General features: G+C 41.4%; 3 protein-coding genes and 1 pseudogene across 8 annotated transcripts; all 4 read right to left on the bottom strand.

Moving 5' to 3' along the window:
* Positions 1–14,861: 14,861 nt before the first annotated feature.
* On the bottom strand, positions 14,862–15,701 carry LOC110285056 (ran guanine nucleotide release factor pseudogene; annotated as a pseudogene).
* Positions 15,702–56,439: 40,738 nt separating this feature from the next.
* Sncaip (synuclein alpha interacting protein) lies at positions 56,440–208,562 on the bottom strand. Of its 6 annotated transcripts, none has more exons than XR_015046117.1 (13): positions 206,005–208,562; positions 133,746–133,848; positions 120,045–120,117; positions 101,907–102,775; positions 99,847–100,026; positions 92,120–92,233; positions 82,035–82,160; positions 78,714–78,883; positions 71,284–71,376; positions 69,700–70,759; positions 68,500–68,570; positions 59,438–61,847; positions 56,443–56,656 (listed from the first exon to the last, which is right to left on the bottom strand). XR_015046117.1 is itself a non-coding variant. In XM_021150292.3 (12 exons), exons 2-12 carry the CDS (start codon positions 133,800–133,802, stop codon positions 61,763–61,765), a joined length of 2,898 nt encoding a protein of 965 aa, XP_021005951.1. In that variant the 5' UTR covers positions 133,803–133,848; positions 204,901–205,167; the 3' UTR covers positions 59,401–61,762. The 6 variants fall into 6 exon arrangements, 1 of the variants encoding a protein (XP_021005951.1); XR_015046116.1 differs by lacking the exon at positions 206,005–208,562 and adding an exon at positions 205,503–205,543; XR_015046115.1 differs by lacking the exon at positions 206,005–208,562 and adding an exon at positions 204,901–205,167.
* LOC115029886 (uncharacterized) lies at positions 143,618–146,639 on the bottom strand. The gene has a single exon (XM_085833731.1). The coding sequence runs from the start codon at positions 146,432–146,434 to the stop codon at positions 145,463–145,465; it is 972 nt and encodes a 323-aa protein (XP_085689857.1). The 5' UTR covers positions 146,435–146,639; the 3' UTR covers positions 143,618–145,462.
* A 73,660-nt stretch (positions 208,563–282,222) lies between the features above and the next one.
* Positions 282,223–284,086, bottom strand: LOC110284801 (glycerol kinase-like). The gene has a single exon (XM_021150710.2). The coding sequence runs from the start codon at positions 284,045–284,047 to the stop codon at positions 282,398–282,400; it is 1,650 nt and encodes a 549-aa protein (XP_021006369.1). The 5' UTR covers positions 284,048–284,086; the 3' UTR covers positions 282,223–282,397.
* Positions 284,087–288,358: the final 4,272 nt, after the last annotated feature.

Raw genomic sequence — 288,358 nt, 5'->3', positions numbered from 1 at the left:
CAGTCTTCCAGTCCTGTTTCCTCAGTGCCTGTTACCACAGTACTTAAACTCTGAGATGGATTTTAAGCCAGAACAAACTAAGCTTTGCAATAATCCCCAAAGCTCCTTGTCTTGATCTTCCAAACTGTGAATTTGTCACCAATACTGCAAAGGGGATTTGGCAAACATGTCAGAGATGGGAATGCTGTTCTGTCCTGTTTAGCAGATACAGTTACGAAACTCTGAGAGTCACAAATCGTAGAGTAAGAGAGAGAGATTGAGAGACAACTATGAGGCTGGCTTTCAAGATGCAGAGAATGGCCCTTGTAGAAATTCAGGCAATGGGGGAAAAAAATAATGGACACGCCCAGCTCTCGAAGGAGTACAGCTTCTTTGATCTGAGGCCAGAGAAACTCATTTTGAATTTTTGACATCCAGAATGACAGTGAATGTGTGTTGCTTTAAGTTAGGAAGTTTGGGTAATTTACTGATTCAGCTTTGGTAGCAAATTTGAGCAAGGATCCTGGTACCTTTTATGGCCCAAACAACTACAGGATCTGTAATGGTCACTTTTAATTGGCAACTTGACAGAATCTAACATCACTTGGGTAGTGAGGGATTATTCAGACAAAGATGGCTCTGTGTGTGTGTGTGTGTGTGTGTGTGTGTGTGTGTGTGACTGTCTTCTTGGTTATGATAATTGAGATGGGAAAATCCAGCTTGAAAGTAGGTGGTGTCGGTCCTTGACTCTGGGACCTGGACTGGATCAGAGAGAAGATGAGTGGAGAGTGAGCCGGTGTGGACTCATTTACTCTCTCTCTGCTTTCGTCTAAAGATATGATATCTTAATGTTTCTATTCTTGCACAAAACATCATGTTCAAGAAGCAAGCTGGGGAGGAAAGGGTTTATTCGGCTTACACTTCCACATTGCTGTTCACCCCCAAAGGAAGTCAGAACTGGAACTCAAGCAGGTCAGGAAGCAGGAGCTGATGCAGAGGCCATGGAAGGATGTTACCTACTGGCTTGCTTCCCCTGGCTTGCTCAGCTTGCTCTCTTATAGAACCAAGACTACCAGCCCAGAGATGGTCCCACCCACAAGGGGCCTTTCCCCCTTGATCACTAATTGAGAAAATGCCTTACAGTTGTATCTCATGGAGGCATTTCCTCAACTGAAGCTCCTTTCTCTGTGATAACTCCAGCTGTGTCAAGCTGACACAAAACTAGCCAGTACAATTGACCCCTTATCAACTTGACATACAAACACATCACTAGTAAGCCTCAACCCTTACATTTTTATTCATCCCCAAGGTCTAAATAGCTTTAAAAGTCCCACAGTCTTTACATATTCTTAAAATTTCAATCTCTTTAAAATATCCATCTCTTTTAAAATCCAAAGTCTTTTTACAATTAAAAGTCTCTTAACTGTGGGCTCCACTAAAATAGTTTCTTTCTCAAGAGGGAAAATATCAGGGCACAGTCACAATCAAAAGCAAAAATCAATCTCCAACCATCCAATGTCTGGGATCCAACTCACAATCTTCTGGGCTCCTCCAAGGGCTTGGGTCACTTCTCCAACCATGCCCTTTGTAGCACACTCGTCGTCCTCTAGGCTCCAGATGCCTGTACTCCACTTCTGCTGCTGCTCTTGGTGGTCATCTCATGGTACTGGCATCTCCAAAACACTGCATGACCCCTTCAGTCCTGGGCCATCAATTGCAACTGAGGCTGCACCCTTACCAAAGGCCTTCCATGGCCTCTCACAGTGCTGAGCCTCAGCTGCTCTGCATGACCCCTTCATGCCTTCAAAACCAGTACCACCTGGGTGACCCTTACATATTACCAAGTCCCGCTGCAGCAGGAGTACCACCGTGGCTATCTCTGGAACACAGCCTCTTTGTGTTTCAGAACACACTTCCCAGAAGATGTCACCTCAACGATGCTGGTCTCTTCTTAATCACTGCTAATTTCTTAGCTCCAGCTAACCAGCATCAATAGTCCCAGTAATGCAAAGTTTTTGTTTTAGTAGTTCTGGTATCTTGTTAATCACAGCTGATTCTTCAGCCCCAGCTAACCAGAACTACAGAATCTTCACAATCAAAACATCAATGACCCCGAAAAGAGTCTTTAATTTTCCCTCTGAAATTTCACAAGCCAGACCTCCATTTTCTGCACTGTTCTCAGCATTATCTTCCAAGCTCCTACACAACATCTGACAGAGCTCTTAACAAACGAATGGATCTTCAAGCCCAAAGTTCCAAAGTTCTTCCACGGTCCTCCCCAAAACATGGTCAGGTTGTCACAGGAATACCCCACTATGCTGGTACCAATTTGTCTTAGTCAGGGTTTCTATTCCTGAACAAACATCATGACCAAGAAACAAGTTGGGGAGGAAAGGGTTTATTCAGCTTACAATTCCATACTGCTGTTTATCACCAAGGAAGTCAGGACTGGAATTCAAACAGGTCAGGAAGCAGGAGCTGATGCAGAGGCCATGGAGGGATGTTCCTTACTGGCTTCCTTCCCCTGGCTTGCTCAGCTTGCTCTCTTATAGAACCAAGACTACCAGCCCAGAGATGGTCCCACCCACAAGGGGCCTTTCCCCCTTGATCACTAATTGAGAAAATGCCTTACAGTTGTATCTCATGGAGGCATTTCCTCAACTGAAGCTCCTTTCTCTGTGATAACTCCAGCTGTGTCAAGTTGACACAAACCTAGTCAGTACAAGTTGTAAACAACTTTTTTTGCACTTGTGAATTTTTATTCCTCGTGGAACAGAAAACTGCCTTCATTTCTGGGAAGCCATATAGGCTAGGACAGTTTTAGACTCTTTAGATTAAAAGCATTGCTACTAGATGTTTGTGGTGGGTCATGCCTGTAATCTCAGCACCTGAGAGGCAGAAACGGGAGGATTAACATGACTTCAAGGCTAGCCTGGACTACATGGTTCCATGATAGCCAGGGGTAGAGAATGAAACCTTGTCTTAAAGAACCTACAGAAATAAGTACAAAAATTTAAGAAAGAAATCAGTATCTCTTGCAGTAAAGTGTCTAGGGAAACAATAAAATTATCGAGGGTGGGGCAGTGGCTAGTTTTTATTATTTTTTAAAAAAATGTTTTCTTTTATATAAAAAAAATTCTATGTGTGTTGGTGTTTTTGCCTGCATGTATGTCTATGTGACTGTGTGGAATCCCCTGGAACAAATTATAGAGAGTTCTGAGCTGCCATGGGGGTGATGAGAATTGAACCTGGGTCCTCTGGAAGAGCAGCCAGTGCTCTTAACTGCTGAGTCATGTCTCCAGCCTCAGTTCTATTATTATCTTAAGAGCTACTTGCTTAGAAAATTTCCATGAGCACACACACACAGCTGATTAAAACCACAAAATTCTCTATAGAATCTGAATTTCAGATAAATGAGACATATTTTCTATATATACTCCATATATATGTATTATATATATGTATTTATATAATATGTGTATTATATAAAATTAACATGTGCAGATTAAATATTATGTGTGTGGGTGTGTATGAGATTTGTGGGTGGGGTCAAGATCTATGTCCATTAGGTAACTGCTTTATCACCAAGCTATATCCTCAGCATTGTAATAAAAATACGTTTGGAAAAACTCAGTTAAAACTCAGATTGTGAAACAATGTGCAGATACTGAGCTCATCTGATTGACACCTGTATTTGAGTCCATGTTACATTCATGTGCACACGCATGCTCACAATGGAGGAGAGGAGGTGAGACGGACAGACTGATGGGCACAGCAATATCTCCACGTGGCAAGTGTATGACGACATCCTTTCCTTTTCTTTCCTTTCTTTTCCCCTTTTCCATCCCCTTCCCCTCCCCCTCCTCCTTCTCCTCCCCCTCTTCCTCCTTTTCATCCCCCTTCTCCTCCTCTCTCCCTCCTTCTCCTCTTTTCTCCCTCCTTCTCCTCCCTCTCCTTCTCCTCCTCCCTCCCTCTCCTCCCCCTCCCCTCTTTCTCCTTCCCCTCTCCCTCCTTCTCCTTCCCCTCTCCCTCCTTCTCCTTCCCATTCCCCTCTTTTTCCTCCCCCTTCCCCTCTTTCTCTCCCCTCTCTCCCCCTCCCCCTCCTCCTCTCTCCCTCTCCTCCCCTCCCCTCTTTCTCCTTCCCCTCTCCCTCCTTCTCCTTACCATTCCCCTCTTTTTCCTCCCCCTTCCCCTCTTTCTCTTCACCCTCCCCCTCCCCTCCCCTCCTCCCCCTCTTCCTCCCTCCCTCTCCTCCCCCTCCCCTCTTTCTCCTTCCCCTCTCCCTCCTTCTCCTTACCATTTCCCTCTTCTTCCTCCCCCTTCCCCTCTTTCTCTTTCCCCCTCCCCCTCCCCTCCCCTCCTCCCTCTCCTCCTCTCTCCCTCTCCTCCCCCTCCCCTCTTTCTCCTTCCCCTCTCCCTCCTTCTCCTTACCATTCCCCTTCTCCCCCTCCTCCCCCCTCCTCTCCTTCCTCCTCCCCCTCTTCCTTCTAGAATGAAGCTTATGTAGCCCAGGCTTGAGCTTGCTATGTTACAGAGAATGACCTTGAATTTCTGGTCCTCCTGCATCCACCTCCCAAGAGCTAGGATTACTGGCCTGTGCTGTGCTCAGTTTATGTGGTTCTAGGAATCAAACCCCAGGCTTCCTGCACAGTAGGCTAATACTCTCCCAACCAAACACAATGAAGATTTTTATTCTTTTGTAATTAATTGTCACTCTTGTCATTTCATTATGCATTTTATTATTATAAGGACATAAAACTCTTGTCTTTCCATTTATTCTAAGAATAATGAATTTTTTCCTATACATTTTGTGTAGAAAGTAGTTGAAGCTCATTGGCGAAAAGCATGGCACTTCCTCCTTCATTCCACTGAACAGTGAACCTAAGCCATGCCCTGGGTTCTTCTCTCTAAAGTGCAGGGTGTCTCCAGAGCGACACAGACAAGCCTGGTAGACACTGGTGGTCACAGCAGCAATCTTGGAGGCTTTCATTGCTGCAGAAGAGGAGAAGGGTTAAAACCGGCTTCCCTGTTACTCCCTCCCTTCCCTTGCTTTTTTTAGCATGTAATCTCTTATCCATTCTGGGGAGCAAGACATGACTTTTCTATTTCACCACCTTGCCTTTGTCAGGAAGCTTTCAGATTTAAAAGGCCCGAGTGAAATTTAAAAGCATATAAAATGGTCCCCCCCCCCCTGCTTTTTTTCCTGCAGACACACAGATGGTTAATTCATAAAAGATGAAAATGTGTAAATTCACCCAGAAGACACACTCTGGTTTTTCTGATCCATGAAAAGCACTGTGGTCAGCACCACAAGAAGAAATTCAACACTCTTGAGAAGAGAGAAAATAGAATCATATTTGGTTTGGAGTTTTCTGAGTGACTCCTGGATTTTTTTTTTCCTCTCCTCACTTTAGAAAGAAGAGATAAAATAAAACAAATCAGAGGAGCTAAAAATGAAAACACATGAGTCTGCATAGATGGTTTTGGGAGAAACTGGTGAGGGAACCTGGAAGCTATTTACGAGGAAGACTGGTGGTCTCTTGTGCTGTTGGCAGAAATGTGCGTCTTCATGTAGCACATGGAACATTTCCTCCAGTCGCCTACTTCCGGCTACTTACTCAGATCAAGCTGATAGCCATACTATGACACTGGCACACAGCATCCAGATTCTACTACAGAAGTGTGGACATTTATTCAATTAATAACACACTGTGGAACTGCTGTGTGGTGGGCACTAATGGCACTAATGGCATAGACCTTAAAATGGTCCCTCTGGAGAAGAAAGGGTTAATCAGGTCAGATCATGTGATAGCTGAACTCCCTGCCAGCTTCCAACTTCTGTGTAAAACAATTTCCACAACTTGATTCTAATTAGAAGTTACTGAAGACAAAGCAAGACAAGGGATAGATAACCAGATAGAAGAGAAAGTAGGGAATCATGGAGGGAAACCCACCTGTTTATGAGGAGGGTGGTTGGTGGTGGCAGGACGTGGAGAAAGCTTCGCAGGACAGTGAACTGCTCAGCTGAGCTTTGAAGAGCTAGAGAAGGTGGTGGGTGGAGGGGAGCAGAAGGGTCCTGCGACAGCTGCAGCATCTGGGATGTGGCTGGGAAACCTGGAGGGAGGGACATGATCTGAGGCTATGGGGATCAAGGGACCGATCAAAGGCAAGAACCAAATGTATTCACAAGACTAAGTAGGCGAAATTGGATAAGACACAGAGAGTCCTTGGTGGTGATCATGTGTGATAGTGTAGGGCAGGGTTCTGTGTTGGATCTCAAGCAGCCAGAGATAACAGTATAACCCCTAATGATGACAATGCCTGTATAGAAGTGACATTGCCCACTAAGGTAAAGATTAAGAGAAGGGAGGATTTGGGGACAGGAATAACGATGATGATATGGGTTTGGACATTCCCATTTCTGATGTATCCCAGTTTCCAGAGATGGCGCCAATATTATCTTGTATGCCATATGCTCTTTTTTTTCCATGTGACTTTGGCACATTTTTGTCATGGAGAGGGCTGATGCTGTGAGCCTGGGTAGGCCTTTGTCACTGTCATGACCAAGAGATTATGAGGGAATTGTTTCTGTGTCCTTCAAGTCAGATAAAGCTCTCTATATTGTGCCCTGCTGTCCTGTTGGCTTTCAGACAACCTTATTGTGAGGCAGTTCAAACTGACTCAAGTAGAGAAATCATGTGGAGAGGTCCCATGGAGGTTTAGCTTATAGCCTAGCTGAAATCCTAGCCAATAGGAGCATCGGATATCAGATATGCAAACAAAGCTGAAAGCCCAGCCAATAGGAGAGCATCAGGCATCAGATATGCAAACACATATCCAGATGATTTCGGGTCTCCTTATCACATGACTCTGCAATACTCTGCTGGAGCCCTAAACCCTTCATGGGCCAGTCTGTGATCGACAGGCATCTTAAAGGGGCTGCCTTGTGCCACAGAGTTGTAGAGTTACTTACCAATCGGCAGCAGTACCTGGAACAGATAGATGCAAATGAGAGTGTCACAGGAATATTTCACGGCAGAAGTGACAGAGAAAGCTGGAGCTCCAAAAGTGAGCATTTGGGGTTGGGGGTGCAGAATTTGGAGCCATCCTGTGTGTAGATGCTGAGACCACACTGCAGTGGGCAAGAAGGTTGGGCCAGGAATGGACTGTTACCAAAGGAACTTCTAGAAGAAAAGATGCACAAGTCGTGAAAAACACTGTCAGTGTTCCGTCAGGAAAGCAGAAGTAACTCGAGGTAGATTAGGTAGAGGCTGACATGCTTGCGTCATTATGGGAACAGTGGGCCAGCTGGTACTAGCCTTCAGCTCACCGTCCTGTCCATAAGTCAGAGTTGCTGCTTCTGTGGAAAACCCAAGGGATAGCCAGAAGTCCGTTTCCAACCTCATAGGCACCCTTCATAGAGGTGGTAGAGGTAGCCATACAGGGAGAAATACAGGCTGCTGCAAATCTGTGCAGGACCCATCTTTGCATTCTAAATGCAAATTTTCTTAACCCTAGAGCAAGAAGATGTAAAGAATGTTACCCCAGATTTCTCAGGAGAAAGTAAAGGATGCTGAGGTGGGAGCACATGCCAACTTGAGAAGTTAAAGCAAAATGTAGCCCAGTACCCTCCAAAGAAAGAGGTGCGGAGCAGATCCCGCCCCTGAAGTCCTGCCAAGCAATGAAACGCAGGGCGGGAGGGCAGTGCGACTTGAAGTCCAACAATGTCGAGTCCAAATTCTCAATTCAGTCTCGTATTTCAACGGGGGCACCACTGTTCCAGGATTCCATTTCCTGGACTGCCAATCAAGGATAACAGACACTGCAGGAGTGCAGGGAGAGTTGAAAATAAGGGATTGGCCCTAGGCAGCACCAAGGAGGGAGGGACAAGTGGGAATCAAGGCATTCTAGAGTGGGAGCTATCCTGGGTGTGTCTGGGAGACGCAATGTGTATAGAAGTGTTGGGAGAGAGAACATTTCCGGAATGTCTTTTGCCAGACTTTATTTACAAGACCTGACGAAACATTGCTCTTTCAGAATCCTAGATCAAAGATGGGATCTTGTATCTTTATAGAGAGCTAGTTTTAATATATTTCTTGTAGTAAATATTTATTAGAATATTATATTATGATAGCTATAATATGATAATTTAATATAAAGAAGGAAGAATTGGGAGCACTTCTCAGAAGGAGAAAGCTGCAAAGAGAGGGTTCCCAGCAGCTCACCTGAATTGAGAGTGTCTAACCTGAGACCGGGCCCCTTTACAGCTTGTTCTGATCTTGCCGGAGCCACAGGCTTCAAATCTACTGGAAAGGTGAATCCATCTCCCCTTCCTACTGGATTATTTCCATGACCAAGTTATAGTCTAAAAGATAGAACTACTACAACACAGCATGTTTTATCTTGTTTTTAATTTTAATTTTTTATTTTTTTAATTAGATATTTTCTTTATATACATTTCAAATTTCAAATGCTACAATTTGCAAAACACAAGAAAATCAAGAAGAGGGAAGAGCAATGTTTTATCTTTTTATTTTGATTTATTTAAGATTTATTTTGATTTCTATGTCTGTCTCTATGTGATTGTGTGTCTTAGGCTCGTGGAATCTGGGGATTGTACCTACTGTGAGCCCCTGGGTATGAGCTCTGGGAGCCAAACTTGGGTTCTCTGGAATGGCAGCCCTCGTTCTTAACTGCCAAGCCGTCAATCCAACCGCATGTGATATACCTTTAAGAATGTTTATGGTGAACTGCCAAACTGATTTCCAGAGTGGTTGTACCAGCTTGCAGTCCCACCAGCAATGGAGGAGTGTTCCTCTTTCTCTACATCCTCGCCAGCATCTGCTGTCACCTGAGGTTTTGATCTTAGCCATTCTGACTGGTGTGAGGTGGCATCTCAGGGTTGTTTTGATTTGCATTTCCCTGATGACTAAGGATGTTGAACATTTCTTTAGATGCTTATCAGCCATTCCATATCCCTCTATTGATAAATCTTGGTTTAGCTCTGTATCCCATTTTTAATAGGGTTATTTGATTCTCTGGAGTCTGACTTCTTGAGTTCTTCATATATATTGGATATTAGCCCTCTATCAGATTGGTAAAGATCTTTTCCCCAGGGAAATGCAAATCAAAACAACTCTGAGATTCTACTTCACACACGTCAGAATGGCTAAAATAAAAAACTCAGGTGACAGCAGATGCTGTCAAGGATGTGGAGAAAGAGGAACACTCCTCCATCGCTGATGGGATTGCAAGCTGGTACAACCACTCTGGAAATCAGTCTGGCAATTCCTCAGAAAATTGGGCATAGTACTACCAGAGGACCCAGCTATACCACTCCTGGTCATATACTCAGAAGATGCTCCAACATGTAATAAGGACATATGCTCCATTATGTTCATAGCAGCCTTATTTATAATAGCCAGAAACTGGAAAGAACCCAGATGTCCTTCAACAGAGGAATGGATACAGAAATTGTGGTACATTTACATAAAACAATGAATTTATGAAATTCTTAGACAAATGAATGGATCTGGAGAATATCATCCTGAGTGAGGTAACCCATTCACAAAAGAACACACATGATATGCACTCATTGATAAGTGGATATTAGCCCAGAAGCCTGGAATACCTAAGATACAATTTGCAAAACACATGAAACCCAAGAAGAAGGAAGGCCAAAGTGTGGATACTTTGCTCCTTCTTAGAAGGGGGAACAAAATACCCATGGAAGGAGTTACAGAGACAAAGTGTGAAGCAGAGACTGAAGGAATGATCTTACAGAGACTGCCCTACCTGGGGATCCATCCCATAAACAACCACCGAACTCAGTCAGACACTATTGTGGATGCCAACAAGAGCTTGCTGACAGGAGCCTGATATAGCTGTCTCCTGAGAGGCTCTGCCAGTGCCTGACAAATACAGATGTGGATGCTCACTGCTATCCATTGGACAGAGCACAGGGTCCCCAATAAAGGAACTAGAGAAAAGACCCAAGGAGCTGAAGGGGTTTGCAGCCCCATAGGAGGAACAACGATATGAACTAACCAGTACCCCCAGAGCTCCCTGAGACTAAACCACCAAACAAAGAGTTCACATGGAGGGACCCATGGCTCCAGCTGTATATGTAGCAGAGGATGGGTGGCCTAGTCAGTCATCAATGGGAGGAGAGGCCCTAGGTCCTGTGAAGGCTCTATGCCCCAGTGTAGGGAAATGCCAGGGCCAGGAAGCAGGAGTGAGTGGGTTGGTGAGCAGGGGGAGGGGAAGGGGATAGGGGGTTTTCAGAGGGGAAACTAGGAAAGGGGATAATATTTGAAATGTAAATAAAGAAAATATCAAAGAAAAGAAAAGAATGTTTATGGTGGCAGAACAAGATGATGATCGGAGCGGGACTTAAAATCTAGTCGTGTTTCGTTTTAGCAGAGTAAACTCTGAACCTAAGTCTGAGCTTCCTCACTAATTTAGTGGCATAAAATGTACTACCCCACCCCCCACCCCCAGCAGAACTTTTAGGAAGATTAGATGAATCAACAAACGAGCTCCAGCTGAATTTACTGGTCCAAGTTTCTGTCAGAGGCTTCTGCAAACTTAAATTATATTTACCGACGACTTTGGTTCTCAGAATTTCCCCCACAAAAACTTAATGTCTCTAATGCAGAAATGAGAAAACTGAGGTTTAAGATAGGCAGTGGTGGCACATGTCTTTAATCCCAGCACTCCAGTGGCATGGGCAGGCGGAGCTCTGAGTTGGAGATCAGCCTGGCCTACAGAGCCAGTTCCAGGAAAACCAGGGCCACATGGAGAAACCCTGTCAAACAAACAAACAAACAAACACAAACAAACAAACAAACAAACCAACCAACCAGAAGAAAAGGAGAAATAAAAATAAGATCTACTAGCCTTGCAGAGACTGGAAGTGCCAGGGTCGGGGTGGTGGTGGTGGTGGTGGTGGTGGTGGTGGTGGTGGTGTGGTGGTGGGGGTCGTTGCTAGGGGAGTCCCCACCTGCTCAGAGAAAAGGGGGGAAGGATTGTGGGATAGAGGGGGCAATGAGCCAGATGTAAAGTGAGTAAGAGATTATGTAAATTTCCCTGAACCACACGGGTCTTAAAATGTGCTGAAAAAGCAGGATTTGAACTCAAGAAATGCTCGTAGATGGAAACTTATTTTTAAAACGGTGGCACGTCTCTTAATATGATAGACCCTAATCGTAATGCTAAAGGACAGGGCAAGACTTAAACCAGGTCTGCTGTCGCTGAGTAGAGCTGTTAGGGACGTTGCCTTTGGCTATCAATTCTCTGGTAAGCAGGCAGGCTGGCTGGCCGTGAAGGATCACATGTGCGTGCCACAAGCGCCCTCTACTGACTCTTTTGAGAAGTGAAAGGGCCGTCTGAGAATTCACTGTACCCAGCCCTCAACCTTGTCCTACTCACTGCCCCTTTTGATAAAGGAACACTTCCGTCAGTTTTATTTACATTTTAAGAATTTCTACTTCTATTTTATTAGAAAGCCATTCTAAGAATTTGGAAACCCGTGGCTCTGTCTAGTGGGGTTAAGCCCAAGTGTTACTGTTTTATTTCTTTATTTGGTTGGTTGGTTTTTATTTTCTGATTCTCTTGGACCCTGCCCCTAGGATCCTAGCATGCTCTTCCCGTCCCCCACCCTACTCCCGTCCTACCCCGACTTCCTTCAGAATTACTTGCTTGGTGAACTGTGTGCTGGTCAATTGCAGTGCAAGGAGTATGGTCCTACATAGCAATCCTTTCCTGCGGGGGGTTTTGAGCTGACGGAGGAGAACCAATCTGAACATCCAATACCGCCTCTGACTGCATCCGAGGTTGTGCTTGTGCATATACCAAGCTGCCTGGCAAAGCTTCTGACCCCTCTGATGTGTTGAAGACGGAATTACAGCATCCACAGCCCCAAATTTAAATCCTCCTGCTTGAGGCACAAGCTGTTCAAAGGCATTTCTTAGCATCACTTAAGTGCTACCTTGTGGGTGTCAATGGGTAAAAAGTGCTTTCTGAGCAAGCTGGAGCAACTGAGCCGTAACCCCAGACACCCACAATAGAAGGAAACAACAGAGTTCCAAACGTTATCCTCTGACCTCCACTCACACGCCATGTTCCCCACACTCACACACACACACACACACACACCATACACACAATAAAAAATATTTGAATACTACTACATTGATTGTAGTTTTAAAAATAACTCTTTCCCCTCTTTCTCTGTTTCCCTTCCAGGATAGAGAGACCGCAAATATACAGCAGACAAGTTCACAGTATTTGTTTACTGGTTTAAATGCATCCACGAGTCAAAAATAGCTTCTAGAAACATGTTTAGAAATAAGTTCTTAGGGAAATAATCCAGAGTTTTAAGAATCTAACTCCAGAAGTCAAGCAAGTTGGTTTGACCACTATGTATCTTGAGCTTCATACATCACACACACACACACACACACACACACACACACACACACACACACACACCACACACTCCTATTTGAGACAGGGTACCACTGAGTTCTCAGTCTGGCCTTGAGCTCCTGTTTTTCCTTCCTTGGTCTCCTATGTGCCAGGATAACAGGGATGAACTGCCTGGCCCATCTTGTTATTAAGATTTTAAGTGAATACTGGTTTATCTTAAAAGAAACACATTGGTTAGCATATGGCTGCTCCCACTAAGGGTTTAGGGACAGTGCTTGTAGCTAAATTTCATGGGAGCCATATTAGTAGGATCCCACAAGCTCTACAGATGTCTAGAGCTGTCATTGGCAGGCATTTGGAATGAGGAGCTGGTTATCCCATCCCCTGTGCCAGTCACTGGCCCCGAAGATGCTGAGGTGTGTCTATCCGCTGTATCAGGCCCCATCCCCTGATATGCTGAGGCACTCCGACTTCTCCAGGCAGGAGATACAAACATGTTATTTTAAATGTCTTCCCCTTCAGTTCTTCTGCACTTAGCAAACAGCCCTTTATTTTCAAATTTGAAAAAAATTCACCTGAACTTTCCCCTGATAGCCTACTTTCTGCAAAGGAAAGAGGATTGTGTTCCAGGGAGGCTAGGAACTCAATCACAGTACTGACAGAATCTGTCAATAGCAGCCTGGAGGTGCTTTTCTATCTTATTTAGATGACATTTTCACAGTAGGGACTGGGTGGCAAAGTCCTAGTGATGTATGCAATCGGACAGGACGTTCACCTACTCCCTCCCTCCAGACTGACTGTTTTGTATAATCATTTCATTTGGAGGAGTCAGTCCGTTAAGTGGGCAGAGTAAGACTGCCCTGGGCCACCGTTCCACGTCAGTCACTTACCTACCAGACAATCTGAGATCATTTGTTACCCTCTTTGCATTCTTTATGTCTGAAATAGGAATAAGATCTTCAACCCCCTCCCCCGCTTCTGCCCCAGCACTCTTGGGATTCACTGGCAACAATGTAACGAGATTGCTGGGCTTTTTGTCTGGCAAGGAGCAGCCAGAAACTCCCTCCTGCATTTGACATACGTTGAAGGGCTAGTGAGTGCCAATGGAAAGCCTCATCAGAGGTAAACGCACAGACTTGGGGCTCCGAACAAGCCCAATTCAAGTCAGGGAAAGGTGGAGGATAAACTTCTATCATCTGGAGGCTGGGGTTATGAAAGGAATCACAGCAGAGTAAAGAGAGATGGTGGTGGTGGTATTGCCTTTGACAGAGGAAGCTCTGTCTGTCTGTCTGTCTGTCTGTCTGTCTGTCTGTCTGTCTCCCTCCCTCCATATCTGTGAGATAGCATTTGGGAAGACACCAGAGTGAAGTCCGAGAGAAGAGTGAGTGCCAGGCTCTGAAGCAGGCACTGGCTCCAGGTTTGGGATGGGGCAGCAGCAGCTACTGTCCTGTGAGAGGTATGCCAGGAGACATTGCTGTCTGCAGGTGGGAAGCCCTGGGGTCAACCAGCCTGAGGGACAAGGTGTCTTTCTTCTTCCTTGGCTCCTTCTCATTGTCCCGTGTTGGCACCTGGCACACCTGGCAGGCCTGAGTTTTCAGCACAGTCTTGAGGACCGCCCCCCCAACACCTTGAGACTGGTCCTCAGCTCCAAGGCGTGTCCACAGCCTTCTGAGAGCTGATGCTTGGGGTGAAGAAAGCTAAATGCCAGCCCTCACCATTTGGCATTTTCTGTCTGTGCTATTCAGTGCTGTTGATATGTTAACTGGGTTTTGTTATTTTAAATTTCTAGTCATTTCATGTATATGGGCATTTTGCCTGTATGTATGTCTGTGCAACATGTGTGTACTTGGTGCCCTCGGAGGCTGGAAGAAGGTGTCAGGTCACCTGGAAATGGAGTAACAGACACCTGTGAGCTGTCATGTGGATGCGGGGAATCCTAGGTCTCTAGGAAGAACAGCCGTGGTCTTAACCACTGAGCTATCTTTTCCAGCCTCTGGTTTTTGTTATTATTTCGAAAGGATTTCCTAACAATAGAATGGCATTACTGTCAAAGAGGTTTTACTTCTGTATGTTGAGGTGTGTGTGTGTGTGTGTGTGCGCATGGATCTCCAATTAGCCTTTGTGAAAATTTACCTAGATGGTTTGTCTGTGTTGTTAGTATGAAAGCTGTGTTTGCCTTTTCTGGGAAGAGAACTCCAGCTAGTGATGGCGTCATTCCTCCTGGACACGGAGGCTGGTGCTATATTTTCAAATCTGAGAAACAGCACCAAGCTGAAAGCCTTCCGGCAAACACAAGCCTGCATATCAAGAACACATTTGGTTTAACAGGGATCAGGCAGGAGGACCGTTGACTTTTTTTTTTTTTTTTTTGGTCTTCATAAAGCAAGTTTATTTCTGCAGAGGAAGTGTCTTATGTTTACATTCCGGGAAGAAGCAGAAAGAAACTCCTCTCAGAACTGGGTCCCCGAGTCCTCAGTAGCACGTTGTGTTTCAACTATCTTTACTGGGGACCAAAGAGGTTGGGATTGTGAAGAGTCAAACTAGTTACCAGCTGTTCAAAGTTACTCAGGCTCCAAGGTGGACATGACAGATTTTCAGGGCCAAGAGACCTGCTGTGACACCAGCTCTTTCGTCCTTACGGGGGGCTGATTGAAGGTGAGCAAAAGATCAGTCTGATACCGGGGCAGCCGCAGCAAGGCCTGATGCAGTGAGACATTCTTTGCTACCTGCTGCTTGCCAGAAAGGAACCAGGCATCTTGACAGCAGCCTCTCAGGGATAAGTTCTCCAAACAGAGAGGCTGCACAGATAGCACGTGGACAGCCCTATCCCCCTGCACCCGGCCAATGTCCTCAAAATGGTACCGCGCAGCCGCTTCGCCCTGCACGTGGGCCTGCAGCTCCAGAAGTTCTATGATCAGACTCTGGTCGGTCACAGGATGGCAGAAAACTTCTTGGTTGTCTGGCACTGGATGGAGGTCACTCACATCAATTGACCCTGTAGGGAGGATGGCGGAGAAGGCACCTCCGAACAGTGGACAGTTTCTGGTGGGCTCCATAGATCTAGTACTTGAGTCTGGATATTAGCGAGGTTTTAAAGAAACCTTCATGAGCCTTTGAGGCATCATTTCCCCTGGTGTTCTCGGAGCAGCCACTCGGACCGTTGACTATTAGAGGCAGAATCCTTTTCACGGGGGTGCTGCGCTGTATCTAGACTACCTATTTCCCCAACCCGTGATAGTATTTGTTTCTTCCTTTTACATGCTATTGTTTTTTGGGGTGCATGCCACAGCACACACCTGAGGGGCAGGATCACCTGGCAGGAGTTAGTTGTCTTCTTCTACCACATGGGTTGGGCATAGGTCGCCAGGCTCAGTGGCCAACCCTGCCATCTGCTGAGTCATCTTACCAGCCCAAGGGGGATAAAATATGACCCAGTAGTAGAGAACTAATAGGTAGACACAGATGATGTGTAATTTTAGCTCTTCTTTAACAGCTTGATGAACCCCCAAAAGTTCCCGTAGCATGGACACTGGACAATAAGTAAACATTGAGAGACATCTGCCAAATACGTACATTTATTATTGTTGTCTTTAATAGAAACAGGGTCTCATATAGCCCAGGCTGTCCTCAAACTTCCTCTAAAGATGAAGATGACCTGATCCTGTTCCCCGAGTCCCCATTGCCAGTGTGCTGGGGTTCAGCTCCACACCCCGGTGGGTAGTTTATGTGTTGCTGAGAGCTCCACGCACGGTAAGCGCGCACGGTAAGCACGCACACTGCCAACTGAGCCACGTCTCCAGCCTGCAGAGTTTTGAGTTGGAACAAGAAAACACAACGTCTTCAGAGTCCTTGCCACCGTTCTCCACTGCTCTGAAATACACTAACAATGTTTAATACAATAACAACATGAGTGACACTAACATTTGAAGCCAGTTTTCCAATCTGTACACACTGGCATGTATGGGTTTCTGCTGTGGTCCAGAGGATGTGGGATGTTAGCGCTCAGCCCAGCCTTCAGAAGCTTCCAGTCCACCATAGGCCCATCGCTACCAGCTTGTGTTCATTCCTCTACTTCACAGGTCTGACAAAACTGGAAGGCCCCCTAAGGAGCACTTCTGTAGGTTAGATGAAATGTATTCTGGCAGGGTATTGGTATTTGTTCTCCTAAAAAAGCCATTTCAATAGGACGATAAGCCGTGAATCAGGCCTAAAAAATGAATCTGAGGCCAACCCAGGTCTGAGAAACCATCCCTCATCTTTATCTGAAAGATTCCACCAGGTACAGAGGAGTTAGAAATGTTCTTTAAGATTGTAGACCTAAGTAATTATGCAGGACTACAGGGGATGGTTTACTCCCACGTGGACACTGCTTACTGATACACAGCTAGAGGCAAACCAAAAGCTATCTGCTGAAACACTGAGGGCGGCAGCAAAGCAAAGCGCTATGTTTATGGAGGCAAGAGGGCCTTGGATAAACACATAAATAAAGATTTCGGGGGCACTGGCGTAATCGTGAGCACTTTCCACCCGAAGAGAACTGGAGAAGTGCAAATCTTACTTACTTGGCTATTAGTGAGCCCGGTAAACAAGACTAGACTGGATGTAGATATGCTGCCTGGGAAGTCCTTAAAACTTGCTTTCAGAGTCATAAAATCAGTCTGGAAAACAAAGGCATGAAATAAACACATCGGTTTCTATTTCAGCGCTAGAGTGGGATGTACCACACACTGTGTAACACAGGCTGAGAATTTCTTCTTTAAGAAGACTCCATCGCCTCCCTAGGATGTTTACCACGACGAATATGGCAGTACTGAGGATTATGGCTTGAAGACACCATGTTCCTTTAAGGGCTCACATGGTTGAGTGCTTTGTCTCAGAATGTTGGGAGGCTCGGCCTAGCTGGGTGACGTAGCTTGGACATCATCGGTAGTATATTATGCCTGAGTCCCTTCTCTCACACCTATTTTTTCTTCTTTGTGGGTGGCCTGTGGTGTGACCAGCTGCCTCATTCTCTTGGTGACATGGACAGAGCCATTGTACTACCATGCTTGTTCACCATAATATTTGGGAATCCCCCTTGAACAGCGATCCCAGATAAATCCTTTCTCCCTCAACCTGCAGCTCTCACAATGACAAGCAAGCAAGGTAGCATACTTAGTTTGATTGGGCATTGCCTTCGACTCAACAGGAATCAGATCAAGAGACCAGTATGTGTTTAATGCTTATCCAAGGCTACGCTTATTTATAACAGGGCATTTTCCAGGCTAACCAAGCCCGTACTGTTTTAGGAAATGGATGTCCAGAATGTCATATTAAGACATTGCATATGAACCACAAGAAATTGAACCGTGTGGACTGAGGGGACCCAGTTGGAAGTCTATTTGTTTCTTCTTGCAGCATCTACTACTGTCATTTAAGATGCAGGATTCCATTCTAGCTTCCATTAACTGGAGATGGGTTCACCAAGGGCCAACTCCATAGGGTGTTAAGAATCAAATAGACAACAGAAAAGGACCGTAGAACTTGTAACACAACATTAAAGATGATTGCCACGGTAGGAGAGGCTTCAAAAGGTGTCAACAACATATCTTAATTCTATTTTTTTTTAATTAAACTGCACACTCGCTGGCTTGCAACCTTGCGCACGTAACTTAATCTCTCTGAGCTTCGACTTTCTTATCTGCTAAGTGGGGATAATAAAATAGCTTGGACAACGGGGCTGCATGATGACCAAGTTAGGGCTGTGAAAATGTTTAGAAAGAGAAACCTTTTTTCAATAAAGCTCGAGTAATGAAATGCTTCAAAAGACAGGAAGATGGTGTGATACAATAACAATAGCGTCACTGAGATGGCTTGGTTGGCAGAGGTGACTTCTGCGGAAGCCCCATCCCTGGAACGTAAGGCAGGAGGAGAGGATAGAGTTCTCTGTCATCCACAGTGTAGGGACCATGCATACCCCCTTGGGTACATTAAATTAAAAAATGTAAACAACGATGCAATGTGACTTCGTGTAAGTTATGGCTCACCATCTTTGATGAGGCTGAGCTTCTTCTCTGTAGGTGTTTAACCATGTGTAATCTACTCTTGAATTTGGTAGTGAGGGACTGAAAAATAAAAGACCCATTTAAAAGCACTATCCATATACAACTCTAGCCACTGATAATGTGACACTGGTACTGCAGAGCAAGCATATGGCTCTTGTTCCTTCTTGAGTTTTTACCTGCATTATATGTTCAGTGATCATTGACTATATTTATGTCATCAAATTCTCAAGGACCCCAATGTATCATTAGTCTTTGAAGATCTTTGGATCTCGGGTATCGCTACCCAGAAGAGGTGAAACCACAGACCCCTTCCACATTAGCTGCATACCGTGAACTTGGATTCAACTGTCTCCCTGAAGCCTTCTGAGGCCCCATATTTTTGGTACCAGCCACACCTCTACTTTCATCTTCAGATATTTTCCAACTTTTCCTTTTGCACTTGAGAATTTTCTTCAGGAGAAGCAAAACACACAGTCTCAAGCTGCAGTTTTATAGCCTCGAATTCTGGATGCTACGGAAAGAAAATACATTCAAAGATAACTCGATCACCAAATGCTTTTGAAATGTGCTTCAAAACCATTGTTAGCTGTGCTCATACGCAACTGGATGTTTACATTGCAAAACTGATACCAACCAGGTCAACTGTTCAGAGGAAAGAATTCTGGTGTCACCATTGCAATTTTAAATGTGGATCCTTCCATTAGACACAACTCAAGTTACTGAATACATTGCCTCAATGGCTTAATCCTGGTCTATCAAGGTTGACAACACTAAGGGAATTGAGAACACAGCAGCCCATCAACTGCCAGCTGCATCTACTGATGAGAAGCTCATACCTAGGTAGGTGGCCTGCCCCTAAGATTGGGGCTGGCAGCTGGTTAAGGGTAGTTAAGGATAGTTGAGGACTTGGTCACTATCTCCTGGCCACTGTTGTTGATCTGAAGCTGTGCTTGATCCATACTGGGCTGGAGTCTTAGCTGGAGAAAACCGGAGTCACAGCACAATGGCTACCTTCAGTTGAGAAGGGACTTTCTATGGAGACAAAGCGAGGCAGATGGAACTGCAGGGTCTGGGAGCAGATGTTGGCAGGAGGTGCGGGGAGGCTGAGAACTTGGCAAGTGAGTAGAGATACTCACATCGAGGATGTGTTAAGACATCAGCATCTTGTTCTTATACCTATGCCACCTAGCAGGCTAATGATCTTTCTGTCCTCCGCCCTGGGGAAGGCCCTTGAGCCTTTCCCTTCATAGCTTGTGTTGACTAGGCTTTGGCTAGTGAACCAGCTGTCCTCTGACTGGGCGGAGGGTGAGAGTAGAAAGGCACGAGGGTGGGAGTTCAGCTGGAAGTGACCGCGCTGCTCTTTATTGCAAGCTTGGACTGGGACCTGCCTCACAGGCTTGCCCGTCTCAGGTGGGCAAGGCAGCCACTGGGGTTTCCTGCCCAGAATAGGTTTCGTGTGAGCACAAATCTGTCATCTGTTAGTGAATTCCATGCATTGCAGGAAATGTTGCCATGAATAAAATCAAGCTCTCCCTCTCTTAGAGTTCAGTGCCCTTCTTCAGCCTAAGTATCTCCTATAATATGTATGGTTTGAGGACAAATTTTGATTTTCATTTCATGATTTAAAAATATTTTTCCTTCCCACTGTGCAGCAAATGTTATAATTAGAAGCCTTTGGGAGTTTAGCATCCAGATATTAAATAATCAGTTCTTTTTAAAAAATCTGATGCTATGATTATAGCTTTATGTATTTATTATACAGAATATTTCAGTGCTTAAAATTTCAATGTAAGGTTCTGAGGCAAAAATCAAATGAATTGATTACATATGCTTCAGAGGATACACACACACATGCACGCACATACACACATACATATGCGTATACATACAATATGTGTATGTGTGTATATGTATTCTGTTGCTTTCATGTTTCTGTCAGGGACTGAAGGCTCTGATATGGGAGCTATACACCCTCTGTCTGTCACTACTTTTGGACTTAGAAAACTGCATTTCTTCAGACTTCAGATGAGAGGCTGTGGACAAGGGGAATTCACCTCACAATTCTTTCTGTTTTCCTTTTCTCTCCTGGTCCTGAGTTTGAGCACAAGGCCTTTCTACATGCTAAATAAGTGCTCCACAACTGAGTCCCAGCCTATAATTGGCTTAGAAACTTTTCTCTTTGAGTTGCACATTCCAGCAAGGCTGTTCCTCCTACAACCCTTGGAAACAAGCACGGGAATGAGAAGGGGAGCGAGAGGAGAGGAAGCACCAAGGACAAGGACTGGCAGCCACAGGGACACCAAGGTGAGCAGTACAGCCTGCAATGTCTCAGGCTCTGTCTCCCTCTGGTGACCATTCTTGCCATCCCTGTTTCTCTGAGAAGCTGAAGCCTCCACTGATCCATGTCCCCACTTTCCATTTGAGGACTCTCATATAAGCCATAATACAATACTATTAACAATGTGTGGCTCTAGAGCAGTGGTTCTCAACCTTCCTAATGCTGTGACCCTTTCATACAGTTCCTCATGATGCGGGGAGCCCCTGAACATAAAATAATCTCTGATGCTACTTTATAACTATAAAAAAACCAAAAAAAGGTAAAGTAGGAATAGAGTATGTTTGCAATTGAAGCAGTTAACTGTTTTTCAAGGGTTGGGTGAATAGTGGGTAAGAATCTATGAAACTACCCAGAGCAATTCTGCAAAATTGTGATGCTGAGAACGTGTCCCAGTTCCCACTGAAATCCCTTTCCCATCCCTTACTCATCTGAAACTAGAGCCGTATCACAAGCATACACACAGACCCAATCAGTAGCCAACATCAAGAGAAGTCTTACAGGGAAATAGTCCTCAGTCCTCCTGAGCAAATAGAGAGGAACTCTTGGTGAAGGGAGGGAGGACCCCAGGAAGAGCCTACCTCTAGTCTGTGGTAAGGGACTTTGGAAGGGAACCATGGGTTTCTATTGCCCCAGGCCAAGAGACCCATTGGGAATGATGTAACATATATCAGTGATCTGACATTCTTAGGAATGCACTTCCTGGGAAAGTGGGGGAGGGGAGTTGAGGGTGGTATGGGGAGAGATTAAAGCGAGCAAGCTTTCCTTTAGAAAGATGAACATGAAGGAGGAGAGCTCCCTGATGGGTAGGGAATCTAGAGACAGCAATTACCAAACAAACAGAGGCACAGCCAGGAAACCTTGTAGCACCTTGTGCCCCTTTCCAACTTGAGACAGATTTCCTGGTGTTGAGTATGTCACTTACTATATGACCAGGCATGACGCTTAACGTTCCAGTGACCTAGATTCCTAGTGCCCTTTGAAAATGGCGATGATATCACACATTGGAGCTCTTGAAAGCTTACATGTCAATCAGTTTAATTAAAAGCAATGGGAAATATAATCTACATCAGGAATTTTGAAGTGTTTGGGAAATACTGGACCATATCCAGTAGTATTACTATTTTTGTTTTAATCTAAGGATGAAGAAATACGTTCAGATTTCAAAAGCTGACAGCTTTATTAAAATAAGAATGACTCTAGTGAAAAGAGCTATTTAAGGAATTGAGGGATTTTGCTTTGTGGGGGGTTATCCTACTCCTGTAATGAGGACTGTCCCTTAAATTCAGCAGCCGAGATGGGAGATGGAGCTATGTAAAGAATGCAAGGCCAGCACTAACCTCTGCAGTGACAGCGGGGTGGGTGGGGGATGCTGCAGGAGAAAACACAGATAGCAGTCTGCAACCCTTTTGCCCCCTGAGAGCTTAAGGTCCACAGGGAATGGTGGGCCACCATGCATTCCAGAACAGGAGCTTGGTTTTGGCATTCTTGTTCTGTGGATGTCTAAAATTAGCTCTATCACTAGGTCTTGCAGTCCAGCTTAGGTGGACCCTAGTTGCAGAACTGCTTGTCCCAGAAGGGAGAAACCCATCCATTCCAGAGAGACAATGTTTCCACTACTTTAAGGACAATTTTGTGTATTTATGTATATGCATGAGGTTTCATGAGCAGCCACAAGGGAGTTTTGGAATGTGAGCCTAGAGAAAACTCTCTAAGAAGGGACTCAGGCCCTCATGACTGACTGATAAATCCAGAGACTTTGTCTTGTCCCATGCTCTGTGCAGAATGGGAAGGGAGCTTGTTAATTCCTGACTCAGATGAGCCAGTCACTGGCTTGTTCAAGCGTGTTGGTTGTCTTTTTACGTTCCACACATGTCACCATTTTACTCATGAAATCTAAGCATTAATAAACTCTCCAGTTATCTCTAGCCCAAGGCAAAATCCAAAGTGGTAGAAGAGAAAAACAAAATGAAACAAAACAAACCAACAGAAAGCCAAACAGACTCTAAGTGGAATAAAAGAAAGAAATGTATTTGCGGGGCTCTGTTGATGAAGACATCACCTACAACTTCCCCACAAAATGTTTTGCAGAGACTTCAAACTTTCAAGAACAATGAACATTTTATAGTCAGGATCCCACAAATTTCACATCTGCTGTGTATTTTCTTACTAATTGGAAGCGCAGTTGGTGGGGGAAGTGTTAGATGTTTTCAGGGTACAATTAGAAGGCAGAGCGTATGTTAATGAGCAACAAGGCTGATAAAACAGTGTTTACAGCAACAGAAGATTCTCCATGGTTATTGAAGATAATTCCCATCAGAGTCTTGTGTGGGAAGTGTGGAGGGAGCTGTCAGCATGCTATAATCTTCAGAGAGGAGATGTCCTCTGAAGACATCTGAGAACATTAGATGTTACCCACTTCCCCTACTATGGGTCAGACCCTACAGCACTTCTGCCATGACACAGTGACAACACCAAAATTCTAAATGTAGAGGTCTTGAAATATCATAATTAAAAGAAAATGATAAATTGTAAGATCCCTTAAAAGGACGTTTGTTTACACCTTTGAGAGATTCATTTACTTGCATAGCAAACCCTCTCTCACACACATATATACACATGCACATCCACATTTTTCACATAGAACATAGAACACATCACAACAACAGAGGCAATAATAAGACATAATAATTGCAGTTGAGTATATGTACTATGCACAGAACTATTAATAATAAAATATATCAAGAATCTCAATTTACAAACTCATATCTTTATCATTTATAATTATTTACACTGTTTTTAAAAGAATTACTTGTGTGTGTGTGTGTGTGTGTGTGTGTGTGTGTGAGAGAGAGAGAGAGAGAGAGAGAGAGAGAGAGAGAGAGAGAGAGTGTATGCACATGCTGTGTGCATGCAACCGAGCACAGGTACCCATGGAGTCCAGAAGAGGGCGTTTGATCCTCAAGGTCTGGATTTACAGTCTCTTGTGCGCCAACCAATCTGACCACCAACCTTTTAGCTGTAGTCATCTAAAATACTGTTACAGAGACTCTAAGGTTTTGACTGGATGGATCTAAAACCAAGATGGTTTCACTCCTGACTTGTCAGTTGCCTGAGAGCTGAGGTCTCTGTAGCTCAGCTTAGCCCAAGTCCAAGTCCAGGGGCCTAGTGAAACAGACATTCAAACCAGTCTGATGCCAAAGATGGAGCACCCTACCAAAGAGGAGCTCTAGGCTAGGTCCTCTTCTCATGTCCAGAGGCACAGAATTGGGTCCCAGCTCCTGGAGCCAACCTTCTTTCCATGCATATTTGTTTTTTCATAGGTGTCTGCTGATTGGATGGCACTACCTGTCTCAGGGTGGCTCATTCTCTCAGTCCACCAGAAACCCACATTCACATCCTCTGGGAATCATTTCACAGACCCATCCAAAATAATATTCTGCCTGGGTTCTAGCTAACCATTCCAGCTAATGTATTGTGACTAACCAAAGTACCCGATTAACCTAAATGAGCTAACTGCTTTCCAGACTCAGCTTTCAGCCATCTTATACACCCCTCTCACACCCCCCAGTGAAAGTTTCATTTTTATAGCTTTGGGCTTTCATGATTTCAAAATTGGAGATTTTACTCTTTCGGGGATTTAAGCTTTAATATTTGTGGATTCTACATTTGGGATTGTGGCATCCAGGGTTGGGTTTTTGAGGATTATGGTGACACTGGATTTATACACATCAAAATGCGCTGTTTACTTCACAGTGCTGTGACTTGATGAATGTACCTCCTTGCGTAACCTCTGAGGTTTTGTTTTGACATTAGGCATAAAATACAGCATCAGCCTTAAACTAGGGCACGTGGATTGTTTCAGATCGGTCTTTACACTCGGCTATGCCAACTCATGTAATGTACCAGGAACTGGACACGTGAAGGGGCAGACATGGTCCCTGCCTGGGGGAAACTTGCTGTTTAATATTGAGGACAGGAACCTAAATGTGCGGGTGCTATAAGAGAAGTGCTCTAAAGGACATCCATACACAGAGCACACCCATTTATTGGTTTCACTAACACACTCAGCGCCCGATCCACTTGTCTCTGTGGCCCCAGCAAACTCACAGACAAGAGCTTCAAACCAATTCCTTATGCTGCTCTGCCATTCCCAAACCCTGATCTGGTGCCCCTAAGTGACAAGTGACAAACAGAAGTCAAAGCAGCCTGAAGAGGGGAGAACAGAGATCTGGGAGACCATATAGGAGCACCCATTGTCTGGTGTGTGTGTGCGTGTGTGCGTGTATGTACATGTATGCAAATGCGTGTGTATGTGTGTGTGAGTGTGTATACGTGTATATGTATGTGTGTGTTTACGTGTTATGTATATATGCATGTATGTGTATGTGTGTATTTATGTGTGTATGTGTGGGTAACTGTGTGAATGTGTGTGTATGTATATATGTATGTATGTGTGTGCCTACATGTGTATGTGTATATATATATATATATATATATATATATGCATGTGTGTATGCCTGTATGTGTGGGTGAGTGTGAGTGTGTGTACATGTATGAGTGTGTATGCATGTGTATATATATATATATATATATATATATATACATATGTGTTTATAATGTGTGTATGTGTGCATGCATGGGTGTATGTACATGTATGTTTATAATGTGTATGGTATATGCATATGTGTATGCATGTGTGCATGTGTGCACTCCCAGGTGCTCATGCATGCATGCATGCACTACTCAGATTATATTTTAAACCTCAGATGAGGAAGGGAGCAGGGCTCTTAAGTCCTGATTTGATTCTCCCAGCTTAGCCCAGCTCTGTAAGGGATTGTAGAGAATTTCTCAGAGGGGTTAACCCACTGCTTGGCAGATTAATTTATGACTGCTTAATGATGGACCAAATGTGTGAGGGTGCATCTCACAAAACTACAACCCCCAAAGTTTCTGTTTTACATGCTCCAACCAGGCGTAGAAAAATGTCTGTCTAGCCGACAAGGAGTCTATGCCGTCAATGATCTGTGTGTCTTCCGCGCCAAGAAGGCCATTTATTAGGAAAGGGAGGACAGAGAACAGGCCTGGGTGTCTGGTACCAGCCTCCCCACCCAGTCCTGCTGGCCCAGCTCCAGGTACTGACAGCCAGAGGCTGGGCAGGGAGGGAGCAGACACTGGCAGGCATTCCCAGCCAGCAGCAATGCTGTTGAGATAAGCAGGCTGGGTGGCTGCCTGGGTCCCCTCTCTGTCTCCAGGAAGGTAGATGATGGCAGCCAGAGCAAGAGACTCCTGGACCAGAATGCCTGCTTTTTTCTACATTCATTGGCTGAACCCTCTGCATGCTGGCTGTGCTGGGTTTCTACATGGTCAGCACAGAGGATGTTAATAGAAACAACAGATATGTTTTGGCTCACCCATTCCCCATTACAAACTGTGGAACTCTCCTCCTTTAGCCAGAAGGTTGTTTTCAGTTCTTTTGTCTCCAGCTGCTCCTCCACAGTCTCTTCTGTTTCCCCATAAATGAAGATTGGGCACACAAAGTCAACCTTAGCATTGGGAAGCCTGGTTTGGGTCCTGGTACTGAGGACATTCGCTATTCAGTAGATTGCACGGTCTTTAAGGGCATCCCTAATCTACCCACTAGGTGCCAGCAGTGTTCCCTCTAACTGTAACCATCAGGAAGGGACCTTATGGACTAATGAAATGTTCCCTTGACAGCAAAGCATCTGCCATTCATTCATCCATCTATTCCTTCCTTCCTTCCTTCCTTCCTTCCTTCCTTCCTTCCTTCCTTCCTTCCTTCAGTGGTGCTGGCCTTGAACCCAAGGCCTCAAGTGAATGCTAGACAACCATTCGCCCACTGAATTACATATATGTCTAGCCCTCAGACCTAGGTTCTCATTTCAAGTACTCTATTTCTGCCCTATTTTATTTCCACATAAAATATTTTCTATGGAGCCGGGTGTGGTGGTACATGCCTTTAATCCCAGCACTTGGGAGGCAGAGGCAGAGGCAGAGGCAGAGGCAGAGGCAGAGGCAGAGGCAGAGGCAGAGGCAGAGGCAGAGGCAGAGGCAGAGGCAGAGGCAGAGGCAGAGGCAGAGGCAGAGGCAGAGGCAGAGGCAGAGGCAGAGGCAGAGGCAGGCGGATTTATGAGTTTGAGGCCAGCCTGGTCTACAAAGTGAGTTCCAGGACAGCCAGGGCTATACAGAGAAACCCTGTCTTGAAAAACCAAAGGTGGAGAGTGATTGAGGAAGCACCTGATATTGGTGTCTGGCCTCCACACATAGGCACATGCTGACAAGAACATGTATACACACACACACACACACACACACAAACACACACAGAGGTCAGTGTCTTCTATGGTTTCTATGGTTGTTATAAAAACTGTGGAAAAGTGACCTTGGTTAGCTCCTGCTGTGGCACTCCTCCAACGTCGAGCTAATATTACCGCTTTTTACTTTTGTCATTTCAGGGTTCTGGTGACAGAATGGTTGGAGAAGGACAGCAGAGCCGGCAGAAAGTTCCTTGGCTCTGTAGCCTGCCATGTCAGGGTGTTTGGCATCGGTATGTCACCTAAGGCATCGTCTGGGGCCTCTGGGGAAGCTGCTGCTCACCCCATTCCTGAAGAATGGAGTCAGATGCCACAGGAGCAGGGAGAGGCTCTGCCCTCACTTGCTCTGTGGCTCTGAGGCTTGACGTTTGGTCTTCTGTCTTATGAGTAGGTGGATCACTCACGGTTTCCAAGGCCCAGATTTTTAATTCCACAGACTTCCTGAGTCAGGACTTAGAGTGGCTCCAAACTGACACAGCAGAAAATTTCCCATTGGGCTGAGAGGGAGGATCATTTCTTAAGGAGATGAAACTTTGGGGTGACAAAAATCTAAGGTCTTTTAGGGCTGCCGATCAGGGTTGAAAGAATATCTGCTCTTTGTGCCCAGCAACCACATCTACCTGGTTCTCATCCTGAAAACATCATACTGAAGTGTATTCATCAAGCAACCAGTGTTCTCTGTTTGGTTTATAGGAATGGAAAACAGGAAGGAGCATATGAAGATGGGGCACGTTTTCAAGTTCATCAGAAGTATGAGTTGCTGCTCCAGTTATGACCGAATGGTCAAGAGCTCCCGCTGTTCTTGCATAGGATCTGGGGGCAGGGTTCTAGCCTTCACATAGTAGCTTTTGACCATCTGTGACTCTAGTTCCAGGGGATCTGAGGCCTTCTTCTGACTTCCAAGCAACATGCACAAACATTGTACACATACATACATGCAGGCAAAACACTCATGTATCTTAAATACATCTTTTTTTTTTGTTTGTTTTTTTTCGAGACAGGGTTTCTCTGTGTAGCCTTGGCTGTCCTGGAACTCACTTTGTAGACCAGGCTGGCCTCGAACTCAGAAATCTGCCTGCCTCTGCCTCCCGAGTGCTGGGATTAAAGGCGTGCGCCACCACGCCCGGCTCTTAAATACATCTTAAAAAAAAAAAAGAGTATAAGGTGACATGCTACTTTTCCCTTCCATGTTCCTCCCCATCGTGTCCCTCCCTCCTCACCTGTCTCCCCTCTTTCTTCTTCTAGGCCTCCTTTTGGTTAGGATCTGCCACTCAGGACATTTCAGAGGTGTCTTAGAGTTTCTATTCCTGCATAAAACATCATGACCAAGAAGCAAGTTGGGGAGGAAAGGGTTTATTCAGCTTACACTTCCACATTGCTGTTCATCATCAAAGGAAGTCAGGACTAGAACTCAAGCAGGTCAGGAAGCAGGAGCTGATGCAGAGGCCATGGAGGGATGTTACTTACTGGCTTGCTTCCCCTGGCTTGTTCAGCTTGCTTTCTTATAGAACCCAGAACTACCAGCCCAGGGATGGTACCACCCACAATGGGCCCTCCCACCCTTGATCACTAATTGAGAAAATGCCTTATAGCTGGATCTCATGGAGGCATTTCCTCAAGGGAGGCAGGCTCCTTTCTCTGTGATAATTCCAGCTTGTGTCAAGTTGACACACAAAATCAGCCAGTACAAGAGGGAAGGCAAAATAGCAGAGAAAGAATGGAAGAAAGAACTTTTCCATTTCACGGGAGTGAGCCATATTCAGAATAGAAGTGTGCACTTCAGTTTTATTAAAAGCTGGGTGAATGTTTTACTTTCCGGGTTGAGTAAAATGTCAGGTGCCCAGGATCCAAGAGTAAAGCAGAGAGGAAAGGATATGCAAAAGAGCTGTGATGATTTAATCAGAAAATGAATGGAAGTTAAGTTCAATGAGAAAGTAATTAGAACAGTGCTATTGTAGACAAAGTGGTCAACGTATTTCAGGAGAAAGGGAAGTGGAACAGAGGAGTCTACACGGGAGTAAATGTTCACTACAAACACGAGAAGAAGAGGTGAATCCTCAGGAATTTGAAGGCTCTTCCAGGCCTGGGTGAGTCAGAGGAAACTCTTCGAGGTAAACATGGAGAAGTATGTGCAATGTCTCATTGAGGAGAAGCAGAGACCTCAATCCAGCCAATATTTAAGAACTCCTAAGAGACAGACACTCATGACACGACGTTCTGTTAAACACAACCTCTCGAGTTGCTAGAATTTTTTTCTCTGCTCCTTAAACTCTCAGGATAGTGCAGGAAACAAAAGTCAGGGCTTCTTGCCTTAACTAGTTATTTTTAGAATGTGGGAGCATAAGACGTGCCTGTGAGATGTGTGTTCTTGAAGGCAAGCAGAGGAAGAAACCCAGCTGTCTTCTATGGGGAGACTGGAAAGAGGCACACCCTGTCCTCTCCACTCATCCTCGCCCTCAGTGTGGAGTTAGATGTGTTTTGATCTCTTCAGATAGGCAGATTGTAAGTCCATGTATTGTTCCTAATGGTACCTGTTTTGGGCGGACTCACGGGTTTGTATTTGAGCTTTTGAACATTCAATTTCTAATCCCTAAGCACAAAGTTTCCTATACGAGAATGAACAAATCCAATTCCATGTCTTTCTGTTGATGCATGGCCAAATATGGTCTTTCGGTCACCTGATCAATTATTTCTATTTAAGGCAGGACAGTTTAGATTCGGAGCGTCTGTGGAAATGTCACCTAGGAGACCTGGACCCAGACTGTGAGACGTGGAATAGGTGAATAACTTGTTCTCTCCTCCTTGGTATATTTGTTTAATCAGTGTTTTTTAAAGATGAGTAGGTATTGAAAAAAAATTTTTTAAAAGATTAATTAATTTATTTACTATGTATACAATGTTCTGCCTATGTGCAAGTCAGCACATCAGAAGAGGGCATCAGATCTTGTTAGAAATGGTTATGAGCCACCATATGGTTGTTGGGAATTGAACTCAGGACCTTTAGAAGATCAGCCAGAGCCCTTAACCTCTGAGCCATCTTTCCAGCCCCTGATTTTTTTTTTTAATTAATAAAAGTTGCACACTTCTTTCTTAACACTCAAAATTAAGACTAAAGTACATGCTAAATAAAAAGTCTTTTTTATTTATTTTCTGATATCTTTGTAGTTGTCTATAGATTTTCCTTTTCTGGACTATTTATTGAGAATCATAGTAAAGTGTCTGCAGATAATAAAATAATTGACTGGCCAATTTTTCTCAGTAAATAATACTCTACTATTTCTAGTCTCAGAAAACTATAATTGTCACTGACTGCCCGCTGGTTTGAACATTTGTATAGAATGGACAGTGTTTGGGGTGCAATTATTTCTGTAATTCTCCTTGAATTATCTATTTTGTCAGAAGAGGGGTCTATTTATACTTTAGCAGTGTGGTCTATGTACTATGTTCTGGATAGCAACAAAGGAAGCAGGCCCCATATTTCAAATTTGTCCCCTGTAGCTGGAGCGCCTGGATGGCGAATCTGGCCACTGGCTCCATAGGGCCCAGTGGCATCGGTCTGCGTCTCTTCTCTAATAACTTGCCATATGGAGCTTGACCTCGACTGACTGGATGTCTGAGTAACTTTCCCTGTTGAGGTAACAAAGCATCCTGCCGAAAACAGCTTAAGGAAGGATGGGTTTGTGTTAGCTCATAGTTCAAGGGTACAATTGTCATAGCAGGGAGGTCAAGCCAACAGGAGCTTGGAGATGCTGGTCAAGTTGTACGCACTGACAGGAAGACAAGGATGTGTGCTGGTGCTCAGTTCACTTCCTCCTTTTGGTGCAGTCCTAGACTTAAGCCTAGGGAATAGTGCTGCCTTTTATTGTGGATCTTCTCATCTCAATTGATCTAAGGAACATAATCTGACCCTCCTCCCATGCACACCCAAAGGCCAACCTCATCCAAATAGTCCCTGACAGGTGTATTGCAAGGCACATCTAGGTGATTCCAGATTCCTCCCAGTTGACAATGAGCATCAACCATCAATGGGATGTCGAGAAGCTTCTCCGTGCAGATGTGAACTATAGCCTTGAGTGTACAATTAGCAGAAGGCAGTAGAGAAGAGTTGGGTAGAAGCCATTGCATTCAGATCCTATGGTGTCACCCATGGTTCACACATCCCAGGTCAATCTCCCTGTGTGCCTTCATTTAGAGCTTCAGTCGCCTTTGGGGGTTGTTTCTCTCTCATGCTTCCTGCTGTTATTCTGTGGACTGATTTGTAATGTGTGAAAACTGTGTCTCTGTGGATGTACATATGCTACGACTTTAGGAACAGAAACATATTCAGTGCCATCGAAGGTGTCCTGTGTGGAGGGCTGGGATGAGTCCTCTATCTGACTTGGGGGTTAGGTTGTCCCACCATCCCCTTCATGGCCTCTGTATCGATACATGCTTTGCCTAGCTGGCTTGTTCCTGACTTGTTCCTGACTATGATTCTGCCTCACTCTCTCTCACTCTAAATAAACTCCAGAGGGATCCATCATGCTCTTGCTTAAAGATTTCCATACTTCGTGCTTTGGCTGGAATACTGTCTCAAGAATTTCACCTTCTTCCTTCTCTTCCTCCATTCTCTTGTCTCCTGGTGCTCTCCCTTTAGAAGTCTTTTCTAGTCTCTCCATCTAAGTCAGTTGCTGGTCATTGTGATGCTACTGGGACTTTTTTTTTACTCTTTTTAAGTCACTCTTGGATGTTGCCATCTTACTTATGTATTTGTGTCAGTTACTCTAGAGTGTAAATTCCCTTAGGGTGGAGTTTTTATGTTTTTACCCTCTATTTTTTAGTTTTGCTACTTGTATCTCTTGAGTTCAAAAAAGCATATTTAGAGACGCTATGAAGAACTCTAGCTTCTTTAGCAAGGAGCTACAGAGACCATTCAAGCCGGTATTAATAAAAATTCACAGCCACCAGCCCAGAGTAGGAGAAGAAGGACACTTGGCTCTCAAGGGCCTGTCTTTAGTTCCTTCTGATTCCTGGCTCATAGGCCAGAGTAACTGTGTGAGTATTCGCAGCCATTGCCAGGGCCCCAGCAAAGCTGCAGAGAAGGTCGGTCCTGTGCTCGGCATTCCAATCCACCCAGTTCTTTCTGAGTTCTCCGTTCACCCCGTGTATTGTTCTCTAGCTAATGAATTTTCTCCAGCTGCTATCTGCCTTCTAAGCCCTCTCCTTTCCCTCCTTGCTCTACCACTACTCACAGAGACTTGCCTCACTACTTCCTCGCTGAGCTAATTCTGGGTCCCGTGAGTTTTCAACTGCTGCGATTGATTAAAACACATGTTAAAGGGTGAATAAGACCCCAGGAGGATTTGCAGTTTCAAAAAGAGGTCTAACGTCATACCTGGTCTTCTAGGACTTACAAAATGTAGACAGGATTGAAGCCTCCTGTGTGTATGAAGTCCCCTTTGTAAGCGAGGGACTGCTAACCAAAGCCTTGCTTCAGCGGAAGTCACGTGAGCAAACATGGCCCTCTACGTGACAAGAGCCTCGTGTACATCCCGAAGTCATGGTTTTGGAGGTACAGTTGTTGATGGTTTTTTAATCAGACCAAGTAGCAAATGATGGTTTTCAGACAAAGGGATTTCCTAACCACTGTGATTTTTGCGGTCTCGCGGTGCAGACTACAGAAAATGCATGCTGTGATTTAACAAAATAGTTAAATAGTAAGAATTCCTTAGTCATCATGACCCAGAACCAGGGCAGGGTTTCCTCCTTAATTTCCCATTAGGGGATTTCATCCTCAATCCCAGGTCTCTGGGGGTAACTCAGAGAGCCCACTCCTCTGCCGAGCTCTGACAGAGCTGGAGGGGTGCCTGTGCATACGTCATCTCTCCTGCTAGAGGCCAGGATTACTAAAAGAACAGGGTCCAAGTATAAAGGTTGGGTTTTCCGTTGGTTTGTCTTAGAGCCATCACGATTTTGTAAATAAACGGTAAGAGTGACATCATTTGTCTTTTGGACTGCTTAACTTAGAAAAATGGTTGTTCTAAAATAAGTGGGGTTAGGGTGCAACGACAGCCTCAGGCACTAGGGGGCGTTGAGCTTCAGCGCACAGTCTTCCTTGCAGCAGTAACTTTCAGATCTGACACAGAGGAGTTTGAGTGAGCAAGGAACACTGGTCCCTGTGCTGCCTGGGGTTGCAGAATTCAGGTCAGAATTCCCAGGAGTAGCACCCAGGGATCTGTATTTTCAGTATATATCCTTGGAAGTCCTGACGCACAGGCAAATCTGAGATCCGTGAGATTCTCTTTTAGGACAGCAGACAAGGACTGGGGGATAGTGTGCTGGTCCTTAGAAGCAAGAAAGGCTGTCCAAGAGCTTTCAGCTGCTGGTTATGTCATCATGCAAGAGATCTATACACATGCAAGAAAATGTATTTTGCTGTAGTTTGATGAATCTATTTGTCATCTATCTACTGTCTATCTAATCATCTTCATTATCACCATTGATCATCTATGATTTATGTCTGTGTAAATAAAGAACCTACTCCATAATACAGAATATTTTCAGCAAACATAAAAGTCCCTGCATCTTACTTTGTGGTGGGTCTGCTACCAAGCTATTCCACATACCAGGCAATCACCCCCCCTCCCACTTCTCAAAACACTATAGTTAGTTTTATCTGTTCTTGAAATATAGACAAAGAAATCACTCAGTAACTATGCTTTTGTGTCAGGCCCTCTTTGCTCAGAGTAATGCTTTTCAAATTATTCTATACTGCATATATATCAGTAGTCTGGGTTTATTTTTTGTCTTGTTTCACTGTGTGAACATGCTACATTTTGATTAACCACATAGTTATTAGTGGCTATGTGGTCTGGTTCTAGTTTAATGATACTATGAATACAGCAGCCATGAATGTTTTTGTTTATTTTCTGTGGATACATGTTTTCATTTTTCTTGTCTGAATTAATCCTTGGTAGAAGTTTTGGTGCATATGGTAGGTGTATGTTCAACATAAAAATTATCAAAGTTTTCTAAAGAGGCCATATTGCTTTATATCCTCAACACAGTGCTGCAGTAAATGATGCACTTGGCTACTTATTAAGTGTTTGTTCTGGTGACAAAATGATACAAATGTCTCATTTTATTTTCATCTGTCTTTCCTCCTAATAAATGATGATATTGAGCATTTTTTTCAAGAATATGTTTGCCATAGGCATATCTTCATTTTTAAAGTACTGATTCAAGTATTTTGCCTGTAGTTTGGAGGGAGGATTTGTTTTGTAATTTAGACTTCTTATATTGTCAATGTAAAATCATTGCTATAAATATACACTGTGGGTATTTTAATAAGACATTTCATAAATCTAGTTTTATAAATTTTATTCATTTTATAAATTTCAGTCTTCTAGTGATGTCTTCTGAAGATGATTTTTTAAAAAAATGTTGTTTAAAATTATAAAATTTGTCTTTTATTGTAAAGGCATCATTATGGGTCCTGCTTAAAACAAAGTTTTGCTTATATCCAGTCACAACTATTTTCCTTCATGTTCTTTTACCCACTGTTGCAGGGTTGTCCAGAGAACTAGAGCCAACATTGTGTGTGTGTGTGTGTGTGTGTGTGTGTGTGTGTGTGTGTAGTACAGAGAAGAGGAGGAGAGAGTGTGATAGAGAATTTTTTAAAGTTAGTGTTTTATAGAGTGAGACAGTTGGTGGTATGATGAGTCCAAAATATGCTGAGGTAAGATGATAGACTGGAAATTTGGGGAAGAGTTGCAATTTGAGGTCAGAAGCAATCTGATAGCATTTAACTGACACAATGCTATCACAAAACACCGCTAGAATGTTTGATTAAAAATCTGGAAACCGAGGCTCAGGGAAATTGATAAAAGAAATAATGATGCCTTCTGGTCGGTGCCAGCACCGGGTCACCTTGGGTGCTGAGTCAACGGACACCCCCAAGGTCCCCTAGAGGACTCTCCACGTGATCTTAGGACCACCAGTGAGTGGAACACAACTTCTGTTCCAATCCAATCACAAGGGACCTGAGACAGCATTAGGGAAGCAGAAAAGCTGGCCTGACCAGGGTCACAAATCCCTTCCAGTCGGCACCAGCATTGGATCACCTGGGTGTGGAGTAAGCAGACACCCCCAAGGTCCCTAGAGGACAGCTTCTGAGGCAGACCCTGTTTCGGGCTCCAGACATCTGAGCACCTTCCCTGCCAGAGGAGAGGTGTCCCTCCCACCGGGGAGGGCTTTGCCAGAGCACTTGGGGGTGCCATCTTGGTTCCTGGATCCCTCTGAGACTAGCCTGCTCAGGTGAGACTGTGGACTACAGAAGCTAACAGCTTCTGGGACAGGCCCTGTTTCGGGTCTTCATCCTCTTCCAGGAGGCAGGTCTGAATGCCAGATATCTGTGCACCTTCTCTGTAAGAGGAGAGCTTGCCTGCAGAGAATGCTCTGACCACTGAAACTCAGAGGAGAGAGCTAGTCTCCCAGGTCTGCTGATAGAGGCTAACAGAATCACGAGAGGAACAAGCTGTAACCAGAGACAACTATAACAACGAACTCCATAGATTACCAGATGGCGAAAGGCAGATATAAGAATCTTACTAACGGAAACCAAGACCACTCACCATCATCAGAACCCAGCACTCCCACTTCGCCCAGTCCAGGGCACCCCAACACACCCAAAAAGCCAGACCCGGATTTAAAAGCATACCTCATGATGATGGTAGAGGACATCAAGAAGGACTTTAATAACTCACTTAATAAAAGAAATACAGGAGAACACTGCTAAAGAGTTACAAGTCCTTAAAGAAAAACAGGAAAACACAACCAAACAGGTAGAAGTCCTTAAAGAAAAACAGGAAAATACATCCAAACAGGTGATGGAAATGAACAAAACCATACTAGACTTAAAAAGGGAAGTAGACACAATAAAGAAAACCCAAAGTGGGGCAATGCTGGAGATAGAAACCCTAGGAAAGAAATCTGGAACCATAGATGCGAGCATCAGCAACAGAATACAAGAGATGGAAGAGAGAATCTCAGGTGCAGAAGATTCCATAGAGAACATCAGCACAACAATCAAAGAAAATGCAAAATGCAAAAAGATTCTAACTCAAAACATCCAGGAAATCCAGGACACAATGAGAAGACCAAACCTATGGATAATAGGAGTAGATGAGAATGAAGATTTTCAACTTAAAGGGCCAGCAAATATCTTCAACAAAATTATAGAAGAAAACTTCCCAAACCTAAAGAAAGAGATGCCCATGAACATACAAGAAGCCTACAGAACTCCAAATAGACTGGACCAGAAAAGAAATTCCTTCTGACACATAATAACGAGAACAACAAATGCACTAAATTAAGACAGAATATTAAAAGCAGTAAGGGAACAGGGTCAAGTAACATATAAAGGCAAGCCTATCAGAATTACACCAGATTTTTTACCAGAGACTATGAAAACCAGAAGATCCTGGACAGATGTTATACAGACACTAAGAGAACACAAATGCTAGCCCAGGCTACTATACCCAGCCAAACTTTCAATTACCATAAATGGAGAAACCAAAATATTCCAGGACAAAACCAAATTCACACATTATCTCTCCATTAATCCAGCCCTTCAAAGGATAATAACAGAAAAAAAAAATAATACAAGGACGGAAACCATGTCCTAGAAAAAGCAAGAAAGTAATCCTTCAACAAACCTAAAAGAAGACAGCCATAAGAACAGAATGCCACCTGTAACAACAAAAATAATAGGAAGCAACAATTACTTTTCCTTAATATCTCTTAATATCAATGGACTCAATTCCCCAATAAAAATACATAGACTAACAGACTGGCTACAAAAACAGGACCCAACATTTTGCTGCTTACAGGAAACCCATCTCAGGGAAAAAGACAGACACTACCTCAGAGTGAAAGGCTGGAAAACAATTTTCCAAGCAAATGGTCTGAAGAAACAAGCTGGAGAAGCCATTCTAATATCTAATAAAATCGACTTTCAACCCAAAGTTATCAAAAAACACAAGGAGGGACACTTCATACTCATCAAAGGTAAAATCTTCCAAGAGGAACTCTCAATTCTGAATATCTATGCTCCAAATGCAAGAGCAGCCACATTCATTAAGGAAACTTTAGTAAAGCTCAAAGCACATATTGCACCTCACACAATAATAGTGGGAGACTTCAACACACCACTTTCATCAATGAACAGATCATGGAAACAGAAACTAAACAGGGACACAGTGAAACTAACAGAAGTTATGAAACAAATGGATTTAACAGATATCTACAGAACATTTTATCCTAAAACAAAAGGATATACTTTCTTCTCAGCACCTCATGGTACCTTCTCCAAAAATGACCATATAATTTGTCACAAAACAGGCCTCAACAGATACAAAAATATTGAAATTGTCCCATGCATCCTATCAGATCACCATGGACTAAGGCTGATCTTCAATAACAACATAAATAATAGAAAGCCAACATTCACGTGGAAACTGAACAACACTCTTCTCAATGATACCTTGGTCAAGGAAGGAATAAAGAAAGAAATTAACGACTTTTTAGAGTTTAATGAAAATGAAGCCACAACATACCCAAACTTATGGGACACAATGAAAGCATTTCTAAGAGGAAAACTCATAGCTCTGAGTGCCTCCAAAAAGAAACTAGAGAGAGCATACACTAGCAGCTTGACAACACACCTAAAAGCTCTAAAACAAAAGGAAGCAAATTCACCCAAGAGGATTAGACTGCAGGAAATAATCAAACGCAGGGGCAAAATCAACCAAGTGGAAACAAGAAGAACTATTCAAAGAATCAACCTAACGAGGAGCTGGTTCTTGGAGAAAATCAACAAGATAGATAAACCCTTAGCCAGACTCACTAGAGGGCACAGGGACAGCATTCTAATTAACAAAATAAGAAATGAAAAGGGAGACATAGAAACAGATCCTGGAGAAATCCAAAGCACCATCAGAGCGTTCTACAAAAGGCTATACTCAACAAAACTGGAAAACCTGGATGAAATGGACAAATTTCTAGACAGATACTAGGTAACAAAGTTAAATCAGGATCAGGTAAATGATCTAAACAGTCCTATATCCCCTAAAGAAATAGAAGCAGTCACTAATAGTCTCCCAACCAAAAAAACCCCAGGACAAGACGGGTTTAGTGCAGAGTTCTATCAGACCTTCAAAGAAGATCTAATTCCAGTTCTTCACAAACTATTCCACAAAATAGAAGTAGAAGGTACTCTACCCAATTCATCCTATGACGCCACAATTACTCTGATATCTAAACCACAGAAAGACCCAACAAAGATAGAGAACTTCAGACCAATTTCCCTTATGAATATAGATGCAAAAATACTCAATAAAATTCTTGCTAACCGAATCCAAGAACACATCAAAACAATCATCCATCCTGACCAAGTAGGTTTCATCCCAGGGATGCAGGGATGGTTTAATATATGGAAATCCATCAGTGTAATCCATTATATAAATAAACTCAAACACAAAAACCACTTGATCATCTTGTTAGATGCTGAGAAAGCATTTGACAAAATCCAACACCCATTCATGATAAAAGTCTTGGAAAGATCAGGAATTCAAGGCCCATACCTAAACATGATAAAAGCAATCTACAGCAAACCAGTAGCCAACATTAAAGTAAATGGTGAGAAGCTGGAAGCAATCCCTCTAAAATCAGGGACTAGACAAGGCTGTCCACTTTCTCCCTACCTATTCAACATTGTACTTGAAGTCCTAGCCAGAGAAATTCGACAACAAAGGGAGAACAAGGGGATACAAATTGGAAAGGAAGAAGTCAAAATATTACTTTTTGCAGATGATATGATAGTATATATAAGGGACCCTAAAAATTCCACCAGAGAACTCCTAAACCTGATAAACAGCTTCAGTGAAGAGGCTGGATATAAAATTAACTCAAACAAGTCAATGGCCTTTCTCTACACAAAGGATAAACAGGCTGAGAAGAAAATTAGGGAAACAACACCCTTCTCAATAGTCACAAATAATATAAAATACCTTGGCTTGACTCTAAGTAAGGAAGTGAAAGATCTGTATAATAAAAACTTCAAGTCTCTGAAGAAAGAAATTAAAGAAGATCTCAGAAGATGGAAAAACCTCCCATGCTCATGGATTGGCAGGTTCAATATAGTAAAAATGGCTATCTTGCCAAAAGCTATCTCCAGATTCAATGCAATCCCCATCAAAATTCCAACTTAATTGTTCAACGAATTAGAAAGAGCAATCTGCAAATTCATCTGGAGTAACAAAAAACCTAGGATAGCAAAAACTCTTCTCAAGGATAAAAGAACCTCTGGTGGAATCACCATGCCTGACCTAAAGCTGTACTACAAAGCAATTGTGATAAAAACTGCATGGTACTGGTATAGTGACAGACAAGTAGACCAATGGAATAGAATTGAAAGACTCAGCAATGAACCCACACACCTATGGTCACTTGATATTTGACAAAGGAGCTAAAACCATCCAGTGGAAAAAAGACAGCATTTTCAACAAATGGTGCTGGCAAAGCTGGTGGTTATCATGTAGAAGAATGCGAATTGATCTATTCCTATCTCCTTGTACTAAGGTCAAGTCTATGTGGATCAAGGAACTCCATATAAAACCAGAGACAGTGAAACGTATAGAGGAGAAAGTGGGGAAAATCCTCGAAGATATGGGCACAGGGGAAAAATTCCTTAATAGGACAGCAATGGCTTGTGCTGTAAGATCGATTATCGACAAATGGGACCTCATAAAATTGCAAAGCTTCCGTAAGGCAAAAGACACCATTAATAAGATAAAAGGCCACCAACAGATTGGAAAAGGATCTTTACCTATCCTAAATCAGATAGGGGAGTAATATCCAATATATAAAAAGAACTCAAGAAGGTGAACTCCAGAAAATCAAATAACCCCATTAAAAATAGGGCTCAGAGCTAAACAAAGAATTCTCACCTGAGGAATACCTTATGACTGAGAAGCACCTGAAAACAATGTTCAGCATCCTTAATCATCAGTGAAATGCATATCAAAACAACCCTGAGATATCACCTCACACCAGTTAGAATGGCTAAGATCAAAAATTCAGGTGACAGCAGATGCTGGCGAGGATGTGGAGAAAGAGGAACACTCCTCCATTGTTGGGGGGATTGCAAGCTTGTACAACCACTCTGGAAATCAGTCTGGCGGTTCCTCAGAAAATTGGACATAGTACTACCAGAGGATCCCGCAATACCTCTCCTGGGCATATATCCAGAAGATGTTCCAACTGGTAAGAAGGACACATGCTCCACTATGTTCATAGCAGCCTTATTTATAATAGCCAGAAGTTGGAAAGAACCCAGATGCCCCTCAACAGAGGAATGGATACAGAAATTGTGGTACATTTACACAATGGTGTACTACTCAGCTATTGAAAAGAATGAATTTATGAAATTCCTAGGCAAATGGATGGACCTGGAGGGCATCATCCTGAGTGAGGTAACCCAATTACAAAAGAACTCACATGATATGTATTCATTGATAAGTGGATATTAGCCCAGAAACTTAGAATACCCAAGATATAAGATACAATTTGTATAACACATGAAACTCCAGAAGAACGAAGACCAAAGTGTGGACACTTTGCCCCTTCTTAGAATTGGGAACAAAACACCCATGGAAGGAGTTACAGAGACAAATTTTGGAGCTGAGACGAAAGGATGGACCATCTGGAGACTGCCATACCCCGGGATCCATCCCATAATCAGCCTCCAAACTCTGACAGCATAGCATACACTATCAAGATTTTGCTGAAAGGACCCTAATATAGCTATCTCTTGTGAGGCTATTCTTGGGCCTAGCAAACACAGAAGTGTATGCTCACAGTCAGCTATTGGATGGAACACAGGGCCCCCAATGGAGGAGCTAGAGAAAGTACCCAAGGAGCTGAAGAGGTCTGCAACCCTATAGGTGGAACAACAATATGAACTAACCAGTATCCCCTGGAGCTCGTGTTTCTAGCTGTATATGTATCAGAAGATGGCCTAGCCAGCCATCGGTGGAAAGAGAGGCCCATTGGTCTTGCAAACTTTATATGCCTAAGTACAGGGGAATGCCAGGGCCAAGAAATGGGAAGGGGGTGGGGAAGAGTGGGGAAGGGGGAGTAAAGAGTAGTGGGGGAGGGAATGGGGGACTTTTGGCATAGCATTGGAAATGTAAATGAAGATAATACCTAATAAAAATATATAAATAAATAAATAAATAAATAAATAAATAAATAAATAAATAAAAATATGGTGCTCACATAGACATTAGATTGTTCTAAGGCTCCACACTAGAAAAAAACACTCCACCTCCAAACAACACTTTCCCCAATAATTTACATGGGAATGTTTCTAAAAATAGCAATTTGCCATATCCATTTGGGTCTATTTTTGGGTCTGTTTCATTGGCCATGTCTCTGTATCATATCAATATCTGCGCTAATGTCTTCCTCAGCTTTTCCCAGCAACATCCTGTTGTTTTTGATGCATAAATATTATACATATTTTTGTTAAATTTGCTTCTACATTGTTTGTTTTGAGATATAACTAAAATATTTTAGAATATCATTTCTAGCTGTTCATTGCCAGTTTATAGAGAGTCAATTCCCTTTTAAAATTAATCTTCCTGAGGACTTGAAAAGAAAGCCAATATTAGTTCTAGTTTATTTGTGAATTTTATAGGATTCGCTATAGCAATCTGTGAGTGAAGGCAGTTTCACTGCGGTCCCTCTGCCTCCAAGCTGGCATCTGGCATCTCTCTCATTGCTTTGTTCTGCTGTACTGTGCTGACTGGAACTTTCATCACAACCTCAAGAATTATGAATATTTTTGCTACAAATGTTAATCTCAGGAAAGGCAGTGAGCCTTTTGCCATCCCACAGAGTATTAACTTCATGACTCTTCTAGACGTCCTTTACACGTTAACGTTCCTTTGTCATTCTCTAAACGTCACAACGCATTTAAAAAAAAACAGAAATAAATGAATGGGCCATGAGAGAGCTCTGGGACACCATGAAAAGACGAAATCTTTGAACTATTGGCTTTTATAAGAAGGAGAAGAATATTACACCAGAGGCATAGAAAATAAGGTCAATAAAATTATAGAAGAAAGATCTCCAAATCTATAGAAAAATATCCCCCAGCTTGGTACAAGTAGCCTACAGAACATCAAATACAAAATCCATGACACATTATGCTCAAAACACCAAAATCACAGAGAAAAGAAAGAGCACTGGAAGCTGCAAGAGAGAGGGGTCTAGTCAATAATAGAAGAGGATGCATCAGAGTACCATCTTCTTATTCCACAGAAACTTTTCCAGCCAAAGATGTAGTCTAAGTTCTGAAAGTCCACAAGTGCTCTCTGAGGTTACTATATGAAGCAAAACTATCTATTAAAACTTTGAAGAGAAAATAAAATCTTTCCATGATATAAATAGACTAAAGAAAGTTATAGCCACTAAGCCAGCTCTACAGAGGATCCTGGAAGGATACTTAGGTCTGAAGAGAAGGATAAACAAGAGGTCACTAGAATAAATAAACAACACCAAGACAATTAATCCAAAGAGGTTGAAGAAAACATTAGAGAATGAGCAAGATGACAGGAACTAACACACATCCTTCAATAGCAGTCTAAACATTAGTGGTTTCAACTCCACAATATAGACACAGACTGAAAGATTGGATTAGAGAATGGGTTCTATTTATTTGCATTGCTTCCAAGAAACATACCTCAACCAACAAAGATAGATACCATTTTAGGGAAAATGAAACAAGGACCACAGCATAACACTTTCTACCCTAAAATTGCTAGAGGAAAAAGTTGAATGTATGCTATCACTTACAGGTAGAGGTAAGGAATTTTTGAGAGAGGTTCTGGTAACATAGGAAAGAAGATTGGTATCCATGGGTGAGAGCCCAGGAAGCTTTAAAGCTTACATAATACAAAAGGAACCGTTTTGTAAGAGGAGGCAGCACATGGAATGGAGAAAAAGTCTTTGCCAGCTATTCATCAGATAGAAAATTAGTGTCTAGAACTCAAGAATTAAGCATGAAGTAAAATGAAAAACCCAATTTAAAAATGAGCCATGGAAGAAAAGAAAAAATTCAAAGGAAAAAAATATAAATCCAGGAAACATTTTTAAATGTGCAGAACAACTTTAGCCACCGGGGAGACTCAAATTAAAACTAGTTTAAGATTCCATCTCACCTCAGCCAGAAGGGCCATCATTGGGAGTGAAGATGAGAACAAATGTTGTTAGAGACAGTTAGCGGGGGTGTAAAGTAGCACAGCCACTTTGGAAATCAGTTTGGAGGATCCTCCAAACCAAACCAAACCAAACCAAACCAAACCGAACCGAGCCGAATCGAACGAAACCAATCAACCAAACAAAAAGCCCAAAGCAAAACAAACACTCCAAACAAACACACAAACAAACAACCCCTGCCCCCCAAACCCTGTAAGGAAACTGACCTATGAGGGATTGGTGCCTCTCTTGGGCATGTACTTTATACCTTTCTACACAGACACATACATCTGTGTTCAATGCTGCTCTATTCATAACACCTAGGACTCAAAGTCAACATAGATGTTCATCAACAGATAGGGCAATATGGTACATACACATAATAACTTTGTCCTATCAGTTCATCTATAGCAATAACTCAGCTGTGAAGACAAAGGAAATCATGAAATATGCAGGGTAGATGGACAGAACTGGAAAAAATATACTGAATGAGGCAAATATGGCCCCAAAAGTCAAATGCTATGTTTTCTCCCGTATATAAATCTTAGCACAAATTCTTTGCTGTTTAACTTTGTGTGTTTAACTTGGAGCACACACACAGAAGACAGGAAACTAGAAAGGGATCATTTGTGGGGACACTGTAAGGTAGTAGGGACAGTAGATAGATTAAAAACAAAAGTAATGAAGGAGAACAGCTGGGATAGGCTCAGAGAACCAAGGGTGGATCAGAGGGTGTGGTGCTTTGCTGATGCTTGGCCCAGGGAGAGGCACTATTAAGAGGTATGACCTTATTGGAGTAGGTGTGGCCCTATAGGAGGAAATGTGTCCCGGTGAGAGTGGGCTTTGAGACTCTCCTCCTAGCTGTCTGTGAGTCAGTCTTCTCCTGACTGCCTCTGGAACAAGATGTAGCACTCTCAGCTCCTTCTCCTGCACCATGCCTACCTGGAAGCTGCCATGCTTCCTGCCTTGATGATAATGGACTGCACCTCCTAACCTATAAGCAAGCCCCAATAAAATGTCCTTTATAAGAGTTACCTTGGTCATGCTATATCTTCGCAAGAATGGAAACCCTAACTAAGCCAGATGTTAACCCAAAGGAAGAGTATAAAAAACCCCTCGTGGGCTGGGCTCTCTTACATCAACTAGCAATCAAGACAATGCCCGCAGAGAGATGCCCAGGCCGATCTGACTTAAATAATTCTTTAATTGAGTTTTATCAACATTTCCCAGCTAACTCAAGGTTGTGTTGACAGCTAGCATAACCCAGGACATGTAAATACTTTGGTCATGTTTGCTCATCTCTCTTTATTATCTCCTCTTGTTCTCCTGCTCCTTTAGCTCACTTCACCCATCTAAAAGTTCCCTTCCCTCCAACACATATATTTAAGTCTAGATCCTGTAGTGAGAGGAAATGTGGCCCTTTTCTTTCTCAGTCAGGATTATTCTGCTTAGCAGGATAATCACCAGTTACATCCATGTTTCTGCAGCTGACACAACCAAATGTCACAAATTTGTTCTTTATGGCTGACTTAAACTCTGCTGTGTGTGCATGTACACATGTATGCTTGTGCACCACATCTTCCTCATCTGTCCCTCTGCTGATGGACACAAGCTGGTTCCATATCTTGGCTACTGTGAGTTGTATATCTATAAACATGGATGTGGCGGTATCACTGGTATATACTGATTAAATTCCTTAGGGATCTAACAGCAACAGTCCCGCCAGCAGCATATCAGTGTTTCTTGGTTACCGTGCCCGGCTCTTGCCAACATCCCTTTAATTATAGCCATGCTGGCTAGGGTAAAGCACTGCTGTTCTTTTCTCAGCAGCAGGAGAATGGAGTCAGCGTAGACATCCATCAACAGAGGAATGGATAATGATACATGGTACATACCCACAATGCAATTTTTTCAGATGGAAAGGAAAATGAAATTATTTGTAGGGAAATTGATGGAACTGGGAAAATGTTATTTTAAATGAGATAACCCAGGCTTAGAAAGACGGATACTGTATATTCTCACTCAAATGCAGATCCTAGCTTCCAAATGTTAAATGTACATATCTAGGTGGGAGAAATATGGGCCAAGGCCAGGAGACCAGAAAGGGGCTGTGTAACTGATGTTTAATGTTTTAGTTCTTTGTTTATATTCTAGCTATAATCCCTGCAAGATGTAGAGCTGGCAAATGTTTCCACTCACTCACAAGCTGTCACTTCTCGCTCGTGTCCTTTGCCATGCAGAAACGTTTCACTTTTGTGCAGTCCCATTTGTCCGTTCTTGACATTATTTATCATTTACCATTTTCAAAGGATTTGTCCCTTTCTTTCAGATGTTGTCCTCTTAGAATCAGTTATTATGTTTATGTCGTCTTTTTAATGGAATATTTATTTTGTCTTTGATAGTGATATTTTTAGGCCTTTCCTGATTGTGTGTTTATCTTTGAATTCTGGGGATCCCACTCAGAGTCTTACGTATGCAGGGCAGGCACTCGATCAGCTGAGCCACAGCCCTAGCTTGCCTCCTCCTCCTTCTCTTTCAGTCTAGTTTGGTCTAGATTTTTACCACTTTTCTAAATCTCAAATAGCTAGCTTTGTTTCTTATTGTGTTTTCTGTACTGTCTGCTTTATTTTTCATTGACTTCAGCTCTTATATTTACCATGTTACTGGGGTCACGGTCTGGGCCATGTTTTCATGTTCTTCACTTCTTTTTTTCTTTTTTTTTTTTTTTAAGATTTATTTATTTATTATATGTAAGTACACTGCAGCTGTCTTCAGACACTCCAGAAGAGGGCGCCAGATCTTGTTACGGATGGTTGTGAGCCACCATGTGGTTGCTGGGATTTGAACTCTGGACCTTCGGAAGAGCAGTCGGGTGCTCTTACCCACTGAGCCATCTCACCAGCCCCCTTTTTTTCTTTTTTTTTTTTTTTTTCTTTCCGAGACAGGGTTTCTCTGTGTAGCCCTGGCTGTCCTGGAACTCACTTTGTAGACCAGGCTGGCCTCTAACTCAGAAACCCCCCTGCCTCTGCCTCCCAAGTGCTGGGATTAAAGGCGTGCACCACCACATCCGGTCTGTTCTTCACTTCTTTGTCAAGGAATTGAAATAGTCTCACATAGATTTGCAAAAATTTCTGGGTGATTTTGTTCAAATCAAAGCACTAGAACAGGTCAGGGATGCTGTGAAGAGTGACAGGTGATCGCAGTAAGTAAGTAAGTAAGGCACAAAAGGCTTTCAAGTAACTGGAGCTTCTTCCTTCCTTCCTTCCTCCCTCCCTCCCTCCCTCCCTCCCTCCCTCCCTCCCTCCCTCCCTCCCTCCCTCCCTCCCTCCCTCCCTTCCTTCCTTCCTTCCTTCCTTCCTTCCTTCCTTCCTTCCTTCCTTCCTTCCTCTTCTCCTCTTGCTTCCATTTTTAAAATTTGAAAATAGTTTTGTTTTTCATACAATGTATTCTGTTTATAATTCCCCCTTCCTCATTCTCCCCTCCCCCAGGTCCTCCCCACCTCTCTACCCAGCCAACCCCAATCCTTCTTTCTCTCTCTCTTTAGAAAACAAACAAGAATAGAATAAAACAAACACACTGAAAAAGCAAAAAAAAAAAAAAATCAAAAAAACAACAACAACAAAAACCAAGCCAATCTCCCTCTCCAACAACAACAAAAAGTACGAACACATATACAGCAAAGACATGCACATACCGAAAACTTATAACAACACCAAATCAGAAACCATAATATATAATCAGGCCATAAGGTGTAAAAAAAGCCCAGATAAAGTATTATGAATCAAACAAAAACAAAAACAAACAAACAAACAAACAAACAACCCTACCCAAACCAACCAACCAAATAAAACCCAGCCCAACCCAACCAGAACAAAAAACACCCTTCCCCAATACACTGAGTTTGTTTTGTGTTGGCCACAAATTGTTTCGTGGTTTCTTTTTTTTTGCCTTTTATCCAAAGATATAATCATAAAATATAAACATGTAAGAAAATGGAGCAATAAATACTTGTAGCCCACTTCTTTCATTCTGACCAGTTAGCTATGAAATGACTTTTGGAAGCATCATTGTTAGTGTAGTGACTTTGCATGCCACTTGTGCAGACCGTACACAATGGACTTAAACTTAGTTCCAATTGCTACATAACTTAGCTATTTCTAATGTTTTGGATGCAAATTGCTGAAATCCACATTCTTATATATTAATATGCTATAATCAAGATTATTTTAATGTAATGTCTATAAAAAAGAGTGATTGGGTAAAGGTGTCTTTGCTCAAGGGAATTTTTCATCTTACTTTGACTTACTGGCCTGAGCCTACATATTTTTTATGGTTTACTAAATTCATTGACTTGGCAAAATTTCCATTTATTTCCTTGAGATCATTCTTGTTTGCTGGTGGATGGTTCTGCAGTAAATTCTACAAAATAGTTGCACGGAGTCAGATAAGAGTCCAAATGTTTGTCCTGTATTTCTTGATAAGGTTCCCTCTCACTCATACACACTAAGCTGCTTGGTCTGTAAGCTGCGTAAACTCATAGGCCTGGGCTTCTGGCCTTCATGGGTAGCCCAGATATTAAGCCATGGGCAGAACAAATTGGGAGGTTAATACACATGCCATTTTTTTTTATCTTATGCTGTTATGACAAATAGAGTCTGGCAACCTTGGGCTGTCATTCCAAGATGGTGACAGTGACAGGGATAGGTGATTCCTCCTGTCATACTCTTGCCATTTTGCTGTGGTTCTACTTACCCAGTGCCTCTGGGTGAAAATACAGCCAGACTCTTTCAGACACTGAATTCACAACACTGACGTCAGAGGCTAGAACGTATTAGATGACTGAAACCTATACATACTTTTTAGCCCCTAGCTTGTCATCCTAAACCTTGGGACAATCGTTTCTACATACAGGCATGATAACAACCCAGGGCTGTGGAATGACCTTCTGTTATAGCTCCTTTCCTTTCCTTTCCTTTTCTTGTAAATTATAGATTCCTCTAGACAACCTACCAGATTCATTGTTCCAAACAGGATCTTGACTGTTTTAAGATCTCCTGGTGTGTTTTGAAAAACATGTTTCTCCAGTTAAACTTTTATTATCCCAAGACTATAATAATAACATCCTTCACATGTTCCTGGATATTCTTTGTGTCTTAGTTTTGAGTTTTGAACATTTTGCGTGTATGGATGTACACCATGCCTAATGCCCACGTATTCTCAGAATTAGAGTCACAGACATTTGTGAGCCAACATGTGGGTCCTGAGAACTGAGCCGGGCCGGGTCTTCTGCAAGATCAACACATGCTCTTAACCTCTGAGGCATCTTTCCAGCCCCACTTTTGACAGTAGTCTGTCTTGACTGTTAAACCTACATGTTGAGATGAAGCTGTTAATACAAAATGTTTACCATCTATTTTCCCCTCTTCCCAGCTAAAGAAGAACTCTCTAGTTACCAGATTAAATTCCTAATGCTGTGCTATAAACAGAGATCCTTTCTTGCTAGGAAAGATATGGGGGTCAAACTACATCATAAAGTGAACCAGGCTGATAAAAGAACAGAGAACCATGAGCTGAGAGAAGTTATGGGAAGTCTGACTTGAAATGCTTGCTCCCAATAGCAGGGAATGAGAGTCAAGGGTGGAAGATGCAATGATATGGGTTTTTAATTTGGATATTTTTTACTAGGCCTAAGTAACATGAGTAAAGAATGTGAGCTGCTTGAGAATTTCCTTGGCTGTGGGAAGCTCTTCTTGACTACAAACTTCATATGAGACTAAACACTGTCTCTTCTAGGTTTATGAAGGTCCCAGGCAAACTTGAGCATGACTATCTTGGTTGTGCACCAAGATGGTCCGTACTTGCTCTTTCTGAGATAGCCAGTAATGGACACCTGTTTAAACAGATGTAAAGTTATTTCTCCTATCCCAGGGTTTTGGTGTTCGGTGTACACTCTCATCACAAAAACCTGAGGTAGGTCTGGACAACTGGGATACAGGTTTTTGTCTTCCTTTGTTTACATTTCTCATCCTATGGTTTTTCTAAGGTGGGGCATCCGTGTAAAAGGGCATACTGCTTCTGGCTTGAGGATTTGATTTCTTAAACATATCCCAGGTCAACCAGAGTGCTAGACTTTATTACTTTTCAAAAACCAAACTCCTGCCAAGTGAAAGGCGAGAAGGGCATGTTTAGATGAAAGTGTGTGATCTTCAAATCCCCTAGTTTGTTGACGTTTTATTGCTCAATGCAATTTCTCCTCTCCTTCAGGGCATTTTGCTTAATGGGTTTCCCAAGAACAGAATGATGAGGCTTCAAAGCAAACCCAGGTTTAAGCAACAATTCTCTTATTACCGTTTATATGAGTCACATGTCTCAACCCTTGTATAAATCTAAAGGTTTTTTTCCCCCATAAACACATTTGCTCAGAAAGTATGGTGAGCTCTGTTAGTAAGCCATATTAGATATCAAGCACTAACATGGCAATAAACCAGGTAAAACCCACAAACTAGGTCTCTGTGGGGGATGGAGGGAGGAGATGGCAGCCTAAACTAGATTTTAGATGTGCAGTATAAAAGTCACTCAACATCTGTCTATACTGGTGGACAGCACTAATGTTGGATGTGAATTCCTCAGTAACAGCTGACTGCCTCAAAGAGATGCCCTAAAACACTGCATTATTATAAATACACCCAAAGAGGGATGCATAACTTCCAAAAGTTTGTCCTCCATGATTGTCTACTTCATGGGTCAAAGGGAATATTAGCCACTTATTAGCTTTAAAGTGGTTTTCACATCACAGAACCGCATATATATCAAGAAAACATGGCTTTATGAGGGAAATATATATTTTAATTCTTTTTATGGCTAAAAGATGGAGTGCCAATTCTTACACTTATAGAGCTATTCAATACTTCTTTTTATTATTTTCGGCTTCTAGAATTGACTCCCCCTGAACCCTTCTACATTTGATTGAAAACTTGCCATGACCAAGTGAGTCAGTCGACACAGGGACATTTCTGGGAATGCAGGCTCATGGACATGGTGAGGCCTGAAAAGAGGGCTGCCTGGCATTCATGTTTGCAACAACCCAAAAGAGTTAATGAGAGAGAGAGAGAGAGAGAGAGAGAGAGAGAGAGAGAGAGAGAGAGAGAGACAGAGAGAGAGACAGAGAGAGACAGAGAGAGAGAGAGAGAGAGAGAGAGAGAGAGAGAAGGAGGAAGAAGAGGAAGAGGAAGAAGGAGGAGGGAGAAGGAGGAGGAGGGAAAAGGAGGAGAGGGAGACAGAGACAGAGATAGAAAGGAGCGGGGACACGGGGCATGGAAGACAGAGGAGAGAGAAACTTCATTGTCTGGCAGTTTCTTTAGACAACAATTGTGAGTTCTGTCTGGAACCATGTGCAAGCGCTAGCTACAGAAGGTTATTGTGAGCCAGCCTGCTGATCTCCAAGTCTCTGCCTAGGATACCACATTTGCCTATGTGCTTATTAGTGAAAAGGAGAAGAGAGGCCTTTCTTGGTCTTTTAATAAGGTCTGAGAGCAAGCAGACTAGATGGAGCAGATTCACTCTTATCTGATTTTTAACAGGGTTGGCTTCAAAGCCATTATCAGCCCAAGATGCAGCAGGTAGGGACTGTGGGGGTCTATCTGTATGGTAGTTTGGGAAAGTGCTTAATATGGTTGTGAACTTTCATCTGACAGCTATTCTGGAAGTCTCATTGCACAACAGCATTCTCAGCCTTTGTTTAAGTTTCTTTTCTTTTGTGGGCTTGCAGACAGACCTCAATGTTATTTTAATGTAGTTTCCTCCAGGCAAGGAGATTTACTTAACTAGGTAGCCAATCAAGGAACCTTGTTACTGAACATTTTTGTATGGTGTAGGCCATGTGCTCCTTAGGGCTGTGGTATGTCTGGAAAACAAAAGAAGTTTGGGAGAGGAAGCTCAGACTTTTAAATGGCTCTGGAAGGAGGCTCAATAATGTCAAATAAAGTAACTATTTTTAAATGTCCATCGGGCCAAAATAAATTCCAGCAAATAGTCTAAATGTCAGAGGCATGGTCTTTCTTGTGGGTGGCAGGTTTAAATGTGGGAGAGAAGTTGGGCATTCACCTGGAAGGCTGCTGTTACACACAGGGCAGAAAGATGGACTTCCTGTCTTCTGGTCCCACCTAAACTCAAGGATTCAGGCTTTCGGGGGTGGGGGTGGGGCATTTTTCACAATCTGCCCATTGTTAGGAACACAACACCGTGCCATTCTTGCTCTTAGATGTGTGTACCCACTCAGACAAACACTGTATTTTGTATCCATGATTCTGGGACTCTAGTTAGATGAGACCCATACAAATGGTTCCTTCTACAGGTTTTAGAAATTGCTATGACAGAAAGACAAACGAACAAACAAACCTGTATGTGGGCTGGTAAAGACAGCTGCCATCAATACCTTCATGGCTACTGGGACTAACTTTAACATTCATTTTCTGTACCTGCTATTCATTGCCTATTACATTTTTAAAAAAAGATTTAAATTTGTTTTTAATTATGTGTATACATGCATGGGTCTATGCATATGAATGCAGTTGTCCCTGGAGGCCTGGAGAGAGCACTGGATCTCCTGGAGCTGAACTTACAAGCAGCTGTGAGCTGTCTGACATGGGTGCTGAGAACCGAACTTGGATCCTCTGCAAGAGCAATGATTGCCCTTAACTGCTGGGCCATCTTTCCAGCCCTATTTATAACAGTTTTTTTTATAGCTTAAATATGATTATTTTTTAAAAATGTATTTTTCCAACAAAAATAAACGTTAATAGTGGATGTTTTAAGCAATAGGAGATGGAAAGTTAATAATTTGCTTATGTGTTCTTTGGACTAAATTAGCATAAATGTGGAGAGTGGTTATGTGAAGGAGAAATCTGAGGAGAGAGAATGGAAGAGGTGTGAACTGAGAATGCATTGAATTCTCCTCTGCTTCTTATTTACTCTTTGAACTCAGGTAATACACCGTACCCATCTTGTAAGATGTCGTGCACCACCTCTTTCACCTCAGCGGAGTCTCTTACTCTCCTACTAAATTAAGATCTGGTGCTTAATCTCAGAATTTATGGGGCATTAAGGAATAGAACATAACTCACATTGGGAAAGAAAATAAAGTCTTTCTGTATAAGTTACAGGGTTCATATGTAGTTGCCCCATGTTAACTTTTGCTATGAGACCTGTGGCCTGACCCCTTCCATCGGCAGAAATATAATCACCAGCCCTGATGGCCCCTGTTCACCTAGTCAGGTAGGAAAGAAAGCAGAGAGAAGAGCAAAGCCTAAGACAAATGCATAACTGCAGGGAAGGCTGGTCCTCAGGATAGGATGGGAGAGAGCAAGAAAGTCATAGGAACCAGGGTATCATCTTGTCTTATCTGAGAAGCAGCCAGACAGGAGAGATGTGTAAGAGATTTCCCGGGAGATGTGAAGGAGTCAAAAGAAGACAGAAGGTGAGCAGAAACTCTCAGCAATGCCATAGAGGAAGAAGGACCACTGGGCGTAAGAGCCTCAGCATGCAGCACAGACATTAGAGGATGGGCAGAATCCTACCACCCTCACTGCCCTTTAGAAGTCACACTTGGTGGGAAGACTTGGCCTAGCTCTACTAGCTCAATTGTGCTCAGCCACTGAGTCTTTGGAGTAAAGATACAAGGGAAGATTTTGCTCATGGTAGGGTCTTTCCTAAAGCATTCCATAGGAGGAAATCAAAGCCATTTGGAGGAGCAGTGCCCTGTGTGTATGTTACAATGAAAATGTTCAGAACTTAGAACACGAGTCAGAACAAAGAGATAAGTGGGTTACACAAGAAACTCTTTCCTGAGTATCTGCTACCTGTCTGTGGGTGGGAAAACCATGATCAAGAAAGAGCTGATGGAACGTTTTGAAGCTTATATGTGTTTCGATAATCTACTGGCAATGGTGTGCTGTGCACAGGTAATGCTGTGTGTGCATCTGCACTCCTCCTTGATCACAGCACATACATGAGACCACAGGGGTCCCACGCATCTCTATATACTTTCTGTCTCTATTAAATGTGTCCCTTAAAAGACATGTGCCTGGAGCCAGGTATGGTGACCTCTGCTTTTAATTCCAGCACTTGGGAGGCAGAGGCAGATAGATCTCTGAGTTTGAGACCATCCTGCTTTACACAGCAAGTTTCAGGACAACCAGAGTTATAAAGAGTAACTCTGTCTCAGAAAAACAATTATAATGACAACAACAATAATATCAAACACATCAAAACAAACAAACAAACAAACAAACAAACAAACAAACAAACAAATCATGTGCCTGTCTCAACCAAATCCAAGGTGATTTCTCCCCTCTTTTCAATAACAGTGACCTCCTACATCACTACCCACATCCCCATCCCCATCCCCACTCCTTATATTATTTCTCGAGTCACACTAACAATTGTCTTATATCTTGAACCAGCATTGACTTGAACAAAATATAGGTTTCATCATCAGAAATAACAGGAGCCAGGTTGGGTAGGTCAGGTAAAAAAAATGATGGACAGATTTAATTCAGAAGGTTTAAAGATGCTTACAGTGGAATTCACAGATACATCTCAACCATCAAGAAAGGATGAGAGAATAAGAACAAAGGAAGGCAATGGGATTGGTGAGATGGGTATTATAGAAAAAACTAGGCTAAGGACTGCTACTTAGATTGAGTGCAAACTTCACTTTTAACCTTTTTCTGGAAGGCAAGAGGAAAAGGAAAACACAAGTCATATAAGGTTCTTATTAGCTAATAAAAGCACCAGGCCAGGTTTTCTATGGAGGCAGATTTCCCCTCAAGTACTAACTCTAAGAGGAATTTATTTTTATGGCCCCTTATGGAGCTATTGGCTTTTAAAAACATATGATGGTTTCAAGAAGTTTTATAAAAATATGTGGAAACTTTTTTCTACATGGCTATTTCTTATATTGATTTTTGATAAATGCCACAGTGTAGGGGTGATTTTTTTTTTTTTTTGAGACTTAGGATATAATTCAACCATCAGCAATGAAATGAGGTTGATGGATTGCATCTGGGATGATAGCCTATGGAAGGATGCTAGGAATGGTGTATTTCAACAATCATGACTGTAGGCTACTATATTAAGTATCTACTTGGCATCATTAGCAAACAAATGAAATTATAGTCAAATAGAATTTGATTGAATTTCTTTAAAATTAGTCTTAACAGTCATGTCTTAGCATGCATAGTTTGGCTCTGAACGTTCATGATGGTAGAACAATCTAAATTCCATATATTGGAACTGATTACAACATGTCTTAAGGGGAAAAACACTACTCTGGGGGATGTGAAATGTGTTCTTAAAACCATTCAGTATACCATTTGGATTAAGCACCAAATGTAGTTGGACAAGGTTCTTTTGTACAAGTCTAGGATAAGCTGATATGCCATCACAAATTGAATATCCTGGTAACTAGACAACCTCCAGATTGGTTATAGAATGTTTGTTTGTTTCAGATGGTTCTTGAGATCATCATCTACAGAGGGGGGTAGGAATTGGTTAGAGAAGATGGCCGAATCCATGATTTCCTCTGGAGTTGAGATGGCCTCTGGGAGTTATCTGGAGCTGGGTGCAGAGCTGGGCTTGTGCACTTATCCACTGAGCAGTCATGGGGTTTCTAAGGAGGTACATGCTTTTTGGCAAGCCTCCTCAGCCAAGAATGACCCCTGAAGAACAATACCTAGAGCTCTAGGTGAGCAGTACTACCTGCAGGCAGCTGGGAAATTCATCCTTATATCACAATATCATAGTATGGGATTCAACTTGCACTATTTTCCAAATGAGCTAGCAAAACTGAGTGATTCTGGAACACAAGTGGTGATTCAATGACCTGGTAGATACAAAAAAAAAATGTTGCTTTAGTCCAGTGAATACATCAGTTAGAATTTGTATTTGGTTTGTCCCATCAGAGGCCAAGCACCAGTGTGGTGGTTTGAATATGCTTGGCCCAGGTTGTGGCACTATTAGAGGGTGTGGCCTTGTTGGAGTAGGTGTAGCCTTGTTGAAGGAAGTGTGTCACTGTTGGGTGGGCAATGAGGCACTCCTCCTAACCATACAGTCTTCTCCTAGCGGCCTTCAGGTGAAGATGCAGAACTCTCAGCTCCTCCTGCTCCATGCCTGCCTAGATGCTGCCATGTTCCCACCTTGATGATAATGGACTGAACCTCTGAACCTGTAAGCCAGCCCCAATTAAATGTTGTCCTTATAAGAGTTGCTTTGTCATGGTATCTCTTCACAGCAGTAAAATCCTAAATAAGACAACCAGAACAGAGCTTGCACTCTGAATTCAATTATCTAAATGCCTTCCTACTCTCTGTCTCTCCTTTCCCCTTTTCCCTTCCTCTCCCCACTCCTCCTTCTCCTTCTCCTCCTTCCTCTTCTTCTTCTTGGAAACATTGGTCCTCGTAGCTAAAAAGGTTGTAGTGTGCCTGGGGGAGGAAGAAGAATACAAGGGGCAAAATATGAGTGCCAGGTATGCTGCTTCCTCAACAAAATTTCCTAAAACCCCTTGCTATGAACATTATGTCCCTCTCTCATTGGTCAGTTTGAACCACATGCTTTTAAGAGTAGCTACAAGTCTGATCTTACTTTCATGTTCTGAAACTGATGCTAACTTCTGGTTCTGTTTTATTTGAGCACTTACTCCATAGTGTTGTTGGCTTAATCACTGCACTGAATTCATTATCATGTAGAATTGCTCCTCTGATACTTTTGACAAGAAGATATACCTTATTTTTCACCACAAATATGCACATCTCTGTTCTCTAGAATTCCTTTGCTAACTCCTTCAAAGATGGTATAATGGTTGATCCTGGTTGTCATTGAGCCTGTGGAAGTGTTTATTTAGAGTCAGCACACAGAATCTGATAGAGCTGTTGTCCATGGGAATCAGGCTCCATCTTGAGTGGCAGCAGACCTTGGCAGTGCAATTCCCATGTTAATGGTATTATTTTTACAGATATAAAAGGGGAAAGAGTTGAGGGGGTCAAAGAGTACTGCTCCATGGTTTCAGAAAACAGCTCAGGCCAGGCAATGTGTGGCTTGGTAAGATTCCCTTGTAAAGAGCTCCTGAGTGGCCATTGTTTTAAGCTCTGAAGGTAAAGTCTACAATGAAGACCTCAGAATAGTATTGATGTTAGGACCATGGAACATCCACTGAGGAAAGCCACATGCACAGAATGGAACTAGCACAAAAGAAAGGTGACATACACTGTAGGTAGCAGAAGTGGAGATCCTGAGCTACTAAGTACTAAGTCCCACTGTAATCTCAAAACTACATCAGGAGCCCCAGATGCCAGATACAAAACTGTAGGATTTTTTTTTCCCAGTGGATTTTGGTCTTGATTTTTTTTTTTTTAGTTTTAGAGATTGCTTTTAGTCTCAGATGAGACAAGAACTTTGATCTTGACACTGTTAGAACTGCTAAATACTATAGGAGGTTTTGAAGTTCGGTTGGAGATTGCCCTAAGACTTTGGGAACAAAGACAATGATTTAAAGTGATGTGCTTGAAGGTCAAATTGACAGGGGTTAGGTTATTGTCATTAATGATATTTGTCACCTTGAATATAGAATCATCTTGGATATAAACTTCTGGGCCTGTCTATGAGGGATTATCTTAATTTGGTTGATTAGAATGGGAAGATTTGTCTACAGTTGGTGGCATAATTCCCTAGGCTATGATCCTGGCTATGTAAATGAAGTTGGCTGAACACTAACATTCACTTGTGGATACAATTTAACAAACTACTTCACAATCCACACTTCAGGCTGCAAGCAAAAGAAATGCTTTCTTCGTTAAGTTTCTTTTGTCAGGGTGTTTTTACATCAGCAACAAGAAAAGAATAAAATACAGGGTTTCAAGGTTTTGTAAACAGAGGATGTAGGAGAATGAAACAAACAAACAAACAAAAAAACGGAGGGAGATGATCATAAAGAGAGTAGGGAGAAAGGGCAGAAAAAGAAGTTAGAGAATGAGAGAAAAGGAAATAAAAAAATGGCAAGGAAGAGACAGAAGAACAAATGAGAAGAGAGTTGGATTTATGATATTAAAAGTAATTGACAGTATCTACTAGCCAAGATCTATAAGTCAGTGCAGACATTTCTGTTAAGATTAATACATATTTATGGAAGGCAGGAATCAATTCCTTGTAATGTCACAGAAAACTATGCACTAGTTAATGGGGGTAGGGCCGTAGAGGTGTCATAAAAGCAAACCCATCTGCACAGGAGAGTCCTGGGCAGTGACAGGATACAGTCCATTTCATGGGGAACAGCACAGCCAGCTACAATGAATTCCTTATTCTCACTTGGCCTTATCAGTGTAACGGAAACCCACAGGAAGACATGGAAAAAATAAGCATTTAACCCATTGTATCAAAGAGTTTCTGAGGGACGACAGGCATGTGGCTCTATGCCTGGCTTGAGTTTTTACACGGGGGGAAAAGAATTCTTAAAACACTGGGGTGGGAGTATATCTCAGTGTTAGAGCTCTTACCTAGTGTGGGTATGTCTCTGAGTTCCTTTCCATCTCATTAACACACACACACACACACACACACACTTACACACACACACACACACACACACACACAGAGAGAGAGAGAGAGAGAGAGAGAGAGACAGAGAGACAGAGACACAGAGAGACAGAGACAGAGAGAGAGACAGAGACAGAGAGACAGAGAAAGACAGAGAGACTCTTACTTGAAGATAGCCTAGAGAGCTCCATTCCCACTTCCAAGCCCCCTGATAAACACCTAGAACCTTCTCATTAGGAGTGAGGTCTTGACACTGTTTAACAGGCATAAGCAACAGGAACTCAATCTGTTGAGTGTGGTGAGAGCTTAGTGTCCCATTATTGTTTCTGAGAAACATTCTTAATTTGATGTCTTGAACTCTGGCAGTACAGGTCCCTTTGGAGACGTAAAAGCAGCCAGTCTTTACAAGATGCTGACAGATGCTGTGATTGTTTTTTTTTACTGTGCAGCCAAGTTTCCTACTTTGCTGCATACCATTAGGCTGATAGGGCTTTGCTCATTTTACCAGCCCAATGGGAAGGGGAACGCGGGACCGTAGCCCCAAAGAGTTGCTTACTAAGAGGAGGCACACTCATTTCTCTAACACGCAAACGTGTCTCAATTCCTAAAGAAGAAACGGTTTTGTTTTCAATGTTTTATGTTGGTTTTCATTTTTTTCTTATGTTGCACAAACTGTTCACGGTAAGAAAAAGCACTAGTTTTGAGCACCTCCAACTTATCATTTCCTAAGGAACTTGGGCAGTAAAGACATGGCCCTGTATGATTTCAGGGCCAGCATTTTAGTGACTAGCAATGTGAGGGTTTCAGTTTCCTAGCTTATAGGATAGGAATCTGCTCAATCTTCCTGTTCTCCCCTTAATCTTCCATACTCACTGCTGTGGAATCTAAATGTGACCTCTGCACAGTCGGATTGTAGAGTATTCTGCGTCAAAATCCATTCACTTAAACTCCTGACATTCTTTTTACTATGTTTTGCCTGCATGTATGTCTGTGCACCACGTGCATGCCTGCTGCCTGCAGAGGTCAGAAAAGGGCATCAGATCCCTTGTACTGCAGTTATAGATGGTTATAAGCCACGGGGAACTGAACTCTTGTTCTTTGTCAGAGAAGCCAGTATTTTTTTTTTCAAAAGTTAGTTGTTTTTATTCACTTAATGTCCTGCTCTCTAGCCCCTCCTGGTCACCCCCTCCCACAATCTTTCCCTTCTCTCCTATACTTCTCTGAGCAGGTGAGGGTCCCTGCATATCCCCCCAACCTGGCACTTCAAGTCTCTGCAAGGTTAGGTACTTCCTCTCCCAGTGAGACCAGAGAAGGCAGCCCAGCTAGAAGAACATGTTCCGCATAAAGGCAAGAGCTTTTGGGTCCCAGTTGTTTGGGACCCACATGAAGACTAAGCTGCACACTTGCTACATACGTGTGGGGAGGTCTACCTGTATATGTTCTTTGGTTGTTGGTTCAGACTCTGAGAGCCCTCAGGGTCCAGGTTAGTTGACTTTGTTGGTTGTCCTGTGGAGTTCCTATCCCCTTTGGAGTCCATAAATCCTTCTTCCTATTCTTTCATAAGAGTTCCCAATCTCCATCCACTGTTTGGCTGTGGGTATCTGCATCTGTCTGAGTCAGCTGCTGGGTGGAGCCTCTCAGAGGACAACATGCTCCTGTCCATAAGCATAACAGAGTATTGTTAATAGTGTCAGGGATTGGTGCTTGCCCATGGGATCGGGCACAGGTTGGGCCAGTTGTTGGTTGGCCATTCCCTCAGTCTCGAGCATCCAGTGTTCTCAACTGCTGAGACATTTCTCCAGCCCTCCTTTGCTATGTTTAATTATTTTCTTGTTTTTAAAAATCTGCAAAGTGCTTAGACCCTTCACTTTTCACATTTAAAAACAGTTTCACAAGAGAGCTGGGGCCTCCATACACAGAGGGAACATTTTCTGGATTTCTGTTCTTGCAGGTCACATTTTGGGCCAAGAGCCACATGTTACTTCCTTATGTGACTCCTGCAGCCTCCTCTGCAGCAGGCAAGATACTGGAAGGGCATATTTCATATGCACTTGCTTGTGTACTCTGCTAGAATCTCGAGCAAGAGTTTACAACACTGTGGAAGCAGGCACATAGGGCAGAGGTGATGAAGTCCCCAAACCAGACACAGGGCATCTCATTATGGTACAAGGCAGCATGAAAAATGGCACCAGGCTGTACAGTACCAACCATTTGCAGTGATGACACATGGAACACACCAAAACTTACAGATGTGTTGCATTGTAAACAGAAAGGACCCTTCTTTTGAGCTGTGTGTATAGGTAATTCATATCCTTTCCCTGATTTCTCAAGAAGTCAGTGTTGCTTGTCCAAGACCAAAGAGCTGTCTATAGCTTTGTCCCAGGAGGTAAGGATAGCGATGAGGATCATGAACAGCTTCTGCCAATGCCTCCCTCTGGTATCAACTAATGGCATCAACTTTGTGCACAGAACTTAAGTGTCCCCAAAGTTGCATTTCCAACCTATAAAATGGAAATAGTGATATCACCATGTAGTGGCTAGCTCATAAAAGACCCTCAAATATTAATCCCTTCTATATCTCATTGTATCTCATTATACCATAGCTGACTTCCATTTGCAAGCTAACTTTTGGATTCAGACATTTGGTATGCTCTGTGCACCAGGACACACAGCGGTCCACATTAGATGGCAGGAACATGTCAAGGAATCACTATAGTACTATCTGCACTCACTCCTGTGGTAAGAAGACATTCTGTCTTAACAACCTGACAACCTCTCACAAGCCACGTCAACACTTTGAAAATAAAATGCTTGTCATTTCATCAGAAATGTATTTTTTCCAGGAAAAGAACCTTCTTGTAAGTTATTGCTTATGGGGATTGAAAGAGCTGTGTCAACAATAAGACTGTTAGGAACTTAGGCTCCACACTGTCTCCCACAGGGATTAGACAAGCCTCATGATGTGTTGAAGGGAGAAAAGAGTGACCCAAGAAAGCAGTAAACCTTTAGTTACTATTTGTGTTTTCCCATGTCAACGCTGCGTTTTGAGAAGGCAGGAGGACCGCTTGCTTTTCATTCTTGTCTAATCTCCCTGGGCTTAATGAAGTCTAGAATGTTTTATTTGTCCCTTCCCCATGGAAAACCAGCTAAACAGCTCCAGTTTTCTCTTGATATCAAGTGTCAGCAATCAAAATACTTTCAAAGGCCTTTTAGAAATCAGCACATCACAGATTTATTAGAAAGTCGATGCCTCATGCCCAGAGTTGGCTGTTAAAAATGTTCAATTTTCTTTATTAAAAAAGTAGAAATGATAGAAAAACACTCTGGACAGAAAATAAAATCAGTGACCTGGCCTCACTGAGCTGAGCTGCAGCTGCCCTTGTGATGGAAAAAGTGAATATCTATCAACATTAGCAAATCCTCATGCAATTCACAAAACACCAACAGTGTCAGGTCCTGGCGGATGTGCTTTGAGAAGATTGAATCAACCAAGTGTCCAACGTTTTAATGCATACATTGCCCGATCATGTTTTCAAATAGTATATTAAAAAAAAACCAAATGAACAAACAAGTTATATATACAGATATGGTCCAAAATGTATCTTATAACAAGTCTCATATTATAAATTTAAGGCATCCAGATATTCTGCTCGGCTGGTGAGGTGTTGTTCTCATGGTCTGATTGCCACAGTGGACAGTCCATTAACTTCCAATGGTGGCCGGAGGGCATGTGTGAGGATCATGCTAAGAGTAATTTATAAGAAGAGTTCCCTCGGCTCTGGCTCAGCAGTGTGCTTCATGTGGTAGGTTTTCGTTGCGTTTCTTTTGATGTCATTATGCCTAAGCAGAAGAGAAACCACAGGCCAAAATTAGAGAAAGCTATGGTCAAGTTACAAGACGATGCTGCTGCTAAAGAGCTCACCAAATATGGGACTCATCCCCAAACCATACTAAGGAATCTTTCATTCCAGGAGGCAAATTATTTGCTTTTCCTATAAACCACTGTTTAAATGTAATGAAAACAGTCATCACGTAAAAACGCACACTTACTGAACACATTCGAATTTGGCTCCAGAAGCAATTTCTCCGCCATACTTATTGGAATCCAGGCACTCTGTAGTTAAGGGGATTTTATCAGGGACAAACACAATAGGATGTATAGCATTGCTGGTTGAATGAAAGCGAGGCATTTTTGGTTTTGTTTTAAATAATTTCCTTACAAGGACTTACTGGTGACACTTTGAGTTCTACAGGAACCTGGAGCCTTGAGAGTTTGTAAAGAAGGCTTTTTAGGCATGATTGCTGGTGACATGTTCAAAGACTACAAATAGGCGAAGGTACAGAAACCAGAAAACTCAGCAACGTGAGAGCTGTTTCCCCTCAATACTCACTGTCTGCTAGGTCTGCAGAAGAAGAGGACAAAGGAACAGATGTTCTTTTATAAGTGGATTTCCCTCTGGATAAGATGTATATAGTTTTTCAGGAGCCGTTGGTTAGGTGCACACCATTCAGAGGCTTCTGGAGAGGAGCTAGCCTTTGTTAGTGGGCAAGCCCATCTCCTAAGTTCTAACTGTTGGTACACAAGATACATTCAAATGCTTTTCTGGTAATGGTTCTTACATTTGGATGCAGGACAAGCCCGAATGTGGCTTTATGACCTCAACACCATGCTTGCTTACTGCTATGGCTTAGACGTGGTTGGAGTGTGTCCCCCAAGGGCTTATGTGTGTAAATTTCAAGAAACTATAGAACTTACAGGAGGATATCTTGGAATCCCCCTGACTGAATCTTTTTTAAGAAGAAATAGTCTGGGGATATAGTTCAGTGGGAGAGTATTTGGCTAGAATGCATAAAGCTATGGGTTCAATATCCAACACTCAGAGAATTTAAAAAAAAAAAAGAAAAAAATAAGGAAAGAGAGAGAAGAGAGCGGAGGGAGGGAGAAGCTAAAAATGGATTTACTGTTAATATGAACTCTTGAGCCAGACTGATCAAATTCAAATGCTGGCTCCACAGTTTATAACCATCATTACTGTATAATCTTGGGCAAGATGCATAATCATCTATGTCTTTTTCCAGTGTGCAAAATATGGATAATAACAGGATCTGCCATATATATCATCATGAAGATTAAAAGAGCAAAGATGTATAAAGCGTCTGGAATATTTGCTGGGCTATTTTAAGTGCGCTCACATTTTTATCATCCATAGTGGCGTGCCAGCAGTTGATATGGATAATATCTGAAACTGACAATTTCTATAAACATGGTATTTAGAAATACAGAATACTGAAGAAAATATGGCAGAAAAGGGCATGGTAGACTCAGAAGAATATGGATAGTGAATGGATGGGGCACTGCAGGAGATGGCAGGCTTTTTTATTGATTAATTTTGTTCTTTGGCAATTTCACACATGTATGTAATATATTCTGACCACTCTGTCTCTCTCTCCATTCTCTCTTCTTTTCCTCTCCCCTTTCTATAGGTGTTCCCCCTCATCTCTACCTCTCTACCAGTGCCTTCCTGAACGTCATGACCGTTAGTTTTGTTTTGTGACCCAATTAATTTAGCCAGGACCACTGGTGTGAGCATTGGATTGGAGCGACCCACTGAAGCCTGTTGTGACCACTAATGGGTACCCATCTGAAGGTAGAGATTCTTTCTCTTCAATCTATCAGTAGCAAATAGCTCGGTAGTAAAGGGTGGGGCCCCCTCAGCCCTTCTCCCATATATCCCTGACGGTTGAACAACCAGCTTTTGTTTTGCTATTATTATTCTTATGTATTCATATAATCTTGATAGAAATTTAATTAAAATAAATAAGCTAAAAGGTTTCATTTTAGGTTAAATATACCATAGTTCCCACTTTCTGAAAGGGCATTTTTACTTTGGTAGAATGGAATGTTGTTTTAATCATCCTCAGAAGAGCCCTGTTTCTGCAGGGAAAACCTAGTTGAATTATAGAATGCCAAGTCCAAACCAAGTAAACTGTTAATTTGCGATATTGAATATGATAATAAATCAGCCTTCCCTGAATCCTTCAATTACCCAACCTCCAACTGCCAGAATTCAAGAGAACAAAAGTGGGTAATTCTGGCACAAATTATTCAGATAATTGTTGCGCCTCGACTTCACTCTTGGATATGAAATCACATTCTGAGTGACCAAAATTAAAAAGGAGGAGAGCATTATGTTTAAATAACTGGTTTTCAAGCAATCCAGCATGCTGAATCATCTAGGCACACACTCTGTGTTTCCACAGCACGTGGCAATCCCACAGGAACAGACAGGATCAGTGTGCATGGCTCATAGCCCGCCACACGGTCCCCCTGCTCATCAGAGGAAGAGGCCACTAAGTGTGCTCTCTTAGTTTTACTTGTAGCTTATCTATATTGCTGATCTACTAAGAGATGGAATTCTGTTTCAAAATTAAATGAGTGATTTATTTCTCAAATTGACATTTACTGGAGAAGGGAGACGTAAGACTCAAATGTACTGATTGGGCATCAACTCCTTCCCCCAGAGCCCCAGGATAATACAGACAAGGTTTTCTTTTGCGTCTTTTCCTATTTCTTCCTCCCTTTCTTCTGTTAGGCACCTTTTCTTTCCAAATATTTATGGAGCCTCTTCCATAGGTCAGGCACCATGTTAGACACTGAGTGTACACAGGTGCTCTCAAGGGTGGTTGATCTCATGAAGCTCTGACAATCGTTTTTATTCCTACCCTCCTTTGAATCTCTTTACTCTGACCTGCCCGAGTTTTGAAACCATGCTTTACTTTGGGGAAGAATGTGTTGTTTATGTCAGGGAGGGGAGTGCGCATGTTTGTACATGTTCATATAAGTACAATTGTTTGTGTGTGTGCAGGTACACATACATACATGTACACATTTATGTGGATGAGAGAGGATATGATCAAATGCTGACCCTCAGGAGTTATCTAACTTCTTTCCTGAGCTTGAGTCTCTCATGGGTTTGGAGTTCACTGATGTTTGGTTGTCTAGTTGGCCACAGAACACCATGGGTCAGCCCATTTCTGCTGACTCAGCACTGGGAGTTCAAGCCCACACCACTATGACTAACATTTTTTATGTCTGTTCTGGGTTCAAGTCTCCATATCTGCACAGCAAGTACTTCACTGGTTGAGCAATTTTGCCAGTCCCCCCCAAGTATATGCTTTTTTGATGAAGATGTAGAAAAGAAAGCCGTGGCCACCCAGGGGGTGTGGCTTAGACAAGGTTCTATCTGTACTGATTTCAATCAACCTCTACATCTCTAAAATCCAGCCTTTAGAGAGGTTTGGGTAGGTTCTATTCTTATAATATCCAATGATGCCCTTAGTAATGGCAGACTAATGGTATGGCTGTGACACAGTAAGATGTATCTTCTTTGGTACTTCACAACTGTAGCTTCAGGAGTGAGGAAAACAGAGCAGAGAGGGGGAATGAGCTTGTCTTAGGATTTCTCATTATGATTGAATTGGGCTGAGCATGTTAAAGAATGTGTTCTAGTAGGGTAGTTTTAGTTTCTAAGGAGGAGTTCTCCTTTCTCCTCTCTATGAGCAGCAGCAACCCATTGGGATAGTGGCATCAGTCCCAGCCTATGCCCAAAATATTATCTTTGAAGTAGCATTGGACATCTTAAAATCTATGCAAAATATTTGATATTAGCTCTTGGCTTTGTATATATAATTCCTAATGTGGCTACTTCATAGGTAACAAAAGGCATTCTAAGTTTTGATGGCTTCATTTTTATTTTTTTTTAAAGGAGCTCTCTTATGTTGATGCTAGGATTGGGGGCTAAGCTTTTAAGAAAGAGTGTCACAGGTTTAGAGAGGGTGTTGTTGGAGGTAGCCATATTCTGAAACAAGCTACCCCAGGCAGTCCCAAACTGGCAAGTGGATGCTTCATTGGCATTTTAAGACTAATGATAATACACATTCCTTCGGTGTTGTAAAAGACTCAGTCAACTCATCCTCTTGGAAGAAAAAAGAAAAGATAAATCTGTCTCCTATAAATCAAGTCATCTTCTGGAGTTAAGATGCTGAGAAGGCTGCTGTTCAAAGCAATAAAGCATGGATCTAACTTTAAGGACCACTGAAAAGAAATTCAAGAGTCTTTGCTATCATCTTGTGATCAATTTAGAAAACTAATAGCGGTCAGAACCTGGTACAGAACTGAGTGATGTTCTTTATGCTGCATTTATTGGTCCTACTTTTCTTTTACCAAGAAAAACTTAAAAAAAATAATTCTTAGAAACTAGGTTGTGATTCTAGAGTCCTGGAGTCGATACCACACTTACGTCTGCTGACAAGGGGAGTCAGTAGCAGGGAGCTATCAACACCTCCACTCAAAGTCTAGGTAACCCTCCACTATTTCAAGAAGTCAGCTGATGTTCTAGCAAGGTTTTTGGTCAAGATCTGAAGTCACCACTGATAGGTGAACCTCTGCACTCAGCTCACATAGGTAAATACTGCAGGCACCAGAGTTAGTTATGTCTTGTTCATTTAAGCATCTTATTCTAGCCTTAATTCCTTTATTTCAGGCAGAGAGGCATCCTTGATTTGTCTGTGGAATGGACTAGGCTTATGCTATCTGTGTGCAAGTAATGGAGAGAAAATTAAAATTTATTCTCTCCAATGTGAAAAAGAAACAATAAACAAACTAGATCTCCTGTTTTAAATGGAAGCCCATGCCAAACTAAAACCATAATAAAATATTTATTAGGCTATGGGTTAGTAAGATGGGGTCTGGATGGTCACTCGATACCGTGACTATACTTATTGTTAGGGTTTTCTAAGTATTTAGTGTTAACTTCCAACCTTGTCACTACACAAGGCCAGTGAATCTGCCAGCTAAATAACTGAGTCTTTAGAAGGACTGTTCCCTAAGTGCAGTGGGAAAGTGTTACAGTTGTCTCAGACAACGGAGTGGCCCTCTAACCTCATTCTGTGCTCTGAATCTTTGTAATCCTATTCAACGGAAAGGCTCGGCTTTGTTCCTTTCCTTGTAAAAAGGCAGGGTGAAACATTTCTGGCAGGAAGGATCTGCTGTGACATTAATTATCTTGTTCCCAGTTGCTCTAGGAGTCTGGAAGGCATTTTCCTTTCTGCTTCCAGGGAGTTTGCCAAGTCTTTGTGCTTCCTTGTCTCAGGCACAAAAAGCCTAAGTTTCCAGGCACCAGGAAGACACATCCAACCCAAGACAGGCACAGGAAAGGTGCGAGAATGGGGAACGAGGCTGAGTTGAGTAGGAGCTGGAAGGGCAAGGCTTTTTTATGTCACTTTCTCATCTCTAACACTGGCACTGAACAACACTCAACAGGAGCCTCTGTCACAGGATGGCTGGAAGCAGTCCTGACTGCATTCAGACCACCTGCTGTCAGCGGCTCACTAGTGGCTGTTAAGAATCTAAGGCGTTCTTCCTTCAATGCACCGAATTTTAATGAGACCCCTGATGATATCCCGCTAACACGGCTAACTTTTGTTTTCTGTCCAGACTGGACATAGACACAAACAGACTAAATCTGATCTAGGGAAGGACAAAAAGAGATTTCTAGAAATCTTGTATTTTGAACGAAAATCTATATGTTCAGTACACAAATTCTTTGGAGGATTCTTGAGCGATGCTGAATACCACCTCATGGCTTTTAAATTTCTGAAATGTTTTAAAGCCAACAGTTTGCGTTTAAAATAGGCTTCGAGGTTTACCGCTTCTCAAACAAACCCGTCGGAGAGGAACTGACACTTTAACATTTCCTGTAGCTCCGCCCACTTTCTGCCAGGTCAGGAAACACATACACACTGCACCTTAGAAGTCTATTGCCCAAGGAGAAGTCTTAGTCACTCACTGGTGACAAGGTCCTCTTTCTTGTATGTACACAGACCGCGCATTTGGACTTGTGAACATATTGTTTGAGAAAGACTCTTATTTTATCCTTGGGCCTTCATCAAGAACGGCTTCTGGACCAGAAGTGGTTTACAGTGCTAAGTGGAGAAGCTTCCCATGGCAGAGGCACCTTCTGAGAGGCATGCCCCTCTGTCATCAGCAGAATGATGACAAAAGGCACCTTCGGTTTATCAGTAGTGCTGAAGCAAAACCCCAGCTTGCACTTGAAGATCTGATTTCTGAAGGGCAGCTGACCCCTTCTACCTATGACTGAACCTAATTCTATACTTACTTGACACTAAGCTCCCTTAAAATGCAAACAGAAGGCCAAAGCCAACCAAGGAACATAGTGAGTTTGTGAACAGAGTAGACTCTCCCAACTGATGCTAGGATAAAGCCCCTCCAATGGGTACCAGCTACCTTCCTAGGACCTAGCTTCCACCTGAAGCCATGTCTCTTTGAGAGAAGGGTTGTAAGATTCTTCTCCCTTGGTGCTCTATATCCTTTGCCCCTGGCTGAAAACCATCGCAGTTGCATCATTTCAAAGCTCATGCAACTCTAAGCCAAGGCATGGCAGTGCCGCACAGTGCACTCTACGCCACATACCGTGCATAGTCACGTAGATGCTCTTCAACCAGCGCATTAGAGGGAAGATGGATACAGCTGCTGTACATCGCCTAGAGAAGTGCAATTAAGAATTATCTGACAACATGCAACAAGCTTATCACATGCACAGGTCTGGGTTAATCCAAGGCATGCAGGAGATATTAGAGAGAAGGTGTATGGGAAACTGTGGAGATGGTTTTAGCGTTATTGTGGCTTTAATTTTTAAAGCAAAAGGACTAGAGTCTTAGCCGGAGTATGCTTTTCTCTAGGTAAGACAAATACTTGGTAAAGTCGTTTATAATAAGGGAGATGGTAGATAATTTAAAAATTGGTGATGAGGCTGTTGAGATGGTTCACATAAACCTTGATTCGGGATCACAGCAAGAAATACAGATAGTTCTTGAGACCGTTGTATTAGGAACCCAACGAAGAATAAACGATAAGCTTCCGACACACTACTGGGTGGTTTAGTAAATGGAATAGTGAATGATCCAAGGCATTCCTTCCACGGAGAGCGTTGCACTTTGGCTGCTATGCTGTTTTTGATGGCATGACAAGCGCAGAGCAAGCAGAAATCACTGCCTAAAATGCCATTCCTATCTCTTATTCTTAGAGACGGGTTTCCAAGAAAGGCTGTTATAAATGACTTCACAATGCATGCTGCCTTCTCCTGTCCACTGGCAAGCCCTTCAGTCTCTCCAGTATCTAATCAACACTTAGAGAAGTGTGTGCTAACAGGCTATGTGGCAGTCCCTAGGGGATATTCATTTCAAAGGTTATTTGAGTTGAGTAGTTTAGAAAAAATGGGATTTCTATTTATGTGCTTTTGAAGTGGGCCTGAGTACCCAGTCCACAAGGAGTATAAACTCTTCCCGAGGCAGAATCAGTGCCAACAAAGGACCAATTTAATGCTGACGGGTGGTTTCATCTTGTATAAATGCCTCTTAGATTACAACTCCTAATGCCCAAAGCACAAGAAACTGGGATCAGACCTAATTTGTGATTTCTTTACCCACCTCTCTCTGCATTCTCCATAGTGCAAGGGCATTTATTTGAAGCTGGCACATTTCATTAAAAATAAATGAATTTCTGAATTTTGGGGTGACCTCCCCTCAAGGTGGCACAAGTCAGTAACCAGGGTTTTAACAATAACACAATCAATTGAAAGTAATACAAGCACACTCTCTAGATAGCACTCACTGCCTTATTCTTTCCTTTGCTCGCAGGGCTCACAGGATTTCCCTTGGCATCTGCTGTCTTCCTTCCAAGTGACGTCAAGGGTAGTGTGCAGGTCTTCAGCTGGCTGGCTGGCTGGTAGTTATTATTGTTGTTCTGATTACCACTTAAACTCTCCATGATGGATCGGAAGGTTCCGAAAGGCCTTTTCATTTGTTCTCCGGATTCACTAGTCCTCTGGGGGGCCCTGCCCCTATCTTTGTCTTTTTCTCCATTTAGTTCAAGTCCAGTTTGCTCCATTTGTACGACAGGCTCCTCAAAGGTCACTCTGAGTTTTGAGTTTTGGGATGTCCGGCGCTTGGATGATGGAGACTTGAGGGCACTCTTGGGGCTTGTGGCAACTTTCTGGGCAGTGGTACTGTCGGGACTGGACTGAGTAGCTTCTGCGGAAGGCTGGGTTGGAGGAGTCATCCCCAGGCCTGGACCATGGGAGTCCAAGTCTGGTTCACTGTTCTCTGAGGTGGGAGACGGGCTGTGTCCATCTAGGGATTTGGAGGCTTTCATACCAAAAGGAAACCTGCGTCCTGATGCCAGAGAGTGTTTCTTTATCATCAGGTGTAAGCTTTCTGCGCTGTCTGCATTCTCCACGCTTTCTACAATGGGCTGTGGCCTCGGCCTGTCTGCTCTTTTCACAGGAGTATTTTTGGGATCTTCAGAGTTGTTTGAGTCCGTGTCAGATTCACTCAACGACCTCTGCATCAGCTGCCTCAGTCGGGCTAGCTTCAGTTCCCTCTTTTCTAGAGGGATTTTTTTCGAATTCCTAGAGGATGCCTGAGCATCCTGGAATTCCAGTGACAGCTTTTCCTGGGTGCAGACATTCTCTGATATTTCTTTCCCCAATAACTGACGTAGGATTTTATCTGAGTCTTCATCTTTTCCTTTGGTCCTAGCCCTGCTGGAGACTGACAAACTTCCAAGAACTTGTATTCCCTCCTGGGCTCCCACTTTGCTTTTGCCTGTAGACTCCTCATCTGTATCTAGAGCTTTCCACTGTGACTTTGTAGAAGCTGGTGAGGAGGGTGAACTGAAAGGAAGATGAAGGAAATATAAGATGGTTTCCTACTGCATTTAATGCATCCGTAAGACCTTGCATAGCCTTTGATATGATTAGTGGTTTGTGGAAAACAAGATTAGAATTACTTAACATTTTCCTTAGAGCAATTAACAAAGACTCCATTCTATCAGCTGTAGCCAGAGCATAACATGTCCTAAACTTTATGGCTATAGAATTGGTCTGTTTTATTATTTACATACCACTTTTGAATGAATTTCCTTACTTCTGTTTCCAACAATCCAATCATCCTATATATTCTTATTCTCATTTCATGGATCAGCACATGTGGTATAAAGAAATAGAAAAGCTAGAAACTACCCCAGGTCCTGCGATCCCAGCAACAGATGTTTCATTGTGATATCTTTTAATTTATGTTTATAGGAGTAAAGTATTTTCTGCTGTCATTTTCTTGAAAAATGTTAAACAGAATAAACAGATATTTAAAGATTTCATCAAATACCCAACAACTCAAATACCAACGTAATTGGGATTACCTGGGTGAAGAAGGGAGGGACTTGCCCTCTGATTTCTGGGCTTCTAGAAGTTGTTGGAGTTGACTCTGCAGTGTGACACGCTCCACTGTCTGCCTGTAAGAAACAACCAAGGGACAGAAAGTCTGATACGTGGCCATTGGAAAACCAGAGGGAGAAGAATCTTCATGAAAACTCAGCAAATGGCATCCATTCAGAAGCTTTAAAACATGTTTAGTTAGTCTCCATCCTCATGGCTCAGAGAGTTTCCCAAGGAAGCAATCAAAAGTATTGAAAAGGACAGTTATTGTTCACATATGTGACAAGCCCTGAAGAAATTAATAGCTCATCAATAAGAATGAAGGAATTTCAGTCACTCCTGCAATGGCAACTATTAAAGCCATTTTACTTGAATACCTATGGACAGACCAAAAATTGTCTAATATTTGTGTGTGTATATTATTCTTTGCTAGTCCTAAATGAAAAAAGAATACTCTAAATACTACATGTAACACATTCTAATTTGTGTGTGCGTTTGTATATGTGTGTATGAAAGTGCACATGGAGACCAGGAATTGCTGTTACATGTCTTTCTCAACTGCTTGGCATCTTAGTTTTTGTGAAAGGTTTCTCAATGAACTGGGGGCTCATGGTTCAGCTAGAGTGGCTGGCCAGCAAGGTTTAGGGGACCTCCTTGTCTCTGCCTAATAATACCAGGATTATGGGTTCAAGCAGCTAAGCCTGCTACTATTACTCTAGGAAGTCTCTCTCCCCTCCGTCACTAAAAAAAGATCTAGAAGGATGTATTTCAGAATGTTATTGATGATTTCTAAGCTACTGTATTTCTTTGTTTTTGAGACAAGGTCTCTCTCTGTGTAGCCCTTGATGGCTTGAAATTCACTATGTAGATCAGGCTAGCCCTCTGACTTCTGCTACCTGACTATGTCTACCTCCTTAGTGCAGGGATTAAAGGCATGTAGAACTTTGCTTAGAAATTTAAAAAAGTGTTTACAAAAGTTACAAATAGTTTACTAACCATAAAAACATAATTAAACACAACACAAAACAACTACCAGTACTCTCTTTGGCTGACAGAGAGTTTTGTGCCCTCTTACTAAAAGGGACCATTAATGCACAGTAACATCCATTTCCTCAGGACATTGGCGTATATGTAACAGAATGTGCTTTAAAGTTAAGAAAATAGGTTGAAGGTCAAAGCTACAGGAAGAAAAATCATTTAGAAAATACATACTAATTATGATAGAAATTGGTATTAGTTAATCAACTTGACTCTGTTTTAGTCAGATGTTTAGTTTTTGGAGGCAGGGTCTTATTCTGTCACCTTGTGTGGCCTAGGGCTTACCATTTAGAGGGGCCTGGCCTTGAACTCACAGACCGCCTTCTGCCTCAGCCTTCCAAATTCTGGGATTAAAGCAAATGAACTCTTATTCTACAGGAGTGAGAAGCTTTTTTTTTTTTTTTTTTTGGATGCAGTATTGGTACAGTTTCCCAAGAATGTTTGTCCATGTCCAAATCCCCAGAAGGCATAAATAGGTCATGTTAATAGCAAAAGGGAAGTGACATTGAATACAGCTGAGGTAATATGAAGGTTTCACATGGAGGCTACGTTACCCTACTCATATAAGCCTTTTACAGTGGGAAGGACTTGATCCTGCTGCCAATGTCATACATAGAGGAAGGAGATTATGGGCTACAGGATGCAGCTGGGGCAACCCCATCTAGCAGCCAGAAGGATAGCATGAACCTAGTCATCCAAATGCAAGAAGCCGATCGATCCTGCAGCAATCTGAAGGAGCAGAGCGTGCACTCACCCTACAGCCCGTTTCCTAGGAAAAGTGCCTTGTAAACACCCTGATCTTAGCATTGCAACATGCCCGCTGGCCCCCTAACCTACAAAAACAGAAAGGCAAAGTGTCTTCTGTTAAGTCAGTAATTTTGTGATAGTTTGTTATAAGCAACGGGAAACTAGTATGGTTAGCATAAGAATAGTAACAGTTCTCAGGAGCTGGGGCATAGAACTAAATGGATGGGCCGAATGCATTACAATTACTACCTTATCTTAGGTGTGAACTAGAGGAATGGTGAGCCCCCCATTTTGGCACTGATTTGGGCCTTGATTACAAACCCGAGCCTGGCTAGTCACTTCTGTATCAGGGTGACTCAGGAAGACCTGTTTGGCCTTGCCATTGCTGATGCAGAGCTTGCCATTGACCCTGTCAGTCACTCCATACCCTCTGTCACCCTTCCTTGCCTCCTACATCATCTTACCCACCAAAGATCCCCCTCCCTATGTTCCGCACTTATATAAGCAAGAGGCTGATGCCATAAAGTCGAGTTCCTGCTTCGACAAGGCTCTTGGCTCGGTGTGTTTCTTTTGGGCCATTGACACTCGACATCCCACTAAACCCCAGAGAGACCCTGGCAGGACCCGGACCTCTCCCCTCTTGCCTGAACCTGCAGGCAATGAGCCAGCAGAGGAAGCCTGCTATTCTTGCATGGTATTGCTGCATATACTCAACAACTATGTCTGTATATTTCTAGAAAGTCAGTTCCTGACAGTGTCTTCTACAAGCCCCAGTATCTTTGTTTTTCTCATCTTTGTTTTACTTAGAAATGGTCAGCATTCTTTCTAACAACTCATCCCCCAAACCAAACCAAGTTTGTAACCTTATTTCATCTCACCTATACTGCCAAACTCACTGATTCAGACTTAATCACAGGGTTTAGCAGATGACTCTGACACTAAGTGCATTGGCTGCTTTTGTAGAGGACCTGGGTTTGATCCCTAGCACCCACCCTGGAATACTCAGAACAACAAGTAATACCAGCTCAAGGGGACCCAGTGCCTCTTCTGGTCTCCACAGTGACCTGTACACACATGGTACAGATATATACTCAGGCTCACACACATAAAATAAATAAACGTCAAGATAAATCTTAAGCAACAGCACTAAAAACAAAAACCACAAAGTTTTCTAAAGTAGGACCTAGCAAATTCTTCACAGACCAGATAGCCCATTTAGGCTCAGGAGTCACGAAACTTTCAGGACATCCATTCAGCTCTGTCCTTGTAGCATGGCTTTAACCTTGCATAACACACAGATGAACATATGTGGCTGTGTCCCAACCAAACTTCTTACAAAGAGAGTTGGTTAGCAGGCCTTGCCCACTTTACTATTTGCTGACGCTGGCTTAATATAAGACTAAAACTCCTGAATACATTCTACTTTGCTAGATAGGATGCATGTCAAGTGTCTTTGTGTGTGTGTGTAGGTGTGTGTTTGTGTGTGTGTGCGTTATTTTTAAGAGAGCTGAGAGTTAACTGCTCTAACAGAGGACCCAGGTTTGAGTCATAGCACCTACATAGTGGCTCCTAACCATGTATAACTCCAGTTCCAGGGGATCCAATGGCCTTTTCTTCAGGCACCAGACATACACATGGTGCACAGACATGTGCAGACCAAACACCCGTACACTTAAAATAAAATAAAGTGGAAAAATTATAAAAACAAACAGAAACACAGACAATATTTAGAACGGGAAACTACCCTGGGAACATGAGCAAGCTAGTGGGCTGGTTAAAGGTGCACACCCTAAAGCCATGCCCAAATTCTGGAGAAAGATACAGCAGGGGGTGGGGCTAAGGCAGGTACAGGAATATATATATATATATATGTGTGTGTGTGTGTGTGTGTGTGTATTTGTGTGTGTATTTGTGTGTGTGTGTGTGTGTGTGTGTGTAGTTTACTAGGTATCTTTTAGTCATTATGACACAATTTAAAAACATCACATTTGACATCAGTTGTGTTGACTGGAATCAACGGAACAATGGAGAACAATCTCATTCTTTAGATTTGCTTCCGGAAAGAATCTATCAGCCTTAAACACAGAGAGAAAACTTTATTTTCATACAGTGTCAGTGATTGCTGTAAGACTATCACAAACTCAGTGGTTTAAATGACAGGAAATTTTAAAAAAATATTTTTTGTTTTAATTCTATGTGTACATGTGAGTGCTTGCATATGTGCCTTGCAACCTCAGAGGGCAAAAAAGGCTGTCAGATCCTTTGGCATGAGAGTTCCCGGTGGTTGTGAACCACATGATGTGGGTGTTGGGAATGGTCTTTGGCAAAAGCAGCGTGTGCTATTAACCACTAAACCATCTCTCCATCCTCAGGCAAAAGCAAGTTATCACCTCACAGTTTTGGAGGCCCAAGTAGATTAAGATTAAAGTTAGGCATACTGTTTCTTCTGAGGCCATGTTGGTGTCTATCCTGTCCCGTAGGATCTACTTTCTACTGGCAAATGCTGGTTGCATGGCTTGTTGATATCTCCCCAAGAACACTACCTTCATGTTTACACGATGTACCCTCTGTGTATATGCTGTCTCCAATTTTTTTTTAATAGGGGTACTTGACATTGGGTTAGGGCTCACCCTCATGACCCTACTCGGACTCAAGATCTTCTGTGAATATCTGATTTCCAAATAAAGCTACACTGAAATATTAGGGCTTAGCACCTTTCTGGTGGAGGTAGAATTCAGTTCCAAATACCTAGGCTTACTAAGAGGGACTTCAAAAGAGCTGAGGTTTGCCATTTCTAGACAACAGCAATGGCTATACCCAGTTGGTAACAGCATTTGAAAAGAAGGAGGAAGAGGAGGGAAGAGGAGGAGGAAGGAGGAGGGAGAGATGATGACAACAATGATGAAAAGGAAGAGGAAGGGGAAGGGGGAGGGGAGAAGGAGGAGGAGGAGAAGGAGGAGGAGGAGAAGAAAAAGGAGAAGAAGGAAAGGAGAAGGAGAAGGAGAAGGAGAAGGAGAAGGAGAAGGAGAAGGAGAAGGAGAAGGAGAAGGAGAAGGAGAAGGAGAAGGAGAAGGAGAAGGAGAAGGAGAAGGAGAAGGAGAAGGAGAAGGAGAAGGAGAAGGAGAAGGAGAAGGAGAAGGAGAAGGAGAAGGAGAATCATTCAAGGCTATCTGGCCCCAGAGCTCACGATGGGCAAAGCTAAGGTGTTTTCCAGCCTTGTAAATTATTTCCTACCCTGCCCCTATCTGTTGCTAATGTCCCACAGCCTAAAAGACACAGAGCTCTGAGACTGTATCTGGTATTTCTCCATATGCACTTCTGTGTTTTCCCACTTCTTCAAAGTACATACTACATGAATGATTGGTACCCACAAGAGCACTTTACATATATGTCCCTGGGCTAACAATGTTTGCTCATAGCACTTGGACTTCAAGACAAATGAATGACTGTTGTCTGTCAGGGTACAGGGACTGTTTATCCCAGAATAACTAACAGAAGAGAGTGGTCAAGAACTTGAATTTGCAATGTTCATTAATAGAACAGCAACATAACTATTCAGCTTATAAAACGAATCAGAGTTGGGTATAAAAGCTGAGATGTAAAGAAGTCTGTTTTTCTTGGTGTTAAACTTCAGGACAAATATTCTGTAACTGGCTGTGATCAATTAGTTGTAATCACCACTACTCTTGGGCCAACACAGGACAAATATCCTATTGGATGATTTTCAAGTTCCTCTTTTTGGATATGCCTGTTGATCACTGGAGGGAGTAGATGCTGCTGCAACATTTTTAGTAAGGCATTGGGTAACATCTGCTTACATTCCCAAGATTTTAGGATTGAACCCAGGGCATCTGCATGTTAGGCAACTACTCTACCACTGAGTTATGGTCTCAGCCCCTCTTTACTTTTAAAATGCATGCCTTCTATTCTAGCTATTCCCTAGAACTTATTTTCAGGAAGCTACATAAGTACAGAAAGACTTAAGTAAGAGTCTATTCACTGTGGAAAATAAGTTATTAGGTTACTAATTAATGTACAGTCTTTCTTCAACTACAGTCAGCTACAATAAGATCTTGAAGTCTGCCCAGATCAGCTGCCATAGAGTTTTGTTTAACTGAGCAGTGGATTCTTGGAGGTAATCCTTTACATTTTAGGTTTAAAGTTTTCATTTTCTAAGAATAATTTAATCTCATTAGATTACTTTAGATGCCAGCAACATGAGGTCAGAGAGGATTTTATCTTTGAGGCAAGAGACAGCATGTAGGGAGACAAGGGGCTGCCTGAGCTCGGGGAAGACGCATGCAGAGGGTTCAAGGCCACATCACAGCGTTACATGACTCATATCTGCAACCTATTAAGGTCTGTTATCAATCCTGCCCCTGACCTCAAGTAAGTTGTATATAGGATACAGTTTTTTTTTTTTCCTCACTGAAGCCTGGTAGAGGCCTGGAGAGATGGTTTAGTGGTTAGAGGTTTTGCCTGCTCTTCCAGAGTGGTAATTCCCAGCATCCACAAGGTGGCTTACAGTCTGTAACACTAGTTCTAGGAGTTCTGGTGACATCATCTTCTGGTCCATGTGGGCAACAGGCATACACACAGTATACAGACAAATATGCAGGCAAAACACCCATGCACATAAAATAAAAATGATTTTTTAAAAACTAGGATAGATTTATCACCCAGTATACTAATATTGTTTTGTAATATATTATTCTACAGTACATCATAAATATCACTATTAATTGCATGTGAATATGCATATATCCTAAAAGTCAGATTTTACATTTTCCCCCTAAAATTTAGTTTAATGATTAAAGGTTTTTCTCCTTCTAATCTGCAAACTTGTTGGAATTCTGATTCCAAATTATCGAGAAAACTTCAATATGGCAGTTTCTATTTGTTCTGTAAGATCTCTAAAGGTTGAAGTTGGTTCCTCAGGCTAACTCCTTAGTTTCTAGAATCCTACCCAATGTACTTGCATTCCTTCTTATCTTCTTCAAGTATTTATTTTGTAGCCATCTTTCTGAATGCTCCTCTGACACCTGACAGACAATGTGTACCAGTTTGGCAATCAGTCAAGGAAAGAGGTGACTCTAAAAAAAAAATCACACTTCCATTCTGAACGCTAATTAAAATTCTGCTTTTTTTTTTTTTCAACACATTTGCTGCTGATGGGTATTAAGACACTTACCTGTAATTCCCCAAAGACACACTTTCCTTGCTGAGAAAAATGGAAATGGGGGTTCTCTCTAGTCTTCCCCCTTTCTCATACTCTTCCTGATTCTCGTCACTAAGGGTGAAAATCCAGAAATGATGCTAGCGAGCTGCCCAAGCCACGTTACACGTCCCCGAAGTGACACGAATTTCAGACAGATGCTTTCTCTCTACAAAGACTAATTCTCTGCTGGCAAACCTTGCTCTGAACCTAATGGCTTAGTACAATTTTGCCTCTTTAGAGCTGTTAGGCTCAGTGTGAACACAGGCTGTGAGCATGTAGGATGGAGGAAGAAAAGATGAGAGCGCCCAGACTCCCTTTATAACTAGAATGAAGGAAGCTTTCCAGAGCCCTTGGCTGAGATTTAAGCACAACAAATGCAAATCGGACTCTAGGAATCAAGAGAGCACTTACTCCTTTAGCTGCTTGGTCAACTTTACCACTTGTGAGGCCAGCGACATGCAGGTCTCTACCACCACGAGGTACCGGGAGCATAGGGTGTGGCCGTGCCGCTCAGCACTCTGGGAGGGCTTTTCCCCAGCGTGGTTCTGCATTGTGACATTTGCTCCATACTCCACCAGGGTCTGCCAGAAAATACAAACATGTGATTGTATCGGGACTTTCTTTTTATGAAACAGATTTGTGTGTGTGTGTGTGTGTTCGTGCCTAGTCCAGAAGAGGACATCAGATCCCTAGAGCTGGAGTTATGGATGGTTGTGAATTGCTTAGTGTAGGTAGTGGAAACTGAACTTGGAACCTTTGGATGAACAGCAAGCACTCTTAAACATTGAACAATTTCTCTAGCCCCAGGACTTCCTTCTAAACATTTTTTTTCTTTTATTAATTTTGAGAGAATGCTGGGTAGACATGTTCTCATTATTCCAAAGGCAATTAATTATCGGAAACCAAGGTGTTGGGTGGGAAACACCAATTCAGAGAAAAGCATTGCTAGTGATCTTCCTAGCTGTTATCAGTGGCCTTTCCCTTCAGAGCCAACAAAGATAGGATCAAACTGACATTACTATTTTCTTCCCCACCGGTAGCCTAGAGGGGCAGATCCAGAAAACCCTTTCTTTTATGAGATAAGCAGTGCAATGTTTGTGGTATTTTGTCATTTTGATGGTTGGGGGTCCAAAAGAAAACATTCTTAAAGCCAGAGGTATCTGTGGGATATGGAATGGAATTCTGTCTCTTCTTATTCTTTTGGATAACTGGTTTGGGGGTGACATTTCCTTAGGTTTTGCTAGGCCTACATGATGAAGAAAAGAATAACTGGAAAGAAAGAGATGGTATAGTGCAGGGGTTAGCAACCTGTGGTCATGACCCCTCTAAGGGTCAAACAACCCTTTCATAGGTTTGCCTAAGACCACTGGAAAATTTTACATTACAATTCAGTATAATAATTACAGTTATGAAGTACCAATGAAAATACTTTTATGGTTGGGGGTCACCACAACACGAGGAACCATCTTAAAGAGTCACAGCTTTAGGAAGGTTGAGAACCACTGCTCCTAGTGGCATGGGTGAGGCTGAGAAGCAGCTTATTGGGGGTATGGCAAAGATATATAGCTTGAGCAGACTTCATAGTAGAGAACTTGGTGTGAACTTGACTCTTTCCCAAAGGAGAGGGTTCTCTAGAGTAGCGGGCAATGGATGCATCATAGATGGAAGGAACTATATGGCGTAAAGGAGGCATAGCAGGAACTAGGTCTCTCATGTCAAATACCAATGGAGATACACTAGAGGATCCCTGAAATACCCAGAGGTTGCCATAGAACACGACACTGAGCAAGGCCAGATGAAGAGGCCATGAAGCAATGACTCCCAAGGAAGCCACATAGCCTTTCTCAGCTGAATAAGAGGACATTTGCATTTCTTTCTTAATGCTGTCTCTTTGTGTTTGACAGTGCAGTTGGAATGGGGGAGGGTAGGATCCCACGCGGTGTGTTAAAAGCTAACCTTGCCTCGTGTGTGATTCTTTCATCTACAGTCTGAGTGTGGAGAAGAAGAACAGTGTTTGAATCAGACCTAATATGGAGGTTTAAAACTGTTCAGAAGAAAGATTTAATAGTCAAAAGCAAGTGGAGAAGCTTTGGCACTTGGCCAAAGTACTGTGAACAGAGGAGAAGGATATTTCGTAGGCCATGGCTGAAAGCAATAGTTTAAACCATGACAGTGGTTTCCTTGTGATACTGTGATGTTGTTAGAGTCTGCAAGGAGGCTGTCACATGAATATTAATAACTTGTTGATCCTGATGAATTCTTTGATGACACAATGATACTGAAATCTCAGCTTATTTTGGTAGTGATGATTTCCAACCCTCCCGAAACTGTTGTGTTGAATTTCATAGGCTGCAGACTCAGAGGTCATCAAAGAGCTTCATTTTCCTTTTAATGATTGCTCTCCATGAAAGGTCAGCTTTCCATAAAGCCACTTCCTCCCCTCCGGCCCCTTCTCAGGGTGTCACGGAGACCCTGTCAGCAAGGAGCTCCAAGAGGCTCAGGATAAACCTGTACTGTTATTCCTGTTCTTGACTCTGACCCCTGCAGTCTCCGTCCCCTTTTCACCCATAAGGCCTCTTACTTGCTCTAGTCTCTCATCATTATTATTTTTTAATTTCACACACGATGGATAGATCTTGTCTGAGTTACCCAAGTTTCTATGGCGTTTAGTGCCAAAAACATCATCTGTGTGAAGTGGAATGAAGGATGTCTGGGAAGGACTGACCATTTCTCTTCATATATTAAAAAAGAAACATCTAAAATTTAAATAGAAATAGTAACATGACCTGGAGTTTCTTCAGGCTTCAGCCACTTATTAGCTTATGAAATGTTTATTTCAGGGTTCTTAAGCATTGTTTCATCAAATGGAAAGATGCATCTTTTTTTTTTTTTAAACCTTCATTCATGTCTTTCTTCCATAGAAAAGCACTACTTTTCTTCGGAATCGTTTTGCACACATTGGTAAGAATTTTGACTTTCTCTCCATTCTACACTTTCTTATCACTCCTTTCCACATTGGTATCTTAAATGTGGAGATGCATAATTGCCAATGCCGTTGTGAGGACATCCAAGTATTCTGAATATTCCCTCTTAAGTTCGCTCTCCCAAGAGCAGATGTGTAAATGCACGACCTCTAGAGAGCTTCTTGGGATTCTCAGCTTTTTTGTTTTTATTAATTTTCACTGTTTTTGGCATACATTTTCGTGATGTTCTGAGCAGCTGGCTCTCGCTGCCCATCACTCTGTCTCAGATGTAGTCTTCTCTTCCTGTAGAGACCCTATTCTCAGGCAGAGCTCCCCTGTGACTTAAGTCAATGGCTACAATTCTTTCCCCTTCCCTGTGGCTCTGCTTAATAATCTCTAGCTATCACTGTGCACAGAGAACATGAGGCTGTTTGGAAGGCCTGTTGGGCTAGAAGTCTGAGGCTACTTGAGGCTCTTAGAGAAACCAAGGTCAATCAAGGCTCTGGTCTGATGAAGGCCCAGGGAATCAATTGCCTAGCCTTTCTAATTCTGGGCATTTTGAGTGCATTTATGAAGCCCAGTCCTACCACAGAGAAAGAAAACTATAATACAAAGGAAGTCTATAACACAAAAGCTGATTTAGTATTTTCCTAAAAACAAAAGTCCTCCCTTCCCACTATGGTTCCTTCCTTCCTTCTCTCCTCTTCCCCCATTTCTCTGTTTTATTTCTCGTTACCCCTTCCCGACGTTGAAACAGCAGGCTATGCACCTGTATGCATCCAAGGTAGCCATGTTGTGAGGCGACATGAACAGCACTGTTGCCTTCCCGGTCCACTTCATCCAATGAGATGCCTTGTTCTTGCATGAACTGAAGAAGCCACAGTAGGATCTTTTCCTATAAACACAAGAGTACTTGGAATGAGTGGGCTAGAGAGAAGTTGAATATAAAGACAGAAGGAAAGAATGCTTTAAACTCATGAGCCGTATGTAACATCAAACATTGCTTAGCATATTAAAAAGGAGATTCCTATTCAGTGCGCATTGAAAACCTCTGGGTCGAACTGAAATGAGAAAGAGGATCACACAGAGGATGTTCAAAGTAGGAAGTCACCTTGGAAACAGTCTTGTTACTAATGCCACTGACGGGGAAAAAGATTCACAGAAAGTCTCTATCCTCAGTCACATACCTGGAAGGATCTGAAGTTGGAACCCAAATCCAGGTCTTTGATTCAAGTCTCTTCGGCAATGTTTTCAGTTCTGTTAAGCTGCCCATAGGCTTCAAGCTGATTATCACAGGTTTTAGACAAGCAAGATGAGACAAATCCACTTACATTAAAATCCATGACTCCTAATCCTGAATATCCTCCAGTCCACAGACTGGACATGAATCAACACACTAAGCTGTCGAGTACAAGATAACCTTGCTGAGATAAAGCAGGAACTTCTTGTCTTTTTCTGTGACCAAGGGTGGGTAGTATTCTAAAAGTATTATGATTTCTTTTTTTGTCATACTAAACGGAAGGAACCAAAGGCTCAGAGACCAAATCAGAGACAAGCAGCCGAGAGGTTTCATCTGTTTGTAGGTCATCCACCGAATGACTTGTGGTATTTTCATGTCATGACTTTTGGAGAAAGCAAGGAGATGGGGTTTCACTGTTTTAAAATAGAAAAATTAAATATAAAGTTTAAAGGAATGGGAAGGGTAAAAACAACAGCGGGAGCTTAGTGGGTGGAACATGACATTTAAAAAGATGATCATGTGTTTGAAATAGCCTTGGAATTTTTTTTCTTCTTAAACTTTTAAAGGATTTTTGCCCCCTCTGGTTATTTGCTCAGACTGATCATGAACTTTTTATACTTTTTTTTTTTTTTGGATTAAATTTGCCTTCATCTTTTGAACATGCCAGCTAATCTGCTAAAGGAATGTTGGATCCAAACGGCTAACTCCTTTCATGTTTTCCTCTCTGCTGGTGGACAGGGCACTGTTTCGTAAGGGATCTGAGACACAGAGGACAGACCGAAGGTTTGTGCCACAGTCTGGCCAAGCAATCAAGCTGGGGTAAGATCCTTCAAAGACAAAGTGAGGAGAGTGGAAGTGATGCCTACATCTGAGCAAGAAGGCACCTGGGAGGTCAGGATGAATACTAGCTGCAGATGTAAATGAACTTTGTAGAAAATCAAAGGAGGTCCTCAGGGTCCCCCCCAAAAATGAGGTGAGGCTAAGCCTGGAGGCTCAAGTTGAGATTTAGAAATTGGAGAAGAAAATCTGATAGGCTTAACTCTTTTCTTCAAAGGCTCAGCTTACAGAAAACTGGAGCTGATGTTGGGACCAGAATGGATAATGTTTTTATGTGCTTGAGGCAATAGAATGGCTATCTTACTTTTCCTAGTTAACTAGGGGTAAAACAGTGGATATTTATTTATTTATTTATTACTTAGAAACAGGTTATTGTGTTATGTAGTCTAAATACTTCAAAATTTTCAACAATGGACTAGAGAGATGGCTCAGGGTGACCACTGCATTTTGAGACCCAAGTTCAGTTGCTAGCACCCACATTTCCTCATAATTCTACCTCCAGGAGATTTAACACCCTCTTCTTGCTTCCCTGGGTATCATTTCAAAACTGTCAGTGGACTAGGGATTAGGAGGCAGAGGCAGGTGGATCTCTTTGAGTTCATGGCCAGCCTGGTCTACATAGCAAGTTCCATGACAGCCAGGGCTACATGGAGAGACCCTGTCTCCATAAACAAAACAAAAATAAAAGCTAAAAAACAACAAAGTCTCAATGAGTAGAAGTATATCAGACAGTCTCACCAAACACAGAATGAGACATCTTTAAAAGGTCCTTTTCAAGCTTGGGGTGACTTGGTTTTTTTCCAGGATAATACATCATAGACTCTTAAAACAAAATATTGGAAGAGATTTTAGGAAATCATCCAACTCAATTTTGCTTTATAAATCAGAAAACCAGAAGTGTCTTAGTCAGATTTACTATTGCTGAGATAAAACACCATGATCAAAAGCAAGTTGAGGATGCTTGCACATCACAGTCTGTCACTGAGAATGTCAGGTCCGTAGCTCATGCTGAGGTCATGGATGGATGCTGCTTACTGGCTTGTTCTCCGTGTGGTTTACTCAGTGTGCTTTCCTACAGAACATCAGCCCTGCAATGGCACCACCCACAATGGTCTGGGTCCTCCACCATCAATCTCTAATTAAGAAAATGCCCTATAGCCAGATACTACTCAGGTATATTCTCAATTGAGGTTTCTTCTTCCCAGATGACTTGAAGCTTGTGTCAAGTTGACATAAAACTATCCAGGAGAGTGAGGAATGTTGCCTGATTTCTACTGGCTTCCTTCAGCAAGTAAAGCTCAAAAGAGTTTAAGGCATTTTTGAAATGTCTTATTTGTAAAATGTCTTGTCATGTGAATTTTTCTATTTTTCAGATTCAATTGAATTTTTTTTAGTGCAGCCCATTCTTCTTGCATGGACCCTAAAACTGTAGTGTTTTGATTTTTAGTAATGGGATTGGCTGCAATAGAATATGCTGGTTTTTTTTTTTTTTTTGAGTCTAGGAATTATCCTAGATGTGGTAATGTAGAGAAAAATCTATGGCCCTTGACAAAGGGTAAGGTAGAATACGACAGGCAAGGGTTATATGAGAAAAGGAAGTTGCCCTGGCTCCTGAGTGTTCTGAGTCAGTACCAGCTAAACAGTTACAATAGCCACTCATCTTCTTATAGTGGCTGTTGGAGACCTTACCTAGGACTCACACAAGGCATGTGGTGGTTTGAATATGCTTGGCCCAGGGAGTGGCACTATTAAGACGTGTGGCCTTGCTGGAGGAAGTGTGTCATTGTGAACTCAGGCTTTAAGACCCTCCTCCTAGCTGCCTGAAGCAAGTCTTCTAGTGGCCTTTAGATGTAGAACTCTCAGCTCCTAGTCCCTCATCATATCTGCCTGGACCCCGCCATGCTTTCTGCCTTGATGATAATGGACTGACCCTCTGGATCTGTAAGCCAATCCCCAATTAAATGTTGTCCTGTATAAGAGTTGCCTTGGTCATGGTGTCTCTTCACAGGAATGGAAACTGTAAGACAAGGCAGAAACACTTTTACTGACTCAGATCAGTGTTTTGCCTGGTGCCTCAAATTCTGTTTTTTGTTTTCTATAGTACAGTTCTTTCATAGGAAACTATATAAAAGACCATGGGGATAGAACAAGAGGTACAGAGGAAGGCAGAGGGGGGACAAAATGTCAAAAGGCCACGTGTGATATGAGAGTAGAATGGAGGATACTGGGGTAAGTTGGCTTAAGGGTAGGAGGGCAAATGGGTGAGAGGTGAGAAAAGAAAAGAAACAACAACAACAACAACAACAACAACAACAACACACACACACGTATATATGCACCATATAAAACCTAATTGTTAAAAGCTTATAAAAACTAAAAATATATACAATATTAAGATAAGGCAATTGACCTTTTTAGTATACCCTGGAAAGGTATAAAAACTTGTCTGTCATACCATTTGGATGGGCATTACCCAAAGAGACTATATAAGTGGTCTTCTGATTATGTGAACGGACTTCAAGATAGATGTGAAGATGACTAGTTACCCTGATTTTCATATAAGATCTTAAACACCCATTATGTAAGAAATTGGGCTCTGATTTTGAGGCACATAGAGATGTAGAGCCCTAGAATGGAATAGTGACTTATTTGAAAAAAAAATACATCAAAAAATAAGCAGGAGAGATAATGGACATTTATCCAACTAAGAAGGCCTTCATTGTTGCATACATGGGCAAGATATATATTTAATGATGTCTACCACCTCTCCTAGCCTCTTTTCTTTCTACTGCTCCCCTTTTCCTTCTTCCCGTCAATCTCTGTCTGCCCGTCTGTCTGTCTGTCTGTCTGTCTGTCTGTCTGTCTGTGTTATTTTCCTCCTCCCTTTCAGGAGGCTATGTTAGGAGAATGCAATATCAAATCTTTATTTTTGGTAAGTATGGCTTTCAGAGAACATTCAAAGCAGTCACATGGATATAGAAGCTTGTCTGTATCATTTCTATTTTGAAGAATAGCTCTCTAATACAAAGTCCATCCATCCATCTATCAACTCACCCACACATCTATATGTATGCTTTCAACTTATATCTACTGATCAAGGACTTCTCTCATATACTGATTTCCTCTTGTGAGGATTTTCTGGTCTTTGGATCACCTGTTTTAACATTGCATTTTAAGTGTCCCCAAAGGCAATGCAAGCTCTTTAAAGAGGCAATTAATACATGCAATTTATAAGATGTGCTGAACAAAGTCTCATAAAAGTTTAATTGAAATGTATGTCACAGTTTTATTGCTGGTATCAATAAAATCTCTACAGTTTGTGATGCGACCATAAGGAGTCAGCTTTGTTTGAAACAATAGATCATCAAACAAAATACAATATCACTTTAGAGATTCATTCAATCTACCAAGATATGAAAATGTAAAAAAAAAGGTCATTAATAAATAATCTTACATCATTTATTGTAAAGTAAATGTAGAATACAGGGACCAATATGTGTGTGGGGAAAGATGCATGTAGGAATCGATTAAACATATCAAGGCTGAAATTATTCCTTGGTAAGTTTGTCTTTTGCTTTACTTAAAGTGAAATAAGTAAATAGGCTATACTGATAGTAATAAAATCAACAAATTGGAAGATGTCCAGTTACCATAGCAGCCAACATTTATTGAATGTGTACACTGAGCAGTGTGCTTTTCCTTGTTAAGTCCTCAGATGGGATGGGGAAAGTACCCTTGTCCAGTCTTACAGATAAGGACACGCAGGCACAGAAGACCCTCTCTTTTCTCTTCTCTTGTCTTGTTTTGAATTCCCCCCCTTTTTATTCTTTCTACATACTTGCATGCTAAGCTACCAGTCAGGACTCTGTCGGATTAAACCCCAGTTACCTGGCACTAGGCTCAATTGCCTTTGTGACTCTGTTTTCCATCTTTTAAGCACAAATTCCCACAACTGCACATTTCTCTAACAGCTCTGATTCTGGCTGGCATGATCCTATAGTGCCTTGTACTGGCTAGTTTTGTGTCAACTTGACACAGCTGGAGTTATCACAGAGAAAAGAGCTTCAGTTGGGGAAATGCCTCCACGAGATCCAGCTGCAAGGAATTTTCTCAATTAGTGATCAAGCAGGGAGGCCCCCTTGTGGTGGTGCCATCTCTGGGCTGGTAGTCTGGGGTTCTATAAGAGAGCAGGCTGAGCAAGCCAGGAGAGGCAAGCCAGTAAAGAACATCCCTCCATGGCCTCTGCATCAGCTCCTGCTTTCTGAACTGCTTGAGTTCCAGTCCCTCATCCTTTGGTGAACAACAGCAGTATGGACGTGTAAGCGGACTAAACCCTTTCCTCCCCAACCCTTTCTTGGTCATGATGTTTGTGCAGGAATAGAAACCCTAAGACATGCCTTTAGGCTCAGAGTAAACTCTGGTTAACTGTCATCCCACGGGCTTTGTGGCTCTGGGTTAGTAATATCTTTTCATGATTAGTGTTTGAAGTGTAGATTTATGCTCAGTCTAATCAAAGGCTTTCCTGCCAACTGTGGGGGTTCATGTCTATAACTCCAAGTCTATGTCTATAATTCCAGGTCTATGCCTATAACTCCAGGTCTTCAGCGGACTCAACTGGGAGGATCCCAAGTTCACTATGTGACGTAGCAACACTCAAACAAAACAAAACAAAACACAACAAAACAGAACAAAATCAAAACATGAATCGATTTTTCTACTTTTCCTTCATCTCCAGCAACAGCTCTTTCCAATTGTTTACTTATGTCTGCCCCGTGACTCTGAAACAATGGCCAATGAAATAATAAAGTCCAGGAGGGAATATTTCTCCAATTAAAGTGAATCACAGAACAGCACCAGAGAGTGTGGATGCGCCCTCCTCCTCAGCAGCCCCTTTGTTGCCTGGGACCATTTACAAGATCCTGTGAGCCTTTTCTTGATACCCCAGTGTAGGGGAATGCCAAAAGTGAGCAGGGGGATGGGGGAATGAGGGATGGGATAGGGGGTTTTCAGAGGGGAAACCAGGAAAGGGAATAACATTTGAAATGTAAATAAAGAAAATATCTAGTAAAACACACACACACACACACACACACACACACACACACACACACAATACCAAACTTTCTCCGGGTTAACGTTTTAAAATGAAGAGGAGGCACGGTGCCCAGGTGTGTGACATTATGCAGGTGAGCTGCTTTTTGTAGAACATTTTGACTAAATGTCCCATGAAAGACTCAAAAACCAAAGGAGTCACAGATTTGATGATGCATGTCCCACAGCCCCTTATGTACCAAGGCAGATCAGGCTGACACCTCCCACAGCAGCTGTAGGCAGGATATCTGCCTTGAGAGCCTGGGCACATCGACCAATCCTGAACCTTCATGCAATCATCCAGTGCTCAAGCTACACACAGAGGATGGCTTTGAATCAACACAGTTCTGTCTCAATTGTTTTGCCAGCAGCTTCCCCACTGGGGAGGCAGAGCAGGCCTTTGCCAGGACACCCCTGACCTGCTCCTCCAGTCCCCCCAAGGCTTTCACCCTCATGCTCCCCTGTAGCTAGCTCTGCTAAGGGATAGCTAGGCAGTGAAATAATTGTACCCTTGGAGACTTCAAGTGTCAAGATGAGGAAAATCAATTCCTATCAGCTAACACTCTATCACTCCAGGAGTCCACTAAAACTGCGGGCCATGCTGTGGTATTGGGCTCTTTAAAGGTAGCTTTTACAAGAAAAAGGACACAAATTGGGAGCCAACCAGAGCCTGTTCTTTACAGATCTATAGGAGGGCAGAGAGCAAGCAGAGGAAGAAGAGAGTGATTGTCTTTGGCTGGCCCTATCCTTTCCAAAGGTATTTACTGAAGAAACAAAATCAGAACACACTCTAGTGCCTGCCCAGTGGAGAAAGACTTGCATGTGCTGAATCCATTAGAAAACTGTTCAATAGCAATCTTCCTTGTGGAAATATTAGCCTTGTAACCGTTCCAAGTTCAGCCGCTCTGCAGGCTAGCTGTTACATAAGTGGCTGCGGCGGATGGAGGATATCACTGGACAGAATTGGCAGATCAAATGTGCCTTGATATTTTACACAGGGGGTAGTCTGTTCTTTGGAGGGTACCACTGGATGGCTTCCCTCAAATATGCATTTTATGTCATACAAATGCATCCCATCCCAGAGCGACCTCAGGATGAATCCCAGCATGAAGCTAATGGTTGAGAAGTCTTTCCGGATAGGTCACGAGATTAGATTCCACCTTTTCCTTGATTTTAGCTCAGTAAGCAGCAGCTCCACACAGCCCTTCCACAAGGGTACGTCCTTTTGTTCTATTCCAACAGCTAAGAATTCTGAGAAACACGCTGTGAGACTTGAATAAAGAAACTGGCATCTAACTGACATTTCCCTGAGGAACGCTGAATGCCCAGTCATTTGCCCAGAGCCCCAGAACAGGCCTGTGAGCTTTTCTTCTCTTCCTTCCTGGACCCAGCTCTGTAGTCTTTCTATAAACACCCCAAAGGCTCAATTAGGCTTTGAATGAGCAAATGAAATAAGAGATGTAAAGCCATTGATCACACAGTTTAATACATTTTTTTCAATACCAAAAAAGTGACTTATGAAGGTTAGCAGTAGTGAGATACTACAGAAATTTTGAAAAACTTCGATTTTCTTTTCTAGTAAAATAGTAATTTATTCTTGCTATATGTGTAATAATTGTCACTGGCTGTTTTTATAACGGTGGGTAGGACAGTACAAACAATCATGTAATTCTGATATTTTAAAGAGAGTGAATTATTGAAAATTCCAATGTTCTTCCTACTCTTTTTAAAAATTCCATGCATTTAGACAGCTTCTTACTTCAATGGCTTGTGTGAGGTACTCCAGCTATCACATGTTAAGTAAAATTATAGAAAGTCATCTTTTGCTCTAACAATGGCATTCTAATAATCTGTACAAACCATCAGGACAGATATGGACAAAGCAACTCTGCCCCTGAAGAGACAGGAGTGGAAATCTAATCTTTACTCCTAGTAGACATTAGACAACATATAAGCCATTTATTTAACTTTTCACCTTCAATTTCTTCATCCATTGGAATAAGCAAGCTCTTATAGGATTGTTTTGAGAATCAGATAATTTATATAAGATCCAGTGGCATGGAGCTTGTCATGCAAAGAAAACATTTATATGTGTGTCTGACACACAAAGGGCATATATGTGCATATGTGTCTATGTATGTGTGTTTCTAAACATATGCTCTAACTCTGTTAGTTTATTTATGTGTTATATTAATTGATGATGCTCTGGTACAGAACAAACTTTCAGCTAGTATGGTTACTACTAAAGAAAGACCAACTCAGGCATAATGGTACATACTTCTAATCTTAGAAGACAAAGGCAGGAAGATCATTAAGATCTGCCTGTAGTGAGTTCCAAGATAGTCTAGACTACACATAGGGACCTCATCTCAAAAAGCAAACAACAGCACAAAAGAGGAAGACAGCCTAGGGTAATATTTTCTGGCCTTTTCAGAAGTGGAATTGGCATGCTCAAACAAAGAGCATGGTTTCTTATTGGCAACATAGCAATTTACTGCCACTGGGAAGATCTCTGAAGCCAAAGAGAGTCTGGTTAGATACATGAGAAGCAATTTGATTTGCCACAATTTGATTAGATCTATTTTAATACTATACTGATTTCCTTCTTGTTGTTGTTTATTTAAAAGTTTGAGATTGACATTTTTCTGGTTTCAGCCTTTTTAAAAGATAATTTATAACTATTGCCCTCAATGGAGGTGGAGACAATCTAGGAGTGAACTCTATGTACATCAACAAATAATGGCAAGAGATTTTTTTTTTTTTTTTTTTTTTTTTTTTGGTTTTTTGAGACAGGGTTTCTCTGTGTAGTCCTGGCTGATCCTGGAACTCACTCTGTAGACCAGGCTGGCCTCAAACTCAGAAATTCACCTGCCTCTGCCTCCTGAGTGCTGGGATTAAAGGCGTGCGCCACCACGCCTGGCTATGGCAAGAGATTTTTAATGTAGATTTTTTTTTTTTTTTTAGTTTATTATCAGTGTGTGTGTGTGTGTGTGTGTGTGCACACTTGTGAGGCCAGAAGACACTTTTCTGGAGCCAGTCCTTTCCTTCCACATATCCATGGGCTCTGGCGACTGGAGCAGGTCATCAATGCTTCTATTCATGGAGTAGCTCACGGGCACCCGTGCAGAAATTAGTTCTGAGGGTTTTGTCCTGGTGGGGCATCCTCGATGGATGCTTTATAAAGACTTGGTGTTGGGCTTTGTGCTCAACAAGTCACTATCATTTTTCTTTTTGATAAATGTTAAAAATATTTATTATAAAAAATAGAAAAATACCAAATTGAAAACCATTAAAAAGCCAATTGTAGTTCCATTCTTCACAAAAATGGCTGGAACTACTTTGGGCTGGGTTTTTTTTTTTTTTCTCCCTAGTCTTACTTTTTGTTTCTTTTCCTACAAAATTTAAAGTTGGTACCAAATTACAGTGAAAGCTTTAAATTATATATTTTTATTCACATGGTGTAATTAACACTCATTCAAAATTCTACTATATGAATATAGCTACCTTCACTATTTATGCCTTGAGATATCTAGGTTGTTTTGAGCATGTCTTTATTAAAATATTATAATAAATATTAATGTTCATGAAAATCTTTGAACTTATTTACGATGCTATGTTTTGATTTTGATGACCTAATAATAAAAAATAAGTAGTGATGTAAGAGAAGATACTTAGAAATTCCATACCTGCCCATAGCAACCTGCATAATGAATAAGGCTTGGGAAATCCTTGGAACAACTCAGTTCTGCAATGGCTTCCGTCTCACTCACCATCCAGCGAACGCACTCCAGCTGGCCATTCTAGATTTTAAGAAGACAAAAAGAAAAAAAATTCAAGATTATTGAAGTTTAGCAACTATCACAAGGATTGTAATTTTTACCATGGGAAGATATATGAATTTTGGCTTTTGTGTCTGGCTTGTATTACCTGAAATATAAACGTAAGACCCGTTACATTCATGCTTTGTGGTTTTTAGCTCTGTATCAGTGAATTTTTGCTTGCATTCATCTATATGATTCTAATTAGTTCTATTGAAAACCATTCTGTTGAGCTTTGTGGTAGAGTATCCACCTAGTGTATACAAGGCCTTGAATTTGATCCCTAGCGCTGTAAACAATGAATGAATGAAATTACTCTACCAAGGACTAACTTACATACTCTAAAATATACTTGCTAGTACAAAGTTGATTGTTTGTGAATATATATGCATATATACAAATGTATATCTGTACATATATACAAAGTTGATTATTTTTTAATATACATAACCCCAATAAATTAACAATAATGCCTTATTTTGGCCCTGAGCATATAAGCTCAGAAACTATGAGCATTTTGCTCTTTTTAGCTGGCTTTTTTAACTTAGCACAATAGTCAGAGTTATTTAAGCTGCTACACACATATATATATATATATATATATATGTGTGTGTGTGTGTGTGTTATATAATAATAACTATATATAGTATAATTTTTGAAATTAAAATATAATTATGTGTTTTGGGAAATGTTTTTATTTCTCTTGGATGGATTCCTAGAATTAAACTTTCATTTATCCATTTTTCTTTCTTTCTTTCTTTCTTTCTTTCTTTCTTTCTTTCTTTCTTTCTTTCTTTCTTTTTTTTGAGAAGGTTTCTCTATTTAGTTCTGGCTGTCCAGGATTGTCTCAAACTCACAGAGATCCTCCTACCTTCCACATGCTGGGATTAAAGGAATGTACCACGAAGCCCAGCTCTAGAATTAGAATTTCTAAGATTGTGGTAGATATATATTTGACCTTATGAAAAGCTGTCAAACTGGTTTCCAAAGTAGTAAATTACTTCATATTACCAAAAACATCAGAACATTCTATTTCTTCCATATTCAGGACAACACATAGTATTGCCAGCAATCAGCACCTATCATCTAAAATTTACTTTATTTATGTATTTATTTATTTTTATGTGTATTAATGTTTTGCCTGCTTGTATGTCTGTGAACATACATGAACATACATGGTGCTCCAGGAGGCCATAAGAGGGTATCAGATCCCCTGGAACTGGAGTTACAGTTACAGAGAGCTGTGAGTTGTCCTGTGGGTGTTGGAAGAGAAGCTAGTGCTCTTAATCTCTGAGACATCTCTCCAGCTTCAATCAATTATAGTTTATTAGACAGAGCAATTATTTTTCAAATAAAATACTATCATATTTTTCATGAAAAGTTAACATACTTATATTTGAAATAACAATTTCCATTAAGTAACCAGGGTAAATATTTTAATAAGTTGAACAATCAAAAGTTTAAAAGGGCCAAGTGGTATCATATAAGGGCTTTTAAATATATTTCTTAATGATTCATTTTTAATATTTTATGCTCTTTTACTATGCTTAATACCCAAAGAATATTTTGTATGTTTTTGAAACAATTTAGTATTCAATATTAGATATAGGATCCTCAGTTATGGATAGTATTAAATGTTCATTAAAGATAGTTTTACGGTATGAAAGGATATGAATATAAAAGTTGAACAAACTTTTATGTGTTATTTTATTCTCAAATTACTCAATATTATTAATATATTTGATGCATAAAGTTCATTTAAATAATAAAAAATTAAGGAAAAAAGTTCAAAAGGTAAAAATGTTGTTATAGAAGATTAATTTATTATTTGTAAGTGATAAAATGTTACTATAGAAGTCAGAAACAGCTACAATGGGAAGTTATCCCTAGTTAGGATGAAGAAGGGCAGTGCAGGAAGGAGACAGGAAAAACCAGCTGCAGGTTTATGAGGCCTTTTGTTTTATGAAGTCACATGACTCTCATGCTTTTGGATTTTAGATTCTTTCTCATCTATAGTCCTCACTGGGATCTTATTCTCAGCATTGTGAGCCTTACAAGACACCAACGAGGCATGGGAATAGTTAAACTGCAGTCCAAACATGCTAGGACAGTCTGTACCCATCAACAAATACTGAGTTTCATAATCTGTGATCAACATCCATATAGACTAGATGGATGGGAGTCCTTGGTCCACCACTTAGCCACAGTTACCTTAGCTTCAAGGTTTGCAGCTGTCTCTCATGTGAACAGCAGCAACGGGACCTTCCTAGCATCACAGCAAAGGTGAAATGAGACACAGCACAGGCTTGGTGAACACAACATTCACTACATTCTACCCTCTCTCGGATTTACTTAGAGATTCCGTGAGACAAGTGAGGCCCCTAGTTGCCTGTCTAGCTTGCATACTGTGGGGTGGTAGCATAGAAAGGGTCTGTTTATGGAGTCAGGGAGGGATTACAAGTGAGCAGGAATGTTTTTTCTTTCGTTTAGAATCTTTATCTGTCAAGATGAAAAAGTAAGAGAAAGACAGGAGAGGCAATTCCTTCCGTCATCATCTATTTGAATAACAGGACTCCAAGTCAAGAATTCCCAACCACACACACGCGCGCTTACACACACACACACACACACACACACACACACACACTCACACATACTCTCATATATACTGACTTTCACACACATACACACACACACAGACTCACACACTTACATACATATGCACACACACACACTCACTCACACATTCACACACACATGCACACACTCTCACATACACTGACTCCCATACACACTCACACTCACCTAACATGCACTCACACTGATTCTCTCACACATTTACACACACAGTGGCTCTCTCCTTACATGCATATACACTCTCACATGCACTGACTCTCTCACACACACTCACATATACAATGACTATCTCACACACATACATGGACTCTCTCACACATTTATACATACACTGACTCTCTCACACATACTCAGACACACACTGACTCTCACACATGCACACACACACACACACACACACACACACACACTTTCACACACTCACAAACATGTTACTCTGTCCTTGGAGCTACAGAGATATGATACATGACTGCCTAGTATGAAGGTCTCATAAAAATCATAATTACACTCGACAGCAAACATCTGTGCTACTGGTTTATGTATTTACTGTACGAGGCTGCTCTTCATTGTTTTAGCCCGCAATTCTGCTTATGACAAAGAGTTTACTGTAAAACAGGATGCTGTGCTATGCCAGCCGTACCCACACGCCTTTCATGTTTACCATCTCCTAACTGCATTAGCACCACACTGCAGACCTATATCATGTTTATATAAACATTCTTTGTGGTGTTTGTACAAGGACAAAATTGTGGAAAAACACATCTCAGCATGTGTCATCATCACTACATGACACGTGCCTTTATTGGTAATGACCAGGTAATGTGCTTCTTACTGCCCCGGGGCTGGTCTGTCTGGGGTGTCTATCTGACATCCTGGCTTCTGTCTGGATTTGGGTATAATGCACATTAGCAGTCAGAGACCAGAAACACGGAGGTAGATTGAGGTCTTTTCTGTTCTTGGCTCTTGAGCTGTGGCTAGCCCACTCTAGTCATGGGTCAAGTTCAGCTTTGCCTTTCAGCTCAGCACCTTGTGTGAGGTTCTTGTGACTACTCTTTCTCCAGGCTGTCGTCCCATTACACCATTCACTTTACTCTTTCTGAATGAAGAAAGAAACAGGAGCTATCTTGATCATACAAGAAGCAAGACGGTTTGCACAGATTACTATATACAGGGAACATAGAAACGTGAGGCTATGCTTCTAGTTCTAGTAAACCGAGATGCATCCCCTCTGCTTTCTCTCTTTTTGGTCAGCCTAACTAGATCAAAAGTTTTGTTTTTTTTTCCCCTACCTTTTCATAAAACCACATTCAGCTTTGTTGGTTTTCTCTACTGTCGTTTTAGTCTCCACTTCCCTTCTTCATGTCCTGTTATTTACTTTCTTTTGCTTGCTCTGGACTAAGTTTGTCTTACTTCTTTCTAGTTTCTAAAGTGTCTGACTAAAACTTGCCTCCTTGCCACGCCCACTTGCCACGCCTCGGCCCGCCCTGCCTACTTGCCCCGCCTTCTTCCTTGCCTCCCTGTAAGCAGAGCTATAGATGTTTCTTGCAACGCAGCAGAATGCTGTATTGTCATTCCCATTCAGCCCAATCGTTCTCAATTTCCTTTGACGGTTGTTTTGTTTGTTTGTTCGTTTGTTTGGTCTGCTGACTGGTTTAGGGTGGATTAATTTCATGAACTTGTGAATATTCTACTTTTTCCTTCTGTTGTTAGTTTCTAATTGTGTTTCATTATGGGTAAAGTGTGTAAGCTTGTATTTTAATCCTCTACAATTTATTGAGTTTATTACATAATCCTATATATACTGAATCTTAGACAAGGTTTTCAGTGCATTTAACAAGTGGGTATATTCAAGTGTCGTGAGACACAGTTCTGTTTTTTTAATTTTTAAGAGTATTTATTTATTTATTTATTTATTTATTTATTTATTTAATGTATGTGAATACACTGTCACTCTCTTCAGATACACCAGTATCAGGCAGTAAATCCCATTTCAGATGGTTGTGAGCCATGGCGTGGCTGCTGGGAATTCAACTCAGGACCTCTGGAAGAGCAGGCAGTGCTCTTAACTGCTGAGCCATCTCTCTCGCCTGAGAGAAAGTTCTTGTTGATGAGTTTTAGGTCTGGTAAATTAATTTGGTAGCATTTAAACAAAATACTGTCCAAAGAATAGAAAGAAATATTATTTCTTATTTCTGTGTTTGAAACCAAAATGACTTGCCTTAAATGCAAGTAACAAGAATACAAAACAACAAAAGACATTATTAAATTCCAACAGAATTCTTTTGCCTGCCCAAATCTGGACTTGGAGTTATTTGAATGTTTTAAAAAATATTTGTAAGGATATGTGTGACATCACATTATTACCAGACCGACCAACACTTTGCCTTTAGGCTTAATCAGAATGACCAAAGGAGAAGCTAAAACAAACAAGCACAAACAAACAAACAAACAAACAAACAATTTGATTCCATGTCTTAAAAGAATTCCTTCTGCCAATTCTATTTTAGAAAACATTGTGCTAGAAACCAGACCCTTTAGAACTCATTTTTCCTAAAGACTTTGTTTAGCTATTACCAAAGGGCACAAACTCCCAAAGCAAGACACTCCTGAGTCCTCTGGAAAACACTCAGTAGAGCCTGTAACTTAACATAATGGACGTCACTGTGTTCTGTTTAAGGAGTCCTAGCATGAGAACGTGGTGTTTGTAAGCACTGTTATGACTTTAAAGCCCCCTTTTAAAAATGACCTTTAGATTCCATCTTGTTTCTGCATGACTTCTGTCAGCTGAGGTATACTAGGCAAGACAATTGGACAATTTGTACCAAGTATGTTTGTCATTAATAACAGGCAGCTGGCTCAGCGCTGCTTTATTTTAAAGATTTACTTATTGGTGTGTGTGTGTGTGTGTGTGTGTGCACATGCATCCTGAAACCTGAGATACATCTCCTGAAGCTCAAGTTACAAGTGAGTTATGAGCCACTAAGTAGGTGATAGGAACCAAACCCAGGTCCTCTGCAAGAGCAACAAGTGCCCCGATCTACTGAGTCACCTCTCCAGTCTCCTCTTAGAACTGTTTAATGGGAGTGGAATATTATCAGTCGCTACATGTGTTCAAAACAAGGCCCTAAACCAGAAGACTAGTGGCATCTTAGGACACCAAGCGTGGTAGCTGAAGTTTAAGAATAAGTCCCACCTCATGTTAGCTGCTCACAATGAGGGTTGAATTAATGGCAACTGTGTTGCTTAGGAACCTTCAGGCGCTAAAAATTTTAATCTATCAAAACAAGCAATAGGGCGTATCAATTAAGGAAAAAATATGCTGTCATCCAATTACATAATGAGGAAATGTTCTGTCATCCACCATCAGTTAGGAAAACTAATGAGAACTACATTTCATAAACACTAAGACATTTTATAAGTATGACAGGGGCCAACATTCACTGGCATTAAAAGGATATCTGTCACTATGAGGATATCTGCCATTACAAAGCTATCTGACATAGGTTCCAAGGGATAACAACATGCTACCCATATTGTTCCCTGGATTATGTCACAGGCCTAGACACTGACTTTATCATCTGACACTGTTATCCCCAGTAACCTGTCTTATTCACCGGGTGTATCATCTCCTTAGGGGCAGGTACTATGTCTTCTTCAAATTCTCACCTCTAGCACCTAATAACATAGTGCCTGTTGGCTTTTGGTACACACAGGACTCAACTCTACTGAGATGAGTTTTTTCTTCAGATTCAGTTTCTCGTTTCTCACTTTGGTTGCAGTAAACTCAGTTCTGATCTGATATGGCTTCATGCACAACCAAAGAAAAGCACATCCCCGGTCTCCTAGGGTTCTTTGGAACAAATATTTACCGTGCAAATTTGAAGTCATACTTTACCATGGAGCAAAGTTAAATAAAACATTTTTTAACATATAAAGCTTTACTAAGTAAATGGATTACAGTTAAAAAAAAGCTTTGCATATAAGATATGTTAGGGTTAGGATAGATACTTTATTTATTTATTTATTTATTTATTTTTTACTGTAATGTGTCCTTTAGTGAATTCACAAGTGGGTTTATTTAGCCAGACAGTTCCCCTACTCAATACCTATGCAACTCTATTTGTAAAAATGATGTTATTTGGCTTTTAGAAAATCTAACTACCATATAAAGCAATCCGTATGAAGAATTACAGGATGCATTAGATTTCTTTGAACTTCACGTCTGGCTTCTTAATAAGTATGACTGAATTCTACATTTACTTGCCAAAGATCCGAACAGTCATTTTAGTTTAATAGCTAACCTTTTCATGATGAGTCATATCTCAGATGCTTTTACTGCAGCAGTGTTATAAAGGTGCTTGTATGCATGTGTGCGTATGTGTAATGGTCCAGGTTTTAACTCCATCCCTGTTGGCATTAATTTGTAAATGCTTGGGTATGACAGATAGCATATTGTGCTGTCTTGGAAAGCTAAACACAAAACCCTCAGTTTTTTTGATGCTGATGATGACATTTGAACTCAGATTTGCTCCATTCAAAGCCCACCTTATTGAGAGAAGCATCCAAGTGCTAGCCTCCCTTATTAGCACACCTTGGTCTGATTCTCCATGCTCCTTATTCCCACATTAGGAAAAACTGACACAGTCTCCGAGAGAGCCAGGTGGGGTAAGAATCCAAAATGCAATCACTATGAATAATGAAAAAATTCTGTAGGCGGTCATCCTTTTCTTTCTTTTGTGGGCTGACTTGGAGATTATCCTTGTTGGATAATAAGCTGGAATGCCATCCAAATCTCAGCGTGGTAGTGACTTACATGATTAACTTTTTATATATAGCACATTCATTTGCTGTTTATTTAATACATCACTCTCTCCTCTCCCCTTTCCAATAGCTTAGCTCACAAGAAATCTTAAAATCAAAAGACACAGCCTAGGGTAGCCCAGCCCCAGAGTGGTCACCTTGATGGCCAGGCCTGCTGGAGTCAGCTGCTCTGTGTTCCGTTCATTCAGACAGTCTTCGCCCATCAGTGACGTGAGGTGCTGCAGGCATTCTGCATGGCCCTTTGATGCAGCAATGTGTAACAGATTGCTTCCGTTCTCATCGTGAATTTTGTCCAGATTGTCTGCAGCTAGGTGTGGCTGCACAGAGCAGGAGAGAAGCTTCAATCAGTAAGTCAGAACAAGACACCATGCAGGGTCTACACTGGGCACAGGGAACCAACAGTCCATGATCTAGTTAGAGTCCCTTGCTATTTTTATTTGCCCTGATTATAATATGCTTTAGAACAGTGGTTCTCAACCTGTGGTTTGCCACCCCCACTCCCCACCCCTGGCAAATCTTTATCTCTAAAAATAATTTACATTACGTTTCACAAGAATAACAAAATTCCAGTTAAGAGGTAGCTGCAAAAATAAGGAGGAACTATATTAAGGGGTCGTAGCCTTAGGAAGGTTGAGAGCCCCTGCTTTAGAACATTCATTCTCAAAGGACAGCATGAGGGAGGAGCCCAGAGCTAGGACCAATGAGCTGCGAAGGATTCCAGTTGATTTTTTAGGTACCAGAGGTGAAACTGATGATAAGCCAGAGCTTCTCTACCTCTGTCACCACCCTGCTAAGTGCCCGAGGGATGGTGCTAGGTTTTATTGACTGTTACAGGTTTGTTGAATGAATGAAGTACTTGTTTTGAGTGTTTGGCTTGCCAGGCTGGCTCCTTTTGCATGGTACCTTATGGCTGTGGTTACTAGCGCTTTCCCAGGTCCTTCTCCACACCAGCGACTCCCAGGGGCATCTGGGTTATCTGGAGGAACTTGGTTCTTTGGCTATATGTACACACACACACACACACACACACACACACACACACACACACACACACACACTGTCTCTTGTGACATTCAGTCCTCTGAGTATGAAGTGTTTGGTAGAATTTTTTGCTTGAACTCAGCTCAGCTGAGCAGTATTATTAGCATTTGGGTCTTCTGAATATATGGGACAAAGGAAAGAATTGAACCAAAGAGAATAAGAGGAAACAGTCAGGAAAAACAAAGAACACATTTTTAAGAGAAAAAGTTATGGCTTCATTTGGTAAAATTGTTCAATGATATTGTCCTGTTTGCCATAGCAGGCCATGCATAGTATAGTTTATCTGTGCACACTGAGCGTTATGGAGAATCACAATGTTGTGAAGCCGTGATTTTCCTGAATGAGACTTTATGGAGCTCAGGCTTGCTACTATTTGATCAGTGTCTGGAAGCTAGAAAGTGCAACAGACAGAATGCTACTTCAGCTGAGCTTTTCAATAGACATTTCTTATACCAACTAACTCTGTGTCTGGAGTCTTTGGAGACAATTCTTCATGTTCCCTAGACATGCAGCCCTGGGACAAAGTAAAAATTCCCCCCGTGGGTCAGAGAACAATCAACCTCTAGGGGAAGCTGTGTCTTCAAATGCTTTCCAACCCCCCCACCCCAACTCTTCTGAATAATGATCAGGGGGAAACAGAGAACTCTCTGTTCACAGATCTGGCAGGTCTGCCATCAGCTAAAAACTGACATCCTTGCAGAACGGAGGGCGAGCATGGGGAACCATTTGAAAAGCAAAGGGGAAAAAGAAGGCATTCCAATTCAACTGGCGCACACTGCTGGGCCCCATGCTTTATTTTCCTCTTAGATTAACTGTCTTTTATCCCAGCTGAGTTCAGATGATGTTAAACTGCACTAATCATCTTCTGTGGCTCTTTGTGTCTCCACCTCCCCATCCCCGACCTCCCGTTTTAACCTCAAACCTTCGAGTTTAAAACACACTACTCTCAACTAAAGCCACAGGTCAAGATTTAGCAAAACAAAGATTTTTTAACCAAACAAAGGGGGTGAATATGATCAAGACACATTGTGGGAAATTCTCAATGAACTAATAAAAAAAAAACTACAAAAAGATGTGAAAAAAAACCTCACTTCATCCTGTTATAAGATGGAGTCTATAGGTTAGACAGACAGACAGACAGACAGACAATACTTACCAAGAGCGATATCTGTCCTTCGTTGACAATGTTCAGTATGCTTCTTACTTTTTTCAGGTACTCAGTTCTTTCTTCCGTGCCTTGGGTGTTGGTCCAGTTCATGCCATTGATCGGCTCCTCTGTTTTGGCTCCTGCTGCTGAAGATTGCAGGTGGAAGGACCTGAGCTTGCAGTCTGGCCCAGACTTCTCAATTTTCCGACTATGGGGATCACTAAAAACCTTGTTTAAGAAGTCTTTACTGTGGTTTTCTGATTCATTTGCAGGGCCACATTTACCCAGAGCTGGCGAGCTCTCGCAGTCTTCTGTAGAGAGCTTGTGCTGGTCCCGGAGGGCAGTAGGTGCTTTCCGTAAGTGAGGGCTTTTCACAGGAGAAAGAACACAAAATGGAGTCATGTTGGGTGTGGAGTTCTCAGTGCTCGTGATAGGGCAGGTTTTGGCAGAGAGGCCATTGATGACTGTGCATAAACCCAGAATCCTTTTCTCTGAAGTGACCTTCGTGAGCGGGGCCAGCTGCTGACTGGATTTAATGTAAGGCACATCCAGAATTTCATCCATGTCAAGGTCATAATGCTCCAGCTCGCCCAGGGCTTGGCTGGGCTCTGAGCCCTTGCCTGGCAACCCCCCGACTCCATCTTCAGGGCTGAGCTCCTCAGGCTGGGGGCCCTGGTCAGTCTCCCCCCCTTTCTGGTATTCCACTGTATTGTTCTTTTGGTCCTCATTTTCGTTGTTCTCCAGAGTCTCTGGCTGATGCTTCAGTGGAGAAACTCGCTTCACTGGGCGGAACTTACTGTATACATCAGCGATTCCAGTGGGCTTTTGTGGGTTTGTAATGAGAGTTGAGACACCACAATTCCAGCCAGAGCTAGAAACTGTTAAAAAAAAAATAACAGAGGAGACTATTAAATTGGAATCTGAACACAGTTTGGCCATGTAGGTAAACATGCTCGCTTAGGTTATGCTCACAGTAGGTCTCCATGCAAAGGGATAATGCCAAGAGGATGAAATTATACTTACCACTGCAAGGCAGAGAATGATAAAAAAAGATATGACATACTGACTCAAATTTAATTAAAGTAGCAATAGTGATAAAGGCAGAAAGTTAAAATAAAGATACCCCAACAGATATTTTATAACTGGGTATTTCTGGTACTATTTACATGTTTGCCATTATCCTAAACAAACAAAACAAAAAACAAAGAAAAACAACAAAAACAAAGCAGGAATGGGCTTCCACACTAAGCCAGTGTACAAGTGTTATATGCGCACACATACACATGCACAAGCATGCACTTGCCTGTGCACGCATCTCTAATGTTTGAGACATCTATGTGGAGAACATAGCTTATCTTCTACAAACTCAAATTCTGCCCTACTATATGACTTTCTATTAGATGGTAAGGGTAGGAGAAGAAAAGCCTAAGGTAGTCAGGTGCTGGTCTGTCCATGGGACACCGACCATGGTTGAGTCTATGGACCCTATAATTAGTATCCCAGTCAACCATCAGGCAGGACCATCTCATGGTGCTTACCAGGTCATGGCACACCACAAATGCATTTCCATTTGGCAAAAGAACATACTCTTGAAAACAAAACTTTCTATTGATGTTTTGTGAATTTCCCATCATGTACTTCAGTCCCACTCATCTCCCCGTCCCCTCATATCTGTCCTATCCTCTTCAACAACTCCCCAAAGAAAATAAAAACACACGAACAAAAAAATTAACAAAACAAACAAACAAACAAAAAGCATGAAAACATCTCCAGTAGAAGGTGTAGTGTGTCAGAGTGTTCTACAGTATGGCCTTCTATCCACACACCTTCACTTGCAAACTTTCACTGCAATGAGTCACTGGTTTGGTTTGAGGTCTCTGGCTTCTGTGACACCGTCAGGATTGGATTCTCACCAGGACTCCTCTCAGTTATCGTGTTGTTACCCTGTGTCATGGAGATCCTGCAGCACTGAGTCAGCAGGACTGGCCCTTCCACAGGGTCCAACAGTTCACAGATGATGTAGATTTTGGCCATTAAGTCCAGCTTCCTTGTGTTGCCCTAGTGAGGTACATGGTCCACTGTACTGGGTACTGAAGCTGGACAGATGCAGGGCCTGCTGTTGATGGTGAGAAGTGGGGCCAGATTTCCAGAGCACCAAAGCTAGTGATGGATGGGTGAGGTCAGTTCTGCACAGCCCCTGGATATCCATGAGGTCCCTCGCGGCTGCCCCTACCAGGGACTTCCCCTACCAGGGACTTCCCCATGGTCTCTAGTGGTAATATGAGCCACAGAGACCAACACTGCCCTCAGCCTCTGCATGGCTACAGGACCTAGACAGGACCTTGGTGGCAGCACCATGGCCTCAGGTGGTGGGGCTGGCCACTCACAACAGATTACTCCTTTCCACCCTAGGGTCTCCAGTTCCATCTCTTGTCATAATGCTCAAACTGTTCCACTAGTCTTTCTCTTCCATCTGATCACCATAGAGTTGCATATTGTAGCAGTTCCTGCTACAGGTGGGCCACTAGGCTGGCAGGCGTACAGTCTATACTGTATAGAGGGGCAGCAAGCAGGCCTCTAAGTGTCTATATCCTGTCCATATAGCATGGTGGTGGTGGTGGTGGTGGTGGTGGTGGTGGTGGGTCTCTAGAGAACTCCTTAGAGTAACACTGCCCTCCATTTTGGGGAAGGTAGGAAAAGATGGAGCAAGGAGAAGTCATGAAGGGCACATAGGGAAACTAGACTAGTACTCAAAATAGTTTTTTTGTCATTGTTGCTGGGTTTTTTTTGGGGGGGTATGGATAAAATAAAGACAGCACATTGGCCTACATTCAACTAAGTGGTTGAGATAGACAGTGAGGCAGCCAAACACATTTGGAGATAAGGTGAAAAACCACAACCTCAATACAAGCAAGCTGTATTGGTAGCACGTGTCAGGGTGGGCTAGAGAAGCTGCAGTGTTCTTGCTTCCAGCGGGGTTGCGTCCTCTCCAAGACACTGCTCTCCTAGAAGGCAGATGACCCAACACTCCTCGAGGCTACTTTACAGGTTCCTATCCTTCCGCGTTTGGCTTATATCATGTTATGTCAGACAGGTAAGGCTTCCTTCCAGCTACTCTTTATCCCCCAAACAGCTGTAGTTGGGAAGAGTTTAATCCAAAGTAAACCTGCTTGTCTTTGCTGTTGGGCTCAGGCAAAGACTGAGAGACCCTGAGGCAGTAGGTGTGCTCAGGTCTGTAACTTTTACAATAGGCTCTGCTAATGACTAACTCTTACAGCTAAAGAGCTCCTTAATAGAGTGACCTAAATGTGGTACTACTAGTCATTGCTTATGCTGAGATGTGTCCTAAAAGCATCCAGAGAAGTTATGGAATATAGTGAAGAGATGACTGAGTGCCCTTATCATAAAATCATAAGTTCTCTTAGCCTGGGTTGAGAAGGTCTGTAGTACACAGCACACCCCCGAGGCTCTTCTAGCTCTGGAAGAGAACACTAAAAGTTATGGGAGGAGGAATGGTTTCTTCCCAGTGAGCAACATGTATAGCAAGGGCTACTGAGAAGGGAAGGGGGGCATCTAGATGTCGTCAGACTCCCCACTCCCTTACTCTCACCGTTTTGTGGCCAGAGTTCTGAGCCATGTGCAATGCTTGGCCCTGAGCACACAATTATCTGACACAAGTATGTGACCTTGAATCTCACTTTGCACAATTCATCAATCTTTTAACATGCATAAAGTGAATCCTTCTGAGGGATTTGCAGCTTAATTTCATGGGAGGGGAATAAGCTCTGCTAATAAACCCACAGGAGTTAAAACCGCCAGAGAAAGCTAGATTCTTTAAAGTCATTTATGCAATGTCAATATGTAAAGGCAATGACTAATAATTCCAATCAGTTCCCTGTAAATGAGAAAATTTTCTATCTTTAATATGTTCCTTTATGTTTTAAAATATTAAATTATGAGCAGTTATAATTTGCCAGAAATTTCTGCCAAGCCATTTTCTCTGCGTTAGGAACACAGAGTGCTTGATTCACATAAAGCAACAGGGAAAGAAAAAACATGGAGCATGTAAGGTATAAATAGGCATTTGATTTTACTCACTAACTCCACCCCCCAGTCTATAAAGATTGTGGGGAAACTTATTCATAGACATTATGAGACACATGCTTATTATTTGGCATGATATCTGATGATATTTTGTCAATAACCTTGATCCTTTGGAGCTTCTAAAAACTATGCATCTCATAATGGATTAAAAATATTTAAAGCCATATGACTTAGTGGGTCAATACACCAAGTGTGCTTTACTGATATATTTATGTATTATACAAGGTCATTGGTTCAAAGGGCCACTCTTTTATGTTGGCTTTATTTACATGTGGACTTTTTCCCAAGTGATACAGGGAAATGGGTACCATATGTTTCTCAGCTGTTCTATCCTGACAGGAGCCATTAAGGGAAAGCTCTATGTAAATGAATTCTGTCTGTGTTTTATGAAAACACTTCTTTCCCTAGAAAGATCTAGAAACTGAAGAAGGAGTGTCAACATTTGGGCATGTTGTCTTTTCCCTCACTCAAGCCTATGGCTGTTTTGCAGGGTGAAGTCTGTGCCCGCTAGGCCTGACCGCCAAGGAGGAAAGAAAAACTCCTTATGGAAACGGAACTAATGGGTTTCATGAGAACGCTCAAACTTGTTGCTGTGTCACATATTTGGATGAGCAGAAATGCAACAAACAAAAGACAAACAGCCATTTACTTCTCCTACGCTACACAGCATACGAAAACGATTACTAACGGCAGGCAAGATTTTTCCCTTTCAACTCTTTAAAGAGTACCAACAAATTCACTTTATTGTTGCTTGCTCCAGTACCGTCAGAACATTCTCGTCATCCACGGGAACAAATTTCACAGCAGCAATGGCTACTTGGAGAATGTTTGAGGCTGGATTTCTCCTCTAGAAATTATGTACAGATACTTGATGCATGAACATAATTTAAATCCCTGGAAAACTTTATCTCAGCCTTTATAAGTTCTATGAGAACAGTATCTGTGTTTAATGTATCTCTCCATCCTTCAAAACTCCCCACAAACTGCTTACCTAAGTAGGTTTTTAATGATGTTTTGCTCTTAAAGGTGCTCACTTTTAACACCTTAGGGCAATAAAGATGCCTGGCATGCCTTCAATTGGTCTATCGGATGGAATCACGAATTTTCTAAAACCATCAGCGGCGAGGTGAATGTTTATGGTGGTGATTTATAGACTGAACAGTCTTCTATAATCTAGCTGGCATTTGAGATGCTGTGAGAACCAGCAAGACAATCTCAGTTACCCCATAACCAACAAAAGCCAGACAGTTTTCCCAACAAGAATTAGCAGGGATCTAGAATATTCAAGGCTCCCTGGTTGGTGTTGTATCCTAATCCAGGGCTCTGACTTGCTACACCTCTGTCTGGTTCCCCTCCTCTCCTTCCTCAGCCCCTCCCCCATCCTCTTAATCCTGACTTAGACAATCACAGGGTCATTTATCTAGCCTCCCAAGTCATTTACCCCCAAGGATAGTGTCTATCATTTGTTCCCTTGACCTCTACCCCACATCCCTCTGATACCATCTTGTGGCTCTATTCTAAATCCCTCATAAATCTGGACCCTTCCTTTTATGTTACCCTCACTGGGTTACACTGGAATCTTTTCCACAACCACCACTAACTAATTTCTTTTCTCTCATTGGTCTCTCTTTTTTAGCCCATTTAATTCCTCCTTGGGTAAAGTCCAATTTGTCAAATTAGCTGCCAAGCCTTAAGCGTCCCATACTTTCTAAAATGATATTGCCCTGGGCATGGGATGAATACCCCACTGTGGCAGACACACCCCACAACTGATGACAAACACACCTCACTCACAGTATAAGAGAACTATTCAGTGTTCAGCCTTCTTCTTCTTCTTCTTCTTCTTCTTCTTCTTCTTCTTCTTCTTCTTCTTCTTCTTCTTCTTCTTCTTCTCCTTCCTCCTCCTCCTCCTCCTCCTCCTCCTCCTCCCCCTCTTTCTCATTTATTTCAGGATTCTTCCTTTGGTGCTTGAATTTAATTTCTTCCCAAAATATAGAATATTCCTTAATAAACTGACTGCAGGCTTCAGGGTCAGTGGCTTTTGTAAGCAATCAATTAACAGGAGGATTTTTGGATATACACATGATGTAAAATGTCACTTAAGTTACAAGGTTTGTCGACACTGGCTTCTTTGTTCATAGCAAAATCTTCAGCATGACATGCAGTAGTTTTTTTTAATTCACTTTATAATTTACCTTCTTTTCTCAGCACCCATGATTCCCACACCCCTGCCTCCCCCCTCTCTCCTCTAATGCTAAATCAACTTTCTGGATACATGGCTATCTACCATTGCTCTTGCCTTTGGGCCTATTCTGCCTTTCCCATAAAGCCTTTGCTATTGTCCCTGCCCGAGACTCATGCTCATCACACCGGAGACAGTCAGGGTTGCCCCATCAAGTCACTTCTGTTTACTCTCCCAGGGAATAGTTACTCTTGGCTTCTCAGTTCCCAGGTAATTCTTGACCATAGTTGCAGGAAGGCTGTAGTCTCACTTTGTCCTGAGGGGGCGTCAAGGACACCGATTCCCCAGAAGCTCCTTTTGCTTGTAACCAGTTCACTGTCCAGCAAACTTCCTCAAAGACAATAGGATTTGATGACTTAATCTTTCCATGAGTGAGTGAAGAGAAGGGGGAAGGAAGGAATACATGGAGCCAAAAAAAATGCAAAATACAAGAAACAAGTTTTATTATAATGAGTCCATTTTTTTTTAAAACTGAGGTGACAATATGAACGATAGTTATTGAAGTGGCTCAGACAGCTAGAAGGTATGCTGTACTTTAATGCACTCTCTTAAGAAGTTCTTGCTGGGTGGTGGTGGTGGCACCTTCAATTCCAGCACTCAGGAGGCAGAGGCTGCTGGATCTATGGGTTTAAGGCTAGTCTGGCCTATAGAGTGAGTTCCAGGACAGCCAGGGCTACACAGAAAACCCTGTCTAGAACTTCCCCCACCCACACGAAGGTTCTTTACTTGAATTTCCTCATCTGGAAAATAACAAGGTTAGACAATATCATTGCTTAGATCTGATCCACTCTAAATATCTCTGATGATGTAGAATGTGTGCAAATAACAGGGTTCTTTATTCTGACTCACAATGAAACACTATAATTCTTTTGGATTCATGCATTTTACCAGATCCTCCTAAATTTATAATTATGAGGCCGAGACGATTGCTGACACATAATTCTCTGGCTCCTGGGCTTGATAAATTGTTTTCTTTAAGAAGATAATGGGCTGTTTGCTGTTGCCATGGTAGACCCAACTTTTAAGACTAAACATCAATGTTGGCTCTTAAAATGCCCATTTATTTTACTTCTAAATATAGGAAACCTGTGCCCATATTAGAAAATAAGCATGCGACAGTGAGAAGAGAAAGAAAGGATTATGTCAAGTGAAATGGATTCTACTTTCCATGAGAAGCAATCTGGTTAAATTTATCTTAATTTCTTTAAGTATAAATAACAAACTACATATCCATAGCAGCCTTAATGTAGGCTGCTTTAGGGACATACCCTATGTATTATCCAGCATTCAATTTCCTTTATTTTAATCTTTGCTTTTTAAATATAGGGTCTCATGTAGCCCAGGATATCCTTGCAGTTTCTATGTCATCAAGGATACCCTTGTGCTTCCAATGCCCCTGCCTTTACATCTTGAATGCTTAAATGACAAGATACCAATATGTTCAGTTTATGTGGTGCTGGGGATCAAACCTGGGGCTCGGTACATCGTAGGCAAGCACGTTTCTAGTTCTGCCCATTTTCCTTTTGCCTTCACCTCAATGAGAGGGAAATTATGAACAACTGGGATTGTTAATGCTAGTCATGAGTTTCCTTACCACTGGTCAAGCGAAGTCTGTAGCAAACCCGTGCCAAACAAGCACCAAAGGATCTCTAAGAAGTGATGACAGGTGGCTCCCATTACCTCGAGACCATAGGAAGAAGGGTATGAACCTGAGTGGGAAGTACTTGCTGGGGTGATCTGTGTTGCCCTATAGATTAGTCTGAAACCTGATCCAAGGGATGGCTGAGTGAACTCTGGCCTCGGAGAATTGTGTCAGGACATATTGCTGGAAAGAGTGATGTGTGCAAAAGGAACACATGTTTCTGGAATGTTCAGTGGGGTTGCTGGCTCATCCTTTTCACTGACATCATGGACCCCTGACTGAGAGTATCCTGAGGTTGAAGGGGAAGTACATATGACCTTATCCCTATAAATATTCTACTCATGATCTATTCACGTTAGGCTGCTCACATGCTGCAAGGAAAATGTCATTGATTTAGGTTTTCAACCTTCTGTCTTTAAAAGACTCCTGATACCAAGCAGCTGTTTTTGAGTATGTCAGGGTCATGTTTTATTATGCTCAGCTCTGTCCATGGCTCTGCAGTCTTGCTCAGAAAACTCAGCAGACTATCTCTGCGTGTTTCTTTGTTCTGAGAAAACTCACTGAATCACTCAAGTCCCATAAGCCTGGATAGAAGAGATACATCTTTACCAAAGAGGCATATTCTATCATGAAGTCAGACTCAATATTTGGACAAGTTTAAATCTTTAGGCTTCAAAAGTACAGTTTCCACAGAATGGTAATTGGTAGGCCTGAAGAAAACACACACTTTTCAGAGTTATTCTGTCATGCAAAAAGTATGCTGTCCTTCATCGTGACATTAGTATAAAACCTTGCAAGTGGATTAAGTTTTGTGTTCAATCCAGGTGCATTTACTATGTCCCCCCACTTTCTCCCTTTTCTTTCACTTTGTGGAACTGTACAGAGAGACACAGTAGAAGGCCAGTGAAAAAAACTCATCAAGCTGAGACACTTAAAAAAGACAGCCTGGGAGGAAGCTGAACCTGCTTTCTACATGTGCACACACTGACCTCTTTTAACTGAAGGTGGCGATGTTTTACAGTTCTGGTCCATAGCAAGGACAAACCAGGGAGTTATGGCTACTCCTAGGTAAGAGAAGTGAGGGCAGACAGAGCAGGCAACCGGATAAGGTAGGTAGGTAGAGGAGTGTGTGTGTGTGTGTGTGTGTGTGTGTGTGTGTGTGTGTTCTCATTTAGAAACTAGCTATGTCAGTATGAACTTCGCAGATATTATCATAACAAGTGAAAGGAGACGAAAATGTGTTTTTCTGGATTCCACAAAATGGTCTCTTCATTGGGATTTTCCTCTGCCTTGAACACTTTAAAATTGCCAATACATTCGTGTCAGACTTTCTGTATTTCTGAGCACAGACAAGTGCATGATTTCATCAGAGATCTTTTCATAACAGGTCATGAAGATGGATGGGCAATTCCTATGCATTCTCACTGGAAAATTAATGGGAGCTCAGGGAATTTTAAGTATTATGTGGAAAATAATGTAGCATTCTGATTTCTCAATCAGGAAGAAAGTTGCTTTACTCTAACTTTCCATAGCACCAGAGGACCATTCCATCAAACTTAAATGACTCCCTAAACAGACAACTCACCGTCTCTCTATTTGGGTTACATGTAGGTCATAGAACCCCAGCAACCAATGGCCAAGCATTTTTAGAATCACTTCAGAGTCCCTTTAACTAAAATCCCAACACGAGCTCTTCCTACAACTGGGAAGCCCTCTAGTATCAGACTACAATTTGGGAACAGAGTTAGGGAAATGGATTCTAATAACTTTTCTAAAGAGAGATGAGCAGACTCTCTAGCCTGCTTATTATTGGGAGTGTTAAGCATAAATTTAGATTTATCTTACTACTGAGAATCTATTTATCTAGTTGCCAATTCATTCATGGCTAAAGCTGTTGAACTCTTTTGAATATGATCAAGAGATGCAAGAACATGACAAAGGGTGGTCAGGCATGTGGCAGGTAGTCAGTGACAGAGTGCTAAGGCATCCTTCTTTCTAGACCCATTAGTAAGTTAGCATTTGCTAAATGTCTTCTGTGCACAGAATTCCTTTATCCTCCCTGCAGGGAAGAATGAAATAGATGCAACCTTCTCTAGACAATAATGCCAGAGTAGAGAAGAATAAAATGTAACAAAGGCACTTGCTTCTCATGGAAATAAGCCAGGGCACCAGGGCATAGAACAGCTGAGCAAACCCATCTAGGAGGTAATATTTAAAACCAATGCAGAATAGATAAAGCCAAATATCTGAGAATGGGGAAGTCAGGAAGAACAGGCAATTCGTGACAATCTGAGTTGAGGATAGCACATTTGCAGAGACCTGAAGCAGAGGAGGATCTGGCAGATTCTGTATCTCTCATTGCTGAAGCAGAAAAAGACACAGTGAATGGCTGGAGATGAAAACAAGGAAGGCCATTTAGGGTCAATACACTGGACCCTTTCATAAGGGCACTAATCCCAATCTGGAGGTCCACATCATTATAAACTAATGACCGCCCCTGAGATTCCACTATATCTAATATGTTTTTTAAAAGTTACATACTCCCTCCCCCCATAATGCATTATGTTTATGATTTTGTATAGACCTGAATGTGGATCTCTCATCCATTGAATGTAGTCCTGTTGGACACTCCTCGAAGCACAAAGGCATTCTTCGGACATAGGGCCTAGGACTTATTGGTAGAATGAAGCGGGGAATAATCGAGAAAGAAAACTCAAACCTCAGCAACATAGTGAGTTGCTTGGTAAGCTAAGAGCTATTTAACAAGGTGCACACCTAGACGTGTGTATGTGTGTGTGTGTGTGTGTGTGTGTTCCTCTGAGAAACATGTTGTAAATCAAGAATTCCTTTTTAAATTCTATAAGACATCTAATATAGATACCAAGTGGGTTGTTAGAAAGGAAGCTGGAAATTAAAAGTAGCAGGTAGAGGGGACCTAAAAATCAAGGACAGGAGAGTCTGGAAGACAGAAAGGATAGAGGGTGGCACTAGATTTGTAAAGGAGAATAAGGGGCTGTCAACATGTTAGGAAAGAATCCAGGAGGAGATAGCAGTGGCCACTAGGTTCAAATACTTCCATGAGGCTAAGTGGTGAGATTATTAAAGTGTCCATAGACTTCATGGAAGGAAGAAATGATGTTGTCTAGTGAGGCAACTCATACTGGCAATGCTCAAGGCGAGTGGAAGTAGAGAACTAGAGGCATGGTTTTCCCATAATTCTTTAGAGCAGGTTGATTTCAAGGACTGTTGGGACTGCAGAAGGAGTTCAAGGTCAGCTTGCATAATTTAGACTTTTACTCAAAATATAAAGAAAAGGAAGGTTGGGGATAAAACCCAGTGGCAGCGAAGGAGCCTAGTATGTGGAAGGCTCTGCTTTCAGCCCTCAGCACTGCTATGTGCTGTCCCCACATTTACACACACAAAGGGAGGAGAAAGAAGGAATCCTCAAACATTCCAAGAGGAGAAAAAGTCTAGGGAGCTAGGACATAATATGGCTTAGGTGCCAGTATAATTCAGACATTCACGGTCTCATCTGGAAATCTTTGGTTATGAAGTACTTAGTAGGTAGTTGGTGGCATGTGTCTAAATGATAATAATTTTAAGATAATTGAGTTAAACAAAACATTATTACATTAACCCATCTGTTTAGTGGTATGTAGTCCATGAGGCTAATAGAAAAAAAAAGTTATGTATGTGGTTCACTTTATATTTCTACTGGATATTAATGGTCTAGGGACTCAGGTATTGGGACCTAAGCTTTCTTTGTTGGTGAAAGGAGAAACCCTGATACAATTTGAATGATTGATGTGGCAAGAAAGCCAAATGCTGGAGGAATGTCATCAGGGAAGCTTGCTGGTCCAGTAGCAAATTACTCCAGGTCTCCCACAGACACAGAAAAATTCGCATTCTACAGCTCACGACCAAGGGAGGGACATACATGGCAGACATGAAGTTTTGAAGAGATTGTTATGTCCAATGAAGAACAATGGGTTGGATTCCAAGTGCCTTAGGTAAACTTTTTATTTTTTTTTGAATGCATAAATCCATAGTCTGGGACCAAGTTTGTAAACTGTAGGTTCAGAACCTGGGTCTGGAGTGAGGCTTGAAAGCCTGCACTGATTCAACCCTAGGAATGCTGCAAGTACTTGTGTTGGTCCTGTGCCACATGAGAGAATGAGATTCTAGGATTCTACTACCTGAATAGTTCTTAGATGAATGAATCTCTCTCCTCATCCCTCTGTCTCAGGGAGGGGAGCCTCAGAGCTTCACATATCCCATGCTTGCTTGAATCTCCACTTCCCGAGTACTAGTTAGCATTACCAGCTTGCACTAGTTTATTTTGAACCCAGAACTTCATACGTGCTAGGCAAGAACTTTACCAACTGAGTTATATTTCCATTCCCATCTCTACCAGAGTAGAGGAAGTATGCAGACACAGATTGAGATGGGAAGACAGACAGCATCTAACACTGGACAAGAGAGTAGGAGAACTGGAGGATGCCAGAGATGTGCTGAAGCTTACAAAGAACATCTTCCATCACACACAGTTTTGCACTGGGTTAGGAAGGTGTGCTGGGTGTTGCGCCTCCTGAGAAGAAAGTCTCTGCAGGGCCACACTCTTTTAAGAGAATTTCTGCATGTGCATAGAATTAGTTCCTGTCCCTCCCTGTCTGCCCAGAGATTTTCTTTGTCCTTCTGTTTCCCTGTCCTTCCTCGATGCTTATTTCCCTGCATTCATTTCTACCAAGAACAACTTCTAATGACCAGTCTGGTGGACAGGAGTTCCTTAGATGCCAATAAAAATAAACCAAGTGACTTGGACAGTGGGGGCAGCTCCATTTTTACAGGAACAGTTTATGGTCCACTTACAATGTTGGCATGCATGCAAAGTCTGCAGCAACAAAAAAAGCATCAGGTGAAATTGTCCTTATAATACAATCTCAAAAAGAATCTGAGGGGAAAAAAAAAGAAATTTGAAATTTCTTTTCAAATTGTTTTAATACAAGATTAATTATAGTTTTATTTAATTTTCATATGTTTTAAAATGACAGATCATATCATGTTTATAAATTTGTATTTATGATTATAAATATTTAGTTTAAAAGAAAAAATGCTCATTTGTTTGTTTATTTAAAGAGTCTCACTGTGAAGCCCAGGGTGACTCTAAAGTCATGATCCTTCTAACTCAGCCTCCTGAGTCCTTGAATCATAAACATGTCTCGCTAAAACAATTATTTGAGGTGAAGAACACTCACTTGCTTACAACGTTTTACTGTTGTTAAATAAGCTGAAGTGTTCATTTCTCGTTTTTTTAAAGATTTATTTTTAGTTTTAAAATTATGTATATGCCTGGGTGTCTGTGGGGAAGGCATGTGCATTTGAGTGCAGTTGCTCACTGAGGCCAAATGAGGGCATCAAATCCTTTGGAGCTGGAGTCATGGACCACTCTGAACACCCCAAGGTGGGTGCTGGGCACTGAACTCAGGTCTTTGGCAAGTGAAGTTCTTGTTCTTAACCACTGAGCTATCATTCCAGCCCCTGACGTAATTGAGAGTTTAGAAGGTCTGTTCCTCTATTCTCTGGAGTCTACTTTATGTGACATCATGGGAAATGGATTAATCTGTAGACTTTTTAAAATTAAAACTGCCAAGCTAACTTTCACTTTCATGCTTGAAGCATTAAACCTAACATAAATTGAAAACAGGAGGTTTATATATTTAGCAACATTAACTATGTCATAGCAATGTCTACAGGATACATTTGATGCCATTTATTATTTTAGGTGATGGCTAAACTCTTTGAAAAATCTTCAAACACCATGAAAGTGTTTGTTTTCATAGCTTTGGGATTTGTCACAAAATTTTGCAGAAACAGGGTCTAAAAATATAGCAAATTTGCAATGCCTTTAAATACATACAAATGAGTTTTACAAGAAACCAAGTTTTAGAAGAAAGAGTTTCTCTTATTCGATGTCACACAAGCAACAATTCATATTATCTGACCATTGGAATTCTTTCAGAATCTACTTTTTCAGAGCTATTGGCTGTATTTTTAATCACTGTTGCATAACTGAGGTTTCTAACCTGAGTGCATTTAAGTTCCCAAATGTGAAGCTGAATTAGTATTTATTTGCCTTCCTGAACAAGGGAAGTGTACAGTGAGATTAGCAGATACATATTTTGAAAGAATCACAGGACATTTGCAGCTGCATGGATTTGAAACAAATGTGTATTTGGATATCTAATTAACTTACAAAAAAAACCCTCCAAGTCAATGAAATTGGATATTTTCTTGAATACCATATGTTGTCCTTATGCATTTCTATGCTCATTTGAAGACAACCGTAGAGCTAACACTCAGTGGCTTGGAGTCACAGATATTGGGCAGGAAATGCATGTAAATGTTCCACAAATTACTTCTCTTATTAGATGTGAACACTTCGCACCAACTTCCCTTGCTAACCCTTGCCTTCCTTACACTACATGATATCCAAGGTTCCTTGAACTAAATTACCTACCCCTCAGTTGACTCTGAGCCACAGGGGGCCCCAGAGACAAGGGAGCAGGTTTCAGAGTCACTTGCTGACTCAAGGATTTGGGGCAAATTATTCATAACAAGTCTCTCTCCTCATTAGAGACTTGGAATGGACAACATTAGAATGGACAGCATACTGGTCCTTCCTCAGACTTATTTTGTGGAGAAGATAAGTGTCTACTGAAGATCTGGTACAATGTCTAGAATTAGGAATCTCTAAGGAATAACTCAGAAACCTTAGTAGCACCTCATGGCTCCAGCCCACCAAGGTAGAAGATGTTCTCCAGTTTTCACTCCTCACTAACGTGTCTCTTTCTTTCCTCCCGCTTATCTTCTCCTCCTCCTCCTCCTCCTCCTTCTCCTCCTCCCTCCTCCTCCTCTTCTTCCTCCTCCTCCTCCTCCTCCTTCTTCTTCTTCTTCTTCTTCTTCACATTTTCTTCTTTTTAAACTCCCCTTTCTCACAAAAATTGAAGCCTAGCCATTGTGTAGTGCAATGAATGAACAATCACTTAACATAATTATTCCTGTTAGGGAAAGAGTCCAGTAAGGATTGAGTCCTTTTGGCTGAGAGAAGAGCATTCTGGGGTAGACTCTCAGGCTGTGATGAGCTGGTAGGTGTTAAAGCACAGCTCAGAAGCCTCGGACAGCACTGATAGTAGCCACACAGTGCAAACCTTCTCAGGTGCAGGGATGGAGGGAGATGAACCTTGGGTTATATGTCTGTTGAGTGCTTTAAAGGCTATATCCAGGACTACCATTATACACAGCAGAACACTAAAACAACAACAACAACAACAACAACAACAAAAAACCAGGCAGAAGGGCTTCAGGCTGGCGGAAACACAAGAACTAAAACGCAGCTACAATATAGAAAGCCCCGTGCTCAGACACACTTCTGGTCCCAGGCCATTTGAGTAACTGATAGTCAGTCTGTGAGAGGATTTTACAAAACCTGGAATCCTGCTATACTGTAAACGGGGCTCCCTAGGGGACTCTGGCCTCACCATCTCCCAGCCTCTCCAGCTGTTTGTTAGTTTGGTCACCATTAAGCAGCCACACTGACTTTCTTCCCTTCATGCTTCATAGTAATTGGCTAAATTTGGATTACAGAGTGGGCATTGTTCGTTCCTTCATTTTCAGCCAGCAAAGAGTTGGCTTTCATATGGCTGGGTCCCTCTCTAAGATATTGTCTCAGTTGTCAAGTTGATGTGACTTAGGATAATCTGGGAACCAGTCTCTGGCACATTTGTGAGGGAGTTCCCATGTTAGGTTAATTAAGGTCGGAAGACTTATTGTAACTGCTGCGGGTGGCTCCATACTCTGGGCTGAGGTCCTGGAATGAAATGAGAAGCAAGCTACGTGCACCCATAGTCATCTCTCCCTACTTCCTGTTGGTGCACATCAGGTGATCAGCTATCCCGACTTCCGTGTCATGGTAGACTGTATACTCAAACTGAGAACCAACATACCCTACCCCTGAAGTTGTCAAGTATTTTGTCTCAGCAATAAGTTTTCTAATTAACATACTCCCTGGCCTCCTAAACATGCTTCCCACTGATGCCCCACAAGTTGTTCTGTCAGAGTGGTTCTCAACCTTCTTAATGCTGCGACTCTTTAATTCTCTCATGCTGTAGTGACCCCCAACCATAAAACTATTTTGTTGCTACTTCGTAACTGTAATTTTCCTGCTGTTACAAATCATAGTGTAAATATCTGATATACAGTGTATCTGTTATGTGACCCCTGTGACCCCACAGGTGGGGTCTTGACCCAGAGGTTGAGAGACTATCACTTTGGCCCATGTTGTCTTTCTCTTGCCTACTTGTAGGTTTGTGTGTCCTCTGCCTGTCACGCCATCCAGATATAAGCTTCGTGAACACAGGAACTTCTGTATTGTTTTCTGTTTGTTTGCTTGCTTGCCATGTTCTCCGTGCTTAGATCAAAGACCACTCAACACATATTATTGATTAAATAAATGCAAGGACCAATGGGAATATTTGCTGAAGGACTTCCTAGCACAGAGATAGCTATGAACACCTGACAATCTTCCCCAAACAGAAAATGGCTAGTATATTGGATTAATGTTAAGAGAAATACGGAGTGTTTCAAATGACAGAGGCTTTAGGAAAGACTTTCCCAGTGGAGCGCTCTATCCCAAAGACGATGTAGACTTTTCTCAGTGGCCATTGTGATTTCTGCTGCTATCTGTTTGAAAAGGTAGATATTCACGACCATTTTCAAAGAAACTTCTTCGTGGTTGACAAAAGAAAGACCGAGTGGAAGGGTCGGTTCCACATGTGGCCGTTGAACAAAATTGTTGCTTTAAGGAGATAAGTCCTCAAAGAAATTAGAGCCAAAAATCCCCTGTCCAACTCAGCATAGACTTGTCTCTTGTTAAAAATAACATCTTTGTGCATTCTTTGAAAACTTTATTTCTTTACAGAATATATTTCAATCATATCTATCCACCACTTTCTCCCTTCAAATCCCCACAATGCTCTTTATCTCATCGCCTCCTGAGTTTATGTCCTCTCTCTTTCAATAGTTTAGAGCAAATGAAAAAATTTCATTTGAATTTAAAGCTCACTCCTGGGATGTTTCTGACTCACTTTCATATATTATCAATGCATGCACACACAGAAATAAACAAACCAGTAAACGCATTATTGCTTGCTGTCTCTTCGAAGCAGAAATGTCAAAGCAAAACAAATGATCCAGTGGAGAAAGTTAGTTTTCCAAGTCCTTTCATTTGGAAATTCAGAATTCTAGTAGCTGTATTGGAAAGATACTTCTATTTATTTTTAAACATCATGTGCACAATTTAAGGATTATCTTAAATCTCCTGCCAAACATGTTTCTCAAGCCTGGTGTGCCTATTAGGAGAGGTTCAGTTTGGCAAAGTTAATGGTGACGCCTTTGAGTAATTATGTAGAACAAAATAACGAACACCATTTCTTAGTTTAATATCATTCCCATCAATATACTTTTTATTTTCATTTTTTTATCCATCACAGACAGAAAATCAGAGCGACTTAATTTGATTTACAGGGAGGAAAACAACACTAAATGTACTTTTTTCAATCGGGGGATGGGGCAAAGAGAAAAGCCTAGCCAGCTGGTTTTCATCTATCTGCCATAATTCTCTGTTTAGTTTACACTATTAAACTCCAGCGCCTTGCTTTCATCTTAACTGTTATGGTATGCATTATTGCAGATTCTAGCATGTCGCATCCTGATAGGGTTTCAGACTTTGGCAAAACACCATCCCTCACGTTGGTCACTGCCATATGGGTAGTAAATGCATCCAGCATTTTTTCGTTGGCGCCTGCATCATTATGCTTTTGCCACCACTGCTTTCTTGACTTTTCAGCAAATCACTATTGATACTATAGTTTGAAGAGATCAAGAGGATCTGTGTCAATTTGTACACAGCCAGGTCCTTGTTAGGACCTCCTGTTCCTGTAGATGACCCCATATCTGTTTGTTTGAAGGTGCCAGGGAGGTACTGGGAGCAGGGAAACCATCAGGAGAAAGCAGCAGAATTTGAGAGCAACGAAACCAGGGAATCTGCTTTCCAGAGGCTTTTCAACCCTGGGGGACTAGAGGAGTGAGGGGTCTGACCTACCTGATCTGTCTTCGTTTTGTGAGTCACATCTTCTGCACAGTGCTGGGATGGTCTTGAGAGAGGTGACTGAATACTGAATAAGGAAAGAGAGGAAAGAGGGTGTAAAACAGACATTTAAAATAAAAGCATTCATTCAAATCATCAAAATAAATAAATGAAACAGAACACAAGGAGTGAGACTTGAGTACAAGATGAACATTCAGGAAGTGGATCTCATTGTAATCTAACAGCACCCGAAGCTCTGCCTGCAAGCACCTCAGCAGACAAAGGTTAGAAGGAAGCCTGGCAGCTCTTATTAATGGACAGAGCGAGATGCATCCAACAGATTCTATCTCTCATCATTTCTAACTGCAAGATGTCAGAATTACTGAATCTTGAATATTTCCAGGATTTGTTTCCTCAACCCTCAGAGTTAGCTACAGGAGAGGAAAGCCTGGAGAAGGAACTTTTTTGGCTTCCTCAACATCCAGAGTAAAGGAGACATGCCTGGGCTGGTATGGACCACACTACCCAAAAATCCAAAGCTGGGGCTGGAGATATGGATCAGTGGTTAAGGGCACTTTTTGCTCTTGCAGAGGAGGCTGGTTCAGTTGCCAGCACTCTCATGGTGGACCACAACTATCTGGAGCTTCAGTTCCAGGGAGTCCAATGTCCTCTTTTGGTCTCTGCAGCTACTAGATATTCTCCTGCAATGCATATCCTCACACATACAAACTAAATACATCTTTTTAGATCCCAACAGTTACCACGTGCTGCAGATTTTACTGTGCCTATAGTCTCCGTGGCAAACATACTGAGGTTATGTTATAAAAAGCAAGAGGAGCACAGGTCTGTTGGAAAGCTCTCCTCTTCCAGAGACAGATTAGTGTGGGCGGAAAGACACCACCTTTTAGTCTCTGTTCCTGCTCCAGTCCAGGGCTGGCCATCAAGATAACAAATTATGCCACTGGAGATCCAAAAATCAGGAGAGCTAAAACAAATGTAAATCAATAGCCATGACTTATGGGATCTCCATTTGTACCTATCAATCCATCTTGAGAGAGGGTGTTTTCAAACAAAATAAGGAGGATGAATAGAATAGAATAGAATAGAATAGAATAGAACAGAATGAGGCCTTTCATCAAAGCTTAAGTCAGAGACTATCTTCAGTCCTGCTCACATTTTAATCCATAAAATACAATTAGCTCAAAATAGTTTGCCCTGTGTCTCTAGGAACAACAGGCACATATCATGAATTACTTCTCCACTGCAAAATCTGAGGCGGCTGAGGAAAAAAATACTTTAATCTAAAAGAAAAATGACCAGGGGAAAGCCATTAGGCTTATTCTGGCATCACAAGTGAGGACTGTATAATTAGAATGCATTTTTCAATGCAAAGGTACTTTAGTTGGAGTGATGTTGATAGATAGACCTCCTGGGCTCCCACAGAAACACCAGCAAAGCAAGACAGAGGGAGTAGGCGCTAGCCGCCATTGTCAGTTTGCCAACTGCTTATCACAAACAAATTAAATCTCCAGTATTTCTAAATGAAAAATGAAATCTCGGAAGACTAATTAGATAAATTATTCTTACCTGTCTGATGCAATAACATCCTGTTTATGTAGCCATTCCTCAGAGACTACAGGTGCTTTGGCAAATATACTACACACTGTGGGAGGGGGGGAGAGGGGAGGGTCTTAAACCAGAACTGAACCTCCAGACAGTTTTTCCTTCTACTACATCATGCGCACTCGCGCACATGTGTGCATGTGCGTGCGTGCATGCGTGGGTGCGTGTGTGTGTGTGTGTGTGTGTGTGTGTGTGTGTAGGAAGGTTAGGGATAATTTATATGGAGAAGCTTCATCTTGTTCATCTTGGTAGTCACAAGGCACCTTATATTCCTCACCAAGCATGAGCTCTCAAAGGAATCTGGTAGCTTTTTGAAACCAGCTGGTGCAGGTTATCTAATTACACAGTCTATAATTCAATTAAAATTAGACCTTTGTTTAGGTTGCTGTACCCCATGAAACACCCTTTGGCAAAGACTCACCATCTTTCCTGTTTTTTGCCTCACTCCACCTTCAACCCAGGTCTCTCTCTCTCCCCCTCTGTCTCCCTCTTCCTTAACCCCTCTCTCTCTTTCTCTTTCTCCTCATCTCTTCACCTCTCTCGCTCCCTTTTGCCCTCCTCCTCAAGACAACGTTAAGAGAGACAGTTGATTGATTATATTTAAATATGGGCAACAATACATTCAGCCAAGGTTTCTCGTTGGGCTTAAAAGATATACACTCCATTAAAACAGGTGAACTGCTGTCTGCATTCCAGGAACATGAATCCTAACCATCACCTGAAAGACAGATTCACATCCCAGCTTTATCAGCTGAAGTCCCAGGTCTTCCTCTTTGGCTGCTAAGTGGAGAGTGAGCAGTAGTTTGCTTAGGCTGCTTGGCTGGAGTGTAGAGAGAGAATCACAGCAGAAGCTAGACATGAGGTCACACACCTGTCATCCTAGCACCTGGGTGGCAGAGGCAGGCAATATCTGAGGTCTCATCCTGGCTAATCTCTCTCTATAGAAAGTTCTAAACCAGCCAGGGTATGACATACTGAGATACTGCTTTAAAACACAATAGCAGCAGCAGCAGCAGCAGCAGCAGCAGCAACAACAACAACAACAACAACAACAAAACCCCAAACAAATCAATCAAGCAGCTGTCCAACAATCAAAACCAAAATAGGAAAAAAGAATCAGGGAGGGCGACATATGGGCTGTGGCTTTGCCCATGGTGAAAAAGCACAGTGTGTGTGTATGTGTGTGTGTGTGTGTGTGTGTGTGTGTATAAGCACACATTTGAATTCTTCATATCACAACCACTAAGAAGTAATGACCCTGAAGACAGAGTGATGAGTTACTCCTGGGAATAGGAATAAAAAACACAGAAAACTGAGAAAAAAAAAGTGTCAGCTAGAGAATTATGTAGTTTGGGGGAATTCTCAGAATGCATGGAATGTTGTATTCAGCTGTGAAATTGTCTATGCATTCAACAAATCTTTCATTTTTTAATAAAGATCCAATAAGAGAGTAATTTGAGGATTTATTTCTGCAAATACCAACACTGCAAGGGAAGACTTAATGCAATAGAGTGATTTAGAGATGGCTACGTCGTGGTTGGGGGAAATGCAGAGGAAACGTGTGATTTACAAAAGCAACACACATTTTTATTTTTGCATATTTGAGAATGAGCTCATGACCCAGCATGTCTCTCTTACAAGAGTGCATTGTGCTACCATCTGGGAGCTGGAGTGGAAGGCTTCCCAGACTGATGTCCCAATTCACAGGACAGATGGCCTTCTATAAGGAACTGTCAGATGGCCAACCTAACTCATTCATAGGGCAGTTACTGGTAGTAACTCCTGCCACTTAGACTGAACAAACCGAGACCAATGTGTCTTCCATCTGCTTATCCTCCACCCCAGACTGTGTAGCCTGTTCTCTCCATACTGTTATCTATCCCTGGGTGATGCAAAGGAGAGAGGGCTTTCAGTTATCGGAGAGGCATTTGCTTTCCCTTTTACTATTTTCTCCTAACATCCTCCTTTTCTTGAATCTTTGCAGAGGTTAGTGGCTGGAGAAACTGCTCCTTTGATTAAATCTTTACTGCTCCTCTGTTTCAAGAACTCCTGGAAAGGCTGACCAATTTCTCCAGCTGCTTCAGTGATCCTGCTGAACACATCTACTTCCTCTGTTCCTTTAATCCTGGGGTCCTTCTTATCCAAAATCCTTCTCCTATGAAGTGACACTGTCCCATAAAGTCAGCATATGCTCTGCCTTCTCCTGGAAGCCCCAGGTCAGCCCTTACTGATGTTTCTCTTTTCTGCTCTGCTCTCAGTAAACGTCTGTAGTGTCTTTCTTTACCTTGGCTCTTTCCTCTGTTGAACTAGCAGTTCCCATATGCAAAGGAGCAAAAGGACACTATCTTTGACTTGAGTATACACATGGCAGCTAGGGGCAATTAACTGCCTGAAATAGCAACATGTACACATCCAAGGCTCATATGATCCTGTAATATTTAAATGTTTAGAAGCTTTAAAGTTTAGGTAGTTAATAGGGATTTCTTCCGAGCATTCATACTGGCGTTAGAATTTATCAGCTTTCTTTAGTTCAAATTTTACTTGAGCATGTCTCTGTTTGAAACCCTTCAGTGACTCTGCAGGATGTATGTAGGACTGACCATGGCCTTAGTATGGCATACAATCAGCCTTACTGTTTACATGCATTCACTTCTTGCAGCAGTGGCACATGTCTTATAGTCCCCCACCTATTGGTTTTCTTGTGTCTTTATGAATGCTACTCTGTCTACCCAGAATGCCATTCCTCCCTCCCATTGCAACAGGAAAACTCTCTTTCATTCTTCCAGCCTGGCCTGGCTATCATCTCCATAATATCCCAGATGACTCTCCCAGACAGAATGAATGTCAGCATTCAAAGCATGCTCTCTGGACCAGTAGCATCATGCCTTCCAGGAATTCCTTGGACAATAGATTTTTTTTGGAACCATTTTAGAGCTACTGAATCTGGTACGCTTATGTTGGGTCCATCCATTGGCTTATCACAAAGCATCCAGATAATTCAGCACATATATCAGAATCCATGAAGGTTCATCTTAATTATACACATGGCATTCTGTCTCCATTTTTATATAAATGCTTTCATTCCTTCTTTAGGTGGTAGAAGATATTTTACTTACCTAAGATACTAGGCACTTATTGAGCTGTATTAAATGAATTCCTCTGAGTAGCCCATGGCTTTAGTAGCCATGGTAACCACAGTTAATATTTATATAAAAGTAATCTTAGGAAAACCTTTAATTATAAATCTAGCAATGCAGTCACAGCCCATTCAAAAGAGCAAAATTTTCACTTTAGCAACATGACTGCTGGCAGTTGTCCTTTTGTGTAAGGGACAGAGATGTAGAGCCAGAGGATCTGGATTTATGCCATGGCTCCCATGTTTATTATCTCTATGGTTCTGGACAAATAAATTGTTTTTTTTTTTTTTTTTTGAAAAACCTCAAGAGCTAGGTTTCCTTATCTGTAGGACACAGGTACCTACATGAGATAACGAAGCTGGAGTTATTTTGAAAAATGATAAATGATTGTAAAATGTCTCATCTTTCTAGCATTTGTGTGTGTGTGTGTGTGTGTGTGTGTGAGAGAGAGAGAGAGAGAGAGAGAGAGAGAGAGAGACTTTCCTTCCTCATCTTTATTACTGCCAGGACTCTAAATTCAGGAGTACAAGAAAGGTGCAGGAATGAGCTGGGACTGGAAACTCAAAGGACTTTGCATCAGCCTACTTCTCTACCTTATGGGACTCCTCTTAACTCTTTCCCTGCTCAACAGAGTTTGAAGATAAGGGTGGACACTGAAAGTTTTCTTCTCAAACTGCTGTTGTGTGGTGACAGACAACCCTACATGGCCACAACATCAGTTTATCCCTTTGCCATATAGAACAGTTTGAACATGCATAGGACCCAGAAAGACAGAATATGACTTCTACATTGCTCCATGGGACTCTCTGACCACCCTAGCTATTGTTCAGGACTGAAAAACGTTGGCCTTTTTAGTCCTGCAAACTGAAGCCCGTTAGGTGAGCAAGCAGACGTCACTCAAATGGGAATGAGCCACAGAAAAGGAAAGCATGTCCTGAGCACATTTTCAAGCTAGAGACTGTTAAATAACCAAGGTTCTGTTACGTTTCCTGGGACGAGGATGGGAAATGAGTGGTCCATTTAAACTATCATAAGATTTATGGCTTCTCAGAGCATTCCAGAATTCAGGCAGGTACTTCAGGCAGCCAGAGGGCAGAACCAGAGCCTTCTACATAAGCAAAGCTGCTTGCAAAAGCAGCCACAGAGCTAAAGAGAGATTTTTTTGAGCTTAACACTGTTTTCTTTTTTGTAAAATGTTGTCCTGTTCAAAGGCCTGCCTACCAATGGAGAAGCATGTCTTGACTCCACATAATTCTGAAGATATGGCGGCACAGACATCCATTCCTGCATGACTACCCTTTGTTCCCGTTTCTCAGGGCTCTTGCCCTGCCAGGACCTCTGTTCCCCGCTTCCCAGCCCCTCCCTCAGCACAGGCTCTCTCCTTCGACCCTACAAAGTGAATAAGCAGCCCCCTCATGTCAGAATGCTCCTCCTCCCTCAACTGCCACAAGCTTTCCTGCTCTTGGGCCCCTCAGCCTCCCCCTCAGAAAGACTTGCTTTTGGTCTCCTCTCTGCTTCTTTATTGCTTCATTTACTGTTGTTGCTTCATGGAGTGGTACTTAGTATGGCCACCAAAGAGTGTTAGGGGGAAAACTCTGTGGATACAGAACTTGACAGTGAACATTCTCTTGGGTTTTGTTTTAATTTCTCTGTTGGCCTTTCTCTTCTCCCCCTTCATTTCTTAAAATTCCTTTCACTTCCTTCCTTCCTCCCTTCCTCCCTTCCTCCCTTCCTCCTTTCCTTCTTTATCTCTCTCCCCCTCCCCCCTCTCCCTCTCTCTCCCTTTCTCTCTCTTTCTTTCTTTCTTTCTTTCTTTCTTTCTTTCTTTCTTTCTTTCTTTCTTTCTTTCTTTCTAGGTTATGTTAAATGCAGGCTTATTAGGAAGCTGCTCTTGGGTGTGTGAGTTCACTGATCCCAAGCAAGGAAGCCAAGGAAGTCAACATGGGTAGGGAGGGAGAGAGAGAGGAACAGTGCATGTACAGAGAGCAAAGGAGAGAGAGAGAGAGAGAGAGAGAGAGAGAGAGAGAGAGAGAGAGAGAGAAAGAAGAAGAAGAAGAAGAAGAAGAAGAAGAAGAAGGAGGAGGAGGAGGAGGAGGAGGAGGAAGAGGAAGAGGAGGAGGAGGAGGAAGAGGAGGAGGAGGAGGAAGAGGAGGAGGAGGAGAGAGGGAGGGGGAGGGAGGGGAAAGGGGGAGGGAAAAGGAGGGAGGGAGGGGAGAGTTCAGTTTCTTTTATAGACATCTTACTTTTCCTACCCTCACTTAGGAGTAGACCTTTCTGTGGGACAGTCTGCTCTTTTGACACTACATTCCATCAGAAGACTTAAGCGGCATCTCAGTTTTTGCCACTGTCCTTCCATAGAGTAACACAGATGGTCCACATCTTCCTATAAGTGCCCCACTCTCTAATTACATTTCATTTTACCAACTAGGATCCATTAGCGAGAATTACTGCAATCCATTCTATTCTCACATGCATATGCATGGCTTTTTGCAATGGTTTTTTGTTTTTATTATATTTGTCAAGATTTGAAAAGGTAACAAAATTCTTATATGCCTTTTATGCTAGATATTGTTTGTGGCTAGTATGAAAAAACTCAACAGCTCTTTTTGATCATTATTATAATTAAACTATTTTCTGATGGCTAAAAAAAAGAAGAATAGACCAGAAATTGCTGTATTATTAATATTAATGTAGTTAATGCAATATGTGGTTGGGCAACATTTGAAGGTTCACATTGGGAAAGGGAGTTTGATAAGAATGCTGAAGGATCCCCCTCCTATGTGAGGAGTGGACATGGATGTCAAGAGCCCTATGTGGCCTGTCTAAGGATGACCACCAGGCCCAGCAGAAATCACCTTCAATGAGATGGCTGTGCATGTGGCTTTTGGAGGCAGACTGCCCACATTATATCCAGACTTCAACACTTTCTTGGTAATCTCAGTTCTTTAATCCCATTGGTAAAATTGAGTAATTTCAATGCCCAAATAGAGTGGGAATGTGAAGACTCTGAACTAATACTGTAAAGCATGGGAATCCTGTCTGGTGTACAGTAAGTGCTTAACAAATGCTAAGTACCACGATGACTTACATTTGGGGTTTCAAAAAACACTAGAAAGTTAAGCCTACATAATAATAAATATTGAAAAATTATAAATGGTGAAACAATTAAAAGACATATTTATCTTGCAGTTGGGTAGCTGGCCAGCTGTGGGCCTTGTCCAACACCAGTGCTTGTCTAGAGTCAACTGTGAGTCATGAGTCAATGATCACCAATACACACAGACAGACAAGAATAGTGATTGGTGCTGAGATGTGACTTCCCATGAAGTTAACCTGATACTTCATAGTTATAATACATATGTTACAGTCTATGAAACAGAATAGCTTGTTTGCTATGATAAACTCTCTGAGAGTACCAAGTTTATACTATCTTTCCAAACCTAGAACTGTGCCTGGAGCACTGTTGATATTTAATAAACACTTGCTGACTAGATTGGCAAAATAGTTATCTATGAGTAAGTAGTTTGTATAAATAAGCGGCATAGCCAGCCTGATAAATACTATGGCAATCTGGGAAGACAAGGACTACATGGGCCAAGTTCAGAATAAGAGGAGGCAAATTAAAAATTAGTTGCTCTTTAAATTAAAATCTAAACTTAAATATAAAACGTGGTTACTCTCTCTTCCTGGGAACCAATCTCTGCTTAAACTTCTTTTTTTCCTGTGGGTGTTTGGTCTAAGAGAGAAGGGGAACTTGATTCAAGTCTTGAGGCCCACTACATACAACACACGGCTTTTGGTTCAGACAGGTGCTATTCAATTTCTTGGGACATACTTAAAGAACAATCGAAATGTAGGGCATTTGATGCTAAAATCAGGAATGCGTTTTTAATACCATGGAGCTAAAGAAGAGGAATAAAGACAACGTGGACTCAAATGTAGGACATAGCAAACAAAACACTGCACAAAACCTCATAGTATTCTGCTGGCTGCTGAAACCACGTCATACTGACTGGAACCAAGAAAAAGTTTGAATATGGACAGGAACATGGTGACTTCTAGGAAGGTCAGGGCTGATAGGAACGAATCCACATGAAGGTCCTGGTCACCTTTTAGGGAAACTTTAGGTGTAATAAAAACTAGGGTCTTGCTTGCCTCCCTTTTAGCTGATTTTATTTCTTTACACTGGTAACCAAGTGCCTCAATGCCAAGCAGCAACTGTGAGTCCTCCAGTACCAAATGGGGATGATGGTGAATGAATGACTGGTCTACAGGTGCAGAGATGCTCCCACTCAACTAGGTTTCTCAGAAGGATACAACACTCTGGTCAAAGAGTTCTAGAATCAAGTCCTGACCCTGCCACAATGTTCTATCTGTAACCTTGTGAAAGTCACAGTAGCCCCAGAAATCTCACTTCTGTCATCTGTGAAACAGGATGAAAGCGAAACCAGTGTCTCACAGAGCAGTGAGGCTTGAGCTGGATAGCTAACTTCAATGGCTTCAGTGCTGTGTGTGACAGGGCCTGCCTCTGACAGATGGTGGCTGGGTGTGACACACTTCACCTATCTGCTGTTTAGCTTCTGCTTCAGTCATTCAGGCCTACGTAACAGACTAAGAACTAAAAAGAACTAAAGAGTTGGCTTTCCTTAATAAAGTAAGTATACCATGATTCAGAGCCCTGGAGGGCTTTGTTTTTGTTTTGATGATAGGGGCCCTGGTTCTCACACCAATAAAGGCCTCTGTAAACCTGTTTGCAGTGAGAGAAAGGTTTGAGCCTTTGGTGTTTGTGTGAGCCCTCTCTCACAGGGTTCCAGTTGTCCTTTCAGATGGCAGGGTTACAGGGATGTACCGTTTTTTAACTTTGCATTTACAGAGGAAGCCCATTATTTTCAAGTCTGGGGAACTTCTAAATAAATCGGTCGCCTTCTGTGTTTTGTCTCATTAGACAGAGACAGCAAGTCCTAGTTGTTTTTCTATACAAATATACAGCTTGCGTTTTAATTAAAACAAGAACCAGTCTCATGACCAGAGGGGAAAAACCATGAAACAAAAAGCCCAAACTACGCAATTGGGCTGTAGTTGGAGGGTAAGAAGGGGAGTTTTAAATCCCAGCATGAGCTTTGTAAACATCTTTTCCAACTTCTGCCTGGACTCTCCACTTCCTCCTGCCTCTTCATCAGGAAAGAAGCGAAAGGCCCGGCAGAGATAGGGGTCTGTGCAATGCAAACACTAAAAACATACTCATGGACTGCGTCATTCTCTTTGTGTTAGTGAAATAGCACTTGGACAATGTCTTCTCTTCTGAGTACAGGATTTGAATCCTTTTCACTTAGCCCAACTTTAGCAGCCTTGACAGCCAATATTCCTAGTTTACCTAAACAGGGAAAGAACACTTGTTTCACGATTTGTAAGTTTGTCTTCACTTTTGTTCTCCATTAATGAACAGTGACTCTGTCATGGTTAGGGTATTAAACTTGATTCATACTGAATTATGATACAATGATCTATTAGGCTGGAGGGTTTGCTAAGTAGAGCTTCTTCAGTTTCAAGGGGGATTAGAAATGACTTGACTTCTCGCTTTCCCGACTGTCAACATTTTGGGCTGGAGAAGCCTCTGTGTAGGAGGCTGTCCTGTATGTTGTACATTCCTTGTCTGTACCCACCAGAGCCAGTAGCACCTTTCCAGGAAGACCATGAAAAGTCAGTATCACCAGATGCTCACGGGTGAGAAAGAGGGGCTGAAAACTTGCTGTTGGCTTGAATCACTGCAATAAACTCTATTCATCTGGGAGGGGGCAGGAAAGCGCTGCAGGGAAATTGGACAGTCTGAAAACAGTGTGTTTCTGAGTAGCTGGAGGATCCTTGGCAAGAGATAGGATCTCAATGCTTTAGTGTCCTCGTCTGTAAAAGACAGCTATAGTGCCAACTCCATAGAAACAGGATGAGGATGAACAAGAAGTTGCCCGGGAAGCAATAGGTGTTACTATTATTGTTTCATCAATGCCATGCAATTCACACCTGCCTTAAGTTTTAATGCAGGCCAAAGAGCCAATCATTAGAGTCCACTTGAAAAAAATACTTTGGGTGAAGGTACATTTTTACTGATGGAGATCTGAATTTATGGTTCAAAGTGGTCAAGTTAGAAAGGCTCAGCCATTGTATAATCCTCTGACCCAATTTGCTAAACAGCTTCAGTTATTGCTTAATACATTTTATCTTTCAAGCAGAGCTTCCTAATTCATCAAAATTATGGGCTGCTGCCAACTGATTCTTCTGTAAATACAACTGCTCTATTGTACTTAAAAGAAAATTTTGACACCATGCCTGGTCTTTTCCCTCGAGTTCTTTCTCCACTATTGGTCAGATAAATATTATTGTATTATTCATTGAAACAATAACAAAGGCTACCATTTTAAAGAGTAACTTACTGTGTGCCAAGCTAAGTGTTTCACATATATTATCATTTCACCCAAACAGTGAAACAATTTTAAAAGTTAGATGAACATCTCCGGGAAGAAATTTATATGCTTCAAATCATCCAGCCAGTAACCTCAGAAGAAGCTAGGAGCCTAGACTGATTGTCTGCAAAGACTGCTTTCTTAAAGCACAACTAGGACAGTTGTGTAATGCCTGCCTCAGAGTTTGAGGCAGGAGATCATAAACTTAAGGCCAGCCTGAGCTACAATGACACTCTGCCTAGGAGCCTAGCATGGCTATCCTATGAGAGGTTATGCAAGCAGCTAATTGAGACAAATACAGATACTTACCGCTGTCAAGGACCCCTATAGAAGAGCTAGGAGAAGAATTGAAGGAACTGAAGGGGATTCCAACCCCATAGGAAGACCAATAGTGTCAACTAACCTGGACACCGGGGAGCTCCCAGAGACTAAGCTACCAACCAAAAAGTATACAAGGGCTGGTCTGAGGCTCACAGCACCCATCTAGCAGAGGAGCCTTGTCTGGCCCCAGTAGGAGAGGATGTGCCTAATCCTATAAGGACTTGATGCTCCACAGGAGTGGGATGCCTGGGGAGGGACATCCTCTCAGAGACAAAGGGGTGGGGGATGAGGTGAAGAACTCTGGAAGGGGGGACCAGGAGGGGGCCACATTTGGGATGTAAATAAATAAAATAATTAATTAAAAATGACACTGTCTAACAAAACCAAGGGTCGGGGATATAATTAAACAGAAGACATGCCTAAATGTGTGACTCAGTGGATTCTGTCCGTAGCATGTCAAATATACCGACTAATGAACAAACTGCTTGAAACAAAACCAAAAATGAAAACACAAAAAAATCAATTCTCAAACTACATCTTTGATATCAAACCTCAAGAGCTACCATAAAATTCTTAATGATAATGCAATCTTTCTTTCTCTCTTCCAACTTTCCAATAAAATTTATACTATCTCTCATGTTTTTTGGCTTTCACTCAAATCCAAATACCCTGAGAGGAATAGTTACAGACGAATCACATACTGAACACTTTCTTAAGTCAAGCACAGTGACCGACATACACAAACACACAGATACACACAGATACACACACAAACACATACACACACATACCACACATACACCACACACAAACATACACACTCACATGCACACACATGCATGCACACAAATACTCATAGACACACATGCTCACAGACACACACACACACACACACACACACACACTCACATCTACCATGGAAAAGAGGACTCTTACTTCACATTAGTCTGAATAATGACCAGTAAAATTTAACTAGAAACTAAAATAGGCTGAATAATGAAGTCATATCTTTCTAGTTCAAAACCAGAATGATCTTTTTTTTTTTGTATGAAAGAGGTGATTTATCATATCTATCTCTGCAACCTAACTGTCGTGTACAGTACGCCTGTTATGCGCAGTGTGGAGTACAGCACAGGAATAAACCTCCAGCCAGAGGCATGTCAAAGAAAGCTCACTGTTTGGGAGCAACATACAGTGGTGACCCAAAGCTTCAGGCTTTGAGATAGCAAAGAAAATGAGGTCTGAAGCTGTGAGTGTCGTCCTGGGGTGACGACATGCTGTTGGGTGACAGAACTGACTCCATGGCAGCTCTAGGCAAGCTGTAGGTAGACAGTTTGCTCAGGATGAAAGCTTTAATGAATGGAGGAGAAGCTGGGTGTGAGTGTTGGGGGATCTGAGGGACTCATCAGCCCAGAACATTATAGAATGAGAGGACCTCAGAGTCCAGCTGTCTTGGTCTCCATCAAATGCATGACTTGCCAATATTCCCAAGTGGACAATCTATGTTTTGATGCTTTCAATGATTGGGAATTTTCCCTTTATCTTAATATTTATTTTAGTTTTGTATTTGTGTGTGTGCCTATATGTGCAAATGGGTGCAGTGTCTAAGGGAGGTCAGAAGATGCCAGCTGCCCTGGAGCTGGAGTTCTACACAGTTGGTATGGCTGCTGGATACTGTACTCGATCCCCTGGAAGAGTGGTATTTTCTCTTCAAGGTTCAGCCATCTCTCCCACAGCCTCCTTTTATTATTCATCAAATGTCAAGTTGGCTTCGGTGTATGTTCTTGTGAACTTGAGAGAGCGCTAATTGTGATATAGTCATATGAGGAAACCAGGAATGGGTATTCGTAGGTTAAATTGTGAACAGGTGCTCACGCTTTACAAATAGATTCATCAATAATTTTAAAAACAACCTTGCAACTTAGTAGGAATAGAATGTTAAGTAAGGCTGAGTTTCTGGCACCCTTTCCCCACAAGCTCACACACAATTAGGTACTATTTTCTTTTAAACTCTGAGAGCCCCCAACCTAAACCGCACTGTGTCTGTTACAGACCTTGTTTTCAGTTCATAAACGAAGCTGGAAGAGGTGTAGAAATACAGATGACGTGAAGAAAGTAGCTCACAAGTGGGAAGGGAGAACACTGTGCAAACATGGCTTGTAAGTAGGGATACTTACAGAAATGTCATCACTAAAGTCGATTTCATCCAAATCAAGGTATTCAGGGGCTTCCATTATTCTTCTTTGTACATTTTGAGTAAGGTCGAATATTTATAATTTCCTGGGTAAGGCAAAAGGAGAAAAAAAAAGAGGGCTAAAGTTTAGCTATTTATAACTAAAAGTATCATCTCTATTTGGACAAATAAAACCAGAAAAGGTAATTGGGTAATAGCATTGCCCCAGGCTCATTTCCTCCCTGCCAGAGCCATGCTTTGCAAAAAAGCCTTGAGCACCACTCCTTCAGTTCACAGCCCCACTCCCCAGGGAGCACCCATAATCCTTTGCTGTACTTGATTTGCACTTATCTTCTCCTGGGCCGTAACTGGGGTCAGAGACCCCCCCCCCCATGATCAATGTTACCTCTCAACAAAGCCCATACCCTGCTCCCACCATACCCTGGGTGAACATTTGAACTTTATGGAAAGACCATCTCCTGCAACTGGTAGCGAAACCCTTCAGGTATTTTCTGTGGGAATACCTTTGGTTGCTGGGTTCAGAGCTGGTACAGAGCAATGACTATTACATAGCCATAGTAATTGTGCTGGTACAGGACAGATACCAACTAATCAAAAGTAATGGCTGTTTTAAAATTTAGAATTCAACAAGGGAGGTAAGGGAGACAAGGAAGGAGGTGGGGCTATAAGTCTAGATTTGATTGAGTTATTACGATGCTGTTTGCCTTAAGAGGCGTTGTCTGAGAGGACCAGAGTGACCTGTCGCAGTCACTGGAATGTCCTCAGTCAGCATTTGCCTCAGGGATGCCTGTGGCAATCCTTTAAGTCTGTCAGGGCAAGATACATCACTTGCCACTTCCTTTCCCATCTCTTATCATCATCATTGGCAGTGACAGAGGCACCTACGCACGTCAGGAGCAGAAATGGAGATCTCCTGGTGGTGCCCAGGAGAGCCGTTATCCTCTGTCAGCTCTCAGACACTGAAAAAGGATTCTCTTCTCTGCAGTGTGTCTCTCTTATTACACAAATTGTCTTATGCATTCACACGTGAGATCGTAAATGGTTCGTGCCTGATTCTTTTGATTCTGTCAGGAAGGTGTGCCTTGCTGAACGCAAAAATGACCGGACATTGAAAGTGCATCTAGACAGATGAAAATGAGCCTTTTCATACCAGACCAAGGCTTTTAAGTTTATGCTACTGAGACAGAGTCATGCTGTATAACCATCACTGGCCTGGAACAATGTAGACCAAATTGGTCTCTAACTTACAATGATTCTCCTGCCTCTGCTTCTGAAAGTTATGAGCATATGCCATCATTCTGGCTAATCTGGTAGCTGGCTAATTTTCTTAAAAGGGAACTCTTATTCCAAGCATATCCTTTCTAAATATTTTGATCTACTCCTCTCTATTTAAGTCATGAAAATGGCATAGCTATGCTACAGAAAACCATTATGCCTCAAACCTATGACCTAATTTATTTTTCCATGTTTCCTCTTCCCTTTCTACATGCATATATCACCTGGAGTCTTAATTACAATATAGAACCATCCAGAAACAGATTAGGATGTTGTTTCCAAATCAAGTGAAATGATCTATTTGTGATATATGGATACAGCTCTTCTGAAATGACAGCTTTAAAGAAAAAAAATGCCATCTATAAAAATAAAATTTAAAACCAGACATCTTGTTATTGATAAAAATCTAAAACATAGTCATGAGATAAAGTGCTTAAATGTCAAAACACATTACTTTCCCTATAACCCTCACAGAACATTTCAGAGGAAAACACACGTCCTTGTGACTTTCTCTTCTATACACTCACAGGCGCTGAGACAACCCAGACTGGATTTCAGGCCATTTCCATAGCTTCAGTGAGAGACACATTGATGACACCATGTGCTATGACCAGGTACCACCAGCCAGTCACACTCTAATCCTTTCTTGGATGGACTATGCCCTCAGTAATTAAATGACACAAAATGATTCAGGCCTGTGACCAGGGAAGGAGAATGAAATTAAGTAAGAGATTTGGGATAAGATTGTTTTTATGCACAGAAATACAAGACCAAATACAAATCGCAGATGACTATGCCTTAGGCAACTCAATTAGCATGTAGTTACTGAGTCCATTCTTGGTGTTCTGACAGTAGAAAGGACAATGTTCATGTAAATGTTGCCAAGGCAGCAGAATGGAGCTAGAGGATGATATGAACTGTCACATCAAAGCAAAAATACAACTTTTGTATTTGCCCTTGGAGGGTGGGGGTGCGATTTTTAAACTCTGCGGACCAGAACACAGTGTAGCTCGGCATCTGGAACATTCCATTGCTTCCTACAGAGCCATCTCCTTTAAGAAGGGTTGTTTGGTCTATAACTCTGTTCCTTTTGTGTGGTTTGACAGATTCTCTCTCTCAAGGGGTTACTCTGAGTATATTTACACTGTCACATCTAATGTGTGGAAATCCCCACAGTTTATCCTTCCTGACTACATTTCCAGTGGTCTTTTTAGTTGTCTCTGTGGTCATTACTGGTTCTCTCCCCTTTCCCATGTGTCTTTTCATGGGCTATCAGCATCTCCCCTTTGGGATGCTGGGGGGTTGGGGAGAGTGCTCTTTCTAGGCAGCTGCTTCAAATGATGGCACAAGAAAAGGTGAGCTGGAGTCTGATTGATGTTTTCATCAATTCTTTCATATTCTTCAGCCCTCTTCTATCCACCTAGCTTAGAAGCCCAGAGCCCCATTTCCCAACCGATGACATATATTCCCTAACAGAAAGTCCAACTACACAGGGTACATATTAGAGATCCACAAGCTAAGGCCAAACCGGTGCTACAGGTGGGATTTGATTGTTTGATTTCTAAAAACAATTGTGGAAGTCTTACAAAAAACAAAACAAAACAAAAACAAAAAGCAAAAATTTCAGTAACAAATGAGTTGCCAACTTGTAGACCTTGGGCGATATCACATGAAATTTTTTATTTTTGGCTTTGCTTTAAAAATATTTAAAATCTTGGCTTGGCAACATGGGTCCACATTCCCAGTAGCCATGGTAGAATGGCAGATTCTCGTGGGACCTACTAAGTTGTATATTCCAGTTCAGCAGATCCCTCCTAGGCTGCTCTGCTCAAGCCTGGCATGCAATCGATACCTTCCAAGGCATACTGCAGAAAGGAATGGGGTTTTAAACAGTAACTATCACCATTACCTTCCTGTAGTTTTTAGTTGGTGGCTCCTGCCAAGACTGTTGATTTCATTTGTAGTCTAGGACTGAGTGTGTTGTATTCTGACTGTTTGAAAGCATGCTACAACAGCAACACATTTTTTTTTATTTTAATAAGTAAACCACTGACAAGTCACCATTTTGTTTCAGTCTCCAGTATTAGAGAAGAGAAATAAAAACCTTGCAAACATAATAAAAAGTTATGAGGTATGGATTACGTTCCCCCCTCTTTACAACTGGAGGTTGGAAGGATCTTGCTTTCTTATGATTGGTGTGGGCTTACATGGTGTGGGCAAAGGGGAAGGCAGGAATTCATGCCAAGTGCAAGCATAGAAAAAGACTCCAAAGCCTTCCTCTCTCTGGTCCATAGTGGTAGCTTAGCTGCAAATGGGCAGCCCCTACCCAGTCTGACAAGATCAGGCTTCTCCTTAAGTAAAAAATATGTTTCAGGTCTCCAGAAATCGCAGGTCAGCTTTAAACCTTTGTATGGGATTTCAGTTACTGTGAATCACACATTTGAATTCTTTAGGCCACAGTAATTCTCAACCTGTAGGCCACAAACCCCTTGGCAAATGTGTATCTCCAAAATTATTTATGAGGCACAACAGTTACAAAATTGCAGTTATGAAGTAGCGACGAAAATAATTTTCTGGTTGGGGGCTCACCACAACGTGAGGGTTGCAGCATTAGGAAGGTTGAGAACCTCTGATGCTTTAGAATCTCAGGACTTCATATATACGTGTGTGTGTGTGTGTGTGTGTGTGTGTGTATACACACACACATATACATATATAGCACCAGACATCATCATCCCCAACCCTGAAAGTTACTGTCACTGGATCACTTTAGGTTTTCTGGGGGCTTTTGTTTGTATTGGAGTCCTCCTCTCCACAGCCCACATCTCTATATATCTGGGCCCTTTAGCAGAATATTGTCAAGTGACTGAAATATTCTCAGTTCAGACTCCATTGAGCTTTTAATTTCTCTTCACTGTATTGTTATCCATGAAGGCATGTCTGCTGCATGTATGAAAAGAATAATCTTTCTAAAGTTTAGGAGAGAAGATGGAAGATGGACAGAGTGAAAAAGAAATAAAATACATTTGAAGAGTTTAGCTCTTCCACTTGGGTACAAATAATGCTACAATAAGGAGAATATTTGGCTATGGGAGATATAGCCACGTAGTCAAGGCTACCATGCTCTCTAGAGGCTGCTGGGGCTTCCTAGTTCTCTTCTTTGGATGAGCCCAAGGGACTGGAAGACAACTTTACTCAAACTACAGAGTGAACTAAGAAGCCCTCTGTGAGGTCTGTGAGAGTCTGCTGCCTCTCAGAGGGTGCTCTTAGCTGAGAAAACCTTCCTAGTGCGAAAGGATCAGTGAGTGCTGTTGCTTTCCCATGAGGTCACCTCAGTGATGGCTCCACTACTCCCATAAGCTGGGGCAAAAACTCAAAGTAACAAGGAGTCAAATGTGATGATAGAAAGTAGGCAGGTCATTAGCACCATACCTTATCCTTCGTGTGTGTGTGTGTGTGTGTGTGTGTGTGTGTGTGTGTGTGTACGACTTGCAGACGGACTCTGAAAAAGTCATTCCAAATGAAAACTTGCAAAAATCTGGCGGGTAATGGCAGCATCAATGGAAAAACCTTGGAGTGGCCAACAGAATCCCTTTGAGGAACTGCACTCGTGGTAATACACACATTCTGGTGTGATTGGCTCATAAAAGGCACGTTGATTTGCAATACACTCTCACATCACATAAATTGCTCTACCAAAATTCTTTTGAACATGTATTGCCTCACTCCATTTAGAAGGAGTTAGTGTGGAGTCGTTCTGAGGGCTGGAATTACGCACATTTCTTCTCTCCTGTCAACGTCATTCCTACTTTTATGCAGGTGTATTATGAGGCTGGGTAATTAAAAATAAGCTGGGCCTGTCAACATATATGAGCAGAGTATGCTCAGTGGTGAGGTAACTTCAGTTGATTTGCATGGAGACGCACTTCTTCATCCTGTAATCCACTAACACTTGGGAAAAGATCACCACTCCCTACACTCCTGAGCCCCTGCCAAATTTATACTCAGATACATTTTCCAGTTGCAGGCCTGCATACAGACACTGTGTTTACTTTGTTCAATATAAGAACTGAAAAAAAAATTACACATGAAGACCTGGAAGGCTTGGGTAGAAATGTCCCCAGTTGGCTCTGTGGCTTGGCTGGCAAGGAAGCAACTGATTCCAAAAGTTGGATTCATTTTCTTTTTCATTCTCTGATTCAACAGTGGCCAGAAGCAGGGCAGTTGCTCAATGCCTACTCTTGAAGCAGATAAATGATAAAGGCAAGACATTTCTACTAGAAAGAGACAGCGCAAGGAGTGCCAGGAAGCACATCTGAAGAGCAGAGGGAACACACAGACCTGTGGCCTCTCCAGTTCTTCACTTACAGAACAGTCTGAACAGACATGCTAGATAGGACCACGCGCTCCACGTGACGATGGAACATACGGTTCAAGAGGATGCAAGCAAGAAAGCAAGCCATTTCAGTCTACTGTGGTGCTTGCTGTGATAAATGAATGTCCACAAACTGGAGTCTAGATCCTGGGGATGGATGGGAAGGGCTGTCTGGTGTAGATGAGAGTTAGGCAAGAATGAGCGAGTTTTGGGGGAGTCATAGTAGAATGGGCACAACGACTTGAAGATGAGATCTGAGATGGGGAGTTCCCAAGAGAGGGTGAATCTCACACTGATCTCTGTAGTTTTCCTTTCAGAAAGAAACTTGAAGTTTAAAGAGCAGACCTGGGTGATAGACAGAAGTGACCATGGAGGATTTTCAAGCCCAGTGTGGTCTTAGGATATCAAGTTTTCTGGCATGTTTGGAAAACTGCAGTTGAGTATTTTGATAGCAAACAAAAAACATCAATGTAATGGAACAAGAATGCTGCAGGGGAGAGAGTACTGTAGGCTGTGCTCAGAACAAGATGGGAAGAAATCTAGGACTCTAGGACTGGGTAAGTGTGTGTGTGTGTGTGTGTGTGTGTGTGTGGTGCATGTATGTGTGTGTAAGAGTGTGGAGTGTGTGGTACATGTATATGTGTGTGTGTGTATAAATGTGTGAGAGTGTGATGTGTGTATTAGATGTATGTGTGTGTGTATAAATGTGTGAGAGTGTGATGTGTGTATTAGATGTATGTGTGTGTGTATAAATGTGTGAGAGTGTGATGTGTGTATTAGATGTATGTGTGTGTGTATAAATGTGTGAGTGTGATGTGTGTGTACATGTATGTGTGTGTAAATGTGTAGTACATGTGTAGTACATGTGTTTATGTGTATGTGTGTGTGAATGTGTGTGAGTGTGGTGTATGTACACGTGCATGAGTGCATGCTGTGCACTTGTGCATGCATATAGAGGCTAGAAGACATCAGGTGCCCTGCTCTCTCACTCTCTACTTTATTTTCCTGAGACAAGGTCTCTCACTGAGCTGGTAGCTAGGCTGGTAGACAGCAAGTCCATGGATCCCCTTGTATCCACTCTGCATAGCATTGGGTTTAAAAGTTTGCATCGCCACACCAATCCTTTAATGTGGGTACCAAGGATGCAAACTGATGTTCTCTCACACTGTGCAATAAGCTTTCTTACCTCTAAACCATCTCCGGAGCCTATAGGGTTGGATGACTTTACATATATTCTCTGTCACTTTGTGTCATAAAGATGCTATATACATCCTTATAATTTCCATTATGGAGATAAAGAACCAGAGGTTTGGAAAGATTACATAATGCCTCATGGACACACAGTCAAAGTATGAATTTTAAGCGAGCACCACGCTGCACCCCCTACACCCCTCATCAAATTCTTGCTAAAATTGCAACCCTGCATCTGTGTCAAACACTTTCTGATTCCAAATCACCTTCAATGTGTTTAATGTGACTTTGTTCTGGATAGTTCTGTGAGGAAAGGAGACATCATGAATTACGATCTGCATTTATGCACTTCCAGTTTTATAGATGGCAAAACTCAGGAACGTCATGGCCCAGGTTCTGTATTATGAAGTCAAGAGAAGGGCAGTCCACACAAATCACTCCCTACAAGAAGGTTCAGGTTCTCAACTGTCCTGGGCTGTCCTGAAACATGACTCTGCTTTGAGCTGTCTTAATTAGAATCCTATAACATAGTCCTTGGATTTTATTGCTCCAAGTGTTCAAAAACCATAACACCCAGTGAGTTACTCATCTTTCCTATGGATCCTAAGTAGAAAGCTAGATGTGTTCATCACTGCCATCAAGAAGGGCAGAAGTCTATGGAATACCTTACACAAACTATTATGTGAGACATCGTATCCCACCATCAATTTGTTGCCTTAGTAGCTCAGCTTCATTGTTAAGGAAATCTTAGATTTATGACAATCATTCTTTTTCACAATGGGTGAACTTAGAAAATTCATGGCTCACAAAAGAACGTGTTTTATTAATGACATTGAGAATCTTATCATGGAATTTACTTAACCTACAGAGCAAAACTCCAAGTTAGACCTAACATTAAGTGCTATAAATTGCCACACTGAAGCCACTGGTACATTTGCTAATGAGGTGATCTGGGAAATAATTGTTTCTGATTACCAGTGAATTGCTAGTTTATCACACAACTAAGATCTATTAGTTTTACAATGTATGAATATTCTATATTACATCTTATTGAAAAGGTAATGAAGACAGTACTGTAGTAGTAGAACTCTTGCTAGAGATCAGAATTTCTCTGATAAATCTCTGCAGATAATGGTCTTTTTTGTTTGTTTTGTTTTGTTTTAACAGTTTTAACTCTTGACTTAACAGTTTAAAATTGTTGCCTATTATTTGGTGATTAATTTGTGGTTTCTGAAATTAAATACTAAGAATTAGATAACTTCCACTGAACCACTTGGGATGGGGAAAGACTGGTTTTAACCTGAGGGTAGATAGATTCTTTTGGATCTGTATTGTGTCTGTGTATGGAATGTAATATGTGTATTATATTTAAAATACCTTTTGAAGATGGAAAGACTCCATGTTCACAGCATCCACACCAGAGAAGGTTTTAAAAACAGCACATAGACTCACAGCAAAAGAAAAAAACATGTTTCCTGGGGTCACTTTGTAGGAAGATATAGGTAAGGATGAAGGAAGACAAAATAAGGGAGGAAGGGAGCTTGTGGTTGGGCAATTCTTCTTTTCCATGGCAGAACTAAGAGATACCTCAGACGAGAAAAACAAACATGCACAATATCCTTGTCTCTTTCAAAAATTTAATGACCAGTATATAAGAAACATTTGACTTCCTGAGCATGTCTTAGACTCTAAGGAGAGTCTCTTAGACTCTGAGAATTGTGGCTGAGAAAGAACTCAGTGTCCAATGACACTCTGAAACTTGCAAGAATAGAACAGCGTGCTTTGTGTGAGACCACAGTGAGCATGGCAGGAACCTGGTCAGCTAGAAGTCTAGTAGGATCCATAAGAGAGATGAGATGAGAATCCTGTATTGGGCCAGTGAAAGATGCTGTGTGGTCAGAGATGAAGTCAGGAAAAACATTCAAAGTTTTCCCAACAGTCCTGACCCACTTTTACCTACTAAACATACTGCCTTTATTGATAGTGTCTGCCAGTTCTCTTTTATCATTATCCATGCAGTCTAGATCCCAGCAAGAATTTGACAGGACTAGGAGCAAACAAGAGTTTTAAGATGAAAATTATTTGAAAGAGTAGACTATATGGGTCATTCAGGAAACACATGATTTTCCACTGTAGATGAAAATTAACTCCACTAGGACATAACCATGATCAAATGAGGGTAAATCTAGATGAAAATATCTGGGAAGAGGAAGGAGGAGGAGGAGGAGAAAGGAGGAGGAGATAGGAGGAGGAAGAAGGAGCAGGAAGAGGAAGAAGAGGAGGAAGAAGGAGGAGGGAGAGAGAAGGAGGAGGGAGGAGTTGGAAGGGGAAGAGGAAGGAAGAGGAGGAAGAGGGAGGAGGAGAGGAAGAGGAGGAGGAGGGAGGAGTTGGAGGGTGAAGAGGAAGAAGAAGGAAGAGGAAGAAAAGGAGAAGGAGGAGGAGGAAGAGAAGGAGAAGAAGGTGGAAGAAGAGAAGGAGGAGGAGAAGGAAAAGGGGAAGGGGAAGAGGAAAAGGAAGCAGCAGCAGCAGCAGCATTGCTAGCTCTGGGAAATTGAGCTGGGCCTAAGCCAGCCATGTTGTGCACTGGTTTCTAGACAAAACTGTGGAATGATCTGGAAACTGGATCCTGAGAAACTGTAAGAAACCATCCAAATCCAAGTTTCAAATTGTTTGCACACCTGAAGTTTCATGCTTTGTTCTCAGTTTTGAAAAAAAAAAAGACTTAATTTCTACAGTGGATTTATTTGTTTGGCAATTACCGTTGACAATGTATGGTACACAGATGGCAAAACTGATTGCTGTTTTTGAGGGAGGCAAACATGGCAGTAACACACATGAGGAACATTGAAGAGGACATCTTGAGTCAGTTATCTTGGCTTTATTCTGACCATTTGTGAGGATTAAACTTTGGAGCAGCCATAGACTAGTGGTTCTCAAGATGCTTCACGCATGAAAGTCACCCAGAAGGTTAATTCAAACACTGCTGTATTCAACCCAAACTTTCTGATTTAACAGGTCTGAGGTGAAGTCCCAGAATCTGCATTTCTAACAAGTTCCTGGGTCATACTGTTTCTTCTTGTCCCAGAACCACATTTAAGAACCACTACTTAAGATCAATGGCTATTCCTAGTTTTGGCTACATCTGTGTTTAATTAAAAGATGGCGACCTCTTCCCCACATCCTCCATCTCTCCAGATGTTAACTTCATTATCCAGGATATGTGCCTGGTGCCCTCTGATTAAACTGCCTCGGTGGACTCAACTAAGCATTTCCCATGAAGACCACCCGGAAGTCTGACTTTCAAAACATTCCCTGTGTCAAACAATGGACACACAATGGTGCACAGTCCTTACAGAATTGTGGCTTTGGTTTCTTTAAAATTTACTTTCTCTACAGCACTGCCTAGCAACTGTGATATTCTGAGACTCTTCTGTAAATGATATCCAGATTTATAATTGTGACAGTCTTTTTAGAGCAAGAACCTCAATTTCAAGGGATCTATTTACTAGAACTGCAGAAAAATCCCTAGGTATATGGCTACTGCAAGAAAGGTTTGACAAAAGAATTATTAAGAATTCGATTTAAATGTACTGATTTGTATACAAATTTATGCATAGACATTTCAAATAATTGTTTACTTGACTCTTAAAAGTTTAAGCAGTTACAATGACTAACTACAAAAAAGAAAATGTAAATAAAAACCTGCTCATCTAATTTTAATTAGAATTACAATGTGTTTTTAAAATTGAATCCCAATCTAGAAAGCAAATAATTATGCGGGTTTTATATTTTCCTTGTCTTTTGTGAATACACCCATTTAGTGACCAAAAGAAGAAATACATTACCTAAACACCCAGTGTCCTTTCTTTTCTGAAGAAAAACCAAAATGCAGTTTTATTTCATGTGATCAACCAAGGAGATCAGGTTATGTGCCAAGGGCAATCAAATCTCTGTGCATCATACACACTTGAGATTATGACTAAGCAGATATCAACACTTTAATTCAACACTTTTTATCTAGCTGTATTTTACTAAAGACTTAGGTTAGGGACAATGCATCATATCTGCTCCCAGCTTTCATGAGATAATATCATTAAACCTGTAAACACTGGACACTGAACACCAATCTCACGTACTGCCAGTCTGGAGTCTGGAGACCTTTCAGGAAAAACACAGTATAGTAATACAACTTCCTCAGGAGCACCCAGAGGAACTCACCTAAGAGTTGTTGACCTCCGTTTCAACAACATTGCTTTTTAAAAATACAACATGTTGCACACAGTAAATACTTAACATGGTAGCCATGCTGAGCTCATTTATAGGCTGAGGATCACTAACCTTCTTTAGAAATTCTACATTTAAAACATACACGTGCATGCACGCGCACACACACACACGCACACACACACACACACAGAGTGCTATTCTAAACCAGTAGTCTCAACCTGTGGGTTGCAACACCTGACAAGTATCATCCATCAGATAACCTACATATCATATATTTACATTATAATTCATGACAGTAACACAATTACAATTATAAAGAGACAATGAAATAATATGGTTGGGGGGGTCACCACAACATGAGGAACTATATTAAAGGGTTGCAGCATTAAGAAGTTTGAGAACCACTGTCCTAAATAGTAAATGTCATAATGGCTATTTTTCTTCAGTTTATAGCAACATAGTATTTTTTTTTTAAATCTACTTGTAAAGTCTCTCTAAGAAATCAGTTCCTAGAGGAGTCAGCTTTCTAGCCATCAATTTGGAAATTTGTTGAGGACTTTGGAAGCTGCAGCTATGCCCTCCAGTGACAAAGCCAATTTTCTCAAGCTTCACTTGAGCCTATCACTCAGGCATTAAGCATATGGAGACAGAATGACGTCTGGAGGCTGTGGTGTGGATTTTTCCCGTTGGACTCCACAGAAGGACACCAGCTTCATTTTGTAATTAACCAACATAAGCAAGAAAGGACTGACAGCAGAGAAGCCAGAGGAGAGGGCTGTGAGAACAGCTGGAATAAAGACACAGGCCGCCAAGTCCTTCAAGAAATAGACTAAGATAAAGTGAGAAACCCAAAGGGGCGTGATGAGCAACATTAACAAGATACTGAACTTGGCCCCTCGGAGGACCTCGGTTTCTGAGTCATCATCTCCGATCCAGATGTCGCCATATGTCATCTTCTTCTTCTCTAAGAGGAGGAGAGCCATCCAGAAACAGACAAACACTAAGATGGCTAGAGGAAGGATATCAATCAAAACTAAAAATATTTTCCCATAGTAAAACTCTACCTGCTTGTTTGCAAAGCCAGTTAAGCAATCCATGTAGATCCTTTTAGTAGATAGGGAGCCTGTGTCATTTCCAGAACTGACGAGCTCTGGTTTCCTAGTATAGATCAATACTGGGATATACACTGCCACACCAGCTACCCAGAGGGCAGAAATCCCCTTCCAGCAGTACTTCTGTTGATTCAGACTTGCAGCTCCGCTCAAGGGGTACACTATTCGGTAAAGCTTCCGGTGGTAGAACAACGCAAAGTGTAACATGAACCAGATGGTCAGGGAAGTCGTCAGGGCTGCAGTGAAGTGCAGAGCTTTGCAGCCAACGGAGTCCAGCAAGATACCGGAAGAGTAAACAATCTTGAGGGTGTTCACCACCAGGTTTTTAATAAGGTGGACAAACACCAGGCTGATAATGAGGAGGAAAGATGTCTGCAGGCCCCCGGCAATGCACTTACTTGTGGAATAAAATAAAGATATGTTTCCTACGAAGCTCACGAGGATGAGAACAGCACAGGCGATTATCTCAAGCACGTCTGCAGAGGGCTTCATGGTAGATGCTGAACTGTGCCTGTGGAAATCTTCTCCGTGACTTCAGTCATTAGGCTTTCAAACTGTTGGAGGTTGTTACTGACACCAGCTGAGGGTTTTCTACCCCCACTAGATTGCCAAAAATCTTGCCCTAGTACTCTGTCACTGTTACAGCATACTGTGTAAGAGAATTCTGCTTGCTTCGGTAACCAGCTGTTGAAAACAGAACTGCTTCCCAAGAGAATTGTGTTTCATCCTCTCCAGAGACTTTTACAGTGACCAGAAAGGTGCAGCTATTACCATGTAATTAAGAATTCTCAGAAATGTATTTATAGTGTTGTAATACCTAAATACATAATTCCTATATAGGTATGATCAAGGTCCAATGACCCTAAAGGGGAGAATAAATTGATGACAGTGAAGGAAGGGTAGCCAGAGGTCAAATTCATCACACTTCATCCATGAAAAAAAAATCTAAAGAATGAATGAGGCAGATTTCAAAATAAACAAGTGGCAAATTAAGAATAACATGAGCAATAATATGAGGGAGGTTATACAGGAACATGCCAGTTTTGACAACTCTACCATTTGTACACCTTTGCAAAGCAGGAACTCAAGGAAAGATGGGAGATAACAGTGGTAAAGAAATCAGGGAAGGAAATTGGAAAGAAATCGGGAGAAGCAACTGGGTGAGAAGAGAGACAAATAAACATGGGATTTCTGCTCACAACCAAGTCACCTGGATAGTTAACAGTTGGGCAGCGATTAGTGAATCTCTCGTCTAGAACACAAGGGGTGCAATGACTTCTCTCTTAAAGGTGATGGGCTAGCGCGGAGCAAGGCGGAGAACATGGCACACAAATACCCATCTGCCATCACTGCACATTTTGGATGAATACTTGTTTGTCAAGTATGTCATAATGATCCATTCTGGGGATGAATTACAGTCATGCGTCATTTGGCAGAGAGGATGAGTTTGGAGAAATGCTGCTAGCAGTTTTTGTCCTTGTGAGTGCATGATAAAATAATTGCACAAAGCCAGGCAGGTGTCATGGTATCCTTCCTTGAGCAAAACTGTCGTGCTGGAGTGTACAGCTGTACTTTACCTGTACTGAAATTGCTTGAGGGGTCTGTCATCAATCAGCCTACCCTGAACTGTCAAACATGTATGTGCTGCTGCTTGATCAAGTGGTACACTGGAGCTGGCAGGTACAGGCTTGAACACTTGGCGTTCATTTCTTCCTAACTCCAACTTCAGTGGCTTCTTGTTAAGAGCTCACAGTTAACTAGGATGACTATATGTATATAATGAATGATGTATTATATAGTTATAATTATTGAATCACTTGTGGTGAGTATAAATCCCATGATTATTTGTCTTCCTTCTTCTCCCTCAGTCGCTTCTCCCTGATTTCTTTCCATTTTCCTTCCCTGCTTTCTTTACCAGTGTTTTCTCCCATCTTTCCTTGTATCCCATGAGTTCATCAGAACAGGGATGTGTTCCTGATTTACCAAAGTACACAAATTGTAGAGAAGTCAAAACACTGTGTTCCTGTATAATCTCTTGTTATTTTATGTAATATATAATTATAATTATTATATATAATAATAAATGAATAATGTAATGATATCAAACTAGAATGCATCACAATCCAAGGCTTTTTCAAGGAAACATGTGCTCTCTCTCTCTCTCTCTCTCTCTCTCCCCCTCTAACTTTGGCCAAGCCAGAAATTACAGATTATAGAGGTAGGATATTGGCTGATACTTTACCTACATAATGATAAAGCAAGTGTTTGACATCTCCCAGTCTTTTCCTACTAGTCTGTACTTGATAAGAAATTTTTGACACTATAAGTGGGTAGAAAGGCTGGGCCCCATGAGCCACTGGAATGGGAAAGATTAACTCCTTATTTTCTTAATGGACTGCTAAGATGAATAGAGAAGTTAGTGCTTCCAGTCAATTTTCTTTCCATCGAAACACAAGTCAGCTTCAGGCACAGGCATTTTCCCACTCTCTAATGATTATAGCTATCTTAGTAGCAACAACCATAAAGCCATAATGCTTATGCATTATTATGAGCTATAAATTACTTACCACCAACTTAAACAAGTTATATTGTCTCGCTTTGCAGACTTAATATGATTTAAACCTTAATACCATTCTCATTTCAGTACTGAGAAAATAGAAGGCCAGAGAGCAAATTGCTCAAAGCTAGCAACTTATAAGATGAGAATCTAGTGTTATGGTTTGAATATGAAGTGCCCCCATCCCAGACCTAATGACTCATTTTGTTGAAGGCTTTGTCCCTTGATGCTGGTGCTAAGAGGTAACTGTGAGAAAGTTGATAGATGGCTCAGTTGGTAATGTTTTTGCCTCACAACCATGAGGGGATCTGAGTTTGATCTTACAGAAAAAGCCTGACATGGTGGTGCATGCTCACAATACCAGCAATGGGTCCCTGGAGTTCATTGTCCACCCAGGCTCACTTAACCAGCAAGCTCCTGACCCTAGTGAGAGACTCAATATAAAAACATGTTGCAAGATTTTTCCATGTCCAATTTCATTAGTGCAGAGGAGGCCTGTGATCAGACAGGGAAAAGGGAGGCTGAGCTAAGAGAACATCTCAGGAAAGCAGAGAAAGAGAGAGAGAGGGAGGGAGGGAGAGAGAGAGAGAGAGAGAGAGAGAGAGAGAGAGAGAGAGAGAGAGAGAGAGAGAGAGAGAGAGAGAGAGGAGTATGGAGGTTGACATGATGTTATCAAAAAGTTAGAATAATTGGGGTAAAACTTTATCATTATCAATTGGCTCTGAAATTATTGTATTGGCATGTCATGAATTGTGATTCTATTGATACATAAATCTGATTGGAAAATTAAGCTTTAAGAGTCTTGATTCTACCAGAGTACTCAGTATTGCGATGTGATGACTGACTGTGGGGTGTGTGGTAGTGAGAGGAACTCCGGGGCCACCGCCAGAGAGATGGCCTGGTAGGAGCCCTGTGGTCCAGTGTGGCCAGATATTTGGCAGGCCGGCAGGAGCACAGAAGCATGGTCTGGCCCCATAGAGAGTTAGCAGGTTCATTTTTTTTTTTTTTTATATTTCCCACAACAAAAACAAGGTAAATGGCTCTTGAGGTTGGGCTCAGGCTTCTACATGTATACACACACATTTGTGTGTGCACGTGGTACACACTTACACCTGTGTTGGTATGCATGCACACACACATATACACACCCACATTCAAAGACATCGTTAAGGGATGGGCCATTGATGAGTTCATAGTTGAATAGGCATATTAAGGGCAGAGTCTTTGGCCATGGTCTGGAACCTTCAAATCTGTGAAGTTCAGATTTCCTCCATTTAAGTTGTGTTCTCAGTTATTTTGCTCTAGCACTGAGAAGCCGAGTAACACAACCTTACATGATTGGTTCTTTTTGCTTCTCCGCACACACTGGCAAATAGAGATTTTCTGTTGACTATTTACTAATCCCCTTATTTATTTACAATTGTTATATCTAACAGATAAAGCCTAGAGACTTACTTCTTTAGGACAGGGTCTGAATTCTACAAATCATGTAGATTTTTGAATGGAAACTAGTGTTTCTTTTATCTTCCAACATTAGTAGGCATGAATGATCATACTTCTGAACCTCATAAAGAATGCCATGCATCTATATACCAGTTTAGGATGCCTTACATGAAATTAAACATAAAAAGGCTATATCCAACATTCATGAGCCCCCGCAGTGACATAGGCATACAGATAAATCAAACAAGGTCCCAGCGGAAGAACTCACATCTGAGAATATTTTGGTTAGCAAAGATTTGTGTAAGTGGAAAAAATGGGACACAAAAGTTTTACAGGAAAGGAAGGGGACAGTTCTAGGAACAACTGCGGGAGGGAGAGAATATAATCAAGATATGCATGAAATTACCAAAGATCATATGAAATATTTTTTAAAAAAAGAAAGAGTGGCCTTGACGAGTTTGAGATACTTGAGAAAACTCACATTGGTCTTACTGAGTACCACATGACTCTTTTTTCCCTCCCATACTAACCTTTTTGGAAGGTAGAGGCGTTTGTTTTCACAAGCATGCTTTCTTCCTTTCCCTGACCATAGAGAAATATACTATGTTACAGTCTGAATGTTTTCCCATCCAGAGTTTTCCATCCAATATCCTAGTTAATAACTCTTAAGGTTGGCCTTCAATAAAGCTCTAGGGAAGGGATAAGATGTAGCTAAAGTCTTTAAAGAGTGTTGCAAGGATGACCTGCATTTCAGTTCCCAATAGAATCCTTGTTTGTGTCTGTGATCAGTGCCTTGTCTTCTTGACTTGTAAGCCTTCATAAGAATTACCCTAATGTTCTCATTCTAAGGTTCTCCAAACTCTTCCACCCTCTGCAACTACTTCTACAAGAGCAAGATATTTGGTGGGGGGCAGGTAAGATGATTCAGTGGGGGTAAAGGTACTTACTACTAACCTCAATGACCTGAGTTTGATCCCAGGACCCACCCAGGGGAAGGAGAAACTGAACCCCAGCAAGTTGTCCTTTGACTTTCATGTGCTGACCACAGAAGATCTCCATTGGAAGTTTTAAAGAACCTTAGGGCTCTTCTTAACTAGAAACTGCTGTTTGTTTATGTGATATGGGGTGAGAAAAGGTAATACGAAACACACACACACACACACACACACACTGAAATTTGTTCAATTCAAAGAATTTAGAGAAGAAAGAAGTCTACGTAGGAGGTATTAGTTTTAATCCCCAGTCACAGACAAGGAATCCGAAGTCTAGCAAAACTATGCCAACTTGCTCTACTTGTCAGAGGAGGTGTCATTAAACTCCAGGCCACATGCTTTGACTGCTTATGGTAGGGAAAAGGAAGAGGGTGACACAGAGGTGAGTTGTGATGCAAGGTGCTGAGAAACCTGGATGCCACCCAATGATCTTCAAGGACCACACCAATGGGTTTCTTCAGTAGCATCCTGGAGCACCAATGGTCCAGGAAGCAATACTATATTCTCTACCAAGGAAGGTAACTGTGCTTACTATATGGGAGGAATGAAAAAAAAATCCTCTTTTGCAAACCAAATACTGGTTCTGCCAATCCAACTTCACTGAGGTCACAAGAGAACCAAGGAGTTCAAAGGTTCTCTATGGCTTCCATTTATTTTGGCATCAGATTTAACAGAAGGGAACCAAGGGAGGGGGGGAGGATTTATATGGCCCAGGCTATGTTCCAAATCTCAAATTGCTAAAAGTTATTTAGACTTTTTTTTTTTTTAACTTCAACTCACAATCACATGGAAAGTGGTTCAGATGTAAATGCATTCCGTGCGCTTAAGGCAATCTAGGTTTCCTCCAAAGCACATGTGAAGTTCTAAAGATTTCGCCTGGAAGTTTAAAAAAGGGGGGGGGGGCGCTTAACTAGAGACTGCTGTTCTTATGTGATACTGGAGTAGGAGATAAAATACAAAACACTGTCTTCATTTGGGCATTATGGCCTCCCAGTGGTGCTAAGATCAACTTCACAGGCTGAGGGAAGGGCATTTACTCCTTTAAGTTGGGTACATAACATAAATAAATACCTTCTAAGTCGACTTCACCTGAAGCTGGATTCTAAATCTGAATCCGGATAAAGATGCTTATTTATTTTGATAAAAGTAACACACAGAGGGGGAGGATGCTCCTGAGCTGGGCTGGGCTATTCTTCCAGGATCATTCACTAAAGAAAGATGCCCCTCAAAACTGATTCAGAATCCTTTACCATGTAACAACCAATGGCTGCCTCAAGTTATTTTTAATTCTCTGGAAGACTGAATACGCAACTAACTTGGGTAGGGACTAAACTGCCTAGCCCCAAATTAAAAGTGAATGGAGAGCAACTTCAGTCCGGATGGGGCCAGAGCAATTAAATGGTAATTGCCTTTTAGATACACTAATGTTGCTAATTATATTACTGTGCTAAGTGCTGGGAAATGTGGATAAGAGCTCCAGGCCACTCTGGTGGGAGAAGGCAGCTAAGATTTATTAAGCCTGGCAAGGATACGGGCCCTTCACATATATCATCTCCCCAAATCCTTACAATAACCCCATGAGGCATTAGATTCAATAAGGCTGAGTGACCTGATCACTTCCACTTGGTTCAGGATTGCGTCAAGAAGCCTGTCAGACCTGTGTGGCTCCAAAGAGCAGTGGGCTGGCAGGGCTCTGAGTAGAAATAGAAATTGCTGACTTCTGGATATACTGGATTCAATAATGGGGACAGAAACATAGGAGCAGGAGATGAGGGAATTTGAGAAGTGGACCATGACATCTCTAAGTGTGAGGACCCCAGAAAGGAAGCATCCCAGACAGGAGAGCTTTGTAGGCACATAGTAGGTCAGACTCAACAGAACACAAGAGGCTGGGAGGGGAGGAGCTTCCCATAGAAGCAGCTGACCTCATGAACTCATCTTCTTTGGTGGACACTTTGTGCTGGGGTTGGAGGGTGGAGGCTGGGGGCTTCAGACCTCTGAGATTGCAAGGCCCAGTGAACTAGAAAGCCAAGTGGGCAGAGTAGTTGTCTATACCAGCACCTTTCTAGGCCAGTGATCAGACTGGCAGTCTGTTAAAGGATTACCCTCAGAATCTAAATCTGGGGGACTGGAGGTAAATTGCATGGGCTAAAAGATTTGCTCAGTCTGGTCTGCTTTTTCTCTTACATGTCTAATGGGACTTTCTCAGAGACATTAGAACATGAGCAGACATAAGTTTGTGCGTATGTTTACATATCATATATCCAACTCGAATTTATATGTGAATATATTCTTATATTGCATGTTTACATATGAACAGGGTATGAGATGATCCTGAAAGTCAAACCAGACTCAATACATAGTAGGAATGGTGAAGAGTCCTTGGTTACTGCTAATTTTTTTTTTTTTTTTTTTTGCCAGTGTTACCCCCTAAAGATCTCTTTCATAGTAACAGAAGACTTTCTGTTTATGATGGGAAGGTTCTTTTTTTTTAATATTTTTTATTACGTATTTTCCTCAATTATATTTCCAATGCTCTCCCAAAAGTCCCCCATACCCTCCCCCATACTTCCCTACCCACCCATTCCCATTTTTTGGCCCTGGCATTCCCCTGTACTGGGGCATATAAAGTTTGTGTGTCTCTTTCCAGTGATGGCCGACTAGGCCATCTTTTGATACATATGCAGCTATAGTCAAGAGCTCCGGGGTACTGGTTAGTTCATAATGTTGTTCCACCTATAGGGTTGTAGATCCCTTTAGCTCCTTGGGTACTTTCTCTAGCTCCTCCATTGGGAGCCCTGTGATCCATCCAATAGCTGACTGTGAGCATCCACTTCTGTGTTTGCTAGGCCCCAGCATAGTCTCACAAGAGACAGCTATATCTGGGACCTTTCAGCAAAATCTTGCTAGTGTATGCAATGGTGTCAGCGTTTGGAAGCTGATTATGGGGTGGATCCCTGGATATGGCAGTCTCTAGATGGTCCATTCTTTCGTCACAGCTCCAAAGTTTGTCTCTGTAACTCCTTCCATGGGTGTTTTGTTCCCAATTCTAAGAAGGGGCACAGTGTCTCCACTTTGGTCTTCATTCTTCTTGAGTTTCATGCGTTTAGCAAATTGTATCTTTTATCTTGGGTATCCTAAGTTTTGGGCTAATATCAGTGAGTACATATTGTGTGAGTTCCTTTGTGATTGTGTTACCTCACTCAGGATGATGCCCTCCAGGTCCAACCATTTGCCTAGGAATTTCATAAATTCATTCTTTTTAATAGCTGAGTAATACTCCATTGTGTAAATGTACCACATTTTCTGTATCCATTCCTCTGTTGAGGGGCATCTGGGTTCTTTCCAGCTTCTGGCTATTATGAATAAGGCTGCTATGAACATAGTGGAGCATGTGTCCTTCTTACTTGTTGGGACATCTTCTGGATATATGCCCAGGAGAGGTATTGCTGGATCCTCCGGTAGTACTATGTCCAATTTTCTAAGGAACCGCCAGACTGATTTCCAGAGTGGTTGTACAAGCTTGCAATCCCACCAACAATGGAGGAGTGTTCCTCTTTCTCCACATCCTTGCCAGCATCTGTTGTCACCTGAATTTTTGATCTTAGCCATTCTGACTGGTGTGAAGTGGAATCTCAGGGTTGTTTTGATTTTCATTTCCCTGATGATTAAGGATGTTGAACATTTTTTCAGGTGCTTCTCTGCCATTCGGTATTCCTCGGGTGAGAATTCTTTGTTCAGTTCTGAGCCCCATTTTTAATGGGGTTATTTGATTTTCTGGAGTCCACCTTCTTGAGTTCTTTACATATATTGGATATTAGTCCCTTATCTGATTTAGGATAGGTAAAGATCCTTTCCCAATCTGTTGGTGGTCTTTTTGTCTTATTGACGGTGTCTTTTGCCTTGCAGAAGCTTTGCAGTTTCATGAGGTCCCATTTGGGAAGGTTCTTCTTGGGCTCTTTGTTAAAGCCTAGAATTCCAAATATTGTCTTTGAGCATAACCTCAGCTGCTTGACAAGCGATTGCAAAACCTCCTCCCTTGCTTTGCTAAGACAGATTTCATCTGCCCTGAGTGCTTCTGGTGACTGTGATGATTAATATTGAATGTCAGTTTGACAGGATCTAAAATCACCTAGGAGGCAAACCTCTGAGCATGTCGGGCATGCGTTTTCTAGATTGAGTTCACAGAGGTAGAAATACCCATCTTAATGTGGACAGCACTGTTCCATGGGCTGAGGTCATAGACTTAATAAGAAAGAGGAATCTTACTGAACATGAATTATGTATTTCTCTCTATTTCTGGACTTTAAAGCAATGTGACCAGGTATCCCCCACTTCTGTCACATTCCTTCCCTGCCACGACAGACCATATCCCATAGAATTATAAAACTTGAACTGTGGACACTCAAAAATCATAAACAAACCAAATGAAACTAACTCAAAGGAAAGAGGAATTCTAAATTATTTTATTAATTTAAAATTATTTTAATTTGTGTGTGTGTGTGTGTGTGCCTGCTTGTGTATGTATGTGGGAGGGAGGGAGAGAGAGAGAGAGAGAGAGAGAGAGAGAGAGAGAGAGAGAGAGAGAGAGAGAGAGAGAGAGAGAGAGAGAGAGGATTACTCTCAGTAACCATTTTCCCCTATCACCTCGTGGAATGCAAGGATTGAATTCAGGTAGTCAATTCTGTGCATAAGTGCCTCCAGTCACTAAGCAATTCTACTACCCTGGCAATATGATATGATGTACAACATATAATATATAATATAATATATTATATTTTACACATATATGATACAGAATATAACATATTATGTATTATATCATTATATATTATATCATTATATATTAATATATAATATACATTATATTATATATTTTTTCTTTTTCCTTGATACCCAAATCTTACTAGATACTCAAATTAAACATGTATGTTGGATTCAAGTTCAACACTCATTTCCATTCAAGACTTAACTCTCCCATCAGGTTTAGAACAGGTAGCTGTACTCACTCATACCATGCCATTTTAGGAAAAGAATCTCTGCCATCCCCAATCCAAGCCCTCTTCCATGGTGAAACAGCAGCTGGTGGGAGTGGCAAGACAATATGCAGATGAGGTTACCTGAATGATTGACATTGGGTGCCACCAAGTCAGTGAGAGAAATAAGAGCAGCTATACTATTTGGTGACTCAGTTTAATATTTTAAACATAGATGCTTTTCCTTCTTTTGTCTGGGGCTCAAACCCTTTCCAGGCTTCAGTAACAGGACTGGGTATGTTTGGAGTGGAATAATTGTAGACACCTTACAGAACTCTGTCTCCCAAGGCAAAGCAAGCTGAAGCACATATTAAAGCTGCTTCAATATTTAACCCATTGACATGCATTTATTATCATTATATCATTATGAAAGGGGGTACAGCCAAGGCCACTTGGTGTGGCTTATGTGCACTTCAGGCTCATTGGACAATCTGGTTCATTCCATCAACCCCCAAATTCTTGGCTCATTCCATCCTTGTTAGCGAGGGGAACGTAGATATTTCCCAGCTCTCTCTCCCCTGACTTAATCTGGTTCTGAACTTGGTAACGGTTATACATTCCTTTGAGTTTCCTGACTTGAAGAATTCCATTTCAACAGATAAGCCTTAAATTTCCCCTTCTAATCCTCTGCAACGCTGGTCCAGCTGGTGCTGCCATTCCTCGCATGAGCTCGGAGTTCCACAGAGTGGAAACGTGGCTTTTCATCTTTATTTCTTCCACTTAATTACTGTCATCAAAAAGTGTTCAAGATTCTTAAATCTCCAGTGCACCCTGTGAGCTGATTTCATAATGATATAATGAGCCACACTGAGAACCATTGTGGTTTTAGATCTTTGTACATCAGTGGGCAACAGCACCCATATTTATCTCCTATTCTTGTCCAGTATTTATTACCCATCCTTCCCCAGCATTTATGTGACAGATCATCGCTAGACTTCTAGAAAACAGGAACCCCAAGAGTCCTGTGAGGATACTCAGAGGGTGTCATGAAGATTAAAAGAGATTCATACTAATGGCTGGAACAAGTGACTACTGTTATCACTATTCTCTGGCCCACCTCAATTACATATACAAAGTGACCCACCCACTCAGGTCAGCAATGACTAAGGAATCATGACTTTCATTGGGATTTCATAATCCTCACCTTTTCATTCTTAAATAGGTCCAGTCCTCAAGAGTACAACATTAACAAGATCATGTTAATGGCCATTATTACTAGCTGAGTTTTCTTCATTCATCTTTTTCTTTAATTACATTTATTTAGCCAGTTTTCTACATGGTTAAGTTTGATTTTGCTAATACAGGCATAAATGATCTCTCTTGCCTACCTCTCTCTGCTGTCACTTTCTAGTGACAGAGACTAATGAGGTAGAAGGAGAGGATCAAATGACGCTGATGAAGGAGCTACTCTGGAAAGCCTAGGGAACAGGAGGAACAAACAGGCTGAAAAAGAATCACACTGGGGACTTTTAGGACATGAAACTGTTCTTCACGAGGGGGCAACAATTCTTCTTACACAGAGAATCTTAGTTATCCAGCTTCCACTGTGTCAAGGTCACAATAGGACACGAAAGGCATCATAACATAAAAATATTCATGAATTGGCATTTTATTCTCCATCCCTGCTTATAATAAATAGCACAGTGGTTCTCAACTTGTGGGTTACAACCCTCACAAGGATCACTTGAGACCATCAGAAAACAGAGACAATTACATTACAATTCATAGTAGTAGCACAATTACAGGTATGAAGTAGCAATGAAAATATTTTTGGTTGGGTGTCACCACAACACAAACTGCACTAGGAAGTTTGGGAACCATGGCAACTGCATCTTTCTGTATCCATTATTCTTATTTGTATTCTCATTTAATTTTAATCTCCCCCTGAGGTTAGACAGGCAAATAATGCATCCAAGCCAGCAGTGATGAGGAAACAAGGCCCTTTCAGCTGCAGTAACTCAACATCTTTGGAATCTCACGGATGCAGGAGAATTCGAACCATTCTTTAGTACAAAACAAACAGAATCCAGATAGGTTGGAAATGAAGCCGCAAAGCCTGCCAAAGACTCAGGATTCACGGAGTCAGAGACTGTGATTCTGGGTAACCGAAACACACAGCAGGCCATTTTCAAGATACCTAAAGATTCTCAGAAATATGAAAATGAAGATAAGAGGGATAGGCTTTCGTGGGCCTATGATCTGAATATCAAAGAACAAAGACTGGTCAAGGTGATGACGAGTTTAAATGTCTTGTAGGCAAAGGTGACCCTGCCATTTATCTACTGTAATATCAAGCTAGATGAAGGCGGTTACAGAATATGGATGGATAGTGAACTGTCATGAAGTTTATGCCGAAGATTAGATGTAAATTCTATTAAACGGACTATGAAGACTTATTTTTGTAATCGCAAAAATATTTGCAATTTCAAGAAAATTTCAGCTAGGTACTTGGCCTACTTGTTTATTTATATATTTGTTTTTACTATTATTTCTAAAAGTTCAGCTCCATGTTACATTGGCTTCATTTTTTTTTTTTTTTTTTTTTTGGTTTTTCGAGACAGGGTTTCTCTGTATAGCCCTGACTGTCCTGGAACTCACTTTGTAGACCAGGCTGGCCTCGAACTCAGAAATCCGCCTGCCTCTGCCTCCCGAGTGCTGGGATTAAAGGCGTGCGCCACCATGCCCGGCAGCTTCATTTTTTATGTGGGCTTCTATATTATTCTCTTGATTATTTATAGAAAATGCAATCCTGTGGTACATATAATCATACATTTCCTTGAGTATATTTACAGATGTTACAAAATAAAACTAAGTGCTAAGTTGCCATTCCACCAGCCCGTAAGCATTATCTTCATTTGTACATATTGCTTTTACCTAATGAATGTCCAGAAGCTAAGATGTTAGAGCACTACCACACAAGAGCTTTAGAAGCCTGTCTGGCTTCTAAACCTCAGAGTTCTGCATTTTGGGGTACAAGTATGCACATTTTAAACATAGAAAATGGAGGCATGGTTCAACAATATTCTCAGAACAATAGCTGGTAGGGAAAGAATTACAATCTCCATGAGGAAAGAGTCTAATAGGATAATCCATATAGTCATGGATGCAGAAGTTGGTGAGAACCAGCCATTTTCAGCTCAGTTGCTAACTCAACCCTATCCACTTGTTCCAGAACCAGGTGGCACATCGTGTCAGCTGGTACTCTTCTCATCTGGGACTGCTGTGGGCATCCAAAGCACATGCAAGCTATCTTACAGATCTGATTGTTTGGGGGATGTTTCCAACAGAAATGTCGCTAAACATTTTGGTTTCAATGAGACAAATGCAGTTTCCACATCAAAGTGCAAGCCAGAGTTGTAGAGAGTGGTTTGGGTACTGTGTGGAACAATGTTTTCCTACGGTGGTATGAAAATATCTGTACCCAGCACAAATATCCGTGACTGCTAAAAGGCTTTCTAAAAAAAACCAACAGATTCTTGGGGGCTCTTGCTTGTTGGAATAAAAGGAATTCTGCACTGGGCCCTTCTCTTGAGAAGCTGAAGGCATTAGTATTTGTGGCTAGCAATTCAGGAATACACTCTTCTCTTCAGTCTGAATGATCCTAAGGCTAATTATCATTGAGGTTTGTGTGTGTGTATGTGTGTTTGTGAGTGTGCTCATGCTTGTGTGCACGTATGTAGAGGCCTCCAATATCTTTCTCAATTGCTCTCCTGCCCTTTGTTGTGACAGGGCCTCTCAATGATGGTATGAAAATACCATCAGAACACATTTATTTGTCTACGCTAGCCAGCCAGTGAGCTTTCTGGTTCCATCTGTCCCCATTTCCCGAAGGCTTTGGTTACAGACCACACAGCCACACCCATCTTTTTATGTAGGTGCTGAGGATTGAACTCGGGTCCTAATGCTTGCACAGAAAGCGCTTTTCTGAATGAACTATCTCCCTAGCCCTATCAGTGAGCGTTTATAGGCCAATTACATTTTACTTTTTCCAGTTAAGAAGAAAATTAATACAAGTTACTGATGACTATTATATTTCTCTCATAATTTCTTCATTAAGGTTTATGGAGAAAGGCATAATGGGTCTTCACATTACTGTTATTTTATTCAAGGTCTAAAAATCTCCTGTTTCTTGTAGAAATATGGTATTGCATAAGAAACCTGCTCAATAATTTAAATGCCTTAATGTTATTTTGATAGTTCAGATCTAATAAATTTCTAGTGTCTAGACTTCACAGCACGATTAAATGCATTATTTGGGGGCTTAAGTGAGTTCTTGTCCTTTAAGCCAAATTGTAAATTATTACCCTTGAAACTATTATTTGAAACTAACTTTCACATCCACCTTCATTAATTTTTTATTGAAACTATTTTATAGGGAGAATTGTTCTTTTAAAACCTCCCATGAAGTTATATTTGTTTCAAATACATTTTCAAACTTTAAATTCTAAGAAACCATTAAAAAGCTAAAAATAAAACTTACTATTTTTGAAATCTACTTGATTTGTTTCCTGAAAGACACAAATGCTTGGCTTTAGATGCCTTCTTTCTTCTAACATGTAGCCAGAAGTTTCTCTGAGGTCAAAAGTTCAAGGGTGTTAGTTCTGAAGCATGCCAGTGGGCAAATGGTGCTTTCAATCAACAAGCAACATCAATGCCCACACGGCAGCAGATCCCAGCAGTACACCATGGTGCAGGGCACCCAGAGCTCATGCACTGTTAAAGGAACTTTTAAAAAGTATGCATACAAGGCTGAGCTGAGCTGGGGACTCGGGATAGATCTGGGAGAGATCTGGGGATACGATCAAAACACATTGTGTGGAATTCTTAAAGAATTAATAAAAATGTTTTTAACGTTTGTTTTTGTCCCCTTAAGGAAAATGCAGAAAAATGGCAGTAATGAGTCAGAGGAATAAGCATTCTGTATTCCTTAGTGGATGCCAGCAAAAAACCGTATATTACAGAGATAAAGGAAGAAAAATGAGGTATCAGGCTAGACAAAAACTTAGAGAAAAATGTACCTCTCTCCTGCATGTGATGCTGAGTTTGTCTGGAAGATTTCGTCCCCCAGAACAAGGCTCCAAGGAGACTATGTGAAAACTGGCATTGGAAGACATTCTGTGCGATGATTACACATTCTCCAAGTTTCCCTTTCCATACTGAGTAGCAAATTTTAATTTCTCTAATCCTGAAACTATAGCCTACTTAATGACCTGGAAAGACCGAAGGCAGACACTGACATGATGTGGGTAAGAAGAGCTCCTGCAAACTCTGAGGCTCCCACCCTTCCACACCTGATGTGTCACTATACAGCATCCCCTGAGCGTATTGGAAGTGGCCACTGGGCTTTCCACTGTGAGCAAGCCAATAGGCTTCGGTGACACGTGACACATGCTATACATACACTTGTTTGTGAGGAAGAAAAGAACATAGCTGAGCAGAAGCCCAAGGTCAGCTGAAGGGCTTACCCTCACTCCAACACCATCATCACCAGGTGATTAGGGACATACTGACCTAGGAGTGAAGGAAAGAAAAGGTGCCCAAAGTCCCAGAAGTATTCAAACAAGGAAAAAGCCTTTAGAAAGTATGGGACCCTGGTGGGGAGGCTGGCAGAAGGATTGGAGGAGCTGAGGGTGAGAGCAACCCCATAGGAAAAACACTGTCAGTTGGCTGGACCACCCAGTGCTCCCAGGGACTTGATCACCAACCAAGGAGTCTACAGGGAAGGATCCAGGGCTCCACATACATATGTAGCAGAGGGTGGCTTTGTCTGACATCAATGGGAGGGGAGACCCTTGGTCTGTGGAGGTTTGGTGCCCCAGCATAGGGGGATGCTGGAGGGGTGGGGCAGAAGAGGGTGAGTGGGTGGGGGAGCACCCTCATAAAGGCAAAGTGGAGGGAGCAGAGGGATGTTGTGGGATGGGGGGGGGCTTTTAACTGGGAAGTGGGATATCATTTGAGATGTTAATGAATGGAATGATTAATAAAAAAATTAAAAATGTATGCCTCTGTGTGTGTGTGTGTGTGTGTGTGTGTGTGTGTGTGTGTGTATGAATAGAATGCTAATCGGCCCCTCTTTGTTGAGTGTGATAAAAAAGAATTGCTTTAACAATAAGTATACAACTGTTTATGGTCCTTTACAAAATACCATAGTTATCTTCTATCACGGTGCTAAAACACTACGACCCAGGCAACTTATAGAAGGAAGGGTTTATTTTGGGGTTGCGCTTCCAGAGGGATGAGAGTCCATCAGTATCAGTGCAGAGATGAGCGGCAGCAGGCAGGCAGGTAGGCATGGTGACGGGAGCTGGAAGCTGAGGACTGGGGGCTCACATCTCATAACCCCAGAAAGAGTGATAGGAGGCAGAAAGAGTGATATAGTTCTTCCAGAAAGGCTACACTTCTTACACAACTCCCAAAGTCACCAACCGAACACCATGTATTCAAATGCCTGGACTGTCAACAGGGTGGGGCATATCATACAAACCACCCCACAAAGGAAAGCCAGCCATTCTTGTAATACTCAATTGCCACCAAGGTACAGTTCAGGAGAGTGTTGAATACCCTCTAAGCATACCTAGATGTACACCAATGCATTAGCCTTGAAAGTGCTATTCTACACCATAAGCAAATGCATGCAGCAAAGGAGACCTGGGCTGCAGCTGACTTACCTCTCTCATTGTAAGTGTTGTTTCCTTGTTTTTAAACTCTGGATTCAACAAGGTATTTCCTGACATGTTCATTGGTAGAAAAGCCCCCGAGGGCTTCACACATGCAATAGTGTCACTACGAGTATGCATTTAACTTGAAACAGTCATGTAGAGGAAGGAGAAAGGCTAGTGACATAATACAGCTCTATTTATCATCCCCCTCAGAGTCTGGTAATGAACCTGGGAGACAAACAGCAAGACAACTGTTTAGCTCCCTGTTTGGTTCCTATTTATATCATGGTATGGGGTTGTTCCCATGCTGGGGGCTTTCCTAGCATTTAAAGAAACATATTTCTCACAACATTATAGAAGTACCTCATCTGATACTGAAGACAGTGGCTTTCTGATTCTACAGGAAAACTTGGCAGCTTTGAGTTTACATTAAGGTGGATTTTATGGGCAATTTAATAGGCTTTCAAGGGTCATTTTGACTAGACATAATACTTTGCCTCCTGTACTGCGTTTATAAGGTAATAGCATCATAAGCTGGTGTCTCACTGTGTACTGATATTGAGAAAGTTGCTTCAGCATCTCTCAGGATAAAAAAAGCAAGGGATCATATATGACTATATTTTAGTCTAGAAGAGCTTATAAATAAAGGTATCATTAAGTGTTTACTTGGATGGACATGTCATTGTATATATGAAAGATATTCACACACACACACACACACAAAGGAAACATATATATTTTTTGAGTGGCCTCTTTGTTTAGGTCCTTGAAGCAAATGTTTTAAGTTTAAATTCTGGTTCTTAAATCTTTGTTTATGTAACCCGTGAACAAGAAAGGGAAGTTTTTGCATGGAATTTACTTACCTCTCTAGACATGCCTGTAAAATGAAGCTGAGCTCTTGAACAAAGAACACACACACACACACACACCCTCTCACACGATCTGCTTTCTACTTAGAGACTGTATGATCTCAAAGCCTAAACATTCTTTTGGAACATAAAGCCAGAATTGATGTCTTGGCACTTGCAGATTTAGGATCGATGCCTAGAAAAACAAACATGTTTTCTTTAATTACTCCTCCAGGAAAAGAAATACAACTGCAGATTAATATTGTTGGTGAAAAAACGCAATCAAAACCAGTGCTCCTATAGGCAGGAAGCCTGAATTTGCAGTGTTTTAATGCAAATAAAAAGCATGAAAATAAATAAAAGGCCACTTGATGTATTTTAAAGGGGTTGTTTCATTTACTGTTTTTGATTAGTCGATGTTTTTTTGCTCATGTTTCAACTCCTACTAGGCTGATCATTGAAAATATCATATAACTCGAATCACTTAATATTAGTGTGATTACTTCACTATAAATCTGCTCCAAGACAATCAGCTCAGTCAGGGCAACTCTCCCTTCAAGGGCATTTGTTGAAAAGTTTCATAAACATCTTGGGCCAGTTAATTCTTTCCATGGGCTTCAAGCCTCATTGACATGCAGATGAGAGTCCTATCAAATGACAAGCCTGGCGGCCAAGCACAGTGAATGAGCCTACCCACCCAGAAATGATGGCACCATAGCCCCCTACCCCAGAGAAACCCTGCCAAGAGTTTCCTTGTGCTCTTTAGCCAAGCCTACTGCAAGGCCAGGGTCTCTCATAAAACATCTTAGAGGATGCTCAATTCCCAGAACACCCTTCCCCGAATCCACTGAAATATGAGACAAGTAAAAAAGACTTGAAAAAGTCTGTGCCTTAACGGAAGTGAAATATGTGGTTTTCTGAAATAAGAATCATGTGAATTAAGAAATGTAGTAGACAGGTCATGTAAAAGGATCAGTTTGAAACCCTGAAGTCTAGACTCTGTGGACTCAGAGCCTGGCTGACTAGTCTGCTCTCCAGGGTATCCCCACACCTTGTGCCATATCCAAAGCATGGGCATGTAGAATGCCCATCAACAAGCAGCTGCAGATATTCTGCCGATCACAGCCTTCAAGACGCACTGCTTTTCTGAGCTCTGAAATGGGGTGCTTGCCATAGACCTAAGGCCCTCAGGATGGCGTACCACCATGGCATCCTTCTTCATGGCTCCTCTCCCACATCCTGCTTTAACAAAGCAGCTGCCTCTCTCTTCCTTCTCAATTATAACTATTAGGTTAAGTGTTTTGTTGAAAAGTATATGCCATAATTGGACAGCTTCATGAACTTTACAAGCTGAAGTCATCCCCTTCTTGTCCTTTATCAGCCTCTATCTCGCCTCTCCTGCATGTCTCAAAGGTGACCACAGCCAGAATCACAAATAGGAGGGTTTGCCTTGTCAGTTTAATTGAGTGGGATCAGGAAGGATGCACACTGTGTCTCTCTCTGACTCTCCCTTTCCTCAACATAGAATGTGGAGACCCGTTTACACTCTCGTGTGCACCGTTGACTCTTACCTCCAAAATCCTGCTGATATGGATTCCTAGCTCACTGAGTAAGAACGAACGACTTCTGGAAACATCCAAGACCATGGAATCAGTCACACTAACAAACAGAGCACAGGCAAAGACCCGGGCAAGAGTCTGTTTGTTTATGTGTACAGTGGGACTTCCTATGAAGGCAGCACTCTGTATCTACCGAGGATGGTAATTGAAAGCCGATCATTCCAGAACATTCTAGCTTAAGTTCTCAAGAACTTCTGGGTCAAATGAAGCATTTGGTTAGAGGTATGGCGTATCAAAACTTTATATGTAAAACAAGGTGGTTTCAGGCACTCCAGCACCATCGCCTAAAAAAAAAATAGTAAGATTTTTTTGATTGAAAAATTGTGAAGAGCCAAAAGCTGTCTTCTCATGCTGTGTCATTTCCCCATATAATTCATGATTTTTTTCTTGATTTGTTATGATGAGGGTTAAAAAAGTTGATTCTTTTTAATCAGGTTTAAAGCAGAGAAAAAAATCTAAAATTGAAACCAGTAAACAACAACAACAACAAGGAAAAAACCTAACATCTTTGTAGTAAAGCTCTATCTGTCTTCCCATTTTTAATATAACTATTTCAGAAATGATTTCTATTGAGGATTCCCTATTCAGGAATCTTATATTTGCTATTTGCCCTTCAGCACAAGATGCAGAAAACTCAGTAGCCTGAGTAGAAAACTTAGCCAAAGAAATGACTTTAAAATCTGTTAATGAGATTCTAATAGAAACTGCAACCGTATACACAAAGCTGTTGAAATCTATGGCACGTCTAATAGGAAGCTTGATGAGAATATAACTTTGCAAATTTAGTGGGAGCTTTTGAAAGGCCACTGTGGAGGCTATCTTGCAACAATGGTGTGATCTCCTTGGATGGCAATACCGAGTGGATAATACTGGGAACTGCTTTTTCTGGGAGGCACTAGCTGAAATTTTGCTAAAAGGCACAAAGACAGAAAGATAACTGACTTGCACTGAAAATGCCACACTGAACAATTTAATGCATGAGAAAACACCATTTAAAAACACCGAATGTCCACGAATGGGAAAACTGCACTTGGCTTACCAGCTGTATTGCTTTTCCAACAGCTAGGAGATGAAAAGCAAAGGGAGCAATAAGAGGCCATGGTGTGTGTGTGTGTGTGTGTGTGTGTGTGTGTGTGTGTGTGTGTGTGATCAAAGCACCCTGCTGCTTTAGAAGACATGAGGTCACCATTGTCCAGGACCGTGTCCTTCTGAGCAAGGCTATCATCTGGTGAGCTGGAGTACAGCTGCCACCCTGTATACAAACTCACTTGGTTTAGGTTAGAGTCGGTCAGATTTGCTATGCAGCCAGCCTTCCCCCATGAGGTCAGCACAAACAATCCCAGTTTACAGCTGGAACCAGACAGACAGAAGATGTTGCATGTTGTTGATTACTGCCCTTTGTTGCGGTCAGTCTGGGTCTTCATGACATTAAAAGCAAAACAAAAAAAAGCTGCTCACTGGCTACAGTAAGTATTCAACCACTACAGAAGGAAAAAAACATGTTTTTAATCCATTCTCCGCCTTAATTTTGCTCTAGCATCAAGTAAGTACAACTAATGAAAGGAAGAGGGAAGATGCAGAATGAGGGGAGACAAAATTACAAAATGGAATTTAGAGTGTAAGAGGAGTCAGGAGAAGGTAACGCATCAATGTGCAAACAGATACAGGCTAAGTAGAAAGGTCCTGGAGGTATACAGTCAGTTAAATTTGATGTTCTAGACACATCTAATAGTTCTTAACAATGGACAATTAAATAGTGTTAACTGCACTCTATCTAGACTAGCCTTGGTATCTTCTGAGCAACAGCCTAGGCTTTGATGCCCTGGCTTTTGTGACTTCCTTCTAAAGACAGCTCTTAATGGCACCCCTTGTAACCTCTGTTCACACCATGTCCCCATCTGAGGCCCTCCTTTTTGTCAGGTTTTTCTGAGAAGCAGGAGCTTCAGAATGACCTCTCTCATGATGTCACCACACACACTCTGTGACCTTCGCGTTTTGTTCCACACACAAGCACAAAAATCTTCTAGTAATTCTGTCTTGCAAGTGAAGTTGGTCAGCCAGAAGCTATGGTTCAGAGCCTGAGCTAAGGATCAGAGAGATGATTTATCAGACTTTCCCAGGAATCAGTAATAAAAACAAGGGGCAAAACAGTCATGCAATACACATACACACATATATACACATGTACACATATGCACACACACACACACCATTACAAAATGAATACTAGAAACGTGTTATTGTACTTGAGAGAGTTCTTTTCCTTGTCAATGAAGACACAGCATACTATGTTTTAAAGCTACTCTTTGTAAGGGAAACATGATAAATGTTCATATTAAAGTATGACTTAGTTGAAAAGTTAAAGGCTAGCAGTTTTAGCACCCAGTAGATGCAGTGTCTGTAGTACCCATTAATGGTCTGGGAAGGCACTGAGAGATGGTTTATTTTAAATTCTCTTGCAAAGGACTGACAAGTTGTCCTGAGATGGAGTTTTACATGCCAGTGCTTTTAAAGATCCTTCAGATATTAATGTCTGTCCAGAATCTAAAGTCACAGTACTAATGAAACTTTTGTATAAAGGAATAAATAAAGGAGCTGGAGATTTAATGTGTAGGGGCCAAGTGAGGCATATTCTATTCATAATTAATAATGAAAGTCAGAGTCATGGCTCCAATTATAGTGGAGAATAATTAGTAACAGAAAGAGGAGGGTCAACCTCTAAGATACAACACCAAGAAAGGTTGCAATGGGATATTATCTTAAGTAAGCTTGTTAAGTGTTTTATCATGAGAAAGAAAGCTAATACTCTAAGTGGAGAACTAGAGTCAAGGGCTGAATCAAGTGTTGTTTTTTTCCAGGATAAATTTACACAGTAGGTCAGCCTCATCTAGAGCTATCACTGCAGACATACACAAAACATCATCCATTTCCTAAGGCGCATCCCTACTGAATCCTTTCCATCTGCAATGTTTCTTTTATGAAACATTTCCTTATGACCCAGTCCGTACCTGTCCTCGCCTCTTCACTTGTTCAATTGGTCCAGCTCAGCTGACTTCCCATTGACTGGGGCATTCATATTTGATGCAGGCTGTTTTTTGTTTTTTGTTTGTTTGTTTGTTCGTTTGTTTTTGTTTTTGTTTTTTTTACTTTAAATTCAAAATTCCTGTAATAAATTTGTCCTAGTTTGACATGGATTCTGTATTTGCCATTGCCTTCTGGGACATTAAATTGTTGCAACTATTTTATAATATCCCTAAACCGGTAAGGTTTTAGAATATGACTACTTTCCCCCTATTTCTTCTGTTTACTTATTGTAGATAGGTAATGAATAAGGAAGGGCACACACAGGGAAGCAAGAGCATAGCTTCAGGAGTCGGTCCTATTCTTCCGCCAGGTGGGACCTGGCTGGGGATTGCATTCAAGTTGTGACATTCGGCAGCAAGCCTTTAACCCGCTGAGCCATCTTGCTGTCCTAAATACCACTATTTTAAAGTAGGATCTGATGGTTTAGGCCTGTTAAGCTCAGCTTTCGGAAGGTAGGAGAATCTCAAGTTCAAAGTCAGCCTTAGCAACGTAATGAGCCCTCATTTTAAAATAAAAGTTAAGAGAAGACTGTACCTACAGTTCATTGGTACAGTGTTTGCTGAGTTTTCTCAAGACCCCACACGTGAGAGGGAGGAAGGGGTGGAGGCACTACTAGGGTTGGTGAACATTTTTGCTCCTTTTGCTGTAGCTCACCTTGTGAGTGAACTGTGGGGTGTAGCTGATATGAGCAGGGTGCCTGTTTCCACATCACTTATTCAAGAACACCATGGCAACCTGGTGGAGAGGAACACACCTTTTATCTCAGCACTAGGGAGGCAGAGGCAGTTGGACCTCTTGAGTTCTGACTACTAAGCCAGGGAGAGCTATGTAGTGAGACCTTGTCTCAAAATGAAACAAAAACAAACAAACAAAACAAAAACAAATAAACAAAAATTAGGTAGTAAGTAGCAGCAACTGCCAAGGCCCTAAGACCTAGACCATAACAGTTCATGAAATACCACTGACACGTAAATTGTTTTTTTCCTGGAGTGAGCAAAGACATCATATCAGCTCTAAAGGTATATATTTAATAAATAATATTTCTGTGTTTCTCTTTTTAAGTAACAGAAAATGTGGGGGAGTTAACGTTCAAGTTGTATCTCAATTGTTAAAATTCTTTGTGTGAAAGATAAAACACCCAGGAATTTAAATAAAATTTAAACATATTTATAGCACGTTTTTAAGACATTAAATCCCACTACTGATTGGAGAAGCGACAATCAAATACCTGTACCTTGATCTACTCACTTCACTCTCGAGAATGTTTACCCGTCAGAGGCTGAGAAGAAACTGGGAATACAAAGCGCTTGTACTTCTGATTTAAAAATAAAAATAACAGAGCGAGCGTGTGTCAGGAGGAACGCTACTCAGATCCAACTTTCCCTTCCTTCAAAAGCTTCCAGTTCTATTTTAGGTGAAGGCATAAGGTATTTATTTGTTTTAGAGTATTCTATAAATAAGATGAAGAGAACCGTCGGAATGAGCTGCTCTCTGTTTGCGTGCACCGTGCCGAATGCATTGTTTCACTTAAAAATGTAAAGAATTTCTGGAAATCAGAATTTAATTAGAAAAGAAACAAGAAAATCATCTGAACACCTACGTGGAAGAGCTACAACTTTCTAATTACCTGGAGAGTCAGAAAAACTACAGTCTTGCATCAGTGTGCTTGACATATTAGCACTTGAGACACACACACACACACACACACACACACACACACACACACACACACTATTGTTATCTCTCTACTCTAGCCTCAAGCACAGAAGCCTGTCAAGAGAGGGAAAAATATCACTCTCTAAAGCACTCCCACAAATGGTCAAAGAGAGCAGAGGTGGAGAGCTGGTAGGCAGATGTTCTTTGTGGTAAAGATGTTACGAGAGCCACTTTAGTCCAGCAAGCTTTCAATAGCATTTCTCACACAGACTGTCCAAAAAGCTGTAACATATTATGGATGACAAAGAATTCATAGTCTATCTTTCAAATAGTCTGTGAGTAAAATGAAGAAAAGGTGAATAACATTGACTTCTGGAAGGGTCCACCAAAAATCAAGATTTGCCTCAGCTCACAAAAGCATTGGGTTATCTCTAATGTAGTGACCAAAATTAGCTCACATCTGGGAATCATTCTTGCAAAGCTTGCCTCAAACTCTGTTTTAATTATTTGGTAATATAGTTAATGTGACTGAAAGGAGCCTTACACAATCCAGTGACAACCGCTTCTATTACATCCATAATTACATTCATATTATTAGTGTCTCATAACCTAACAGTTCAAATATCTCAGTAGTCAAAATTATTACTTTTATGTGGCTACTAAAAGGTTTTAAAAATTGACTTCTTGGCTTTATGCTGCTGTAAGTGGAAAATGTCAAAAGGCACGCAAATGGATCATTTCAATCATCTTTCTCAGCTACCAGAATTCCAATATGTCATTACAAATGAATGTGAGAGTCCCATTATTCAACGACTAGAGGAAAGACATGCAGCAAGTGTCTACTGATTTGGCTGTCTAGATTATCTCTAATTTTACATCTCTAAATCCTTAATCCATGAATCTACTCTATGCAATAGACAGGAGCTAATTTAATTTACTGATCAAACTGCCACTAGCGAGGAACGGGGGTAGTTTTATTTTGACTGTGGAAATATCAGCTATTTGAGACAAACTATATTCCCTCATCTCTGACACTTGGACTGCACTTTTAACCTCATTTAATGATGGTAATATACTTAGAAAATTTAAAACCACATACAGCAAATCATGGGACCGAGGATCTATATCTCTATAGAGATAGAACATCTTTGAGTAGATCCCCGAGCGGTTGGAAGAACAATGAAAACATTACAGCCAAATCATTCCAAGTAAGCATTTTGTGTTGTGTGTAGAAGTCACAGAATCATGATATCTTTGGCAATCTTAATCTTCCAGGACAATATGGCTAAAGACAGCCATTGGATCATCTGTAGGAAAATAGCTATCAGAGAGCATGCTCTCTTGAGTGCAGGACCAGGTCATGTCTGGCCTAATCATCATGGCACCTGTTACAATGCCTTGCAGTGAATGAAAGATTAACACATCTACTGAGGGAATAGATTGCTAAGCCTTCTACTCTTTGCCCACTTTCTCCACTCTCTTTTGTCTCCACCCATCCAATCATCATCATGAAAATGTACACAGGTATCCTGACTTGTGAATGTTGAGTAATTTTAAAATCTTGGGGGGGGGGGGATATGACAGCATTGTACTATGAAGATGGGAGCAGAGATGGGGGAGCTGAATTTCAGGAAAAGATCTACCACCAGTGCACTCTTGAATTTGGGTGTGGGGAAGTGAACTCCATTCCAAGTTACAGACAGTTAGAAGTGCAAAAAGACATGCCATGGTTCTACTTTTATAACTAATCCATAAAAAGCAAGTATCAGTTCTGCCGCTACCCCTGCTGCTACACAGCCACCCCAACTCTCCAGGCTTTACCCATATTCCAGAAGCAGTAGGGGAAAGAAAAAGCAGCCAAGCAAAAAAAAAAAAAAAAAAGTTCAGTCTTCTATGAGACTGACTTTATGTTGAAAAGTCAGAATATTAGGCTCTTTTTCTTTCTCCTCTCTTCCTTCATTTTGTAAGACAGGTTCTCATTCTGTAAACACCAGTTTCTTTAAGGGTTAGATAGACATAATTTAAAAACATAAGTGCATTTGAATCAACTAGTAATTCTAAATTGATAATTGACTTTTTTTTTAAGTGGGGAATTACACAGCCCTATCATTATAATTCATGTGAATTCTGGTATCAACTCATAACCATGTTGGTCTTCTTGTCGTATAAATAAATCCCAGTGGTGTTCAGTACATAGGTTGAGAAGGCATACATTCATTACTTTGTCAAGCCATATGTCTACAATTCCTCAGGACCCAAATACATTTGATGGAATGCATATCTTCATTATTTACTAAGCCTAAATCATTTTCAGTCAAACATTTCCAGGTCTAACAATTAAGCCAAGGATTTCTGTTTCCACCTTAATGGTAAATGGCAGATTTTCTATGAAAAAAAAATTATTTCAATGAAGAGATTAAATAAGAAGGTACTTACACATATTTTTGAGCAATTTGGCGAGCTGAAGAACTATAAATATAAAAGAAGACAACAAAAGTATAGAAAAAAACTCTTTAAGCTCTGAATGGATAAATTGCTGCGTGCAATTGAAAACCCTCAATTGTTGGTTCTAATACTCAAAACAGCACTCAAAGGAATAGTGCACTTGACTGTCGATACCAGCATAAGCACCTAATGATCGCCTTCTGTTCCTTGATGAGCCTGCAATGGCTGAGTGCATAAGAAAGGCTGGGATTCTCCTATGTCTTCTCCCTGTATCCAACATCTGGGTTTTCCTCCCTTCCTTACAGCTCAGTGCTCTCTGCCCTCCCAAGCCATTGTATACTTGACATGAAAAATAGGCTGTAGGAAAACTAATCACATAAAATGAGGAGAAAGCTAAATCTCAATTACAGAATAATTAATTATAAAAGCATTAGGTGCAATGACCATAGTGGCAGCTCCGCTTCTTCACTTAGAATTCTCTCAACAATTTATTTGCAGCTACATTTGTGATCTTTAATATCCCCGCTCTTTGCTTTTTCACAGCAAGTGTCTGTAAATAATTGACTCATTTAGTCAACAATTACTCCTAGCTTGCAGATTACGTGCCAGGCATTGGTCTATGCTCCGGGTTAATGCTCTGAATAGTATAAAGACATCCCGCTGTTTTGAAATCTGTAGAGGTAGTGGGAGTATATAAGCTTAAATATACAACTTCACGTACAGATTGGGGTTGAGTAGAAGTACTGGCTGGTCTTGTGTGTCAACTTCATACAAGCTGGAGTTATCACAGAGAAAGGAGCATATCCATTGAGGAAATACCTCCATGAGATCCAGCTGTAAGGCATTTTCTCAATTAGTGATCAAGGAGGGGAGGGCCCATTGTGGGTGACACCATCCCTGGCCTGGTAGTCCTGAGTTCTACAAGAAGACAAGCTGAGCAAGCCAGGGGAAGCAATCCAGTGAGCAGCATCCCTCCATTGCCTCTGCATCAGCTCCTGCCTTCAAGTTCCTGACCTGTCCTGACTTCCTTTGGTGATGAACAGCAGTGTGAAAGCATAAGCTGAAGAAACCCTTTCCTGGCCAGCTTGCTTTTTGATCATGATATGTTGTGCAGGAGTAGAAACCATGACTAAGACACTAGACAAATACAGTTGAATGAGAGATGCAAGGCTAGTCACAATTTTGTACAAAGTGGTTGTGAAAGATATAGAATAATGAAAATTGAGCTGAAGTATCTGGGAAAAAAAATAATAAACACCCACTTTAGTTGGCTAACAGCAGAGTTGATATTTTCATCTAGTTGGGCTTTCTCATCTTGTTAAAACGTATAGAACAAGAGTTTTTAAACTGGATGATTTTGCCTGTAAGAGATACTGGGACCCTTTTGATTTCTGTACCTGAGAAGAGGTCACTATTCATTTTTAACAAGAAGCCAGACACTGCTAAAAAAAAACACTCATGGAAAGCCCTCTCAAGTATATTCTGACTCAGTAAGAGCAAGGCTGAATGCTGTCCCCCAGATTAGAGAATGAATAGCCACTTCTATAGCCTCTATACCTAAGAGAAGACAGGCTAAAGACCATCATCTGTTTAGCATCTGCACAGAGCACTGAGGATTTATTTATGAAACGTGCTTAGTGATCCATTAAAGCAAGATATAATTACAACTGTACATTACTTCAGTTTAAAAACACTTCCATATTTAAAAAAAAAGCAACACTGCCAGTGTTTCAAATGTTAAGTATCAAAAGTTTGGTATGCACTCGCTAATAAGTGGACATTAGCCCAGAAATTAGGAATACCCAAGATACAATTCACAGACCACATGAAGTTCAAGAAGAAGGAAGACCAAAATGTGGATACTTTGGTCCTTCTTAGAAGGGGGAACAAAATACCCATGGGAGGAGTTACAGAGACAAAATGTGGAGCAGAGACTGAAGGAAAGGCCATCCAGAGACTGCCCCACCTGGGGATCCATCTTATATAAAGTCATCAAACCCAGACACTATTGTGGATGCCAACAAGTGCTTGCTGACAGGAGCCTGATATAGCTGTCTCCTGAGGGGCTCTACCAGTGCCTGATAAATACAGAGGTGGATGATCTCAGCCAACCACTGAGTACAGGGTCCCCAATGGAGGAACTAGAGAAAAGACCCAAGGAGCTGAAGCCCCATAGGAGGAACAACAATATGAACCAACCACTACTCCCAGAGCTCCCAGGGACTAAACCATCAACCAAAGAGTACAAATGGAGAGACCCATGACTCCAGCTGCATATGTAGCAGAGGATGGCCTAGTCTGTCATCCATTGGAGGAGAGTCCCTTGGTCTTGTGAAGGCTCTGTGCCCCAGTGTAGAGGAATGCCAGGGCCAGGATTAAGGAGTGAGTGGGTTGGTGAGCAGGGGGAGTGGGGGAAGGATAGGGGGTTTTGGAGGGAAAACCAGGAAAGGGGACAACATTTGAAATGTAAATAAAGAAAATACCTAATAAAAGTTTGTGTTGATTTGAACAATCTCCAAATGATTGGATCTTTAAAAAAATCTGTTCTATGTTACCTCACTCAGGATGATATTTTCAGGTTCCATCCATTTGCCTGCAAACTTCATGAAGTAGTTGTTTTTAATAGCTGATTAGTATTCCATTGTGTAAATGTATCACATTTTCTGTATCCATCCTGAGTGAGGTAACTCAGTCACAAAAGAACACACACAGTATGTACTCACTGATAAGTGGATATTAGCCCAAAAGTTTGGAATACCCAAAATTCAATTCACAGACCATATGAAGCCTAAGAGGAAGGAAGACCAAAGTGTGGATGCTTCAGTGGTTTTTAGAAGGGTGAACAAAAAACTCACAGGAGAAAATATGGAGATAAAGTGTGGAGCAGAGACTGAAGGAAAGGCCAATCAGAGACTGCTCCACCTGGGGATCCATCCCATATACAGCCACTAAACCTGAACATTATTGTGGATTCTGGGAAGTGCTTGCTGATGGAAGTCTGATATGGCTGTCTCCTGAGAGGCTCTTCCAGAGCCTGACAAAGACACAGCCAGAAGCTCCAAACCAATCATTGGACTGAGCATGGGCATCCCTGATGGAGGAGTTGGAGAAGGGACTGAAGGAACTGAGGGGATTTGCAGCCCTATGGAGGGAGCAACAATGTCAACAGGCCAGACCACCGAAGCTCCCGGGGAATGGACCACCAGTCAAAGAATACACATGGAGGGACCCATGGCACTGGCTGCATATATGGCAGAGGATGGCCTTGTTGCACATCAGTGGGAAGAGATGCCCTTGGGTTTAAGGGTGTCTGATGCCCCAGGTAGGGGAATGCCAGGGTGGGAGGATGGGAGTGGGTAGGTGGGGGAGCACCCTCATAGAGTCAGGGGAGGGATGGGATAAGGGGTTTCCAAAGGGGAGATCAGGGAAGGGAAAAACTTTTAAAATGTAAATAAAGAAAAATCCAATTAAAAATATATGTTCTAACTAGAAATGATGGGCTGCTATTTGAATAAGAGATTTCAGATACGGTCTTTAGGAGGAGAAACAGCAAGGCTAATGGGGAACGTAAGAAAATGACTTCATGAGCAGAAGTTTGGTTTCAGAAGCAAACATTTACCCATAAGGAAGTGGGAAGAGGGAAGGCAAACAGTGAGACAGCTATCACTATCAGTTTAGTTTGAGAGCTAAGTACCTAGGTCTCAGTGTTAAGATGCCGTTTGTATCGTGTCCCTGGAAAATCTTCTTGGCAGGAGGACTTCTATGATTTTAACTCACTGAACATGTTTGCTAAAACTATTTTAAGATGCCATCTGTCCTACCATCTCTTCCAATACAAGCGCAATCATATTTTCAAGAGGAAGGGAAGCAAAAAAAAAGACATCCTATTTTGTTTTTTACTTAAGGCGAATGTGGAGATGGCAGCTCGTATGCTCTCCACAGATAGCCCTTGCAGTCCATCGCGAAGATGGAACTAGTGTGGCTTAAACATTCCGTCACCGAAAAGAGCAGCACCTGCTCATCACAGTCACTACCAAAACAAGCGACAGTCAAAAGACACCAGTGCTGTGCAATGCCTTATCCATGCTGGTAAGCTGCGGCAGACAGCTAAGGGGACTCCAAAGCTTATTATAGACAGGGACTGGGGCCACCATGGTAGGGTCTTCTCCCTACAACTCAACCTGTGCAATAACCAAAGACAAGGTCCCTAGGCCCTCACTAGAGCCATTTCTTCATCTGTAAGTTAAGGATAACGGTCATGAAAGTCAAATCCCAGGACTTCCATGTGCATTAAAGGAAACATCATCTGGAAAGATTTGCACTTTACTAGGGCCACAAGGACTCAGTCATGACTGACAGCTACCAGCAGCTGTGAAGAGCGGCACACAGGTTGAAATGATCCTATGAAATTTCAGTGCTGTAACCCATAACCAATGGCCCGAATCACAGAGGAAGAGATGACCTAATCCCTGCTTGTAGGAGGCTCCTGGACACCTGTAATTGTCATGCTTGACCAGGCACCCAGGGAATGGGATCTATGGTTTCCAATAAGGTATGTGAAGCAGTCCGTGGTTCGTCTTCTCCACTGCTCAGAATGACTTTCGATTCTAAGTATCTAGGCAAGACAGAAATGCTAAGACACCAAGGCAAAGAGAGGACAAGGAGGAGAGGAGTCACCAGAACTCTGTAACCCTGGGATCATTATCACTGATGACTGGAAGTTGACAGCCTGGTCGCTATGAGAATGCCCAGCTGACAAGCAGCTAAAGCCACAACATCCCAGCAACGACGTCGTCGAGAGTATGAGTTCTGCTCTCCCGAAGAGGAAAGGCTTGGAGACAAAAGCCCATTTGACTTAACATTCCTACAGAAGCTGCATCTAAGTTGTTTTTTTTCATTTCTTTCCTTCCAATTCTATGATAGAAAGATTTGTAAGAGGTGAGAGATTCTGAAAGAAGATAAATTCAGGCTGTTTTTTTTTTTTTTAAATTAATTTCTGTCAGTACCCACTAGATCCCCAAGAATATCCTCCAAGGGCTAGATCTCACAGACTGGAAAATGTCTAAAGTGAAGGGCATTTCCACCTGAGTCTGACAGTTGGAAGCTTTTACTGCTACTTGGATGAAACCCAAGATGGGGCCACAAGTGATCAGAAGGATGGAGAATCTCCCCGATTTCCGAGTAAGAGCCAAGAGAGTAGGGTTCTCACTACTAGTTTAGTGTGAAATAGGCCGAGTGCATTTGGAACCTGGGCTTGAGTTAATTTCCAGAGGATTAAACCTGACTCTTTAATTTTTTTTTCTTCTTAATCCAGTAAAATAGCTGACAGACTTACCCAAACTGGGAGCCATTTTTTTTAAAATTTGGAAAAAGTAACATTAAATTGTAAACTTAAGCGTAAATATTGCCACGAGTAATGTGGATGTTTTAGATGTCAAAGGACGAGGTTGTGAGTTTTATTAAGTGGCTAGAAAACACTAATGACTAGAGTAGGTAGTTCAGTCAACTGTGCTTGACGCTGAAGGCTGAAAACAACTTAAGTTTTAAAACTGTTGCTGAGGCCAGGGAATTGACACTGTTCACCCGGTAAGCTCTGTATACTTCACTTTCAACACGTTAGAAATGTTCCCTGTCATCTGTAAGAGAGACAAGGTGCTGACTAACCTCCCTGGTTAGCCAAGATGTAAAGGAGACATTTCTGGCAGTGGAGGGTTGGTCTTTAAATATGTCCTTCCTTAGAGTGGAGCACGTTCCTCAGGCTGAAGGCGAGGAAGTGGAGAATGCCAGAGGTGCATTAAAAGACATTTTTCTTCTCTGTTAGTCTGTGACCACTTGATTCAATTTATGAATGTCTAATCCCTGTTTAAGCTTAAATTCTAAAGCACTTGAGATAATTTATGAAAGTTCCCATGTAAGCAGTCTAGAAATCAGCTTCATAAACAGGTACTACTGGCCATCAGCAAGTGCCTAATAAATTTGTCTAGACACAGGTGAGGACGTAGTAAATTTTTCTTTAAATCTCCCGTGGAAAGCTCTGTAAAGCCACGTGCTTCCCTTGACTAATTCAAAAGAAATGTTCACATATTTTAACAAAGGCAGGTCAATGAAGTAATTGTTCAACTGAAGGGGACAGAGTAACAGTCAATATGGACAATGTTTGAGCAAACCGAGGTCCGACTGACCTTTCTAAGTGACTTTCATAGCCTCATAGCTTGGAGGTGTCAAGAGTTCTCCCAATGGTCTCTGACCTAGCAGTTCCTAGTATTGTTGGCGAGAGGAGCTGCTGCTGGTGGTGGTGGTGGTGGGGGATGTCTTGCCACTCACTTGCATCTTTCCCCATTCCTATCTACCACGCAATCACTCCTGCTAGGTAAGTTATTGTAAGTGTTGTAAGTGCACCCACGGAAACTATGGCAGCACTGTGTGCTCGCAGACACAGCCAGAGAACTACCATATTTCAGAGTCATTTACATTTGGCACCTTCCTACTGAAAGTGGTTGGATTGCCTCTTGACCCCTCCTCCTCCATTGCAGGTTCCAGAAGTAGAAGAAAATTCCCATGTTCTCTACTGAACAACCGAAATGAAATTCAACACATGGAAAAAAATACCTCATGAGCAACAGGGAGAAAGAATTTCTTTACAGTTTCCAACTCTAAGCAGGTTTCACACGGTGTCTTTTTTTTCCCCTGAATTGCTCATAAGGCCAAGTTACAGGCTCCTGATTAGTATAACACATTTTGCTCTTAAAGAGCGAAAAGAAAAATGGTAACCAGTATTCCACTTTTTTTTTATAGATTATTATATTGTCTTTGAGCCGAGTTGAGACTGAAATTAATAAAATTAACCCCTATTTGGCTATACCCATCAATTTTCCATTCTCATTCATCGTTTTGCTTGGCCCCAGAAGACAGGCTTGGCCAGGAAGGAAACCTGTGTTCAGTGGTCTCATTCATTGTTAATTCCCAGACTTCTGTTCTAGAAGCTCCATATCAACTGAATGTGAAAACAACTTGAGAACTCACAAGAGAGCCTTCACAGCGGAACAGCTTGCCTTTCACAAACAGCACTTACGTTTCTGTTTAAAATGTTATAAAAACACCGAGAGGCTATCAGACAGACAAATGATCAGATAAAAGTTGACCATGGAGGTTGAGTCAAGACAGGAAATCTCATACTGAGACATAAATGGGAAGGAAAAAAAACCCACCTAACGTTCAATTTTAAGCCAATCAATGATAAAAGCCAATATGCCAAACAAAACAAGATTCCGACTGGTTGCTAGTTCTGACTGAATAGTATATACAACAGTGCTTGAAAAGTGGACAGTTGCTTCGTTTTTCACTTGAAGAAGTCAGCCTATCTGAGGTGGTTATGTTTTGAAGAGTCTGTTAAGACTATTAGTTTCTTACTTGAAATGCCCCATGTATGTAAAACAGAAGAGAGCCAAGGCTCCATCCAGTTTCATGCTTACTAAGATGAAACGTGAAGTGGTGAGACTTTTGGGTAATTTGTATCTCACATAAGGAAGTGACTTTGCTTGGCTAGCCAGTGTTCTGTCCGGGAATTTTGTCAAAACCTTCTCTCTCTCTCTCTCTCTCTCTCTCTCTCTCTCTCTCTCTCTCTCTCTCTCTCTCTCCCTCCCTCCCTCCCTCCCCCCTCTCTCCCTCTCCCTCTCTCTCTCTCATTCTCTTCCTCCCTCCCTCCCTCCCTCCCTCCCTCCCTCCCTCCCTCCCTCCCCCCTTCCTTCTCTTCCTTACTTCCTCTCTCTTGAACTTGAAGACATGGAGAAGTTGGCATTAAATTCCCAAGCTATTACAAGCTCAACTTGCCACCATCCCACAACTTTTGCTTCACCCATCTGTCCCAAGTGGACTACTCAAGTCCCCCTCCTTCTATACATCCCTTCCTGGCCTCTGTATACATCCAGCTTTGGAATGCCTGTCCTATAAGCAGAGGTGGGTATGAATTCTTCAATAAGCTGTCATGTTCAGATCATACAGAGTGTTTTTGAAAGGAGCTTTGCTTCTGACGTTCTAGTCCACAGACAAAGAACTTCCTTTAGATACGATGGAGATTGCAAACCTACAAGTCCATAACTCAGTGTACGTCGTGTACAAATTCTTGTGGGTTCACATGAGTGCTAAGCTTGTGATTTCACACAGAACCCAAAGGCAGTCTTAAATAAGTTATTATGTATAATTCTTTATAAATTGTCATCCTTGACATAACATATGAATACCTATATATGTGATAATATTGTATGACAATTTTCATACCTGGAATAATAAAATAAATTGTCAGTCTTTGCAGTTCCAGAAGTGATAACCCAATTTAGAGACCTTCGAGTTGATGTTGATAAGTTGTGTGTATTTTTAAGTTTCCTGCCTTAGGACTGTTAACGAACACTCGCACAGCTACATGTTCATGATATACTGGTACCGGTGTTATCTGTAGATACCTAACTGCCTTTTTCTGTGTTTCAAAAAGCAACTGTACAGTCATCTGTTTTTCATACTACATTCCCACATGATTTATAACGGGGGGGTTATAAGATTTATATGGAGCACTGCATCAATCACACAGAAATAGCTGCCTTTTCCAACTGCTCTGCAAATCCTCCACTAAATTACGATTGAATTGGACCAAAGGCATGAATAAAGTAACAGCTGCTAAAAAAAGGAGGTAAAAGCTCTTCAGATTGAGATTGTGTGTTGCCTTTTTAATATCAAGGCTGAAAGCATGACCACTCTCCTTACCCCTTTTTGTTAACTACGGAGGATGATATATGTGACTATCTGACAAATATCTGTCTCTTGGGTTACCTGACTCCAGCAGCACTCTATTAAAATAAACAGAGGAACAACAGAACCTTGTCTGCTTTAATTGTGGCATCAAAAACAAATCAGAGGAAGCCAACTGTCACGGAGCAATGAGAGTGTTGTTATCATTTGTAACATGATTCAACTGTGGGAAATCAGTCAACCGTAGTTTCAGAAGAAGGGGAAAAAAAAAGATACATCACTCAGGCATTCTAATGAAATGAGATGCCGCAGGAAGTTATTTAGATTGAAAGGAGGTTTAAATTCACTTCAAATTTTATTTTAGTCACATATCTGAAGTATTCCTTTCTACTGGTTTTAGAGTGTCATCATTCTAAATTAAAGAATGATAGTTAGGATCAGGTAATGATTGGCTTGTTTCTTTCTGTACTTGTGTGCATAGTGCATATATGTTCATGTGTTCTAGTTTGTTTCTAGTGCTGTGAGGAAACACCAGCTACCAGTAATTTAGGAATAAAAGGGTTTGTTTCCATTTTAAGCTTACAGTCCAAAGGGAAGTCAGAGCAAAAGTCAAGCTTGGTAGGAACTGAAGCAGAGGCTATGGGGGAGTGTTACTTACTGACCGGCTCTCCATTGCTTGCTAAGTTTACTTTCTTACAACACCCAGGATCAACTGCCTAGGATTGGTACCGCCCGAAGTGGGCTTGGCCTCCTTACATTAATTATTAATTAAAAATAATATCCCAAAGACTTGCTTAAGTTTCTTTTCATGATTCTATCTTGTGTTAAGATGATGAGAAACTAACCAGCACAACATATTTGCCCTTTCCCCATGTTCAACAAGTGGGAACTAAGTGTCTGTAGGTGTACACTGACTCCCACATTATGTGTTTTCAATTCCCCTATCTGCTTCTCATTTATTAAATGCACTGCAGGCGGACAGGGCAGAAGCCAGTGCACAGTAGTAGCTCACTTCCTGTTTGTTTTCTTTTCCCATCCTTTCTCTTCTCTCTCCTTTCACTTTTTTGTGGGTCTCATCTCCCTAGGTATCCCTCACTTACACTGAACTCAGCATCCTTTTGCCTCAGCACCTGTCATGTACCACCACACCAGGCATTCAGAATAGTCTGTCTCCATAAGATGCCCGGTCACTGTCAGCACGATGTCCTGCTAGAGGAAGATAAACTACTTCCTTTTATTTTTTTTTCAGTAGAAGTTTGTGGCAAGGATCAAAGATACATGCTTAGTTTAAATATCAAACGTCTAAGGTCTGTGATGACAAATTTCTGGATAAGAAAGCACTGTTGAAACAGAGGCAAAAGTTATCTATCAAGGCAGAAAGCTCCTGGCTGTATTTCAAGGTCTAGAACTAGCAGCATAGGATATGACTGAGTAAAGGGCTTTGATTTGGGTAGAGTTGGCCTGGTATCATGATTATACCATTAAATGACTGACCTCACCAGTCTCTTGAATGCTCCAATTCTACTTATCAGTTGAATGGGATGAGCACACTTTTCTTGCAAGGAAGCTACAAACATTAGAGAACACAGTACATAAAAAAGCAACCTATTTATTTATTTACCTATCACTCAGCTATATGCACGCCCTCCACTTTCTTGCCAATCAGCATCTATCTATCTATCTATCTATCTATCTATCTATCTATCTATCTATCTATAGATATATATATAATTTTTCTCTACAGCAAAAGTCTTATTAAAATGATTCTCTCTCTCTCTCTTTTTTTTTTTTTTTTTTGGTTTTTTTTGAGACAGGGTTTCTCTGTATAGTCCGGGCTGTCCTGGAACTCACTTTGTAGACCAGGCTGGCCTCGAACTCAGAAATCCGCCTGCCTCTGCCTCCCGAGTGCTGGGATTAAAGGCGTGCGCCACCACGCCCGGCCTAAAATGATTCTCTTTTAAATTCACTTTCTTTGTGAAAGATGAGTTCTATGAAACAGTAACTAGGAAATAAATGCCAACTATAAACTATAGAGATTATCATTATGACCCAGGACACCATTGTATGCTGTTCAAATTTCACTTCCCCTGGATCCTGGGAAGGATTCTGCTCAGTGTCCAAGGCTGTCAACTTTCGGTAGGAATTGACCGTTGGTTAGCAAGTCATCTTTTATCACGATCCTGCTATCGATGAGATGGCATGGGATGTACAGGCCAGGTCCCTTCACTGTAACCTGGTTTAGTGCTGAAGGACTCCCTAGCCTTGAAGGACTCCCTAGCCTTTAGGGTCTCCATGAGCTTGCTGGGACCTTAGGTGGGACTTACCAAGAGAAGCCCACCTTCTTTTGCCCCTTCCTTTCATCTAGAGGTGTTGACTTGGGAGTACTATTTAACTCACTTCCCACTGAAGGCCTGCTTCCAGAGAATTTGCTATGCATGAGTGATGCTCCAGACACGTGTGGCCAGGCCGCCTGCACCATCCCAACTAGGGTACCTTCTAGTTCCTTCAATGGAGAAGTATCTGATTGCCCTAAAACCTCGTAGGAGTACTTTTGGTGAAAATGAGAAAAGAAAAAAAAGAAAACTAGTTTAATCTAGGCAAATGATCATTTTAATTCTTGTGATTTGCAAAACTGAATGGCTATTCAAGCAGTGCTGTAATTCTGACAGTATGAGTAGCCACAGGCAGTGGCTTTATTCTTTGGGTCATTGGCACCTGTTCCTTTCAGAGTTCTCCAAGAAACTCAACCCACAGCTACAGGATCGCCCTCACTTTTGCCTCAGGGGGCAAGATTGAAGGAATAATCCCCAGCTTAAGGTACATATCAAAGCCAGCAGCTTCTCATGTGTCTAGCTTACTTGATATTTAATTTAGGACTATTGCAAAACTTCAAGATTTCACATTTCCTATTAAGACAATTTTCTATGGCAGAGCAGAAATAGATGAAGTGATCATTCTTATATGAATCTACATTCCTTAAATTAGGCTTTTATATTAAAATCCTTTCTTTAGACCATCCAATACTTTCCCTATCACAATGTCAGTACCTCATGTCCACTTTCCTGAAACCTGTGCACTGATTTCTCTTCCTCAGCACTTCTCTGCTGGGGATCTCTAGTTAACCAGGTAGAAACTCTGATGAAGCATCTAGGTGCCAATTCATCTTTTTACATAATAAAGAGATAAACCCCTGTTATTGTAAACCATATCAGACAGAGGTAATGAAGTGCAACCTCTGGGAACTTGTACCAGGGTTCAACTCTCAGCTGAGCTTTAGTAACCATGTAACAGGCACATCACTCTCATCCTGACTTCATCCTTCTCTCCTTCTCTTTCTCCCTCTCTCCTCCTCACTCTTCCTCTTTTCTGAAGATATGCCAAATATCTTACAATGCATTGAGCAATTGTGAAGAGCCTATTGATTAACTTATACAAAGTCCTGTAGAAGAGTCCTCTTGGTAAGGGCTACTATTCACTGCTCACTCCATTTTCAGTTTGACTTGGCTGCTTCTTCTTAGGACCCCATTGGAGTGCTTAAGCCAGCCCTGATTTATCTCCAGGATGCGACTTTGCTATTTACCAGATTCACTACTCTCCTCACCATGAGCACAGTCTTCCATACTTATTTATTCTTCAAGAAAAACATCGTGTCTCTAGCTGCATATGTAGCAGAAGATGGCCTAGTTGGCCATCATTGGGTTGAGAGGGCTCTTGGTCTTGCAAACTTTATATGCCCCAGTACAGGAGTGGGAGTGGGTGGGGGTAGGGTATAGGGGACTTTTGGGATAGCATTTGAAATGTAAATGAAGAAAATATCTAATTAAAAAAACATTAGTATTTTTCTCATGTATGAGTTCATATGATGGGGGAAAGGGGGAGAGCAGAGTGTCCTAATACATCACACATGGGGAAACCAGAGGACAACTTTGTAGTCAGTTTTCTCCTATCTTTATGTGTGCTCTGAGGTTTGAACTTGGATCTCCAGGCTTGTTCAACAAGCACCTTTGCCAAATCACCCATCTTCCCTCTGCCCCATGCTGATCTATCTTGCTTAAGCCTTTTACTTCCTCCAGGTCTATCACAGTGTGTATTTCATTTCTACATTATTTTTTGAGACAGGGTTTCTCTGTATAGCCCTGGCTGTCCTGGAACTCACTCTGTAGACCAGGCTGGCCTTGAACCCAGAAATTCGCCTGCCTCTGCCTCCCAAGTGCTGGGGTTAAAGGCATGCACCACCACAGCCTGATTTCTACAATTTATAAAGGACTTACAGTCTTTGTATCTCCAAACATTGTCCACTGTGGCCTAATCACATCACCATCTGAAGTGTTAGTAGCCTTGGTAGCAGACTACAACCTGTGGCCTTCAAGACACACTAAACAGGACTGCTCTGCTGTGAAATGGGGTGCCCATTCTCTGTTGATTATATAAGCTGCATTTTGCTCCATTTGACGTACCAGCCCTACTGTATCGCTCTACTGAGAAGACTGGAGAAAAGAAATTTGCTCTTTTTGGTTGAACAGATTCACCATGAGAACTTCAGCACTTACAGGGAATGGAAGACCAACTGGGAGGAAAGATGTAGTTTCCAGTTAACTATGATCTTGTGTTAAGAGCACAAATGCTTTTCTGTGAATAAGGTATGATGGCTGCCAACAAATGCTTTTGTGGCTACCTCATCCAAAGTCATCAGCAAGAACACAGATTCTGGTTTAAGTTTCTGAGTTTTTCAAGGCTGTGCCAGTTAGAAAGGGCAGTCTCCCACTTCTAAAACAGCTACTGTGCATTGGCTGTGCAAGGCAAGCACTAAAACCCTAGTGGGAGTCAATAAACTGAGAGATAGAAGTCAGAAAATACCCAATGAACAAATAGGTTCCGTAATAATGTGACGTTTTTATGGTCACATTTTTTAACCATAACAGCACTTGAATGGTATGCATTATAGTATTTCAATTTAGTCATTTATCTAGAAATGAGTTTTATCTTGGCTCATAAATAAACGGTGACACTTCAGCAATTTGAAAAGCTCAGCTTCACCGTTTGCTGTGAAGCTCATTTCACAATTACAGAAACACGTGCCCTTTTGTGCTGTGTTGCTTAGTCTTTGATTTATGGCACCTATCTTGGTGCTAACCTCATTCTGTGAACGACACAAAGTTTATCCAAGCTCAGCTATTTCATTCTTATTTCTAATCTTAATGGGCTATTTTCTCCACAGTGGCCGTGTCTGTCTAACAAAGAGATTAGGGAGAAAGTAGGTACCCTTTCAGTTCACCCCACACTACTGAGTGTCTCCATGTGTTGAGGCAGAAATGAGGAAGGCATTTCCCTAACAGCCTGACTTGCTCTTCCAGAAAGCCTTTGATTCTCTGGACCCTGCTTCTCCCTCTGCTTGCTCTTAAAGGCAATTGCTGCCAGCCCCCTCCTTTCCCCGGTTCACTTTCAGCAGCCTCCCTCAGCCAGAAGATTAAGGAAAAAGGGACATAGGGTGGTTCCTCTCTGGTTCCATCTTGCCTACCTTCAAGTGGTGTGACAATGTGATTGCTTATAGCACCACTCCTAACCTCTCCCAGAGTCTTGCTACAGATTTGAGTCTTGACACATATACCAGGAAGCACTGGAGATGGCTTTATGGCAATGCCCTTAATTTGAGGGAAACCAATGTCTTGCTCAATGTCCAAGGAGATGAGATAAGTGTCGGTTCTTACATCCTCCTTCACCTGTGTCCACACGTTATAGACTTGGCGTGAACTGTAAGGTTTGTGCTCTGAGGTTGCTGCCAATGACTTGCTTCATTACAGATGTGGATTTTCCTCTTTGTGTTTTCGTTATTTCTGTTGTTTTAAAAGGCAGGGATAAATGTACGTGTACTCCATTTTTAAACCAGAAGTCAGGATAAAAATCTTTTTTAGAGTATAAAACCAGACTGATTATTGAATACCTACTAAAATCATAGGCTACAAAATGATATATCCAGATTATAAATAGCTATGATATCAGATAAACAATCCCAGAAAACACACCAAGATGGTAAATTATAGCGGGGCATGGTGGCACACGCCTTTCATCCCAGCACTTGGGAGGCAGAGGCAGGCGGATTTCTGAGTTCGAGGCCAGCCTGGTCTACAGAGTGAGTTCCAGGACAGCCAGGGCTACACTGAGAAACCCTGTCTCAAAAAACAACAAACAAACAAAAACAAACAAACAAAAAGATGGTAAATTATTTGTCTCCAAGTTGGAGGATTTTTTTTTCAATTGATATATAGCTTTGTATGTTCTATTTTGAATTTTTGGTGAACAAGTTTTACATTTTAACAATCAGCAATCAGTGTCAATAACTCAAAAACACAGTCAGATGGCAGCGCAATCTCTGTAGGATGCCATCCTACAAAACATTAGAATCGAGGATCAGCTGGGAGATGGCCTCTGAACACGCGTGAGGAAGATTACCTTGTCTGCATTAATTGGGGTGGAAAGACACATATTAAGTGCAGGCAGGACTGATCGTAGGCTGAGGCTTCCAGACTGCATAAAGACAGGGAGCTGAGCATCAGTATCCGGTGTGCTCACAGACTCTCCTCTGACCATGGCTGAAGAGTCGCTAGCTGCTTCAAGCTCTTGCCACTGTGGCTTCCCCATCATGATGAGCTGCACCTAAATCAAACCCTTCTCACTGAAGTTGCTTTTGTTGGAGTATTTTATCCCCGGGACACAAGAGAAAATAAGATATGTTTGCACACTTACTCATTCATTCAACACAAGTTTGCTGAATTTCTGCTTTGGGTCAAAGACGACGCAAAGATTCATGAACATGGTATTGAATAACAAATAGTACCGAGGAAGAAATCCGATAGACAAACAATAGAACTTAGCATCTGCATTTGGGGTAAGTGTTATTATGATGGAGAAACAATGCAAGGTGAATGTTTTGAGAAGGGAAGCTGTGTTGGGAGGAGGCTCCACGTCTGTTGAGTCTAAGAAAGTGAAGCAGTTTTTTTTTTTTAAAGTGGAGTCTCAGTGGGTTAATATTACAGATCATGAATTCTCTGATTGTTAGGCAATGCTATGGTCTGAACTTTGTCCCTCTAAGTTCATAAGTTAAAGTCCAATCAACACTGGGACAGTATTAGCAGGTGAGTGTCCTTGAAAGGTGATTGGGTTAGGAATGAGTACTCTCCACAAAGGATCTAGAGAGCTCCCTGATGCTCTTTCATCCTGTGAGGACTCACTGAGGGTACAGCATCTACAAACCAGAATGTGGCTCTTCACTGGATGCTGAATCTGGTGGTCTGTGATTTGGTGCTTCTCAGCCTCGCTCTGGGAGTATAAGAATAAGTTTCGGCTATTTATAAGCTACCCAGCTTTTCATATTTTGTTATAGCAGCTTGTACAAATTAACACAGGTACTCTGGTTTAAGTGTCCACATGAACCATTATTCTTTCCTAACAATGAACCTAACCATGAGCCTTTAAGGTTAGAATTTTTTTGATTGCAACTGAATGCTGACAGTGGGAAACTTAGTCTTCCCGGGAAAGAGCACACTAAATGGCTCCCCAGTACCACATGGTCAGCCCTGAAAACACACATATGAGTAACATTATATAGACTGACCAGGGTATACATGTATTAAATACTATGTCCTTAAAATATATATGCATATACATCTATGTATATATTTTTGAGAACATTAATAGAAAGCAGGTCATGAATTTGAAAATAGAGCAAGGAGTATATGCCTGGGTTTAGAGGGACAAGGAGGTAAAAATGATATTATAGTATAACTCAAAGAGTAAATAGTACAAATAATAACACATAGCACTTATGCTTATAATCGTTGAGTCTAATTTAATTATTTTCATGTATCTTCATAATTTTACCAGTTTATGGTTAAAAGCCATGTGGTGTCTGTCTGTCTCATGATATATCTATTCTTTTCCTTTTAGGCTCTGGTTATATATTCTAATTTAACAATTTTCATGTGTTTCGATAATGTCTCTGTCTCATGATATACCTACTCTTTTTCTTTTAGGCTTTGGTCATGTATTCTACTTCTGTGCTTGTTATTGGTTGGTTGGTCATCTAATTCTAACAAGCTTGCTGCCTCGAATTTTTACTGACTTTATAAGTTGGACTTCTAAGGAAGATGTGTGGAGTTCTCTGTGCATCCCAGCCACTCATGTACCTGCGATCCAACATCACTGGGAAACACTAGAGTAAGTTTTCTCTCTGTTTGAGCTATTGCCTTTATGCCACTCGAGGTCTAAAAATTAACTTGTTTTTACTAACATAGTATTCTGAGAGTTCATCATCAGAAAAATCTCAATGCCTAACCTTCCGTTTTAACCTGCCATATCACATCCAAAAACGTACTGCCATCTTGTTTGAACTTCTTAAAAGAGAAAATATATGTAAATAAATTAACGCACCACCTGGTCTGCCGTGATTGCTTAGAAAACGCTACTGCTTGTGCCACAGCTACACACCAGACGTGAAAAGAAGCAGAAGGAGGACAGCAGATGTGATTGAAACATGATGTCTGGCATTGAGGTGTCTGTGGGCAAAAGTAAATAATCTTCTACCACACAGATAGAGAGGTGAGGGCAGAGGGCAGAGGAAATGAGTTGACAGGGCCAGAAGGCAGAGAATGAACAAGAAAAGGAAAACATCCAGGAGACCAACAGTCTCTGGGACACTGAAGTCATTCAGCAAGCATGAGAAAGAGGGGGTAGGCCATGGGTTCCATGAAGCCAAATGTGTGGATGGGACCAAAATCATGAAGATTTATATGTCTTATTGAGGATTTTGGTTTCTAGTCCAAACCTAATGAAGACCTAGTACACATTTGCAAGCAAACATCTTTGAATGAATCACTTTCAGGAATGATGCAGGGAGAGATCAGAAAGTAGCAGAATTAAGTTGCTACAATATTAAGCACAAGTAAAAGCAGCCCCATGCCTAGCAGTGATGGTCAGGGCGAAACAAAGCAAGCTCAATGGTATTTCGGTAGACTTTTATCTCATATCGCTTTGCTTGGGTAGCTTTTGTCTTATTGGTCTTATAGTTTCCAATTTAGTGTTTTTTTTTGTTTTGTTTTGGTGTGTATAAGTATTCACGTGTGAGTCTCTCTCTCTCTGTCTCTCTGTCTCTCTCTGTCTCTCTCTCCATCTCTCAGCATGTTTTTGTTTGCCTGGTTGTTTTCTAAAGAGAGAAAGAAGGAAGAGGGATGGAGTTAATGTGTTGGGAGGTGGAAAGGATATTGGAAGAGTTTGGAGAGTGGAAAATGGTGAAGAGGATATATTATATGAATTTTTTTCAATTAAAAAAAGACAGCGAGAAAGCAAGTTGCTACAACAATCACAGGAGATGATGATGGCAACACTAATAAAGACAAGATAAATGGGGCCAGAAGAAATACAAATATTGCGAGTAACATAAAAACTATAAAAAGCAGGACTTGTTGAGTCTCTGCACGGTAGGAGATGGGGGATGGTTGGAGAGTAGGCACCATTACAGACAATTTCCTTGAAAGCTGGAACTATTCACTAGCTAGGAAATTGGAACAAAGCCAAGATCTTGAAAGAAAAGAGATTTTTCTTTGAGAGTATAAGGTTTGTGAGACACATCCCTTCCTGCTCCTCACCCCCAACGTTTTAAAGAGAACATGAGAGTTCAGATGGTGAGAAGACAAAGAGGCCTGCTAGCCCAGGATTAGAGATAAGAGTGTAGACATCAGGAGCAGAGGTGACAGGCTAAACCTCAAGAATGCATGGTGCAGTCTACACAGGGTTATATATCAGTACCATTCAGTGAATGTGGTACATAAACCCCCTTCCTCTTCAGTGGGAAATGGATCAAAACCTGGCTCCAGTCATTCTTTGAACCTTAATGGCAGCCACTCCCACACCATATGTCTTAGCGTAAAATGACATCGAAAAATGATTTGAGGTTCTGTCCGACTCTTATGCTTTCCTTTAAATTTCCTGCCCGTTGACCATTCATAAAGTCTTTACCTCAAAATGAAATGTCATGTTTTCTGGGAAGCCTGTGGTAATCTGGTCATGCCCTCTGTATTGTGGGGAAGGTCCGTTGTTCACTTCTCTTTCTTACTAGAGCAATGGGCCCCTGTCCTTACTATCGATAGACACCTTCCATCACTGCTTGGAAAATTCCTAAGAGGGAAAGACTTCATACCCAGAAAGGTATCAAAGCATGTGTTCATAGAACGAGTGCACAGAATATTGAGACCTCCCTGTGCAAGTAACATCAATGGCACCACTAACAGTCCCTGATTACTGTTTGGAAAAGAGTCAGGGAAAGCACTTAGATCCAATGTAGTATTTTCAGTGTAATCCACGAAGGACTTCATTGTGTTCTTAGCCTACTGCCACTTGAATCAGTACAACTGACTCTAAAACAGTATGGTTATAGTAATTACTAGGAACATACTCCCTTCTTGGTGAAAATGTGATTATTGAGAGAGGAAATCAAAACAGTGAAAGGCAGTGACAAGAGAACAAGGATGGACAAGGAGACACTAGGACAGCTCTTCTCAACCTGTATGTAGGTCAGGACTCCTTCAGCAAGCCTCTATGTCCAAAAGTATTTGCATTAGGATTCACAACAGTAGCAAAGTTACAGTTACAAAGTAGCAATAAAAATAATTTTACCCGGGGGTCACCACACTATGAGGAACTGTATTGAAGGGTCGCAGTATTAGAAAGGTTGAGAATCACTGCTTTAGAGCATTATGGCACAACATCTCAGGACAGGATAACTTGGCCTGGAAGCGCAGCTCAACAGAGCAGCTGCCTATCCCATGTAGGATGTGGGTTTGATTATCAGAACGGAAGATTATGGATAGCTGAAAGATAATTAATACATACTTGAGAAAGCTAATATTTTTATAACTTTAAATATGTAAAAAATATTCTTAAAAAATAGCAAGAAGGAATCCTACCTGAAAAAGAGTTTGAAGAAAATACTAGTGGGGAAAGAACGAAAGAAAAACAGGACTCCAGGGTTCCAAATGACAATATTGCATCCTTGAAGTGCTAGGTCATATAGCAATGGGATATTTGCTTTTGTCTGCTCAGCTCCTTCTTCAGGAGGGATGATATATAAATATTTCTTTGGGATGACATTAATAAAACACCTTCCAATTAACCTCTACTTAATTGTAAAAAACAAAAACAAAAAAGGAAGGATTTCTGAAATTCCCTTCCCCTACCTACATTGTTAGAGGGAGGATATGTGGACATTTTTCCCCAAGACACTGAAAGATACATTCATACATATGGTCTAAAATTTCAATAACTGTAACATTTATTATCACATGGAAAGAATGCATGTTATGGTTTGTTTTTTAAACTAATTTTTTTCTTCAGGGAACTTTCTGGTTTTCATTCTTGACAAACAGTTTAATGAGCATAAGTTTGGGTGAAATAATGCTAAAAATCACAAAGCAAGTTACTATCTAGGGCTTAAGAACAAGCTCTTTAAGAGAGAGGTCAAAGAAGATCATCTCAATAATGGTCTCGTCTGCAGAAGTTGGGGAGAAATCCCACCGTAACACCATGTGTTTTGAAACTACCAAGAAGACAGAAATGTGAAGTGCTTTTAATCCCAGACCTTACAGTAATTAACCCGAAGAGGCGGAAGTGTTCATGATTCAATCCAATTGTTATTTACAAGTCACAACTAGAGATTATTACTTTAGACGTTCTCAATTATCCCATGTGAACTTTGTTTTAATTTACTAAATACTTTGAAAGTCATAGCTTTCTCTTCCAGATATGTCATGACTGTGTAGCATGTACTGCTGAGCTCTGCCATGGAAGCACTGGGTGACCTTGGCCCCTGACTGCCCCCACCCCTCACTTCTAACATTTGCAAAATAATAATTCTTTTCCCTTTAAACTTTGAAGGATTTAAATGATGGGATAATAATATGGCATATCCAGTTCATTTATTTGGCAATGAGAAGATAGGTTGGTAGTGTAGCAGAAGAGCCTAGCACACTAGCTTTGGGTTCAATTGGCAGTGTTTCTCATTGATGGCCCGATGGTGATAATGCCCACATGTCAACAAAGCAGCTCTACAGCCTACACTTTGCTCAGTAGTGGAATATAAATGTGACATTTGTGAGATTATATCACCTATCTATCAATTTTAAAAAAGATTTATTTTATTTATATGACTACAGTATAGCTGTCTTCAGACCCAACAGGAGAGGGAATTAGATCCCACTACAAATGGTTGTGAGCCACCATATGGTTGCTGAGAATTGAACTCAGGACCTCTGGAAGAGCAGTCAGTGCTCTTAACCACTGAGCCATCTCTCCAGCCTAAATTTTAGTTTATGTTCCACAGTGTTCATACAAGGACCCAACCATCCAATGAAGGAATTTTCATTATGGAAGACTCGACTTTGTTGGATACACACTAATGAGCAATCATTGCATTAAACTTACCAAATTCATGTCACTCTTATAGTGATATCAGGTTATCACTCTGTCAATCAAACAGATATTAGACACAAATGCAGTTTGATGATAGTTTAATATAAAGACCAAGAAACAGTGTAGAACACTGAGCTCCTAAGACTTCAAGGAGCAGTTTCCAGGTTGAAGTGTCCTGAGGAGGGTACAGATGTCACAACCCAGACAGTAGCCCTAGAGAGATCTGCAGCCACCACCTATGGCCAATAGGGAGGTGCTCGGAAATAGGAAGTTCAGGGAAAAAAAACTCAGTTTTTCTCTGTGCTTCTTTGCTAACATTCAGCTGATCTGTCTGATTAGTGCCAACCTAATCAGAAGCAAGAGAGCCCATCAATTCATCCCACAAAGCATCCAACATATGCTTTAGCACACACAGTGGATGGATCTGATGTCACTATTTCTATTTAAACCATACCACTAAAGCTCACATGTGGAGTAATTGATAATTTTTGACCTTGAAGAAAGGATGAAACTGTATCGAAATATGAAAAGTTTTATAAACCATCCCGAACTACATGGTTTTATAAGAAGCTAGACAATGCAGCCCTTGCTCTGATGTTCAACACCATGTGTACAACCAGGCCATATCTACCATCCTTTCCAGCATTATTATCCAATGGGGTTCATAGTCCTCTGAGCAGATAACAGAGATGAGAGGAGCTAAGACTCTGAACAAGTTTGTAATTTATATGTATGCTTTTATCTTATTTTTCCTATCTCATTATTGTCAAAGCTCCAAATTCTTTCCTAGCATCAAAAGTTCTGGACAAGCCAGATTTAACCTCTTATGATTTCATTTACCTTTAAAACTGTCTGCCAAACATCTGCCAGTAATGGCATTTTTGCCTACTTATCTCATAGGACTTTTATTCAGATGCTCTGGGTATAAATATGTGATTTTCTTTTGTAAATTAAAACTCCTTAACTTTGACTAATTGCATTGGAGTTGGCCTAGAGTCTTAGATTATAAACACATTCACTTTTCAAGACATGTTGAAAGATTCAGTTCTCCAGCTAGTGTACACTGATCATGTGATACCCTTCAACCTTGGGCTAGATACTTTTACAGGCTGAGAAATAAGCTCTTACCAAAATTAACAACCAGCTCTCTACTGCAACTTGCCGGCAATTATCCTGAAGGTGGGTAAGAGTGTGTTCTAATAACTGCTGGAGATAGCTAAGGACATTTGCTGACACAGTCATGATTCTGGCTGCTGGCAGCCAGTGGCAGCCCTTTCCTAATTCTATCCAGCTTGTTCTGAGATTGAATATAAGATAGAATCTGGTACCGAGCCCAGGTTCTCTCAACTCTGATCCAGGAGACAGCCAGTCAAGTGTTTAGCTGGTTTGCCCTCTCTTAGGAAGGCCCCTGCTTTGAAATACCAGACCCTGTGTATAACAGTCTGCCTCAAATAGATCAAATAGGAATTTGTCTCTGCGGTTTTTTTTTTTTTTCTGTTTCTCTTTTCTTATTTTTGACCTTGGGGAGGACACTTATTTTTAATGCCTGGTCCTGACTGGAATAGCACATAGCCATCTCTTGTTCTCTGGGACAAGGCAAGTAAAATGGCATAGCTTCTACTCATGCTGTGCAAATGTCATCTTTGCATTAAAAAAAAATCTATTACACAATGCATCATGCAGCAAGGCTTGCCAAATGGGGGAGAAAAGAAAGAAAAGCAGAATAGACTGGATTTCCTATACGCACGTTTTAATGATTTTGGAAAATCACCAACCTGGATCAAATTAAAAAAAAATGATATGACAATTTTCCACTAAGGCCAGAATGCAAAGTCTGGTGATAGTTAAAATCCAAGCAACTTTCTATTTTCTTGATAAGTAACAAAGAGAATAACTTTATTTCACTAAGATCCCAATCCTTTTTGATGCTTATTTCATGCTGTTTTGGGGGGCGGGGCACTTTTTCAAATAGCCACTGATGGTGTACTTGGGCAGCACACCTATGCACCCATTGCAATGTAAGCTTTGAAAACACAGGGCTTCTGAGCATGAGACATGCTTACAGGCATTGTGAAAGCGAGGAGTAGTGAAAAATCCTCCACCAGGGAGAAGCAGAACTTCCCCTCCTTCGCAAATCAATCTGGAACTTTCGAAGATCTCTGCTCTATTTCTTAGCAACAATCGTAAACACTGCACTACATCTGGTACCCGAGAATTTCACCATGTTAATCTGTGGGTACTCAGTTCAATTAAAGATTAGACTTCTCAATTGTAGTTTCAGTACACAGCGGGCTGCTAAAGTGTGATGATCAGCGGCGAAGTGTGCTTGCCTCAGCACAACTCCGGGAGCGAAAATGAATCATTTATTTCCATCTCTCTATGACTGCTCTTCTCCGAGGCGCTGTGCTGAGTTCATGTGCTTTGGAGTGCATTGGAATTCTATGGTTAACGCACAGCTTGGAGACCTCATTTATGAAAATTCCTTTAAACCTTTCGCCACTTTGACAAATCCAGTCCAAGTTCACTGAGCCAATTCAAAAGTAGCTCTCAGCCTTTTTATAGGTTTTCAATTACACCAGCACGGCAACCCAGAGCCACAGTGTTTGAGGAACTGTTTGTGAGTTGCAGAGAAACATGAATTCTTTTTTAGGAGACTCAAATGAAAGGCCCCAAATTAGAGCCAATGCATGAAAACTTTGTCTATCTTGAACTGTCCATGTCTTACTGATGTGCCTGTTGGATAACTTAAACATGGCTAGTATGTAGTTATTTACCATATGGTATATGTGATGATTTTTCTAACTTCTAGGAATTTACTTTGCAAAAATAAATATTGGCATATTACTTCACGCTCCAGTTGCCCTAGATAGTTTTCCTTATGAAACTGCTCAAAATGTTGTCTGAGTTCATTAATCCCCCTGATCCACAGCACCGGACAGTGGGATTTACTTTTTCTGGGTTGATCGGGCACAGTTGAAGCAGGTCAAGGGGCTCTCCAGGGCGAAACTGACAAATGTTGGTCAAACTGAGGTTAAGCTTAATTCTAGTTGATTTCAACACTTTTTCCCCCTCTACATTTATTTATTCCAATGCATTTGCATACTCATGTGTGTGTGTGTGTGTGTGTGTGTGTGTGTGTACATGCACCATAGACATCATGTACAACAGCACACATGTCTTGTCTGTATAGAGGTCAGAGCATGACTTCCAGGAGCCAGCTCTCTCCTTTAACAGTGTGGGTAGTGGGTACAGACCTCAAGATAGACCGCAAGTCATGAGGCTTGGCAGGAGACACCTTCATCCACCTAGCTATCCTGCAGGGCTTCAAGGCATTTTAAAATTATTATTGAAGATTTAGTGTGTGTGTGTGTGTGTGTGTGTGTGTGTGTGTGTGTGTGTGTGTGTCAGTTGAGTGCAGGTGTCTCTAGAGGACAGCAGAGGGTGCCAGATCCCCTAGAAATGAAATGTCTGGAGACAGGGAGCTGTTGGATGTAGGTGCTGGGAACTGAACTGGGGTCTTCTGCAAGGGAAGTATGGCTGAGCCCTCTGTCTTCCCCCCCAAGCACCCTGTAAATGGGCTTGAGCTACTCATATTCTTCAGCCTGTTTTCAGTATTGCTTAGATGACACTCTGCTATCTTCTCCCGATTTCAAGCTTTGCATTTTTTTTTTTTTACATATGTGATTAGTATGGTTTATGAGAGTAGCCATCTTTTACATGTGGTTGAATGCATTGTTTGGAGTGACATTTATCACTGAGGATAAAGTAGACACGCAAAAACAAACATGCTCTTAGCCATTTAGAAGCACTTGCAGAAATTTAAATACTGCTGGGTATGCAAAGGCAGTTGTACTCAGGATGTAAATCTCTCATTTTCTCGGGGTGGGGGGGAGTTGAATGGACAGTAATGGGATCAGAGCAAGCTCAAGATGACTCCAGCAGCTTCCTGTTGCAGCTTGCTTTCGCCACATGCACCAATGTTTTGTATGCCAAGTGGCCCTTTCGGTAATCTCAGTAAGAGGTGTGTCTAGTAGATGACTCTTTGTGTTTGGTCTGTCATCCTGTTTGTTTTCTTATCCTAGGATGAGTATTATGGTTTAACATAATATTACTTGACTTTGGAGACTGAAATCAAGATAAGTAATACACACGTAGGCTCCGTACACAGTAGTGCAATCACCCAGTTACTGACTATGGAGGGCCCCAGTCATTCAGTCTGACCCAAACAGTGTTCTGTGACTCTGGACAGAGCAGGGAGGTGGAAACTAGAGGTTGCGAATGTACTATGCTAAGTCTGAAAAGGCAAGCCTTCAAATATCAAACTTAGTGTGGCAAGTAACCTCCTTCATTTATTAATGTGGGTGCCAGCTTATGAGTGCCCATTACATACTACGCCAGGATACAGAGGGATGGCAAAGTTTCATTCCTTACCCTCTGACCCGGTTTGGGAAGAATCCAAAGCCACAGACACCTCCTGTCCAGGCAAGAACTTAGGTTTGAGCTAAGTGTTGACTGAATCAGAGGGATTCCAGAGTCCAAACCTGTATTCTGCTTTGGAGCCACTAGCTACAAGTAGCTGGTGAGCATTGGAAATGTGGGCAGTCTGGGTTAAGTATAAAATGCACATCAAATTTCAATGACTTAGTGTGCAAAAATAAGAAGAATATAAGGTATCTATTCAATGATTTGGACCACATGGAAATGCTACGGCTTTAGACGCACTGAGTGAAGGAAGACACATTATTAAAATTGGTGTCCCATGTTGGCTTTTACTTATGGTATGCCTATGAGAAAATGTGAAACCACCTACTTGTTTTGCATGTAGAGAGTTTTACCTTTCTGTGTGTATACTTAAAGGGAAATTCTAGGGAGGTTCTAGAGAGATACAGGCCAGCAACAGGAGAATTAACTGTGGTATGAGGAAGAGACACAGAGGGACTGGCCATGTTACTGCTTTCTGAGTAGTTTGGTCTGCTGCCTTCATCTGCAGCAAAGGGAACCAGAGGGGAAAGAAATCCAAGATAATAACATCTCAGGCAAATTAGGAGCAGCTTGTGGTTCTCCACTAGGGGCCAGAGCAACTGGTTAACCCATCTCCAGCCTGTCTGTGGTGAATTCATTCGGTCACTCTTGCCTTCTCATCTGCAAACAGGAGACTGAGATTAACTCCTCTGCCTGCATGTCCCCAGCTCCAATTTCCCTTTTTAAAACATTTCTTTTTATTCATGCCTATAAGAGTGTGTGGTATATGCATATGTAGCAGCAGTTGCCTGTGTAAGTCAGAAGGAGACACTGAATGCCTGCAGCTGGAGTTACAGTTGATTGGAAGCCAGCCAAAGTGGATGCTGAGTACTGATGTAGGGTCCCCTGAAAGGGCAGTGTGCTCTCTAACCACTGGTCACCTCTCTAGCCCCAGGTTTTCCTCTCCAGGGCAGCCATTTAACCTTACAACAGCACTAAAAACATGACATGTGATGAAATGGGGAGACTCAAGGCCAAGCTTGTTTTGACTGGTCAGCCACCCAGGTGAATTCTCCTGCAGCTTGGCCATCTCTAGAGAGATGTTCACAGGGAAATAAGACACTACAATGCTGTCAGTCTTTGTCTCCTCACGTGAAACAAAAGAGAATTGAATAAGCAAAGCAATTATAAGGAATCTAGGTAGTACCCCAAGCAGAGCACCTTGGATCTCACAAATGCAGCCACTAGTGGTCCTACTTTGTGATCTAAGAAATGATTCTCCTGAACCCCAAGCCATATATGTCAGCCCAGAAAGTTTGGCTTGCTTCTTTCTCAAGCTCTATCTTGATGTGGTCATTTGGGACTAATTAAAAGCCAAAAAAAAACTTTTGATAAACTATCTGAATAGACCTTCAAAAGGAATCTTGGTTTATGTTCAATATTCTGAGCTACAAATCTGAGACTCCAGTTAAAGGAAACCCGAAAAAAAAACCCTAAGAGTAAAAAAATCTCCAAAGAGGAAAGATTCAGGATATACACAGTGTGCACAGCATTAAGTGAAGCTACCATGAGAACTAGATAGTGCAGTCTTAATCTTCAGCCATCTGTCTAGAGCAGGAGACTGTCCTGTATCCTGAAGGCTGTATCACAAGGTGAAGTGTCATGCAGGGAACAGAAAAGGGAGGGCAGTCATCAAAGGGCTCTTGTGAGATCAAGAAGAATGCAATAGTATCCCACTGAGGCAGTAGCTCTCATGAAAACATGAAGATGAGAGAAAGCCATGCCAACTAGTACCTTAAAAATGATACAGCCCAGCCAACATGAGCACAGCCTTCCTTCACCTCTCTTGCTCGATCAGAAGGCAAAGCCCACACCACAAGACTTTAGGACCTGTGGTCGGCACCTTGGATTTGTCCCTAGGACAGTGACAAGGTTGTGAATGGTTCTGAACACAGCTCCATGATTTGACTGCATGCAACTGCTTTAGAAAGAGAACTTCTGGCCACGGAGAGGTTTGACTAGAACTGGAGACTTGAGGCACCTTCTTTGGATGACTTGTGAAGTGAAACATGGATGATCTCAAAGAAGAGGTCAAGAGTCAAAATGGAGGCAGGAGGTGTCTGTGGCTGACTAGGAAGTGGGGAAGATAATGAGGAAGTCAGACCCACTGCCAAGGTTTTGGGGCTCAGGATGCAGTGAGAAGACATGATTTTCAGAAAAGTCAGGTGAGACAGATGTCTTCTCTGTGTACATTGATAGTATCCTCTCTCTCCTCTTTCTGATATTTTCTTTTTAAGAAAAAAGCACCATGAAAAGGACAGGGACTCAGAAAGGGATTTTGCAAAATGTTTCTGCTACCCTATCTGTTGTTTCTTACTTGAGGTGACTTGGTTTCTGTCTCTTGCAAAAAAAGCATGATCCCTAACAATTATTATTTCACAAAAGGAAAAGTTATTTTTTAATAAGTGATAGATTACAAAAAACCCAAACAAAACAAACAAGCAAAAAAGAAAAAGAAAACCAACCAACAAATCAAACAAAAAACCTAAATTACTATCACAAGTGCCCAGAAACATTTCAGTCCACAAAAGGCACATAGGGATTTTATAGCCAACTCTACCCTGAATAATGAAAAGCCAGACCAGACTGTTTTAGAAAATGTTACTGCACCAGATAATGGCATGTTCATTCATTCAATTAACATTTATTGAGTATCTTCAGGGTTCTTAGGCTTGGGCAATAAAAAAAAAAACCTATAAAAGTGTACGCTCAGGTTTAAGCTGGTCCATTCAGGGCTCATTCTCAAAGCACATCTGTATGTGATGCTCAGAATGATCGTGTGAAAGCTCTGAGGCCAGATGTTCTGTCTGGACCAACAGCTGCACCTGATGGTACCTGGCTATCTATAACTGAGTCTGACGCTGCAGCATTTTGAGTATGTTTTCAGGAGAAAGGCAGAACATGTTTAGAATTCCATTCCTTCCTAGCAAAATGTCCTCGAGCCAACGTTTGCGAAGGGATCCTAATGAGGCATTCTGTTAGCCCACCTTTTCTGTCTTTGCTTTCCATGAGAAAATCAGACTACACCGTGGATTTAACTTTTGTTATTGTGTCTACAGCTCACCTAAATATGCCTCCCTGTCCTGTGGCTAGGCCCGACTCAGTTCTCAAGCATTCCTCACCATAGGGCATCTGTTGATTGTACCACCCTTGTCTACCTCCAGTGAAACTCTGGAGGTGCTCTTGGGGATGAACATCCTACTGCATGACACCTTGGGCAGGTTGATAAGCAATGCTTCTGGTTCAGGAACTTGCGTGCCACCCCAGCTCGGCCAAAGGGGCCTGCTAGGCTCGACTAAATAAGAAACATTACTCCAAGATGCCACATACCAAGAGTCATTGTTTCTCAACAAGGTCCTTCTAACTTCCTTTTAACTTCTTAAGGTAATCGGGGATATCATAGTTGGTTTTCTGGGGCTTTCTTTACTCAAAGCAACTTGTCTATGCGTAGTAGTCAGTGAAATACAAGCCTACGCAATAGCTAATGTTCAGCCCGCTCTGTAGCTTACAACATACTCTTGCCTTCACTCTGCCTTGTATACTAAGCCTTTCTGGGACTGAGTTTTTCTCTCCCTTCAGAATAAATCACTTACTGATTTCCCCAGGTCTCCTAATCACACAATCCTCTGTCAGCCACTTAAGCTCTTTTAAATCGCAGGGTGATTTGGACTCTCTGCTTTCACTACCTCTATTACCAGTCACCTAATCCTAAGTGAGTCTCCTGGACCGATGAAGCAGTGGACACTTCTCATCTTACATGCCGAGGGATCTGTAAGCACCAAAGCTCTACATTGCTGGGTTTCAGGAGCTAGTCCTCAGCAGGATGGTCCTTCTATAACCAAGTGAACTCAAAGGTCTCATAGATTTATTTTTTAAAAAAACTAATTTTTTTTGTAGTTACCACCCATCTCAGGTGTTGCCTTTCTAAACCCCTCAAATTTTCGATGACCTTAGAATTTGGTAAGCCAGAGGGAGAATAGCCAACATGACACGAACAGGTACTCAGCACCTGTCTCCTCTGTAGTGGTTGCTCACTTGCTGTTCCTTCCACTGCTCTCTGAATATAGATTGGGTACTGAGTGAAAAGACCCTGGCTAGCCTGCTAAAGAAAGAGAGGTTCCTGTCCCAGTCCACCTGTGCAACTTTGATAATTGCTGCACAGCAGCAAGACAAGTAGTCAAGGCCATCCAAGATCCAAGGTCATTCTCCCAGCTGACTGATGACGTCACCTGCAGGAACCTTCATTGGGTCAGCAGAACTCAGCCCAAACTGCTGACCAACAGAAGCATGAGATTTAGTAGTTTTAAGCAACTACTTTACAGAATGACCTAATAATCTATCAGTCAGTAACTGATAAGATAGCTAAAGAGGTATGTTGACTTTTCTCCACATTCTTTCATGTTTATTGTTTAGTTTTCAGGGAACTCAATTCTAACATGTCTTGTTTCATGTTCTGCAACATTATTTAAAATTTTAGGTGTCCTATTCTCTGCCTTTAATTCCTTTATGAAAAGATTATGGTGTGTGTGTGTGTGTGTGTGTGTGTGTGTGTGTACACACACACACACACACAGAGAGAGAGAGAGAGAGAGAGAGAGAGAGAGAGAGAGAGAGTTATTTTGTTTTCTTTATGTGCGTGTATCTCAGTGAATGGATCCATGGGTGTCCAAGCGTTGAAGCCAGAAGAGGGCACTGAATATTCAGTAGCTGGAGTTAGAGAAGTTGGGAGCCACCTGACAAGGGTGCTGAGAACAGAACTCAGTGTGCTCTTAGCCCCTAGGCCATCTCTCTGACCCTTGCAATCTGTACTTTTATATTCTCCATATTCACAAATATACAATAACTATTTAAGAATCAAGTCAGACTTCTGAAGGGGTCAAGCATCAGTGAACAATTCCTCTGTTGGTCATTAATTTTATTTTTGATTCAGATATTTTTTCCTTGAGACAAGCTGGCTTGGAGATCACTAAGGATAACAGGTGACCCTTAACCTTGTAGTTTTCCTCCTGTGCCCTACCTGTCACTGGGTCCAGCTTTGGTAATTAATTTTAAAGGTTTAATAAAAGATTCAAGCTGCCAACCATAGAATATAAAGTCTATTATCAACTAACTGGAAAATAATGCATAGTGTTTAGCTAAGAGACCAAATTATGTATTCATTTCAGGAAATTTTACTCTGCAAGGGAATTTGCACATAAGTCAAAGAGCAAAAGTAAAGAAGTATATACGGGTTCCTGTTTCACAGAAGCAACTATTTGATTTTCGCCACATATTATTTGTCTCTGAAGACACACATTTCTCCTATGGGATTTGCATCTGTAACCTGAAAGATTGCCAAAAACTAGACTCTTTCTCTAAGAGTGTCATGGGATCCTCTTGTGGCTCTTCAATTAGATTTTGCATTTAAAAGAGAAAGTCCCTTGTGTTTCTTCTAATGATGCACCTGCTACTTTGGGAGATTTCTTCTTTTCACAAGAAACAAGTTAAATCTGGCAAGAAACATGGCTCCGGGCTTTCTCTGATGATATCAAAGAGCATTTGTATGTTTTAGATATTTTTGTGGGCTTCCCTCCTCCTAGGCACAGTGAAGTCCCTCCAAGTCCTTCCAAAACAACCGTGCTCCCAATGATTTTGGCTTCTATTCTCTGTTTCCACTGCACACCTGCACTGAACAGCTGTTTGGACTCAGCAAAGCTGTGACATGGCACACAGAAATCCACGGACTTTAGTCACTTCCTTTCAGACACGGACAAATAGAAACATCTCGAATTAGCGAATGCAGTACCATTTCAGATGTACTGTCTTGTAAACTCTCTTCACGAACCTCTGAGGGATGATAAAGGTTATGTTCAAACTGATAAAACCTCTTTATAAACCTCCCTTTTAGCAGCATTACTAACATTAGTGATGTTCTATGACTCTTGAGAGAAGCGCCATCATTTGCTTTCTGATCTAGACCTGGAAACTCGAGTTATTCCATTATGGGCAATACTTGGTTAATGTCCCCGAGAAAGAGACTTCTGTGATCAGTCCCCAAATGTCACGCATTCTTCTATTAGTTGTAAGGACAGTTTAAAGGTATCTCCCTACATTTTGCTATGTAGGAAGTAATTTAATATCAAGTCCCATCAGAATCAGCCAATAGACACTGCCTCCCAGGTGTACACACATTAGCATATGGGCCTTTCTACAATCTTGCTCTCTTGACTTTTGAATTTTTCAATGTGTACAAATGAAATACAGATTTGAACTTATTCCCAATTGAGATGTCTGCTTCATAATGAGATTTTTTTTTTTTTTTGCCTGCTTGCAGATTCAGCGCCGAAATGATGCCTGACCATAATGTGTTTAGAGTTGACACCTTGGAGAACTGACGTCTACGCAAATGTAATCCCCATAAATCTCCCAAGACAGTCCTTATTTCATCTTGCAAACTGTGCCCTGGCAGAGCTCCACAACACGTGGTGTGTGGGGAGACTGTTGCGGTGGTTGGTGGCTCTTTCTTCCCAGGGGCTATTTGATGGACACTTGTCAGTAACAACCAGGAGGAGTGGCGCCCCACTTCCAGCAAGTGAAAAAAAGGGCACAGCCAGCAATGCTTCCTTAATTAACTTTCCCAAGGAAAGCAATGTTCCCGCAGGAAAAAACAACACGTTTCCACCCTCCTAGCGGCTAGTTGGAAATGAGCAACAATGCAGTTGCCTTTTTGTCTCCTGAAGACTTTCTTTGCTGCAAGCAGTAGCGTGTTCCTCAAAGAATGCTAGTATTTCCTGTGGAAACTGTATGGCTGCCAGAACTGGTTCAGAATATTCTCCCCTTTCTTTTCGAGAAAAAAAAAATGAAATAAACAAAACGTGGCATTTGACAATAGCCAACGTTGGCTTCATCCCTACTTACCACCTGCAGACGAAAGTCACCGCCACTGAGAGGGTCGGGGAAAGAAGCCTTCCCTAAGACATGGACAACCCCGGGACGCCGGACAGCGCCGGGAGGAGGAGCCGAGGCTGGACGGGGCAGCCTAGGCGCCTCGGGGATGATGGGCCAGGGGCTCTCCTCGGGTAGCGACACCACCCGGCATCCCCTTCACGTTTGTTATTGTTCTGGTTACTAGTGTAGCTATCACCATGCCTTCGCCCCTCCCTGGCAGCTCCTAGGAGCCTTGGCACAACCCATCCCCGCCTCTGGGACCATCCCAGGTAGCAGCAAGCGTAACGCCAGCGCAAGGGCCAATGAAAAGAACAATCCCCTGCACCAGAGCCAGGGACTGCGAGGCGGGAGCGACTTGGGTCCCCCGGGGTGAAGCTGCCTGGGTTACCACAACGATCTCCTCTTGTAGCTCTCTGCAGCGGCACCGCGCGGCCCCGAGCAGAAGGGACCCGAGGCACAAAGGGGGCCCCCGGGGTCCCGAAAACCCTCAGGGTGTCGCCCGGTGCAAAGTTGCACGGGCTGCCCTCGTCCCTCTCCTCCCTGCGGCGCCCGCGGTTGGGACCTGGACTCACCGGAGCGCGGGAGGACGGCGGGAGGGATGGACGGACAGACGGCGAGAGCGGCGGGCGCAGGAGACCCGGCGGGCGGCGGAGGCGCTGCCGCGGCCCCGCTACGTCACAATGCGGCCGGGCGGCCGGCGCCGCACCCCGGGCCCCCCAACGGGCGCGCGCGGGCGGGGACACCCGGGGCGGCGGGACGCTGAGCTCAGGGACGCGACCACCAGGCAGAACCGACAGTGACCGTCCCCCTGCGCCCCGGCCCAGCCCACGCCCCTCGGCAGCAGCCGCCTTCCCCTGGTGTCCCCCGCCAGCGAACCTGCTGCTTCTGCTTACCTCGCGCGTTCACCTCCGCCGCCTTGGCTCTTCCCCGCAGGCTCTCTCCCCTCCTCCCCTCCCACTTTTGGCCCCTTCTTCCCACTTTCTCCCCCGCCTCCCCTCTGGCTTTGCTGCCTTTCCAGCCCCCCCCCCGCCCCCCGCGCGCTCTTTCCTCCTTGGAAATGAAATCTTCCCTCACCGCGATCCATGAATCAACCGCTGCCACCTCATTGGTCCCCAAACCATTCCAAGGTTCCAGCATAAAACCGGGAAACGATACTCTCGGAGAAAAAGGAAGGTGGAACACGGTCCTGGGAAACTGTTGTGTCTGAGAAGTGTTTTGGCCAGAGTGCTGTGCCTTGGCACCGCGTCGTCATCAACCCCCAACCTTCCCCTCTTCCAAGTCTCGCCCACCCTGAAAGACTTAGCCAAGGATGTAAAGGGGCAGGGCTGGGGGATTTTTACCCAGAATGTTTTGTGCTCCTGGGTGGGTGGCGCTAGAGATTTGGGTCTGAATTGACAGTTGGTTAATTCAGCAGTGTACCCAGGACCCTGTGATAATAGTAACTTTACTCCTAGCATTCATTATGGTAGGGGCATCAGTGATGCCTGCAAGCGGTGGGTGACCGCCTCTTTCCTATTTCCGAAACAAAAATCCAGAGAGAACAGACGCGTTGATATCAACATTGGCTCTCTGTTGCCCCCTTGGACAGTTTTAAATGACTTTGGACAAATCTCTGTACCAGGAGTGGGACAAGATTTGGAGTGTGTCAAAGGAAAGCCATCATGGGCTTCATTCTTGTTCCCTGCTTGCTAGAGGTTATCCGAAGGAACACGTGAAGGAAGGACTGAGTTCTGGTCAACTTAGGGTCATCTTGCCCCCCCACCCCACCCCGCCCCTTTCAGCCAGGGTGGGAATGGCTATGAGAGATACAGGGAAATCCAACACTACCTGGGTGCTGGCAGAGGGATGTATGCCTGCCTGTCACAGAAAATATACTGCCAGTAAGAAAGAAGGGCCCGGGAGTTTAAAAGCTAGGTTGCCCTGAGTAATTAGAGTGAAGCCATAAGTCGTTCTTATGAGATACATAATTGGATTTTAGGAGTAAAGACAGTCAGAGCAGTCCTTGTCCTGCACACATCTGGAATTCTACCTGGAAGACCTACCATAAGTAAATGCCACCCTTAGAAATGACAGCCTTGAATGTCACCAGAAGACAGCTTCCTATGCTGTAATCCTCCTCCCTACTCTAAGACTAAATTTCTTCCCCAGCTTTTTGACTAAACACCCAAGCATATATCATACAGCTCTGTCACTTGTTTATTGTAACTTATCATGTCTTAAGTACATGCATGGAATGCGGCTTCACGATTTTAAAAATACGTATTATCCCCTGGTAGAAAATATGAAATCAGATGACATCATATGCCACTAAAAATACTTTAGAATATTGGTTTTAATTTTCTCACATCTGGTTAGAATAAAACTTCTTTTTCCTGGTGTAAACTCTGAGAAAAGCACATGTTGCTTCGATCCAGTAGATACGGATGGAATTGGCGTTTTCTCTGACGTGGAGCTAGAGAAGAGTAGAAATGTCAATTCGTGCCCTTCTGACTTCATTGAATCCCTTTCTTGGAAAAATTCAGATTTGAATTTATTGAAATCAATAAACACTGAGAAATAGATCTCCTTTCCAGTTGCCCCGAACATCCTACAGTTCTTGTACTGATCCAAGTGTTTACATGATTCAATAAGGAGAGACTGGATTTTGTTGTATGTACAGAAAATAGATTGCCTGGGGGTGAAGAGGTTTTTCTGACCACAGCAACCAGCAAGCCACAGTGTAAGGCAGAGATCTTTGTGATGTTTCCTCAGTTATTTCCCCTACTATTTTTTTTATAGTTCTTTTGTTACTTTTTTTTCTATTCCCAACATGTTTTTGATTACATACTTACCATTGTTTCCATGTGATTATTTTTACGCTGTGATTTAAATCTAGGCTTGTATATACTTTCCCACATAGACTGTGTGTGTTTGCTTTTGTTTGGACTGCTTGCTGGTTTGCTTCTCCTATGCAAATCCGTGCCAAATCCAAACCACAAATTGATACACCAAAGTGTGGCAGTAATGAAGTAGTTCAGTTCAAACAGCTGTTAGATTTTTAGATTGGATGGCCAGAATGCTAGCTTCCTCAACATCATGTTGACTTCTTTTTAGCCAAACTAACCAGCTGATGCCTAGTCTTTGTAATTGCGTATTACTAACATCCAGCCTCTGGTCGTCCGGTCCCTAACTAAACCATCTGCTGTCTGTAGTACCGAAAGAGTGTCTCAGCAAGCCACAGCCAACAGACCATTTATCCCTCTTACCATAGCTCCTACCTAACATAGCTCACCATGGCATCTGCTGGGCTTCACTTAGTGATCCTCTATTGTTGTTCCTTGTTTATTTCTCATCCCTACCATTCAACTGTCTGTTCCTGTCTCAATGACAGCAAGCTCCCATTATTCACATTTGGATCCCCAGCACTGAGCACATTTTTATACTCAGAGTTAGCTACTGAAAATAATTAGTGAAGTAGTGTGGTTCACTGTAGATCATCTGCCAAAGAGCTGCCATGTAACTGCTCGTTCAATTATTACAATTAAACATCTGCCTCTTCTATCCTTTGGCCCGATTTCCATGATATATCTTTATTGGTCTATGAGGATCGGATCAAACTACCACAATACAGCTAGTGATCAGACAGAGAAGGGTTTTCTATTTTTAAGTGCATGTTTTATTAATGAAATATTCAGCTTTGTAGTAAAGGCCTTTGAGTGTGTGTGTGTCTGTCTGTCTCATTAAAGAGAGGCCTATTGGAAGTCCTCTCTGATTTCTGCTTGGGAATCATAGTTGCATTTTAAATTCTGGAGCCAAGCTTGCTCCATTTCCTTGGCTTTCAGCTTGTCTGGCCCTAAATTACTTACATCAGGAATCTGACGATCTTATGCAAATGTGTTTGTATCAATCAAGGTATGTCAGATAGTGATACGGGGTAATAAAGAGCCATACAAATCACCAACCTAAACTTGCATAGATTAACAAGAGTGCATTTCTCGTTCTCAGTATACTGCAGTTTCAGCTCAGGCGCATCTCTGTTTCACAGTTGAGGTTGGTTACTCAAACAGGGGAGAGGAGTTTCTAGCATCCACACTAGAGATGAAGTGCCAATTCCAGACACTTGGGCTCACAACTCACTGAGTGCCCGTAGGTGTGCGGCTCTAAAAAATGACAGCAGGATAAAGGAGCTCAATCCTGCAGTACACCCAGAACACTTGATCCAAACACGGAGGGGAGTTATGAACACATTGCACATCCTGTCGATGTAAACCACGAGGAAGAACTTCAAAAATATATTCTGTAGTTAGGCTAATTTCTGAAGTAGCCACTGAACCAAAAATAGAGGAAAAGGTGGTTTTGCCAATTTTGCATAGTTTTTTTTGTTTGTTTGTTTGGTTGGTTGGTTTTGATTTTTCTTTTTCTCAGAGAGAGGGATAATTGCAGACAAAAATGGTATTACATTGTTTTGTGTCAAGAGGTAGGACATGCTTATTTTTTCTTTACACTTCCTTTTCCATTATTCTTTTTTATTTTGTTCTGTTTCAAGACAGGGTGTGGGGGTGGTCTTCTCTGTATAGCCCTGGCTGTCCTGGAACTCATTCTGTAGATGGACTGGCTTCAAACTCAGACATCTGCCTGCCTCTGCCTCCATGTGTCATGGTTGTCCACCCCTTACCCTTACTTCTATATATCACAGGTCTTTGTGTGCCTGAGCCAAACCTGAAAAAGATTTGACATTCATCGCCTAGTCTCCATGACAGACTCACTTTCCCTCTCTCCTTCCTTCCTTCCTTCCTTCCTTCCTTCCTTCCTTCCTTCCTTCCTTCCTTCCTTCCTTCCTCCCTCCCTCCCTCCTCTTTTTCTTCTTTCTCTCTTTCTCTTTCTTCTTCTCTTTCTCTTTCAATTTCTCTTTCTCTCTCTTTTTCTCTTTTCCTCTTTCTCTTTCTCTTTTTCTTTCTCTTCCTCTTCCTCTCTTCATTTCCTTACTAAGGTTTATTTCATTTGGTATTTCTTACTTTCATGTTTCAGCTATATGCTTCATCTTACCACCTTGAATAAAATTCTGAGTATCTTTGTTTCCCTGTCGCTGTGATAACACATCCTTATGGAGATAGAGTTAACACTGGCTCCCAGTCCAAGGGTACTGTCCATCATAACAGGGAAGTTGAGGAAGAAGAAATGAGACAGCAGGGCCTCCCATCCAGAATCAGGAAGCAGAAAGTGGTAATGTTCTCAGGCCTCCCTCCCCCACTCCTCTTTTTATCTCTTTGTATGGCCATGCATTCCTATACAAAGGCCAGAAGAGTATATCAGAAGTATTCTTCCATTCCCCACTGCTGTTATTTTCTGAGACAGGACCTTTTGTCTGAAATTGAAGCTCATTGTTTTGTTTAGGCCGGTGGCCAGAAAGCTCCAGGATCTATCTCTGTCCTTCAACACAGGGTCTACATCACAAGTAGTGATGCCTGGCTTTTTATGTGGGTGCTTGGGGGACTTGAAATCAGGTTATTTTCCTTTCATAGCAAATGCTAACCCTCTCCTATCCCACCAACCCCCATTACCATTTACAGTCCAAGGCCCAAGGCCAGGGAAAGGTGCTGTCTGCTTGTAGTTGGGTCTTTCCACCTCAATAACCTGATCAACTATACTCTTCACAGGAATACCTAGGGGCTAAATAGCCCCTCACACTGTTTGGAGACTTCTCTTTGCTAATTCCCAATCCTACCAAGCTGACAGTTACCCCTAACCACCACACAGCCATGCCTTGCCAATTTGACAACTAAATACATTATTTTACATTGTAGCCTTCTACTCCTTTACTTCAAAGTCTCACACCTGTCTCACAATGCAAGAATATATTTAATCCAATTCCCAATATTCCCCCTAGCCTAAAGGCTCAATCAAAGAGCTCAAGGTCCATGCTTCATCTGAGATCCAAGGCAAATTTCCTAACTGTGAGCTATAAAATAAAAACCAAGCTACATATTTCCAATACAAAACAAAACAGAATAAATAAATAAATAAATAAATAAATAAATAAATAAATAAATAGAAGAGGACTGGACTGGAGCACAGTAAGGAATTATTGAACCAAAGCAAGAACAAAATCTATCAGAGAAAATGTCAAGTCTGACTGTTCCATGTCTGGTATTTGGGACTCATGATAAAAAAAAAAAAAAAACAAAACGCCCCTTAGTCTCTGCAGCCTGTAACACATACAGCCTCTCCCTTTGGCAAGCTCCATTGCGTGACTGCAGCTATAGTGCTGCCCATGGTCCAGGGATCTCTAATATCCTAGGATCAGTACTGCAAATTCAGACTTGGTTTCAGTTTCACACAATAAGCTCCCAGGACGTCTTTGAAAGGGACTCGAACCCGGGTGCATATTATCTTGCTTTGACCGCTCTCTCAAAGTCAGGAGTAGGACTCTATTACTCTGTCAATCTTGAATCATTTATGCCTGCAAAAGCACTATCACGTACACAATGCTGCCAAATTCCGCTACCAGATGTGACTTGGCCTCATCGGACCACAGCTGTGCTGACCCCAGGGGAAATTCTCCCCTGGGCATTGTCTCTGAGAAGCAGGAAACCCCTTCAGTTTAGGCTTTCCCTCCCCTCAAGTGAATTTGGATGTTGCAGGATGGAGCCTCTAATGGGCTGACTTTTGTTTTTTTTTGGGGGGGGGGGGCGGGGGGCGGGGGCAGTTTTCCTATTGTTCAGGCACAGCACAGAATGTTTCTCTCTTTAACTATTACAGATGCTTTCTCAGCAATTTCCTCTGCCAGACAAATTAGTCCATTACATTTAAATTCAACTTCACTCAAGTTATCAGGATATAGCAGAGTGAAACCAGATTCTTGGCCAAAATATCACACACACACACACACACACACACACACACACACACAAATGGCCCTCCTCCCTCATATCCTACATAGCTTGGGCCTGGGAAACTGACTGGGGCAACGCAGGGATGAAGATATGACCTGATGCTGAAGGAGTGACAATCAGGCATACAGAAGAGCAGGGATAGGGCAGGGTAGGCTGTGCTTGTTCTGAACCTACCATACAACCTGAAAACTCAGCTTGCTTATTATGTGTAGCACAGAAAAGAGCGACCATCTAGTGTCAGTGAGAGGCTTCGTTGGGAAACCACTCTCAGGTTGTAAAGATCAGGGAGGAGGAAGCTGTGGTACAACATAGTTTCTACAAACTCTGGTCAATTGTAAATACTCCTACTTAGACCAGAAGAAGGCTTTACCCTCCCTCTGAATCTCATCTGGAGAAGGCTTTGTCTGTCTGAAGAATCAGGGTGCGTGACGTAGTTGTATTTATCTCAACAACACATGTTCATGGTTCATGGAGGACTTCATTGGGTAGCCGCATCTCCCAGTTCTTCATCTCTGAAATCTTACAAGCTAGGCTTCCACTATCTGAAGATCTCACCCCATCTCATCTTCCAGGTTATCATCAGAATGGCCCATTAGGCTCTTGCAGCATCCAAAGGCCTTTCAAGCCCACAGCTCCCAACTCTTCCACATTTCCTCCTACAAACCAGTTCCATACACTTAAGCAAGAACCGTTCACGTGGTCAAGTTAGGACGGCAACACCCCCAACTTCTCTGTAACAATTCTCTTTATTTCTTTTCCTCCTGCTGTGATAAAAATACCCCGACAAAATCAACTCAAGGAAGGAGGGTTTCTTGTGGCACACGATTTAAAAGTTGAGTCAAACTAGCAGGATATCAAAGGAGCTGGTGGCCCTGTGTCCCTAGTCAGGAAGCTGACAAGGACGACTGAAGCTGCTCTTTTAGCTTTTATACATTTGGGAACCTCAGCCCAGAAAATGATGTCACTAGCTTTTATTCCTGTCTCCCCACTTCAGTTAACCTAATCATCTTAACTCCTTACACGTGTGCCTGTAGGATTGATTTCAACTTGAGTTTAGGTTATGTCAAGTTGACAATTAGCAGTAAGTAACCACCACAGAGAAGAAGGAGGAGGAGGAGGAGGAGGAGGAGGAGGAGGAGGAGGAGGAGGAGGAGGAGGAGACCAAATCTGACAGTTTAGCTCCATTTTAAGAGAATTCGTAATAAAAGACTTGGTATAGAAGTTTTATAGATTGCTAATCTACACTTAGTAATATCGCTCTGCTTTGTCCAATGGCATGGAGATAGGGGTTTTGTTTTGTTTTTCTTTTTTTCTTTAAGTAATATTTTTAGATGGAGGCAATTAGACTATGCAAATTTAAATTAGACACATTAGAGGCAGCTGGAGGCAAAGAGAATATCCACAAGAGACTGAAGTGAATTTGTAGTATTTTGGAGCGATGTGAGAGCCCATTGACATCTCTCTTGATTTCTGTTGGTTGTCTTTAACAGGTTGCATATTCCTTTAAAAAAAAAAAAAGAGCTTCTCAGGGTAGCTAGCTCATTTTTAGCTCAATTTGAATGATTCCCTTGGGCTCATTTATCCACTGATGCCTCCCAAGATTGATGCCAACAATGGCAAAACCTACTGCAGCCTCATCCTAGAAATATCAATGACTGGGAATTCCCAATTTCCCACACGTTTTGGGGCCACCTTTGCCCATGTGACTTATCCGGGAATCTCAGCCCACTCTTCTATCAGGACTTCTACTATTGCCATAGATAACTCTTATTTGTGAGATAGGATAAACACAGACTTTTTCCTTTTTTGGCCAGAATGTTGTGACCAGTTCAGACAGACTTTCCCACTTCCCATTCCTGTCCCATGAATGATTAGCTGATGTTAAAGAGATGTGACGCTTTAGACCTTTCAAGATGGAGATAAACTTCTCCTATTCAGCTAAACCAGTCTACGCTTCTGCCTGTTGCAGATTATCCCAAATGCAACCACTTCTGCCTGTAACTTGTCCATGTAAAACAAATTAACAAACAGAAATGCTGATATTTGAGCTTTGGACACTCTTATTGCAAAAATATGAATAAAAGTAACTCTATGTGTCTGATTTTTGCTTTTTCCCCATTGAGTCATCTGATGCCTTTTCTATTTTAGTCACTGACTTGAACTGATATCCTGCTTCTACAAAATTGTTAGTTCAAAGTGAGTTTTATAAGTAATTATTTTGTCTTTGAGGGAAATTCTACAGAAATATAACATGAATTTAAAAAGGTTCTTCAAATTATACAGCTTTCTTCAATTTATTGTTCTGTTGGTAAAACAAATAGACCTCCTGTTTCACAATATGCAGATTTAACTGCTGTTCACTCGCTAAATGGTCACTGACCCTGTTCTAACTTGACATGTGCATAGCAACATAATTAATAATAAATATCAACAGGATAAATGTTTTCCAAGATGTAGATCTAGGGTGGAAGATTTCATCAATGCAAACTTCACAGACTAAAGACTACTTAAAAGAGGGACAGAGAGACTAGGAGAAGAATAGGCAGAGGGAAGAAAGTGGGAGGGAAGGAGAGAGATGATGGAAGAAGAGGGGAGGAGGGAAACTGGGGGTAGATATATTTTCAGAACTACCACCCAGGTTTTTCCTTCTGGCATGAGGATTACAGGCTATTGTGTGTAAATGCAAGCTTTATTTGAGGCAAGCTGGCCCACTGTGGATTTCCATTTGCATGTGCTGCATTCAAGGAGAGGGAAAATTCACTGAAGTCAGAAAACTTGGGGCTAGGAAGCCTTATGAAGTTCTCATTCTGTGAAAATGGGACACTCTGGGACAGATGTTTGACACTACATATGTGAATAGATGGAAAAGTCTCTAAAGGGAGGTTTTAGAACTTGAAATTAATTACACACACACACACACACACACACACAGAGTCACACACATTCTCTTTTTCAGGAATAGAGGTCATCTGAATGTAGTTTATTCATGTGAAAAGGCAGACAAGTCAGCCATGGTACTTTCAAGCAGATAGTGGCTACAGACTGAATTCTCTGACACATCTTCAGTTGATGGCTGCATACTCAGCTGCACAGGGTGCTACCAGCAACTACAGTGGGGATCCCCTGCCCCCATTTAGATAATAATGTGATGTTAGCCTGTAATAATATCGTAATACAATAGTATAACACACACACACACACTATATAATAAAATATTATCATAATATGTATCCAACTCCATAGGATTCTGCTTTCTTTATGAATAATTGGCCCTCCTCTTCCATAATGCCTTCAAGCTAAGTAGGTGTGTTTCAACATCATCAGTAGGCTTAGGGATGACGAAGGTGGCAATGGTATGAAAAGGGGAGATTTAGATCTTAAAGGGATTAAAACTGTAGTCGACTTTGGTCTTGTCTCTATCTTTAAGCAGCTTTTGTGGGTTAATAGAAGCAATTTCCCCGTTGAGTGAGCCATGCAAAAGCATTCGAGTTGGTTACTTCTAAGAAGCAGCAGACAAGCCCCAGTGCACGGCACGGCACGGAATGCATAATGTTAATCCTCAGTGCTCCAAAGCAGAAAAAAAAAATCCAATTCCCAAACAGTGGGAAAAGAAAGACGAGTTCTGAAGGAAAAGAAGGCATTCGGCCTTTTAGATATTGCTATCCTGTGTTTTACTTTCTTGACCACATTTATAGCTTTCAGTATACGCGTTCCTGGCCTGAGGACAGATGGTCTTCTTTAGAAGAAAGCTCGGGAATGCTAAATACATATTAAGCTGGATGAAAAAAAAAGTAACAGACAATTTTCAGAAGAAAATTTTCCTTATAGACAATGAAGGATTCTTTCTTTTTTTTTTTTCTTTTTTTTTTTCTTTTTTTTTTTTGGTAGGTTGTGGGAATAGAGAAAGAAGTGTACGTCACAAAATTTGAAGTTCAGGATAACCCTATAACTTAGAGGTTAAACTCACTGACTTAATGTACCACATTTTCTGAGTTGAGACCTCAGCCTTGGTTTTCACTGTCTTCAAAAATGTTCAATATGACTAGACCGTATTCTCCCAGGCTATAAGATAGGACATCCATAGGCCTTACTACAAAATTTCATTAGATTTAAATAACATAATATTCTGTAATTGTTGAAAAATGTACATGTTAAGATAATTTAAAAGGTTGGTTTAGTAAATGACCATAAAGCCTTCTAGGTGAATCTACTGCCAATATGGAAGTCAGCTCAGGGAGCCTGGCAGGTGCAGACCTCTATTTCCTGCATTGTGGCATCATTAAATAGAAGCAGAATTTTTCTCTCATTTTAAAGATTTATGTTTATTACTTTTTAATGGTATATGTGTGTGTGTGTGGTGGTACAGGGGAGGACTTTAAAGGTTCCTGCTATGTCTGGAAATGTGTGTCAAATGTCCTAGCAGGGACAGTTTGTGGTAAGTCACTCTGTGTGGGTGCTGACCACTGGACCAGGTCCTCTGCAAGAGCAATAGGTTTTGCCAGGCATCTCTCTTGCCCTCAAATCATTTCTTAAACCATATTATATTACAGCTCACCTTGTATTTTACTTGGTAGGTTGAATACTTTGAGTCAGGATCTCACTATATAGCCCAGCTTGGTCTCAAACCTCTGATCCTTCTTCCTCAGCTTCTTGGATGTAGTGATTACAAAACAGGATTACAGTATATCACCTTGTGTGGCTATACCTTGGATTATCCTGTGGTGTGTATAAAGCCACCCACAATCCTTTACTGCAGCTATTTAGATTACATGCAATGTTGTTTAGAAACCTTTTTTTTTTTGGTTTGTGTTTAAATGTTGCTTTTGGCTCTGTGACAGTTCAAGACTTTAGAACATTCAAATCTTCTCGTTTGATATTTAACTTTGGTTTGTAAATGGCATTTAGCATTTCACTTGGACTTCCAATGTTGACTAGCCATTCAGGAACAGATGAAAAGGAAGAATTTTCAAAAACAAAGTGTCTTAAATGAGAGAAGCGTCGTTGGCATTTTTAACTCAAGGGTAGAATAGAATGTAATATGATATTAATATGTTTCCCATTAATGTGATATAAATGGAAAAACATGGTCCACGGGAAAATATAAAATACTTGGTTATGCAATTACTCAGCAAATACTTCTGGGCTCCTGCAGTGTGTGGGGCACAGAGTATGTGCTCATTGTTTAGGAACTGTGCAGACAAATAAAACAGAACAGGCTGTTCAAGCATAGTTAATAGACCAGTATTCCAGTGGCCCCAGCACTGTACAGGCAGCAAGAAGATAACTGACAGACGAGGGAAGAGAGGGTCTGCATGGTCAGCAGTGCCTTGGGTTGGTAAGGATGAGACGTGACCAGTGTGAATGAACGTGAAGAGAGGCTCAGTCTGCTCGGAGGAAGCACCAGCAACTACTGAGCATCAACCTGCCACCCACTCATAAGACAAATCAGTGCTCAGAGCTGCTCTCAGATAGCCAAGTGATTAGGAGGGGCTTGGAGCAGCATGCATAGGTCCAAAAGCTACAGCCAGTGTCTGTACCACTGATAACTGTAGAGCTGGTAAACACAGGAAATGTGGGAGAGTAAAGGATATGAAGAGGTTCTGAATGGACAATCTGTGGGCATTGGGCTGTACACAAACAGTCTGGTTTCCAGTCGAGCTAAGGTGTTGGAGCCCTGGGACCCTGTGGTGATAATTCACCTACATGGGACAGAAAGAGTTCTCTCATGTCTCCTGGAACTCTGGCTTCTGTCGAAGTTACTGCCCCTTCAGTGCCCCACAAGAGAAGCATGGTTAGTAGTCACGTAGGCAATGTCCCAAGCTTCTGACCTTCAGGCTAGACTCCTCCCCAGTTACCTAGCAACAGTAAAGCCATAAGAGGGGCTGTTTGGTCCCTCCTTGCTCTCTCACTCCTCTCTCTTTCTCTTTGTCTTCTCCTCTCCTCTCTCTTCTCTCTCCCTCTCTCCCTCTTACTCTCTAGCCTCTCTTCTCTCTCTCTCTTTCCCCTTTGTCTCTTCTTGGCCATGGCCCATCTCTCTCTCTCTTTATTCCACCTTCTCTCTTTCCCCCTGCCTTTTTATAGTAAAGCTCTAAAATCATAGACAGTCTCTGCTCATCAAGGCCTGCTGTTGCAGACTCTTGCTTATATGGAAACCTCTTTTCCTCAGCCCTCTCGTCCATAACCTCGGGGCTTCAGGGTGTTGCTCCGGGGCCCCTTGGTATCAGGGGCTGCCCTTTGTCCATCTTCTACCCCCCATTGAGTGGGGCCAGAAGATTAGTTGCCCACCCAGGGCCGAATGGAAAGCACCTACCCAGAGCATAGGAGGAACTCTGGCTAGATGTGGGCTATCCTCCCCCACTCTTTCCCCTGAAGGCCCCTCCCACAACAATCCATGCTATGACCATAGAATGTCTATAGACAGGGTGTCTATAGAAGGTCTACAGACAGGGTGTCTATAGAAAGTCTACAGACAAGGTGTCTATTGAGTTTACAGGCAGGGTGTCTTTAGAAAGTCTACAAACAGGGTGTCTATAGATAAGTCTGTAGACAGGCATCTATAGAAGGTGTACAGACAAGGTGTCTATAGAAAGTCTACAGACAGGGTGTCTATAGAAATTTTGTAGACAGTGTGTCTATAGAAAGTCTATAGACAGGGTGTCTATAGAAAATCTATAGACAAGGTGAACTCACAAGGTCCCCTGCTTGGCGTGAGGATCAAACAGTGCTGTAAGTGTATGCCATTATACTAGATAGTACTGAGACTAGAAAACTGATCTAGGAGCAAGATGGGTAGCAGAAAATTATGAAGGCAAGAGGATGTCTTCAAGCATCATCAACAGTCAGTTAGAGTCTGAAATGATATTATCTAAAATTAGAATCATGACCTAGAAATCTTTCTCAGGTTGAAGCACGTGAGTGAATACATATTATTCTACAACTGTATCCAATCTCTCTCTCTCTCCTTCTGCCTCCAAAGGGAACAATCAGAAAACAAGCCACAGCAGTCATTAGGTTAAGTACCCTGTGTACAGTGCTCGAGTGTCCAGACAAGAACCTCTCTCTGGTAGGCTACAAACTATGTTCATGGGATTTGATGAGAACTGGATGCAGGAAAACCATTACATCCTCAACAGTTGGCTGAAGGAACATCTTATTTTTTCCTTGAAAAGATCTGAGTAAATGCTTGCTCTTAACAAAGGAACACGTCATGTTTCAAAGTGACCAGTCCATTCGCTTACTGTTTGACTAATCCACTGGCTTCCCCTGTTTTGGGATGGTGACAGAAAAGCCAGGTTTGGAAAGTTTCTCTTTGGCTCTAACACTTGGCAGAGGAGCCGAGTGTCCTCTGCTCTTCCTTGAGTTAGTTATAAAGCTGTTTGTCATCTCGAGTATCCGGAACACCTGCTTTTTCCAAGGACTGCTGGCTCAGGAAAAGAAACATAAGTTATTTTTATGAAATAACTCACCGGCTCAAGGCTTTAAAAAACTCTATCTGAGACGATGTGTTTTCTTTCCTCATGATCAAATATGGTATTTTAAAAGCCAGAAATTTCCATTTCCCCCGAATTTCCTTTTAAGTGATATAAATCACTGTGAAATAAGTGACAGGCCAATTGGACAAACCGGAGGAAAGCGCGTGCTTTTGTTCATAACTCTATACTCAGTAGAAGAAAGACAAGCAGCTGGGGCTCACAACCCATGGAGAAATCTGGAGAGAAATTATTAAAGTGCAAGGCAGGAAAACCTTAAAAACCTTAGAACTCTCTCTGTCTCTGAGTGCAGTACAAGACAGTGAAATCCCATGTCCTGTGCCAGCTGCTTTCCTTCCGACAGTCATTATGGCTCTCATCCAGGTTTTCATTTCTCTCCCATTCTATTTCTTGACTACTTGAAGGGCTTCTTTTACCACAAAGATGCGCACACAAGCAAGACCGGCCAATCAGAGTCTCATCCTCATGACCACCATGATGTCATGGGAATGGAGGAATGCTGGGAAGGAAGGACATTATTTCCTGCTCTCTTAGATTTGTGAGTTCATAATGGGATGAAAAACGAAGGCAGCTGTGGTTTCCATCTTTGCTACCTTGAGGGGACAGACTTGTTTAGAATCAAATCAATAGAGAGAAAAATAGTACTGAGAAGTGGAGAAAGAGAGACAACCCAAAGTCCCTGGTTTTCTTACTTCCAAATCACAGTTTCCACCCGGCTTCCCTTGATGGCATAAGCCAGTTTGAGTTGGGTTTCTGCTTCTTGTAATCAAAAGACTCATGACTAATACATGATCTTTGATTGCAAGGAAAAACTGTGTAACAAAAGGGAAAGAAACCAGGCACCATGCTGCAAGCTTGCAATTCCAGCACTCTGGAGGCAAGGAGGGTCACCACAAACTTGAGGTCAGACTGAACTCCACAGTGTTCCAAGTTAATGTGTACTATAGTGCACTACTATATTCCATTCTCAAAAAAATCGAGGCCTGGGAGGAGGAGAGGGGGGATGAAGAAGAAAAGGAGGCAAAAGAAGAGGAGAAGGAGGAAGTGGAGAAAAAGTAAGAAAAGAAGAAATGCATTGTTTTCTCTTGCTTTCTATTAATGCAGAAATTATACCCTGATCACAAACAGAATATCTTTGAGATGGCTGGAGCCTGTAATGTAGCCAGAAGTGGCTTTGGACTTGTCATGTATCTTAAACTGACTTGGAGCTTACAATTCTCTTGGTGTGTACCACCATTTTAACTTCTCCACTAGTATTGCGTGGGCAGCTGCAATAAAATTAAGCCTTGACTGAGCATGGTGGTGTAAGCCTGTAACCCCAGCATCTAGGAGGCAGAGGCAGAATAACCGTTGTCAGTTCAAGGCCAGTCTGTTCATTAGAGCAATTTCCTAGTCAGCAAGACCCTGTCTCATAAAACAAACGAACAACCAAGCAAATACTTCGAACCGAACAGAAGCAATAAACTCCCAACTCCTCACAGTACACATGGTCTATGCTCGAACATGCAAGCTTGAGCTGGGTTTCTCAGCTCTGCCCATTTGCTTTCCCACTTTTCTACGATTATTGCTATCTCATGATTTCTCTTTTAATAAAAATAATAGTCTGTTTTTGAGAATAAATATTTAATTAAAGCAATTTATCTGCACGTGGGACTGCCCGCCTGCATTGCATGTGCACCATGTGCGCGCATGATGTCCACAATAGCTTGAAGGAGGCATTGGGTTCCGCTGAAACTGGTGTTCTGGATGGTCGTGAGCCAGCGTGTGGGTGCTGGGAGCTACACTTGGGTCCTCTGAAAGAGGAGCACTCAGGTTACGCACTTGTAACTGCTAAGTCATCTTTCTAGGATGTCTATTTTTGAAATTAATAAATACATATTCATGTAAAATTTAAACAGTAAAGAAGCCTATTCGGTACAATTAAAAGAACCGAACCTTACTTCTTAAAATCTTATTCCTCGTGATCAGTCTTGTCTCGTCTTTTGAATCCTATTACTCACATACAGAATGTACTTTTCTTTCTTTCTTTCTTTCTTTCTTTCTTTCTTTCTTTCTTTCTTTTTTTTTTTGAGGGCAAGATCTTTTTTTTTCTTCCATATTTTTTTAATTGGGTATTTATTTCAATTACATTTCCAATGCTATCCCAAAAGTCCCCCACACGCTCCCCCACCCACTCCCCTACCCACCCACTCCCACTTCTTGGCCCTGGCGTTCCCCTGTACTGGGGCATATAAAGTTTGCACGACCAATGGGCCTCTCTTTCCACTGAAGGCCGACTAGGCCATCTTCTGATTCATAAGAATGCATTTTTCATAACAGAAAATGGGATCAAAGACTACATGTTCTCAGTCAGCTTAGTTCTTTAAACATCTTAGGTCATTTTAAGTATATCGTTTCACATAAAAACATATAGGTCTGGCTCTTTTTATTTAGTAGCTAGTTAATATTTTGGTGCACTGAGGAATTTAGTTTGCCTCTAGTTTTTTTATTTTCCATTGACTTTTGCTATTAGAGCCAGGGCTTTACACGAAGAGGGCGAGAGCTCAGCCGCTTCAGCCCTTACACTATATACTTTATACTCTTCCTTTTAAAAGAATTATGGTGCTTATTTGACCCGTGCAGCAGTTTCCTGGTCACAAACTATAAAATAATGAGAACTTGGTGTTGCATACACTGAGTCCTGTGAGGCCTGACTTAGACTGCGAGGCAAGAGAACCGTCTTTGTAGAGTCCGACCCCAGGTAGGCGGGGTCATGCTCATGTCTGCACATGCTCAGTTACCTTGCCTCTTGCTGGCGTGTAATATTGAAGTCGTGCGCGCGGGGAGGATGGGTCTTGATGGGGGACAGACCTCTTACCTTGCATCTAGGTCGTTTTCATTGTCAGCTGCTGTCAATTATCGCACGAGGCAGTTAGTAGCACAGTTTTTCACCTTCAGGCAGATGTCTTGGTGTCCATTTGTCTGGATCAAGAAGCTTACAAATGTCTCTGATTCTGAACTCTGTTGGTGCGTTTGAGTCCTGGCAGACTGACAATACAATCGCTGTTCTTTAATCAGCCCAGTGGACAGGAATCATTTATTTAACCTTCTTCAGGGATCCCATTTCCAGGGGGAGCTTCTAGAATCCAATATATGTTCAGTTCTTTCACACTTGTTTTGGGGTCATCATTAAGCCCATAGACGGTACTAATGGCCGAGTATAACACTTAAGGTTGCTGAAGCCTGACCCAATTTCCTGTAATATTTTCCTCTCCCTTCCTTGGGCAAGAAAACTTGTGAAACCCATTCCTTCCCATGGTGTCTTTATCATCAGGCTGACTTTTCATTACTTTGGCATTTTTATGTTCACCAGCAGTAGGATCAAATGCGCTGACTGGTGGCGGTGCTCGCTTGCCGGCTCGTCCGCTCTCTCGTCCGTCCTTTTTTGTGTATGCAGGATTTGGTTGCTGCAGGATGGGAAGTGGTTCGCCTGTGACCACAGAGTGACAGCAGGACCCACTTTCATTTCAGTGTTATTGCCCTCTTAGGCCCTATTGACGACATGGAAATAACACAAGGTGATTTTGTAATGAAATCTCCAGGTGAGGCAGAGAATTGGCTGAAACTGTACTAGCCAATTAAAACAGCAAGCCCCCACTCTGTTGACAGGGAAGACTTAAGACAGACTCTTGTTCTAAAAGGAACCTCAGGAGAGAGCTTGCAAGCCATTTTATCCTGACTTCTGTGACGACTGGTTTCTTTGTCTACTGTGATTATAGCATAGTTGATTATAGCAAAGTGGGTCCGTTTCTAACTAAAGGCCAGGCATTACCTCTGAGATTTTGCCTGAGCTACCCTTCACTTCTCAAAATAGTCGCTCACTTCTCTTTCCACCAAGAAAGCAAACCCATTGTTCTTCTTACTTTGGCCTAGCTTCCCAGGACCGCACTCTTTAAATCTATTGTTAGATCTGAGATAAATACCATTTCTCGAGCATACAGTATTTGCCACAAAAGCATATTTATCTTTTGTCCCACCCCTCAGGCTGCTAGTAGGATGTGGCGTGCAGTTGCTCAGTCTGTGCAAGCAATGGTCACCAGTGACGCAATCCTTGAGTAACTCCCATGGCCAGCAGCTCCCGGAGTGGAGTCTTCTCCAGACTTCCTTTATGGCAGGGGGGTGGGGGGGGGGAGTGAAAATTTCAAGCACCTTCTCCGGGAAGTACTTGGTGACAGGGGTGTTTTTAAAAACCTCTCAAAGCACATTAGAAGCCATTCCCTGCCTCACTGACTTGGTTCTGGCTCTCTGCCATTCTGACAGGAAACTTCACAGGCTATCCTGACTGTGCAGATCAGCAGTCCTCCTGGTGCCACAAGGCTCCTCCCTCCTCTCCGCAGCAGGCAGAAAGAACTCTGCCAGGAAAACAGGCTCTAACTGGAGGCGGGGCCCCTTGATGGGATGCTCAGGAACCAAAGAGTGAAAGACCTTGCTTGAAATGTGCAGATTTCAGTAGTTAGTTTCCCCCCTCACACTTTATCTCACTTCCTCCACCGCTAGTCTGCCCTTGTCTGCAATTGAGACAAAGTGTGACCCAGGCTTCCCTGGAGCCCATGCGCAGTTCAACCAGAGAGCTCAGAGGAAACAGGCCCTGGGTCAAAATGGGATTAAGAAGAAAGCAAGCACTGCTCCAGCTGACTGCCTGATGCTGCTTCCCTTGTCTTTCCCCTCCAGCACCTGTTTTTGGATGTCTTCACACTCCCCACTTCAAACTAGTATTAATTTCCCTCTCAAACAGTATATACCCGTGTGGCTCTTCAGACATATATTTGAAGCGGCCACTGAAACTGTAGTACTTGTGTAACTTTCACTTAAAAGAATAAGCAGAAGAAATCAGTCTATGGTCCGAATAAAAACATATCATTGTATATTGATATTTCCTAAATATAAGTATAATTATTTTTCAGAGTGCAAGCAAAGAACTAACAACATTTCCTTAAGTTCAGTGGATTAGTTCTCTGGCCAATCCTTTAGGTTCTGATTGCTCATTTTTCTACAGTGGTTAGGAATAGCTAATTAGTGTCCAAGAGTAGATTTTCCTGGCTGCTCAACTCTTCTGGACATTTATGAGACCATCAAAGCATGGAGCTTTCTAATTTTTCCATAAATAAAAATGCAATATACTTAACTTTAGTACCACATAAACAAAATTTATAGACACAACATTGGTGACTTTTATACCCAATAGAGTGGTCATTCGAAGGATTAAAGAATAATCGAGAACTTTGATGGGTTCACTTCTCCTGAATCGGCTAGAAAGGGCAAATGGACTTATTTTCTAAGCTCTAAAGATGTGTTTACTAATCACTTTCAAGAGGAGTGACATACACTGGGAAACTTCACATCTTAAGAAAGACGAGATTGCACTTATAAATTCCCTAATCAGGGATCTTAATGTTGCTGGTGGGGCATTAGGAACAAGCTAATTGGCAATATAAGCAAGACCTTGGGTGGGAAGGAGATTTTCAGATCAATAGAGTAAACAATTGCCTGACACTGCACAGATAAGAGCCGGTTCTATACAACTGGCTGAGAACCAGACTTTCCCTGTGCCCTCAGTCTCAGAGGATGAATCTATAATGTGAAGCAGTCCAGAGGGGGTGACCCTGGGGCTTCCAAGTTTTCAGCAAGGGGTTTTGCCATGGCCCCCAAATCATCTACAGGGTCTTAGCTTATCTGCCCTCCTTTCTCTTTCAACCACAAGTAAAGGCAATATAGATACCCACCCCTTCATCATTTTGAAACTAAGGATTAAAAAGGAGATTAAAAGACCTGATTAAAAAGACCTGATTTTTATATATGTATGTGTTTGTGTGTGTGTGTATATATATATATATATATATATATATATATATATATATATATATCCCTAATGTTTTGGGATTGTTTGGGGCTGTGTAAGAGGAGTTTCACCCAGGCCTAAAAAGAGTTCTACATATCAGTGCTGTGCCTTCTGTAGAATTCTAGGGCACACACCGCAACTTCATTCAGCTGGTAGGAATTTTGGCAAGTGGAAAAGAAAAGGTTGTTTTTTTTGTTTGCTTGTTTGGTTTTGAGCTGCCATGTTACCAGAGTCTGGAGACACTGTTTATCTTTGGATGTGCTTAGGAGGTGTTCTACACACAGAAAGCAGGATATATCCATAGCATTGTGCAATGACCTAACTTGGGTGCTGTCCAGTGAGTTGGGCAGCGTGCAAAGAGTCAGCCCAGATAGGCAAAGGGATTCTGGGAAAGAGACAAGTAGAAAAAAAAAATCAGAAAATTAGAGGACTGTCTGGGTTCTGATGTGATTTGTTTAGCTAGTAAAAAAGATCAGTTCCAAAAATCTGGCTTCTTAAAGGTAAACCCTAAGACTGCATTTCAAATATTTCTTCACAACACACATGTTCTAGCTGTGCATCAAAATGGATGAGAGCTGTTATTCTTTGACAGGCTATTGTGAGACAAACCTACCCAGAATGAAGGAGATTCATACTCCCTGGGCCTAGGTAAATCAATAAACGGTGGCAACGGCAGTCACTAATAAATCTCAGGTTTGGAATTTGTTCCCCCCTTTCTGTAATTTCAGCAGGAAAAGCTAGAGTTGCTCCTTCTGTCCAACAAACAGCACAGGGTAAGCCATGAGCACTGTTCTAAACTAACTCAAACATGTGTGCACTGTTGAACATCTCCATTCTAAACGACCGAGAAATTAGAAGAATAAATCAGTGTTTTAGCTGTAGATAGGGATTGCTTTTCTTTCTAGTATGATATTATAGGATCACTTTCATCTCTGTTTCTCACATATAAATCTGCCTAGACTCTGGAAACACACACTAATCAGAAAGAAAAATTGTCGAACAATAAAGGCAATGAGCTAGGTATCACATGGAGATTAAACATTTGGATTCCTTTAGCCCCATGGGGAGCCCCTCCCTGTCCTGATAAAGGCCACAAGTCTTTTGTTAATTTTATCCTTGAGAATGGAATTAAGGTAACTAGTGAGTATCAGATTTAAAAAATATTTTGCATGTAAAAGAGCCAAGTTACAGAAGGGCTGTAGCGGCTGCAGAAATCACGTGACACCAGAAAGGCAGGCATTTCAGCGTGGGAATGTTTTCCTGGCCAGACAATAAGCACTGAAGCCTGCAGCGCCCCACTTCATCCACACAGGCCGGCACAGAGGACTGAAATGTCGCCTAGATTTGCATGCAGCTTGCAGGCTTTCTTTGGAATGCATCTTTCACTTGCCCATCAGATTGCTTGTCTCCCCTCATACCCATTAAACACACAAAGAGCCTCGAGTCTCAAGGGGTGTGGGGATGGCAGAGAGTTCTTACTCTGCAGTGTTTTAATAACTAGAGCCATCAGGATGGAATAGAGATCCATAAACTGGAAAAAACAACTCTGCCATGATATTGGATAAAACACTAGACTGTTGAAAAAAATCAGTGCCATTGAAAAGGCGACACACCTGCTGGGGGAGTTTTATAAGCCAAGACATCTGGACAGTTATGTCAGGAGTTTATCTCTAATAGTGCCGGCATATATCTGAAGGGCCAAGCACATTTTAAGCACAAGGAAACAAATACAGGACCAAGGAAATGTGAAAATGTCTTAGATACTGTTACATTAAATTCTACTATGTCCATGGCAGTGCAGATGGCCAGATGATGGCCAGCTCTAGGCTCATGTTGCACAGGGTGTATAAGTAGGAGTATGTGAGGAAACATAAGTCTTGAGGTTGGATGTTCACATTCCAGCAAGGAACACACACACACACACACACACACACACACACACACACACACACACAGTAGCAATGCAGATGTGTTATGTAGCAGTGCATTTGGGGGTGGGGCTGGCTTCCTAATGGCTGGATCCCAGTTCATACAATAGAAAGGAAGGTGTGTGTGTGTGTGTGTGTGTGTGTGTATTATTTTGTTTTGTCTAAGTATGTAGACAGTCTTGGTGTAGGCGAGTTACGGTAAGGAGACTGAAGGAACAACTTGAGGATTTCAGAGTTCACACTGACTGATGTAACAGCCCACAGAGGAGCATCGGCGCTCATCTATAACAGGACTAGGGCTCTCTCCTCAGCATCTTCCCTCCCTCTCCCTCTCACAACTGCCATGTAGCCAGATATACTGCACTTTATGATTTCATTTAACAAAACGAATGGCCACAGAGCAAGCACGGCCGATGAGGAGTGAGGATGGTCAGCATAGACCCACAGAGACCTCTCCCCACTCTTTAATTAAGGTGGCTGGGCCTAGAATATGCCATTCAGGCACAAGCTCGTCTGAAGCACTCTGTCATTCCAGATCTACACAGCGTGTGCAGGTGCCATCTGCATTTGGCCACCAGCTCATTTAAGGGCGTCTCTTTACTGCATGTTTAGGCAGATCCCGTTCTCCTAGACTTTCTGAGAAGTCCTGACATTACCCCAGTGATATATGGCCTGGGTCATGGGTCTACCTGACCAAAATGCTTTTTGCCAAGCCAAATATTTCTGTCAGTACAAAATAAACATGCTTGCCAAAAACTACAAACTCACAGTTCCAATCTGTTAACACTTATAAAAGACAAAGATACTTTCAGAACAACCAGTTTCCTTTAATTCTTTAGACTCCTGTGTAACTTTGCTATTTTTTTAAAAAAACTTCTTTCTATTGTATGTGGACATCTAGGGAAGCATAATTATAGGAAGAAATGTGATTATCCAGAAAAAGAGTTGCCATACTGATCTCTGAGAACAATTGTCAAGATCTCCAATATGCATAATTCATAATTTGAAATTAGTGCTTTAATACTTTACTCAACAATACTCAAACATTGAAATTCTCATATGTTGAAATAATTATAACAACATCTATTCAGAGAAACACAAGGTCCCCATGTTTCCACATTAAGTATTATTCAAGGAGAAAAATTCTGATCTCATGGGGTGATGTATGTCACAGGCTAGTTTATTCAGGTGAGAGAACTGGACCTTCACAAGAAGGATGATTGTGATGGTATGTGGTGTTGGACATGACTACACCAGCTTATGAGCCATGGTGTGTGTGTGTGTGAACAAATAACTCTCAAGCCTCCTCTATGTGTGTGTGCTTTAAATACAGCACATCAGGCTCAGATAACATCACTTTTTGTTGATCTGAATCTGTCTCTTCTTCCCCTTTTCTTTTGCCATATATAGGCAGATGTACTGTATCCCAGACTGACCTAGAGCTCTGTGTAGTCCAGCATGGTCTTGAACATCTGGTTCTGCACCCATTACTTTTCCAATACTGGGATCATATGTGTGCATCAATGTGTCCAGCTTTCTCTGCCCCTCCCTGCCCCCCACCCCCATTTTTAAATGTTTGAGAACAAATAGGTCTGCGATATGACTTGATACTGTCTCTTAGGAATCAGAGACTAAGATGGATAAGGTTGAATACGGCAGTTCTTAGTGTTTATGTTTAAATTCTTATGCACATGTAGTTTAATTATGTTATTAATTAATACTACTTGAGATGGGCATGATAAAGGGCAATGATTTTAATGTTTAAGAAAATTTCAAAATCCAACCTGCAGTTTTGAGAACTAATCAATAACTACTATGCTTGTGCTTTTAGCAACATTCAAAACCCAAACAGCATGCATGCTACAATGGTAGGACTTATTCATTGTAATCTGGCTATTTTTCATGAAGATAAAAACCATTATGCAGTTGATAGAAGTGACTGTAGTGTTTTAAGAAAATTTAAGATTAGTTTTTCAGCAGTTCACATATTGTATATACAACTTCCTTTACTAACTCATTCTGTCCTCTCATGTCCAACACACACACAGACACACACACAGACACACACACAGACACACACACAGAGACACACACAGACACACACACAGACACACAGACAGACAGACAGACAGACAGACAGACAGACACACACACACACACACACACACACACACACACACACACACACACACTAGCTAATTCCCTGTGAGGATTTGCCCGATATGAATTCCCTTCAACTTCCTGTTGGTGCCTGGTGAGAGTTGAGCTGAGAAATAATTTAAGTGCTTGTGTTTGTCACTGACTTCTCTGAAGTGCTTTGAATAATGGCTAGACTTTTTCCATTTGTACAATCAGATTATTTTGCAGTTGTTTTAAAAAATTGATCCTAGTGATTTCAAGTCAAGCTTCTGGAAGAACAGGGAACCAAGAAGCTCGCATTTGTGAGAAGACACTTTATTTGGCATTTAGACACTATCCAGGAAAGTGGGGGAAAGACAGCCCCTACCTGATGCTGGGCTATAATGAAGGACCTTGGGTGTTCTTTTGTTCATTTTCTTTTTCTTTTCCTTTTCTGTTTTCTTTTCCCTTTCCTTTTCCTTTAGCCATCACCTCCAAATCCCAAATTGCCCCTTTACCCCAATGTTGCTCTCTCTACAGACAAGTCCCAGAGACATCATTCTTTGGTGATTTCCAGGCTGCTACCCCTTTGTAAGTTTTCTCTTACTGCATCTTCACTGTTAATGAAAAGAACACAAGTATTGACTAAGACCCCTTAGATAGTGTATGCCTTCCTTTCATTTCTATAAAGTTCACTTTAGGTGCTAAAAGGGAACTAATACTTTTCCTGATGGTTAATGAGCATTCATTCCAAAAGAGTCACTGACCTAACACTGTGAAGTGAAGCAGGCGTGATGGGCATCACCAACCTTAGACATCTGTCCTGGTTTGTTTTCTATCGCTGTGATAAAACACTGGCCAAAACCAACTTGGGGAGGAAAGGGTTTATTTTGGCTTTCTTTTCTCAACTGAGAGCCATCATCAAGGGAAATCAGAGCATGAACTCAAGCAGGAAGCTGGAGGCAGCAGCTGAAGCAGAGACAAGAGTGCTACTTAACTGGCTTGCTCCCTATCACTGTCTTATACCTAGGGTATCTGTCCCTGGCATGGTACCACTCATAATGGTCTGAGCCATCCTACATCAATCATTTGTCAAGAAATGCTCTACAGGCTTTTCTTGAGGCCGATCTATCTGATAGAGGTATTTTCTCAATTGTGATTCCCTTTCCCCTGATTCCAGCTTGTGTCAGATTGAGAAAACCCGAACCAGCAGAACATCCCTTGCAATTTCAGAGAGCCAGAACTGGCGTTCTGACCCAGCCCTTCACTGTCTCAGTCTATTTAAACCTGGCCTGCTGTACTACCATTTCCTCCAGGAAGATTTCCTCTTCTTTTTCTGTGTCAGATAGACACTTGCTCTGAAAGCTGATTACCCTTTTCTTGCATCAACTGTACCTTAGGCTTTACAGCTTTCTATGCATGATGGTTTTCATTGAAGGCTTCTTTGAAGTCTGTTTGAGAACAGAACCAGATTTACCTTTCTGCTTCATAAACATTTCATGTCCTCAATAAACACTCATCCAATATATAAATGAAAACAGTCAGAATGTACACGGAGCACAGGATATATGGAATCAAGCTACATACATGGTGCCTGAGGATAAAGGACCCTTGAGAGGTCACAGATCCTCTAACTGCAATGAGGTCGCTCATATATCAGCCACATCCCCTACTGTCTTAATCCATTTTCAGCTTTTCCCAAGAGCTAAGTGCTCCCCTCTCTGCCTCTCCTTCCTGAGACAAGGGATTTCCAGGAAACAAACCCAAAGTGGAGAAGGGCAGAAGACAGTATTGCCTCATTGCCTGATAACTAGGTCCATTGATTCTCTAGAGTTCCCTTATCTATCAAGGTCCTTGAGATTTTTTTTTTTTTAACATCAACTTCAGCCAAAACTGCAAAAACGTACAATGCCTCTAAGACTAATTGTGTTGGGTCCGCTGATTCTGGACCATTTCCTCAGGACCAGTTCCTTTCCCCGCCTTACTCTCTCCAAGTGTATTGTTACTTCTATGCTGTTGTGAAAATCATCATGGTCAAAGTAACTCGAAGAAGAAACAGTGCATTTTTGAATTATGGTTCCAGGGATCATAATGTCAAGGGGAAAATGACAGTAGGCAGCCAGAGCAAGAGACTGCAGTGTCACAATTCATCACCCAGGAAGCCAAGTGAGCAGACTGGAAATGGGACGAAGTCATACGTCCTCAAAGCTCAACCTTAGTAATGTTCTTCCTCCATACATCCTCAAAGTTCCATGATTTCCCCAAACTGCTACCAACTGGAAACCAAGTACATGGGCCCTTGGGGGGACACTTCACATTCAAGCCACCATACCAAGGGACCTTTAAGGAGTAATTCTTCTCTCCCAGAGAGACTCTCACACTTTACTTTCATGCCCCTGATCTGTTCATCACTCTAACTCACACTTTGCCTGAAGTTGATATGATTCCTTCTTTCTCTCTTGGGATCCAGTTTTTCTCAAAGACCCAGCACTGCTCCCTCAGCGTCTCATCAATTTCAGTCCCAAGCTGTACATTTATAATTCATTTCTTTGCACAGGAACAAGATATTTTTTTTCCTAGGCATCATAGAACTAATCCAATTAACAATTCACACGCCCTGGTTTATAGTGTTATCTTCAGAGAATAGACTCATTAACAAGTGTGAGCCGAGATAACAGAAGAAACAGGGCATGCATCCATAATTTGGAGGATTAAGACAGAAGTAATGCTTCATTAATCTTTTGTATGGAAAGCCCGAGATGTGTTCACACCAATGTTTTTGGTTTCCCACACATTGCTCTGTGCCCTATAAGATCTGAGGAGACAATAATATCTTCTGTCTGGTTTTTAGTATTTCATATGTGAATATCAATAATTATATAATTATAACATAAATCATTAATGTACAAGCATTACTCAATATTTCATAAAATAGATAAAGAATTTTTCTATTGTCTTTTCCCTAGATAAATTGACTTCCTTGTCTTCTCTTTGTCTCCAGAAACTCTTAATCAAATAGAAAACAGATAAAGAAAAAAAAAAGGAATGGTTTTTAAATTAAACTTTTAATTTCAGGTAACTATAGACTTGCATGCTCTTTTAAGAAATCACCTAGAAACTGTACATATGTGTTGTGTTAGCTTCTGTTGCTATTGCTACTTTAGCAAGACAACTAAAGGAGAGGATAGATTTTAGTTTTAGAGGTTTCTTTCCATCATGGTGGGAGGTTGTGGGAGAATAAAGCAGCTTACCTGATGGAGGGCAAAGAGGAAGACTGTCTGAGCATCACAGTTATCTTCCTTTCTTTTGTGTGTGTGTTTTATCTAGGAGCCTCAGCATGAGGGATCTTGCCACCCACAGAGAGTGGGCTTTCTCCCATGAAATAATCCTCCCTACAAATATTCTACAGACACACCCACAGGTATGCTGTACTAATCTTTTAGATGTTTCTCAATCCAATCTTGTTGAGAAATGAGATTAAACGTAGCACCTCTTTCCTTAAATGGCAAGAGCTTCGAAATAATAGTATAATAGTAATAACTGTATGTTGATATTGCTACAGGCAAGATGTAGAGTGGAGGGAGTCCTCATCACAAGGATCCATCCCTCTTTTTGTTTTGATATTTCAGTGCTAAGGATCAAATCCAGGGTCTTACTCATGTTAGGCAAGCTCTGTACTGCTGACTTATAGCCCTCCTCTTTTGCCGACTATTAAAAATACCTCTATATCAATTCCATTGCACTGGCAACCTAATATAGTCTCTGCCTCTATAATTCCAACATTTTAAGAATGCTGTGCATATTACTTAATATGACATGCAACCTCTTAAGGTTGACTTTGGTTTGTTCAGTGTGATACCCAGAGATCCATTCACATTGCCTTGAGTGTCCTTTTGCCTGCTAAGAAGTATATTATGATATGGAATGGACCTGTTTGTTTTACCGTCCACCTGCTAAAGAACACATAGTTGTTTTCAGTTTTCAGGCTACGATGAATAAAACATGTTATTGGTTTCTTTGTACACTAAATTTTCATTTCTCTGGGATCGCCGAAGCATGCAATTACTGTGTCATATGGTGGTTGCATGCTTCATTTTCTAAGAAAATACTAAATTCTTTCCTAGAGTGTGGTGTTTCCATGTTTTCATTCCCATCACCAATGTCTGAGTGGTTCAGTTTTTGTTTTTCTGTATTCCTGCCAACATTTGGCAGTGTTGCTATTTTTTTAAATTTTAGTCATTTGAATAAGCACGTAGCGATATCTCACTATAGCTATAATTTCCAACTAATGAATGACTAGATCTACCTTTTCACGAGCTTATTTTGTTGATGTTAAGCTTCTGGTAAAATATGTAGGGTATAGCTTTGTGGTATAGTACTCATTTAGTATGTGTGAGCAATACTAAGGTTTGATCTCAGCTCTGCAAAAACAAATAACAAAACATCAAGAAAAAAACAACCCTCTTAATTTTTTTCTTTTTGTATTATTTACTTAGTGTTGAGTCTTCAATATTCTTAACATATTCTACATACTGGTCCCTCACCAGAAGATAGCTTGATTTTTTTTTTTTGTAAGCTGCATCTTATTACAAGAGACCTTTTATAAGACATTATTTCAAACTTTGATGAAGTCCTATTTGTTAATTTTCTCTCTTTTTTTTTATATAAATTTTTACTTTGGGGTCAGGTCTAAGAATTTTTGCCTGATTCAAGATCTCAAAACTTTACTCTAATTTTACCCCTAAAAGTTTTAGTTTTATTTATTTGCGATAAGTCTGTGACCCATTTTGAGTTCATTTCTATCACCCCTTTGACAGTTTAAAGCTTACTTTTAGCCCACGGTTCTCCCACTCCAGAAGTTAAAAAGCTAGATTTCTTTCATCGAATTAATTTGTGTCTCTGTCAAATACCACTTGTGCATATTGTATGTGTTTATTGATGGCTTTTGTGTGCTGTTCCATTGACCCTTAGTTCTATTGTTCAATTTCATTCTGTCCTGGTTTGGCTTTATCTGCACATAGGCCTGAATATTGGATAGAGTAATTCTTTCTACCTAATTACTCTTTGAAGATTGCTTTAGCTATGTTAAGAACAAATGTTTTTACCTGTAAGTGGCAGGATATGTTTGTCTTGTTTCTTCTTATTAAAATAAAGAAAAACAAAATTAAATCAGATAAAAAGAAAAACCTTACTGGAATTTTCATGAGATGGAACTAAGTTTATAGAGGAACTTGGGAGAATAGGTGGTTTCTCTTCTCTTCTCTTCTTCTCTTCTCTTCTCTTCTCTTCTCTTCTCTTCTCTTCTCTTCTCTTCTCTTCTCTTCTCTTCTCTTCCTCTTTCTTTCTTTCTTTCTTTCTTTCTTTCTTTCTTTCTTTCTTTCTTTCTTTCTTTCTTTCTTTCTTTTGTTCGTTCTTTCTTTCTCTCATGTTGGCTTTCCAAGCAATAAATGCAGTCTTTACTGCTTGATTAGGTCTTTAGTTTCTTCTGTCAGCATCTGGTAGCTCTTAGCATATGGCTATCGTGCACAGCTTCATGAAGTTTACTCCTATTTTATTTTACTTTATTTTATTTGGAAAAACTGATAGCGGTAACGAGATTTTAATCCTTTTTGCACATAGACTAAATGGATGTCTCTGTGTTGCTCTTGCTTTCTTCAGCAACCCGGGACTTACCTTCAGGAGTACTTAGCTTGAGGAGTACTTAGCTTGAGGAGTACTTCCTACAGATTCCTTAGGATTTTCTATGCAGACAAAGATGTGATCTGTAGTCGGAATCATTTTGTTTAGTGCATTCTAACATGTATGCGTTTAATTTTCTTATTCCTTTCTTCATTTTACTGAAGCAGCTGTATTTTGGATGCTGTGCTGACCAAAAGTCATAAAACCTGGACTCCTGGTTATTTTACCATTAAACATGATGTTGACTAGCAGTGGTCTGTAGCTTACTAACTGTAATGGCTAATCTTCATAATCAATCTGGACCTAGAATCACCATGGAAACACACCTCAGGGTATTCCTAGCCAAAATTAAAAAGAGAAACCAGATGAACAACAGTATTCATTTTTCTCTGCTCTCTGACTGTGGAAACAATACGACCAGCTGCCTCATATCCTGTTGCTGTGTGTTACCTACCATGGATGGACTGTATCCCCTTGGACTACCAGCCAATATAAACGTTTCCCCTTACCTCACTTCTTGGCAGGTATTTGACCTCAGCAATGAGAAAAATAATACACCAAGACTATCTACTATGACTGGATATTCAATTTTGTCAGTTGTTTTTCTGTACTTATATGATAACTTTTTTCTTTAGCCCATGTATGCGATGGATTATATTGATTTTTTCTGTGTTAAACTGCTTTCACATACTTACAATGAGTACAATGTGGTTACATTATGCATGCCAATCTGATAGTCATTATTGTGACAATATACCAGAGGGAAATCAGCTTTAGGAAAGAAAGGAGATTTCAGCTTTTGATCTCAGAGGCTTCAGCCCATGTTTGTTTGACTACATTAATTTTTTTTTTTAATTTTTAATTTTTGGTTTTTGTTTTTGTTTTTTGTTTTGTTTTGTTTTGTTTTAATTTTTTGTTTTGTTTTGTTTGGTTTTAGTTTTTTTGAGACAGGGTTTCTCTGTGTAGCCCTGGCTGTCCTGGAACTCACTCTGTAGACCAGGCTGGCCTCCAACACAGAAATCTGCCTGCCTCTGCCTCCCAAGTGCTGGGATTAAAGGTGTGCATGCGCCACCACTCCCGGCTGACTACATTGATTTTGAACTTGAGACAAAGAAACTACCATGGTCAGGAGTGTGGTGGAGAAAAGCCGTTCCTGCAGCTAGGAAAGAAACAGAAGCAAGATGAGGCCAGGGTCCCAGTATCTCCTCCAAGGGCACATCCTTAAGGACCTGGCTTTCTTATAATGTCCTGTCTTCTACAGATTCTCTCCCTTATGAGCAGTGCCAGTAGTGAGGGACAAAGCCTTTAAAAGGGGCCTTTGGGAATTATTTCAGATCCAAACTATAGGAGCTTATAATTATTTTGTTACTGAATTTGATTTGTTAATATTGCTTTTATTATTTTTTTCCACCTAAATTCATGAGTGATAGTAGCCTGCAGTTCTGTGTTGCTTTGCTGTCTCTGTTCTCTCTGTCTGATCCTATTGCTGTGTTAGCACTTCTTTAGATACCATGACAGAAAGCTCATTTTCCTTTCTCTTTTCTTGTAGGGGCTGCATAAATGGGTTTTATCCTTTAATGTTTGTTGAACTCTCTAATAAAACCATTTGTGCCTTGATGTTTCCTTCCTTCCTTCCTTCCTTCCTTCCTTCCTTCCTTCCTTCCTTCCTTCCTTCCTCCTCTCTTTCTTTCTTTTTTTCTTTCTCTCTTTCTTAAGCTTTCAAATTATTAACTCAATTCAGTGTTCATAGGGCTATTTCATTGCCCTAATTCATTTTGGCTCAGTCTGGGAAGGTTGATTTTCAAGTCCATTTCCTCTGAGTTGTCAACTTCATGAGCCTTAGACATTCCTTTAATATTGTGTAATATTCTTGTCCTATCTCTCTGATGTCTTGGCTCTGCAGCCTGCATGGTGATGGCCTCTCTTTTAGACTTGATATTAGAAAATGCTACTTTTTCTTTTCTTGTCTTACTAGAGATTTATCAATTTATAGATTTTTTTTCAGAGCACTGGCTTTTTGTTTCATCGATTCTCTTCTGTTGTTTCCATGTTTCCGACTTCATTGTTTAATGCTTTTCTCTTTATTATTTCTTTCCTTTGGCTCTATTGTGTTAAAGATTGATGTTTCAACATTTATATTTGCCTTTTAAGAGGTGTTTATTTATGAATTGGCACGATAATTCACCAACACAATCTAAACTATTTTAAATACTGTCTAACACTTGTGTGGGTCAAGAATGTTTTGTTTTTAGCTGTATGTGATGCCAAAAAAAAGTTTGATACAAGATGAGAATTACTTCATTGACACACAATAAATTAAAATCCTATTTAAACTTCCACCCTGAGTAATTCTGGATATGTTTAAGTATTCATTCCCAACCAAGAATGTTACAACTCAGAACAAAAAAAAAATTGAAACACATGTCTAAATCACTATGCTTAAATATGTTGAGAGCTAAAACATTTCATAAGGAGGCTTTCTTCCAAGTAGGGACAGAGACCCTTCTACCAGAAAGCAAACTGGAGAGAAATGAATTACCCACACAGGAAAGAAGGGATCTTTCAGCTCAAAAACAGTTGGAGAATTTGGGTAGAGGTCATACACAAGAGAAGACGAAAGGCAGAAATGCCTGAGTCAGAGAAAGATTGTTCCCTGAAGAGGATCGTGCTGCCAAAAATGAGCTGGGATTTGCAGCAGAACCATGGCAAAAAAATAAATGTAGAGAGAAAAGAAGACCTTCATTTAATATATGTATGTTTTTAAGGAAGTAAAGAACAATATTGGAAATAAAATACTCAATAAATCTTTAGAAGTTTATTAGTTCAATTTACAGCTCTACATTTTTGCAGCTTGCAGTCTAGCCAGTTCATGGTGTTTGTTGGTTCACTTTCAAGTAGATTACACTTAAAGTGAATGTTCATCTATTAATTTGTATTTTATTTACTGAAAAAGAGATAGCAACTTGAAAATATTACAACTTTTGAAATTTATACCAACCCTCAATCTTTAGACAATGCATCTGTGTTAACAATTAGTCCCAAAGACTAAATATTGGATTGGAAATGTGGACTCACTGTCTGTGTCTGTTGCCTTACACAAAGCAGCTGGGGGTGGGGTGGGGAGCAGCTCTAGTCCAGTTTTCAAGGTAACTCCAGATGTTAGTAAAGTCTCTGAAGATACCCTGTCCATTTTTATTTTGATTTTTCTTCTTTCTTAACTTCTACAAGTGTAAGTCTTCTTCCATGTTTTGTCTTCAGGGTCTTCCCCTTTTATTCTTAAATTACACATCACAGTCTAGAATTCCAGAATCCCCCTCCTTCTAGTGCCTTAAAAATCTGCTAATTCTGGTGTGCACTTTCAAATCCCACCCTCTTAAGAGGTCATCTTCCCCTTCCAGCATCTTCTCATTATTGTGAAACTAGATTCTGCTAGTCATGAGCACACTACTTTGTCTTATCCTCACCTTCTTTTAACAATTGTTTTTTATTATTATTATTATTTTTTTTTTTTGGTTTTTCGAGACAGGGTTTCTCTGTGTAGCCCTGGCTGTCCTGGAACTCAGTTTGTAGACCAGGCTGGCATTGAACTCAGAAATCCACCTGCCTCTGCCTCCCAAGTGCTGGGATTAAAGGCGTGTGCCACCACCGCCCAGCTATTCTCACCTTCTTAAGTAGACTTGTTGGCAGAAGTTAAGTTTCCAGCTTGCCTATTCTCTAGCACCTAGAAAGTGCTTGATAGTGAATGATGCTGAATAGACACTTAACTGGAAAGAGAAAAGTTATTTAGCAACATTTCATTAAGGTGGTTTAAATAATACCAAAATACTCAACATTTTCAGATAGTCTTTTAAAAACTATGTTAAAATCAGAATAGCTCATATACTTTCATGCCACAGTTCAGAACTGGCAACAAAAGTGCTTCACAACTAAAATAAAACTTAAAAATCCTAAGAAAGAAATTAAGACTTTTGCTTAGAAGAAAAAGTTAATGCTACCAAGCACTGTTATCTAAGATATTTAAAGATTTATTCAAGCTAATAATAACATTAAAAACTCATCTGATCTTTAAAATGGGCAGATGTAGGGACAGATAACTCAAAAAGAAAATATACAGATACCAACTAACCACATGGTGAGATATAGCACTCCGTAAGTCAAAGTGCAGGTCAAAACAAGAAGACGCTAGTTTACAGCTATTGGACCTGCTAAAGCGCAAAGCACTGACAACTTCAAATGCTGGCAAGGACAGGAAGCAAAAGGAATCTCCCTTCATTGCAAGTGGGAATGAAACATAGGATCCTCATTTTGGAATATGTCTGGCAGCATTTCTTCCTTCTTTCATTTTTTTTTCCTACAAAAGTAAACATACTCCCCTCTTACAATCTACCAAGCATGACCTTTGGTGTTTATCCAAATGGGTTAGAAACTTATGTTCTCACAAAATGCTCTGTCCAGATATTTACAGCAGCTCCGTTGACGACTGCCAAAACTTAAAAGCAAGAGGGGGTGAACGAATAAACTGTGATATGACCAAATGATGGAATACTCACCAGCAAAGAGAAATGAGCCGTGGGACAATGGAGCTGTGTGGATTCTAATACATACAGGAACCTTAAACGTTCATACTAAACTAAAGAAAGACATCTGAAAAGGGTGCGTACTGCTTAATGTTAAGATGAAACTCTATGAACACAATGATTAGATCGGTGATGACTAGGTTTGGGAGGAAAAATGACAAAGAGCTTTTGTTTTGTTTGTTTTATTTTGCTTTTTGTTTGTTTGTTTAAAGAAAATGACCGTGCAGTTCTTCCCTGTGTTACTGTAGTGGCGGGCTGAAGTGAATCTCTTTAGAAGCAGTTCTTTGGGATGATTTCAGCCTTCGTTGTCAGGATATAGGCAGTTCAGTTCATGTGGTAATCACAAGTCATGAATCAGCATCAGTAGCTTCATCCACTCCCCAAAAAACCCTCATGAATCAGCAATGGCAGTTGAATCAGAAAGTAACCACAAGGCTCTGATAACCACCTAGGAAGTGGAAGTGGCAAGAAGCCTCCAGGAATACCACCAGGAGGTTCTTTGATGAGTTTCTCTCTATGAGGTCATCAGCAGTGATGATCAGTGAAGAAAGCAAGACAAACCTACATCAGAGCATTGTCCACTGTCTGTTGGGTTAAAGTATACCCCTTTCAAACATCACATGTCCTTTGACCTGTCTTCCCCAGTAAAACATCATATATGACAAAACTGAGTTTCCAATGAAACCAGAAATTTCACTTCAGGGAGCCTGTGTCATTATTTGCTAAAAGACTTCGAATATATGTTGTAGTGAAAGCGAGGGCCTTTGGATTGAGAAGGACGAGTCAGTGTAGGTTCATCAATTATGACAAAAGGAGAATGCTAGTGAAAGGTGCAGACAGCGGTGAGGAACAGGGAGTGGGGGTGAGAATCAGATTATATAGGAAAAATCTGTGCATCTTCTCACATTTTCTGTAAACCTAAAGCTGTTTTTCCTAGGGTCTATTTTAGAAAGAAAATTTCTCCTACATTGTTTATTAGTAAGAGTCCTTAAAGGTCAGCAGTACTGCATAGCATGGCAGTGGACCTTGCTACTGACACACTACATCATTGGACTACCTTAAAAACAGTCCATGCAAACGTGCTTGAAACATAAGCACTCAGTCCATTAAAAAAAACATTGTGGGATTCTTTGTTTTCTAAGTCTTTGGTGTGGCAAACCAAAAATGATGGTATGCCCAAGGATACCCAGCTGCTTTACCTACCTCCATGATATTCACTTTGGTGTCCCTGGGCTATGGCATATTTCTTGATGATTCTTAAACCTTGATCTTCCATGCAGTATTCAGTGGTGTGGTCTTGAGTGGTTACCAGGTCATGGGAGCTCCAAGTTAATGTATGACGACCTCACCTATAGCTGAATGGACTATCTGAAAATCTAGCTTAATTAAGGAATGGTGATCCTGGAAGGGATCTGTCTGTCCTCCCCTTTTTCTCTCTTGCTCCCTGTTTTTCACTCTTTCTCTCTCCCTCTCTCTCCCATCTTTTTATTGTCCCTAAGCAGTCTCCGTTATCACTTATTCCTGACACCAAAGCCATAGACCAACCTGACCTTGGGCTAAAAGCCATGAAACCAAGACCCAACATAAAGCTTTCATATTTTAAATTATTGTATTACATATTTTTCTGTTTCAATGGTAAAACCATGACCAAAGCAACTTATAGAAGAGAGGATTTATTTGAGCTTACGGTTCCAGAGGGATGAGAGCCCTGCCTGTCTGAGGGACCAGGCTGTAGAGATTGTGCATCTTTATGCACAGAAGTACGAAACAGATACAGGAAACTTGAAGTGTTCTGAGTATTTAAACTCTCAACACTGCCACCAGCAACAAGGCCCTATTTTCTTTCTTTCTTCTTCTTCTTCTTCTTCTTCTTCTTCTTCTTCTTCTTCTTCTTCTTCTTCTTCTTCTTCTTCTTCTTCTTCTTTTTCTTTTCTTTTTTTTTTTTTTTTGAGACAGGCTTTCTCTGTATAGCCCTGGCTGTCCTGGAACTCACTTTGTAGACCAGGCTGGCCTTGAACTCAGAAATCCGCCTGCCTTTGTCTCCCAAGTGCTGGGATTAAAGGTGTGCATGCACCACCATGCCCAGCTGACAAGGCCCTATTTTCTAAGTCTCCCCAAATAGTGCCACCAACTGGAGACCAAATGTTTAAATATCCAAGATTATCAGTCACCACTACAGTTGTCTTTCTCAGGTTATCTTGTCACAGGGAAAAAAAAAAGCTGACTGATCATAAGTTCTTTAGCGTTGAGAATTGTACTGAGTAGCAGGATTTTATTGATGTAATAAAAGGATTAGACAAATTCAGATATATTTCTGTGATACATAATTTTCTATTAGTTTTTTCAAGTTAAAAAAAAACAGAATCCCTGTACACAAAAGAAAGAATTGACTTGAAAATTACCCTAGACATAACACCCCTGAGCCTCCCATTAAGGGATGAATATTGAATATGACAAAATGGCTCCCTCCTTTTTGTAAGTAGCAAGCCATGCATATTTAAGTACTAGGTGTCCAGTTGTTTTCACTGTCATGGTCTCCATTGAATACCAATGGTGGTTCTTTGATCCTGTAAGGAAACCTGGAAAAAGCTATGTAAACATTGGTTTGTTTCTATCACCAATGCAAATGTCATTAACATGTCATTAGTGTACACCGAAATATGGATCGGGAGACAGCTGACAGGATTCAGTAAGAAAAGATGAATGTGATATCTATGGTCTAGTTCAAATAGGATGACAGAATTTTCTTTCATTTGGAAAATCTGTCCAGAACAACACAGTTAAGCTCTATTTTAACCAATACTTTTATCATAAGCCAATTCACAAGATAAGAATCCAGCCGTTAGAACCCTGAAAAGGAGTAACTGTGGGTACAGAATCCAGTATTCCACTGACTGCCAGACTGTGAATGTTGTTGTTGGGGAAAACAAGTACACTCCAGGATTGGGACTGCGTGTGAGGTCATGTTTACATTCCCTCCAAGAAGAAAGTGCCTCAGCACAGCTCCAGGGGGCTTCTCCCCATAATCTGACTGTGACTCTTTCCAAGTATAACAGAGGCCGGATGATAAACTTGCATGCCTTGCTCTAACTTACTTTTAACTATTTGTTTTCTGTAGAGAAGCCCTGTTAGCCATAAGTGCAGTCAGTTGTTATCTCTTGATGGCTTCTCTGAAAGCCCCAAGCTTTAGCCCAGTCATATATCTTGGTTTTCTTCTAAGGTCCTTCATTTTAGGCTCTAGTTTGTAAATGGAACAATCCCATGAGATTCCAGGCTGGAGTTTGAAAGGAACGGTGTTTACTTCTGTGTTGTTTAGTTCTGTCAACCTGACACAAACTAGTGTCTTCTGGGAAGAGAGAACCTCAGTTGAGGAATCACCTCCATGAGAATGTCCTATGGATACATCTGCGGAGCCTTCTCTTGATTATTGGTTGAGGCAGGAGTGCCCATCCAACTGTGGGAAGTGCTCACCTGCACAAGTGGACCTGGACGGTGTAAAATAAGTAGCTGAGCAAGTCACAGAGAATGAGCACAGAAGCAGAGTGGCTCTGCATCAGTCGCTGGGTCCAGGGCCTGGACTTGCTTTCCCTTAGTGATGAACTGTGACCTGAGAGCTGTAAGGTGGAAATAAACGCTCCCTCCCCTAAGTTGGTTTTGGTCAGTGTTTTATCCCAGCAACAGAAACCAAACTAGAACAGTTGTTAGGAAGGCAAATGGATTTCTTTTTCTTCTCTTGCAGATAACACATTACTGACTTTGAGCATAAATCAAAGAAATACTTTAAAAGTAAAAAGCTCCAAAGAGGGGGAAAAAAACTTTTAAATTCTAGTCTAAAAGGGCTAAATCAGTCAGATTTTTCCTATCCGTAAGGGCTGTTTGTTTCTCTACAATAATGCCTCTTCAAAGGTATATGTCTAAGTTACAGAGTCAGCTTGGGCCAAGGGTCAGGACTGTGGTACAGACAGGGTGACAAGGAGACCTACTAACATTAACTTGTGATAAATAAACTGAGAGGCACCCATCCCAAAGTATCTGTCCCCCAAGAATCCTCAGAGAGTGCACAGGAGTCAGAATTAGAAGTGAAGAGTCTTAGGCTAAAAGGGGTATCAGGGAGAAAGAAATTTTAAGATGGAAGGAGGCATGCAACTAACAAACAAGAGATGACAACAAATGTTAGAAAAAATCAGAGGTAGGAGATGATGGAAGTAAAGGTGAAAAAGAGGCAGAAGAGAAGATGTAAAAGAGGGGAGAGGGCTGTGGTGTAGGCAACTAGGGGTTCCCAGGGACCTGGCTCTTGAAGTTAGTCTAATTTGTCCAGTTGGAGAACAACACCTATGTGGAAGTTCATTGCTAGTACAGACAGCATCAGATGAGAAGCAGGGTGGGTTTCCCTACTCTCACTGTTTTCCCTGAGTAGAAAATAATTTCACAGTGGAATTCCTCTGCTATAGTATTTGGAGGCTACTACATAGTCAGAAGGAGGACTGTGCTCTAAGATAGAAGGAGGATTGTGCTCTAGGATAGTCAGATGGAGGACTGCACTCTAGGACAGTCAGAAGGAGGAGTACACTCTAGGATAGTTAGGAGGACTGCACTCTACGATAGTGGGAAGGAGGATTGAGATCTAGGGCAATCACATTCCAATTAGGCTAGAAAAATGACGTTTTCCTATTTAGTTTTCCCACAATCCAGTTCCTGCTGGATGCTTACATCAAGTTTCACCTGGTTTAGGATTCTCACTGTTGTGACCTGAAGATGCCCTTCAACCTTGTTCACAACCTTATGTTTTTCTTTTTAAATTGACTGATCAATTTTTAAACTTCTTACATATTTACCTGGCAAATAACAAAAGGGTGTATAAACAGGGCACAAAGTGTTGGCTTTCTTCCTTATACGTTGAACATGGTGAATACAATTAGCCTTGTGTTTTCTAGATGACATATGGAAAGTATAGTTTTATAATATTTACCTTTAAGATGTAGGCCTACTGGGAAATTTTGGGAAAGAAGTGTTGAAATAGTTTCCTAGTTTTATCTATGATGTCATAAAAGTTAACCTACGTCTGTTCAACCTGCTCACTAAGTTTGTGTCATGTATTAATTAGTCTCTGTACGATGTTTGGGTTGCATATAAGTTTATTGAAAGCAATGAAGTTTGCTATTAGTGTATAAAACTCAATGTGAGTCTGTCTCAGGTAACATAACTTTACCAATCTTCCCAAGTCCATGAAAATGACAAGAAACCACAACACACAACCAGAAAGTTTTTGGTGTGTTTCTCTCTATGGAGTCCCAACAAGTAGAGCTCAACTATGTAATCCATACAAGTCATTAACAAATTATCCTTCATCACGTGTCCTTTCACCTGTTTAACAAATCAACCTTTCACTTATGTCTACTTCAGCAAAACATTCCTTCACGTGTTTTCCCCCAACAACACACCATCTAACACGACGGACTTTCCAAATAACCCTTAAGTTTTTCACTTCAGACAGTTTCTTGGCACATTGCTGTTGGGAAAATCAGGATTCCAAATGGAAGCGTGAAAAGGAAGAGCTCACACAGTGCTCGAGACTCAGCTCCAAGTGGAATGAAAGCCTGAGATGGAGACCTGAACACACAAAACTAAAGAGAACACGGAGAAACAGCTAACAACAGCTCTAGAGACAAATGGTTGACCCTCGCACCTGAAATCCATACAACAAAATCAATGCCAAGCTGATAAATTCTCCTGCACAGCAAAGGCAATGTCCAATAAGATGAAAAGGCAGTGGATAGACCAGGAGCAAATGTATGCTCAGTAGTTAATCTCCAAAATCTGCAAGGAACTCTTACAACTCAGTAGCAAAATGACCTTCTAAAAATAATCTTTAAATAATCAAAGAATGTGAGTGAGAAAATTGCCGAGGCAGGCATAAAAATGGCTAGCAGATCCAGGAGACAGTGAACAATCTACAACTCATGAGAAAAATGCAAACTTGACCCACATGCGGGCCCACACTCACAGCTGTCAGTGTGGCCATTACTGTCAAAAAGACAAGACAAATGATAAGGGGAAAAGGGAGCTATGGGATAAAATCTGTGGAAATAAAATGGCACAGCCATTGTGGCACACAGATGTGATGTTCTTATAAGAGTGAAAAGCATGGATGTGATGGTGATCTGGCTGCCCGTGTGTTCCTCATGAGGCTATGGCTATGGTTGGAAAGGACAAACTTCCTGATGCAGTAGGACCAGTCTTCCGTCACGGTAATATGAGTAGCTGCTCTTACCTGCTACATTCTCTAGAGTTCAAAACAAAACTGGCATAGAACTCAGGTGTTCTTTCTCTGCTTATAAAACCAAAGAGCACAAAATCACTGCCTGGCAGAGTTCCTTTATATTTCAGTATTATTCACAATAGCCAAGATATAGAAACAAAGTAGGTGCCCATCAACAGATGAAAGGATAAGAAAATACATGTATCCTGGAGTAGATTTAAGTCTTAAAGAGAAAGAGATTCTGACATTTGATATGATGGGGGTGACTTTGGGATACATTGCACTGAGTAAGATAAATGAGACTCCAAACGGAAAATCTCTTGTGTGAGCCATTAAAAAGTCAAGTTCTCAGAAGCAGTATGATGAGCGCCAGGGCCATGTCTTTGGCATCACATGACATCTCCTACTTCTGAATTTTCTATAGTCCTGTAGTCCATGAAGGTGCATCAGTTTTGTGTCATGAAGTCCTACTCCTTGGCATCTCACAAGTTCAGTATGAAATTAATTACAAAACCATTCCCTTTCAGTATGAAAATGAGGGAATGTATTCAGTTTTGCAAAGAGCATTAGGTCCCCACCCCTCTCCTTCCCCGCTGGTTGTATATCTCTTATTCTCCAGGCTCATTTAAAGTGTCATCTCCACAAAAAAGATTTTCTTAGCTCTTTCTCTTGGATCCCCTATTCCACCAGTGTCTGCTTAAAAAATTCTAAGCAACGGATAATGTTTACAAAAGTACATACAGCAAGACTGTATGTCTCCATGTATATCTGACAAATGGCATTGTTTACACATTGGGTTCAGAAGTGGGAGATTTGTAAAGGCTCCAGAGAAGACATTCACATGTTCTCTTCTGCTACAAATGGCAGTCACAATCCTAGTGTGTGAACCATATACTAGTTTGTACTTTTTTTGACTTCTGTGGAGTGGTGTTTGCTTTGGGGTGCCTGACTTTCTTGTTTCGTTTATTACTGTGGTGTTCCATGTGGCTCACTAATTTTCTGTGCTGAGAAATAGCAACACATTTCATTATATAAATATATTGTAACATAATTATTATTATTACCATTATGGAGAATGTTCCCAATTTGGGACTATTACATGTAATGCTGCTAGTGAACACACTGATTCCTGTGTTTGAATGCACAATATGTGCATTTCTCTGGAGTATATATCTAGGAATCATTCGCTAATTTAGAGGATAATAATTTTTATATTTAATATGCATAGCACTTAACTATTCCAAAATGGTTGATTATTTAAACATCCAACCCAAATATGAGAGTCTCACACTCACCCCAACACCTAATAGAGACCAATTAAAGTTAAATCCACTATAGTTATTTCAGGTCATTGTGGTTTTGACTTGCATTGTCCTAACTGCTAAAAAGTCTTAGTCTATTTTCATGTTGATCCTCCATTTGGATATTCTACCTTTGATGAAGTTCTTGTTCAAATATTTTGCCCATTTTCTGTGTTATATATTTTATTCCTCCCTGATTTGTACAGGGCCTTTAGATATTCTGAATATTAATCCTTGGAAGACACACATATTGCAAACATATGCTACATTCTGGCTAATGTTTCATTATATATCTTGATAAGTAGAACTTTATTTTATGCAATTCAATGTACACATATGGTGTTTATGATTGGTGTGTTTATGTTCTGTTTAAAAAGTATATACATATTTCCCCCTCAAGATACGTTCTCATTCTATCATCCAGAAATATTCATATTTAGATATACAACACACCTAGACTTGATGTTTGGATTTGATATGAGTTGTAGATAAATTTTTACGCACTTTAGGCTGTTATCATGATTGAAAATGGTTATTCTTTCTCGTGCTCTAAGCAGTGCCATTTTTGTTATAAATCAAAGGTCCAGGTCCAGGTGGATGTGGGCCTGTCTTCAACCTCTCTGCAATGTTTTGCTGTTGCTGTTTTTATTTCTTTTGACATTCTGCAAACACCATGTTGTTTAGTAACTGTAGATTTATGATGCATCTTTATATCCACGCACATAGAATTTCCAACTTTAATCTTCTACAATATTATCTGGGCTCCTCTTGGATTTTGATGTGTCTGTATAAATTTTAGATAGTTTCTTTGTTTTCAAGTACATAGAGACAGAAACACAGAAACACACACACTGAGAGAGAGAGAGAGAGAGAGAGAGAGAGAGCTCATTATTTTTAAATTCTAATTCTGACAAAAGTATTAGGATAATAAAACCACAATGGCATTTGTGAACACAGTTAAAAATCTACAATAATATTTGGCACCTCACTATATTCATCGGATTTGTGTTTAAATCCCCAAAGACCAGATTTCATACCAGAAGGTACTGTGCAATCTGCCAAGGGACGGAAGCGACCGACAGTCACCTGTGATGAAAATGAGCCACAGCAATAATTAATATGGCATGATTCCTAAAGATGCAATAGTGGCAATCATGTCTTGGTGGTAACCAACACCTGCCTGATTGTATTTCAGTCCCACTCATCAAGAAAGAAATCATTACCAATTTGATAAACCAATGAGTTTTACTGGGGTTACTTAGAGGAATGTGGTTGAGGGGTTAGTTACAGGAGCAGAAATGACTCAGAGACAGAGAGGCATCACCAAAGCCCACCACAGCCTAGGTGACATGTCACAAAAGCTAGGAATCTAGCACATACTGCATAGCCTGCAGACAGTTCAGCAGGTAAGAGAACATTCATTTGATTTTTGGCGTCTTTGTCTTCAGAGAGTCTTCTTTGCATTTTGGTTTCTCTGAAAATCTTTTCAGCTTAGCTTGTCTGAGCAATTCTCAGTGTTTTATTGCTTATTTTGGAACTGAGGGTCCAAGCAAATTTGGTTGGTTTCAGGGATTTCCTGGAGCTATTCTTAGATATTTATCTCCCTTCTTAAAGAGCTTCCCTGCAGGCTATTCTTTCAATCTCAGCCCTCACAGGAAGCCTCAAGTGCTCAAAACCAGAGAACAAGTGATCAGGAGGTAACCCGCCCCAAATGAAAAGTCTACAACACAACCCCACACACCCAAATTTCCAGGAATATTATATTCCTGGGTCAGAAGAATTGTAAAAGCCAGAGGACCAGGAAGGCTGTTGTGAGATTGTGTTTATCTAAAAATGGCAGGGAAGCTATACTCATGATACTTCAGTAATATGGCTGCCTAAACAAGACCAATAACAATGCTAGTAGACATGCTAATTTGGAAATGGAAAATCTCACAGGGCCCAACCCTACACAAGGAAGTAAGGACAACTAAAGGATACAGAGAGGGGGAGGATTAATCTTCCCCAACCCCAGCCCAGTTGTTTATACAATACCAAACCCTGAAATGAAATACATATAAGCAACACTAAACAGACTCAGTAGGCTATGTTTTATATATACACATACATATATGTATGTAACAATAATAATTAAACTAAAAGGAGCCATGGATTTCAGTGAGTGAGGGTCTGGGGTGGAAGAAGCGGTGGCGAAGAAGTGATGTAATTACATTTTAATTTAAAAATGACAAAAATGTTGTCTCTGACGCTCATACATGGTAAGTTACTTAACATCAGTTCTAGCCTGCATTTTGCAACTCATTTTTAGCTTTGAGGGAAATGAAAATCGTTTATAAAGCCCACTGAGAGTGGCTCTAGGAGGCCATGGTTATTACTGTTGTGCTTCAACAATAGCACCCTTTCATTTGGCTTCCCTCTGCAATTCACTTTTATGTGTTTATTTCCCTAGCATTACAAGTTCTATATGGGTACCACCCTTGGGTTGGACTAAGGTCAACAGCAGTCCATCCCTACAGGATACATGCTTTAGTGATGGGTCATGAATATCACAAATTGCAAGACGTTAGATTTATTGAGGAACACACAGTGCCAGAGAATCTATTGCAGATATGCATGTGATGTATCTTGCTACTCCATCGGTGAATAAACCATTGTGCTCCTTATTCGTGTTTCTTGTACTCTGTCCTCAAAACAAGATGACTGCATTTCAGTGTGGTGAAGGTTTGTTGGCTATGCTCACGTTGCTCTCAGAAGGAAATGCTCCTATGAAGCGAAGGAAGAGCTATTGGGTTGATAGACTGACTACTTTCATTTTTGATACTATGATAAAAACCCCAATGGAAAGCAACCCAAAGAAAAAGGGTCCATGGTAGCTCAGAGTTCCAGCCTTCAGTCTACCATTGGAAATCCAAGCAGCAGAAACTCAAAAGAGCTGCTCACATTGTATCTGTAGCAGAAGCACAGAGAAATGAATGAAGGCATACTGAGTGCCCAGCTAGATCTCTCTAACACCAAGGACAGGTACTGGGCACATTTAGCCCAGGTCTTCCCACATCAATAAAGGCAATCAAGACCCCCCCCCCCGAGCCAACTGGAATCAGAAGGTTCCTCAGTGAGATGAAAAATTTTCCCAGGTGATTCTAGATTATATCAAGCTTATAATTAAAAGTAGCACAAGAGATAGAAAGGACAAAAAAGTAAATTTTGATAAATCCTCCTTTTTCTATAGCAGGAGTGTACCAGGGCCTTGTATGTCACATAAAAAATTTTTCTGCAGTACTCAAAGCCTTTTCTTTTCTTTTTTTTTCTCTTCTTTTCTTTCCTTCCTACTTTGTGTTCCAACTGGTGTCTCCAGAGATGGTTTCCCATAATAGTTGTAGCATACACTGAAATATTGTTAAAAATTACATGACATATGTAATTATAGACAGAATAAACATGGAATATGTTACTAACTCTTCCCATTGACAATAAACCAGAAATTAATGATAGAAATGTAAAAGGGTTTTACTTTATAAATGCATTTGATGACACTCATTGTTTTCAAAATTTAAACATCTTTGACTTCACTTAAATAAAATTTGTTTTTAAAAATTAATTTATCAACCAGGCATGTTGGTACATGCCTTTAATTCCAGCACTTGGGGGGCAGAGGCAGACAGGCATCTCTGAATTCTAAGCCAGCTTAGTCTACAGAGCAAATTCCAAGACAACCAGGACTGTACAAAGAAACTTTACCATGAAAAAAAAATTGGAGGGCTGTGGAGACAGCTCAGTATGTCAAGTGTTCGTTGCACAAGCATGAGAGCCTGAACTCAATTCTAGAACTCATGTCTTATGTTTTGTTTTGTTTTGTTTTGTTTTGTTTTAAAGCCCAGTATGGTAGCCCTCGCTTGTAATTTCAGTGCTGGTGGGACCCAGATAGGTGAATCCGTGGGGCTGGCTCATCAGCCAGGTTCCATTCAGTGAGTCCCAGGTCCAGTGAGACAGATTGTTTAAAGAAAGAATACCTCCTAAGCAACCGTACTTGAACTTGTCTTCCAGACTCTGTAGGCATATACAAATACATGTGCATATACACATAAGCATATGCACACCAACATGAACACTCAAACACAGACTGACATATAGAAGTCAAACACAGTGGTCCATGACTACAATTGTGGCACTTTCGAGGCTGAGGCAGGATGATTTCTGTGAGTTCAAAGCTGCCTTGGGTTTCTTGGTGAGTTTTAGCTCAACCTAGACTACAGAGGGAGACTTTGATTCAAGACACCTATATCAATCATCCAGGTATTAAAGTTAAGCTATAGCTCCTAATACTTAAATGTATGGTACAAGGGCTTTCATTTATACTTCTGACAGGACCTGGCAAAGGGGAGATGGGTCTTTAAATAAAATCAAAGATCAGACTCCATTCACTTTCCACCCCATACATAAATGCCAAACACAAAACATGCCCCTCTGAATGCTAAGTTGGTATATTTTCCCTGTGAAGTGAACTTGCAGACGGCAAGGTTATCCTGTACTTCTGAGCTGATACGCCTTTTGCCACTCAGAAATTACACTTTTCCATGTGATGACAACAAGGCTCTGTATGCTCCAGGTTTGAGTAAAGCCACTGCATGCATGCTCAGACACTCCTGCCAAACCTGTGCTTCTTCCTTCCTAACCACTTCCTCCTCCCCACCGCCCAGGCTCTCCTTCCCAACCCATCTCCTGGGACGATCAGATTCGGCAGAGCAGGAAATCTGGTAGAAAGGTTAATACGATCAGATCTCAAACCTGGAAAGGCTTAAATTCGAGGGTTTAGTTGCTAATTTTAGTCCCAGGGTAGGATATTCACCAAGTATACTATGCCTCTGTTTAAATAATCTTCCTTAATGATGATGGAAAGAAAAAGAAATTAGTTTAAAGATGTACTGGAGACAGACAAGGGTTTTGTCGTTAGAGTTTTGGTTTGTGCTTATGCCAATTTAACTTGTACAGACAAACAAAGCCACACAACACTACCAGCTTTGGGGGCGAAAAGCCCAACGCAATTTTGGATTTATTACAAGATGCAAAACGTATGATATAGACCTCCCACTGAGTTTCTCTGGATCAGTTTAAAAAGCCCCACCAACCCCACCACCCCCTTAATCGTTGCGGCATTTCTCCTAAAATTCTTTTTGCCTCCACAATCCTTCATCCAGAAAAAGAAGCTTAAAATCTATTGATAATAATACCAATCAATTTGATTTTAAGCATTTACTGTGTTTTAGGGCTTCAGCCAAGATTTTTTTTTTTTTTTTTTTTTTTTTTTGCTTAGGTTCAGCATGATGTGGGCAATCCCAGCAGACGGTCTAGCACTCACGGTAGATCTGTTTTCCTTATTTAGTGAAACTCTTACAGGCACATGCTTCTAAACAAGACACTTTCTTTTCTGGAGGACATTAGTATACTCTGCATGGCTTCCACTCTCAAATGTCTCCACTTGAGGGTTGTAATGGCCTTTCTGTTTTTCAACACAGCACCTTGTGCTAAGCAAGATGTCCTCGCAAAGCCAATAAATAAGAAAAACAATTGCATCTCTGTTTATCAACGAGAGCTCTTTGAGTCTTTTTCTCATCTGCATGTTGCCACTTAAGGCAAAAATCACGGACCCACAGCCTGCTTGTATTTATCTCTTGCGTGCCAAATGGCACTGGGCTCAATTACTCCACGGGCCAGGACCAGAAACCGAGTTTAAGTTATGACGATTGGATGACTTTATTTGGTTCTTTCATATTTCAAGGCTTTACTTTTCATCCATAAAATTAGAGAAAGACGTGAAAGTCCTGTTTGCTTTCATAGTCGAACCTTCACTTAATTAAATTGGATTTTACAGGCAGCACTCAAAGGCATAACCCCATTCTTATCACCAGCGTCCTCTGACTCCGGCCGTCTTCACTCCTCTGGTGGATGGTTGTGGTTTGCACTTTTGTTGTTGTTTTTAAAATGTATGTCTCTTACTGTTCTTTGGAAAGTGTCCATTGTTAACATGGATTCTCTTCCTTACTTCCAAGTTTATGGTTGCCAGATGCTCTAGAGTAAATGCTTATTCAAAACTTATTTCAGTGCTTTCTCTTCTCTTCTCTTCTCTTCTCTTCTCTTCTCTTCTCTTCTCTTCTCTTCTCTTCTCTTCTCTTCTCTTCTCTTCTCTTCTCTTCTCCCCTCCCCCCTCCCCTCCCCTCCTTTCCCCTCCGCTCCCCTCCCCTCCCCTCCCCTCCCCTCCCCTCCCCTCCCCTCCCCTCCGCTCTCCTCTCGTTTTCTTCTATAGTTAAAGCTTTATGTGTGGAAATCAGTGAGCTTGAAACACTGTTTTTACCTTAGGAATTAAAAAAAAAGAAGTAATGTACGCCCTCCTCTCTTTCTTTCTCTTTTCACTCTGTCTCTGTCTGTCTGTCTGTCTGTCTGTCTGTCTGTCTCTGTGAGTGTGTGTGTGAAATGCTATAGGCATCGAGTCTACAGTACCTGCAGGCTCTGTATTCTCACAAGAAATGAAAGGTGTCACTAAACAGAAATCAAAGGAAGAAAGTGAGCAGAACACTGATGAACTGTCATAGGACGACACTGTGATGTGCTGGTTAGTGGTTGTCAACTTTACCAACCTAAAGTCATCCAGGAAGAGGGAACCTCAGTTCCGGGATTGCCTCCATCCAAAGCCACCGGAAATGGTAAGAGATAATGACTGGATTTGTATAACAGGCTGCTGTGCGTACTAAGAGTCAAGCCAATGTTCAACATCAGACACACATTAGGTCAGCATTTCACAACAAAATGTTGTTTACTGTGTATATGCATTTATAAAGGAGACATTTGAATTGCCAGAGCTCAGTGAATCTGCCAAATATAATTAATTGTAGGTTGTTGTATTATTCTTCAACAGTGCTGGCTAAGTTTGATTGCTAATTTTTCTTGACTGGATTTAGAAAACTCTCTAGGGCATTAGGGAAATTAATATGTGGGATATAGATGACAACATTCCCAGTGCAGATTAACTAAGGACCTGAGGCTAACACCAACCCAGGTCCTGGTATCCTTGGCAGATTAGAGAACCGAAAAAGAAGAGAGCAAGCTGAGCACCAGCTTCCGGTTCTGTCTCCTTCTGGATTGTGGATTAAATGTGTTCAGACGCCCCATACTCCTATCACTGGACCTTTTAGCGGTGATAGAGTCTATCTCCTCAAACCTCGAGCCAAGTGAATCTTTAATCTTTTTTGATTTGCTTTCATTGGGTCAACTTGTCACCGAAACGAGATAAGCAACTAATCAATCAGCTTTCCTTTGTTTTGATAAATATTTATTATTGATACCACACTGTCTTCTTTACAAGCATCAGGGCTGTTCAGAAGAACAGGCTAACAAATGTGGATGGCAAAAATCCATATCCAGTGACCCTCATCAGGAGCCAAAGTCGGGGCAGGGAGTTGTAGAAGCTGAGTACAGTGTGAGGCTCCACTCGCGGCTCAGGATAGCCACGAAAGCTGGGGGGTGGATGGGGAGACAGTATCTGCAGATAAGTCATGTTTGCAGAGAGGCAGAAACTCAAGGATAGTGTGAAAGTTTTACCATGTAAAAAATGAAATCGGAGCTAATACTTTGGAATTGCCTCCTAGAGTCCCTTAAAGCAATGTTTGTTCTCAGGGCAAACTGAAGGAAGGGCATTCAAAACAATGCCATCTGAAGAACAACTGTGGAAAGAGAGCAACAGAAGCAGAGAGGGGGTGTGCAGGAGAATATGTGAAAGACAAGGTGGAAATATGAAAGAATGTCTGTCTGTCTGTCTGTCTCTGTCTTCCTAGCTGTGTCTCTGACTCTGTCTCTGTCTCCCCTCACTTTAACTCCTCCGTCACTTTCTTCTCTTGAATAAACCAAAGTCTTGCTCATAAACCCTGCTTTCCAAATTCCACTTAGCTTAGCATAGCCAAGTTCATCTGGCAGCCAGCCTGGAGTTACTGAGGGCATGCGAAGCTTAAAAATGTAAAAATCACTTAAGATATTTGTAACACAAAGTGAATTCAGTATTCATCCACCAAAAAAGGCCTTCAGATATTATCAGTGTTGAAAACTAAGGTCAGGCTGTCTAATGCTGAAGTTCACATAGACCCTCAAGGAAAATAAGCCACCATTTTGCATAAGTGAGAGCCTAAGTTTTAAGAAACTATTTCCCTAGGGATCCTTGTGTGTCTGCTTTCTCAGTGCTGGGATTATAGATCTCTGCTGTTCTACCTGTTCATTTTTTTTTCTATATTCAGTTCCCAAGCTTGAGAGATAAGCATTTACCAACTGAGTCATCTGCCCAGTGCTATCAAAGAGAACAGAATCACCACCACTTGGCTCTTGCCTTCAAATCGTACCGTTGACAACAGGATGTTTTAAGGTTTTCGTGGCTGTGATAAAAGACCCTGACCAAAAGCAGCTTGGAGAAGAAAGGGCTTGCTTCTGTTTATACCTCCATGTCACAGTTCATCACTGAAGGAAGTCACAGTAGGAGTGTAAGGCAGGAACACATGGTAAGAACCTGGACATAGGAACGGAGGCAGAAATCATGCAGAAACACTACCTACTGGCTTGCTTCTTATAGCTGGCTCAGCCTACTTTCTCACACAACTCAGAAACATCTGTGCAAGGGTGTCATAGCCCATTGTGGGATGGACCATTCCACATCCATTACCAATCAAGAAAACGCCCCACCAACTTGCCCTTAAGCCAATTTTATGAAGGCATTTTTCTCAGTAGAGGTTTCCTCCTCTCAGATGACCCTAGCACATAGCAAATTGACATAAAACCTAGCCATTATACAGGATGAAAGCCTATGACTCAAGGTTGCACCTCACTAAATCACAAATAGTGAGGAATCTACCACACAATGATAGTGTAATTAAAGTTGAACTGATGACTTTTTTGGCTTCATAATGACAACTGTTTTTGAAATAATGAGAAAGGATGCATTTTTTTTCCTTATGGAATGAATAGCCTAAGAACAAATTTTGAATTTGAAAACAAATGTTTTACTTTAAATGAAAAGAAGATAATCTAAGTATAAAAATAATGGATGGTAATATTTGATAGTAATATCTACAAAGAAAGGGTAGACTATCAAACAAGACCTCAAAATAAAATCCAACCACGGTATTACAGAAACACTGTCAAGGCAGGGTTATCCTGAATGATGTCATTCATGTTTTGACAGCTATGCCTGAATCTAGTCTGGAACGTGAATATTGTAGAAATTTTTAATCTCAGCCCAGGGTTTTTATCCCACCTTTGACCATTTAGTTCCCAGATAAAACACACATATACAGCATTTATATTTACAAGAAGCCTTAAACTGCACAAGAGCTGGGCAGATATCCACTTTCTAAACTATTAGAAACTATTTTCTTGTCGATAATTCTGAGTTGTTACTATGTTTCATTTGGGCTGCTCTTAACACCAATTGGTCAGCCTCAGGGCCACATTTTCATGATTCACCTAACCTATGGCAGCTTCTCTTTCCCCCTCACCTTCTCCGTGGTGTTCTCCTCTGATCCTCTCCAAAGTCAGGAATCCTAAATCCCACCTCTGTCTCTTCTGCCCAGGTATTGGCTGTCAGCATCTCAGAAGTAATTCAGGGCAAGATCACATAGAGTTACTTGCATTACAATACACAGCAAAAGACCAAACCTCAATACATGCCTGCAGGATTTTGTGTGAAAACACATCCCACTCACTTGGGTGAACACTAATGAGAAGGATTTCTGTGTTGGATGGAGGAGAAATGCTTGCTTGGTACCCAAGGTGCTGAAGGGGTTTGCATCCCCATAGGAGGAACAACAATGTGAACTAACCAGTACCCCCAGAGCTCCCTAGGACTAAACCACCAATCAAAGAAACACATGATGGGACTCATGGCTCCAGCTGTGTATGTAGCAGAGGATGGCCTTGTCAGTCATCAATGGGAAGAGAGGCCCTTGGTCCTGTGAAGGTTCTATGCCCCAATATAGGGGAATGCCAAGGCCAGGAAGTGGGAGTGGGTGGGTTGATGAGCAAGGGGAGGTGAGAGGGGATAGGGGGTTTTCTGAGGGGAAGCTAGGAAAGGGGCTATAACATTTGAAATGCAAATAAAGAAAATATCTAATAAAAATAAAAATAATTTTAAAAAAATGGGAAAACCAGCTTTCAAAGTGTCTGTTCTCTTTTGTATTCCCATCAGAAATGAGACCTTCTGTTGTCCATTCAAGTACTTGATTCAGTTGCATGATTTTTCCTGGGCCAATGTGAACAAATGTATATTCTCCTCATTGATGACAGACCAGAACCAAAGAGCTTATTGGAGGTACTTATACAATCACAGACAAGGGGTTACTTACAGGCATGTGGATGACTTAAAGGAGGCAGCCATTTGGTTTCCCATGAATTTTTCCCTAGGAACCTGAGTCACATAAACTTTGGCACATTTGTCCTCTAGTGACTGGGACAGACCCCTTTTCTGCTATTCGCCCTTGACTTCTTTAGCATTTTATGGATTTGATTCACTCACCAGTCTAAGTTGTTCCAATCTGCCTACCTCGTAACGACCATATTCCACCATGGAGCTCAGAAAAGCCACCAATGCCCCCCTAAACCATGTGAATTAACTTTCACACAGTCCTGTCTGACCCAGTGAGCATTAAATACCACTTCTCTCTGCTTTGTCTTCCAGTCCTTGATATTCATGGGTTCCCCAGCCAGTGATAATCAAGCGTCCCTGTCCCTACAGGCCTTTATAAGGGACTGATTTCTGTTATATTGCTGCAGATTATTGCAGTCTTTGTCTCAAGACAGGACGGGTAGTTCTATTTCTCAGTTTCTCCTTCTATGGCATGCAGACTAATCCTATCCATCCCCAAATTCCACTGCTGCACCAACCAAGCTGTGAGAAACTATTTCCCTCCATTTAAAATCTTCCTCAATTTGAGTGGTCCTGATGCAGAGTAGCCCCTAATTATCATAGCTTTCTTCACTAGACTATCATTAAGGCTGTCATCCGTATGCTGAATCATGGATTTTTCTTCTCTCTTCATTAAAGGTTGAGTTGGAGAGATAGCCAATGTTACTGCATCTCAGGCTTTGCCTCTTCATTGCTGTACTCTTCCCCTTCAATCTTAGAAATGGATGTTTAGCACACATGTAACTTGTACTCTCTCCCTTGCATTGTGCCAGCTCTAAAAATGGCAAGCCAATACCTCCATTTCATCCACCCCTGTTTCTGCTTTTCCTGCCAAATCGAAGTTAATGCAGAAGATAGCATCCACATGTCCCTTTTTTTTCCACTGAAATTCCTCTGTTATACATACATACATTCACATTCCTTCTGAGCAGACAGCTTAGCCTCAGTTGTATGTCTTAACATTACACAGCAAAGTCATATAACAACTGTCACAGTCGATCACAATCCCATCTTACAAGGGATGCAATATTAGTCTCTTGTCCATTGCCATTTTGGTGTCCCTATATTTATGAGGCAGATCCCAGAGCACCCTGGAAGTCTCTAGAAAGACATTTGTCTTTGTGTGTCTGTTTTATTTTACTTAGCAAAATGTCCTCCACTCTCCCTCAGGTCATGACAAATGGGAAGGCCCTGTTTTCCTTTATTGCTAATAATAATTGCATGCACGTGCATGCACACACACACACACACACACACAGAGAGAGAGAGAGAGAGAGAGAGAGAGAGAGAGAGAGAGAGAGAGAGAGAGAAGAGGAACAAGGGAGAGGGAGGGAGAGGGAGAGAGGGAGAGAGAGGGGGAGAGAGGAAAGGAGAGCCCAGTTTCTATATCTTGCCATATGTGGATGCCTGGGAACTGCAGATAACTTAACAAAATGATGCTTATATTTCCTGGGGGTGGATACTCAAAAGAAAGTACATAGCCTTAATTTCTTATGAAACTTCATTCTTTTCCCTATAATGGTTGTACCAGTCTGCATTCCCATCCCCAGTGGACACAGGCTCTCTTTACTTCCTGGCCAGCATTTGTTTGATTTTAGGGAAATGGCCACTCTCTTCATTGTCATGTGGTAGCTCCCAGTGATTTCATTTTGCATTTGCCTAAGGATTAATGATAAGTACATTTCAATGCCTGTTGGCAATTGTTATTCTTTCATTAGAGAGATCTCTATTTTGCTCATTTTTAGCTGGGTCATTTTTTATAAGTCATGTGAGTTCTTATATCTTTTTGATATTGAGTTCTTATTAAATATGTGGACTACAAATATTTTTCCCAGCCTGGGGCTACAATTTAATCTTGTTGATCATTTACTTTGCTATGTGGATGTTTTATAGTTGGAGTCAGTTCCATTAATTTGATGTTTGCTTTTATAGCCACTATATTTTTGGTGTTACAGGCAAACATCATTGCCAAGGCCAATGTTTAGAAGGCTTTCCTTCGGTTTTCTCTTCTTAGAGTTTTATAGTTTCTGATCTTATATTTAGGTCTTTAATCCACTTTGAGGCTGTATATAAAGATTCAATTTCATTATTTTTCATGTGGATATCCAATTTTCTCAGTACTCTTTATTGACAAAATTAAACTTTCCTTCTTGTGTCCTTTCCAAATAGAGCTGTCGCTATAGATTTGAACTTATTTTGAAACACTGTTCTATTCTACTAACTTCTACATCTGCTTTTATGCAGGTACTCAATGGCTTTGATTGCCACCATTTCATGGTGTAATTTTAATGCCATGTGCATATGTGATACCTCCAACTTTTCTTCCCTTTTGTACTGATTGGTTTTGAGAGTCAACTTGACACAGCTGGAGTTATCACGAGAAAGGAGCCTCGGTTGAGGAAATGCTTCCATGAGATCCAGCTGTAAGGCACTTTCTCAATTAGTGATCAAGGGTGGGAGGCCCCTTGTGGGTGGGACCATCTCTGGGCTGGTAGTCTTGGGTTTTCATAAGAAAGCAAACTGAGCAAGGCAGGGGAAGCAAACCAGTAAGTAACATCCCTCCATGGCCTCTGCATCAGCTCCTGCTTCCTGACCTGCTTGAATTCCAGTCCTAACTTCCTTTGGTGAAAAACAGCAATGTGAAAGTGTAAGCTGAATAAACCATCTCTCTCCAGCTTGCTTCTTGGTCATGATGTTTGTGCAGGAATAGAAACTCTGATTAAGACACCTTTAGAATAGCTTTTGCTAGTCACAGTCTTTTCTAGTTCCATGAAAATTCAGGATGTTTTCTTTCTGTTTCTGTGATATTTAGGATTTCGTTGGTATTTAGGATCTTGATTGATTCTAGCATATATTATATAGCATACATAATATAGATAAAATATATAATATGTAGCATAAAACATATATGTGTGTGCACACATACGTGTGTGTGTGCACATGAAGCCATTAGCATTTTAACAGTCTGCATTTTTTTAATCCATGAGCATGGGATGACTATTTTTTCATATCTTCAATATTTTAAGTGTTAACTTATTATTTTTCTTTTAAAAACAAGTGTTAACTTATATTTCACATTCTTGATTAAATCTATCCATAAGTAATTTATTTTAATGTTGTAAATGCAGTTGTTCAGTTTGGTCATTATTGGTAAGTAGACATGCTATCAAGTATTGAATGATTCATATCATAAAATCTTGAATTCATTTGTCAGATCTAAAAGCTACTGCTACTGTTGGATTTTGGCAGAGCATTTGGAGTTTCTGTTCATAAAAGATTATGCTATCTATATAGAGGAATTTAATATCTTTCTTTTAAAGATTTTTATTTCTTGATGTGAGCTGTGAGGTTTTTGTAAGTCTCTTTATCATGTTGAGGAAATGTCCTTTGGTGCCTAAATTAAATAAGCTAATAAAGAGTTTTATAAATAAGGACACTGGAGTACGAAAAGTGCTTTCTCTAAACTGACTGGTCTTATTCTATGGTTTTGCCTTCAGTCTGTGGGTGCGTTTTTCCACATTGATCTGTGTATAGTAAACCAGCCTTGCATGCTAGAAATAAATCTCACTTGGTCATGAGGTTTGGAAAAAACACATATCATCTGGTTAAATCTGGGAATATTTTTAATTTTTCATTAACATTAACGCTGGCCATTGGGGTGTGTGTGTGTGTGTGTGTGTGTGTGTGTGTGTGTGTGTAAAAGAACAAAAACAAAACAAAATAAAAACCACTAGCCACACACAAATTATCCAGGAGGTTTACTTTTTGCTGAGTCTTTGTCCAGTTTAGGCATCAAAGAGCTATAGAATGCATTTGGAAGTATTCTCCTAACTCTCTCTATTTTTTTAAAATAAAGACCTTAAGAAATATTGATATTTATTCTAATGGTTGGTAGAGTCCAGGTGAAATGTGATCTGCTCCTAGACTTTTCTTCTGTGAGCTCAGCTTTTTTTTATTTACTCTTTAATCATTTTATATGTTAGAATCTGTTCAGGTTTTTGTTTCTTGCTGAATCAAACATTTTTTAAAGCAACTATTTCCTTCCAGTATCTAATGTCAACATGTAGTCATTTATAGTATTCTCCTTGGTCCTTTCCTTTGAGATTATTTTGTAATTTCTTCACTTTCCTTTTTGGGTCTGTGTCCTTGGTTTTTGTAGAGTAGCCAGGGGCTTGTTTTCATTTACTTAACAAATCCCTCACTCTTACTGTCTTTTTATGTCTTTTTATGGTTCTACTCTCCATTTGACTTCTCTTGTGATTATTACTCTTCTTTCTTTCTGGCAGTCTTGAGTTTATTTTGCTCTATTTTCTAGTTCCTGGAGGCAAACTGTTAGACGAATTATTTTGACTGCTTCTTTAATGCAGGCATTTCTTGCTGTAACCTTATGTCTTGGAGCTGGTTTTGCTGTGTGTTTAGGTTTTGATATGTTCTCCATTGCGGGTTGTCACATGATGTGTCTATGCTTCTCTTTGACTCGTTGTCTATACAGGGGCATGTTTATAATTACTACATTATATTAACTACTCCATATCTTGACAAAACAACAAATATGTGACAAAACAACTTTAAAGGAGAGAAGATTTATTTTAGTTCCCAGTTTTGAATTCACTGTGAGAAGAAGGATATGGCTCCTCACTGTGGCGAGGAGCAGAGAAATAAAGAATGGCTGAACCCCATTTTTATTCTTTTTCCCTCTTATTCTACTGGGATTCCTACCCTGTCACATTCTGGGCAAGTCTCTGTTCCTTAGTTAATTCTATCTAGAAACAGACACATCTGGAAAGATGCTTCACTAATTGCCTGGTGCTAATGCTTCACTTAAGTGTCTCTCAATTAAGATTAAGCATATCTGTGGATTTTCCAAGATTCATAATGTTATTAACTGCTGGTTTTATATCATCATGGTCTGAGATAATACTAAGTATGATTTCAATCCTTGTGAATTTGTTAAGTCTTGCTTTGTGATATGTACTCACTTATAAGTGGACATTAGCCATAAAGTACAGGACAATCATGCTACAATTCACAGATCCAAAGCAAACTGGGTGTTAATGAAGCCTCGAGGGAGGATTGTGAAGCTTACTCAGAAGAGGAAACTAAACAGTCATCTGATGTGCATGGAGAGAGGAAACTCGGTAGGAGAGGAGGTGAGGAGGGGAACAGGGATGGTGATCAGATGTTGGGAGTAGGGGCATGAAAGAGGTCTGGAAGTGAGAATGGAAATTGGGAGGGGCATCTCTGGCAACTAGCTAGAGGTCTTGGATGGGAGAGGCTACAGAGAGTATATGGGGGGTGACCCTAGTTTAGATTCCTACCAGACGGGGGATATAGAGGCTGAAAATATCACCTCCTATAGCCAGGTAGGATTTCCACAGGATGGAATATGACATAAATCCACCCACAAAACCTTCAACCCAAAATTTGTCCTACCTGCAAGATGCACAGAGATAAAGATGGAACAAAGACTAAGGGAACATCCAACCAAAGACTGCCCCAACTTGAGACCCATCTTATGTGAGAGAGCCAACCCTTGATACTATTAATGATATACTGCTATGCTTGCAGACAAGAACCTAGCATAACTGTCTCCAGAAAGGCTTTATCCAGCAGTGGATGGAGGTAGATGCAGAGACCCACAGCCAAACATCAGGCGGAGCTCAGGGAATCTTGTGTAAGGGGGGGGGGGGTAGAAGTGAACAAGTCAGAGAGGTCAAGGGCACCAGAAGAAGATTCATAGAGTCAACTAACCTTGGACCACTGGGGCTTTCAGAGCCTGGGTCACCAACCAGGGAACATGCAGGAGCTGGACCTAGACCCCCTACACATTTGTAGCAAATGTGCAGCTTGATGTTCACGTAGTTCCCTGAACAAGGGGAACGGGTGCTGTCTTAGTCTATGTTCCCTGCCCTTGAATTCCCACTACTTGGACTGCCTGGTTGGGCCTCAGTGGGAGAGGATGTGCCTAAACCTGCTGGGACTAGATGTGACAGGATGGAGTAGTACTCAAGAAGGGTTTCACTTCTCTAAGGAAAAGGGGAGGGGGCACTGGGAGGAGGAATGTGTGGGGGTGGGTCTGGGAGGAGAAGAGGAAGGGGGCTGTGATTGGGACTTGAAGTGAATTAAAAAAAATAAAAGTGGTAGGTATTAGGTTTTTTAAATCATCTACTTTTTAGTGTTTCACTCTACGGCTCTACTTTTACATCTGTTAATATCTACTATGAATTTTAGTCCTCAAACTTGGCGATCTATATATTATGAATTTGCAGTTGCATTAAATACTAATATTTTGACACATTATTGTGTGTGTGTGTGTGTGTGTGTGTGACAAATGTGCATGCCCATGGTAGCTAAATGGAATCAGATCCCCTGGAGCTGGAGTTACAGGCACTTGTAAGCCACCTGGCACAGGAGCTGGGAACTGAACTCAGGTCCCCTGACAGAGCATTGAATAAGACTTCTCTTTAGCCCCTTAACAGTAATCTTATTTGATTTTTGTAACTTAAAAAAAAAAAGCTGTAAGGGCATAGCCACTCCATTCTCTGGTACCATCTTCCTGGACATTTCTTCATCCCTTCACTTCCTTCCTACCTGTGTCCATAAAGTCATAAGTGGATGCTTTGTAGGATGTACTTGGATCTCCATTTGATCTTTTAATTCATTAAATCACTCTTTATACCTTAATTTTACAATTTAGTACAGATGATCCCAATTATGGATGGACAGAAACTTACCACTCCCTTTGCTGTTTTGTGCTTGCTCTGTAGCTTGCTTCTTTCCTCCTGGCTGTGTTTATTGGCTCCTGTGACCTGATGGTCCACAGCACTGTTATCCTTATCTTCTCTATTGTTTGTACATCAGTTGTACATTTTGGGTTGTGGCTTACAACTTACAATGTATCATTTTAGGCTGATAAAAAGTCAGATTGTGTTACACACAAAAACTCTAGAATCTTATTAGCCCAACATAACTTGTGCTTATGATGACACGGTCTTACATATGTGTATTGAATACGTCGTCAAGATAGTTTCAGTTCTTTTTGACTGCTTGACTTTATTGCCTTCTTACTGGAGATACATATGATTGATGGACTACCATTAGAGTTGTGGTCAGTTTTCACCTCTTAGATAAATACTTAGAAGAAATAATGCCAAAGGAGAAAAGGATTATTTGTGACCTGTGGTACAATTTGACTTATGTTAGCCAAGTAAGTTAGATTTGTTGCTATGGCCCTTAGATAAGGTTGAATATAATGGCAGTTCCACCACTCACCTTACAAACAGCCAAAAGAGTAGACAAATCTTGCCAGGATCCATATACACACCTCTTCAAGGGCAACCCAGTCCCTTCCATTAGGCCCCACCTTCCACAGTTGTAGCATATGGAACCCATCTGTTCGGGACTTTGAATCCATTAATAGATTAGTAAATTGTTAAAGACAGAGCTCGCATGATTCAAATGCCTCTCAAGAGCCTCAGCTCTAATCACTGCTTACAGTACATAAGCCTTCTCCACACGAGTGTTGTGGATGGAGACATGGAATGCAAGTGGGAAGTAATAAGTGCACTAGGGTGTTCTGATTTTTACTACGTGCTTAAATCTCCTCATCATACTTACTGATAATCGTATATATATATATTCATGACAACGGCTACCACCCTTAAAAGCTCCCTATGCATCTATTATAAGGCATGTCGAGTGGTCATGAATTCCTTTAACTTTTTCGGGAAAAAAGCTATGAAAGCCTTCATTTCTCTTTCATTTCTGAATGAAATGAATCCTGCTTTGCAGGATAGAACATTTTCTTTTTTTTAAAATATTTTTTATTAGGTATTTTTCTCAATTACATATCCAATGCTATCCCAAAAGTCCCCCATACCTCCCACTCCCCTACCCACCCACTCCCACTTTTTGGCCCTGGCATTCCCCTGTACTGAGAAATATAAAGTTTACATGACCAATGGGACGCTCTTTCCACTGATGGCCGACTAGGCCATCTTTTGATATATATGGAGCTAGAGACAAGAGCTCCGGGGTACTGGTTAGTTCATATTTTTGTTCCACATATAGGATTGCAGATCCCTTTAGCTCCTTGGGTACTTTCTCTAGCTCCTCCATTGGGGGCCCTGTGATCCATCCAATAGCTGACTGTGAGCATCCACCCCTGTGTTTGCTAGGCCCCTGCATAGTCTCACAAGAGACAGCTATATCTGGTTCCTTTCAGCAAAATCTTGCTAGTGTATGCAATGCTGTCAGTGTTTAGAGGCTGATTATGGGATGGAACCCTGGATATGGCAGTCTCTAGATCCATCCTTTTGTCTCTGCTCCAAACTTTGTCTCTGTAACTCCTTCCATGGATGTTTGGTTCCCAACTCTAAGAAAGGGCAAAATGTCCATTCTTCTTGAGTTTCATGTGTTTCGTAAATTGTATCTTGTATCTTGGGTATTCTAAATTTCTGGGCTAATATCCACTTATCAGTGAGTATATATTGTGCAAGTTCTTTTGTGATTGGGTTACCTCATTCAGGATGATGCCCTCCAGGTCCAACCATTTGCCTAGTAATTTCATAAATTCATTCTTTTTAATAGCTGAGTAGTATTCCATTGTGTATATGTACCACATTTTTTGTATCCATTCCTTTGTTGAGGGGCATCTGGGTTCTTTCCAGCTTCTGGCTATTATAAGTAAGGCTGCTATGAATATAGTGGAGCATGTGTCTCTCTTACTAGTTGGAACATCTTCTCGATATATGCCCAGGAGGGGTATTGCGGGATCCTCCAGTAGTACTATGTCCAATTTTCTGAGGAACTGCCAGACTGATCTCCAGAGTGGTTGTACAAGCTTGCAATCCCACCAACAATGGAGGAGTGTTTCTCTTTCTCCACATCCTTGCCAGCATCTGCTGTCACCTGAATTTTTGATCTTAGCCATTCTGACTGGTGTGAGGTGGAATCTCAGGGTTGTTTTGATTTGGATTTCCCTGATGATTAAGGATGCTGAACATTTTTTCGGGTGCTTCTCAGCCACTCAGTATTCCTCAGGTGAGAATTCTTTGTTTTGCTCTGAGCCCCCTTTTTAATGGGGTCATTTGATTTTCTGGAGTCCATCTTCTTGAGATCTTTATATATATTGGATATTAGTCCCCTATCTGATTTAGGATAGGTAAAGATCCTTTCTTTGGTCCACCAATCTGTTGGTGGCCTTTTTGTCTTATTGATGGTGTCTTTTGCCTTACAAAAGCTTTGCAGTTTTATGAGGTCCCATTTGTCAATTCTCCATCTTACAGCACAAGCCATTGCTGTTCTATTCAGGAATTTTTCCCCTGTGCCCATATCTTCGAGGCTTTTCCCCACTTTCTCCTCTATAAGTTTCAGGGTCTCTGGTTTTATGTGGAGTTCCTTGATACACTTAGATTTGACCTTAGTACAAAGAGATAGGAATGGATCAATTTGCATTCTTCCACATGATAACCACCAGTTGTGCCAGCACCATTTGTTGAAAATTCTGTCTTTTTTTTCACTGGATGGTTTTTGATCCCTTGTCAAAGATCAAGTGACCATAGGCGTGCGGGTTCATTTATGGGTCTTCAATTCTATTCCATTGGTCTACTTGTCTGTAGCTATACCAGTACCATGCAGTTTTTATTACAATTGCTCTGTAGTACAGCTTTAGGTCAGGCATGGTGATTCCTCCAAAGGTTCTTTTATCCATGAGAAGAGTTTTTGCTATCCTAGGGTTTTTGTTATTCCAGATGAATTTGCAGATTGCTCTTTCTAATTCATTGAAGAATTGAGTTGGAATTTTGATGGGGATTGCACTGAATGTGTAGACTGCTTTTGGCAAGATAGCCATTTTTACAATGTTGATCCTGCAAATCCATGAACATGGGAGATCTTTCCATCTTCTGAGATCTTCTTTAATTTCTGTCTTGAGAGACTTGAAGTTCTTATCATACAGATCTTTCACTTCCTTAGTTAGAGTCACACCAACATATTTTATATTATTTGTGACTATTCAGAAGGGTGTTGTTTCCCTAATTTCTTTCTCAGTCTGTTTATTCTTTATTTAGAGAAAGACCATTGACTTGTTTGAGTTAATTTTATATCCAGCTTTTTCACTGAAGCTGTTTATCAGTTTTAGGAGTTCTCTGGTGGAATTTTTAGGGTCCCTTATATATACTATCATATCATCTGCAAAAAGTGATATTTTGACTTCTTCCTTTCCAATTTGTATTCCCTTGATCTCCTTTTGTTGTTGAATTGCTCTGGCTAGGACTTCAAGTACAATGTTGAATAGGTTAGGGAGACAGTGGGCAGCCTTGTCTAGTCCCTGATTTTAGTGGGATTGCTTCCAGCTTCTCAACTTTTACTTTGATGTTGGCTACTGGTTTGCTGTAGATTGCTTTTATCATGGTTAGGTATGGGCTTTGAATTCCTGATCTTTCCAAGACTTTTATCATGAATGGTGTTGGATTTTGTCAAAGGCTTTCTCAGCATCTAACAAGATGATCATGTGGTTTTTGTCTTTGAGTTTATTTATATAATGGATTACGTTGATGGATTTCCATATATTAAACCATCCCCGCATTCGCATTCCTGGAATAAAACCTACTTGGTCAGGATGGATGATTGTTTTAATGTGTTCTTGGATTCGGTTACCGAGAATTTTATTGAGTGTTTTTGCATCGATATTCATAAGGAAAATTGGTCTGAAGTTCTCTATCTTTGTTGGATCTTTCTGTGGTTTAGATATCAAAGTAATTGTGGCTTCATAGAATGAGTTGGGTAGAGTACCTTCTACTTCTATTTTGTGGAATAGTTTGTGAAGAACTGGAATTAGATCTTCTTAGAAGGTGTGATAGAACTCTTTATCTGGTCCTGGGCTTTTTTTTGGTTGGGAGACTATTAATTACTGCTTCTATTTCTTTAAGGGATATGGGACTGTTTAGATCATTAACTTGATCCTGATTTAACTTTGGTACCTGGTATCTGTCTAGAAATTTGTCCATTTCATACAGGTTTTCCAGTTTGGTTGAGTATAGCCTTTTGTAGAAGGATCTGATGGTGTTTTGGATTTCTTCAGGATCTGTTGTTATGTCTCCCTTTTCATTTCTGATTTTGTTAATTAGGATGCTGTCCCTGTGCCCTCTAGTGAGTCTGGCTAAGGGTTTATCTATCTTCTTGATTTTCTGAAAGAACCAGCTCCTCGTTTGGTTGATTCTTTGAATAGTTCTTCCTGTTTCTACTTGGTTGATTTTGCCCCTGAGTTTAATTATTTCCTGCCATCTACTCCTGGGTGAATTTGCTTCCTTTTTTTCTAGAGCTTTTAGGTGTGTTGTCAAGCTGCTAGTGTGTGCTCTCTCTAGTTTCTTTTTGGAGGCACTCAGATCTATGAGTTTTCCTCTTAGAAATGCTTTCATTGTGTCCCATAAGTTTGGGTATGCTGTGGCTTCATTTTCATTATGGGTATGTTGTGGCTTCATTTTCATTAAAGTCTAAAAATTCTTTAATTTCCTTCTTTATTCCTTCCTTGACCAATGTATCATTGCGAAGAGGGTTGTTCAGTTTCCACGTGAATGTTGACTTTCCATTATTTTTGTTGTTATTGAAGATCAGCCTTTGTCCATGGTGGTCTGATAGGATGCATGGGACAATTTCAATATTTTTGTATCTGTTGAGGCCTGTTTTGTGACAAATTATATGGTCAATTTTGGAGAAGGTACCATGAGGTGCCGAGAAGAAGGTATATCCTTTTGTTTTAGGATAAAATGTTCTGTAGATGTCTGTTAAGTCCATTTGTTTCATAACGTCTGTTAGTTTCACTGTGTACCTGTTTAGTTTCTGTTTCCATGATCTGTCTATTGATGAAAGTGGTATGTTGAAGTCTCCCACTATTACTGTGTGAAATACAATGTATGTTTTTAGCTTTACTAAAGTTTCTTTAATGAATGTGGCTGCCCTTGCATTTGAAGCATAGATATTCAGAATTGAGAGTTCCTCTTGGAGGATTTTCTCTTTGATGAGTATGAAGTCTCCCTCCTTGTCTTTTTTGATAACTTGTGGTTAGAAGTCGATTTTATTGGATATTAGAATGGCTACTCCAGCTTGTTTCTTCAGACCATTTGCTTGGAAAATTGTTTTCCAGCCTTTCACTCTGAGGTAGTGGCTGTCTTTTTCCCTGAGATGGGTTTCCTTTAAGCAGCAAAATGTTGGGTCCTGTTTTCATAGCCAGTCTGTTAGTCCATGTCTTTTTATTGGGGAATTGAGTTCATTGATATTAAGAGATGTTAAGGAAAAGTAATTGTTACTTCCTATTATTTTTGTTGTTAGAGTTGGCATTCTGTTCTTGTGGCTGTCTTCTTTTTGGTTTGTTGAAGGATTACTTTCTTGCTTTTTCTAGGGCATGCTTTCCATCCTTGTATTGTTTTTTTTTCTGTTATTATCCTTTGAACAGCTGGATTCATGGAAAGATAATGTGTGAATTTGGTTTTGTCGTGGAATACTTTGGTTTCTCCATCTATGGTAATTGAGAGTTTGGCTGGGTATAGTAGCCTGGGCTGGCATTGGTGTTCTCTTAGTGTCTGTAGAACATCTGTCCAGGATCTTCTGGCTTTCATAGTCTCTGGTGAAAAGTCTGGTGTAATTCTTATAGGCCTGCCTTTATATGTTACTTGACCCTTTTCCCTTACTGCTTTTAATATTCTATCTTTATTTAGTGCATTTGTTGTTCTGATTATTATGTGTCGGGAGGAATTTCTTTTCTGGCCCAGTCTATTTGGAGTGCTGTATGCTTCTTGTATGTTCATGGACATGTCTTTCTTTAGGTTTGGGAAATTTTCTTCTATAATTTTGTTGAAGATATTTTCTGGCCCTTTAAGTTGAAAATCTTTATTCTCATCTACTCCTATTATCTGTAGGTTTGGTCTTCTCATTGTGTCCTGGATTTCCTGGATGTTTTGAGTTAGGATCTTTTTGCATTTTGTATTTTCTTTGATTGTTGTGCCAATGTTCTCTATGGAATCTTCTGCACCTGAGATTCTCTCTTCCACCTCTTGTATTCTGTTGTTGATGCTCACATCTATGGTTCCAGATTTCTTTTCTAGGGTTTCTATCTCTAGTGTTGCCTCCCTTTGGGTTTTCTTTATCATGTCTACTTCCCTTTTTAGGTCTTGGATGGTTTTATTCAATTCCATCACCTGTTTGGTCGTGTTTTCCTGCAATTCTTAAGGAATTTTTGTGCTTCCTCTTTAAGGTCTTCTACCTGTTTTGCAGTGTTCTCCTGTATTTCTTTAAGTGAGTTATTAAAGTCCTTCTTGATGTCCTCTACCATCATCATGAGATATGCTTTTAAATCCAGGTCTAGCTTTTCGGGTGTGTTGGGGTGCCCAGGACTGGGAGGGGTGGGAGTTTTGCGTTCTGATGATGGTGAGTGGTCTTGGTTTCTGTTAGTAAGATTCTTATGTTTGCCCTTTGCCACCTGGTAATCTCTGGAGTTAGTTGTTACAGATGTCTCTGGTTAGAGCTTGTTCCTCAGGTGATTATGTTAGCCTCTATCAGCAGACCTGAGAGACTAGCTCTATCCTTAGTTTCAGTGGTCAGAATACTCTCTGCAGGCAAGCTCTCCTCTTGCAGGGAAGGTGCCCAGATATCTGGATTTCAAACCTGCCTCCTGGCAGAAGTTCTGTTCCACTCACCAGAGGTCCTAAGATCCTGCCTGCAGAGAGTCCTGTGTGGACCTTGGTGGTGTCCGCAGACTCCATGCCCAAGGTTCCCTGGTGCTGGTGCCGACAGGAAGGGACTTGTGATCCTGGTCAGGTCGGTTTTTCTGCCTCCCTAATTAATGCAGTCTCAGGTCCGGTGCGATTGGATTGGAGTAGAAGTTGTGTTCCACTCACCAGAGGTCCTAAGATCCCATGGAGAGTCCTGTGGGGACCTTGGGGGTGTCCTCAGACTCTGCACCCAAATTGCCCCGATGCTGGCGCCAACCAGAAGGCAATAGAACATTTTCTAATCGTTACCATTTTTGTTTCAGTATTTTGGATAGAAAGAGAAGAATCTCTTTCCATCTTCAAGATTTCTGCTAAGAAATCTTCAAGTAGAGCTTGGCTTGTTATTTTCAATTGGTGCTTTTGAAATTGTTGTTATTAGACATTTTTTGTTTGGTTGTTTTTGTGTGTTTGTGTTTTGAAATGGTTTTTTATTAGATATTTTCTTTATTTACATTTCAAATGTTATCCCCTTTCCTAGTTTCCCCTCCAAAAATCCCCCATCCTCTACCCCTGGCCCCTGTTCCACAACCCACCCACTCCCTCTTCCTGGCCCAGGCATTCCCCTACACTGGGGCATAGAACCTTCAGAGGACCAAGGTCCTTTCCTCCCACTGATGACCAACTAGGCTATCCTCTGGTACATATGCACCTAAAGTCATGAGTCTCTCCGTGTGTTTTCTTTGATTGGTGGTTTAGTCCCAGGATGCTCTGGGGTTACTGGTTAGTTCATATAGTTGTTCCTCCTAGCGGGGTGCAAACCCCTTCAGCTCCTTGAGTACTTTCTTTAGCTTTTTCATTGGGGAACCTGTGCTCCGCGTCTAATGGATGACTGTGAGCATCCACTTCTGTATTAGTCAGGCACTGGCAGAGCCTCTCAGGAGACAGCTATATTGGTCTCCTGTCAGCAAGCTCTTGTTGGCATCTGCAATACTGTCTGTGTTTGGTGGTTGTTTATGGAATATGTACTGGCTGGTTTTGTGTGTCAACTTGACACAGCTGGAGTTATCACAGAGAAAGGAGCTTCAGTTGAGGAAATGCCTCCATGAGATCCAACTGTAAGGCATTTTCTCAATTAGTGATCAAGGGGGAAAGGCCCCTTGTGGGTGGGACCATCTCTGGGCTGGTAGTCTTGGTTCTTTAAGAGAGCAGGCTGAGCAAGCCAGGGGAGGCAAGCCAGTAAAGAACATCCCTCCATGGCCTCTGCATCGGCTCCTGCTTTCTGACCTGCTTGAGTTCCAGTCCTGACTTCCTTTGGTGATGAACAGCACTATGGAAGTGTAAGCCGAATAAACCCTTTCCTCCCCAACTTGCTTCTTGGTCATGATGTTTGTGCAGGAATAGAAACCCTGACTAAGACAAATTGGTACCAGCAGAGTGGGGTATTTCTGTGACAACCTGACCATGTTTTGGGGAGGACTGTGGAAGGACTTTGGAACTTTGGGCTTGAAGATCCATTCGTTAAGAGCTCTGTCAGATGTTGTGTAGGAGCTTGGAAGATAATGTTGAGAACAGTGCAGAAGATGGAGGTCTGGTTTGTGAAATTTCAGAGGGAAAATTAAAGACTCTTTTCAGGGCCATTGCTGTTTTGATTATGAAGATTTTGTAGTTCTGGTTAGCTGGGGCTGAAGAATCAGCTGTGATTAACAAGATACCAGAACTACCAAAGCAAAAACTTTGCATTACTGGGACTATTGATGCTGGTTAGCTGGAGCTAAGAAATTAGCGGTGATTAAGAAGAGACCAGCATCGTTGAGGTGACATCTTCTGGGAAGTGTTTTCTGAAAGCACAAAGAGGCTGTGTTCCAGAGATAGGCAAGGTTGTACTCCTTCTGCAGTGGAACTTGGTAATGTGTAAGGGTCACCCAGGTGGTACTGGTTTTGAAGGCATGAAGGGGTCACACAGCAGCTCAGGCTCGGCACTGTGAGAGGCCATGGAAGGCCATTGGTGAAGGTGCAGCCCCAGTTGTAATTGAAGGCCCAGGACTGAAGGGGTCACGCAGTGTTTTGGAGATGCCAGTACCACGAGATGACCACCAAGAGCAGCAGCAGCAGTGGAGTACAGGCATCTGGAGCCCAGAGGACGACGTGTGTGCTACAAAGGGCATGGCTGGAGAAGTGACCCAAGCCCTTGGAGGAGCCCAGAAGATCGTGAGTTGGATCCCAGACATTGGACGGTTGGAGATTGATTTTTGCTTTGATTGTGACTGTGCCCTGATATTTTCCCTCTTGAAGAAAGAAACTGTTTTAATGGAGCCCACAGTTAGGAGACTTTTAATTGTAAAAAGACTTTGGATTTTAAAAGAGATGGATATTTTAAAGAGATTGAAAATTTAAGAATATGTAAAGACTGTGGGACTTTTAAAGTTATTTAGACCTTGGGGATAAATAAGAATGTAAGGGTTGAGGCTTACTAGTGATGTGTTTGTGTGTCAAGTTGACAAGGGGTCAATTGTACTGGCTGGTTTTGTGTGTCAACTTGACACAGCTGGAGTTATCACAGAGAAAGGAGCTTCAGTTGAGGAAATGCCTCCATGAGATCCAACTGTAAGGCATTTTCTCAATTAGTGATCAAGGGGGAAAGGCCCCTTGTGGGTGGGACCATCTCTGGGCTGGTAGTCTTGGTTCTTTAAGAGAGCAGGCTGAGCAAGCCAGGGGAGGCAAGCCAGTAAAGAACATCCCTCCATGGCCTCTGCATCGGCTCCTGCTTTCTGACCTGCTTGAGTTCCAGTCCTGACTTCCTTTGGTGATGAACAGCAGTATGGAAGTGTAAGCCGAATAAACCCTTTCCTCCCCAACTTTCTTCTTGGTCATGATGTTTGTGCAGGAATAGAAACCCTGACTAAGACAGAATAGATACCCAGGTGGGGCAGTCCCTGGATGGTCATGCCTTCAGTCTCTGCTCAGAATTTTGTCTCTGTTAATCCTTCCATGGGTATTTTGCTCCCCCTACTAAGAAGGGTCTGAGTGTCTACACTTTGGTCTTCCTTCTTCTTGCGTTTCATGTGTTTTTCAAACTGTATCTTGGCAATTCTGAGCTTCTGAGCTAATATCCAATTATCATTGAGTACATACCATGTGTGTTCTTTTATGACTGGGTTACCTCACTTAGTATGATATTTTCTAATTCTATCCATTTGCCTGTGAATTTCATGAAGTCATTTATTTAATAGCTGAGTAGTACTTTGTTGTGTAAATGTACCGCATTTTCTGTATCCATTCCTCTGTTGAGGAACATCTGGGTTCTTTCCAGCTTCTTGCTATTATAAATAAGGCTGCAATGAACATAGTGGAGTATGTGTCCTTATTACAAATTGGAACGTCTTCTGGGTATATGCCCAGGAGTGGAAATGCTGGATCTTCCAGTAGAAATATGTACAGTTTTCTGAGGAACCACCAAACTTATTTCCAGAGTGGTTGTACCAGCTTGCAATCCCATCAGCAATGGAGGAGTGTTCCTTCCTCCACATTCTTGCCAGCATCTGCTGTCACCTGAATTTTTTATCTTAGCCATTGTGACTGGTGTGAGGTAGAATCTCAGGGTTGTTTTGGTTTGCATTTCCCTGGTGATTAAGGTTGTTGAACATTTTTTTAGGTGCTTCTCAGCCATTTGTTATTCCTCAGTTGAGAATTCTTTGTTTAGCTCTTTTCCCATTTTTTAAAATAGGGTTATTTGGCTTTCTGGAGTTCAACTTCTTGATATATATATATATATATATATATATATATATATATATATGTTGGATATTAGCCCCCTATCAGATTTAGGATTGGTAAAAATCTTTTCTGAATCTGTTGGTTGCCCTTTGGTCTTATTGACAGTGTCCTTTGCCTTACAGAAGCTTTGCAATTTTATGAGGTCCCATTTGTCGATTCTCGATCTTACAGCACAAGCCATTGCTGTTCTATTCAGGAAATTTTCCCCTGTGCCCATATCTTCGAGGTTTTTCCCCACTTTCTCCTCTTTAAGTTTCAGTGTCTCTGGTTTTATGTGGAGTTCCTTGATCCACTTAGACATGAGCTTTGCACAAGGACATAAGAATGGATCAATTCGCATTCTTCTACATGATAACCGCCATTTGAGCCAGCACCATTTGTTGAAAATGCTGTCTTTTTTTCCACTGGGTGGTTTTGTCTCCTTTGTCAAAGACCAAGTGACCATAGTTGTGTGGGTTCATTTCTGGGTCTTTGATTCTATTCCATTAATCTACCTGACTGTCGCTGTACCAGTACCATGCTGTTTTTATCAAAATTGCTTTATAGTACAGCTTTAGGTCAGACATGGTGATTTCACCAGAGGTTCTTTTATTATTGAAAAGAGTTTTTGCTATCCTAGATTTTTTGTTATTCCAGATGAATTTGCAAATTGTCCTTTCTAACTCTGTGAAGAATTGAGTTGGAATTTTGATGGGGATTGCATTGAATCTGTAGATTGCTTTCAGCAATATAGTATAGCCATTTTTACTATATTAATCCTGCCAATTCATGAGCATGGGAGATCTCTCCATCTTCTGAGATCTTCTTTAATTTCTTTCTTCAGAGACTTGAAGTTCTTATCATACAGATCTTTCACTTCCTTAGTTAGAGTCACGCCAACGTATTTTATATTATTTGTGCCTATTTTGAAGGGTGTTGTTTCCCTAATTTCTTTCTCATCCTGTTTATCCTTTGTGTAGAGAAAAGCCACTGATTTGTTTAATTTTATATCCAGCTACTTCACTTAAGTTGTTTATCAAGTTTAGGAGTTCTCTAGGGGAATTTTTGGGGTCACTAGTATATATACTATCATATCATCTGCAAATAGTGATATTTTGACTTCTTCCTTTCCAATTTGTATTCCTTTGATCTTCTTTTGTTGTCGAATTGCTCTGGCTAGGACTTCAAGTACTATATTGAATAGGTAGGCAGAGAGCAGGCAGCCTTGTTTAGTCCCTGATTTTAGTGGGATTGCTTCCAGTTTCTTTCCATTTAGTTTGATGTTGGCTACTGGTTTGCTGTAGATTGCTTTTATCATGTTTAGGTATGGGCCTTGAATTCCTGATCTTTTCAAGACTTTTCCCATGAATGGGTGTTGAATTTTGTCAAATGATTTGTCAGCATCTAATGAGATGATCATGTGGTTTTTGTCTTTGAGTTTGTTTATATAGTGGATTATGTTGATGGATTTCCACATATTTAACCATCCCTGCATCCCTGGTTTGAAGTCTACTTGAACATGTTGGATAATCGTTTTGACGTGTTCTTTGATTCAGTTTGGCAGAATTTTATTGAATATTTTTGTATCAATATTCATAAGGGAAATTGGTCTGAAGTTCTCTCTCTTTGTTGGATCTTTCTGTGGTTTAGGTATCAGAGTAATTGTGGCTTCATAGAATGAATTAGTACCTTCTGTTTCTATTTTGTGGAATAGTTTGAGGAGTATTGGAATTAGGTCCTCTCTGAAGGTCTGATAGAACTCTGCACTAAACCCATCAGGTCGTGGGCTTTTTTGGGGGGGATGGGAGACTATTAATAATTGTTTCTATTTCTTTAGGGGATATGGGACTGTTTATATCATTAATCTGATCTTGATTTAACTTTGATACCTGGTATCTGTCTAGAAAATTTTCCATTTCATCGAGGTTTTTCCAGTGTTGTTGAGTATAGGCTTTTGTAGTAGGATCTGATGATTTTTGGATTTCTTCAAGTTCTATTGTTATGCTTCCCATTTCATTTTTGATTTTGTTAATTAGGATACTGTCCCTGTGCCCTCTAGTTAGTCTGGGTAAGGGTTTATCTATCTTGTTGATATTTTCTCAAAGAACCAGCTCCAGGTTTGGTTGATTCTCTGTATAGTTCTGTTTCATTCTGTTTGGTTGATTTCAGCCGAGTTGTATTTTTTCCTGCTCTCTACTCCTCTTGGGTGAATTTGCTTTCTTTTGTTCTAGAGATTTTAGGTGTGTTGTCAAGCTGCTCGTGTATGCTCTCTCCAGATTCTTTTTGGAGGTACTCAGAGCTATGAGTTTTCCTCTTAGGACGTTTTCATTGTGTCCCATAAGTTTGGGTATGTTGTGGCTTCATTTTCGTTAAACTCTAAAAAGTCTTTAATTTCTTTCTTCATTTCTTCCTTGACTGAATTATCATTGAGTAGAGTGTTGGTATTAGTCTTTTAAAAAATAGCTTTTGTTTGAATTTTTGTTTGTTTTGTTTTGTTTTGAAGACAGGTTCTTATAAGATAGCCCAGGATGGCTTGGAACTCATTATATAGTTCAGGCTGGTGTCCAGCTTATGGCAACCCACCTGTTTCTGTATGCTAAGCTTACAGGCATGAGCCACCATGAACTTGGAGAATTTATTTTAACATGTCTTAAAGAGGACCTTTTAAAACAGAATCTACTTGGTGACTTGGAGGCTTTAAGGATTTGTTGCCCACATTTCTCCTAAGTCTTGGGCATATTTAAGAAATTAGTTCAAGACTGACTTCACAAATTTTACATGCTTTTTTTTTTCATTTGACTTAATCATATCAAAAGGTATGTCTTCAAAATTACAAATTATGCATTCTGTTTTCCTAGACTTTGATGGAGTTTTATATATTTTTAAATTTCATTCACTTACTGATTCATCAGCTCTATTATTCCTACTGTTGGTCATTATTTTCCTAATTTCAGGACCTTGTCTATTTTTATTCTCTTGTATCTCATTGGGTTTCTTCAAGACAATACTTTGAGTTTTTTAGACAGTTTGTGAATTATGTGACTTGGGGTTAGTTACTTGGGAAGCTTGCACTCCTTTGGTGGTTTCATAACCCCTGGCTTGTTCATGTTTCTTTTTCTCTGTCTTGATGCCTGTGAATCAAATAGTTCTGTCACCTCTTCCAAACTTTATTAAGTGGCTATTATAGAGGGACCCTCCCACCTATACTCTAGTTGAGCACGGCAAAAAGGCAGTAGTTTTGTGTGGTCACATTGGCTTCACACAGCTGATTCAGCTGTGCTCAGCAGTAGTAGTGGCACCAGGTCCTTCTGTGCTTTAGGCTATTAGGAGCTCTGAGTATAGACCATATTCGCATAGATGACTCGATCAAAGGCTTTAGGAATCCACTGCTAGTTTGCTCCTTTCACTGGGGAGTTTTAAGGGATGGTTCTGATGGGGAGCTATAGTAGCACTGAAATCAAGGGCATGGATTCTTAATCGGGATCTGAAACTGACTTCTGTGCTTAGAGTCTTATGAAACCACAGTACCATGTGAGGCTTGAGGCAAAGGATCATTTTTTGATGTATGAGTAGATGTCTTCTACCAGTAAACTGGGACCCATTGTTCTATGGCACATCCCACTAGCATAAACTGACGGGGGGCTGGTATGTGACTGTGTTTCTGACTTTTGGGGGGTTAGAGAATATCCTAAACCACACTCTGGGGAAGAAGGTATCCATGCTCCAGAATCTGGGGTCCCAGAGGACAGAGCATATTGCAGCATTGGATACTAGAACCAATAGGGTCCAGCAGCAATGTAAACCCTAGAGAGATAGCATGTTACTGAACAGTGCCTATGGACCCAAAGATGGAAGTACATGGCAGTGACTTGGGCTCATTAAGATGAAGTTTCTTAGTAGGAAGGAGTATGGAATATCAAGATGCTGATGTGGATTTTGGGGGATGAGGAATGTCATGGCAGAGACTGAGAGAAGATACCTTAGCATCCTGAACAGCAAATGGCCTGTGCCTGACAGATAAGGAATCGATGAATGCTCAACACAGCTCAGTCAGGCTGATTTCTATGAAATGAGCTATTGAATGCTGGACTGTGTGGGTCATCCCAGTTTATCACTGATGGAGTAGAACCACATCAGCAGTGGAGTTCGACATACAACTGCTCAAATGTACCTGAGGCTTGGAGCCCTCAGGGAGTGGGATGCTGTACTAGTTCATAGCAGGCAGGTACCATGTCCAGTAGTTTTAAGATTCTAGGCTCCTAAGGGTGTGTCATCATTTCAGTTTTGTGTTAAGGGCCAGGATGCAGAAGCAATTCTGTCAGTGATCATGGTCTATTGGGGTGGTTGAGGGTATGCCCTGGTTCCAAGATGGTATAGCACAGGCTATTTGGCTTTGAGGATGCTGGACGCAGTGCTGGCAACTTCTCTAGGGAGAACACAGCATGTGGAATCTAGAGAGCTCACTCAGCTGGGCTTTGAACCTTTGATGATCACAGGGGTATTGGAAGTTGCTAGAATCTTTTCATTCTCTTTCACCTTCAGATTCTCCTTTTTTAGAGCTGATCTTCTCTCAGGGGAGCAAAGGGAGAGGCAAGGCCTTCCTGGGTTTCAGTAGCTACATTCTTTCTTCCAGTGCCTTCCTTTACTTGTATTGGTTCAAAGGCAATTGTTATTTATTATGCATGGGGGTGGGGGTGTTAGAAACTTCTAATTGGCTATCTTGTCTGCCTGCACTACTTAAATGGAAATTTAGATTTAAAATATTGTTATTTCTAGCTGGATGGGATGATGGGGGCACATACATTTAATCCCAGCACTTGTGCGGCAGAAGCAGGTGGATCTCTGTGAGTCTGAGGTCAACCTGGTCTACAGAGAGAATTCCAGGACAGCTAAGTCTGACAGACTGTCTTGAAAGACTCTCCCAACCCCTAAGTTATTTCAGTTATGTTTGAGAAATTAAGGGATATTGGGTTTATTTTCTCACAAAACAGTTAAACTTTTAGTTCCTTAGAGCTTAACTGTCATATCCTGTACTTTAGACCAGGTATAAAGAATCTACAAACTTCTTTGATATTCTGTAGCATAATTATACCTCTTAAGTGGGTTGTATAAGTATTAAGTTTATCCTTTGAAATATAAGCAAGGGACTAGCAACCCACAATGACTGTCCAGTCCTTCCACTGCCCCAGGCACTGACATGACTGGGAGAGAGAAGGTATGGCTTGGGAATGAAGAATAGACAGTACCTTCAAACCAGATAGTGTGAGCATTAGATAAAAGAAAGAGTATTTCCAAAGGTGTGAGCAGGATATTGGGAAACGCAATGAACAGTGCTTAGTGTTTCACATCACTCTCAGCTTGAGAGGAAAGGAACGAACGTTGTTCCTGGAACTGAGAGACCTGCATAAGGAACCACAATCCTCAGTGAAGGTATATGGGTATCCTGTTGGAAAACAGCAAGGAGAAAATGAAGGGAACTGTATTCATCCTTCATGTTCCTGTTGGGCCAGCCTTACTAGGTCTTAGAGGACAGGACAGCCAGGAGATGCTGCAGGAGAACCTCTTGCTATGAATGACACAGCAGGAAGAACGGAGCATACTTGAAATAAATCAACAAAGGTTTATTTAGTAACTATTTTTGAAGAATCCCTCATTTCCAAAAGTTCATTTTCTGCATGAGCTGTAACCCAGAGAGAATTTACCCATAGACGCCAACTCTCGGGGTTGGTGAAAGAGACTCTAAAGTGTGAAAACACTGGAAGTTGCTGTCCTAAGATTCATATTTCAACACTGGCTTAGTCACAAATGAGTTGTGAAACTTTGAATGTGTCACTTCTAATCCTTGGCAATCGGTGGCATCTATCAGAACAGTGCTGACAGTCATTTACTTTTGTCATTGATTGTTGCCATTATAAAATTATTTGGTGCACATGAAAACATTCTGAGAACTATAGTACACTTTAATTTTAATTTTACTTTGCTTTGGGAAAAAGTCTCTGAAGCTGTGGCAATTTCAATGACTTTACAAATCAAATATATATAGATATATAGTATATAGATATAGATAGATATGTATCTATCTCTCTATACATACATACATACATACATACATACATACATACATACATATATGTAAAAAGGAAGTACGATTGTCAAAGTCATCTGCTCATTTGTTTTCAAATTTGTATCTTATGAAAGAAAACAAATGCCTAGAATATATTCGTAGACTTTTCCTAGGGAATATAAAGTTTCTTTCCTCAGATTAAGAGAATCTTAATAATTATGTCATATATAAAGAGGCTGCTTTGCTTATTAATTCGAGGTACTTCGCTCTAGAGAATCTAGCCAAATCTGACAATCTGGATTTATCTAGAGGAGCAAAAATCGTGATGCCAGAGACAATGAATCAAGGCTCTTTGGGTCTCATCTTTCTGGCTCTCTTCCTCTAGATCTCTGAGCTGGTTAAGAAAAGTCAGGGAAGGTACTTTGAAACATGTAGTCACGGGGTAGAAAAGGATGGCAGCTTAGGAGATTTTAATACAACACTCTCAGAATCACAAGTGGTTAGAAAATGGGCATCCATGCATAGATCTAATAAAGCGCCTGAAAATGGGGGCATGCATTGGCAAAAGAGAGTATTTTCTCAAGCATATGACTCACTCACAATATTAGACTATTCGGCTGAACATAAACTCATAACAAACTCCACAATCAGAAACCATAGTGACATATCTTCCAGCTAAAATTTGGTCAAATAAAATATGAAAAGATCCTAATGGCAAAATAAAGAGTAACATTGAGAAGTGGGAATTAGTTCACTTGAAAATGCAAAACTTCAGAGGGTGATTTACAAGGCACATTTAAAATGTTTACTAAAAGTAAAAAGTAAATATAAGTGAACTAAATAATATGTTAGTGAAAGAAGGAAAACACACATCTCAGGAAAGGAGAAGACTCAAAGTTTAGCATTAGAAGCTCAGTAGGTCATAAAAGCTCAATAGAATATTTGATCATATATGGTCTCATAGAAATTGCCTTTTGAGGTTCTGTTATAAGCAAAAAGTTAATCGTTGTAGAATGGGAGTAAGACCCATCCTTAGGCATGTGTTATGCAGAGGTACAAGCCCTGACCCACCAGTATCCCAGTTTCATCAAAGATCACAAGGAACAAAATAAAAATAAGAAATGGGTGGGGGTCTTAGTTCCCTGGAGGGATTCTGCCCCACACTTGGTCACCACCAGTGAAAATGGTCAATATTTAAAGAAAGAAGAAAAAGAAACCGATATTGCTGCTGTTTTTTTCTTTATTTCACATCTCAGGTCTTCTTGGAGATACATGCAACAAGGGGCACATAAACAAATCCAGAGTCCAAATAGTGGTATTACATTGAAACAACTGCTGGATTCTTTCATTAGGTAAAGAGCTCTCCTTGGGGAATCCACAAGGAGGCATGATTTATGGGATACCTTACATGTACCTTGCTCCAATTAATATCACCATACTACTCACTACATAAAAGCCCAGCGTCAGGCTGCTGAAAATACTAGGGTCGCGACCATCAGGAGACTGAGTCAAAACCCAACCCATTGACTTCACCACAGCTTTCTTCCATGTGGCGTAACGACCTTCACTTTCCTCGGCATTGATCTGGGGTTCAAACTTCTCCATCTGGACACTTGACAAATCCTTAGGATCCAGACTCCACACGCTAACTCCTTCTGCCGCTCCCGCTGCCATGGCGACTCCCAGTGCAGTTGTTTCTGGCATGAAAGGTTTCATCACCGGGATACACAGAATGTCCGCCTGCAGTTGCATGAGAACTCTGTTTGCGGTCATTCCTCCATCTACCTGCAAATGCTTCAGCGGGATTCCACAATCACTGTTCATGGCATCCAAAATCTCCCGCGTTTGGAAGCAAACAGCTTCTAACGCAGCAAAGGCAATATGGAACTTATTGGTGAACTGGGTGAGCCCGCAGATGATCCCTCTTGCACTTGGGTCCCAATATGGAGCGTATAAGCCTGAAAAGGCTGGGACGAAGTAACAGCCATAAGAAGTCCCTGCTACTTCAGCAAGTTTTTCAATTTCCGATGAAGACTGAATAATTTGAAGATTGTTTTTTATCCAGCTAACAACAGCACCGGCTATGGCTACGGAACCTTCCAGGGCATAATAGACAGGTTCCTGTCTGCCAAGCTGATAAGCCACTGTGGTCAGAAGACCATGTTCAGAGTTTACACACTTCTGGCCTGTGTTACATAGTAAGAAACAGCCTGTTCCATATGTGCTTTTAGCTTGTCCGTCCTGAAGACACAGTTGTCCCACCAAAGCAGCAGACTGGTCTCCCAGACATCCAGATATTGGCACACCTTCCAACAGGCCACTTTTCATTAGGCCATAGATCTCAGAAGAACTCCGGATTCGGGGAAGGATGGTCATTGGAATTCCAAAAAACTCGCAGAGCTCTTCATCCCATTGCAAAGAGTGAATGTTGAAAAGCATGGTCCTGCTGGCATTACTTACATCTGTACAGTGGACACCTCCGTTGATACCTCCAGTCATACACCAGATAAGCCACGAATCAACCGTCCCAAAAATAGCTCTGCCATCTTCAATAGCCTTTTGCACTTTTCTCACATTTTCAATGAGCCAGTGAAGTTTCACAGCACTAAAATAAGTGCTGATTGGAAGGCCCGTCTTGTTCTTGACAAAGTTATTGCTTACTGAAATACTTTTGCTGAGATTCTCCACAGTAGACTGGGTCCTTAGGTCAAGCCACACCACAGCATTGTAGAGAGGTTCTCCAGTGAACTTGTCCCAGACTATCGTAGTTTCCCGCTGGTTGGTGACACCGATAGCTTTTATGTTGGAAATATCAATGCTCTGCTGTCCGAGTTTCTCACATGTTTTCTCTATACACTCGTACACAGACTGCAGGATTGCCTTTGGGTCTTGCTCTACCCATCCTTCTTTTGGGAACTCCTGGGCTATTTCCACTTGATGATGACAAAGTAATTCAGCTGTTTGGGGATTGAAAACCAAAAAACGTGTTGAGCTGGTACCTTGGTCCACTGCCCCTACCAACGGCCCCAAAACCGCTTTCGGAGCGTCTGCCATGAATCCAGCTTTGGTGGCGGGTTATCGCGTCTGGTTTCCTTGGTGATGACAGTGGGAGGAGGAGGAGCAGGCACGAGACCATAGGTGATTGGCTGAACCTGGAAATACGTCATCACCCGTAGTCTCTCCTGCTCTCCAGATGCTTAAGTCCAACCTTGGATATAAAGCAGACATCTTAAACTTCATTTGTCCAAAAGTTAACCTGGGTCATTCCCTCGGCAGTCCTGCGTTCTTTGCTCTGTAAACTTTCTTTTAATTTGCTAAGTTGCTCTCCAACATCCTAGCGCATTATGTCTATTCTCTTAAGACCTGCACACAGCCCACCAGTAAATCTAGCCAATTCTCTGTCTCAATGACTATTGCTTGCCCAATTTACTGCTATCATCTTAGTACAAGTTAGCAGCACCTTTCTCTTCAATGACCTATCACGGTGTCCTCCTGGCCAATGATCCTCCAGTCATCTGTTCTAAATCTGTCTGTATTCAAACTTAGGTTGGCAAGATTTCCTGAAAATGAAAATATGCTCATGTAGCTCTTTGGTCAAATACTTCTCATTCTTCCCTGTATATTGATAGGAAAAGTGAATGCTTTTTTGATGGCCTGAAGCGCTCTAACTAGTCTTCTGCTTCCTTTCCTTCTACACTGGATGTCCTAGCTTTACTTAAACCAATTGTGTTCTTGCCTTAAGATATCATGTCCTATCTTTACGTTAGACCAATTGTGTTCTTGCCTTAAGACATCGACAGTTGTTTTTCTCTCTCAAAGCACATCCTCCTACACACACACACACACACACACACACACACACACTAGGAATAGTCTCCACTCTCTTTAAATTCTGTGCTCAAACATCTCCCAGACACTTCTCTACCCATCCTGTCTGAATGAAAGTCCCAACATTCCGACCACACGTATTCTTTAATCTGTTTTCTTTTTCTTCAAGAAAACATATTTATTCCCCTTGCCTTCCATTCCTTCAGTGGGAGCCCCAGGAGTTAGTGGAGTTTGGGTTTTTGATCTCCTGCCCCATTCCCAGTGCTGAACAGGTTCTGCAAGATGGTAGGTACTGAATAGCGCTTTAGCATGTTTTATATTTAGCACGGACATGTTTCAATTTGTTTTCTGAAGTTTTAGATCATCACTATTTATTTCTAGAGCACCACACAGCACACTTTCTCAATTATTTGACCTCTTTACCCATGACAGAATCAGACATATACCCCATCAATTCAGACACTCTCACCAGCAAACACAGAAGAGACTGTTCACAATGCCTCCTTGCCCCTCTCCTGAAGGAACTAACGATGTTGGAGACAGAGGCTGCTCTGTCAGTCTGGGATCAGAGAAAACACTGTGGAGCAAAACCACAGTCTATCCCAGCATATGTAGTAAATAAACTTTGCTATATTAAGCCATTGAGACTTAGGGACTGTCTATACAGTTATATCCCAATTTGTCCTGACTGGTATAGATACTTAGGCAAAAACAGGCCAAGAGAGGGTTTCATAATTCCCAACAACTTGACACATTACACAGGTTGCTAGAGCTGGCTTCCTAGCAACCTAGCACATTATGACTTCAACATTTGATGGTTCAAAATGAAAAATAATCAAAGCACTAGGATATTTGTTTTAGCACATCCAGAGACCATTATCCTTTTTTTTTTTCATGTTTTCAGAAAAATCATTCCGAGAAAAGTAACTGAGTATTTTATTGATTTAAAAAATGTTTGCGGAGTATAGCATATCTGGGCTGGGGAGATGGCGCTGCGGTTAGTTAAGGTTACTGGCAGTTCTTCCAGAGGACCCAGGTTCAAGTCCCAGAAACCACCTGGTATCTCACAATTATCTCTAACTCTAGCTCCAGAGGACCCATTGCTCTCTTCTGGCCTCTGTGGGCACAGTATGTGTGCTGCACAGGCATATAGGCAGACAAAACACTCATACATATAAATAAAAAAAATGAATCTTTTTTAAAAGGGAGAAGTTCTCTCTTAAAAAAAAATAAAAATAAGAAAACAAATGAGAGACCTGTAAATAATCCTGATTCTCCAGACTGACTGAATCTGATGAGTCTCTGGGATGAATAAATCACACTTGTATAGATATTTTTAATGTATTATAATTTTTACTGTATTAAAACCTCATTATGAAGTACTGACAAAGCCACCACTGAATGAAATAAATGAGATCCAAAGTCTATGCATCTCAATGAGCTTCTGGATCACTAGAACAGCCAATGTGAAGTCCAAATTAAAAATAATCAAAGCACCAGGATATTTTGTTATAGCACAACTAGAGACGATTATTCTATTCTGAGAAAAGTAATCACGTATCTTATAGATTCAAAAACTGTTTACCGCGTATAACATATCTAGGCTGAGGAGATGAAGTTCACAACTTCATAATGACTTTAACACTTACACTGCTGTCTTAGTCAGGGTTTCTACTGATGTACAACCCATCATGACCAAGAAGCAAGTTGGGGAGGAAAGGATTTATTCAGCTTACACTTCCACATTACTGTTCATCACCAAAGGAAGTCAGGACAGGAGCTCACACAGGGCAGAAACCTGGAGGCAGGAGCTGATGCAGAGGCCATGGAGGGATACTACTTAGTGGATTTGTTTCCCTGGCTTGCTCAGCTTGCTTTCTTATAGAACCCAGAGATGGCACCACCCACAATGAGCCCTCCACTATAGATCACTAATTGAGAAAATGCCTTACAGCTGGATCTCCTGGAGGCATTCCTTCAAGGGAGGCTCCTTTCTCTGTGATCACTCCAGCTTGTGTCACGTTGACACACAAAACCAGCCAGTACAACTGCCAAATATATTTTTATGCACCTACCCACCACCAAAAGGGAAAATAAAATACTTCACAGTAGAGTTAAAGCTAGAAAAACAATTACTTTTAATTTTCAAAGTCCTTTAACTTGAGTCTGACATAGATTAAAAAAAAAAATAAGTACTCAGAGTAAAAGTCTTTTTATAGCAATAGAGTATCCAGAATTGTTGCACTTCACTTGATTAAAATATGCACAACCACGAAACTTGTACAGTTGGTTCATAACATTTCATTTTGTCGATGGAAAAATTTAAGTCTATCTAGGTTAACTCTAAAGATGAAAATATTTGTCTTAGTTTCATCTACGTGGAAACAGCTTAGAAAACACAACATTCTCAAAGCAGTATGCCCTTAACCCATTCTTTTAGAAATAGATAAGAATGCCATCTTAATGTGATATTAGGTGCCAGGAGTCTGACCTGGACCCAGCAAGAGAAGTTCCTTCATTAAGGCAATATGAGACAGTTGCTTACTTTATTTTGCAAGAGGTTGTTGTTGGGGGCGGGGGGGGGGGGCAGCCGTTATCAAGCATCCCTCAGAAAACACCAAGATTTTGTTGTTACGTGGCAGAAGCAGCCAGTGTTGGATGTGAAGAAAGAAACTGAACAAATAACTGTGGACATTTCCAAATCCTGATAAGTTCACTTCTTACGTGAAAAGGCCTTTCAAGCACCAGGCCCATGGTGCCTTCCCTTATAAAGATAGGGAAGTGGTTTGTAAAAAACCAAAAAAAACCTTGTGCCCATGCTGTCATCTCTTTCAAGGACACAGAAATGGTTCAAAACTCCGTGTAGTCCCTTAACCTCTCATTTGACCTTGATAACAGGAATGAAGTCTTCATAAAATTAGAATGTTGAAGGAAAGTAGAAACAGGTTTAGAGAAAATGTATTCACATCACTAGGCTCTGAAAGGAAAGCAGGAAACTCACACCTAGGTGCCTTGTATTTACACTTAGCAGCAAGAAACTCATGTTGCCCCATCACTGTTCAAAGTGAGCTTCAGAGTGAGGGTCATCAAGCCAGGAGCAATAGCTGCAAGTGATGTGGTTTTCTGGCTAGCAAGACTCAGCTCTACACACTTGGCAGAAAACCTTGGCCTCATCCAGATGCACACAGAGTGATCAAGGAGAAGCAGATAAACATCTCCCATTGCTGACGGATGAAGAGAACTGGTCTACCGCATCTTGGCTTCTTTGCTTTCGTCTCTAGTAACACAAACACTAGTGAGACTTTTCTTTCCCATGAAGTCACTAATTACTAGGTAAGTTATTTTAAGTCGTAGCATTACTACAAAGAAAAATAAATTCCTCTTTGGCACCACCTTCAAAGAAAAATTGCAACTGGATTAGGTTCCTTTAATCCACATGCACATAATAATAGCTTCTAAAAAGACTTCATCAAATCCCTCTATCTCATCTTTTCTCCATCCATACTGGGAAACAGCCTTTTATACTCAGATTTTATG

The sequence above is a fragment of the Mus caroli genome, unplaced genomic scaffold (genome assembly GCF_978045245.1).
Source record: "Mus caroli unplaced genomic scaffold, Mus_caroli_1 scaffold_19, whole genome shotgun sequence".
In the NCBI taxonomy this organism is placed as follows: domain Eukaryota; kingdom Metazoa; phylum Chordata; class Mammalia; order Rodentia; family Muridae; genus Mus; species Mus caroli.
Note: the sequence above shows the minus strand (reverse complement) of the source record. Positions and strands in the feature narration are given on the sequence as shown.

What these genes read in the sequence shown, in the direction of transcription:
- LOC115029886 (XM_085833731.1), bottom strand. Translation starts at nt 146,434, where the DNA reads ATGAAGCCCTCTGCAGACGTGCTTGAGATAATCGCCTGTGCTGTTCTC.
- Sncaip (XM_021150292.3), bottom strand. Translation starts at nt 133,802, where the DNA reads ATGGAAGCCCCTGAATACCTTGATTTGGATGAAATCGACTTTAGTGAT. An exon ending in ACAAAACGAAGACAGATCAG is followed by an intron (nt 102,776 to 120,044) that starts GTAGGTCAGACC and finishes TTTTTTTAACAG; the next exon opens with TTTCTAGCTCTGGCTGGAAT. An exon ending in GCAAAGGAAAGAATAAGGCA is followed by an intron (nt 68,571 to 69,699) that starts GTGAGTGCTATC and finishes GCACTTCTCTAG; the next exon opens with GCGATGTACAGCAGCTGTAT.
- LOC110284801 (XM_021150710.2), bottom strand. Translation starts at nt 284,047, where the DNA reads ATGGCAGACGCTCCGAAAGCGGTTTTGGGGCCGTTGGTAGGGGCAGTG.